The sequence below is a fragment of the Hippopotamus amphibius genome, chromosome 3, assembly GCF_030028045.1.
Source record: "Hippopotamus amphibius kiboko isolate mHipAmp2 chromosome 3, mHipAmp2.hap2, whole genome shotgun sequence".
NCBI classification, from domain to species: domain Eukaryota; kingdom Metazoa; phylum Chordata; class Mammalia; order Artiodactyla; family Hippopotamidae; genus Hippopotamus; species Hippopotamus amphibius.
The window spans coordinates 21,912,375-22,200,732 of NC_080188.1; the positions used below are offsets into that span (position 1 = coordinate 21,912,375).

A 288,358-nucleotide genomic window follows, 5' to 3' on the forward strand; every position below is an offset into this window, starting at 1 on the left:
TGCCTATTACATTCACCTGCATAGATCCAGCAACTTTTTGACATTTAGCAGGTGACTCAATAAATATTGTTAAATGAATAAATGATGGCTCCTTTTCTAAAGGAAAAGAAGGAAATTATTGCTCAAGGGTGGATGCTAAACTGGAAAAACAATTATAATGTAGGGAATAATAAACTGATACTGGGAAAACCTGGCAAGTGAAGTGGTTAGAAAGTGCTATATTCACACTGAGCAGCTGGGAACAAATTGTAAACAGAATGAGAGTGGAGAGTGTTGAGAATAGCGTTGGTGTGTTTTGTTGGCAATGACTAGAAATTTGGTCATTTCAAAAAAGAGGGATTCTGTATGTGCTTAAAATATACTATGTTGAACTATAGCTATTTTGTCTAAGCATTATGTTACCCATGGAAGGTATGGTCAATAATTTCATATATCTTTATATTTACTATAGTTTCCTGCTGTGTCTTACCCTTGGGTGGAACTCAGTAGATGCATGTGGGATACTCACTGCCTGAATGAAAAATGAATTACAAAGATTTATCCACTCAAAAGGACAGCTTAATTTTTATTTTAGCTTAAGACAGATGTTTGAACTATAATTATCTAGGGCATATTATACATCAGGGCACATATCTTCTTATAGTAGCGTGTACTTCCTTTTACTTGTAGTCCAATGCAGTGGTCATGGCTGTGAATTTCTCTGTGACTCTGACAAGCTCAGTATATGGGAAGATAGCTGTGGTCGTCCAGCTAACAGATGGGAAGAAAAATAGCATGGACCAGACACTGTCTGTCAACTGCCTTGGTCCACGAATGACATGTCACTTTTGCACACATCCCATCAGCAAAAGCTAAGCATTTGTTCCTTCTCCCTTAAATGCAAGAGGCTGGGCAATGTAGTTATGTGTGCATCAGTGTCTCACCTTCATACACACTGGAAGAAATTTCACAAAGTTATTAACATCTCTAGTGACATTAGTTGTGACTTTTATTTTCAACTTTATGCTGTTAAGTATATTCTGAATTTTCTGAAATAAGTGTAAATTAAGTTTTTAATCAGGTAAAAACTTAAACATTCAAAAAGCTTGAAGCTCAGTGTGAGAGCCAGCTGAGTATCCTGCCTCTGGAGGTTCAGACAGGTTGGGACACTCAGTATGGTGTAAGTTTCATTATATCCTTGTATCTTAGGACCATCTTCAGATGCTTGCCAAAGTGACAGAAAAATCCACTGAGCACAGTGTAAGGAGGACTCTTCTCTATGCACGGGTGATTTGGATATGCTATTTATCAGTGCCGATCACCTGGATTACTTTGGCTGATCTGGCTGGCTTGGAGGATTTTCCATTCTTCCCTCACTGTTCCATATTTCCTTTCCAAAATCTTTCCCTCTGTCAAAGAGAGGAGTGTTTTCTGCTAGCAGAAATGGGAAAGCAACAAAAGAAAAGTTATTTCTTGTTATAACCTGTTAAAAAGCTATTCTTTAGCAAAACTACTTGTATGTGAAGATGAAGGCACAGATTGAAAATTCATCATATACAACCTGAATGAAGTCTAATTGATAGTTTAATAAGGACTAATATTGACAGCTCTATGCAGGCATGTAGTATGTACACTGCCCTTTTTAAAGAGCGTGAAAGAAGGAATACACACTGTGAAAAGACTATGACACCTCTCATCCTACACATTTGATTCCATATTTTATCTCTGGTTTCCATTCTGAGCTGTTAGAGGTATTTCTGCTCCTAAGATCCTTTTCAATACTCACCACTGGCTTCAAAGTTCCAGTCTTTCATTTCCTTGCCCCATACTTATTTCCTGTTTCACTGCATGCTACTTTCTTACACTTGTTAAAGAGTCCACCATGGCTATTTAATATTTAATGGCTGGGATCACTTTGCAGGTTTTAGTTTAAAGGTAACCATAGCACACACATACACATTCATTATTAATAGCAGAGATGCTCTGTAAGTTCTTGGGAATCTTCTTTCCTTTCGATGTTAGTTTCATATGAGTGCTGCTGTCACTAGAATTAAGCTCTGCTATTGCTGTGTGTCAAGTGGACTAACGCAGTAACCAGGGATCCAGAATTATGTGAACTGTTTATTATGTGGGTAGATGTGACCATGCTAAAAAGGGAGATGAAGCCAGAAAATGACAGACCACGGAAAGTTCGGTTTCGGATAGCATCATCTCACAGTGGGCGAGTTCTGAAGGAGGTATATGAAGATGGGCGACCGGCAGGCTCTCTGGATTCTGAATGTGCCAGTATCTGTGGCATAGATGGACTCAGTGAGTCTGATGGACAGCAGAATGGCCACATAGGATTAGAAGGTGATGACCAGGAGAACGACCAGGATAACTTGCTGGTGTTAGCACGAGCTGCCAGCGAGAAGGGGTTTGGTACAAGAAGAGTCAACATTTTAAGCAAAAATGGCACAGTCAGAGGTGTGAAATATAAAGTCAGTGCTGGACAAGCTCTATTTAACAATTTGACCAAAGTATTACAGGTAAGTCATTTTATATTGTTCTTCTGGATCTTTGTTTCTCATTCACCATCCCCACACCTCTCTGTTCTCCAGTTGAAAGCAAGCCTCTCTTATTCATGACTCCTACATACTTCATGAGTCACTTCTACATCTAGGATATTGTCTCAACAGCCATCGATTAAAAATAAGGTCATATGCTTAGCAAACTAGATTGACTTCACAAAGCCAAATTCCTAACACTTAAGTAGTCTTCTCTAGTGCATAATGACTAAAACAATATATCTATTTGTTAGCCAAGGAAGGGAATAAGAGAGACTACAGTGTTCAAAGCATTTGAGCAAAGCTTAGGAGTTATTTTCTGGTTAATCATCATTAAGATACCAGTTTAGCATTTATCATCACTTGTATAGATATTTAAACCAGAAAACTATTGAGTATTGTATTCAGTGGAGTTGGATTCAGTTGGAATGTTATGCAGATATAAAGGCTAATTTGACTTCTCCCATTTCTGGAGAGGTTGCAGATTTCATCTGAGGTGCATTTCTCCATTAATTTGCTTGCTTAAGAACTCTAGAGCAGCACTTTAAAAAGTTGTTCTTCTATAAATGTACAGACTGAGATCCAGATTTTATAGTAAAAAATTAGCCCTTAAAATATGATAGATTCTGCAAAGTAATGTTGGAATGTATTATTCAGGTCCTGGGTCTTTGGCAATGATCTTACATTAAGACAAGGTTTTGAAATTGCCTGGAAGCATTGGTGAAATAATTTTCTGTTAAAAACAGGCATCATTATTTCAGGAATGGAATTCATAATTACTACCATTAAGGTAGCAAGCCAATATTTTTCATTGCAATACCATTTTATAGTATTCTCAATATTTAAATAAAATGATCTCTTGTGATGAATTATTCAATGCCTCGACATTGTATAACAACACAGGAGTGGTGAGGATTTTAACCAAAGACACTTATTTTTCATTTAAAGGAAGTATTTGGAAAGGTCATATCATGAGGATTTAGAGAAGAAATCAAAGAATAAAAGCAGCTAAAATCCAAAGTTTTTTTCATTTATAGAATTTACCTGTGAAGGATTTCACAGATTAGGGGTGGGAGTTGAGAACCAAAATCAGAAACTGATGATTATGTTTTACTAGGTTGGAAATAATCCTGTGTGGATTTCTAGTCATTAGGTTGAGTTCATCTTAGTGGCTTTTGTGTTTTACCCAATGCAGAAACTGTTATTTCTAAAGTGTAGACCAAGACTCTATTACAATTAAGTTTAAAAGTGTTTGCATTCTTGTGATTAATTTCGTGTGTAATGATTTCAGTTGCTCTATGATTTGGAAGGTTATTTACAAAACTGCTATATCAATTTTAGTACTTTGATTTGAATTTGTTGTTCAAATCTCTCAAGAAACCTATCATTTATGAGCAAATACCTTAAATCTTCAAAACCTACAAGAGAAGAGCTTTTCCTCCCTATGACTTTATCCTGATACTGCTATAAATTCACAAAGAGGAAACAGAAGAAATTCCAAAGTCAAAATTTAATGCTAGGTTAGGTCGCAATATTTAGTTATCTTTTTATGCATAATTCCCTTCCATCCTTTTTTGGAGAAAAAGATCCAACAGAACTGTCATTTTCTAATAATGTAACCTCATTCCATTTACCCCATGCTTTCAGAAGACAATAATGGTTACTAGCAGAAGTCCCTCAACGTCTGATATTTAATCAGTTATTTTGGGGGTCATTCTTTGTTTGTTTGTTTGTTTGTTTTTCTTTTACAGTTGTAAAGTAATCAGCACATTGTAGGTATTCACACATTGTGGCCATTGTCTTTATCACCATCATGGAAATATTCTCCGATCTCTCCAGGATAAAATGTTCGTTAAAAGAGCTCCTACCTTGGATCAGGCTGCCAGCTGCACTATTCCAAGAAGCTCCATTCATATCACTGTGTGAGCAGCACCCCTTAGAGTTGTGCAGAGCAATCTACACAGTGTTATGTTGAGAGCTGACTTGGATACTTGCTGCTTGCTAAAAGATGTGTTGTCATAAGGGATGACAAATGTTTTAGACATACACCTCAGGATGACTGAGTAGGTCACGCCCACAGGCATCCCACAGTGCAGTAGCAGAGAAGCCCCAGGGGGTAAAAGCAGAAATTACCATTCAATTACTCCCATAAGTGGATATAGGGGCCAGATATAACTCTTCCCTGGGTCTCTGTGTATTTTCCAAATCCCTTGGAAAGTAAGCAGCAAACTTAACTAGATGTAATTGTAATGTAGCAATTTCTCTCAGGGAGGAAAAAGTGAGGAGTCAGGAGTCATATCCTGGTTATTTGATTAAGATTCCAATGCACAGCCAATCTTATTGAAGAAAGGAACTGTGATTGAAGAAACGGTCAAGTTTTTCTTCCTGTTTTAGGTGATAAAATCTTAAAGCACTCAACCTGAAACTTGAGAGGGAACTCTAAATACAAATAAAATCTAAATACAAATAAAATCTTTCCAAGTCAATCACTTTGCTTCCTTTCTATTGGTTTTCCATTATGTTGTCACTGTCTCATAAAACATTGGCATGTGCCAGGCAAAAATTTCAACTGTGCAGAGAACAGTCATTGAAATTATTTGCTCCGAATACTTACAATTCTTAGCAGCACTTATTTAGAAAGTTGTCTATAAAAGGGATATTGGAACAAATTTTCATTTCGTTTGTCAATTAATTTACCATATAGAATTCTGGTTAATAGATAATGGGCAGTATTAATCAAAGTTTTTAAGGGTAGTGATGGTCCAGGAGAGAAAAAGTCACCTGGATGATCAGGTGGTCCTTGTAGATTGTGGTTCGTTGGTGAATCACTTAGGAGCCTGGAGCTGGTCTAAGTATGGCTTTTCAGGTGCCTGACTTTTTCATCTCTCTCAGAGATGATAAGAATGTAATGCTTAAGTGAGGCAGTTGGAAATCTGAAAACCTAGAATCTAGTCATGGCCTGAAAATAGGCATGTATTAGAAGCTATTTAGGTTGTTCTTACATAAAGTTTGAGAATCATTGACCAAGATGTAAAAGGAAATTTTAATAAAAAATATCCCTTAGTGTTATTTATGACTTCAGTGTTTAATGAAGAAAATGAAGAAGATATGTATTGATCTATGGTTTTTTATTCTGATCAGGTTAGATCATCAAGAGGGTCTTTCCTGAGCCAAAGATAAATACAGATATACTGATCGACATGTTTCCTACTGGAACCCTAATTTATCAATCACTAGTTGGTTTAGAAACAAGCCCAGAAATTTTACCATTATGCTTTGATATAGGTATTCTTTTTTAGTCCTCCTTAAGAAATTCTGCTGTAAGGATGTTTCTATTGAGATAATAATTTTACTCATTATTTGAAAATTTTAGAAAAACTACTTTTTATTTATTAAAAAAACTAGTCATTGTTATCTCACACAAGACAAATTACAAAACAACTGTGTAGCTCATAGCTCTCCACCCAGTTTGCATGATTGAATGTGAAACACACCTTGCTCTTAGCAGCAGCATTATTTCCAAAGTCTCTTAGGGGGAGTCAATGATGCAGATAATTAAGGTCATTAATTTTTTCTAATTTATTCTTATGAGGTTACATTTCAGATGGTAATCTTTTCTTGACCTTATCCTCAAATTTTGTAAGCATACTCTGTTAGAATAACCTACTGTAATTTCCATAATTTTAGTTCCCTCTCTTTTCACAAATTTAACATTACTGTTATAGAGAAAAATAGATGCAGAGAAGGAAAGTAATTACAGCACATATTATAATTTGGTGGCTCCTTTCTAAGAACGTAGATTAGACATATAACCTCCATCTGCGTATGTACATGCATACCTCTGGCTAGTGTGTTCGTATTTATCAGCATTCTAACATTTCAAGACAAATAAAATAAAATGAAAATAATAATGCACTTGCAGAACAGTTTTCATCATGTAAAGGGCTTTATAGACATTATTTTACTTAATTGCACCCAAAATTGTGTGAAATAAGCAGGATATTATTATGATGATGATGTCTGTTTTTAAATAACTGAATATCAGAGAAGTCAATTGTTTGGCCAAAAGCTGAATTCTTTCTTTTGCTGTCTTGGCTTTGTTAGTTTTTAAAAGTATAACGCTCTATACAAAAATTCCCAACTTTACCTTTTGAAATGTTATAATAACAAATATGAAGATTTACAAGACTAAATATATCATGTTATGATATCATCTGGTCTTCTGAAACCTCAACATGGCTTAGCAGCTTTTAAAATTTATCATTTGTTGAGTATTCAATCTTCACCTAGGGGGAGGTTTTTCTGCAGTTAAATAGCTTCTATTCAGCTTTAAATTGTACTTTTAAAAATTATCAAAACAACATTTCCGTAGCATCATTTGATTGAATTGTCATGAGATTGGAGGAGTTGAGACTGCAGGGGGATGGCTTGGTTCACTCAAGGAAGAGAGCTGCTCAGCTTTGCTCCCTGACCTTAGTATGTAACCATTAAGCTGTATTAATAGCAGTTTCAGGCCATACTTCTTATCCATCTCTGATTCACTGAATATAGCTTTGATAATAAGATAATATTCCAGAAAAAGGGAAATGATACTCCTGACTCTTTAGTCCCAGTGGTTTATGTGAACCACTCTGAAAAAACAACAACAATAACAGTCAACACTGATTAAATACTTCCTGAATGCCAGGCACTATTCTCATTATTTATGTGCATTGACGTATTTATTCCTCTAGTGACTCTATAAAGTAGTATCATTATGAATCAATTAATTACAAGTTGAGCTTCTTTTCTGTATATGAAACATTAAGTTGTAGGAGTGAAAATCACATTTATCCAGGGAAATTCTTATGCAGTAGTTTATCAAAACAAGCATCTGCTAATGGAAATATTGCCTTCTTAGCTATCGGTAGGCAAGAAACTCTAGGATTTTTGATCTAATTTCAAATGATGCAGGAAGCTACATTAAGAAATTAGGTGACATCATCAAAAAGGAAAAAAAAAAGCACCAAAAGATAAGTTGGTGATACTGATATGTTATTTGCGCACAATAAAGGATTGTTGCTGTCACCGCCTTCCACACACCATCCCTCTGCTATTCCTTCTCACCATATTTGGCACTGATACTAATTAGGATCTCCAAAAATATTCTTACTTTGAGTTAATGAATTCAGTGGTGTCCTCTTAGTGGTTATTTCCTTCTTTTCCATCTCTTTTGTGTTTGGAGATTTCCTCTATTGGATATGAGTAGAGTTTACATAGTGAAGACTTGGTAGCTTGCGCCAATCAATTCTTTCTGATGTGAGTTACCTTTAATATTCATTCACTCATTTATTTAATAACCATTTACTACATATCTGTTATGGAGCAGACAGTATGCTAGATAAGATGAGCAATAAAACCTAGTTCCTGCCTTCATGGAATATTCAGTAGTGTATCCTGAATGGTCGTGTAAAGTGATTCCTGGAAGAACTCAGATACAACACTTGACTTTGTTTCCCATCTCTAGAGGACTCTTCCCCTCTGTTTTCTCCTTGGCCTCTTATAGCCTCGCCACCCATTCCTCATTTTTCCAATGCTTATATTTTTATCAGCTTTAGTTTTTCTCGTGGTAGACCATCATTATATTAGATTCCTTTCTTCAGCTTCTCTTGCTTTCTTTCTAATTTCGTTCTGATCTAGGCCCAAGAACTGAAGGGTACTCTGTATAATTAATGACTCCTATATTGATCCTACAAGTCCCCCAAAGTCAGGAATGGTGACTCTGACCATTAACAGTCACTTCGTCCTGTGAATCTTTTTAAAATTCTCTTTCTTTAGTGCAATGAATATCTAAATTGGAATCTTTCTCATTTTCCTCTATTTATCAGAATCCTTGTATCATCATGGCATTTAAATTTGTAGAAGCTTGGTTTTAATTGCTTGACGATTAATCCCATGAATCTGTCTGAATTCTGACTTTAGAACAACATGCTGAGAAAACCCCTAGATTCCTCAAGATGACTTGAAACAACTTAATGAACTCTTACTGGCAGCCCATGGTTACCACAGAATTAGGGAATTAGCACCTGATGTTTCATTTCCAAACTTCATAAAAGCAGTATAACAGTAGGACTAGACAAACATCCTCTGGGTGGCCTATTCATGCTTGCAGATTTCTGATACTTTCTCCTAAATCCAGTATTTTGAATTTTGTATAAAAGCAATATAAACATTTAATAGTCTATAAATTGACACGCTATGTAAATATATCACTCCCTCGATCATTATTGGCTAGAGGGAATTTTCAAAATGTTACACAAAATAAAATATAATACAAAAATTTTGTGTTAAGGAAATTTTATTTATGTGCACACATCCATTCAGCTAAGAATTTGGATCTCTTTGCTTAATTTTATTTTTCTAATAATTCATTATCTCACCTAACTGCTGACAAATTATATATGCTTTAAAATGTTTCATTGGGGGGGGAATAGATGTACATTTTGTCCTTGTAACTCTCCCCCATAGTTAGCAGTCCAAATTAGGGAAGTATTGCTTATTTTATTGATTCTTAAACAAAAAAATTAGGCCATGAAAGAATTAAGTTGCTCCTTTATGCATCTTCTACGCAACTAATGGTATGGAATTAAAGATCTTTATTATATGAAGACTCTGAAAGCTTGACTAGTCCACGGGTGGATAGAGCAGTGAAAGCCAAGGTGTTGATTTGCAAGAGATAGTCTGTGTTAGAAGAGAAGGGGCTGGGGAATTATGCTCTAACAGGCCAATGGAAAGAGAATAGGGAGAAGTCAGAGTCCCAAACCAGTGGAGACTAAATGAGGGTCATCTTAGGAAGGAGAGAAGAGGTGGATGAGCTATGACCTTAGAGGAAGTCGATGGGTCTAGAGACTGGGAGAGGGGCTTCCTGGATTGGAACTGGGTTGGCGTGGAGAAGCTGCGGGCAGCCCTGCTCACAGGGGCTCTAGAAGCAGCCCATACTGGCCGAGCAGCTCTCCTCACCTGCACGGTGCCTTTGGTGTGGAGCCAGGTTCACATGTCCCTTCACGGCTGTCTCATGAGCACCTTCCTTTGACAGCTACCAGCAAATTGCTTACGGAGCACCTGGTAGAAGTGATGCCCTTTCATGTCCCAAGATTCTGCTGAACTCCTTCCAAACTGTCCCAAGTAAACACTCCCCCCTTTTTTTTTAAGTTTATTTATTTATTATTTTTTTGGGGGTACACCAAGTTCAATCATCTGTTTTTATACACATATAAAGCTTTTCTTTTTTATAAATTTCTTTTTATAAATTTATTTATTTATTGGCTGTGTTGGATCTTTGTTGCTGTGCACGGGCTTTTTCTAGTTGTGGTGAGTGGGGGCTACTCTTCATTGCGGTGCATAGGCTTCTCATTGCAGTAGCTTCTCTTGTTGTGGAGCATGGGCTCTAGGCCTGTGGGCTTCAGTAGTTGTGGCACATGGGCTCAATAGTTGTGGCTTGTGGGCTCTAGAGGGCAGGCTCAGCTGTTGTGGAGCATGGGCTTAGTTGCTCCGTGGCATGTGAGATCTTCCCAGACCAGGGCTTGAACCTGTGTCCTCTGCATTGGCAGGTGGATTCTTAACCACTGCACCACCAGGGAAGCCCCAACACTCCCCTTTTCAATGACCCAGGACTCATGAATTTCCCCTGAAATGAAAAGCAGGGCCTTTGGCATCCAAATTAATCATGTTGGTTATGTGAAAAATAAAGACTGCAGTATCCATCTTTAGGAAGGACTGAACAATGTTAATTACTCACCTAGTGCATTAGTTTCCTATTGCTGTTGAAACAACGTGCCACAAACTTAGTGGCTTAAAACAACACAAGTTTATTGCATTGCAGTTCTCGAGGTCAGAAGTCTGAAATGAGCCTTATGGGCCTAAAACCAAGGTTTTAACTGGGCTATGTTCCTTCTGGAGGCTTTAGGGGAGAATCTGTTCCTTGCCTTTTTCCAGCTTCTAGAGGCTGTGCGTTCCTTGACTCCTGGTCCTGCATTACTGTGACCTCTGCTTCCACTGTTACATCTCTTTTCTAACTCCCCCACCTCCCGTTTTCTCTTATAAAGATATTTGTGATGAAACTGGGCCCAACGGGGTAATCCAGGCTAATCTTTCTATCCAAGACCCTTAACATGATCACTTCTGCAAAATCTCTTTTGCCATTTAAGCTAACACATTCACAGGTTTAGGATGAATAAAGGGGGGTGGATTAGGGCACACCTAATTAGGTGTGGTAAGCTTATTTTCTGTATGAGAAAGCTAGGGCTTTATGGTAGATTACATTATTGGATACTTTTTCCCTTTCCCTGTAGTACACTGACACACTTTTGCCATGGCCCCCTGAAGACAGGAGTGCACTTCTACAACCTTTGACTTCAGTCACGGCCACATGACTCCCATTGGACAGTGGGATGGTAATAGATACAGTGTGTGCAGAGGCTTGAAATGTGCTTGCATGCTTGCGTTTTCCTCTCGCACTCCTTCCATCACCAAAAGAAGGACATGATGCAGGGGTCTGGCTGGTCCCAGAAGAGTGAGAGACACAAAGAACAGACCTGGACCCAACAACAGTTTAAAGCCAAGCCCTGTGCTTAGCCTAGATCCTAGATTGTTAGTATCCCCCCAGACTCATGAGCAAGCAATAAATGCTTACAGTTGTATTCCACTCAGTCTGGGGTGGTGTGTTAAGCTGCAGAGGCAAACTGGTCCAAGCTCACGGATATCGAGTACCTTCGTCAAAGTCACAGGATAGTAAGTGATATAACTACCAGAAAGTTTGATTCCAGAGATCAGAGATTGAGCTCTAGTGTCCAGCCTTTCATCAGATGCCTGAATTTTCTCTATATTTCTGCCAAGATCTTATCTTTTTTGACTCATTTAATCATCTTTTCTCAATGAAGAGATTCATGAAGTTTAAGCTTTCGGTCCTATAAAACATGTATTTTTCATTTAATGTAATGCTGTTTCATTAGTTTCCTTTCTGTATCTATGTACAGGACTCTACATTCAACAAAATATAATTTTATTGTGCTAGTCCAGGCTGTTAAAATCCTTTTGGACTCTGGCGTTGTATCCTCTGTTCTTTATTACCTTTTTGAGTCAGTGGAACACCATTTTGAGCATGGCAAATTATCAGCATGGTGTGATATCCAGTGAGTAGAGAAATGAATTTAAAGAAAATTAGGAATCCTTAATGAAGTGGCAAGTATATTTTAGTAAGTATTAGGAATCAATAAAATTAAACTAGTAGTCTTCATCTAATATGAAAAGAAGAGAGAGACAAATGATGTGTAATGTCAGCCTTAGAGGACTGCATGGGTTTCCTCTTACTAGATTCTTTAAAAATAACCTGTGTACATAACTCTTATAGTGCCAGAAACTTTTTAATCAGTAAAGGAGTCATTTGTCCTGAAGAGGCCATGCGTCCTAAGTCCTATAATCTGAGGGCAATAACTATGATCTCTGGGAAGGAGACAGCTTGTAGTCATGGCACAATGTTGTATGTTGAATCAGTTGAATTGATACTCAGCAGTACTGGGCTTCTAGAGTCGTGAATCTTCAAGCACAATTCGAAGGCAGCAGTAGGAGCCCAAAGGCTGGAGATCTGCCTCTCTGAGCGCCTGGTGCTTTTACCTAGGTCTAGTGCATACAGTTCTGCATATTTTTCAGTTAATAAGTATGAGGAAATCTGGGACTTCCCTGGTGGTCCAGTGGTTAACACTGTGCCTTTCAATGCAGGGGTGTGAGTTTGATCCCTGGTCAGGAAGCCAAGATCCCACATGCCTCAGGGCCGAAAAGAAAACCTCCAAAAAAACATAAAACAGAAGCAGTATTGTAACAAATTCAATAAAGACTTTAAAAATGGTCCACATCACAAAATCTTAAAAAAAAGGTATTAGGAAATCTATTACAAGGACAACACAAATAAATCAACCATGCTTTAGTGAGGTTACCACCTCTCTTTCTAACCACATAGAAAGCAAAATAATGGAACTTTGGGACATACTTCATAGATTGTCTTAATCACAGCTGTTAGGACTTTTCCTATGACTGTGGAATTTCCCTTTTCATATGTATCTTCTTCCTTCCTTCCTTCCTTCCTGCCTTCCTTCCTTTCCTCCCTCTCTCTCCCTCCCTCCCTCTCTCTCTTTTTCTTTCTTTCTTTCTTTCTTTTTCTTTCTTTCTTTCTTTCTTTCTTTCTTTCTTTCTTTCTTTCTTTCTTTCTTTCTTTCTTTCTTTCTTTCTTTCTTTCTCTTTCTTTCTTTCTTTCTTTCTTTCTTTCTTTCTTTCTTTCTTTCTCTTTCTTTCTTTCTTTCTTTTTCTTTCTTTCTCTCTCTCTTTCCCTTTCTTTCTTTCTTTCTTTCTTTCTTTCTTTCTTTCTTTCTTTCTTTCTTTCTTTCTTTCTTTTTCTTTCTTTCTCTCTCTCTTTCCCTTTCTTTCCTTCCTTCTTTCTTTCTTTCTTTCTTTCTTTCTTTCTTTCTTTCTTTCTTTCTTTCTTTCTTTCTTTCTTCTTTCATATTCTTAGTTTCTGCTTAGAGTAACGCTCACTTCAGCATCCTCCACGGCCAGTGCTGCCTGCCTCAGTTACTCAGTTACAAGCTGGCTTTCTCAGGGAGTGTGTTTTTTATATTTTTGAAGGATTTCTGGAGATTAAACTATACCCTAAGTAAGCGACTTGGTGGTGGGAGCTTATGAGGACTGAAGCAGACCCAAAGCCTGTGTTGGAAAGTAGGTAGCTGCCTACTTTGCCTGCATAACATCCCTTCCTTTTTCCTTCCCTTCCCTTCTTTCTGTTGGAGGTATAAATGAGGCACAACTGACCACTGTAGGAAGCATTACTTGACTTGATTTTTCCACATCAGATTGAAAGTGACTCTTGGTTTTTATCTCTAAGGGTGGACAGGAAGTTCTGTAGAAGTCATCATTGGGACTCCCTTCCCTTCTCATTGTGATCTGTGGGATGTGCAGGTTTTCAAGGGGTCAGAAAACCTAGAGATGGTCCAGGTCCATGGATCCTGGTGGATCCATGTTCACGTAGCCCCTTCAGCCTCATGATGCTGCAGGCAGCTCACAGGGCCCTTCAGAATGTTCAACGTTCACTTCTTCCAATTCTGGAACTACCCAACTTCATCATTTTTGTGTCTGGGCTCTTGAAAACATAGCTGTATCAATTATTCCCAGGGGTAAGAAAAGATCCAAATTTCTAAGTGTCAAAGCCCCACTTTTCTTTGTGAGAGAAAGAAAAGACAAATGTCATAATTCTCTAGAAGTATCTTTTGTGATTTTTGCATTCTCTTTCCCTCCATTAATTAATGGTAAGAGCACTGTTCTCTAGAGGGAGATGGCCTGGTTTCTGACACATAGTCTGAATATCCTAGGTGGGTATTCTAGGGGAGTTTATTTAACGTTTGTAAACCCTAGTTTCTTCATCAGTTACGTGGGGGTAATGATAGTGACCAGCTCCTGTGAAATAAATGAACTATTGTGTATAAAGAATTTTATACAGTGCCTGGCACATTGTGAAAGTTCAGTAAAGCTGTTATAATTATTATCCATCCCGCAAACTGTGAGTCAGTCGTTGCTTAGTACTCTGCTTGGCAATGAGGGCACAGATATGAAAAAAGCGTGATTTCTATCCTCAGAGGAACGAAATTCCTTCTCATGAGGAAGACAAACACAGCTACTATAAAATGTGGTGAGTACTCAGGAGCTTACAAAGGGACAGAGGCAGGGCATCTGACCCAATTCTGTTAAGTCTTAGAGAGATCCTGCTCCCCTCATATAACCTCATTTAAAAGATGCATGGGACTTCCTGGGTCACTCCTGAAAAGGCATCATGGTACTGCAAGCTTTATTGGCTATGCTCACTTCCCTTCAGAAAATCTCAGCTGCTGGCTCTAAACTTGGCTTAGCCTCTGCTACACAAACCTGTTTCCCTGAGGCCAGTTCCTCTGTTCCAGATCCTGTCTTGGCTTCAGCCCTTACCTGGACCTTTGTCTTTAATTCTCTAGTTTTAACCTCCCATGGCTGCTAGGCCACATGGTTAGCCTGGCTCCATACCCGTGAGCTCAGCCAGCCACCCACGTGCCTCAGGTCTGAGCATTCCTCCACAACACCTGTCATCCTGAAAACCTGGCCTTCTCCTTCCGGGCAGAGGTGGACTCCATCTCTTCTTTAGTAATGACCTGGATTGACTTGTTATACCTTTCAACACTAATCCAGGGAATTATTTGTATTTATATGGGGTGCACTCTGCTATAAGCCACAGAGTAGACTGCTAGGCATGGCTTAAAATACAGACATTTATTATTATCGATTCAGAAGAAGTTCAGAAAAGGCTGTTGCTGGGGTTGTTTGTTGGTTGATAAGGTGATAGCAACCCGGTTCCTTCCAGTTGTTCTGCTCTAGCATCCTTGGCTTATTTATGAAGTTCCCTCATGGATCCAAGAAGGCTGCCAGGCCAGTGTCAAAAACAGAAGCGGGGGAAGGGGGTTGGCAAAAGAGAACGTTCTTTGGATGTTTACCTCTTCTATCAGAAAAGAGAATTCCAGAAACTTCTCAGAAGTGTTCTCTTACATTTAATGGCCAGAATAGGGTCTTGCAGCCACTGCTTGCTATAACAGAAGGCTGGGAATGTGGGTTCATGGCACTGTTTCCATGGCAGAGGGGAGCGTGGAGCCTGGGGTTGGAAACAGCTGTTGGGTAAGCGAGCAACTCTGCCTGCCACACCATTACCCAAGAACTGTGATACGACTTAATTTTTATTTTATGCAGTTTGACTCACATTGGACCGTGCAAAAGCATTTTAATAGTGATCTTATAATCTGTGTCCTTTTTTTTGCCTGTCCTTGTTTTTCCTTGTCTTTCCAGTTTCATTTCTAATTAATTTTTTTTTCAGGATTCATTCCTTTGGATTTCTGACTGGCATCTGTATTTCCTCAGGCCTAGAGGTTTTTTTTTTTACCAGATGGCTTTCATTATTCTAGCACTAGAACTTCAGAAAACTCAAATGACATGAGGGATGGTAAACAATTTGTTATTAACTAATAGCAGTAAACCTGTAATTCTACTAGTTATCTATTATATATAGAGTCTAATAGTGTAATTTTAAAAAGATGTGTGCCACACCTGACCTAAGCTGAGCCATCGAAAACAGAATGGAACTTTCCCCGAACAGTGCATATTATGTTTTCCCTCCTGCTTGCCTGCATGAAATAAAAAACAAAATAAAGTACAAAATACAGCGACGACAGCATCGCAGGGCTCCTTCCCACAGCTTCTTCCTCCACGCCTGCTACAGAAGCTGTCCCCCCAGGGCTCCGCAGGCAGTGAGGTGGAACTCATTTTCCATCTGAGGAGAATGGTGATAGATCAGCTCTCTGCGTGCAGCACAGGGCAGACCCTCTCTCAGCAAGCCTCTTAAGCATTGCTGCTCCAGCTTTCCTGATTCCTCTCGTCATAAACAAGCTTTAAAAAAATTATTTAAAGGAATATTATTAGTATTAGCCATAAGAGCAACCCTTTCTTGAATGCCTACATATAACAGAAATTAACTTAGGTGCCTTTCTTACAATACTTTCTTCAATACTGACAGCAAATTTGCAAGGCGGATATTTATTTTACATGATATAAACTGACAACATCCCGATTCGATGAAAGAACAATGAAAAAACATTTGTCCCCAAATATTTTGGCCTTCATTTTGATCTGCCATCTGAAATCTTTTCCATTTTTTTCCTACTTTCCTGCTCCAGAGATCACCTTTGTCTGAAGTCAGTTTCCTTAGAAGGAGAACCTGAACCTGGATTCTTGTGACAAGTGATTTATTGAAGGAGCACTCTCAGAAGGAAGGGAATGAAGGTAACAGGTTAGGGTGCAAGACAGCTGAGCAAAGAAGTGATCTTGGCTAGAGACCAGCTGCAGCTTGGATACTTGGAATACAAATTGTACCATGGATTTGTTCCCATCTTGCAGGAAAGGGCTGGCATTTGTCATGCCTGTGTTAGTCTATCTTTGGCTCTTGGCAGTCTGTGTGTGTATGTGTGTGTGTGTGTGTTACAAGGCATCGTCCATTCTGCAGAGACATTTATCCGGACAAGGGGAAAGCTGTGAGTTTTTAGCAGCCAATGTTCACCATGGCTAGTGGTGGGTGAACCGACATTGTGGAAGGAGTCTGGAGCCTCCACTACAGTCCACCTCTCGCCCTGTAGAGATTTACTTGCTTCTCCCATAGGGTTTATTCCATCAGGCACAGCCATGCCCCAGTTAGTGGGAGAATTAGTGGGATAAATTATAGCCCTCACATTGCAGTTGGTCTTAAAGTGATTTTTGTTTTATCCCCCTCTTACTTTCCATTGTAGACCTCCTTCTCCTAGCTAACACTTCGGCTTGTCGAGGTGGCTTGCATGGTTGGGTGACCCATATTCTTAGTGGGTGGATTCTGAGCTTCTGGTCACTATGCCCTTATCAGGCAGTGATTGCTGTACTTGCCCATTTACATTGAAAACCAAGTAGGTACCAAGAGCAGCATCTGAGTACCAGACGTTTTTAACTGCCCCTAATACGTAGTGGAAGTTTACCTCCTTGAGACGATCAAGGTCAATTACCCCTACCAGTGTGGTAGCTCCTTTTTATGCCAGCTGGATCACTGTCACGGTGAACCCAAGGTGACCACATGTCAACTATAGCTTTAAGTTTGGTGGGCCTCTTCCTATGTTGCTTAGTGGAAGTATTCCCTTCTGGGAACAAGGAATTAGATTAATGATATCTAATATTGCAGGAATGGAAAAGCCAGTTCCCCAGGTGGGTCACTGGGAGTTATGGTGAATGGAATCATTTTTATGTCTCCCCATTGGTTCCTGGACCCATGAGTTCTAGATATTGGCAATATGGTACCTGATAATGACATTGGGTTAAGGTATAATTGGCATCCTGAAGAATGATGCCCTTTCCTGCAAAGTGTCATCACCAAACTGATGCAACACCCATGCCTTCAAGCTGCTACTCTATAGCTCTATCAGATGGCAGGTTCTAGATGATGTGGTACATGGTAGGGCCAGTGCTCCTTCTTATTCAGGTAGTTTACTTGAGCCCTCTGAACCCACTTGAGCCTGATCTTAGATAAACCACTTTCATCTTATGATGAATTATTTGCTAGATATACTTGACCTTATGAATTTGTGCATGTGATAGTATACATCTACAAACTATATATCCAGAGTAGTTCTTTTTTTTTTTTTTTTATAAATACTTAATGAGTGCCTACTATGTGCCAGGACCTGCACTAGGTGCTGGATACACAAAGGTAAACACAACTCTTTAAAAAAAAAATTATTTATTTATTTATCTATTTATTGGCTGTGTTGGGTCTTCGTTGCTGCACATGGCCTTTGTCTAGTTGCGGCGAGCAGGGGCTACTCTTCATTGTGGTGCACAGGCTCCTCATTGCTGTGGCTTCTCTTGTTGCGGAGCATGGGCCTGAGGCATGTGGGCTTCAATAGTTGCAGCACACAGCCTCAATAGTTGTGGCTTACGGGCTCTAAAGCGCAGGCTCAGTAGTTGTGGCGCATGGGCTTAGTTCCTCCGCGGCATGTGGGCTCTTCCTGGAGCAGGGATCAAACCCATATCCCCTGCATTGGCAGGTGGATTCTTAACCACTGCACCACCTAGGAAGTCCCTATCCAAAGTAGTTCTGATGGCCTGGAAGGGTAAATACTTAGTCTCTACAGGGGACCTGGCCATGCCAGAAGCTGCTTTTCAGATCCTGTGTAGTTTCTCCTACATACAGCATGGTCTTGATCCAGAACCCTACGGGTTGCTGCCATGTCTGTCCTACTGAGGCCGGCCAGAGGTTCGACATAGTGCCATCTCCACTGCAGATGACTCTAGTAACATGGGATCTGCTGTGTTGTATGAAACACACTTCAGGGCTGCTTGTACCTCAGCCTGCATCTGTTGCAAAGCCCTTCTTTTTGTGAGCCTACTCTAAGACTGGCAACCTCTGTGCCACTTGATAAATGGGCATGTGTTCTCTAACACCTGAAGAGGTCCATCCAGCACTGTGCTTTTTACGTAGAGATAGAAGGTGCAAGATACAATAACTGTCCTTTCCTTTTGAGGGGAAGTTTCAGCATGCATCAGACCAGAGTGTCCTAAATAATTCAGGAGTTGGAAATTCTTAGATCTTTGTGGGGTTTTTCTCCCAAACTCTGGAGCAGATATGTCTTACATCCAGGCACTTAGTATTCCTTGCTCATCAGGTCTTACTAAGATGAGTTGTTAATACTGGTGGACCATAATCTGGTGGATCAGTAATGTCCGTAATCGCCCTCCCCGCCTTCAGTCTCCTGGATGAAGGGAGTAATTCTCTGTCTAGAGGAAGAGGCAGCTGAGAACAGTTAGCAGCTATTACCCATGACAATGGAGATTGGGTACCAGCCTGGTGAAAGGAAAGGAGCGGCGGGCACACACACCACAACATCCACTACATCCTGGAAACATACGATGATGTTATCTGGAGATAGAGGAGGAATGGTGTTGAGTGAGGAAGGGAACCAATTTCAGAATACCGGAATCTCTCACTAAAGTATTACATTGAAAATCAGCCCCATTTTGATAGAAAGAAGATTGGTTGTGAGAGTTCTGAGTGGCCAGGGACCTTTCCTGTGGGAAGTGGCAGTGGTGTGATGGGAAGAGGATTGTTAAGTATTTGTAAAATCTGCAAGTCAGTTGTAAAATCCTTGGCAGTTCGAAATTGGCCATCGTGGGAGTATTCCTAGCACAGAGATCAGCAAATACTACAAATTGGAGCTTTTTTCCCTCCCCCGAAAGCAGTTTACCAGCAGATCATGGCTACTAAAAAGTTTTTGAAAAGAATAGCAAAACAGAAGAAGGTGAAGAGCAAGAGAGCCCCAAACACCAAACTCTAACTAATTAATAATTTTTTCTGGAGCCAGAGCTAGTCCCTCCACATTTTCCTTTTCCTAAAATGCAATCAGAAAATGCCATCTGGTTAGCCATTTTTTGAGGTCATTACTGTTATTTTCTCATTAAAAAACCCATTTAATTCTGGGGATTGCTGTCAGCTTATGTTGCAGTAGACAGGAAGAAACTCGTCCTATTTTGTGTTCCAGCCTCTAGGCTCGCCTTTGGCTGATCCTTTCCTCCTATAACTGAAAATCTTATCATGTTACTCCCCAGCTAAAAGCAAGCCAGTTGTTCTCTGTAGCATTTACATATAAAATCAGACTTCTTAGTCTGGTATGTGAGCCTGAGTTCCTCACAAGATCAGATTGTAAAATAAGGACGTGTGTGCAGGTGGTCTACTGGGAAGGTAATCTCAGGGCAGGAGGGAGAGATGGAGGAGTGTGGAGGAGGCAAGGAGATACAGTGATGCACTGATCACTGTTGTGGGCAACCAGGGTTCCTTCCATCTTGGATGCTGCGGGCCTTCTTAGGATTGTCTAGAATGCCTTTCAGAGTCCATGCCAGCAATAAGGAGAAGCATTTACGAACTCTTTCCCCCTGGTGAGGGTTGCCCCAAGAGATTTGTATCTCCCCCCACCCCATCCACGCACACACTTCTAGGCTATGATGCCTAAGAGCTGGGAGGTCGTCCTCCAGTGCCCCGCACTGAGGAGTTGGATAAAACCTAGGGCAGGAAGCAAAAGAGGCATGGCACAAACTTGCAGCGAGTTTTTATCAGTACAAAATGACTTGAAACTCATATGGAGCTGTTTCTTAAAGCCCTGATTGTGGGGTGGAGCACAGAAAGCAGCTGACAAACATGGCATATAAAGCTCTCCACGATTTTCCACTTTACTCTTCCTGTCTCATCCCTGGACACGCTCTCCTTACAGCCTGTACATACCAATACAGGTACCCTAACCATACTCTTTCATTTTATATAACTCCTTTTGTATTATATAGAGTTTGATAGCTCCTGATTTTTTTTTTTGGTACGTACTTATTCCTCTTCTTCAAATGCTGCCACTTTCTTTCTCTCATTTAACTCAATCTTTTGCACTAACGGCAGATGTGACTCTTTCCTGGAAGGAGTTAAATGCCTCTATAGCTCTTGAAACATCCTCATTATAGCCCTTATTGCAACACATCCTAACTCTAATCACAAATCTGCTTACTACCCAGCCTTCTGCATAAGTTTATAAGGGACTGTATTTTTAGATTTCCATATCCTGAGTACCTAGCATAGTTCTTGGCTGTATAATAAATGTCCTGTAAAACTTGGGGACTAGAAGAATGAGAGCATTTTGATTTTGCAGTGGCCTGCTTTTACCAAACAAGAAAATCTAACCTAAGCCCATTCCAAAGAAATTGAAACATGAATATATTTTGAAAGAAGTGTACTAGGTATCCAAATAGGTCTCTGATCATATTTATATGTGTGTGTATATACACATACACACATATATGTACATATTTGATCAACAAAGCAGTAAGAATGAAAGGTAAGAAAATCAAGCAATAAATTAATAAAAATGACCATATGGCTCCTGCTCTCAAGAATTAGACAAGACATGAACATGTAATGAATAATAACAAACACACAATGAATATAATGAATAATAATAAAAAAGGGGAAAACAACACACTGAGATATGAAATATTATAAGATATTATGGGTGAATAGGGAAATAACTAGTAGAAAATGTATTTGCTATGATATCAGAGGATTCTGAGATCTTCTGGGAATAGAAGGACAAGGGGGTTTCCAGGCAGCAGATGGGATTTGAGTTAGACAGTATGCGTAGTGGTTTACAGCGATGTCTCTGGAAAAGAACTCTTAGGCTCAAACTCCTAGGCCACATATACCTATTCCTGTGTAACTGTGGGCAAATTTTTGTTGTGATTATTGGTAGGATTAAAAAATAATTAATACATATATAGAGATTAGAATAGTGCTTGGCAGATAACATTTCTGTTACATATGATATACTTACCTTAAAAAAATGAGGAGGTTAGTTCTTAACAGAAACATAAGATATGTTTGGGAACCAGAGAATGAACTAGTTTACTTGTAGCAGAGAGTTTATGGTGGGGAATGGTGGGAGATAAAACTGGAAAACTGTTTTGAATTCTTAGTGAGGACCCAAAAAGTCAGCTATAGCCAGTAATGAGAACACAACAAATGCTTTGGGTTCTCCTGGATAACTGTGTTTTAAGTATTGGCTTGATATAATTATAAGAGCATCTTTCACTCTCAAAACTGTCTTGTTTGGATTAAAGATACCCCAAAATGATATTTAAACGAGTCATGGGGATTTCTGGAGATTATCTGGCATAGATGTGTAAAATGCACTGGAGAAAAGCCGTTTATAGGTTGGTAGCCAACCATGGTGTGTTTCTATAAAATCATACTAGTTTCCATAAATCATAAAAGCTCAGCACTGAAAGGGACCTGGAGATAATCTGGTAGACTTCATTCTTCATTTTTTATATTGGCACACTGCGATTAGCTTTCAATGTATTTTGAAATGTTCAAAGAAGCATGTAAAATTGAAATCTTTGTAACAACAACAACAAAAAACCAAAAAAAATAGGAGAAGGTCAAAACTCATTACAAATAAACTACATACATACATGTGTTTAGGAAGTCCTTTACTTCATTTTGAAAATAACAGCCTTGAAATATTTTCATATGCTAGATTTGGAGTTGCATACATTAGTCAATTGCTTAGTTTGAACAGTGATGACACCATTATACGGCAGTGTTTGTGTAGTGAGTTCTCCTGCTCTTTGCTCTTAATATCTAATACATGCAATTGGGAAATTGGGAAACAAAAGTATTGATATTAGTGATAATGAAACATAGATCTCATCACTTTAATAAAGCAAAATTTGAAACCATTAGTTGTGTTTATAAAATCATCTCAATCTAGTGTTGAGATGGGCAGAGGTAAGAGATGTGGGGCAGGCCTTTGGAGAACTCTGTTAGACTGCACCTTCTTGAAGTTGGTTAGAACTCATGCAAAGCTGATATCCCAGCAGGGTATGGGATATGAGAGATGTGAGGCCACGAGCATCTGAAGTGGTACATGTGAGGTGTCTGATGCAGTCTTTTTCAGATTGCATTAGTAATTTCATTTTACCGGTACTATTCTTCTTAGAGTTAATTTTTTTTCATACATTTGGAGTTAGTGTATGCAGGATCATCTTGAACGGCAGCATATTTTTTTCTTTTATTCTCACCTCTTCCCTGTTTAATAGTTTTTTTTGTGCTGTCACTCAGTCTAGAACTACCTCTTAAATGGTGACTGACAACCTGTTCTCTGGTGCTACTGGGTATATCTTAGATCTAATTTCAAAGCCAAGGGGGTAGTTTGGCTCAGGTTTTGTTTTCAAGACTCTAGTTCTTGCTATCTTTCCTCTATGTTTCCAGGCAGTCAAAGAGGTTATTACTATGTTTTTTCATGTACCTGTCATAAGATGGGAGTCCTAGCCTAGCCTCATTTCAAACAGTGAGTCTGGCTTCAGTTTATTGCTGTGGGAGGTCTATGACTTCATCCCTGCCTACTACTTTGTTTCTGTTCTATTTCTGTTCCTTGACATGAATATCTTGTTTTGATTTAAAAAAAAAAATCCACTCTTTTTTGTTGTAATCCTCATACTACTTAGAACATTGAGTTGGGACACATCTAAACCTAAAGTTATAATGCCAGCTTGAGTGGACATCTCTTGGAAAAAAATGATTTTGAACAGATAATTCTATCCCTAGCCAAACTACTAATCAAGTATAAGTGTAGAGTAAAAATGTTTCCTTATGTGCAAAGTTTCAAGAGAGTTTACCTTGCTCACAACATTTCGGAAGAATAAAGTTACTTAAGCATGTACTTTTGTTAAAAAAAAAAAAAAAAAAAGGAAAGGTGCAAAGAGATGAGAAGATTTGGAATTTAGGAAACACAAGATCCAACTTAGGAGAGCAGTAAAGGAATATTCCAGGACAAAAGTCTTTAGCAGACCCGGAGAACAATTGATTCAGATTGGATTAACAGGATAAATGATAGTAAGAGGAAAGTCCTCCTGCTTAAAGAGGGTACCTGAGATAAACAGGTACGTTAATAGAGAAAAGAAAGTAAACTATGAACGCCAGGGAAAAACCACAGAAGCTAAAAAATAGTCATGATTCAAATATGTAGCAGATAAAATCTGTCACTTTTGATATAGATAGTCCCTCAGCCTTTTTTGGTGTTTCATGCCACTGACATTTTGAAAAATATAGGCCAGTTACTTAATAGAATACTCCTTAATTTGGATTTCTTTGATGTTTCCTCAGGATTAGAGTCAAGTTATGCATTTTTGGCCGTGATAATGTATCATTCTGGGGGTATCATATCTGAAGGTACTTGGTACTCATTTGCCCCCTATTAGTGATATTAATTTTGAACACTTATGGTGTTTTATAATTTCTCCACTATTTAGTCATTTTCCCCACCTTAATTAACAAATAATTTGTTGGGACATACTTGAGGCTGTGATTCTCTTGTTCCTCATCAAACTTCTACACCCAAGATTAAGCACCATTGATGATATTTGCCTGCATTGAGTTTTAGAATTATGTTTGCAAAATGATAATTTTTTCCCTATAGTGGTTAGTTGAGATTTTCCGGTAAGGAAGATTCTTTGTTTCTCCTTTGTCTATGAATTTATTTATCCATCTATTTATATCAGTATGTAGACTCATGGATTCTTATCATTGAGTTATAATGCATCACTGTTTTTATTTATTTTAATATTTTAAATATTCCAGTTTTGGCCAGTGGGAGCCCCTTAAAACTGGTGCTGGTGTCTTCTTGACATGCCTTCATCAATTTTTTGAGCATTTCCTGAGTGTGTGGCACAAGATGTTACAGGATTACCATACAGTTTTCCTGCACATCCCAGGAATCAACCCTTTCTCCAAAAAGCTTTGGTAGCTTTTGTTGCAGAATGGTACTTGGAAACCAAAATCTGGGTGGCGGGTTTCCCCACTGCTGCTGGCACGTGGGTCCGTTTAGTGGACACAGCTGCTGCTGATGGCAGAGGGAGGGCACACTGCTGTAATTTGCATTTATTTGAAGCTCATGTTGCTCTCTCCCTCCTAGTAATGCTGAAGTCATGGGACCTGTGGTTTACTTTTGCTTTTTGTTGATCTTATTTTGGTGGGGGGGATGTACAGAGTGATTTGGATTCAGGAAACCACCATTATCTGAGCACTGACCAGAACCTCTGAGATCCAAGGTCTTCTGGTGTTTCCCATATCCAAGGCACTCTCAGTCTCCATGGTAATTACATTTTAAATAAAGATTTTCAATGAACTGATGTGTGTGCTGATGAAAACTGAGAATAGAAATTTCTGCTCTATCTCCCTACGATCTTTCATTTTAATAGCGTGTGGTTACTTTAGGGTCATAGACGGCAGCTTGAGAGGAAACCAAGCCAAGAATTACTCCCTTAAAATGAACACTGATAGGAGGATTTGCTTTTATGCCTTGCCTTCAGAGGCTGTTGATACATTTGCCAATTTTTCTTACATATCGTATATATCACATACAAGGTATACAGCCATATTATATATGTCATGGATACATTATATGTATAGCCAAAAGTGTAATCCTTGGCATTTATAAAAGTCTAATCTGATTTTATTGCTCAAAGCAGAAATTATATAGAGAAGAAAAAAAGTGTCCCTTTGCCTTCAGTATTGATAGCACAAATGAGAGCTTAGTGTTTCATTCCAATAAGCTTGTGGCTTTCATTAATCTCATGCTCAGAGATGATGAATGAAAATTGTTTTGTCGTCCTAGGCAGGCTGCTCCTGCAGGGTAATTAATCCCAGATGAAAGGTTGGAAGAACTGCCAATAAAAATGCTGTGTGTCTGCAGCTCAGCTGGGACTCACCAGAGAGGACTTCACTGGCAGCGACTCATGACTTTCTGATTTCTTTCACTTACGTAGGGAGTGACAAATGGAACCACTGACACTTGATTTAATTCAATAGTCTCTGAAACAGGTGGCCAGTGAGAATGAAGGAGGTCCAGAGGGCTTCTTAGATAAGAGCTTCTTAGGGTGAATGAATTTCACAGTGAAAGAAACTGTCCTGGGCAGAAAAGCTACCTTAGCATTTGTGAGTGGAACAGGATCACCTGGGATGATGAAGCATAGACCATAGTCCTCTGATAGGAAAATGAGAGGAGAATTAGACATAATTACAGGAAGAAAGGAACCGTGACATATTCATCCTAATCTTTAGTTTTTTAGTATTATGTTATCTAATACGGAACCTAACTGAATAGGCATTTTAAGACTCCAGCACAGCCCGTACTTACTTATATCTAGGTGTGCAGTAGTTTGGAATCAGTTTTATATGCATAAAATATTTCTCAAAACTGCTCTGGTGGGTGTCTCCCTTTTCACACAAGCCTTACCTTCAAGAAGGGGCGAATCTAGGATCACAATTATATATTTCTTGAGCAACTCTATTTCCAACAAAGTTTCTTTTTACCCTGGGCACTAAAATTCCCAGGAAGAGTCAAAAGCCTCTTCGTTTCTCAACATGCCATCTAAGAACCAGCAGTATCAGCATCACCTGAAAGTTTGTTATAAACAGAGGATTTGGGGCCCCACCCAGACCTGCGGAATCAGAATTGCATTTGAACAAGACGTCCAGGTGTTCCTCTGCAAATTACAGTTTGAGAAGCCATGCTGGTGAGGACTAGACCTCGCCATTGACTTTATGGCCTCCCTCCATTCCCTCCTCTACATTCCAGCTCCGTTTTCTGCCTCCCACTGTTGAGGCTCCTGGATACCCCTTGCCTCTGCCCCTGCAGATGCCTACAGGGTCCATGCCGATGTGCTCTGTGCTTTGACAGAGTGGGTGACAACCCAAAGAATGCTCGTTCCCATCTCTGCTGCCTCTCATTGATTTTGTAACAAGTTCTTGTGCTTTGACCATCTCTCTTCTGATACATAAGTTCCTTTCCAACAGGCACTCAGTTTACTCACGTGAATAAAGTGCTAGGAGACTCTCCCCTTTGGTCTACATACTGAATCCTAGGCTGAATCTATCTTAGGCTCAAGCTGGGAGCGCCACTGGCTGTCATTTTAATAATAGCTATCATAATGATTTAATAATACTCTGGGTTAAAAAGAGCCTGCATTAGCTTCTAGTATTTTAAAATCAGGAGAGTTTACATAAATCTGTAGCGGGGGCATCTCTTGACAAATCTGGGTTTGCATTTCCTCTTGTGACATCAGCTAGAGCTGTGTAGAGGTTGGCCTGTCAGACAGGGTTACATCTTCCAATATGCTGTTGTCCTTAACCCTTTTTATTATCTCACTATCTCCAAGACCAGGGGTCCTTGGTGTTTATCCTCTTATCTATTCTGTTGTTTTCTCAAGCCTGGCCCAAGTCCCTGCTGTTTACATTGCCTGCTTATCTCCTGCGAGCATTTGGATTTGGGGCCGTGAGCCAGCTTCTCAGTCTACTTTCTTAAACGTGGTATTTTTAAAGTGTGCTGTTTGCTTTTGTTTTCCATTTTATAAAGGTGCCCTATAAAATTTTCATTCCTTTTCGGGGTAAATCTGGATTCCAAACATAGACCATACATCTGTGATTCTAAACATAGAAAGTTTTGGACCTCTCAGATCAGTGCCTTCAGAATTGCGGGCTCAACAGAATGTGGAAAGCATACATTTGGATGATAAAGAAACTCACTAAGCCATGTTTCCCTGGTTGTTCTCACTGGACTCTTCAGAATACACTGTACCAGTGGGCACAAGGCCATTTCCAAGAACATGTCACATACTGGGTAAAAAAAAAAAATTCCCAGAACTCATTATTTTCTATCTGGAGCTTAAAATGTTGATTTCTAGAGATGTAAATTTCTATAAGTGTTCCTCTCCATTTATATTATTGATTTGGAAATCTACAAGCTGACTTCTATTTGGTTGGCCAAAATGTTCGTTCAGGTTTTTCCATAAGATGGGATGGAAAACCTCCAAAGAACTTTTTGGCCAACCCAATACATCTGTTAAGGAGTCTGATGCATCCTACTATGTGGTTTACTATCAAAGATACGGAATGTGTAGAATTATGTATATCTTCAGCACCTGCTGTTTGTGACTTAAAAACAAGAAAAACACTGTTGAAAAGCACTAAAGACAAAACCAAAATAAGACTGTATTGGTAAACATATAAATTTTTGTAAGAAAAATTAAAAATTAAAAAAAGCAAAAAAAAAAAAAACAACAAACAAAAGGCCTGTGGAGGGCCTTCTCTGTGCAAGGCATCGTGGCTTTTGTGGCACCAGAGAATGGACCCCACACCTCAGAGAGGTAAGTAACAAGTCTGGCCCCTGTCTGCAGAGCAGGTAGGGAGTTTGCATTGCCAACCATCCATTAGCAGAGCTTTTCCACGGTGCGCTCCTTCTGCATCACTGGCAGAGAGAGTTTCTCGTTGGACAATGGACACACTGGCAAACTGCTTCTAGAACTGGCTGCCTTTTGTGGAGTCAGCAGTGTCGGAAAGGTGAAGGGGGAGGATGGGGCAGAAGCACTGAGCATCTCAAATAAAGAGAACTCTTAAACATGTCTAATCATATGCTTGCCCGTTCAGCCAGGGAGGCTTTTATTTCACAGCTTATGATGAATGAGTGTGAGAACTAATTTTTAGCCCTGCTGTCTGCACTTAATGCACACATCAGGAACAATGGCTTTCAAAACCAATTATGAGATTATGAAATATATGTTGGGACAAGGTATCACGTAGGAATAGCAAATAGCAGTGTAACATGTGGGAAACACGCTGAGAGGAGCTGGAAGCCTGGAGCATGTGTCGACCTGGTTATGTGCAGAGCACCATGACTAGGGCTCAGAGGTTCTGTTTCAGATCCCAGCCCCATGCGGCGTATGGGAGGGCATCCTCTCTGTTCAACTGGATAAATCCTGCAGAATTTAAGATTCCCTTTATTCCCGCCTCCCTCCTTCCTTCTCTACCTTCACTCTTCTTTTTTCCCCTCCTTTATTTCTTATCAAATACTTTTAACAATACTTTTCACTCTTCTCTCATTTCCCATACTGAGCTGTTATGCTAATCCTGATGAAATCCTTATTATAGTGCACTTAATAGTTCTTCTCTCTGGTTTTCTCCTTCAGTCTTCCTTAGCAAACAGAGGCCAATAAATGATCCCTAGTTCATGTCACTATGGGGTTATCATTCACTATGGGGTTGCAATAATTTCTTTTAAAATCTCTGTCACAGAAAATGAATGCTTTCAACACAAGGCTCATTTGTACCCACATTCCTACTTTTACCCATTTCTGGATAATCTTCTAAAGATCTTCTAAATTAGAAATTCAGAACCATGTCATGCTTCTGGTTACTGATGACCCACATGGAAACACTATGACAGAGGGTGGTAGGTAACTTTCTCCTGAGTATTTGGGGCAGGGTGTGTGGTACCCAGAGAAGCCTGCAGCTGCACACACGTACACACACTCAGTCTTCTCCAAACTATTCATGGAATAGTCTGAATTTGATGAGATTCAAACAATAAATGGTTTTACTTTTTTCAAATCACTGTCTTAAACGTGTTTCATCCAGTCTCTTTTTTATTTCATCAACATCTCAGGCAAATTCCATAATGATTCCAATTTTTTTCTATACTTAAAACATTCTCTTATTCCATTCTAGGATTTTCTTTCCCCCATTGTTGTTGTGAGGCAGGGCTGGAAAGATTTTGAGAGGTCTTCTCATAGAACATACCACCTGCCTTCCTTTCCTTCACCCCTCTTCCTTTCCTAGGTCCCCATGCCTATTTTGCAGGAAGGAGAAAAGTATTGGAAGGGGACAAGTGTTTCTTATTTACCTGGTGACTGACACTGGTTGGCTGCCCCGGGTGCCTCTCTGTTGCCAGGTGCCCCTAACAATTTTAGGGCCTGGGGCATGAGTATGAATGGAAGCCCAGACATCCTGTGTCTAAATATTAAGAAGTTATATATCAAGCTAACAAGTATTGAATAAATGTATTCCATGTACTAATCTTGATAGACATATTTCATAATGACCTTCAAGGCCAGGTTGGAATTTAGAATCCTTAAACTCCTTGTAATTTTGTATGTTAACATGGTGGCATGAGATGAACTGTCCCTGCCCTCCTCCGACATGACCCAAGGCCTACCATCCTTATCTTTCCTGGATCTCACACTGATAGTAGCCTTGTACACCTGTGTGTGGTCACTGCAGCCAACAAGTTCAAGCTTTATTTTACCTCCTGTCACCTGCTGTAAATAGCCACCCCATGGCTACTTCTTGGGCATAGGGGTTTTGTACCTCAGGAGAATGGGCTCAGGGAAAAAGTCTGTGTAAGATCTGAAAACAGGCTTAGGACCATTGGAGAAAGAATTCTAGATTACTCAGAGCACGATCTAGAGTACAGGCTTCAGACAGGCAGGTCCCTTTGTCCCTCACCTTGTAGAGATGGGCATGGCTGTAGGAGGGCAAGAATGGGATCCTCTAGAGAGCAGGCTAACGACTACCTCCTCTAACGATCCTCTGCTCCCTTTTATCTTCTGCTGATATAAGGTGGAGGGGGTGGAAGTGGGGTGGGGATGTAGTTGGAGGATAGCAGAGCTCGTTTATTTGTTTCTTAATAAGCCCAGGAGGGACTGTCGATCCCCCATTATTAGGTAATTTATGCTCTATGTTCCCAGCTTACAATCTGAGTAGCCCATTCCAGAGCTGATAAGACAATCTCTCAGTATCCTAATATACATGCAAAGAAAATATCTCTTCTACTAGAGTAGGTAACTTTGCCAGTTAAAAAGAAAAAGGGCTATTTAGCAAAATATTTAGCTTGATCTTTGCATTTTGTGTGTAGAAATTTTCTTTTACTTCACATTTATACAAATAGCATACTTGTAATTTGGCTTAAAAATGTGTCTGGGCAACATGCAAATTACCAATTTAATCCCTTCTCTTTCTAGCTTTGCCCCATGCTTCTACACCTCTGTCTGTCACCAGGCTAGGCGATGCACATACACAGTATTCTCACAAACACCAATTCCTTAAAAATCTCCAAAAATGCTCCAACATTTTTTTTCTTCTGAGACATAAATAATAGCTATTGCTCACTTACCAAGCATTGTTCCTTGTGCAACAGGGAAGGTGATGAACAGCCTCTGATATGGTACTTTTACTCCATCCTCTCTCACTAAGGAGAACATTTCAGAATGCTAGTATGTGAGCGTGAAGTTATTATGAGGATAACCTTGAACTCACTATATTCTATATTAAAAGGTAAAAAGTCACTTATAAATAACACAGCTATCATCAGTAATAAATTATCTGCCACAAATTACGCAACTGATTGTGATACTAAAGTTGGCAAGCAATTCCCTAGGTGATTGAAAATACAAAAAGCAATAGAGAGCAGGATGTTATAACAAAGAGAGAGGATCTGATTCCTGAGAGGGACCCTAATTTATGGAAGGCCCTAGATCCATGGGCCAGATCCTATAATTCACTTTCAGATTCATCAAGCACTCATTAGTTGCTGATGTGCTTCTACATAGTTGTCATGCTTTTAGAAATATTTATGCGAAGATGAGAATTGTATACTAAACATGTGTGTGTGTGTGTAATGTACCAGGAATAATCATTGATGGACTGATGATTTTACCTATATTATCACATTTAATCCTTAAAACAACTCTGTTGGACAAAGTCAATTTCATTTTATATAAGGAAACAGATGCTCAGAGAACTTACATAATCTGCCCAAGTTCATATATGTAAGAATCAATAAACTGGGACAGGCACTATGGAAAACAGCATAGTTTCCCAAAGAATTTAAAAATAGAACTACCATATGATGCAGCAGTTCCACTTCTGAGAACATATCCAAAGGAAACAAAATCAGTATCTCAAAGAGATATCGGTATTCCCATTGAGAATAATGCTATTCATTGCAGCATTTTTCTCAATAGCCATGGCATGGAAACAATCTAAGTGTCCATCAATGGATGAACGGATACATAAGCTTAAATATTCTCACTAAGAAAAAAGTAAATATGTGAGGTGATGGAATGTGTTGACTCAATGAGGGGAATTCTTTCACAGTGTATACATAGATCAAATCATCATGTTGTACACCTTAGATATCTTACAGTTTTTTTTTGTCAATTATATCTCAGTAAAGCTGGAATAAAAAGACAAGCAATACAACAAAAACAGCCACAAAAGAAGCAGTGAAGCTGTGTTGCGGTTTAGGACCTTCTGACTCCAAGACCAATTTTCCTAACCACTATTTCCTTCTGTCCCTTTCTTCTTTGCTTTTTTCCTTTACTTAACAGAAGTAAATGGAGCACCTGATATGTGCCAGGCATGTTTCTAGGAGCTGGGTACACAGCAGGGACAATCCACATTCCTGCCTTCCTGGAACTTGCAATCTATTTGAAAAGGCAGGTTATAATCAAGCAAATATATAACTAAATAAATACACAATGCACCTTCAGGTAGTGATAAATGCTATGAAAGAAATCTCCACAAGGTGAGGAGATTGAGAACGAGGGGTGGGGTAGCAGGTAGCAGCAGGGGCAGTTATACGTATATGTACATATATGTATATATGTATATACAGATATGGAGGTCAGGAAAGTCTAACAATTGACATGCTTCACAAGATACTCCCTGTTTTATGGAAGGATCTAAGTTCCACTGTAGCCCTCTAAGCAATATGCATTTGTTAGCAGAAACCCTTCAGTACTTTCTGCAACTTGTTTGTAGTTTATGGTTTGTAATGTAGTATTGTATGCATTTGCTCTGAACATCCCCAACGAAAGAAAAAAGTTTGTGAGCTCTTTCTAAAAGCGAGGGAAAATGTCTGAGGATATTTAAAAACACTTTAAGTTTTTATATGGCAAGGAGGTACAGCTCCTATGTTTAGGTTGGATGCCCCTTTACCTAGGACCAATATTACATGTTTTGGAAGGAGGAAGAAAATTAGATGGAAAGGAGAGGGTCAGTGAGGTATTTGGGAGGGCGTTAGTAAGGGCAAATTGCTCATGGAAGCAGAATATGACACCTAAAGATCCATAACTGAAGCCTCACTTTTGTTTTACGCAAAGAGTGTAAAAACCTTGGAATAATTCAATCCTAGAAGCAAATAAAAAGTAAGTTGTTTTACAAAGTGCATCAGCACCCTAATTAGAGGTTCATTTTAAGAATAAATCTCAGCAGACCAGTTAACCAAATTTTGCTAATTTCAATCCCCTATTATTTTTTTCCAGCAATTTGCTTATGGTTGTAATTTATTTCAGCAATTTCCTTAATAACCTTCTCAGGATGGCACTCTCAGATATAACCACCTGCAAAAAAAAAAAAAAATGCTGAATCTACGCATGTAAAAAATTTACAGTCAATTTCCTTCTTTACGGTTATAAATGAAACGGAGTCATTTGGACCTGTGCCCTTCCACCATCTTTGCAGGGCGTTTAATGAGGTGGAGAAGGGCAAGATGGAGAGGAGAGAAAGCACTTGCTTTGACAGAGGCAAAAAGTGGAGGAGGAGGGGTTGTGCTGAGAGACAGCTGATTCATTTGATCCCCTCAAATATTTTCATCACCTCCAACGATCAGATCGTCTGAAAGTGAACGAGCAAGAACTTCAATATAGAATACCTCTGGGTGGGAGAAGTTCAGCTCACTCTGACTCATTAATTGCTTCATTAAATAGTGCCATGGGATAAACTGCTTTCACCCAACATTTCAAATCTTCTTGAGAGAAAGGTTTCTTTTAAATGGGTTCTAACCTTCTAAGTCTCTTTCCACCTGAAGATACATTTTTTTAAAGATTTAATTTATTTTATTGAAGTATAGTTGATTTACAATGTTGTGTTAATTTCTGCTGTACAGCAAAGTGATTCAGTTATACATATATATTATTTTTCATATTCTTTTCCGTTATGGTTTATCACAGGATATTGAATATAGTTCTCCGTGCTTTACAGTAGGACCTTGTCGTTTATCCATTCTCTATATAGTAGTTTGCATCTGCTAATCCCAAATTCCCAGTCCATTCTTCCCCCAGCCCATTCCCCCTTGGCAAACACAAGTCTGTTCTCTACATCGGTGAGTCTGTTTCTGCTTCGTAGATAGGTTCGTTTGTGCCATATTTTAGATTCCACATATAAGTAATATCATGTGATATTTTTCTTTCTCTTTCTGACTTACTTCGCTTAGTATAATAATCTCCAGTTGAATCCATGTTGCTGCAAATGGCATTATTTCATTCCTTTTTATGGCTGAGTAGTATGCCATTGTATGTAGGTACCACATCTTCTTGAAGATACATTCTTGATCCTTTTTAGCTCTTCTAGCTGCCATACTGCTGTTCCTGAGGGAAGAGCAGTTCAGCACGGCAGCACTATATTCCAGGTTTCGGTCTGTTTTATTCACCACTGCATCACCAGTTCACAGAACAGTGCCTAGCATATAGTGGAGGCACTTTAAATATTTTTAGATAAATGGACAGTTGAGCTGGTATCACCCAATTTATGCTGTTGAAAGTCACCATTCCCAGATTTTGAGATTCTATTTTGTTTATTTGTTTTCGTTTTTGTTTAACTTTTGGGGAGCAATCACTTGACTAAGAGTTAATGTAAATTTTTCTCTTAGATCCTAATGCTTCAGTGTATTGTGCTGTACAATTTTAGTATTTGAAATCAATGTGACATATTTCATTTGGATTGTTTTGTAAAATTACAAATTATTCCCTTTGCTTTGTAGGTTGAAGATCATTTTTGACACTGAAACTTCTAGCCAATTGTTCTTTAATTGGGGTTGATAGCTAAAATTGTGACTAGAGATTTTTTTCCCAGGTTTATAGAACTATAATTAAGAAATGAAATTGCATATATTTGAAGTGTAAAATATGATGATTCGATATTTGTATACATTGTGAAATCATTACCACAATCAAGTTAATTAACACACTCATCACCTCACATGGTTACTTTTGTTGTTGTTGTTGTTGGAGAATGCTTAAGACCTACTCTTTTAACGAATTTAAGCAATGCAGTATTATTAACTATAGCCACCAGGCTGTGCTTTAGAGGCTCAGAACTTATTCATCTTATAATGAAACTTTGTACCTTTTGACAAATATCTCCCCATTTCCCCCACCCCACAACCCCTGGCAACCACCATTCGATTTTCTGTTTCTGTGAGTTTGACTTTTTTTTTTTTTTAGATTCCACGTGTATAAGTGATACCATACAGTATTTGTCTTTTGCTGCCTGACTTATTTCACTTAGCATAATGCCCTTCATTTTCATCCATATCTCATCAAAATTGGCACAGTTTCCTTCTTTTTTATTGGGTGAATTTTAATATACATAGGGATATATATATCACATTATCTTTATCTGTTTGTCAGTGACACTTGATTGTTTCCATAACTTAGCTATTTTGAATAATGCTGTAATGAACATGGAACTGCATATATCTCTTTGAGATAGTAATTTCACTTCTTTTGCATTTATAGTCAGAGGTGGGATTGCTGGATCATGTGGTAGTTCTATTTTTATTTTTTGGAGAAAACTCCATACTATTTTCCATAGTGGCTGCACCAACATTTCCCCCAACAGTGTACAAGGTTGTACAAGGGTTCCTTTTTCTCCACATGCATGCCAATACTTGCTATCCCTTATCTCTTTGGTTATTGATATACCAACCGGTGTGAGGTGATATCTTGTGGTTTTGATTTGTATTTCTTGGTGATTAGTGACATTGAGCATCTTTTCATGTACTTGTTGGCTAATGTTAGGAAAACTATCTATTCAGGTTCGCTGCCCATTTTAAAGATGGATTATTTGATTTTTGTTATTGAGTTATAAGATTTCCTTAAATATTTTGGATATTAACCCCTTATCAGACATATGGTTTACAAATATTTTTCCCCATTCTATAGGTTGCCTTTTGATTTGTTGATTGTTTCCTTTGCTGTGCAGATTCTTTTTGGTTTGATGTAGTCCTACTTATTTATTTTTGCTTTTGTTTCCTGTGCTTTTGGTGTCAGATCCAAAAAATGACTGCCAAGACCAATGTTTTCTTTTTCTTTTTTTTTTTTAAATTTATTTATTTATTTATTTTTGGGGGGGTATACCAGGTTCAATCATCCGTTTTTATACACACATCCCCATCTTCCCTCCCTTCCTTGACTCCCTCCCCCCAAGTCCCCCCCACCCTCCCCGCCCCAGTCCTCAAAGGCATCTTCCATCCTCGAGTTGGACTCCCTTTGTTATACAACAATTTCCCGCTGACTATTTTACAGTTGGTAATATATATATGTCTGTGCTACTCTCTCGCTTCGTCTCAGTTTCCCCTTCACCCCCGCCCCCTCCCATACCTCAAGTTCTCCAGTCCATTCTCTGTATCTGCATCCTTGTTCTTGTCACTGAGTTCAACAGTACCATTTTTAGATTCCGTATATGTGAGTTAGCATACAATATTTGTCCTTCTCTTTCTGACTTACTTCACTCTGTATGACAGATTGTAGTTCTATCCACCTCATTACATATAGCTCCATCTCATCCCTTTTTATAGCTGAGTAATATTCCATTGTATATATATGCCACATCTTCTGTATCCATTCATTTGTTGATGGGCATTTCGGTTGCTTCCATGTCCTGGCTATTGTAAAGAGTGCTGCAATAAACATTATGGTACAAGTTTCTTTTGGGATTATGGTTTTCTTTGGGTATATGCCCAGGAGTGGGATTACTGGATCATATGGTAGTTCTATTTGTAGTTTTTTAAGGAACCTCCAAATTGTTTTCCATAGTGGCTGTACCAACTTACAGTCCCACCAACAGTGTAGGAGAGTTCCTTTTTCTCCACACCCTCTCCAACATTTGTGGTTTCCAGACTTTGCGATGATGGCCATTCTGACTGGTGTGAGGTGATACCTCATTGTGGCTTTGACTTGCATTTCTCTGATGATTAGTGATGTTGAGCATCTTTTCATGTGTTTGTTGGCTATCTGTATGTCTTCTTTGGAGAAATGTCTATTTAGGTCTTCTGCCCATTTGTGGATTGGGTTATTTGCTTTTTTGGTATGAAGCTTCATGAGCTGCTTGTATATTTTGGAGGTTAATCCTTTGTCCGTTGTTTCATAGGCAATTATTTTTTCCCACTCTGAGGGTTGCCTTTTAGTCTTGTTTATGGTTTCTTTCACTGTGCAAAAGCTTTTAAGTTTCATGAGGTCGCATTTGTTTATTCTTGATTTTATTTCCATGATTCTAGGAGGTGGGTCAAAAAGGATGTTGCTTTGATGTATGTCATAGAGTGTTCTGCCTATGTTTTCCTCTAGGAGTTTTATAGTGTCTGACCTTACATGTAGGTCTTTAATCCATTTGGAGTTTACTTTTGTGTATGGTGTTAGGAAGTGTTCTAATTTCATTCTTTTGCATGTTGCTGTCCAATTCTCCCAGCACCACTTATGGAAGAGGCTGTCTTTTTTCCATTGTATATTCTTGCCTCCTTTGTCAAAGATAAGGTGCCCATATGTGTTTGGGCTTACCTCTGAGTACTCTATTCTAAGACCAATGTGTTCTTCTAGAATTTTTATGCTTTCAGGTCTTACAATTAAATATTTAATCCATTTTGAGTTGATTTTTGTGTATTGTGTTAGATAAGGGTAGTATGGATATTTTAACAATATTAATTCTTCCAATCCATGAACATGGGGTATCTTTCCATTTATTTGTGTCTTTTAAAATTTCTTTCATCTATGTTTTATAATTTTTGGTGTACAGATCATCCCCCTCCTTGGTTAAACTTATTTATTTTATTCTTTTTGATGCTATTATAAATGGGATTTTTTTCTTAATTTCTTTTGTGAATAGTTGTTAGTATATAGAAACACAACTGATTTTTGTATGTTTATTTTGTCTCTTGCAGCTTTATTGAATTTGTTTATCAGTTCTAGCAATTTTGATGGATCTTTGGGCTTTCTATATGTAAGATCACGTCATCTGCAAACAGAGACTATTTTGCTATTTCCTTTGGGATTCAAATGCCTTGTTTTTTGTTTTTTGTCTGTTTTTGTTTTTGTTTGTTTTTTTGTTTTTTTGGCCAAATTGCTCTGGCTAGGACTTCCAGTACTATCTTGAATAGAAGTCGAGAGAGTGAGCATCCTTGTCTTTTTCCTGATATAAGAGGAAAAGCTTTCAGCTTTTCATCATTGAATGTGGCATTAACTGTGGGTTTGTCATATATAATCACCATTATTTTGGGGTACATTTTAAATTTTCCATCAGAAAAAATCTCCAAATAACATATTTGTTTTCAATGATTTTCTTCTCTCCATTTCTCCTGGAGTTACTTATTCTCCATTCATTAATTCAACTCATGCTTATCAAGCATCTACTATGTTTGGCAGTACAGCTCTCATTGCTGCATGCAAAATTGATCCCTATAGGCATTTTGAGTGAAATAGGAAGATGTTTAATATTCAATTCCTTCCCTCAAGTTCTTTACCTGTTACTTGGGAGTGACAGATAAATATAGGTGAAACAATAGTAATAGCAAAAGATGGTTTAAATGCTTGGATTCAAGGTAGAAAGGGCTGCAAGTAAACAGAAAAAGAACCATTATTGAGATCTTTGGAAAGCTCCGAGACCTAAGATAACATTGCTTTGAAATCTAGGAGATGAAAATAGAATACAAATGTGTTTGGGGAGAGGGGAATTTTCCCATCCAGGGTAAATATTTTCTTTAGATAGGGTTCCCCAGGCAAGGATTTGAGTGTGTGTAATATATTTGGGAAGTGATCTCAGGAAGCCCCAGTAGGAGAGCGGACATTAAGATAGAGAAGGAAGGAAGAAAATACAGGGTAATATTGAGGAGTTACTGCTATAGAAACTAGAGCTCAATTCTATAATACTGAACACACTTCAGAGGGGCAAGAAATCTGGAATATTCATCCTCCAACTCCCATTAATCACTGGCTGAGGGCTGCACCCAGGTGCGTGGTAAATACCTTGGAACTTCCAGTCAAAAAAAAACTAGCAGTTAGAGAGTCACAGGTGTGTGTTGTGGGGTCCGTGAACCTGAACACTGCGGGGATATAGGTTGGTCTCCTACTTTTGGAGCTTGTAAACAGAAATAGTCCTGAAGAGGCTTGTAGGCTGGGCATTAACAGCATTCTGATACTTCAGTCTATCAGAAGTTGAATTTGCTGCAATAAATGTAAAAGATTCACACTTGGCAAATGGCCCTAGAATATATCGGGCCAGGGGATAATCAGGAAGGTTGATTTCTTATGTTGCTCCATTTTCTTTCAAGAGATGTATTTATATGAGCAGCAATGTTCTTCTGCCTCCCTAGAGTCAGATCCTGTTGGGTAGAGGCTTTCTACAACTTCTCTACCAGTAACTGCATTACTGTGTTTCAGATTCTTTTATGAGATGGTCAGTCAGGTGTGGCCACAAGAGAAGACAGAGGCTCAGGAGAAAAAAGTTCGTTATACTCACAGGTTCTAGAGACAGAGGCACAGTGAGCCATGCAAGGCCACCCGGAGGGACATGGGCAGAAGACAGGAATGAGGGCAGAGCTTGGGCCACAAACTTTAGTAGGGCTTTTACAGGAGAGATAAGGCAGGACAGGTTAAACAGTTTAAGCCTAGCTAGTTTGAATAATTTCTGCAGGCTGTAAACTGTGGAAGTGGTTCCTAGTTGTCTGGTACTGGGCATTGGGATGGTTAAGGCAGAAGAATATTGCTTCTTGGGGTACACGGACCAGATAGAGGAAGTAGGGCTCTGGATTGGTTAGTTTGCATATTAAAGACCTGCTCCATGCTGAATCCTTTGCCATTTCTAAACATTGGCAACACCAGAAGGGGCAGTCTCTTCCTAGCCAGAAGATTTTTTTTGTTGTTGTCGTTGTTGTTGTTTTTTAAAGATGCCCAAACATAATTTACAGAAAAACAACAAACAAAGTTACACTCTGGAACTCCAGATGTTACCTTTTCTGGTTGCAGAAATTGCTCACTTAGATTTAGTATCTGGGTTCTGGATGTAATTTCTTCCTGTGCCACCAGCACCCTCTGACCATATCGTCTGTAGGTTATATAATAACAGGCACCTATCAGGTATTTGCAGGTACTTTGCAACTATGAAAATGATGACCAGGCTATGAGCAAGAGCCACCATTTGTGTCTTGGATGGCAAGGACTTAGAAGGATCCACCCCAGCAGGCAAGCACTTTCAGTGGACACCAGAGATTTCTTGGAGTTTTCAGCAGAAACCTTGTCAGTAGACAGGAGAGACAAGGAGAATTGTGGCAGGCTCCGAGTAGCTTCTGGAAGAATTGTACTCATTAGCATAGGTGAGTTCCCTTACAATCTCCTAGATTTGTTTCAGGGGAAATTTGGAGGTTGGTTCTGTGTGTAGGGGTGGTGGATGTGGGGAGGTGAGTGTGAGGAGGTACAAGGCAGAGAAATGCTATTTCTTATAGTAACAAAGAGTAGGCTGCCTGGGCATCTCAAACTTGGTCTATATTATGCAGGTTACATTTTCACACAGGATTCAGATAGAATGACTCAGCCCTCATCCAGTGAATGGTAGGAAACCCAGCTCCAACATAATCATCAATATAGCAATAGGAGGAGGAGGAGGAGTAGTAGTAGTAGTAATAATAATAATAATAATAATAATAATAATAATAATAATAATGACAACCACCAAACCACCACCATCAACAAAAGAGTTTCAGGCATTTTTTACTCTTTCTCCATAGATTGTCTCATGTATTCTTACAATAACTCCGTGGAGTCAGTTCTATTTTACTTTCCATTTTAGAAGAAAGGAAATTTTTTTGTCCATTTGGGCTACTACAACTGAGTGGCTTAAACAACAGCATTTATTTCTCAGAGTTCTGGAAGCTGGGAAGCTCAAGATCAAGGTGCCAGCAGATTTGGTGTCTGGTGAGAGCCCACTTACCGGTCCGTAGACAGCCATCTTTTCTAGTGTCCTCACATGGAGGAAGGGAGCAATGAAACTCTGTGGGACCCCTTTTATAAGAGCACTAATCTCATTCATGAGGACTGCACCCTCATGACCTAACTACCTCCCCAAGGTCCCACCTCCTAATACCATCACATTGGAAAGTTAGGATTTTAACATGAATTTGGGGGAGATACAGATATTCAGTTTACTGCATTCTATCCTGAACCCTTGATCCCAAATCATGTCTTTCTCACATGCAAGATACATGCATGTCATCCCAACAGCCCCCAAAGTCTTAACTCATTCTAGCAATCAACTTTATAAAGTCCAAAGTTTCATCTAAATTATCATCTCAATCAGCTATGGGTGAGACTTGCGGTATGATTTGTCCTGAGACAAAATTCCTTCATACTTTCCATCTCGTGAAACCAAACAAGTTATGTGTTTCCAAAATACAGTGATGGGATAGGCTGAGGATAGACCTTCTCATTCCAAGAGGGAAGGAAGGGGTGACTAGTGGTATAGGTTTCAAGCTGGTTCAAAACCTCGCAAGGCAAGCTCCACAAGATTTTAAGGATAATCTGCTTGGATGATTGATCCTGGTTTAATGATTTGCCTTCTGAACATACTGAGGTGGCAACATCACCCCTAGAGGGCAGCAGAGTCCATGGCTTCAGGAGTGACTCCACCCATGCTGTGGTTCTCTGTTGGGGTAAGAGTTGTGCCCCCAGGTCTCCTCTGGGTTCCTGTTCTTTGAAATCAGGTGAAGGCAGCTCTGCGTCCCTGGGTTTTTGTGGTGGGAGTGGTAGCCTTGATCTCTGAATTGCCTTTGGGATTTTTCTTCCCTTGTCTTAAAGAATAGCCTGTGCTCTCAACCAAATAGTTCCATGGTCCAGTCCTGTAGGAGCCAAGAAGTCCCACAGTCTTCCTCCATTTTGTCCTGTACTGTTTCCTGTAGTTCCAGTTGGCAGTGTTTCTGCTGGTATAATCCCATCTCTATTCCTGGCTTTTGCTGAGGTAAAGTCCATGGTGGTTCTGTTCATACTGACCTCCTTATAGACAGTTGCTCAGCCACACCGTTGGTGTTCTCTTCCATACATGCTTTCTCATTTCTCACAATATGGGCTGACTGAGAATTTTTCAATTAAGTTCTGCTTCCCTTTTGTTTAAAAATTATATTTTTGGTTCATTTCTCTCTTCTTGCATTTTACTATCAACAGTCAAGAGGAACCAAGCCACTTCTTCAACACGTTGCTTAGAATGTCCTCTGCTAAGTGTCCAGTTTCATTTGTTCATGAGTTCTACCTTTCACAAAACATTGCAACTCAAATACAATTTAGCCCAGTTCTTTTTCACTTTGTAACAAGGATTGCCTTTTCTGCATTGTCCAATAACATCTTCCTCATTCCCATCTGAGACCTCTCAGAATGGCCTTTACAATCCCTATTTCTACCAATATTCTGTTCATGACCACTTAGGTATTCTGTGAAGGTGGCTCTGTAGCTCTTTCTTTCTCTATAGTTCTTCTCTTTTCTTTCTGAGCTCTCATCAGAATCACCTTTGTAATTGCATTCCTGGTAATCTAGGCTTTTTCTAGAGTGTACCTCAAACTCTTCCAGTCTCTACCATTACCCAGTTCCAAGACCACTTCTACATTTTCAGGTATTTGTTATAGCAGCACCTCACTTCTTGTACCAATTTTTGTCTCAGTCAACTACACTAGTGGTAGACATGACTGAGACATGAACTCAAGCAGTATGTAGAGCCTTAACCTCTATGCTGTGATTTTTGATTTTCAGGGGATTCTCTACACTCATTCCATGTCCATTCGAAGTGTTTATCTGCACTGCTTCATCACCTATCATCACCCTCATTTTTCATTCCCTCAAAATACTATTAACATCATAAGGCATTTGTGTGTAGGAGGTTATTACTAAAGCCTTGGAGACTGAGGGAAAGGGATTCCAGGCTAGCCCTGCCCAGGTGAGGAGCAATTGAAGACTATTAGATACCAGTGTGCTAAAAATCCATCAGCCATCCTCTGTCATGGGGAATTTTTCTACACCATTTCCCTGTCTGAGTCAGGCTTTTTCTCCTCTTTCTTTAGATTCCTCCTTCTAGCAGATTAGCTTCCAATGTGTTTTCTAAACCAAGCAGGGGGCTGTTTTCGTGCATCTGGAAGGTTGTTTTGGATATAGGCAGTTGCCCTCGGTTCCGTGTCCTGCCTTTCCTCTCCTTTCATCATCCCTCTGTGTAGCTCATTAGCATCTGGCATTCAGATCATACTGCTGTTATTGCCTCTTGCTGATTAAATGCTGAGACTGGTGGCCAAAATCAAGATTCATTTATTTATTTATTTCACAGGATTGGTTTACTCAGATTGGAGTGTTGTGGAATCATCGAGGTCTGGGTTAAAATCTTAGTTCCTCTGCTTATTTGCTGCCCACAGGCATGTGATTTATTACCTCTCTGAGCCTCAGATTCCTCAGGCTACAGTGGACATAGTAATCAGGTAATGTACACGGAAGAGCCTAGCACATAGAAAAGCACTCAGGAATGTTAATTCCTTCCCTCTATTCTTCCCTTTCTTTCCTTTTGCTGTAACAGTAGTTAGAGGGTAATCAAGCTAGTACATTTTCTTATGAGTCTAAGATGTGATTTATGTCAGGGGTAAACCCTAAAGCAAACAGCCAGCAGGAGCAGTGATGAGTGTTATATCTGAGTGATAACATGGAATATATGTGACAATGATAGATGATATTGCATGTTTAACTTAACCTTCCTGAAAGACAGACAAAACCTTTTTTGTTGTTGTTGTTGTTTTCTAGGTTGGGAAACTTCATGACCTGGTTTTCCCACAACATTGCCAACTCTTGAGGGTGTTTCAGAAACAAGGGTATAAACATAGGTTTTAAGGAAGAGATTTCAGTGTGCTTTTGCAAACTGCAATTAACACAGTCTTCAATGAGCTTGGAAATGGCACTCCATGTTCAGGTTACGTGTCCACAATGACCTGGGCTACTTTTGAGGCAGAATGGACAATAGGAGGCCTTCGGTCTGTTAATTTATCCTGCTTTGCAACCTCTAGGCAAAGCTGAGGCTTGCAGATAGTAGCTCATCATAGGTTAAAATAAAATGATGTCTGATTACTTTTCTCTAGATCTTTTCTTGTTTGTGTACAAGTAAATTGAATGAGCGGCATTGTTATAATATGAGCCCCGTTCTGATCAGTGTGAGGTGATACCTCATTGTGGCTTTGACTTGCATTTCTCTGATGATTAGTGATGTTGAGCATCTTTTCATGTGTTTGTTGGCCATCTGGATGTCTTCTTTGGAGAAATGTCTATTTAGGTCTTCCGCCCATTTGTGGATTGGGTTATTTGCTTTTTTGGTATTAAGCTGCATGAGCTGCTTGTATATTTTGGAGATTAATCCTTTGTCCGTTGTTTCATAGGCAACTATTTTTTCCCATTCTGAGGGTTGCCTTCTAGTCTTGTTTATCATTTCTTTTACTGTGCAAAAGCTTTTAAGTTTCATGAGGTCGCATTTGTTTATTCTTGATTTTATTTCCATGATTCTATGAGATGGGTCAAAAAGGATCTTGCTTTGATGGATGTCATAGAGTGTTCTGCCTATGTTTTCCTCTAGGAGTTTTATAGTGTCTGGCCTTACATGTAGGTCTTTAATCCATTTGGAGTTTATTTTTGTGTATGGTGTTAGGAAGTGTTCTCATTTCATTCTTTTACATATTGCTGTCCAATTTTCCCAGCACCACTTATTGAAGAGACTGTCTTTGGGAACTCTCCTGCACTGTTGATGGGAATGTAAGTTGGTACAGCCACTATGGAAAACAATTTGGAGGTTCCTTCAAAAACTACAAATAGAACTACCATATGATCCAGTAATCCCACTCCTGGGCATATACCCAAAGAAAACTATAATCCCAAAAGAAACATGTACCATAATGTTTATTGCAGCCCTATTTACAATAGCCAGGACATGGAAGCAACCGAAATGCCCATCAACAAACGAATGGATAAAGAAGATGTGGCATATATATATAATGGAATATTACTCAGCTATAAAAAGGGATGAGATGGAGCTATATGTAATGAGGTGCATAGACCTAGAGTCTGTCATACAGAGTGAAGTAAATCAGAAAGAGAAAGACAAATATTGTATGCTAACTCACATATACGGAATCTAAAAATGGTACTGATGAACTCAGTGACAAGAACAAGGATGCAGACGCAGAGAATGGACTGGAGAACTCGAGGTTTGGGGTGGGGCGGGGGGTGAAGGGGAAGCTGAGACGAAGCGAGAGGGTAGCACAGGCATATATGTAGTAACAACTGTTAAATAGATAGCCAGTGGGAAGTTGTTGTATAACAAAGGGAGTCCAACTTGAGGATGGAAGATGCCTTAGAGGACTGGGACGGGGAGGGTGGGGGGGAGTCGAGGGAGGGTGGGATGGGATTTGAGGGAGGGTGGGGGGGAGTTGAGGGAGGGAGGGAATACGGGGATATGTGTATAAAAACAGATGATTGAACTTGGTATACCCCCCCCAAAAAAAAAATCATACAGCATGTTACAGATGGCAATAAGGGTAATGGGAAAAATAAAGCAAGATGAAAGAGACCGTTGTATAAAAAAACAAAAAAAACAAAAAACAAAAAAAATATGAGCCCCAAACATCTATACTCCCTTTCCCTGTTTTCTTTCAAACTTATGGACTATCTCTTCCTGAGACTTTGGAAAATTTTCAGGCAGGTTGCATAGTTGTCCCTTCTTAGAAAGTAAAAGGTCCTCAAGCCCAATCACAGGGCATTCCAATATGTAGAATGTCCAATCTCGTCCAATGATCAAAAATTTGAACTTCAAAGTTAATTTCTTCCCACCTCCATTTGGGGTCTCTCCCGTCTGGTAGGTCTGCAGTGGGGAGTGGGGTGGGCGTCTCTATTTCCCCACCCTGCTGTCCCCACCCCCTCACTGGACTTCCTGTGGCATCTTTAGGGTTTTTGGGGGGGGGGGGGGGCGGGGAGGAAGAGAAGTTTCAGGTGGCTGATAAATTGTAATCTTGTGATGGCATCTTCTGGAATTTCACCTCCAAGGCTGATTCTGCCTCTCATGGGATACTTTTGCTAGTTAGTCTGTGATACCCACCAGGTCCATTCAACTACTGTCCTCTTGCTGCATGTGGTACCAGTCCTGCAAGGAGGTACAGATGTCTTCTTCAGCCTCTGGCATCAGCTGTTTGTGCCTCATCCTTTAGAATGGGTCTCCCCACAGCAATATTCTTAGGAGGCATCCTCGATAGCTCCAGATGGCTCCTCCTTTCATGGCCCACGTTTGATCCACAGGAGAAAACACACCAACCCTCCATAGTTGGTGTAAGTGCAGTTTGCTCTCCAGTGTCATTTCCTTATTATGCAGCCACAGCCTCTCAGCCAGATTTTCACCTGCGGACCTTTTCATAAACTCCAAGAGGTGAGTCAGGCTAAAGTCCCTCTGAGTGTTTCTCTTAAGTCTCCCCTCTACCTCTAACTAGGTAAAGGACAGAGAATTGCACCAGCCCTCCAACACATTTGGAGGAAGCATCTTTCTCTTTTCCTTTTTGGCTTCAATCCTTTCATATGCTTCAGGTTAGTGAGGATAGTGATAAAGCTGACCTTGTCCCTTTTACATGCGCTGCACATGTGGATCACATGGGGAGGCTGTTAACACTCAGGATCTGATCAGCTTAGTAGCAGGTCTGTGTTGCAGACTGAGATTCTGCATTTGCAGCAAGCTCCCGAGTGATGCTCTTATGTCATCTTCATGCACCACACTGGTTACCCATTCAGGAGAACATCCTTTTAGAATGCAGGGGTCTTTGGGCACCTATTTATTTATTTCCACTTTTAGATCACAGTCAAAACTGTGACAAAAAGAGTCCCATCTCAACATTCTATCAAATGTCAAATGGTAAGACAGTCATGTGAGGCTGCATCCTGCAGGCGCCCTGCACTTGCCCAGCCTCAAGACTCAAGAAACAGCCTGGAGTCAGCAACAGAGATATCAATGGTCTAATGGATGGGGGGATCTTACGTGTCTAAAACAGGTTCCTGGAGCGACACCCCACTCTGTGCAGCAGGCAGCGGGCAGCGTGTGGCAGCAGGCTTTGCTACCAGGGAGATGGTGAGGTTACCAGTTATAGGAGCTATTGACATCAGGTTGGCTCATTGGAACCAGCAGAGGCCCACATCCCTCACCACCCCTTTGATAAACTATCATAGTGGAGGTAGTTCCGACCTAAAGATTAAGACAGTCATTAGCTGGAGCTGGGAGCAAGTATGTGGGCATTTACTGGTTAGACTCTATGATTAAAAGTAGGGTCAGTCATATGAGTAGGATATAGGTGAGGCAGATACTGGTTGAGCACGGGATGTACAGAGAGCAAGAGAGCAGCCGTCTCAGGTGTCCTGACCATAGAGGTCAGGAAACCTTTTAAGTATGTTACCATATTGAACGCATGGTTTCTTCCAGCTACTCTATCAGCCTATCAGCTGAAATTTACCAAGTACCTGCTCTGAGACAGATGTCTTCTAGAAGTGAGGGATACATCTATGTTGTGAAATCCAGAGAGCATTCTAGTTCATTCCTTTAATTCTCCACTCCTTTCTGGAATGTCAGCACCAAAGAGCTGGTGACCAATTCCTTCGTGATTCAGTATCACCTACAGAAGCTTCAAATATGGTTAAGGACATCTCAAAATCGATAAAGACACGTTTAAATGTAGCTTAAAGTCTCTCTCTGGATTGTAAAGCCTCACACCAGGTGAGCACCCTCAGGGTGCAAGGACTGTGTCACGTTGTCAAGGATCAACATAAGTGGCTGTAGACTAAATGCACGATTTTTTTTTTTTTTGAGCAGCGGTACAGGGCACTGTGCTGTGTGCAGAGCCTTAAAGAAATGTGAAGCGTCTCTGTCCTCATAGTTGTTCGCAGTTTATTTGTTGCAATTCCTCTTGTCCTGGAATTACAACTAAGACCAAAGCTAAACATAAAAGGAGTTATGTGCTCCTGAGTTTTAGATTGCTGGCAGCACTTGGGGATGCCTACCTCCCAGAAGGTTGGCTGGGAGAACTTACTTCTCTGCTGACCACTGTCCTAATCCCTTAAGGTGCACAAAGCAAAAGGGGGCTAGTGTTTCCTCTTTACTAAGCTAAGGAAGGTCTGTAGGGTCAGTGATGTGACAATCATCTGTGATTGTAGGGAGCCGCAAAGAAGGAGAGACAACCATGTTACTCAACCACGGGACATGTGCTTCATGAGACAGCCTTATAACCTGCCCGAGTGCATAGGAAAACATAGGAAAGAGAATTAGGGAGAGATGGCACGGTGCGAAATTACTAAGCAGAGAGGAAGCCAGGACACATCCCATGTCTAGCTCTCAGTTTACATAGGTGTGAAAGAGCCACCCTCCCCATATGCCTGGCTGTTGACAGTGGCGATACTGAAGGCTTCAGTGCTTTATGGGGAAACAAGAGGCACGTGAATCAGAGGGATGTTGCCCGAATCCCTGAGCTGGGGATCAGCTGGAAGGATGGTCACACCTTCCAAGGGACTGCCAAGGCCAAGGGGTGCTGCACAGCCTGTTAGAATCAGCACCACGCACATCCATCCATGCTGACCGCTGGGGCGAGATGTTTGCCTTTTTCCTCACCTCCAAGAATGAGGAGCTGGTGCTCTGAAGAGGGAAAAAAAGGAAGTAAAGAGTAGACCACACAGCGGCTCGACCTCCTTCTCCCAAGTGAGCTATAAGCAAGGAGACATGTAGCCAAACAGGGACGAGGGAGAGGAGAGCACTGCGTCAGGTTTGAGATTGAAGTTTAAAAATTAATAGTATTATTTTAAATATCCAAGCGAGGCAGTTCTATATTGGAAAGGAGCAGCTATGGAATCCTTAAGGAGGCCTCTTCTCTTAGTGGGGTTTGATAAAGCACGGTTAGGGGAAGTTAACTGAAAAACTAAAAGAGTTGTATGCGTTTTATACCTGTCATACATGTATGTTATATATGATATGACATCATACATATGACATCATAGAGATACAAAATTACCCACACAGTTTAGCATATCCTAAGTGATATTTTAGTGATAAACAAGCAATGGAAAAGGGCAGAAGAGATACATTGGACAATTTGATAATGAAACAAATGGTAATTCCATTTCACACTCTGCCTCTGCACCACACTCACCCACACACACACACACCCCCACAGAGTTTGTTTTTTATGTCTGAACACATGGATTAGCACTTCTTTTGGTAAAATTCATCTCATTTCTTGAGAATGCTAATCTCCTGTAGTGAGGATTTTGAGGTTGCCCGAAAAGGAATAAATTCTTTCTACATCTTAGCTAACTACATATTTTCCTAGTCACTTGCTCTGTTACTCAATAGAGTGTTTTTTACTTGACTTCTTTTTGTTTTTTACCGAATATTTTCACTTACTGTTTGTATTAGACCTGCTGTGTGAATAAATTTCGCAAGAATGAGTCACAGATGTAACAGCTAAAACTAGTGCCTCAAACAGATCCAGGTACAGAGATTTGCATAAGAACTGATTGTAGATAAGGTCCCATGAATGAGCTCAGAGAAAGCTTAGGAGCCTGGACAAAGATTATTCTTATGGTTAATGACACTTTTCTTTGGGATATAATGCATTTTCTTAGGAATGTTTCCTCCCCAGGATGTGAGTGTGGGATTGGGATTCTGGTTGGAGAATGCAGTGGGGACTCCATATTTTGTCTTCTGGTGAGGGGAGAAAGCTTCTTGAAAAATTCCTTGAAGAAGCAGCTTATTTTGGAATGCCTGAAACCCTGACTGCTCAGGGACATGCCAAGGCAACAAGTATTTATTATGCTCCATATGTTAAACATGGCCATCAAATGATAGTCACCATCAAATGAAAGACTTACTTTCTGCTGTCAAAGAATTATGTGGAGGAAAAAGACACACACACGCATTCAGAGACACGCAAACAATGGCAAAGTTAGCATTTTCTCCACGGGAGTAGATAGAGGTCTAGTACTAAGAGATGATCAGGAAAAACGAAAATGAATAAACACTGGGTGCTCCACGAAACACATTTGGAGAAGTGCTGAGAGAAGTAATTGGACATTGTGCAGTAAGTGGCGAAGTCAGCATCACGGAGAGTAGCAACTAGAGGAAGAAAGAAGAAAAGAATGGTTAAGGCCAGGGAAGACCAGGGAGGGCTTTGCACAATAGTGTGATTTTAAGCCAGCCTTTGAAAGATGGGTAGAATTTGGAGAGGAGGGAAGGGAGGAGGGAAGGAAGGAGGCATTTCAGATAGTCAGATAGGCACAGTCTTAAGCAAATCTCAGAAATGAGACAAATCTCCATGAAGAGAGAAGAACTCTGTGAGAGCAGAGGTTCATGGTGAAGGAGTCTGAGATGTGAGCTGGACATGCAGTGAAGGATAAATAGACTGTTTGGTAGAGGGACATGAATGCCAGGCAGAAGCATCTGGCATGATTAAGAAAGCCATTTTAGTGTCTGGCCTTACATTTAGGTCTTTAATCCATTTTGAGTTTATTTTTGTGTATGGTGTTAGGAAGTGTTCTAATTTCATTCTTTTACATGTAGCTGTCCAGTTTTCCCAGCACCACTTATTGAAGAAGCTATCTTTTTTCCATTGTATATTCTTGCCTCCTTTGTCAAAGAGAAGCTGCCCATATGTGCGTGGGTTTATCTCTGGGCTCTCTATTCTGCTCCATTGATCTATATTTCTGTTTTTGTGCCAGTACCATACTGTCTTGATCACTGTAGCCTTGTAGTATAGTTTGAAGTCTGGGAGGCTAATTCTACCAACTCCATCTTTCTTTCTCAAGACTGCTTTGGCTATTTGGGGTCTTTTGCATTTCCATACAAATCATAAAATTTCTTGTTCTAGTTCTGTGAAAAATGCCATTGGTAATTTGATACGGATTGCGCTGAATCTGTAGGTTGCTTTGGGTATTATAGTCATTTTCACTATGTTGATTCTTCCAGTCCAAGAACATGGTATGTCTCTCCATCTGTTTGTATCGTCTTTGATTTCTTTCATCAGTGTCTTATAGTTTTCTGCATACAGGCCTTTTGCCTCCTTAGGCAGGTTTATTCCTAGGTATTTTATTCTTTTTGTTGCAATGGTAAATGGGATTGTTTCCTTAATTTCTCTTTCTGCTCTTTCATTGTGGGCATATACCCTGAGAAAACAATAATCCAAAAAGAAATGTGTAACAAAATGTTCATTACAGCACTATTTACAGTAGCCAGGACATGGAAGCAACCTAAATGCCCATCAGCAGATGAATGGATAAAGAAGATGTGGCACATATATACAATGGAATATTACTCAGCCATAAGAAGGAATGAAATTGAGTTATTTGTAGTGAGGTGAATGGACCTAGAGTCTGGCATACAGGGCGAAGTAAGCCAGAAAGGGAAAAAACAAATACAGTATGCTAACTAAAATCTAAAAAGATGGTACAGATTAATCCAGTGACAGGGCAAGAATAAAGATGCAGATGTAGAGAATGGACTTGAGGACAAGCGGCGGAGTGGGGGTGGGGGAAGAGGGGAAGCTGGGATGAAGTGAGAGAGTAGCATTGACATATATACACTACCAAATGTAAAATAGATAGCTAGTGGGAAGCTGCTGCATAACACAGGGAGATCAACTCGATGATGGATGATGTCTTAGAGGGCTGGGATAGGGAAGGTGGGAAGGAGTCACAGGAGGGAGGGGATATGGAGATATGTGTATAAATACAGCTGATTGTTGTACAGAAAAAACTGGCACAGCAGCGTAAAGCAATTATATTCCAATAAAGAGCTTAAAAAAAAAAAAAGAAAACCATCTTATGTGGCTTTTCCAAATGTGACCTATTACAAAATTTTCTTCCATGCTATTTTCCCTGTCATTCATGTCATTCTATTCAAATCTCTCAGAGGGCAGCTTGTTTGCTCCATTGTATAAAATAAGATTTTTGTGCTTGGTATGTTAGGCGAGCCAGGTATCAGCCACTCTTAAGAGCCTGTTTTCAAGAAAGCGAAGGTCTACTTTACCATCCTGCTGATGGCAAAGAGTTTATATTTTGTTATCCTGATCTCCTAAACAGTGGTTTTAAATTCATGTGGTGAATAGATGTGTCATGATTATCATAGAACACGCTACTAGAATTTACTTTTGCTTACTTTTATGAAATGGTCATAGTCAACAAAATATATTTTCTAATAAAATAATATATTATCACAGTGAAAAAGAAGGGCATTTAAAATTATTTAAATTTCTTCTTCCTCAATAATCTGAATGCACTGTATTATTTGGAAGTCTGGTGTTCCTTCGGATGTTAATATATGCTTTGTGAAAATTATGCAATGGTCATATAAAGTGGGATAATATGTTTCTTTACTCTAAGACTTCCTGGTCTCTTATATTAAAGTATATTGTGGGTTTTCAAGATGAGAATGTAATATTTTCTGTGAGAACTCCCATCCTACTTTTGTTTTCCCTGTGAGGAAAAATTTGTCCTTTTATGAAATTCAACTTGGAAAATGTCCCACCAGGTATTTACCTGCTCTTCTCTCGAGATGTGTTGTCCTGGCCTATGTTGATTTGGGTGAGGGGAAGGAAGAGGGTGACAATCACCCTTCTTTGCAATGACTGTGCTTCTGTCAAATGATGCAAATATCAGAAAATAGGATTGGCATTTAATTTTCTAATATCATTTCAATAAAAATTACATTAGATCAGAATTTGATGATATTTAAGACCGCATACTAAGCTAAAAATTGGTCTTTAATGAGGGAACAGCATCCAATTCTCTAATTTTCACTAATAATTGTCTGAGTTATAGCAACTAGTAATATTTTTACATTAATTTGTAAGCTTTTCATTACTACGCTTAGATGTTTTTTCATGTTTACCAGCCTTTGTTTTTTAAAAATTAAATGTTTTATTTTAGAATACTTTTGATTTATAGAAAAGTTGTGAGGATAATACAAAGAGTTCCCAAATATTGCACACCCAATTTCCCCTATTATTAACAGCTTTAAATTAGTATTGTGCTTTTGTCACAGTTAATAAACCAATGTTGACACATTATTATTTTTTTATTGAGGTATAGTTGATTTACAATATTATATTAATTTTAGGTGTACAACGTAGTGATTCAGTATTTTTACAGATTATACTCTATTAAAATTTATTACAAGATAATGGCTACGATTCCCTGTGCAATACTGTATATGCCTATTGTGTATCTTTTTTATACATAGAAGTTTGTATCTCTTAATCCCATATCCATAATTTGTCCCTCCCTCCCTTCTTCTCCCCTTTGGAAACCACGAATTTGTTTTCTATGTCTGTGAGTCTGTTTCTGTTTTGCATTACATTCATTTGCATTATTTTTCAGATTCCACATATAAGTGACATCATACAATATTTGTCTTTCTCTGTCTGACTTATTTCACTAAGCGTAATATTCTCTAGGTCTACCCATGTTGCCACAAATGGCAGAATTTCATTCTTTTTTATGGCTGAGTAATATTCCATGGTATAACGTATACCACATCTTCTTCATTCATTCATCTGTTGATGGGCACTTGGGTTGCCTCCATATCTTGGCTATTGTAAATAGTGCTGCTGTAAACATTGGGATATGTGTATTTTTCTGAATTAGTGTTTTTGCTTTTTCTGGATATATACCCAAGAGTGGAATTGCTGGATCATATAGTAGTTCTATTTTTAGATTTTTAAGGAACCTCTATACTGTTTTCCACAGTGGCTGCATCAATTTACATTCCCACCAACAGTGTACAAGAGTTCCCTTTCTCCATCTCCTCACCAACATTCATCATTTGCAGACTTGTTGATGATTAAAGTCCATAGTTTATTCAGATCTCCTCCATGTTTACCTAATGTCTTTTTTCTGTTCTATGAACCCATGTAAGATAGCATATTATGCTTAATTTCTCAGACTTTCCTTGGTTTTGATGACCTTGATAGTTTGGGTGTGTATTGCTCAGGTATTTTGAAGAATACCTGCAATTGGAATTTGTTTGATGTTTTTCTCATGATTACACTGAGGTGATGTGTTTTGGGGGGAGGGAAGATCACAGAGGTGAAGTGCCATTTTCATCACATTGTATTCAGGGTACAGGCTATCAAACTGACTTATCATAAACTTGATCACCTAGCTGAGATGGTGCTTGTCAGGTTTCTCCACTTTACAGTTACTCTTTTCCCCTGCTCTCCATTCTGTACTCTTTAGGAGAAGGTCCCTATGTGCAACCTATACTTAAAAAAGGAGTAAGGAATTAGCTCTGCGTGCATTTCACAGGGGTTACTTTTCCCTTCCTCCTGCCAGAGCCTGGGGCATCTTTCTTTGTTCTTCATTTTGAAAATCTGTTGGAGTTCCTGCAAATAAAACCCATAAAAGTGTTGGGACCCCTCTAAAATAGCAGCCCCTTGGCTGTGTCATGCTAGTCCATGCTCAACCTGCAATAGTTTATCAAGATTACCATGTAAGTGTCCAAGGACTTTGGCTCTAGGTAAGCCGAGCTCAGCTACGTCTCTCTGAATGCATCTGTCTCCAGGTTTCAGGGTGTTAGTTTGCTCTGCGACCTTAGTTCTGTGATGGACCCAAGAAAAGTCACTGATTTTAGTTTTGTCCAACTTTTTCTACTTATAAGTAACAACTTCCAAACTCTTTACATGTTGGAACTGAAACCAGAAATTCAAATGATTAAATTTTAAGAATTATCACTCTCATTTGGTATTTTGGATTAAAATAAATTGTTAATTCCCATGATCATATTGCAACTATAATATGGTCTAATAATTCATCAAGAAATAGTAATCACTGGTTTTTATAAATCTTTTCTAGTTTTATTGTTCTGATTTTATGACTATATTAACTTTCAAATGACATTGACAAAACACTTTTTCTATTTTAAAAATTATCAACATTTTAGAGAATTGACCATTTATAAAAAATTATCCCTATTTTTACTCTCTAGCTTTCAATAACAATTAGTCCTCTAAGCAGACAATGCTATTTCATTAATATAGAGACATTGAATATAACATTATTTATTACTTTTAATAGAGTAGAACATTAAATAATGTTGCATATGAAATATTTCCTAACTTTTAAATATTGCTTTTATCCTTCATTGAGTCTCCTGAGTAAGGTTTATACCTTAAATATTTAATTAATTATGAGATTGATTAAGGCTGGTTTTCTGTATTGTTTGGTGCTATTATAATTTTTATATGTACAGAACTGTCAGTGGATTAGCTTGGACAAGTTATTAAAACTCCCTATGCCTCAATTTTTCCCTCTGGAAAAGAGGGATTATAATAATATACCTTCGTTATTGTGGAGTTATGAGGATTACAATGAGTTACTATAAATGAAGTCTTCAGCTAAGAGATTCACATATAGTAAGCACACATAAATGTTAACAAGTACTATTATCTCGGTTATAAGGTGGTTTCAATTACCATGACTTGCTATTTTAGAAACACATAGAGTTACAGCTGGAAGGTACTTGGAAAACTATCTTGTTCAGGAATCATAAGTAGCCTGTGGGCTGGATTTGACTTTCAGAGGTTTGGTTAACACAGTGTTTTAAAGTTATTTTTATTGCCATATATACATTACTAATAAGAAAAAAAATCAAATTGTACACTTTAAATATACGCAGTTTGTTCTATGTCAATTGTATCTCAATAAAAGTTGTTAAAAGAAAAAAATTATTTTTAATTTAAATACTTTTGGAGAGAGCATAAAAATCCAGTTTTTCATAATCTCTGCTACTCCCTGTTGTCTTACATTATCATTTTGCATTCCACATTTGTTTGATGTGCTTGGCTCGTAAAAACCTTTGAATATGTAGTCCTTGATCTAGTTCATTCCTCTCATTTAATAGAGAAGCAAATGAGTTCCAGAGGGATATATAAAGGCCTCCAAGTTGTGACCAAACTGGAAATAAGATTCAAGACTTCTGATTCCTAAGCCAGTGTTATTCCCATCACACCACACTGTGTGCTTTCATTTGAATCGCTTAGATCAGGTCTCTCTTGAATGACAATAGACTGAAGGGCTTAAAATTAAGTTATAATCTTATAATACATGTCTGTGGGGAGAATGTGTAAATTCTTAAGGATAAAGTTATCCTCACAATTGAAAAACAAAAAACAAAAAATAAAAACAGGCTTAAGGTATGTGGCAATATCCCTGTCTTTCCTTTTTAAAATGATATAGGTGGGTCAAGTTAGGAAACCATCAGGAGACTTTTTTTTCCCCATAACTAAGCATATCTCCTAAACTAAAACAGCAGCTTGAGCACATCATTTCAAAATCTGCTCACGAGGTTTTCAATTCACAGCTTGTTCTTGTGCTGTCTGTAAAAGAGGGAGTAAAGCTAAAATTATTTGTGTGGGACTAGAACATCATCATAGGAAACTTTTCTGGTCGTGAGCGCAATAACAACAATGAAATCACTTCTACAAAATATAAGCGGGGGAAAATGATATCATTAATTCAGAACATTTTAAATCTGGTAAATTGGATGCAATGTGCAGCCTTTACAAATAGAACAGTTGGGGAAGTAGAGGTTTATTTAAAATGAGGAGAGTTACTGGGCTTTGACAATAAATTGGATTTTTGTATAAGATTTCACTATATCTTTTGTCACATATCCTTCACAAAATCAAGGAAAGAAATAAGAGAGTGTAGGTACCTGAACCTGACTCCCTGTCAGTTCACGGGGAGGTTTTAATTAGGAACTCTTCTTTCAGTAAGAATGAGAAAATGAGAAAAAGGTGACAAATCTTATCAGTTGACAGTCATAAGAATTAGGTAAATTTCCTATAGAATGTTTGTTTACTCTGCATGGGGACGAATAGAATATGCTGTTTAGAAATTCTGTCTTGTGGCAAGAACATTGAGAAACTTCAGGTTTCAGTTATTTGCAATCTGTAGTCTGCATAAGAATTGTCTGGGATTCTTACTGCAGTGGCAGGGCTACTACACTAGAATCTGTAGGGGTGGGGTCAGGGGGGCTTGGACTGCATCGCAGGAGATTTGATGCAAGTAATCTATGGACCATACTCTGAGAAATGCTGGTAATGCATCTTGTCTCTTATAAGAATTTTATTTATTTTTTAAAATAATTTTTATTTATTTATTTATTTTTTATTGCCTGCGTTGGGTCTTTGTTGCTGTGTGGGGATTTCTTTAGTTGCAGAGAACGGGGTCTACTCTACGTTGTGGTGCATGGGCTACTCATTGCAGTGGCTTCTCAATGTAGAGCACTAGCTCTAGGTGAGCAGGCTTCAATAGTTGTGGCACATAGGCTCAGTAGTTGTGGCTCGTGGGCTTAGCTGCTCCATGGCATGTGGGATCTTCCCTGACCAGGACTCGAACCTGTGTCCCCTGCACTGGCAAGTGGATTCTTAACAACTGCGCCACCAGGGAAGCCCCTCCTATAAGAATTTTAAAAAGAGTTCATCTTGCTCTCTCCTTCTTTCCTTTCCTCCCTACTTTCCATTTCCCCCTTTTCTTTCCTTCTCTTTCTCTCTCTCTCTCCATTTTACTCTTTCCTTATGCTCAACTCTATTTTAGTAGCAGACAATAATGGAGACAATAATGGAAGACCTGAAGCTCTGAACTTTGCCTCCAGGTTACTCACAATCTACTTGATAGATATAATGTCACTAATAAATGCCATAAGAAAGCAAAAATTGAAGCATAAGGGGTGCATAGGAGGATGCTTGAATGCAAGAGGAAGCCACACAGCCCATGATGGAAGGGCTGAGATGTGACCAATTAGAGGAAAGCACTGCATTATCAGTTTGGGAGGTAGAGTTACTGGGCGTCAATTCTATTTTTCCACATCACAAGTGTATAATCTAGGGCAAGTCATTTTTTTTTTTGTTTTTTGTTTTTCCTTTAAGAACTTTTATTGAGATACAATTGACATACAATAAACTGCATATATTTAAAGTGTACAATTTAATATTTTTTTCTTATTAGTAATGTACGTATGGCAATCCCAATCTCCCAATTTATCCCACCCCAACACCCCCTATTTTCCCCATTTGGTGTCCATATGTTTGTTCTCTACACCTGGGTCTCTATTTCTGCCTTGCAAACCAGTTGATTTCTATCATTTTTTTATAGTCCACATATATGTGTTAATATACGATATTTGTTTTTCTCTTTCTGACTCACTTCACTCTGTATGACAGTCTCTAGGTCCATCCATAACTCTACAAGCGTCCCAATTTCGTTCCCTTTTACTGCTGAGTAGTATTCCATTGTATATATGTACCACATCTTCTTTATCCATTCATCTGTTGATGGACATTTAGGTTGCTTCCATGTCCTGGCTATTGTAAATAGTGCTGCAATGAACATTGGAGTGCATGTGTCTGTTTGTATTATGGTGTTCTCTGGGTATATGCCCAGAAGTGGGATTGCTGGGTCATATGGTAACTCTATTTTTAGTTTTTCAAGGAAGCTCCATGGTGTTCTCCATAGTGGCTGTATCAGTTTACATTCCCACCAACAGTGCAAGAGAGTTCCCTTTTCTCCACACCCTCTCCAGCATTTACTGTTTGTCGATTTTCTGCTGATGCCCATTCTAACCGGTGTGAGGTGATACCTCATTGTAGTTTTGATTTGCATTTCTTAAATAATTAGTGATGTTGAGCAACTTTTCATGTGCCTCTTGGCTATCCGTATGTCATCTTTGGAGAAATGCCTATTTAGGTCTTCTGCCCATTTTTTGATTGGGTTGCTTGTTTTTTGGATATTGAGCTGGATGAACTGTATATATATTTTGGAGATTAATCCTTTGTCTCTTGATTCATTTGCAAATATCTTCTCCCATTCTGAGTGTTGTCTTTTTGCCTTGCCTATAGTTTCCTTTGCTGTGCAGAAGCTTTGATGTTTCATTAGGTCTCACTTATTTATTTTTGTTATTTCCATTACTCTAGGAGGTGGATCAAAAAAGATCTTGCTGTGATTTATGTCCAAGAGTCTTCTTCCTATGTTTTCCTCTAGGAGTTTTATAGTGTCTGGCCTTACATTTAGGTCTTTAATCCATTTTGAGTTTATTTTTGTGTATGGTGTGAGGGAGTGTTCTAATTTCACTCTTTTACATGTAGCTGTCCAGTTTTTCCAGCACCACATATTGAAGAGGCTGTCTTTTCTCCGCTGTATATCCTTGCCTCCTTTGTCATAGATTAGTTGACCATAGTGTATCTCTGGGCTTTCTACCCTGTTCCATTGATCTGTATTTCTGTTTTCATGCCAGTACCATACTGTCTTCATCACTGTAGACTTGTAATATAGTTTGAAGTCAGGAAGCCTGATTCCACCAACTCCGTCTTTCCTTCTCAAGATTGCTTTGGCTATTCGGGGTCTTTTGCGTTTCCATACAAATCGTAAAATTTCTTGTTCTAGGTCTGTGAAAAATGCCATTGGTAATTTGATAGGGATTGCATTGAATCTGTAAATTGCTTTGGGTAGTATAGTCATTTTCACAACGTTGATTCTTCCAATCCAAGAACATAGTATGTCCCTCCATCTGTTTGTGTCGTCTTTGATTTCTTTCATTAGTGTCTTATAGTTTTCTGAGTACAGGTCTTTTACCTCCTTGGTTAGGTTTATTCCTAGGTATTTTATTCTTTTTGTTGCAATGGTAAATGGGATTGTTCCCTTAATTTCTCTTTCTGATCTTTCATTGTTAGTGTATAGAAATGCAAGAGATTTCTGTGTGTTAATTTTGTATCCTGCAACTTTTCCAAATTCATTGATTAGCTCAAGTAGTTTTTTGGTGGCATCTTTAGGATTTTCTAGGTATAGTATCATGTCATCTGTGAACAATGACAGTTTAACTTCTTTTCCAATTTGGATTCCTTTTATTTCTTTTTCTTCTCTGATTGCTGTGGCAAGGACTTCCAAAACTATGTTGAATAGTAGTGGCAAGAGTGGATATCCTTGTCTTGTTCCTGATCTTAGAGGGAATGCTTTCAGTTTTTCACCATTGAAAATGATGTTTGCTGTGGGTTTGTCATATATGGCCTTTATTATGTTGAGGTTAGTTTCCTCTATGCCCACCTTCTGGAGAGTTTTTATCATAAATGAGTGTTGAATCTTGTCAAAGGCTTTTTCTGCATCTATTGAGATGATTATGTAGTTTTTATCCTTCAATTTGTTAATATGGTGTATCCCATTGAGTGATTTGCATATATTGAAGAATCCTTGCATTCCAGGAATAAACCCCACTTGATCATGGTGTATGACCCTTTTAATGTGTTGTTGGATTCTGTTGGCTAGTATTTTGTTGAGGATTTTTGCATCTAAATTCATCAGTGATATTGGTCTGTAATTTTCCTTTTTTGTAGTATCTTTTGTCTGGTTTTGGTATCAGCATGATTGTGCCCTCATAAAATGAGTTTGGGACTGTTTCTTCCTCTGCAATGTTTTGGAAGAGCTTGAGAAGGATGGGTGTTAGCTCTTCTCTAAATATTTGATAAAATTCACTGGTGAATCCATCTGGTCCTGTACTTGTGTTTGTTGGAAGATTTTTAATCACAGTTTCAATTTCATTACTTGTGATTGGTCTGTTCATATTTTCTATTTCTTCCTGATTCAGTCTTGGAAGGTTATACCTTTCTAAGAATCCGTCCATTTCATCCAGGTCATCCATTTTATTGGCATATATTTGCTTGTAGTAGTCTCTGATGGTGCTTTTTATTTCTGCGGTGTCCATTGTAACTTCTCCTGTTTCCTTTCTAATTTTATTGATTTGAGTCCTCTTCCTCTTTTTCTTGATGAGTCTTGCTAGAGGTTTATCAATTTTATTTATCTTCTCAAAGAACCAGCTTTTAGTTTTATTGGTTTTTACTATTGTTTTCTTTGTTTCTATTTAATTTATTTCTGCTCTGATCTTTATGATTTCTCTGCATCTACTAATATTGGGTTTTGTTTGCTCTTCTTTCTCTAGTTTCTTTAGGTGTAAGGTTAGAGTGTTTATTTGGGATTTTTCTTGTTTCTTGAGGTAGGATTGTATCACTATAAACTTCCCTCTTAGAACTGCCTTTGCTGCATCCCATAGGTTTTTGGATCATTGTGTTTTCATTGTCATTTGTCTCTAGGTATTTTTTGATTTCATCTTTGATTTCTTCAGTGATCTCTCAGTTATTTAGTAGCATATTGTTTAGCCTCCGTGTGTTTGTGTTTTTTACAATTTTTTTTCCTGTAATTGATTTCTAATCTCATAGCATTGTGGTCAGAAAAGATATGATTTCAGTTTTCTCAAATTTACCAAGGCTTGATTTGTGACCCAAAATGTGATCTATCCTGGAGAATGTTCTGTGTGCACTTGAGAAGAACGTGTAATCTGCTGTTTTTGGATGTAATGTCCTATAGATATCTATTAAGTCTAGCTGGTTTATTGTGTCATTTAAAGCTTGTGTTTTCTTATTAATTTTCTGCCTGGATGATCTGTCCATTGGTGTAAGTGGGGTGTTAAAGTCCCCTACTATGATTGTGTTACTGTAGATTTCCTCTTTCATAGTTATTAACATTTGCCTTAGGTATTGAGGTGCTCCTATATTGGGTGCATATATATTTATAATTGTTATCTCTTCTTCTTGGATGGATCCCTTGATCATTATGTAGTGTCCTTTCTTGTCTCTTGTAACATTTTTAATTTTAAAGTCTATTTTATCTGATATGAGTATCGCTACTCCAGCTTTCGATTTCCATTTGCATGGACTATCTTTTTCCATCCCCTCACTTTCAGTCTGAATGTGTCCCTAGGTCTGAAGTGGGTCTCTTGTAGACAGCATATATATGGGTCTTGTTTTTGTATCCATTCAGCCAGTCTCTGTCTTTTGGTTGGGGCATTTAGTCCATTTACATTCAAGGTAATTATCGATATGTATGTTCCTATTACCATTTTCTTAATTGTTTTGCTTTTGTTTTTGTAGGTTCTTTTCTTCTCTTATGTTTTCCACTTAGAGAAGTTCCTTTAGTATTTGTTGTAGGGCTGGTTTGGTGGTGCTGTTTTCTGTCAGCTGTTGCTTGTCTGTAAAGTTTTTGATTTCTCTGTTGAATCTGAATGAGATCCTTGCTGGATAGAATATTCTTGGTTGTAGGTTCTTCCCTTTCATCACTTTAAATATATTGTGTCTCTCCCTTCTGGCTTGCAGAGTTTCTGCTGAGAAATCAGCTGTTAACCTTATGGGAGTTCCCTTGTATGTTATTTGTCGTTTTTTCCTTGTTGCTTTTAATAACTTTTCTTTGTCTTTAATTTTTGTCAATTTGTCTACTATTTGTCTTGGTGTGTTTCTCCTTGGGTTTATCATGCTTGGGACTCTCTGCGTATCCTGGACTTGGGTGCCTATTTCTTTTCCCATGTTAGGGAAGTTTTCGACTATAATCTCTTCCAATATTTTCTTGGGTCCTTTTTCTCTCTCTCCTCCTCCTGGGTCCCCTATAATGTGAATGTTGGTGCATTTAATGTTGTCCCAGAGGTCTCTTAGGCTGCCTTCAGTTCTTTTCGTTCTTTTTTCTTTATTCTTTTCCACATCAGTGATTTTCACCATTCTGTCTTCCAGGTCACTTATTCGCCCTTCTGCCTCAGTTAATCTGCTATTGGTTCCTTCTAGTGTATTTTTTCTTTCAGTTATTGTGTTGCATATCTCTGTTTGCTCTTTAATTCTTCTAGGTCTTTCATAAACTTTTCTTGCAACTTTTCATTCTTTGCATCCAGTCTTTTTTCAAAGTCCTGGATCATCTTTACCATCATTATTCTGAATTCTTATTTTGGAAGGATGCCTATATCCACTTCATTTAGTTGTTTTACTGGGGTTTTATCTTGTTCCTTCATCTGGTACAAAGTCCTCTGCCTTTTCATTTTCTCTATCTTTCTGTGGCTGTGGTTTTCAGTTCCACAGAATGAAATACTGCTGATACTGATTAGGACAAGTCATTTTATATATCTGATTCTCAGCTTCTACATCTTTCTAAAAAATAAAAACATTTCCTTATATATTATATATATATACACACACACACAGATATATATATATATATATATATATATATATATATAGCATGACATATAACTATGTATGTAATATATATATTTAAGCAGTAATTTACTAGGGGGGAGGAAGTTTGGAAGAAAATTATTCTGACATTGGTAGAGAGGAGATATTGTTGGCGGTAGAAAATAGAATTAGGTCGGTTAGGCTATAGAAATCAAGGCAAAAGGTGATGAGAGTTTACTGTTTCATAGGAGCAGTAAGAAGAAAGCAATACAGACATGAAAGGAGATTTATGAAGACACTGCCTCAACAGAAACTGGTTTATGTTTGAGTCCGATCAATAGAGAGGAAGGATGGAGACTCCAGGACCCAGTAGAAGATGGACAGGCAAAAGCCAGAGAGGGAAGATCAGAAAGAGCATGGATTTGGGGAAAAGTCTGATTTTAGACTCACTGAGCTTGAGGCTATGTCAGGATTTAAAAAAGGAAATGTTCATTAGTCTAGCTCAGATGAGTAGAAATGAAAAAAAGTATAGACTTGGGAGCCAGCAGCAGGAAGGTGGTAGTGAAGGCACTCAGATAGGTTGGTCCTTAAAGGGAAGGAGTTTATAGAAAAGATATCAAAGGTTCAAAGACTTAGCCTTGGAAAATATCAGTAATTAACAACCGTTACTTATGTATAGTTATAAGAAGTATAGTAATGTCCTGCGTTTTATTTGAGCCTCATAAGAGCTGGATGATGTAGATGCAAGAGGGTTTTACTTGTTTTATAAATGTGGGACTCAATTTGTTACAGGTCATTTTACTACAGACTAGCACAGATGGGAGTCACAACTTAGGTGTCATATCTCCAAATTCAGAATTCTTGAAACCATGAAGTCAAGAGGAAGGAGATCGACGAAGCATTCATGAGGTCCTCAGTCACTCATTCTGTTCAAGCCTAGGTGATATATGAGTGTAGAAATGGGCTATGTCCCAAGCATGTGAAAACTGCTAAAGAGGCTGATATTCTCTAAAAAAGGATTGTTTCTGGAAAGGTTTTTATTTCTGGAGAGCAAGAATGTAATCACTAAAGTTTATGAACTCTGCTGAAATCCTGGGTATTGTAACAGTGTCTTTGATTGATCACAACAGAAACATGACCAACTCAAGCAAAAAAAACACAGAAAGAGGAACTTATTTGTTGACTCATGTAATAAACTGTGGCCATTTCAGGGATGGAGATGGAAAGAAATGTGGAAATATTGTCAAGAATCTTTCTTTCATTTCTGCTTCCTTCTTCCTTTCTTTCTTCTCTGTATTTGGGGGTGGTGGGAACCATGTTTATCACTTTCTATACTTTAATTCTCAGAGCTTGGGAACCAAAGAAAAAGATGCTTTCTCCCTCCAAGGGCTAGCTGAGGATGTGACAGCAGAATGCAGGTTGGGGACTGTAAATTGGCCTCTTCAAAGGGTGGTTGTTTCTTAGCGTACCATTTCAGTAAGTGCTACCAGGTAGATGGTGGATGTTGATGAAAGACCAACAGTCTAGGCTGTCCTCGGGCATGGCTAACAACTGCACAGGCATTTAACCACATCTTACTGGAGAATAAGGGAGAAAAATGATGCTCTCTATTCTATTTTAAAGATGGTTAGTCGGTTTTTATCCTACCTCCTGCTTCACAAATATATATTTTGGAGTACCACTTCACAGAATCATCATTAACTTCAATAAAACTATATTATTTCATTTTAATTGTAAACGCTAGTCTTTTGGACTTTTTCTTTTTCATATGTCATTAAAAACAATAAAATGAGGACAAGTGAAAGAGGCCTTTGGTGATTTGTTTGAATGCGTCCTGTTGCTGCTGTGCAACATTCAGCTTGCAGCTTTTGGCCTGGCAACGTAGTTTCAATTTAATCAGAGAGGACCATTATTAAATCATTCTATCCAGACTTATCTACACCTACTAAATGGCCAAGCAACAGCAACAACCTGCATTTTCCCCTTGGGCATTTTGCTAAGAACAAATTCGTCGTTATTATTATGTCAAAAATGTGTTAATGAGATAGAAAAAATATACACTGTAAATGTTCCCTTAAGTTACAATCAGTTTGATGATATTCTAGTGAGGTTTTGTTGGTTTGCTTATTTTGAATGGACAACTATCCAGTTTTGTTTTTTCTTAATTTTCCCCTGTATTATGCTATATTGTGTTTATATTATAATGGGAAGTGCATAAGCTTTAGGATCTGATGGCCTTAGGTTCAAATTTTGGTTTGTTCTTCATTCAACAAACATGTGCTTACTGCCTTGTAATAGACGCTCTATTAAAAGTGTAAAGGATGTAAAATTAAATAACACAAACACTGATCTCAGCAAGTTCATAGTCTCATGGTCAAGGAGGAAGGGGTGGTGCAGAGTGCGTGCTGGGGTGCAGAAGTCGGGCAGCACCCATCCGGTTGGAGGCAGGGGTGGGAGAGGCTCTCTAGATGCTGCTTGACCTGACTTGTGTCTATTGAGATGGAAGAGGGAAGAATGGAGGAAAGTGTTCCAGGTGCAAGGACTACATTAGAGAATGTTAGGTATACTAAAGAACATGGCGTGTTTTGGTGTGTTGGAGAATTTGGCACATAGTTGAAACTTATTAGTCAAATAATTAGTACAGGGTAAGGTGTGCCATGGGAAAGGAGGCTAGGGGGAAGGTAAGAGCCACATCACAGAGGCTTTGCAGGTGAGTATTTTGACCTTATCCTGAAAGCTTTAGGAAGCAGTTATGTATTATTATGTTATGTCAAGAAATAACATGATCAGAGTCTTATGTGCATTACAGAGAGTGGATAGAAAGGGTCTACTTTAGAGGTATGGAGACAAATTAAGAGGCTGTTGTTGTAATCCAGGTGAGAATAGTGGAGTCCTGAGTTAAAACTGTAGGAGTGGGGACAGAGGGAAGGAGACAGGCTTGACACATATAAAGAAAGAATTGATACTAGATTTATAGAATATGGGGGTGGTGAGGGAAAGAACTGGAGAAATCAGGACCATCCCCAGATTTTTCAGCAGCTGGTTGAATAGGTTTAGTGGCAACGATGAGGTTAGCTTCAGGCATCCTCAATACAAGGTATAGAAGGTGTGTTTCTCAGGTGGAGATGTTACATTGATAACTGGACATCCAATATGGAATGCTGCAGTGCAGTCTGAGCTGAGGATACACCCTATTGAAATTTTGGTTGAGCTCATCTAGCGAGCAGGAGGAGGAGCAAGCTTAGAGCCCATGAGAAACAGAATTCTTAGGGTAAGAGAGACCCTAGCTGAACATGGAGAAGGAATAACCAGGCATATAAGAGGAAATCTAGGAAAGAAGGATATTATATACACCAATGGGAAAAGAATTTTTTGGTTTTGTGCTTTGAACAAGTTTGCAGTCTCCCTGTGACTCGTTTACTTTGTCAATGAAAATGGAATAATAATACCTATTGCATTGTATATTGTGAGGATTAGAGTGATAATAGATCCACGTGTCTGATATAATGCCTATAGCATAAAAATCATCAACGAATATTTTTTTCTGCTTCCAATGTTGATTGAATTGTGAATAAAATTGTTGATAATAAAATCTTCCACCTAATGAGACATTCTTTCCTTCACTAATTTAACCAGATCTCTTTCCTAATGACTGAATCTCCAAAATCTAATAATCAGCTCCAGTGAGGAGTTCTGGTGTCAAAGCAAGCAGTGTCTGGTGAATAACATTTCCAAAAATATTTTTATTTTCTTCTTTCTGATAATACTGTGATCAATCTTGTTTAAAAACACCTGCATTTATTTCTTATTTAAATATGCACTCAATATCAAGTGTTAAACTTGCTTTACAAAATTACATTGGTCATTCCAAACAGTACAGTATATACTTGAAAAAATATGCTTTTTAAGGTTTTGAGTATTATTCTTCACATCCTCTTCAGTAGGTTTCATGTGCCTCACAATTTAGTGCCTTTTATTAAAGCAACCTAATTTGGGGAAATCTGAGAAGAGATGGGAAGGCAACATTTTCTTGCTTTTGAAATCTTAAGGTTATTTGTTTGTACACTTTGAAGTTGAACTGAAAGACTTAGCTAGATTCCTTTGTGGAGCACACAGACAAATGCAACCTCTGGCTTTATGCAGAAATTTCAGACATTTTCATTTATGTTTTCCTTTTCATGTAACACAAAGTACCTCCCTCATTTGGTCATGCTTAGTGTCTGATTTTCAGAGCAGTTTCTTAAGCTTGTTTGACAGTTGGAGGCAAGGCACGTTGCGAGGTAAGAGATAGGAAAGAGTAGAAAGCAGAGATGAGACACCCTAGATTGATTAAAGATCAGGCAAATCTTTAATGCACTTGCTTCTTTTTATACTCTTTCCATTTCTTCAGTAGCAACTTGGAGAAAAGTCCTACTTACAAGTGGTTGTATCAAGGTCTTGAAAGAACAATGTGTTTTATGCCTGCCTTACCAGAATTGCCCTCATTTTGTGTTTATAGGAAGGCAATAAGCACAATAGTACAGAGGTTTGAGTGTACTCTTGACACGATCATAGATTTGTTCAAGCTGGGCTAGATGATCTCCAAGTTTCTTGACTTTTAAGATTGTGTAACTTGAAGTCCTTTCACTCCTAAATCTATGATCCATGACCTTAAAATTAATCTATCTGTCTCTATCTATCTGTCTTTCTGTCTATTTCTCTATAGGCTTGTCACCTACTTCTCTATTTCCTCATCTGAAAAGCTAAGATAATGATAGTACCTACTTTCGTTACAGAATGAAAGGACTCGATGCTCATAAAATACATGTGTCAGCTTCATGTGCCAAATTGCAAGCTTCCCATCAGTGCTCTCCAGCAGTTTCTTCACCTAAGTACAGTGTTTAGAATCTGGAGAAGAGCATATTTAGCTGAGGTTGGGACCATGACATTCAGAAGAGTCAGAGGGACATAGGAGTTAAACCTGGAAACCTGAGGAGGAGGCAAGAATGAAGGATTTGCCTGAGGCTGGGTCCAGTTTTCTCAACTTCTGAGTTTTCACTGGCTTTGAAATAGACTCTCAGTCTATTCCGGGAACTCCACAGAGACTGAGATCACTTCTCTTTGAAACACTGGAATTTATGAAAGCATCAAACTGAGATGACAGGCAGGTATTTCAAAATCCAAAGTAGACTCTTATCACATCCCAATCCACTAAAAGGGATTGACTACATTTAGCTGATTATTCAGGCATTTTCTTTGATGTAGAAAATGCAGAAAGGTTTTAATCTTTTATTGTTTGATTTTTATTCATGATATGCATATATTTGGGAGAGTGGAAGAAAAAGGTCACCTTTCCCTTTAAGAAAGCACAAGGGTTTTATAAAATAAAAAGATGAAAGGTGTTATGAAAATGATCAAGGCAGAACTAACCACTTATTATTCTGATGCTACTGTTCAACATTTTAGTCTACTTTCTTCTGGTTTTGCAACTTGAATCTTTCATAGGATGGGAGGGAAAATATGTTTTTTCTGTGCCTCCAATTGTAGGATGTTTCTGATTCATTTGCTGCCTGGTTTTTCACTGTGGTAAGCACATCCCTTTGGCATTGGATGCTCCTGAAATGATTTCGTTATTCACCTCAATATTAGTGTTATCTGCAGAGATGAGTAGAATTGCAAATGCCAATAAATCATGTTTGTGACAATTTCTATAGAAACCAAGAATATTCGTACTGGAAGAGAGATGATTTTGTCTGGTAGGAAGGTGGTTTCCATGAGATTCTAGTTCTTCTTCTTCCAGCTGTGTGACTTTGGAGGATAATGATGGCTGCTGTGTTTGTAAAATTTTATAATTTACCATGTCTTCAGGTGCATTTTACCTATGATCCTAGAGCTCCCTTATGGGCTAGATTATAGCTACACGCGTAAGAAAGAAGAGAAAAAGTAGTCCCAGGAAAGTAAACTGATTTCCCCAAGTTTCTGGAGCTCCTAAGTGCCAAAGCAACAGCTCCAGATGGATTTTCTTTCCGCTGCAATACGTTGCTTCCCAAAAAAAGTTTGATCCAAATAATTAAACTGTGAGTCTCAATTTCTTCCCATATAAAGTGTGCATATGGACTAGATATGACACCACTAACTCAGATCTAAAGGGATGATGCCGGCAATGTTAATGAGAGAGGTTGTCTAGATATAAAGGAGTGGTATTAAATGTGGCAACAAGAGACATGTGTCGTCTAAAGTGAAGAGTTGCTGTCAAGTTCCAGGTATTACTTTTGCACAGGAATGCAACAAAACCAGTGTTGTCAAGCTTTCTGCTTTTTAAAGAGAAGACAAAAATTTAGAGGTTCAAGTGAAACCTCCCTGTGCTTGAATAATGCTGCGTTGACAGAACTGTGACCCCTTTCTAAGGTCTTCGCGAGGTGGGGAGCACCTTCATTTCCATTAGCTCTGATGTGCTGTAAAATCGGTATTGCTTCAGTTTAACTTTCTGGAAAAATATATTTCTTTGGTCTGGAGGATTCATTAGGTTCATTGACTTTTCAATTAATGTGTGGGCCAACTTAGTAATTGATTTGGACAAATAGATAATTTCTAAAGCATGAAAGGCAATGAAATATAATGAATGAAATAAAATGAAATCCATTTATTTCTGTGATCTTGGAGCATTATGAAAACAGAATACTCTCGACAGAAATCTCTGCCTGCAGAGATTATTGCTCATGTGTTTCTTTCATGCCACCCAGAGGGCAGCTGAACTTAGACAAGGAGGGATTTTTATTACATCTTATGTGTATGCTCTACTTTATTGTTTTCACTCTCAGAATTGATGGCACATCCAAACAAATGTAAGAGGTAATTTAAGTCATTAAAGAGATTTGTTTTTTCATCATCGTGTAACTCTGAAGTTAAACTTTGCCATTCAGACTTATGAGGTTGATGACGTGTCAGTTTGGACTTGGTGATAATCGTAGTGGTGACAGCGCTGCTGCTGGTGTGTGTCCAAAACATTTAGTAATAATGATATTAATAATAAAGAGATAGCATATGTTGAGTGTTTATTATGCATCAGGCTGCATGTTAAGGGTTTTTCCGTTCATTAAATCTTTTAATCCTCACAAATTCCCATGAAGTAGGCATTGATGTCTATTTTACAAATAAGAAAACCGTGACTTAAAGAGATTAAGTAACTAGACCAAAATTATTCGGTTACTAAAAGGCAGATTCAAACCAAGTTTTAATTAAATGTTTGGAGAAGAGGTCAGGAAGTATTTCCTGAGCATCTTCTATGTACCAGGTCATATTCTGGGTTTTTGCGTACAAAATGAATTCCTGCTTTATTTAGATTATATTTTACTTTTAGAGATAGACAGTAAACCAATGAACATACGCAATAATGTCCAGCAGTACTAGATATTCTAAAGGAAAGAATTGGGTCAGAGGGTAGAGGGTCTATTTTACATGGGATGATGAGAGAAGGTCTATCTGAGGGGTAACATGTAACCAGAGATATTATAATAAAATGGAAGGGTGAGCAATGGGAATTTCTAGGACAGTCCTTTTGACAGTCCCTCCATGGTATACAATCCACTACCCAGTTCTGGAATGGTGTGACCCATTGGTTGGTTGTATTTAAGAGGGTTATGTAGTGTCTTCCTAAGGCATGAGCAAGGACTTAGGGGGCAGACCCAGGTTAAAATTCTGGTTCTGCTCCTTTTTCCTCTGAGGTATTTAGATACCTTAAGTTTATCTTCAAGCTTTAGTTTCCTCGTCTATAAAATTTGGATAATAATCATTTTTCTTATGATAAGTGAACATTGCACACATAAATTTACAGCCTTGGAACTATATATATATATATATATACACACACAGGAGTCATGCAACAAATAGTATTTATTATAATTATTTTTATAACCTGTGTCTTATAGAGGGACATGGAGAAGTTCCCCATGGTGTTTTGTGGTCAAAATGCAGGCGGGAATATGGCATAGAATATCACCATTCACCCTCAGAGCTGAATAGGGAGTGTGGTCAGAATGAAATCAGATCCAGGAAATAAGCTAAGAGAGGAGCCTGGTGTGGATAAAATGGGTTTTCACACCATAGTAGTTAATTGCAAGAATGAGAATTCAAAAGGCAATTTGAAAGCAAGGTGGGTGGGTTTTTTTTTATTTATTTAAATTTAATATTAAGAAGCATCCCAGAATATGCGTACACTACAGAAGTTTACAGAATAGCATGGAGAGGGAGAGAGAGAGAGAAAATTCCTGCCCTTTACAAAGACCCACGGCCCTGCTTCCAAAGGCATGTGTCTTCTATTTAAAATGGTGGTTCCTGGATTCAGTGGGTTGGCCCAATGCCTGATAATCAGGAAATGGGTCTAGTCCCAGTTTGCCTTCTGATAGGCTCATGGCTCTGAGCTAATCACATTACCTCTTTGCTTTCAGACAGAGGAGAAAAGATCTCTATACTTTGTCCATTTCAAAGGAATCTTTTTATACTGAAAAAAAAAAGTTTAAAATGCCCCTCCTAGGATGTTACTTATGGTTATATGTGGGAGCATAATTTAGTAAAGAAGCTAACCTCTTTAAATGATCAACATTTTCTCATGGGCATTGAATTTGGTCTACAGCAGTCTGTTTTGGCAACAACTTGATCCGGGGGCACAGGTAGCAAAACAACAGTGTGGCTCAGGGGTTCTTCTTGGCTCAGTGGAAACACATGGATTTTGAAGGGTGTGCATCTGGGCTCCAATTTTCTACCTTTGCTGTAATTTTAACTTTGTCACCTTGTTTAGGACACTTGTCCCTCTGAGCCTAGGTTTCTAGATCTACAAATAAAGACACTAATGGCATGTAAGCTATTGGAAGGACTAAGTGAATGTAAAGGGATTAACATTATGTCTGCCATCGACATTTAAAAATGTCACTTTTTATTATATTTTTTAGTTTTGTTTAAGACCTGAGTTCCTGGAATTGTCCGGAGGCCCAGATTTCAGGAGGCCTTGTCAAACCAGTGCCAGGCTATACAGGCAAAGGGTCAAGTGGAAATAACACACCAGATCTGGATCTGCTCCATCCTGGGGAGCTGTGTCTGCGCCAAGCAGATCCTCTGTCGGGGAGCAGTGGGGACTGATTCTTGGCCTGAATCGGCGGCAGTTCCAGTGGGTGCGGGGGCTCCAGAAGTGTCCCTGGATGGCTAGGTGACTAGAGTACTCACAATCTGATGGTGGCTATTGCTGGACAAGGTGCAGGTTGAGGACATACGTTGGCTCTACAGTAACCCCTTAGTCTTGTTCACTGCAATTTCTGTCCCTTGCCAACACATCTGTGTTTGCTCTAGGTTGTTGTGAGGCTTCAGGGCACCCCAAAGATTCATCTTTTCTAATCAATGGAAAGGAAGAAACGGCTTGCCTTTATTAACATCTAGGTCGGCTCTCTCAGAACAAGCAGGCTGTAATCCCAGTGGCTTCTCAGTGCTGTCTCAGACGCCTCCATCCTTCATTACGCTATTCCCATGGTAACCCTCAGGAAGGGAGAAGAGGGACAGCTAACTGCTGAGAGGCTATTTTTAGATTTCTGGCCAGATGCTTTGACAAATCTGTTGAGGGAAAGAAAATGAGGCAAGTGTAGAAGAGGATTTTTTCCCCAAAGACAATGGCATTTAAAATTCATATTATAAAACTGGAAACAACCTTGAGAAATCATTCACCCACTTCTACCTCTAGAAAGATCCACTGTCAAATCATATCAAAAAATTGTTCAATAAGATGGTTTTTAGAAAATTTTACTTAATAGCCTAGTCTACTAGATCACCATGTTTCCTACCTTGAATTTACCCCGGATTCAATCTCAGTTCTCAGACCAAGGGAGTTGGGAATGAGACTGAGTATCATTGCTTAAATTGTGGAATAACACAACCGTGGGGGCATCATTCCTTTAGACTATGCTAATAATGACAGTCTCTAGGTTTGTGCAGTGCGCATCCTGTACAACTATCTGCACTGGTCCTGCTTCAGTTATTTTTAAAATATGTAAACCCCTCCCATCCTCCTTAAAAGCCTTCAGGAATTTCTCATTGCTCTTAGGTTAAAGGCCATAGATCTTTAAAGTGGCTATAAAATACAACATAATATTGATCCTACGTACGTGTCCAGAATCATTCAGTATTTCTATAATTGTCCTTTGTGTTTCAGCAAAGACCTTTTTCAGAGTCTCAAACATGCTGTCTTCCTCCATCTCGACATCTTTGTACTTAGCTATGATTTTTCCTGCCATGCTCTCTGCTTAGTTAATTTCTGTAACTCTTTCTTATCCTTTAAGTCAGAGCTCAAGTATCAGAAAACACTTTTTCGACCTCTAAAACAAAAAAGGCCTTTCTGCCATAGCCTCTTCTAACAACTTGTACATTTCCTTTCTAGCACATAACAGCTTGTAATTCTATATTTATTTCTGTAACATTTTAGTTTTATTACTTTGAACTATGAGCTCCTTGTTGTTAGGGATCATAGTGTTTGCTCACCATTATATGTCTAGTGCCTAGCATATGTTTGGCAAATTATTCTAATGACTGGATAAATGACTAGCAGTTATTTTAAAGGCACATAAACCCAGTTTCTCTGTCAAGTCAAGCTGCCTGTGTGACTTTACCAGGGCTCCTCAAAATATAATGTGCATCCAGATTTTCCAGAGAACTCATTAAAGTGCAGATTCTGTTCAGTAAATCTGGAGTGAACCTCGTGTTTCTGCATTTCCAACAGGTATCTAACTAGCTCTAGAACTTGGTTGCACATTGGAATCACCATATGGGCTTTCAAAAAAAAAAATCTCAATTCTGAAGCCCCACCCTGGTGATTCTGATTTAACTGGTATGTGCTTGGCCTGGGCTTTGGGGATTTTTAAAAGCTCCTTAGTTTATTCTAATATCCAATACTCTTGGAGAATCACTGATTCCAGGTGAAGGTCATCCTCAACAGTAGGTAAAGGGATATTTTTGTTACCTTTTGCATTAGACATCATCCAACATGGCCACCTGATAAGGGTTCATGTTATTACTATTTTTAAAATGTATATCTCTTAGAGACACACAAAAGGTGGTACCAAGCACTTGTTTCCTTGCAGAGAGAATCCTATGTGAGTTGGTTAATGTGGCAGCAGAATGGTCCAATCTTAAACTTTCCCACTTCTTCACATGGGGGAGATGTATTTCTTATGAAATATTTCAAAAGTAAGTGTACTATTGAAAAAAGTAGAACATTTTGATAGAAACAAACACAGTTATAGCAGTCATTGCAGCCAGAGGAACAATGCATAATTACTCAGATCACATCATCAGGAAAAAGAGAACTTTGGTGCTCTTCCAAATGCTGCAGCATCTTCAGTGAGTTCCTTGATTTCCAGATTGTCCATAATTGTGAATATGAAGAGGAGCCAGAGGCTCTTGAGCATTTGCTTACTCTCTTTGAAGATCAGTCCTTCTTAATCTAAATCATAGTAATAAACCTTTTTTCTTGTCTTAATTATACTGATGTTTTCCATTGATTTATTCTTGCTTGTGGTTTTAATCTTAAAAACTCCACGATGTGGAGTGTAATATTTTTGCAGTGTATAACTCAGTACAGTACTATTTTAAGTACTTTTAAGCCTTACATTAGTTGTTTTTTTATTCTCTCTTAATCTTCTCAGCAAAACTATTAGGTAGCTACCACTATTATCGCATTTTACAGATGAGAAAACTAAGGCTAAGAAGCTCATTAGCTTCCCAGAGACACAAATGGCCAGAGGCAGAGTCCAGGTATCTATGATATACCTGTCTGGGGCTCTCTCCTTTCCAGTGTTACTAAATTAGCAGTCTATAGGCCAAACTCAGCCTTCAGGTATATTGGCCCAGGGGTCTCAATACATTTTTTTAATGAGGTGCTACTATTTAGAAAGCAGAAAATTTCCTACAAAAATCCAGATTTCATGTTATATTTACAACAGGTATATCTGACAACACCGAGTGATATGCCTGAAATCCTGAAACTTGCCCAAAGCTGAGTTATGTTTTTCCTTTTCCAAAGATATCCTCCCTGCCTCTCACGGATATCTCTTTTACTCCTGGCCTGCTCCAGGATTTATGACACCTGTTTGGTTCCTCCAGGCCTCTGGTGTTCAACTTTGCCTCTAAACCCTATTGAGGGAAGAAATGGTTCTCATGTCTTTAATACATTTTCTCGTCAGGAAAAAACAAAAAAGTCCTCTCTCTGTGGTGTCTTTGTCACTTCACACCTCTCTAGGACTGTCTGTGTGTTTGTATCTGCCAGAGTGGTCCGATTTCTTTGAATATAAAGAAGTGGTTTCCAATCAAAATTTTGATTTTACAGGAGCTTTCAAGTTATGAGGTTGTGTTTCAACAACTGTAGCCCTATGGGAACTCACGTATCCCTTGATCTCATGATACATAGTTAGGTTCTCCTTCAACTAAGACTATGATAAGGAGGAAGACGATGGTGTCACCCTGGTGATTGCAGGACCTCGCTGATAGGGCCCTTGTAGCGCTGGCAGGGTCTCCCAGGAATGCTGTAACTGATTTCTGATGTAGCAGGAAATGTAGACAAAAAAAGATTCTCTTTTTGGGAGTCTTCACCTTGGTATTGAGAGTTGCTTGTCTCTGTTGCAGTGTACAGTTTCCTCGTTTCCTTTCCGTGGCTGGCTTCGACCCACTGCTCAGCTTGGTGTTGGTTTCTCTGCACCGCCTCTGAGTTGCTCAGTCCCCTGGTCCTCATGACAGAGCCGTCTCACTGCACGTGGGAACCTGTCTCTCAACAGGGCTCACGCACACACACCGTGCTACTTAAACCTCAGAACAATTCTCTGACATAGGTCTTGTTATTCCCAGGAAACTGTGGCTCCAAAAAAAATGTAAAATGTGGTAAATTGATAAGTAGAAGAATTTTAATGGTTAAATGCCAACCTTGACTATTCTGTTCCATGTTTTACTTTGGGTCCAAGAGGCAGCTATTGTAGTTGAATGACGTCTGTAAAATATGAGAAAAATAATTCAACTATTCCTTATTTCACCACATGGCGTGCCACATGAGACATCATCAATTTTAAGATATGCCATTATCTGATACGCCACTGAGAAGAGAAAAAATACTGTCAATTAAATTATGTCACTTAAATTACGTTGATTGCCATCCTTATCACAATTACAGATGTTCTAAAGCATAAAGACATGTCTTACAGTTGACAAATACGGTGCTTATTCAACTTCTATTGCATGCCTTTAATGTGTAAGACATTGGCTGAGACATTAATTGTCTTAAAATAATGAGATGTAAGAAAGCAAATGCCCAAGTATTTACACTATAATGTTTTCCTTCAGCAACCATCAACTGACCTAGAATTTGACCGCGTAGTGATTTACACCACTTGCCTTCGTGTGGTACGGACAACCTTTGAAAGGTGTGAACTGGTTAGAAAGATCTTCCAAAACCATCGCATAAAATTTGAAGAGAAAAACATAGCTCTGAATGGTGACTATGGAAAAGAGTTAGATGAACGATGCCGACGGGTCTCTGAAGCTCCTTCACTCCCTGTCGTGTTCATTGATGGCCATTATCTTGGGGTGAGTATCTGCTAGGGAAAATCTTCTGTTTTATTGAATCAACCAATGTTGGTAGAAATCTATAAGCCTGTGACAAGGCAACTTGCATCATAGCTACGTGCATACTAGCTATTTTTTTGAGTTCAATCCAAAGGGTTTGAAGCACTTATTTCTATCCCAAATGATGTGTTGCTACAGTGTTCATCCCTGCAGAGTCATGGTGAGATAAAATCAGCATGAAATTGCCTTTGTGAATAGAAATACATTTTTAAAATGTTTAGTTGACTTGAGTTTTTGTATTGTGAAGCTTGACATGTGGGATAAAAACTTTTCTTTTTAGTGCAGGCAAGAAAAATGGAATATATGAGCTATGCATATGTGAATTCACTTATATCCCATTATCAAACACTCAGTTTCCTACTTAGTGAAACTAAGATGACAGTCGTGAGATGAAATCAATAAGAAATGGGGCCAGGAGCCAGAATTTTAACTGCTTTCTGTTTAAAATGATTCTTGATTTCAGCAACGTGGGGATGTGAGACACAGATGCAGGCTTATGGGCGAGTAGAGACCTCCCAGAGCAGCAACAAAATATGACTGCTTCGCTGCTCTTTGAATAACACTGTTAGCATAATTAACCCCCATTGATCTATGAACAAGCTTCATGGGTAAGAAGCCCGAGAAGGGGGCTCTGGTGAGTGTGCTTTGGAAAGAGGGAGAGCGAAGAGGTGAGGGACACCCGTGGTTGAGGGGGGATGAGACTGACCCAAAGGTCACCGATCAGAGAACAAAAAGCAGCTATCAACCACAGATAGATTCTTGGATCTTGGTTTTGTTTCGAATCTGGTCTTAACCTTCAGCTGTTGGGGAAGGTTAGAAAAAGTCAGAGCAGGAAATGCTCTTGTTTGTTACAGGGAGCTTGTGTCTGATATGTCGGAGAGCCATAGCTGTTAGAGGCAGCCTGTCATCTTGTGGAAAGATTAATGCAGAGAAGCCATGCTTCAGTAGCTGTGACGTTATGCAGTCTTACTTTTAACCAGAGGTGGAGACAGATGGATTCCTGACTAGAAGTATTTTGATGGAAGTATTGAGCCTCTTAATTATATTTCAACATACATGCTGAGGTCCCCGAAACCCACAACAATGGCAGTGATAATAATGCCAGAATAAATGAATGAATGAATGAATGAATGAATGAATAAATAAATAAATAAATAAATAAATTTTAAAAGCTACTATACTCTCAGCTTACATGTGTCATCTCATCTAATCCTCAGGTCGTAGCAATCAACTCTCTGGCACAAAGGTTAAGAGGCACAACAGCCTTGAAGTACATTGTTTCAAATTCTTGCTCTGATACTTCTGATTCTGGGAAGTTTATAAATCACGCTGTGCCTGGTTTCCTCATTTGTAAAAGGAGAATGATAGTGATAATAGAAACTTTCTTAGGCTAATTGTGAGGATTTTACCAATACATACATTATATATAGTATTTATATACATACACATAGCTGGGTAATTGGCAGGACCAGGACTCAAAGTTAAGTCTGTCTGATCGATTCCCCAAACCCTTGCACCCTAGCACATCACCTCAAGGAAATCGAACTTTGTTAGTTTGTTTCCTGGTATGCTCTTAGCACCTAGAACAGTGTTTGGCAAAAAGGGCTCAAAAACACAGTTGAATGGATGTAGGAATGATGCTATATTAACTCCTAGTATTCTTTGCTTCTCTCCTAAGACATTCCTCCACAAGGAAAAAAAAAATTCTGATAAACTCATCCATACACAGGAGAAAATCACTGTTAAGGGTTGTGGGTATTTGCATTGTAAACTGGGGAAAATTCTTCTCACAATGGAAGATATTTTTCATTATGGAATTTTAAGTTCTGTGAAACTGCACAATTAATCTTAGTGGGAGACTGCTTACTTACACAGGTGTAAGGTTGGCTCCACCTGCTACTCTGCTCTTGACCAAGCTCATTTTCTTCCTACTTTCCCGACAACAGGAGAAATGCCTCTCTTGCTATTTGTCTTTGGTTTCAGAGATAGAGTGCAACAGACAAAGGAGATAGGGTGCAGAGTTCTTTCTCAATTGCTTTGTCTCTGTGACCCCTTTATTTACACACACAGTAGCCTAGAGGCAGAAGGATCACACAGGTGCTACCTTGTTGCTTCTGAAATTTGAAGCTAATTCCCCAAATCTGGAAGGAGGTCAGAGACAGAGATTTTTTTCCTTTTTTTTCCCTTATAAAAGGGGAATTACTTCTAAATTTATAATTCAAAATGGAGATAAACATTCCAAAACAACTTATGTAACGAATTTCCCTCCTACTACAGTAGCCCCTTCATTTAGCTTCCAGTGCACAGTTGCAAATGGGATACATTGCTGGGACTGTAGAGCCTTTTCCCTGCAGTATTTGCGCATCTGAAATGGAAGGATGCCCTCTGCTGGGTTTTGGCACGTGGTGAAGCATAATTTTGGGGAAGGAAAAGAAACTGATGGTGGTAGTTTCCTTAACATCTGTGATGTTTTAAACAGTTACATGAAACCATTTGATTTAGTTTAAATTTAAATAAATGAGAAAAATTAAGATGTGTGAATCATCTGCACAAATGCAACTGTCTTTAAGGATGGAGAGAGAGAAAGAGCCAGAGCCAGAGAATGAAACAGAGACATAAACAGAGGCACATAGAGGCAGAGTGCGGGAGACAGTGAAATGGGAAGGGGAGAACGTGAAGACATTTCGCAGCTCCCTAATTTTACTGCCATCACTGCCATCAGACCCAGGGCGGGTGGTGCCAGAGGAATTCTGTTATTTTCACTGAACTGAAGCTACTAAGGTTCCATGCATGGGCAAGAATGGAAGAATTGACAAGGATGCTCTTTTTGCCCGATGACTGTATTGCCCAAACTAAAAACTGAAGATGGAAACAATGGAACAGTCAAGGAAAAGAAATTACTTTAGGAAACAAATCTACACTGCCCTGGGAGGCTCAGTGATGGAGGGGGAGAGATGGGGTAGGAGCAAGTTCAGCTTGGAACTTGCATGGGGCAAGTGTCCTGTTGTTTTGGCATCAGAAAATCTTCTTTACACAAAAAGATTGTGTTCCAACAGTTTGGACATGAATAATCTTAGAAATTCCAGTAGGAAATGAGTTAGAAATAATGTTTTGATTATGGACCAACCATCAAACTCTACAATAAGAACCCACAAAATCCACAGAACTGAGTTATAAAACATGTAGAATGAACCCAAGTGGGGACTCCAGTAACAGAGAGGAATGGAAAGGCTGTGGATCTAGAGGGGTCTCTTCAATTATCTGATATTGAGTTGTGACTGCTTGAAAATTCTGTATCCATTTAAAGTACTATTTTATTCAATTTAAGAATGAAAGAATTATTATTGAGCATAGCTAGCAGACACACTAGAAATACAGACGCTAGGCTTGTTTCTAGGGACTACTTCCAAAACTTCTCTGCAGAAATGGGCCACCAAGGAAGCTTCTGCCACAATCTGGAAGTGGTCAGCTCCAGTAACTTGCTGTCTTTGCCATGTCTACACCAGCAAAATGGATGATTTGTTCTCCACCCTTCATTCTAGAAAATTCTCTTCCTAAGTCAAGTCTTGAGTGAGTGTGTCTGTTTGTGATTACTAAATAAGTCACATGTGAAAGCAGTGAGGGAAAATGGCAAATGTGTTTTTTAGGTTTCTAGCCTCTATACCCTGCTAGTCACTTGATAGCACAGGAAGATATTCTAGAGAGAGATTGGATAGGTTACTGAGTGAGACAAACCGTAGTATCTGCTAGATATGATGTTTTCATTTATTTTGTTTTGTTTTAATTAGCTTTATTGAAGTATCATTTACATATAATAAACTGTACACATTTAAATTATACAATTTGACAGATGTGTACAGCCATGAATCTACCAATACATCTAAAATACAGAGCATTTCCATAAACCCCCAAATATTCCTCATGCCATTTAGTAGCTAATCCCGTCCTCCAACCCCAGCCCCCTGGCAAACATTGATCTTTCTGCCAGTATAATTTTCTATTCTTTTAATGTCTTTGTCTGGTTTGGATGACCTCATCAAGTGACTTTGGAAGTATTCTATCTTCTGCAATTTTAGTGTCTGTTTCTCTTTAATCCTTGAAGTAGAGCATCATATCCATTTGCCATCTTTTTTCTTTTATGTGAAGGACTTCTTATATACTACTACTGTAGCATGGGTCTGCTGTGGATGAATTCTTTTAACATTTTAATGTCTGAAAAGTTTTTATTTCATTTTTTAATTTTTTAAGAGCTATTTTTTCTGGGTATAGAATTCTAGGTTGAAAGTTTTTTTTTTTTCTTTCAGTACTTTAGAGATGTTGCTCCTCTATCTTCTCACTCACATTACTTCTGATAAAAAAATATGACCCCTTATCTTTTTTTTTTTTTTATGACCCCTTATCTTTGTTTCTCTGTTTGTAATGGCTCTTCTCCACCACCCTAAACCCTGGCTGCCTTTAAGATTTTCTCTTTATCACCAGATTTGAGAATCTCAGTTATAGTATGTTTTGGTGTACTTTTCTTCATGTTTCTTTTGCTTAGGGTTCATTGAGATTCTTGGATCAGTAGATATTTAGTTTTTATCAAATTTGAAAAACTTTCAGCCATTATTTTTTCAAATATTATTTATATCTTTCCTTCTTTCTATTCTTTCTCTTCTTTTCTTTTAATTACATGCATATGAGGCTGCTTGAAGTAGTTCCATAGCTCACTTCATTTCATTTTGGATAGTATCTATTGCTATGTCTCCTGGATCCCTAATCTTTTTTTATATAATATCTAATCTCCTGTTAATGCCATCCATGTATTTTTTTATCTCAGATATTGTAATTTTTATCTTAGACGTTTGAATTCTTTAAAAAAATATATTTTCCATGTTTTTACTTAACATGTCAATATTTCTTCTAGCTTTTTAATATTACTTTCAATCTCCTTGTCTGACAATTTCATTATCTGTGTCAGTTCTGGATTGGTTTCAATTAATTGAAATTCTGAGTACTATTTCCCACTTCTTTGCCTTCCTGGTAATTTTTGATTGAATTCCACATACTCAGTTGGATAAAAGTATTTTTATTGGGATATTTCTGTATTCCTATTAATATTCTTGGGCTTCTTGCTGAGAATCAGTCAGGTTACTTGGAAATAATTTGCTATTTTGGGTTTGTTATTAAGATTGTCTAGGCAGGCCAGAACAGTGCTTAGTCCAGAGCTAATTATTCCCCAGAATGGAAACACAATCTTTTGATGTTACTCAGTGCCCCATGAATTATAAGGTTTTCCACTCTGGCTGGTGGGAACAAGCAGTATTCCCAACCCTGTCCCCAGACACTGTCCCTTTTTATCCTTTCAGGTGGTTCTTTTGCTGGCCTTAAGTAGTTTCCTCACATGCAGGTACTGATCATTACTCTGCCGAACAAAAGCTGGGCCCTCTGTCTATCTCCAGAATTCTCTTGAAGCTCTTTATTCTCTGTCCTGTGAACTCTAGCTATCTTAGTTTCCTGGGCTCTCAGGTCTATTTCCTTAACTCAGGGAATCTACCAAGTTCTGCTTAAATTCCCCTTTCCTGTATATAGCTTGGAAAAGCTATCATGATATGAAGCCTGGTAAACCATAGAGCCCACCTCATTTACTTCCTGCCTCTCAGAGATCATAGTTCTTTGTTGCCTAATGTTCAATATCATGCAAATAATCCATTAAAATTATTGCTGTTTATCAAAATGAATCATCAAGTAGTCCACTTTTAGGTAATATAACAAAGTAAAGTGAAATTTTCAGGCTGGATGTCTGTGGCATTTATGAATTACATTTTTTTTCAGAATAACAATGATTTCTTTCTACAAAAACATCCCTAAACAAACAACAGCAAATCCTGAAGCCTTAGGGGTTTTATCTTTTCTCACATAAAAAATATACAGGAAAATGCTCCTGGGAGGGTATAAAGTTCCATTATGTTACCTAAGACCACTTTCTATTTTATAGCTCTTAGCACATGTCTTCTATCTTTAAGGTCTCCTAATGGACCTAAAGGTTCTAATAGATGCTGAAAGTATTGATATGATGCCTGCATTCAGGCAGGATGGAAATGAGAAAAGAAAAGAAAAAAGAGAAGGGCATCTTAGCTGAAGGAGTGCCCTTTTAAAAAGTTCTTCCAGAAATCTCATTCAACTTTGCATTTTATTGTTCACCTTTTGTTGCAAAGTAGACTGGGAATTGTGCTCTTCCAGAGGAACACATTGATATGTTGAAAAAACAAACCAGGTTTTTCTTAGAATAAAAAAGGGATCATGGATACTGAGTAGGAAGCTAGTGTCTGCTACACTACGCAAAACTCTTTATGAGTAGTTGACTAGAATAAGCTCCTTCATGATGTGTGTTTTATACTAATTGTTTCCTTGAATCAGACAACTCCGTAGTATTCACTCTGTTAATGAGGGATGCAGAGATGGTGGGAGGACTAGTGGGAGGGAATCTTTGGTAAATTTGGTGTTTCTTTATGGGAATGTGTTATATGAAATTATAACTATTCTCATAAACCATCAACATAAAGTTAAGTGTTTTGTTAGGTCTTGAAACTATTTTGTTTTAAACCTCTTGAAAATATTTACTGTTTACTTGTGAGAAGTGGTTTTTAAATGTTGGAGTTACATGCTTCTTTGAAAATCTGTTGAAAGTTATAGATCTTCTCACTGTACATAGACACAATCTTCTTTAAATATCAGGGCTTTCTGAGAATTTATCCCTAGATAATTAACTTTTCATTAAAAGGAATACTTTGGAGATGGTGCCTACTGAAGTGTACCTCACTTCTTAGTTGCCTTTGAGTGTTTTATCAAGTAAGAGGCCCACTTCATTACAAGTAATTACCATTGTATCTAATTTTGATTTTTTAGCATTTAATTGTGGAATAGATGAATTTTAGATCTTTATCGTCTCTTCCTTTTTCTTTGGAAGTTATCTTTTTGTTCATTTCCTTGATCATTAACAATTTCATCAGAGATCTGGATGAGAGAAAAAACCCCAGAGCTTTCAAATCTACCCCTTTTTCTTGGGTATTATTTGGTAAGAGACACAGCAAATATTCAGTCTTCAAGCCTCCTTGTTCAGAGTCATGAAGTATTTGTTCCTGGCCTGGTCACTCTACTTCAGAAAGTATGGGATAAGGAAGTTTTAAATTTAAGCTTTAAGTCAGGTTCTTGGAATTTAAATGAAGCAGTACTCTGTCATGTGATTGCTTCCTTGTCTTTTTTCCTGAATAACTGAGGATAGTTTTTAATAGCAACAACAATGGCAGTGATAGTAAAAGCTAACTTGAATGATACACTCTGCTAAGTTTTCTACATAAATTATTTCTTTGAATGATATGTTAAAATAAAACTGTAAATAGTGCCCCTCTCATCTCTCTCACCCCAAATTTTGTTAGAGAAAATAAGAAACTTAGAAAGATTAAGAAACTCTTTACATACCTTCAGATCACAGGCCAGGATTCAAATTTAGGAGTGTCCAGCGCCAGAGCTCAAACTCTTTAAAACTGAGTCATAAAGTTCCTTAACCCTTATCTCCAACAGCTTTCAACTCCACTCTTTAGTAGCATATTTATATCCGGAATTACATCATCACTTTAAGACACTTCACATTCAAGATATTGAGCTTAGAAATGTCCTGCTCTGACCATAATTTTCTGTCCTTCAGTCTCTCCCCTTTGTCTCTATTGAACTTGCTCTGTTTATCCTTTCTCACTTTCCATTTCTCTGAGCTTATAGGTACACTTTTGGTTTCATTTGTTTCCCTACCGTTCTGTATTCAGGAATATAATAATATCTAGTCTATTATCACTTGGTGGACCAGCTCTCTTGACTTTCCACATTTGTCAGCTCCCAGTCCTATGCAACTCCCTCTGTTTTTCTTCTTTTATTGCAGCACATCAAGGGTGTTATTGGAGAAAATCTCAAAATTATAGTGAAGTCTACAACAAAGTTGTATCATCACCATTATCTAGGTCCACTATCTAATACTCCTGATAATATCTTGTTGTGGTCCACATAACCAACTGCTTTAAATGTTTTCTCATTTCACCCAAACAGAAGTCTCATTGCCATCTCCTGTTGCCTCTTTTTCACATCCATTATTATCTTGCTTTTTCCAGTCTTCAAGCCTATTTAAAGCTACAATCTTGTAGGGTATGTTAATTTTTTTATAGATATTTTACTTCAACGTTAAGAAAACACAGAAAACTTCTTCATTATTAAATTCTTATTCCAATTCTCTGGTTTTGATAAATGACCCCACTAATCTTCCAGTCACTTGGACTCCAAATCTCAGTTTTCTTTGACTCTGCATCTTTCTCTTCCTCATATCTAGTCAGTTGCCAAGGTTAACATTGTATCCTATGGGATCTCAATTTTCACATTTTGGGAGCTCCTCCTAAAAAGTAGTGACAAAGCAAAGTAGAAGCAGACATCTGGATGCAAGAGTAGGCTCTTTGTCTTATTGGTATGGATGTTAGTCAAGTTATTTATTCTCTAAGATGAAAATAATAAAATACTGATAACTGAGTATTTTGAGAATTAAATGAGATGAAGCATAAAACCCACAGTGCCTGGAACATGGCATACACTAAGTAATTCTTTGCTAATATTATTATGGCAAGAGCTTTAAAGAAAGCTTACATTTAAGGTCTATGGGTGGAAAGAAATGGAGAGAATAAAAAGAATTAGGATTGGATGAATAAGTCATGAGAGGAGAAAAGGTGCAGAGTCTTATTCTGAGTCCACCCTCACATGTTAATTGTCCAAGTAGTCTGATCTGTGGGGGCAGGATGCTGCATGGCATTTGAACTTCTGGATAGTGGTAGTGTTTTTAATATGAAACAAGCATCAAAGGCATGTTTCATGTGAGCTGTCACATGGGCTATTAGAGATATTTCATCATCACTCATGATACTTTTCTATGAATATGAAACAATTATTTAAATAGTTATATTTTCAATTTTAATATCAGGTAATTAACAATGCTATTTAACCCATATTAATAAGAGTTTATAACATATGAGATTTTAAAATTATTAACAACATACCTATTTCCTCTTAAAATGAAACAGGAGACATGTATAAGACACTATACCGCCATCATTTTTTTCCTTACAATATGAAACTTTGATTTTTATTCCCCCTCTCTTATTAATAGTAAATCTAATTTTACCTTTATTCAACTCAGAATGAATTTCATTATATTAAAATATGAATAGGTGACATCCGATTTGCTCTTTATTTCTAGAACAAAGCTAATAAATTTAGCATTTGTTCAAACTAAGAAGTGGAGGGGGCGAAAGAGTTAATGTTTTACATTCTTCTCTTAGCATCTCCCCTCTAATATTCTCTCAGAAAAAGACCAAGTTGGGAGACTGGTGGGACCACTATTAAGATGAGGTTGCAGAAGATCTACTTAATTATTAGGTTTTGTAAAGACAAATGTGGCAGATAGATGCACCTAAATGTTTCACACAGAAGCACAGAATCTTGGATTTGGAAGCAACCTTAAATGTCATCTTGTCTAGTGTTTCTCTCAGTGTAAAATTCTTTCTACCATACCTCTGGGCAAAGACGAACAATCTTTGAACACACCCAGTGACAACAACCTCATGACTGTTCAAGCCAACTTATTTTGTTGTAGCAGTCCTGTAAATATTAGAAAGTTCTTTCTCATGCTGAGAAAAACCTGCATCTAACTTCCTTCACCCATTAGTCTTAGTTCTTCTACCTAGAGTGATTCAGATGAAAACAGTTCCCTCGTCCTCGTAACTAAAACTTCAGGTACAAAAATGTTGGCAAGTTTTCTCCATGGTTTCTTTAATACCTACTCTTATTTCATGGTTATCTGAGCTTTGACATCATAATTATTCTCCTTAAGACATATTCTAGTCTTCAAGTGCAGCACTCAAAACTAGAAGCAATCTTCTAGATGATTTTCTCCTTGCATAGGGTCTCTATCCCTCTAATAATGGGGCCTACATTTACTTCAAGCATCTATATCATACAATTGATTATACTGAGTCTGAGGTCAGTTAAAAGACTCATGTAACTTTCACGTGAATCACTTCTCAAGTAAACTCCTAATACCCTTGGTTTTTTGATGCATTTTACTGGGTCCTAAGACCTCTTCTCCATGAATGTATGGTTACTGGGCAATAATTAATACCACAAGAAATAGGATTTTTTTTCTGTGAAATATAGCCTATGATTTTTAATGACTGTCACTCTCTTTCTGTAAGCAATTCATTCTGGTGCTAATATCATTCCTTAGGTCAGGAAACAAAGAAGTTATCAGATGTCTCAAACTTCCATCTCCAGAGAAATATGGCCATGGGACTAGAACAAACCATAGTCAAAGTCTGGGTGCTATGGTGGAAGTAGTTACATTAGTTAGCTTTTGCTATGTAACAAACCACCCCAAAACGTAGTGGCTTTAAAGAATTGTTTTGTAGACTGCACTGTTAGCTGGGCTTAGCTGTCTTTTGTAGTCTGCTGGTGGCTTAGCTAGAACTGGGTGTTCTAGGATGACCTCCGTTACATATCTGGAAATGGGGTGCTTCTCAGATTTTCTCTTTTCTAAAAGACTAGCCAGGGAATGTTAAATGGTGGCAGTGGGATTTCTAGCAATGAAAGAAGTCAGGCCCTGATGCTCAAGGATAGTTTAAGCCACAGATTGAGTCAGTTTGTTTTTGTCCTGTTGACTAGCAGAGGTGACATGGTCAGGTTCAGATTCAAGCTGGAGAGAACAGACTCCACCTATTGATGCGAGGACCACCCACATCACATTGTAAAGGGTATGCATAGGCATGAACAAACTGGTGGCAGTTACTCCAACAATCTACCCAAGTACAGAACTTCGACATCATCTAACACTGGCTTTTTGCCTGAGTCATGTATGCTCACTGATATTTTCATGTTGGAGGATTGTATACTTTTGATTTACTAAAGCTAGTTAATTATGCTTTAGCACTCCACGTGCCCATGACATATTTGCAGAGCAGTTTGGCATTCACGGATAGCTGTGTGGAACTAAATCAACACACCAAATCCCCTTCAAATTTCCAGAGTCACACACCATCATCTTGTTCCTTTAGTAATCCTGTAGCCTCACCAGTATCATCTTGTAATACCCTTAATGCATTGACCAAATCTTCGCCTTTTGCCTTACTGATTTGTTTGTTACTTGTTCTCATAGAAGAAATGCAGAAGTACTATGATTATAATTTCCTATCTCATATTTTGGGTGCTGAAATTAATTCAATGACATGAAAAGTCATATAGTAGTAAGTACCTTGAAATATGTTTACGCAAAATTCAACTTTCACTCCAACAGTTAAAGAGAGGGAACTTTTGAGGCATGCTGGCACTAAGTATTCCTAAATTACCGGCCCAAGAAACAGCTTCGTTCATACAGTGTTTCCTTAATGTCTATCCTGGATTTGATACTCAACCAGACTTGGGTCCACTTATCTGTGTGCAATAAAGCCAATCTATTGACACTGGGTTGTGGTGAAGGAAAGCACAGTATTTATTGCAAGGTCAAACAAGGAGTATGGGCAGCTAATTCTCAGATGCCCTGACCTCCCCAATGGCTTTCAGGGAAAGGTTTTTAAAGACAAAGTGAGGGAGAAGGTCATAGGATGCCTGATCAGCTTGTGGACATCCTTCTTTTGTTTGGTAGTGAGGTAACTGGGTGGTATTTTGAGAGTCAACATCACCAATCTTCTGGTTCCAGCTGATCTGGGGTCTGCATGCTTGTGGTCAACAGGCAGTTGACTTCTTCCTGCCTGGTACAGGTTTAAATATCTTCAAAACAGTTTGAGGATATGGCTCAGAATATTATCTATAGTCCTTGAGGAGGAACTAAAGGTCCTTGACTTTGTATTATGGCTAAACTACTATTATTTTGTCTTGCTTGTCTGTTTGCCTTTTTTTCTTCATTTTCTTACTTTGATTAAATCTGCCCTTTGGAACTCAGCCTAACTGAGGAAAGTCTTCTGCAAACAAGAGGCAGGCAGAGGACATGGTGGGGTCTGTCCAATGAAAGCTTCATAGCATCCTGTTCAGTTACAACTTTATCATTTTACAAATTCAAATCCATTGTCATATTTGCCTAAGACTTTGCTGCTTTTAGTTTTTCCTGCTGTAATTCTCTGTGTGGCCGGATACTTATAAAGTGTCTGGTAGGCTCATTGCTTAATTATTTGCACATGTCAAATTCTGTCTTAAACTTGGTGCAAAATAATTGTGTCTGTTTTCAACTTGGCCACAAGTTAAAAGCCACAAATGTGCTCCAGGAACCAATTTACCTACATCTCAGTTTAGATGTAAATTGCTGACTACTCTCAATGGGGTTGAAAAGAAAATGTATTTGTGCATAATCAGTTTTCTTATTTGGATCTAAAGATATAATATAAGCATTTAAGATATTTTTTTAATTCTAGAAAATGCATAAAAATATATTAATGTGCCATTCTATGAGTAGGTGAAAGTTAATAGAAATTTTAATAAGTATCCATTTCTAATAGAACTTGAAATCAGTACCTCAGTAAAGAAAACTTTGGTTGATAATGAACTCTGTTTCTGCTCTTATGCACTTAGAGACTTGGTGTCTTCTCAACCACAAGAGGGCTCTCACAATAAAAGAAAATATATTAAATATATAAGAAAATAAATGAAAATAGAAGTCATTTTTGATATATCTTTTTTTAGTGTTCAAAATTAAATATCTTAAATATATGGATTAGATACAATACTTCTAATCTAGATTTCCTTTCAGGAAAAGAAAAAAAGTTAGGAGGAGCAGTTTAAACTTGACAGTGCAAAAACTTAAAACAAATGTAATAAATATTTTACTGTTTGAGGGCCTAAATCCTGAATCAAACGTTTATACCATTCGTTTATGTTTTCACTGGAAAAAATTAATGGAAAGTGCATATATTTACTCTGAGAGTTTTGGCACTTAGGACCTATTTTTCTATAAACATATAGTGTGTTACTTCGATATCCTATATGATTAAACTGAGCAAACATCTTACACAGATTAGACAAGGTAAATAGCTCCTGTGCCAAGTGGCAGGTTTCCTTATGCTCAGGTAGCATTATGATACATTGTGTTGTGGTTTTGTTTTGTTTTGTTTTTAATCACTCCTTGTACTCCCAGTTTGTTTGAGCTCAGCCCAAGATGCCTCTCTCTCCAAAAACAAAAATTGAGCTAAAGACCTGACCGTATGTTTGGTCCTGATGGTGTTTATTCTCTGGATTAGATTCAGAAACTGAATAGAATGAATTAAACGAAGCAGAGCACTTGTCCAGCAATGAACCCTGGAATCTGAAGCAAGGGGCTCATCACGGGCTTCCTCTCTGGGGTGTAATCAAGGTCAGCCTTGCAGGAAAGCAACAAGGTTCAGTGGCCACAGGGGCTGGTGCTTGTTCATTTGTTGTGACTTTTGGCACCTCTCTTAGACTCATGTGGCCTATGTGAGGAACTGAGGAGGCTAAATCAGAATAAGCAATTGTTTTCTGTGGCTCCCTAGAGGTTCCTTTGACCTTTCCTTAGGGGGCACCTTATGGGTGGGGTGAATGGGAGGGATTTTAAGCTCTCTTCTGAATGCCAAACTAAACCCTCAGATCCACGCACATTATGTATTCCACATATGGCTTCCCTTGAAAGATGTGAATAAACAAAAAGTTCAGCTGAAGGACCTAAGAAAACAAAGAAATAAATGTCTGAAGTTTTTTTCAGCATTTTTATATTATTTCAATTTCTCTGGAACTTGGGGCCATCTTACTAAAATACAGAGTGGGAGTAGTGGTCTACAATCAGGTGAAGCAGGTTTGGAGACATCTCTTTGCACAGCCTCCAGGCTATAGTGAAAGTCATCACCCTGAAAAGCCTAGAAGCAAATAGAAGAACAGACAATAAGCAAACATTGAACACCCTCTGGGTTCAAAGCATGGTGCAATATTTAGGATTCAGAGACTTTACATACACAATCTTTGCTTTCTAGGCTCAAAATTTAAGGGGCATGTGTTGGGGGAGGGGGGAGAAGGAGTATGGATACATATCACTCTAAGCTAACTGTGCTAAGTGCTAAGTTAATGGCAAAACAACATTTACTGAGAAGGAGAAGAAAAGAGACACATTTCCATCAGGGCAATGAGGGAAGGTTATAAGAAGGAGGCAGCGTTTGAGCTGTGCTTTGCAAAGCGAGTAGGATTTCAATAAGAAGTGGTGGCAATGTGCCCCTAATTCAATGCCTTATGTATTCCTAGTGTAAGAGATTGCTAGAGAGAAATCTAGTACTGTGCCTAACTTGTGAACATCTTTGATTCCTTCTAATGAGTTGTGATTCTATTGAGTTCTGGGAAAGATGTAGGTGATGAAATGCAGGGCAAAGGAACTCTACAGACTCATTGGGGTTTCCTTGAAGAAGTAGCAGATCAACTTATGTGTATAAAATATTAGATACTTGAGGAAAAAGTTATGAGCTTTCTCTGACACACAGCTTAGCTCCATACTGATTGTATCTGGTTTCCTTGTGATCTGTCTTTCTTTGAGGTTGCCAGATAGAAAGCCCCAAAGACATTAGAGTCCACCGAGGGCAGGAGACTTCTTCCTTGTTCTTCTCATTGGATCCTCAGATGTCACACATTTTTCGGAGTGTGCTGTGCTCCGAAATGACCTTTGTCTGAGCTTCAGTGTTTTAGTTTTCCCTTGAGTGAGCCAGGAGAATTTAAACATGTTGCCAAGGGTGTGAGAAGGTAGTTTGAAGGACCTGGGTGAAGGAGAGTGTCATCTCGGCAGTGGGGATGCTTGCTGAGAATCCAGGCTCCACTCTGTCTATTGTGTTTTGTCCCTGGGGAGAAAAGGGTAAGATCTACATTCTCAGATTTTTACAAGTAAAAATGAGAAATAAATCAATTCCATTCTGTCATTGACTGAGAGCACTGATGCAGAATAACACCAAATCTCAGTCCTTCCTCAGGCAAAGGATACAGTAAAAATAACAAAATGTTTTTTTCTTGAAGGCTGTTAATCCAGTCTACTCTTTCACATCAGGCAGTGCAAAACTCAGGTTAAAGGGAAGTTATTCACAATAAATATTCTTTCAACATCACTTTTTGCCTAGGTTCAAGTATATATATTTAAAATGAATTATAATTCATAGTATAATAATTTATAATATTAGGATTGAAAATATAATTGAATGTTCACTCATATTTTTATTTTGTAGAAAAAGAGTGGATACATTTTTCTGAATTCTCATCATTGACTAGTTGAATACTTTTGAAGTGACCAATTAATAAAAGAGTGAGAAACTGTTATGTGCTGTGCTGGGCCCTTTGGAGGATTTAGTAGCAATTTAAGCTGTGATGCTTGCACACCTGAAAGTTGCAGTAAGACTGTGAAGACAAGAGTGTGTGTATATATGTATACATATATATATATATAGAGAGAGTATATATACATAGTATTTTTTTTCTTTCAGATTATAAATGCTATAGGACATCAAAAAGATTAATGAAAGGTGGAGTTATTTGGAAAGACTTCTTGAGCTCATAGAACTCCATTCTTTTGTAGTCCATCTCTCTATACATCTAACTCAGCTTTCTGATGGAGTGACCTTGAGCCCTTTGATTTAGCACTCTTTACATGGGTTTTCATGTATATAAAAGAGGAACAATTGTATCTTCTTCATAGCATTGTTTTTTAGATATTCTTTTAAACAATGGAAATATAAAAATGATACATCACAATTTCTGCCCACAAGGAACTCTCAGTTAAAGTGAAGGTAGACATGGAAATGAATATGTGTCTCAGTGGGTGAAAGCACAGTAAAGAAATATGTACTAAGTCAGTATATTATGACATAAGAGGACCTCAAGAGTGACTCTGCCTGAGATTCTCAGGGTAGGTTTCAAAGAAGAGGAAATGCTTAGCCGCATCTTGCAAGATGATTAGAAGTTTATAAAGTGAGCAAAGGCAGAAGCGAGGACAAAAAGTAGAATGTGCAAACTTGCAGGGATAGCCATCTCTAAGTAGTTTAAAGTTAACTAGAGTATCAACTGTGTTTCAGTTAACAAATTCTTTGTAACAAGTCATCCCAATATTTAGTGATTTAAAACAATAATTTATTATTTCTCACAATCTCCTTTTATCATCCAATACTTATGGTGAACTATTATGTTTTAGTTTCTATTAATTGAGATTCATATATTTAAATATACAGAGATATATTCACACCTTTTCTAATGATCATCTTTGATAAATTAATGCTTTTTGGCTTGATTTTGTCTTTGTTTTATATTACTTTTTACACAGCCCACTCCATGTCTCCCATGTTTTATTTATGCATTTTGTTTTAGTTTACCTATATTTCTTTGCTTAGTAATTTTGCTTTAGCTATCTCTTTTGTAAACAAAAATATAATTGGATTTGACAATCTGAATCTTTATGTTTCAGTAAGAGAATTTAACCTATTTAAGTTTTAGTGCTCAGTAGTTTTTTTTTTTTTTTTTTTTTTCCTTAGTGTTATCATTTGCTGTTTGGTGTAATTTTTCTGCTTTTGTTTTTTTTTAAAAAACCTCCATCTTTTAAAAATGTGCTGTGCTTTCTTTTCAGTCTAAGGAAAACAAAGAGGGAGATTGCACATGAGGTATTTGCAACAATACATTGCCTGTTCTAATGAGGCAGCTAGTAGCCTTAATTGTGAGGCAGCTCACACTTATAGCCTTGTGAGCCAAGTGCACATGCCACCATCCCCGATCAGTGTTTGCGTCAGAAGCCCTTCTCTGTGTAGCTGATGCTGTACAACAGTGTTTCTCAGTCTTTATAGTTTTTGTTATTGCCCCCATCTGCTTAAGTACTATAAGTACATCTGTAATGTATATGCAAAATGAGTAAGATATAAGATATCTTTTACTCCTTCTCACCCTTAAGAATCAATTTTCATCCCCTTGGAGACAATACTGTCCTTACTGAGAATACGTGTGGTACAGGGAGGTCCCCCGACTGCCACTCACCTCTGAATGTGCAACTGTTGGTCATGTGTTTGAAGGTATTTCCCACTTTCCCCCCAGGCAGAGTCCCTGCAACATTCAGCCCTGTCTGCCTTTCCTTTTGCAGCATTTCCTTTAAGCGCCTGACATGTGGATGTTACCCTGCTGTGGTTTTTAACCACTAAATCAAATGCCTCCCCCCAACTCATATTCCTTTTTCTTTTCAGGGGGAATTTGGTAGTGGAGGACAGAGGAATTAGACTCATGGGCTTATGTCACCATCTTGCCCAGAAACCCATTTGGCTGTTTCTTAAGAAAATTCTGGAATACAACCATAGGCTTGGCATTAAAATGAAACTGAACAAATGTCCTTCAGAGAGCTAAATAATTTACTATGATTGGTAATTAATAGTCAAGAGAAAGGGGAGTGTTATAAGTCAAGGCTGAGATAATAATTTTATTGAAATGTCAACTTCTTCGCACACCCAAAGTCACTCTTCAAAGTAGTTACAACACAGATGTCTACCTTAAGGTGATTTTGTGCTTTATATGTTATAATCTAAGCTATATTATGCTGACTGCTATTTTTTCTACATTGAAATTTGTCAATACTTTATTACCCAGATTCATAATTTTCATTTTTTTCTCTTGTCACAATTTCCCTGCTTAGATTCCACTATTAGCGTGGAAAAGAGTTGAAAATCAGATTTGTTTACATTATGTTCAATCCATTCGTTGTGGATCATGCTATTGCTTCAATAACCTCAAAGCCCTTGTTTTTGTTTTCATATTGGGACTCAGAAGATCATAATGTTTAGCAGTTTGATTTAGGCAAATAACATCCTGAGAAAATGACTTTGTATCATTGATAGCTATCAGTACAATCAGAATATTGAAGTGAGGTTGATGCTGGGGAGGTAAAATTCACATGTTTTAGTATAAGTACTGAAATATAAAATATAATTAAAATGGGTTTCTTAAAAAGATTTTAAAACATTTTTATAAAGATGGTAAAATTTTTGTAGTCCTTTTGGTTTGTCTATTTTAAACATTTCTTACATTTCTTTATTATACTCCCAATTTGGGGAGAAAAATAAGAAAAATGTATTTTTTCTTAAAAGGTTTTTTTTTTATCCTTTCCTTTCTTAGCAAACATTACACATACTACACTTTATTTCAGCTTTAAAAATGGCAAATGCTGCTTTAATCAATGGTGGGATTCTCTCCCTCCTTCCCTCTCTCCCTCCTTCCCTCCCTCTCTCCCTGCCTTCCTGCCTTCTTTCCAACTAAAGTGTGTTTTTTCTTTCACAGGCAAAACACACATGAAATTCAAGGAATAGCTGAAAATGTGCTCCCGGACAAATGGGAGCAATTCATTTCTGTAACATCTCAGAAACACTCCCATTATCTTCTTCGCTGTCTCCTTCTTGGTTTTCCTGGACTCTGGGTTATTAATTCCTTGAGGCATCTCTGCTTGAGCTGAAAAAGTGGGAAAATATAGTGAGCGTACAGACTTTTACCTTAGCCTATTGTGTCAACTTCCATAAGCTCTAGTTGACTTATTTTCAACTAAGAAACATTATTAGGGTCTGATTAAGTATCAATGATTGAGATGAATGTTGTGTATATTCTGAAGAGTAGAACCAACGTGCTGTCTCTTGTTTATCTCTTTCATAAATAAGCAAGTGTGGGAAAAAAATCAGCCAGAGCTCTGTGAGCATAAGCCTTTATTTGGTCATGCTGATCACGAGAAAGCTTGGAAGGAGCTCTCTTACTTGGGAAAGGAGGACAAAATGTTTTATAGAGCATTAGCAAGAGTAGGTCAGTAGACGTTCACTAGGTCTAAGGAATCATTGGGCAAGTATGGTTCTTTAAAAAGGAGCATGTGCTTGTAGATTAGCAGCAACTGTTGTTCAATTTGGATTGTATCAAGAAGGATGGAGAGGACTGGTTAGGGGCTGGAGTCCTGTGCAAAGGAGTATGGGCAGAATTAGCTGCAGGAGACAAGGACAAAGGAGGCCCAAGTTCTAAATTCCCTTCAGTGTCTCTTATTCAAGGTAGTATGAGGGGTTGATAAATAAGAGGAAATGAAAATACAGAGATTCCTATTAACCGCAGAATACTAGGTAGTTCTAAGATCATCAAAATTCTTATGTGGATTGGTAAAAATTGCAAAAATGAATGAAGGACCACACCCATGCCTTGCTCTGGCCCAGTTCCTACTGCAGTGGGAACAGGAAGTTCTGCAAATTAAATATTTCATTGAGTATGTGCTGCTATTTAACATATTACATAAATTTTCTTGCATATTTCCTTTATATACAGTCTTTCTCTCATAATCTAATGGAAGACACAAACTAGCCATTAGCCTAATGAGTGTATAATCACAAAGTGAGAGCTTTGTTCTGAGGGAAATGAGTAGGGTCTTTGAGAACACCTAATAAGATACGTTAACCCAGTCTGGGGGGTTAGGGAAGACCTTCCTGAGGAGGGGGAGATGAGTAGAGATTGGAAAGACCTAGTTAGATTTGAGTTTTGAAAAGTTCATTATAGCTCATCTTACATGTTACTCTGAAATAAATCTGCAATATAGACATTTTCTTTAACATTTTTTATTGGGAAGATGAATGATTTTTAAACATTAAAATATGTAATAACAGTGAAGATTTTTAGGGACAATACTCTGTATGATACTATGATAGATACATATCATTATACATTTATCTAAACTCATAGAAGGTACACCACCAAAAGTAAACCCTCATGTAAACTATGGACTTTGGGTGACAAAAATTCATCAGTGTTAAGTTCATCAATTGTGATAAATGCACCAGTCTGGTGGATGATGTTGATAACAGGGTAAGCTATGCATGTGAAGGGGTAGGGAGTATATGGGAAATCTTTGTACTTTCCTCTCAGTTTTGCTGTGAACCTAAAACTGCTCTAGAATATTACCGCGTTAATATAATCATGTTCATTTTTTCATATTGCCTTCCAGTTTGTATATCCATGCATATATGTACTTTAATGTGGCACTCACAATCAATGGACCATTTTTAAAGTATTTGTTAAGCATAATATTTTATCAATTCCATTTTTCATTTTTCCCTAGTACTTATAATTAAACTTGAGAATGATTTTATTATACGTTATAGTGGTGACACATTTGAATTTGTTAAAACATTTCCCTCTTGTTGGAAATTAAGGTTTCTAGTTTTGGGGCTTGCTTTATAGATTATGTTGGATATAGACGTTTGTCCTTGTTGAATTACATTTTTAATGTAATTAAGTGATGGGAGTATTGAGTTATTGTTATAGTTTAGCAATAGCCATCGACAAATTTGTTTCCCTTCTTTGCATATTTTGCCATGTGATTTTATTATAAGGAGGTTTAAAAATGTTTATTTGTACATGTATTTTGTTAGCATGTGTAGAAATGACCCATTTAAAAATATTTCTGATGGCAATAATCTTTTTCTTTTGGAAGGGAAACATTTTTTATTTTATTTTTTCCTATTTTTGACTTTGCTGGAAATACATATTTGCACAATTATGTACCACCGCTAGGAGTCACTAGTTTACCACATCCTCATTGTAAAGAGTGTATGTACGATTCTCTGTACGCAGCTGAATTGAGTAGCACTGAGGAAAGCCACATATGGTGCAAATCTTACTAAAATGCTAGCACATTTACTGCCTTAAAAAGAACATGGAATATATGCATGTCACACTTTAGATCAATAAAATGAATTCGTAAATTAGGAAATGCTATTTTAAATTTTTAGTGGCTCTCTTCTAAGGTGATGTGCAGAGTAAACATTTTTGTCTGAAAAATTGGAGGGTCCACACAGCTTAGGATAAGTTCTCCTTAAGTGTGAGAGCTTAAAAGTTGTTTAAAGCAAAACTATGGTGTACTTGCTAAGGACAGATGTCAGGCAATACCAGGCTTTACCTGCTACTGTTTAATCTTACTGGAGAACTCCTCAAATACAAACGTCCTGAAGCTTTCAGATTTCTTCATCATTCTGCTTTACCATAGGCAGCATTTAATCAATAAAAAGTAGAGGTTATTTTTTTAGGCTGTTGATATTACTTTAGAAACCTGCAGAAAAATGCACGTATTTTTTTAAAGTATGTTTTTAAAGTTGAAATTTAGGGTCAAAATGATTTCATTAGAAGAAAAATTATAATGGAAGTGAAGAAGAAATTTAATTTGATTTATAAATCATGCTTTATATGCAATGTCACAGAACTCTAACATAAATAGAATTATAGTCATCTGTCCTTGTGACTTGTGGTTTGCTCTACTGTGGCTAATACTGTCTGGTTAAAAATACACATTATCACAGAGTAAAAATAGCTTTGGTTACAAAATGACAGGGAACAAAGTAAAGACATAAATTTACTACATCCAGTGCTATTTTATAACCCTAATAAGTCATCTTTAACTTTGACCTAAAGTTACTTGGAGAATAAATTGTCTCAGTTTTTCCAACTTGTGCGTTTTGATATGTGGGCCCTTTGGTTTGCACGATGAAGAAATCTTGACTAATAATCTATGTATTTAGAAGACGTATTTTTATACTCCTAGTAAAATAACAGATTTGCCTGTGATCAAGCTTTTTTTCTTTAAAAATTGTCAAGTGCGCTCTTTGCTGTGAATTTAGACAGCAAAACCATAAATCCTATACATTTAGATTTACTGTGGAGCCCTGTCTTCTTTCATTATTAGTGCTTTGAGGATGACTCTGTAAAGTACTCTCAAAATTACAATTATAAAAGATGGCAAAATTACATCCTGACTGTATAAAAAAATAAACTCCAGTAAATACTATGTTTTATAAATTAATATTTAATAATAAAGTAAACATTAATAAAATATGAATATTTTACAATATGCATGTATATTCCTCTCTTGTCTCTTTCCTCCCAATGGGATGGCCACCCCTGATTACAGTCTCTTGGCCACCAAGTAGTCTTGGTTTTGCTTCCTGAATATTATTTACTTCTGTTCCTTTTCCTTAATTCCCACTACATTAGTTCAGTCTCTTGTCATGCTTGGTCTGTAGCCATTTTGACAATTTGTTGAGCAAATGAATGACATACAAACTTCTCTGTATGTCTCTGGATATTTTAATTGATATATGTAGGTGTATTCTATATTAGTAGGAGATTATTACCTATAAATATGATACTTTGGGATAGATTATGTCTTAAAATAGGTCACCAAAAGTTGGAATTTGGGGACTTCCTTGGTGGTGCAGTGGTTAAGAATCTGCCTGCCAATGCAGGGGACACGGATTTGAGCCCTGGTCCAGGAAGATCCCACAGGCCGAGGAGCAACTAAGCCCGTGCACCACAACTTCTGAGCCTGTGCTCTATAACCCCTGAGCCACCACTGCTGAGCCTGTGTGCTGCAACTACTGAAGTCCGCACACCTAGAGCCCGTGCTCTGCAACAAGAGAAGCCACTGCAGTGAGAAGCCTGGGCACTGCAATGAAGAGTAGCCCCTGCTTGCCATAACTAGAGAAGTCCCTCACGCAACAACAAAGACCCCAAGGTAGCCAATCAATCAATCAATCAATCAATCAATCAAATAAAGGTGTCCCCAGAACACCTTTAACCCTTAAAAGGTATTTTGCTTGGAGCAATTGTTAGAAATTTTTAAAAACTTGTATAAAATTCATCATATACTGAATTAAGAAAAGAGCTTTAATTCACTAACTCCTAAGAAGCAGACAAACTCTTAAGCCAGTCCAAAGTGTATGGTTGGCTCATTTCGTTTGTAGGCATCAGTTAGGAAACAGCAAGCCCACTAAATTCCTAAGATGGTTTGATATCAGATGATTGCTGGAGATTTTCTACTTAGTGTACATTTTGTTACCTGTTGTGATATATCATCCTATGCTGATTGTGTTATTACCAAAACTTATTGGGGAAAATGAATTATATTACCAATTCATAATTTTCCAGCCATGTGCTAGGGACAATGTGTATAGCTATAGGCATCTTCTTCCTTCTTCAGTTCAACTCTTACATCTTTCTAAGAGATTATTGGATGCCTTTGTACTGCTGTCAAAGTTTCCTTCCTTGGTTATCAATGGACTGTGTTTGCAGTGAGCCTCTTTGTTTCTTTTGCTGGTCCCAAGTACAGCTGTCTTGTTCATTTCTTTAGTTTTCGAATTCACCTTGATCAAGGACTAAGGCCCATCCTGACTCAGTGGATGATAGTTTGGCATGGAGCTTGATGCTAGACTCTGCAAAGGGTCCAGCTTATTCCCTTAATTGAATTTTTGACTCTTGGAAAGGATCCAGTTTAAAATACTGTAGTCAGGAATCAGTGACAATTATTTATTCTGTACTGTGAGGAAAGGTATCTGGATTTATGTGGAGTTTTTCTGGAGGAGAAATCTATTTTTATTCTACAAAATGTAGGTTCTTAGCAGTAAATGTACCTTACTGAAAGCTTCCAAATGGTTTGCTTGTAATTGTTTGGGTTTGTGTTGGATATCCTTCTTATATTTTAGCTGATTTTGTCCCTGAATGCAGGGCTACCGGAACCAACGCTGTGCTTCTTCCTGCTTCCTGTCCTCTTTTATCCTGCTTACAAACACTAGGAGACAAGAGATGATAGTTTATTTTGTTCTCACAGAAAAAGGAGATACTGATATTTATGGTCTGATAGAGATGAGATCTGTATTGAGTGAGAATTTAGTTTCTGAGGTTTTTTTCTTTAATTCACTTAAATGTTAAAATTTAATCTTAATTTAATTAAAGTCCTTAATTTAAAAATATACCTGTATATTGCAGTTGCCTTTGAGGGACTGGTTGGGTACACTCTATAATTTGTAGCACATTCTTTAGCTTTAATTCTACGCTCCCATTTTTCGTGGACCAATGTGTGTTTATTACATTGAACCATAATAAGTGGCACTGATGGCAATGCCATGTTGTTCAACCTTATGTTGTTCAAGAACAAAGAGCCACTGCAGGAAGGGAGACAGTGACCAGACTGCAAATTATAGGCATCCAGGAGCCAGGCTGCAGCATCTCCTCTTGCTGTACTGAGTTATCCTAACACTAACATCTGCGGGAGCCAGTACGCTTGGGCCAGACATGGGTGAAGGGCATGGAGACCAGTCATCTTGCTTTCTGTTCCTTGGTTCTGATCTTGAGGATTTTTGTCCATAAGGCTGGCCAAAGCTTTGAAACGGAAGCCCCCAGCTTGGTCTTTCATCCAGCAAATACTTATGAGACACTGATGAGTCTGGCTCCATGCTAAGTGCCAACTATATACAGTGTTGAATTAAATAGCTGCTGTCTCTTCTCATGGAGCTTACATTCTAGGAACAGGTAAATAAACAGGTACTAAATTACAGATTGAAAATTGCTATGAAGTTAACAGGATCTGAGATTGAGAGTAATTAGGAAAAGAGATTCATTTACATGGGTGATCAGAGAAGGTCTGTTTTAGGATTTGAGACTTGAAGCTAAGCCTTGGAACATTGCAGTGAGATTGTGAAGAGATCCTGGGAGCTGTGCACTCTGATGGTAGACCTTTTGTACGTTCAAGCAGGTACGGATGCTCTAAGGCAGGAAAGAGCTGGCATATTCTAAGAGCTATAAGAAAATGGAAAGAAAGCCCAATGGGAAGGTCATGATCTTGAGACAGTGGTGAGGATGTGAAGCAGGTTAGAGAGTTAGACAGGGTCATGCTGCACGAATCCCATAGATCATGGTAGGAGGTCCCGCTTCTGGTACAAATGGAAGGCAGAGGTGTTCAATGGTTTTAATCAGGGGAATGGCAAATGAGGTGACCATTTTGACTTTGCACAAGATTATTCTGAGCTCTGCGTGGAGTAGAGATTGGAGGTGAGCAAGAATAAAACCAGGGAAATAATCTATCTAAGTGACTGGCCTTACAAGCCTGGATAGTTTCCATATGGGGGTTTACACTTTAGGTCTTAGAGGCAGCCACATTTATACATTCTAATAAAATTCCTTGGCTTTTATTTCACACTTTATAATATCTTAACTGGTTAATTTTATATATTCAAATATTTGTTTTATTTCTAAAATGTTCCTGGGCTCTCATTATCTTAATTTTCTTAGTCTGCTGTGGCTTTGGTTATAATTATTTTATTTCACTGGTATTTTTTCCCTAGTTTTTATTTGCTTAGTTTTATTGAGTTTTCATTGATTATATTAAACTTATTCTTGGAATTTACTTTTATATTTTACCTTTGACTGCTTTAGGCATGCTTTCAGTTCTCTTAGTTTATTTAATCTTTTTAGTATTTAGTATATTACCTGTGATGGCACTTTGCCTTATTAAATGGTTGGAAGAAAATGGTCATTTCATGATTAGCCCACCCTGTAAACGAAAGACTATACATTTACTCTCTGGAGTCCCTGAAACAGATCTGCCTATGTCCTTTAACAAATGACATCTATTTCCATCTATTTGCTTTTGTACTTCACAGGAAGGAAAATAGAGATACACAGGTCAGAACTTTACAGCATAAGTTTGCCTACACTGAGGGCATAAATGAAATGCTGAAACACTCTATGAGGCATAAGAAATGACAAAGTCTAAAGTCTATGTTATTTATCATCTACCATCACGTAACATTAGAAAAACTTATAATATATTACTATTATAGTGTTTAGTATAATAATAATAGTAATAGTAGGTATATTATTAACAGATATTATTAGTAAGCACTTACTGTGTTCTATATTAAATAATGACAACTTGTTAATATCATGCTTTATTCTCATAGTATCCCTTAAAGGTAGACATTATTTTAAAATCATATATATATTTATAACTGAAAAAAAGTGAAGTTCAGTGAAGAAAGGCATAGACTTCAGAGCCAGGTAGACTTAGATTGCAATCTTGACCTTGTCAACTGTTAGCTGTGGGGTGATCTTGAACAAGTACTCTTGTAATACTTCTACAGTTTCTTTGAGTCTTTCTTTCCCTATTTTTAAAACTGAGGATTTTAAAACACAACTTGTGGGAAAGCAGTGAAGATTAAAATAGTGATGCTTGCAGAGCACATGGTTAATGGTAGGTGTTCATTCAGCTTCTCCTTAGAGAAGAGGCTTCTTCTAGAGTCTGCAACTGTGTCATTGCTCTAACTCCTTCCTCCCACACCCCTTAAGAACTGTCCTCCCGGCATTGTCCTGCCCGCTGAAACAACCAAAAGATGAATCATGGAAGCCTTGTACTTTGAGAAAATCCCAAACTTGCTTTCTTTGGAGGCCACAGAGGCCAGGACAAAAGGAGATGATAAAGGGGTACCAAGCTTGATTCTCAATCCAGATTTAGAGACTGAGTTTATTCATCCTTCTTGAACCTGCCTACAAAATTAGTGCCTTGATTTGCTTTTCTGGAACAGGAGGTAGTTCTGGCAAGGAGAGTCCCTGAGGAAGAGGAAAGGAGTCTAAAAATAGCTAAAATAAGTCTCTCTGGACAAGGTTATTATGTCACTCTGTTTTACTTTTTTCCTCAATCTTGTAGCTAAAAAAAAATCTTAAATTTTGGGCAGTACCCAAGAGTTTGTGCTGGCTCCAAATCACTCTCTCTGATGTCATCCTTATCCTCTCTCTTCATCTCTACCTCTATCTCATCTCCACATAAATCTTTCTCTATATACCTATACCTATATCTATATCTGTATCTATATCTATATATCTATATATACCTATATATCTCTATGCACATATATACCTATATATATATTTATACATTTATACATAGATGTAATATGTATAAATCTATATGTCTATGTATCTGTTTTTCTATCATCTATATGAATCATGCATAGGTTATTGGTTTAAACAAGGCAGACATTTATCTGTCTCTTAAAGAATTCTGAGTTGGAGGTGGTGCCAAGGAACAGATTGTCTCTTTCCCATCAGTGATTCTGCTAACTTATTGTACCTCCCTTCAGGGTGAGTCCTCACTTCATGGTTCCAAAAAGCTCAATTCCATCACATTTTTTTGCAGCTTATTAAAAGGTAAAAAAAAAAATGTAAGTATGGGAGAAGCTGAATGCATTACTTCTGCTCACATCTCACTGGCAAGGACTTAGTCGTGTGGCTGCACCTACACACACAAAGGCTGAGAAAAATAGGATTTCACCATATACTCTGCCCAAAGAAATCTCAGAGGATTTTCTACCTAAAAAAGAGAAAGGAGCATGGATAGTGACAGTGGAGCAGAAGTAATCAGTATTCTCTCCACACTATTAATATAGAAGGATAGTCCCCCTATGAGAAGGTCACTGCAGTTGATTTCAGAAAAGAAAGCAATTGACAATGAGTCTGTCCAAACACATCTTTGGAATTAAGCTAAATGGAAAATCCATTGCTTCTACTAGTCTGCTGAAAACAGCAACAAGAAGAAACAAATATTCTCGTTTCCAAGGCTCTGCGTGTGGCTGGCACAATGCTAAACACGTAACAGGTATTATCTCATTTATTTCTTACAACTCTACTTGATAGAGATATTTTTCTCTTCCTTTTATAGCTGAGAAAGCTGAGGTTCAGAGAGGTTCACTGCCAAAGTTCATACACCAAATAAGTAGCAGAGACAAGATTTAATGAGTGGCTGAGCCCACCACTTTAACCCCGAAGCTAACGCCTTCCCAACATATTCTGTTACCCGTATGATTTCTTTCCCCTTAGAATTAAAGGAGGATTATCATCATTCTTAGCCTCTTGTTCTGAAGACACATAATAAATGGACTCTAACAGGGATCGTCCCCAACAGAATGAAAGGAATCATCTAATTCAATTGCTGGTTGGGTTCATTATGATCTGTTTTCTTTTCCAGATTCATTCTCTCCCCTTCTCCAGCCTGCTCTGGGCAAACTTTACAGACTGCACCACTCAGATGCCTTTGCCATCTGACTTCTAGTGCTTTGTCCTCTGACTTCTAGTGCTTTGCCCTCTGACATCAATCAGAAGAAGGCTAGAGCAGGAAATCTGAGTGAGGCAGGATACAGAGGTATTTATTTCTTCTGCTCCCTTCCATTCTGAGATGCAGTTTGGGCAGATCCTGAGTTCCTCCTAGCCCCTTTCCCATGGCTATATCTTGTTGGCTTCTGTAATACAGTACCTTCCTCATGAACATTAGACCCCAGTGTAGCAACGGCTTCCTGTTTTTGCCAGCTCCTGGGTGCTTCATCAAACCTGTTGGTTTACTTAATGCTGTCCATGCTTCTGTAATTGGGCCCCTCATTAAATACCTTTCAATTAAACTCTCTGGACACCCAGTTTCCTTCTGGGATCCTGAAAGATGCATTGGGTTATTCTTGTGAATTAAACAAATAAACAAAATTATCAGACAACCCATGACTCTTTTGCATTGTAGAACTTTGTAAAAATGGAATAGCTACTTTATTTCACGAACATGAACTTCACTACAGAGAAGTCTTTCTAGGTAACAACAAGATAGGTGTGGTGCTTCAATCTTTTGATTGAGTTCAAGCACTCATAATTTGGTCCACAAACATTTTTCGTCTAGAGTCAATAAATAACAAAAGATGAATGCAAATCAACATGTGTCTTACATTGTTTTGGGGTAATTCACCATCAAGTGAAAGAGAATGTAATAAAAGTGGGGGCAGGGGACTCATGCAAAACATTGGGATGAAAGACTCAATTGTGTAACTTATTAAAAAGAAAAGGTGACACAACATCTGAGGACTTTGCAGACCATGAAAGTTCTCAGCTAAGTTGTAGAATGGCTAAAGTATTCCTTATTATGGGAGATTTAACTAGCTTTCAACTAGGACTCTGAAGAGTCACAAAGGAAGGACAGTTAGTGAAAAACATCGCTGAAGAAAACTGCGTTTATTTTTCTGGTGCAACATGGATATTTCATTGCTCAGCAGGAAAAATGTTTGAGGAAGATTCATATGGTGAGAGTCACTGAGAAACATAATTAGTTGATCAAAATGTCAATTAAAATTTCATCAGTAGGAGGAGCTCCTACTTGAATGGGGCTTAATCCCAGATGGGATCCAAGGATGTTTAGACACAGATAGGTTACTAAAGACTCATCACTGAAGCGCATACATTCAATAAAAATTACTTTATTTTGCACATTACAGCATGGTAGCGATCATTAACAGTACTGTATTGCATATTTGAAAGTTGCTAAAAGAGTAGATCTCAGAAGTTCTCATCACAAGGAAACAACTGTAACTGTGTGGTGATGGATGTTAACTAGAATTCTTGTGGTGATCACAATATATACAAATATCAAATAATAATGCTGTATCCCTGAAACTAGTAAAATGTTATATTTCAATTGTATCTCAGTTTAAAAAAAAACTTTGGTGACTTTAATCACTATATTCTAAAAATCAATTTATGCAGAGAAAATTTTGTGACACAGTAGACAACAATCTTAAATCTATTAAATAATACAGTCTTCTGGCTTATTCTGCTCAACCCTCAATAGTGTCTTATTTTTTTTAGCCTTGTGACATGATATCACTTTTATATGATTTGAAGTGATATCACTTTTATAGGATTTGATATTAATTTTAAAGGAAAAGGAGAGATGGCTGACTTTATTTTTAAAAAAATCAAGATTAGACTCCATGGGAAGTTGTTCTTTACAACTACACAAAAAATTAATTACATAAAACTATAACCACTGTCTTTGGCAGGCATTTTCTAACACCAAAAGTCTGTATTATATAACTGCACAAAATGCATCAACTAGTTTAGTTAATTTTACACTTAATTCTTCCTGCCAGGGACAGAGGAAAACTGTGCTTTTTAGAATGAGATTATCCACAGCAGCCTTTACGGTGTTTTTTAAGGCACTGGTGGGATATTGGTACAGTTGCTTTGGACAGTTTCCAGGCCTAAGTGTTTGGTGTAGAATTCCAGGGCCTCAATGGAGTTTTTTCATGTGCTGGAGAAGATCCAGAGCTAATTCCTGAAGTCAATCCTGCCTTTGTCAGCTGGGCTCAGGTGGCCCATCTCCAGGGTTGATGTAACCTTCCATTCCGGGGTGCATGGCAGCCACAGCAATACATTTTATTGAACACATCCTTTGGCAGGCATCCTGCTACGTACTGGTTGGGCTCCTTAAACACCAGCTCTGCCATCTGCTCTCCTGATTACACAGCAGAAGGATCCTTTAGCAGTCAGCACTAGACAGTCCTAGCCTCCTGGTCTGCATCAGAGTTCAACCTGCAGTGGTTTGTTCTATACTTCCCATCAAGTGCCAGCTGAGGGAAGGGATGATTAGGGGGAATCATTTACCTTGTATTCATCCCTCTCACTCCTCTAGGTATCTGGCATTCTGTCTTGGTCCCTTGCAGGATTAATTCCACCAAGGTGCATTTTGATTCATGACCTTGCTTATTTTCTTTTTAAATGGCAATTATTCTAAGAAACCACCGTTTGGAATTTAATACTGCATGTACCACATCAAGGTGGAAGACATAAATACAGCAAATACTTATTGAGTGTGTACAGTGCACCCCACGAAGTGCTGGTCTTTGAAGAAGTTGCAGCCCCGGTAATCACCACTGGGCTCACTGGTGCAGTGGGGCAAAGTGTGGTCTAAGAGCACAGAGGAGGGAAGGACTGATTTTTGTCTTAGAAAATCAAAGAAATTTCATTGAGAAGGTAACATTTCAATTGGGTTTGGAAGGATGTATGGGAGTTTTCCAGGAGAGGGTGGGGAGGATAGAAGAAACATTGGGCAAAATGTTGGAGCATATGCAAAGGCGTATTATCTCATGCAAGGACCTGGTGTGTCCAGGAGAAGGGGAGAAATTCAGAGAATCTGCATATGATATTACAGGATGGGGCTGGAAAGGTTGGTCCAAAACGATAGTGAAGCCCTTTGTAAACTGTGCTAAGGCGTTTAGGTTTCATCCCGGTCTCTCAAAGATATAATAAAATATAGAGAGATAAATAAATGCAGGGGGGCATTTAAGTGAGAGGGAAAAGGAATCTGGTTTAAGCCAGAAGAAGAAATGAACACCTGTACTATTTGGTTCAAGAGCCATTTCTGTGATGGTGTTTACTTGGAGACTATATTTTTAAAGTTAATAAAAAGGCAAGGATTATTTATTATATCAGCCAATTCATCTAAAATCTTATGTAAGGCATTGCATCATGTAGACTATTGGGCTAAGAGAAAACTTTGTTTCAATGGAAGAGCTGGCTCAGAATCACACTTAAGGCTCAATCATAGCTATCACTTTGAGATTTACATAGGACATTTCCTATGTCGTGAATTCCTATTCAGTATTTATTATATTGTAGTATGGATCTTTTATTGCAAACTGATTTTTCAGTAAGGTAAAGTTGTGTATGAGTAAATGTAAATAAAAATAAAATATCAATATATAAGTAATATGTGTGTATATACACCCCCTCCCCCATATATATGATGTATATATACATTTGTGCTTGGTTTTGGTTAATGAGGACATTCTTCTTCTTCTTTTTTTTTTTTTTTTTAGTTTTTTGGGCCCCTCAGAAATAAGGCCCTGATTTCAAACACTGGTTTCCATGTAAAATTCTAAAGCCTGGATATCAGCATGGAGATAGCTAACATCTGTATATGTGATTTTGAATAACTTTGTATTTGAGAGAAAAATATTTAAATACTTGTGTTTGTTTATTTTGTTTTTGATAATGGCTTCTGGAAACTCTTGACCTAGCAACTCTTTCCAGAGATCTAGAGGAGTGTGCTAAATCCAAGCTGGTTTATATTAATCTATTTTTTTCTTCAACTTATTATTAAAATGGATTGCTTATGCTGCAGCCTGATATCTTACCTATATTTCCTCCAGGGCACCAAATCAAAATATGATGCAGAATCTCATAGAAAGTTTCATTGAATATAGCTTTTCTTATCTTGAATAAAAGAAAATGGTGACCCCAAAGGGACATGTATATATAATATTTGGTAACCTTATTGTCCTAATTAATATCCTTCCCCATTCTATCTATCTGTGCTCAAACTATCATTAAAGACAACAACTTAATCATTACTTTATGAAGAGAGCTTTCCCTAACCTTCTTAAATAGGTTAAAATCACCTTATTATATGCTTTTACAGCATCTTGTGTCAATGTCTCTTTTGTAGTATTTATGCCAGATAAGTTTACGTTTATTTGTGTGATCTTTTGTGTAATACTAGTCTCCTCCAAAGGTGTGAGTCTCTTCTTTGGTAATACATATATGAGGAAAGATTATGTATACTGTCTTATCTGTGAGAAGCTTGTAAAGCTTACATGTGAAGCTTTTATTTTACATGTAAAATAAAGTGGCTTATTCACATGTCATAGCTCACTGCTCAGAATTTTAATGCGGGAAGTATTGACTGAGAATAGAGCTAATTTCATGTATTGAAGGTTAATGAAATAGGTACTTTCTTGGCATATTGAAATAACTGAATAAGCGTGGTGCTGAGAACTGGGATGTGCTGTAGCTTCTCTTTCTGTTTGGAGTTATTGCTGTGAAATCTCTCATTTGCTTGACCTTCCTGGGCACCTTGTCATCAGAGCACTCTACCCACAGACTGTCACGTTCCCCAGACGAGGAGTTATCTGTACCATTTTCCCACTGATGTTATAACAGCGAGTAGACAGCATGCCGACACAGTGGAAAGAGTGTGGGTTTTGGAGTCAGCGTGACCTGAGTTCAAGATCTGTCCAGGCCTTGTATTGATTAACTGAAAGGCCTGGGGTACCTTCCTTATTCTCTTCAAACTTTAGTTTTTTCATCTCAAAAATTGCGATAATAATGCTCACTTTGCACTGATGATTAAAAGAGCCAATGTCTGTAAACCACTGAACACATCACTATCATCATTATTTTTAGGAAGGTATTAATTTTCAGAAAAAAAGGATTATAAATTAATTGAAAAATATACTAGAAATATTTCCATAGATATCTTGGCAGCCTTGGTAAACTGCACCAGGCAATAGAATGATTAATTTCCACTTACATGGAATTGGATGTGGAGTTACATTTTAAAAGTAACAAACTCATATGTGACATTCTTAGCCAAATACCAGCCAGGAAAAGATTATTTCCTAAGAATGTTGATACTTAAGGAAATACACTTTCTTTTGTGGACACAAGGGTTTCATTGTAGGCCAAGTAATAATTGGAAAGCTCTCGTTGGAAAACTGTAGGGAATAAGACCTTTGCAGTATGTAAATGCAGTGCAGACAGGTCAGGTTGGGAGTTACCCTGGTAAACTGTCCCAAGTCTCAGGACGGGAGGAATCTAATTTTTCCCTAAAACTTAGTGATTAGGCTGAGATCCCCATCCTGATGCTGCTGCCTAAGAGCAGAGAGGACACCGTCCGATTGCCTTGTCCACTGCGTAGGACCTCACACTTAGATTCAGCAAGGACAAGGTCAGGTGGAGGGTGGGGATATGGAACCCTGGGGCAGGGAGGGGATCTTGGCTATTGTAACTGCTCAGTATGTAGCACAGGGACCAGAGGGCTCCTCCCAAGGGAATCAGCTGAGGGCCGGCCACATGGAGCTGTGGGTGGAGGCCAGGTTGAGTAGCCGCAATGAGAGGGATGGAGAACTCAGCTTCCAGGTTCTGTTACCTTAAGCACTTGGTCCACCAGCTTCCAGATTCCCACCTTAAGCACTTGGTCCACCACCTGTGCACTAGACACCCAGATGTGTTCAAGAGCAACCACTTTCAGGCCTTCAGGTACATTGCTTGATGTGAGAAGAACCTGAGTTTCTCCTGAAACGTGGAATCTGCTCCTATAGTATCCTGTAGTAGTGACGGTGCTGGAATGATTTGGCTGCGGAGAGCAAATTTCATGAATCTAAGGGTAGTGTGATAAATCCTTTCCTGGAATGTACATGATATTCTAAACAGCAGACTAAGGCACCCTGCTAAGGTAAGAAAAGATCTGGTAAGCAGATGCGTGATAGCTGCGCTGGAAAATTCATATTCTTTGGAATCACTGGGGTACATTATCTTTCACTGAAGAAAAATGAGTCACATATTCTCCTTACTGCTTAGTTCACGTCCCAAATTCCCTGAGGCTTTTCCCATTTTAGCTTAGCTAAGTTGTAAAGGAAATAGAATGTAGCAAAAGTAAACGATTACCAGTTATTATCACGCTTTAGGCTTTAATGTTTTGGTGCTTTCCTTACTTTGTTCTCGCTCTAAGTGTGTCACGTCTGTCTTCCTGGCAAAACCACCAACAAAAGAATATAACTTGCCTTGTAGGGCAACATATGTTTTCTACAGCTCTGTGTGTTCATTCATTGTGCTTGTTAATATATCAGGTTGACATTCCTGATGGTGATTAAGATGATATGAGTTATGTAAAATAAACTGAAGTAAATGAAACACAGAACTAAAGGCTCCTGTACATCCCGGGCAGACTTGCCTACCCTGTCTTAGAAACCTCCCCGAATAGTCAAGGTCCAAATCAAATGCTACCAACCTCAGAAAGTCTTCTCCAGCCTCCATATGCAGATCTGTTTTCCTCCCTGTCGTGATCTCCTGACTCATCTTTCCTGCATCACTAACATTTGGCAATTATTTCCCATTCTCTGTTGTGGGTCACTTGGTTGTGTGTTTACATAAAAACATATTGTAATCTCCTTACACTAGGGCCTTTTTAGTTTTTAAATGAGTCTGTGTTTTCCACCCTGCTCAGCACAAGTAGGAATCCAAGAAGTATTTTTTATGTGATGATTTCTGTTTGTCTTGTTAATTAATCAAAAATGAATTCAACACCTATTCTTTGCGAGGGATATGATGTGAAAAAGGCAGAGGTGCTCTCTGCCTTTGATTAGAAATAATAACTTCTTCCTTCTTCCCCCTCTATGGCTGTGTGTTGGGAAGTAGAGTGGGAGAAGGTCAGAAGAGGCTGGAAAGGAAAGGAAAATGGGGCCGTGTGAAGAAACACGATGAGTTTGTTAGAAAGTACATGCATTGCCCCTGTTCTCAATTTCACAGTAAAGTTTTTAAAGTTGAAAACAGTGACTCTGGAGTAAATCCCCTGCCTGTGTTCAAATTTCCACTCTGCTTTCTCTCTGAGTGACCTTGGAATTGTTATTCAATCTCACTGAGGATCAATTTCTACCATTAAGAGAGCCTACCACATCAAATTAGATGATGTTGGGTGTCTAGCTCATAATGTGTGCTTCATTGCTGTGGGTGGTTGTTAATTTTGTTATTATTATCATTATTATTAGCTGCTGTTATCGTAACATGCATGAGTCTAAGGAGGGCATGGCCAGTACTGCCTGGAATAGGGCAGAGGCAGCCCCGGCTGGGCATTTGCTCAGAGGCTTCCTTTCCCAGGTGGCTGGCTTAGGCTCCCTGAACAACTCTGAAGGGTATGCTGGAACCTTCCATCCCTGGACTTCATCTGACAGTTGTGGACTTCCCACTGCTCACCTTCTTCTGGCAGTCCTCCTTTTACCTACAATTAGCCTTACCAGATGAGAGAGTATGTGAAAGGAAAGAGAAATACCTCTTTGGCCTCTTGATTCTGAGTTTACTTAGATCTGAAGGGAAAAATCCTGTTCAGTATGTTGTGGGTTAAACTTTCCTGGCTAGAACTTTTGTTTTCTCAAATACTAACAAAATGGATTTTCTTTCTCCCCTACCCTCTCTTGTTAATAGGGTGCTGAGAAAATTTTGTCAATGAATGAATCAGGAGAACTGCAAGACCTCTTAACCAAAATTGAGGTAATTGTGCTTTTAGCAACTTATTTTTAGTAGTCAAAATGTTCAACACATTCTGATTGTAATTGAGTTTCCCTAATTGAATTTTTCCCTGCGCGTTCTTACAAATATGTAACAGGATACGTGTGGCAGTTTTAATTTGCTACCACCTGCCATGAGGTTTTCTCCAGTTAGAGTGGCTTTAGTGTTAGTGTCTAACAACCTCATAGCATTAGGTGAAAATTCCAGTCGGCTTCATTAGAGCCTAATTCTCTGTTATAGAGATGTTGATGAGCTGTTTCATGTCAGGCCATTGCCTTGAAGCATGTATGAAATTTTTTATTTAAATTATTTTAGTTTTTCCCACAGACCAGCTCATCATTTCTAAAGATTACAGAAAAAGTTATTTCTCCTAAAGTGCACCTTTTAATTTTGTTTCTAGACTTATAATGACGATATTTGAGAAATACTTGTTCAAATATATAATGTATCAAGATAGCACGCACTCAGGAAGCCCTTAATACCTCTCTGTGCAACTATTTTATCAGCCTACTTCTCTCTATATGTAGGATAAAAAAAATATATATTTTATAGTCTAAACTGGGACACCTTGAGAGTGAAAAGTGTGCATTAGTAATTATTCTGGGGCAGTGAACCTGAACCAAGACTTTCCCAGGTGAACTATGCAATATGGTTACGTGACATCTATGTGCCACGGCCACCTCTTTTTGGTCCAGTCTCCTTTGGGGACCTTGTTTCTGGTTCCCCATCATTCCTTCCACTTCATGTTTTCTTACTACCAGGCCTTCGTGCAAGCTGCTCTGTCTGTCAAGCCTGCTGTTGTTCCAGTTCCTCATTCCCCTCCCCCATCTTCAAGGCCCATCTGCAGTATCACCTCTTCCCCACATCATTCCTTCTCTCTCCCACCTTTGCATTCCTGTATCCCTCTTTTTCTTAGGTGCTTATCAAAGTCTTTTAATTTTTGTATTACTTGTTTTTGGGCATTTCATTTATGTCCCAAATGAACTATATATTCCTTGGTGTTAGGAATCATGTTTGTTTGTTTGTTTGTTTGTTTCATATTGTAATCTTGCCCAGAAAGACAAAGAGAATGAGGATGTGTACTTGATAATCTAAAACTCCTCTCAGCTCTAAAATCTGTATGGATGGGTTCATTCCTTTCCTTTTGTCCCTGTACTCGAACTCCATGAGACCATCAATTTGGGTTAGTATGTATCTTTTATTTCAGTGATTTAACTGGGTTGATGTGTATTATTATTTTCTCTACGCATTTTTACTTATACAAATGATGTTATGTAATACACCTAATTGTGTTTCAAATTATTTTCTCTAAGCGCTATGCTTTCAAGAACCATCTATATTGCTATGTCAACATGTAATCCGTTTCTTCTAAATGCTGTGTACTTCACAACAGCACTGTTAAATAGAGCTTCCTTTGATGACGGAAATGTTTTATATCCGTACTATCCAAAATAGTCGTCACTGGCTGCATGTGGCTATTGAGCACTTACAATGTAGCTATTGTGACTGAAGAACTGAATTTTTAATTTTATTTAATTTTACTTGATTTAAATGTAAATTCAGATAACCATATCTGGCTAATGTCTCTGCTTTCGGATAGCGCAGCTGCATGGAGCCCACCCACTGTTTTTCATCTATCCATTTTTTCCACTGATGAGCACCCAGATGTCCTCTAACTCCTCCCTCAAACAAACAGTGCTGCAAGGAGCAACCTTGACCATGTTCGCCTGTGAATTTCTCTGAGAGTAGGAATTGCTGGATAATAGCTTATGCATATGCCTACTTTTTCAGGTAGTGCCAGATGGCTCTCCGTGGTGCTTGCACCATCCAACACTCCCTCCTGTGCAAAGAGGTTTCCTACGTTCCCACATTCCCGACAATTTTTACATTGTTCTCTGCTTTCCTGTTCTCTAATTTTTGCCAGCGTAGTAGGTATAGAGAGATATTGCCTTATCATTTTAATTAATGTTTTCTTCTGATAGCCATTGAGTTTGGGCATTTCCTTGTATGCTTGGTAAATTTTTACATTTCTTCTGTAAGTTGTGTATTCTTATACTTGCACATTAAAAGTCTTGGAATTGTCTTTTTTTGCTGTTGATTCTCAGAAGATATTTCTATATTCTAGATATTAACTTTTTGTTGGTTTAGCCATTATCAATATTTCCTTCCCTCCTTTTAGCTTCTTTCTTGGTGTCTTTCACTAACAGAAATATTTTGATATCATCAAAACCACTATTTTTCCTTATTTTTGTGCTTTTGAACTTTTATTCATGAAGTATCCTTCCATCTTAAGGTCACAAAGATATTATCTTACATTTTCTTCCATTAACTGTATAATTTTTCACATCTAGTTCTTTCATTCATGTAGAATCCATTTCCATTTTCTTATGTATGATGTTAGCTTTCCAACATCTGTTAAATAATCTATTATGTCTTTATTGCTTTGTTGCGCCAATTTTCTATTACAGTAAATCCCCATTTATACCTGGATCTTTGTCTGAGCTTTCTAATCAGTTCCATTGATCTATTTGTTCCTGTTGTATCAATATTGTACTGTTGTTATTTCTGTGGTTTGATAGCATCATTTAGAAACTTATAAAGTGAGTGTCCCTCATTACTCTTCTTTTTAAAGACTGAAGGTTGACTTAGCTATTCATGGACTTTATTCTTTTGAGTCTATAATTTCTTAATTCTGCAACTTGATTAACACCACCATGCTATATATTAATGTAACCTCTCTCTTTCTCTCAGCTCAAAGAATTTTGGAAAGAAGATTTTATTCTCTTCCTTAAGTCTGTCTCAATTCTACAGATGATATAAACAAGCCAGAAACATTTAAGACTATTCTTAGTGTTGAAATATATATGCAATAGTACGGTACTGGCTTCTACTGTTCATAGGGGTTGTAAGGTACTATAACTTTGTTGGGCTGTTTTGTCCATATAACAAAACTGGTAGAGAATTGGCAGCCATCCAGAAAGCCCTGAACTCTGCCTGTGAGGGGAGTGAGGCTCAAGGCAGACTCACCTAGGCAAAGAGACTAGCCTTGGAGAAGCAGTTGAAAGAACCAGGAAAAGTGGATAAAAGACAAGATTCACATCCAAACCCATTCCTTTCTTCTGGTTGGCTTTTGGCAATGAAACAGGGTTAAATATTCCTGAGGTAGGAAACGTTGGAGCCCTTACTAAGTAGAAAGTAATACTCTTGGTGTTACATGTGTTAGGTTATTGAAACCTCACAGGAACTCTGCAAGGTGGGTTCTATCATTATCCCTGTTTTCCAGAAGAGAGAATGGAGGCACAGGGGATTAAATCACTTGCTCCAGACCTTACAGATAGCATTTGATTCATGATTTTAATGAGCCTGACTCCGTAATCTTAGCCATGAGTTCATGCTGCCATCACTCTCAAATTAAGTGGCACGTAGGTGTCTGGGAAATCTGATTAAATGTGGCAGGACCCAAGGTCCAGATGAGAAGTTTACTGGGAAGTAGGCAGAGTATTAGTTCCAGGAAGCAGACAGGATCTTAAAACTTGGCTCTTATGCTAGTGTGGCATTGTGGAAGATGGGAAAGTTGGCAATAACTTTGGAGAGAAACCAGACAGCTCCTATGAAGTTCTAATTTGCTGTTGCTTGGGTGCTGCGTAGTAGACCATGACTCCCCTGGTCTTTGTAATTTGGGCCCCAGTTTTCAGCAGTTACCCCAGTAATGGAGAGGAAAGAGGCTTAGCAGCTGCATCTGGGTCATCAGAAATGGTGTCAGCAAATCAAATTTCAAGTTTTCTGGCCCAAGAATTCTAGCATATGTCGCACCTAAGTGAAAATTGCCCTGGGAACCTGAGGGGGCCTGATTCACTGAATACTTGTCAGTGGCCTCAAATGTGAGGAGCTGGCCAAAGGCAGCAGAAGCAAGTGAATTATGTCATAGCTGGTACCAGACTTGGACTTAATAAGACTAGCTGCACCAATGTGGATTTTGCTCCTGGGACGGTTTGCAGGGGTCTTCCCAATCAGATATGAGCTCCACGTGGACACAGATTCTTGTCTATTTCATTCTGTTATTTACCTCTAGTGCCTAGAACAGGAATTGGAAAATAATGGGCACTCAATAAATATTTGCTGAGTGACTATATGAATGAATTCTCTTTCATCCAAGGTTTTTTTTGTTTTTGTTTTCTGTTTGTTTTGTTTGTTTTTTGAGAAGGCAAAGCAGTTAATTGATGAAAAAGAAGAAGAAAATAATTATTTTATGTAAGAGAACGCTTGGGGGTAAAATTTATTTATATATTTACATATTTACTTATATTAATAAACAGGCTAAAGATCAAAAACAAAGAGGTGTCTAAGGATTCCCCCCAAACAATAACCAAGATGGATAGCTGATCCTGCTGGTGCCCCCTCAGAGGAAGCCAAGGCAGCCCTGAGATGTATTAGCAAGCACTTTGTTGTGGCAGGTACTGGATGAAAGGTAGAGAAGCTCTAAGTAAGCTTTTGCCTTGCTATTTTTTTTAAAGATATGAGCAAACATTTTGTTGTCATTGCTGGTGAGATTGCCTACATAGGGTCCACTTTCTGCACATTTTTCCTTGTAAAGCCTAAAATTTGTTGCTTATGAAGAACAGAGGTAAAATTCCCAGCTACACACTGATGATGCTGGAAATGGCACAGGCTGTCTGGACAAGGCACTGGAGCGATCAAAGACTGGCCTGACCCTCCCTGGAGAAGCACCATTCTGAGCACATTCTCTCTCCGTGGGGTGGGTGGCCACAGCACATTCAGAGACTACAGCAGCAGAGTACCTCCTGCTTACCTGGGAAATCAGGCCATGTGCTCTGGCTGCCTCTCTCTGAAATTGCAACATTTTTTAAAGTAAGATTGTGGCAGTACATCCCATTGGGTCAAGAATCAGACTTATACACCTGGCTTAGGCATTCAGGAATATAAGCAACACATTTCCTCTGTGTCAGCATTTTGTTCAGTGGCTTCTTTCTCAACTCTGCAAACTGAGGATGCTAGAAACTCTAATCATCAGGAACATTTCTGTTTATTAAGAGCTTGGTCAGACAGAGAGTTATTTATTAGGCACTTAAGCATTTGTTGAATTAAATTGTTGAGTATAGTTTAAAACAAAATACATAGACAAATGTGAATCATCCGGAGATGATTATTTGCCAAGTGTTCACTCTTTGACAGTCGGTTACATGGAGTGAGTCTGCTTCATAGACAACCTGGATGATGGGGTTTATGGTCGCAAAGACTCAGATAAGTTGCTTCCTTTTTGGTAGAATACTTAAGAGACTTTCTAGCTCTTCTAAAATAAGATTAGATGATCTGAGGTTAAAAATAAGAAGTACGTTCATTTCCTGATCTTAAAGAAAATACTGACGACTCTTGATCTTAGCATCCTGTTTCTATATTAGATAACATCAAAAAAATCTTCATATTTATGAAATTTGAGTGTGTGCTACAAATGAAACCCATCTGACATTCATGAACTCCACCCTTGTCCCCTTGGTCCTTTGTTAGGGCTAGGGAATTCCTGGGGGCTTCAATTCAGATGACTGCAGTATGGTCAATTCAAAGACCACAAATAAATTTCTTAAAATAAAATTAATGTATAAATACTAAAAGCTACATCGTCATTTTTAAATGGAATCACAAACTGACCAAGGTCATCCTCAGATAGTGCTGTCAGAATCTCTGCAATGCTATGATGGAATATGCCTTTTATTCAAAGGGTTGTTGAGAAGATTTAATGAGTGAATTCATGTAAAGTGAATAGAACATTGCCTGATATGTGGTAGCCACTCAATAAGATTAGTCATTATTAGTCATTATTTCCATAATAAATCCTTTTGTGCAGCTGGGAGCTACTATTAAGACAACAGGGGAGTCTCTAGTTCACTGCTGTATCCCCTACGCCTTGCACAGTTCCTGGTAATGTGGACTTATTTGTGGAATGAGCCCACTGAGTTTTTATTTTTTGAAAGTCCCTCACCAAGAATATAAGAACAGAAGGAGATAAAAGGGAGGATGATTTCCCTTTTTTCTTGAATTCCACCCCAAAGAAACATACTTCTATCCAAACCACTATTCAGAGGAGGGGTATTCTGTAGATTCAGTACTGTTACTGGGTGCTATTCTCAGCCAATTCTGCCTGGTTTCTAGCTTTGCTGGGCTCCAGGACACTGAAGAGCTACTCTAGATTTCTTAATTGCTTGAAGGTCAAAATGTCTATTGTCAGCCTCTTCACTGAAAGTGGAAGTCTGTTTTGTTACTATTAATAATGACTGTTAAGTTCAGTTATTCCTCCTTCCTGCAGCCTGGAACACTGTCCAAGTTTGGGGAATTTCCTAGCTCTTTTTCTGTCTTGCACTGAGAGCAAAGCTGTCTACTGAGGTGTTAGACTTAAGACACAGGAGCATCTAGTATAAGTCAACTCTTACTCTTTTCTGGAACTCTTTTAAGTTCCAGAGTTTCTGTATAACAAAAGCACTTTTTGAAGATGGCTAGCAATAACTAATTATTTACTATTATTAGAAAAACAAGTGGAGTAGATTGTATTGATGATATAACAGGAACAGGATTCCTGGAGGCTAGTGGAGCTCTGAGGGAGCCTTACTGGGTGCCCTCAAGACCCACTCCCACCCCCACCCCACTTCTGCTTCATTTGCAGCATTTATCCTTTCAACTGTTTTACAACTGGGGAATCCCATGTAATATATTATTTGGGGGAAAAATGGATGTAAGTAAAAGTTGAAAACTACTGTTCCAGAGGAAAGGTAATAGATTTTGCTCTTGAAGAAAGGTCTCCAGTTTCTAATTTTCAAATTCCCCTGTGACCTGAACATTTTTTTTTTTACTCGTTAAGAGGCTTTGTTTAATCATTTGTGAAATGAGGTAGTTTCTATTACATCAGGTTGATGGGAGAATTGGGTATAGACTCTACATCCTATGTAAGCTATCCCTTTCCTCTCCCAAGTTTATGGCTGAAACAGTTAATTTTTTGTGAGATTGGAAGTGGCCTCAGACTCTTTCTAACTCTGTGCTCCAAGACATCAGAATTTGCATGTGAATTGAAACACATTTACTCTCCCTTTCTTACAGTGGCAAGACCTTAGAGCAGAAGACGAAATATAGAAGTGTTTAAATAAAATGACTATATGAATGGTAGAAAATGGTTGTGTTATATCACCACAAGCAATTTAACTTGAGGCAGTAGTTAATAAAAATCTCTTCGAATAAGGATTTATTAATGAAATAATTGCTAATCATGACTTGTTAAGTAGCTTCTATGTGCCAGGCATATTCTATTCACTTTATATGAATTAACTCATTAAATCGTCTCAACAACCCTTTAAGTAAAAGACATCTCATCAAGGCATTGCATAGATTCTGGCAACATTATTTTAGAACGACCTTGGTCTATTTGTGATTCCCTCTAAAAAGAACAATGTGGCTTTTAGTGTTTATATATTAACTTCATTTTAGAAAATTTACTTTTTTCTGAATTGTGGGGAAACTCTTAAGAAACAGCAGACTCATCATATATTTAACATTTGATATTTTGGCCCTTTGAAAGTAATTTTTGTAAGTCATGTTCCAGCCCATGATATAAGATAATGTTACCAGATCAAACTCAGGTCCATTTGCCCACACAGTAAAGCCCATCTACTGACACCAGGTTGTGGTGAAGGAAAGTACGTTTATCGTAAGGTGTCCAACATGGGGCCAAGCAAGGAGTACAGGCAGCTCGTGCTCAAAAGCTCCAAACTCCCCAGTGGCTTTCAGGGAAGCGTTTTTAAAGACAAAGTGAGGGAGAGGGTCACAGAGTGCCTAATCAGCTCGTGGGCATCCTCCTGATTCATTGGTGGTGAAGTAACCAGGTAGTATTAAGGGAGTTAATATCACCAACCTTCTGGTTCCAAACTGTCTGGGGTCTACATACTGGAGGTCAGCATGCAGTTAATAGCTTCTTGATTGAGGGGGTGGGTCTTAGTATCTGCAAAACAACTCCAGGATATGTCTCAGAATATTATCTTTAGCCCTTGGGGAGGAACTAAAGATCCTTGATTTGGTTTTATGGCTAAACTATTGTTATTTTGTTTTGCTTGACTCTTTTCATTTGTTTCTGCATTTTCTCACTTCTCTGATTAAATTTGCTCTTTGGAATTCAGGGAAGGCCTAGGAGGCTAAAGCTTTTCTGTAAACAAGAGGTGGGGGACAGGATGGGGAGGTATCTGTCCCCAGGAAGATCCTGCAGGGTCCTAATCAGTTTCAATAATTTTAAATTTTGTTGCATTGTGTTATCATTTTGAATTCTCTGTGTTTAGAGCCTGGTGTTTGGAGCAAGTGGCATAGCTGGTGAATGAAACTAGGAAGCTTCCTAGTGCTCACATTTATTCTAGCTTTGTTGTTCTTTGCTTGCCATTGCAAATGTATTTTATGGGAAAACCATATGCTTTTCAAGAATTTGAAAACATTGAAACATGTTTATACTGGTTGTTAAGATATTGAAATAATTTATACTGGTTGGTAAATAGCTGCTACCCCAAGACTCCCAAGCAGTTCTCCTCTTTCCTGTCAGCAACTCCCCTGTGAGGGTTGCCAGATACAATATAGGATGTCCACTTAAATCTCAGGTAAATTATGAATAAGTTTTTTAGTTTAAGTATGTCCCATAAGTTATTTGGCACATACTTATACAAAAATTTATCTATGGTCTATCTGAAAATTCATATTAAATGGGCATCCCATTTTTTTTTAATTGCAAAACTTGATGATCCCACTCTACTTGGAATCCAGACCTATTAACATCCCAGCACTAATGGGTGAAGTCCTGCACTCAGGGCCCTATGAGTCCTTTCTAACTAGTTGGTGTTCTTTCTGCACAAGTCATTAAATATTTTAGACATAATCTCTGGCATGGCTCTAATGCATGTCAAGGACCTATCTACCATATCACATTCTTTCTAAAATTTGGTAAGAATAGCATTACTTACTAATTCTCTTATATTTTGCTTTTAGACTACACTCTTTCTTCACTGTTTTTGTTTTTACTCAAATTTTGTTTTTCTAAAGACATTTTCATATCATGCAAAATTATAAGTATGGTACACCACTTTTTGGTCAACTCTTGCACAAAGAAATGACAAAAAGCCAGCTACAAAGAAGCTAAATTATGACATACGATCTAATTTTTTAGAATATCTAACTTTGAATCTCTACAAACTTCACAACATTCCTTGTGTGTGTCTTCAGACTGGCAATCACTACTTTTCATCTAAATAATTCTGTGTTACTAAAAATAGCACATGGATTTTGCCATCTTGATATAGTAGCAAAGTCAAATGGTAATTGTAAAGAAATCTTACTATATACAGAATATGAATCTCTGAAAAGTGGTCTGGGAATACATAAATTTTAAAGCAATCATATCCTTAATGTTTGTTTCCCAAAGTACATTCCACAGGGTACTGATTATGAGAAAATTATAGTTGTTTTCTGGAAAAAGATTTCTTGCAGGGGACATGGTGGGTTAAACCTAGTTAATTGGTTTTCTTTTCAGTTGGATTTTTTGGAGATTTTATTAAGTGCAATTGTCAACTTCCAGAGAAAATCTGTATATACATCTAAGTATGTAAGGTATGTTTGTCTGAGCATGTGTGTGTGTGTGTGTGTGTGTGTGTGAGTGTGTGTGTGTCTACATTTCCCAAGCTTATTTTAGCAATTATTCTTGTCACAAGGGCGGGCTTTCAAACATTGCTGCAGATTCCTATTTTGCAAGTCAGGAGCTTAGTATTAACTCAGGTTCTCTTTGTATCCATGCTGTAATGGCTCCTACTCTCCCCCCAGCGGATGGATGCCACTAGTGGACTCCAGCAGAGGTTACATGCTCAAAAAGCAAATAGAAATGCGTATGGATAATTTCAAAATATCCTTAACATGCTTCCTAGGTAATTTCATTATACTATAATGGGTACTTTATTTTTACTTGAGGTAGAAAGGCTGATGGCTACTGTGGGTGGTTTTACGGACTTGGATAAATGTCGTAGGATTTCTATGCCTGTTTCTTTAAATATAAAATGAGGATCATGAAGCTTGAATAGCTGCTTTACAGAAGAAGGTGTCAGTGTATGAAGGGTGGGATGAGGGAAGATTCTATATAGTAATGCATTTGAAAGTGCTTTTAAAAAACAAAGCGTTATTCACATGTGCGATATGATGATGTATCTTCAGTTGACAGCGGCTCCTCCACTCCAGCTGTTAGTTTTCTGATTTTCCAGACTCACTATTAGTGCTACTATTCTATAAACAAAGATATAAAACTGTGAAACGATGCTAAAGGGAAAGTTACAGTATTTTCCTTTAATGCAAATGACCATCTCCTAAATTGTTTTGTTTGTAAATACGTGTTTCCCTGTGATGGGTTTCTGGAGGTATGTGCCTTTTAACCTAAAAGGTACCAGCCCTTACACACCAAGCTCGTGTTTTTGATGGCCATCAATGAGATAATGAAGGAAACTTCAGAGAGCGTTTCCCCTGTGTCTATTGTATATTAATGATGGGTGATTTCAGGTCTGCAGCTACAGTATGTCAGTGTTGTTTCATGACCATCCGCAGCACATAAAGATGGGAGGGCTGATGGAGTTGTCATGCTAACACATATTCCATCCTCTCTTGTCCCCTGTCACCCGTCCAGAGAGTGCAGCATCCACATGAGTGTCCCTCCTGTGGAGGCTTTGGCTTTCTTCCGTGTTCTGTCTGCCATGGGAGCAAGATGTCAGTGTTTCGAAACTGCTTTACAGACTCTTTCAAGGCCCTGAAGTGTACAGCTTGCAACGAGAATGGTCTTCAGCGCTGTAAGAGCTGTGCTGGTTAAACAGAGCTCCCACCCATGGGGTTCCTGGTTTCATTGACTGAAAGCAATCATTTGGTTTATACTTTTTTAAAAAAATGGCTATGTTTCTGGATTAATCAATAAACTTTGTTTATTATAATTTCCTTTGTTTGGAGCCTTTGCTGTGACCACTTTCATTGCTATACTACATAAATATTTATTCAAAAGCTACTATGTGCCAAGCCCTGTGCTAGACCTTGGTTTCTAATTGGAATTAATGGAGGATCCGACAAAATTCCAAGATATCCAAAGTCTGATCCCATAAATGTGTTTGATTTTCTAAAGAAAATATAAAATATATCCAATGGTGTCTACTGCAATGCCACCCTACTGTCTAGGGTGAGTTAATTCAGCTCTCCAGATGCATACATTTTATGTGAGCCTCAGCTGTAGGGAAGAAGAGAGCTCAGGGTAGTGGGAAAGAATATGATCTTACTTATACTTAAGCAGTAAATTATTTTTAAAGCTGTAAAATAGTCTTGGAGATGATGCTATTAATGATAAATTATTTATGTTTTCTGATGAATTTCTTGGTGATGATACAAAAGCTGCCAGAAGACTTATCTGGATTTATGTTTTTAAACATCTGCTTTGTGCTGTTGTCCCTGAAAATTCTCCAAAAAGATGCTGTTGTGGTTCTCTTGAGCTGGATTACACAAAATATCACATAGTTTGAAAACATAGTAGATAATATCGGCAAAGTGGACTAAGGGAAATTCTGCTGTAATTATTAGCTTACGCCTACCTGTACCCATGTCTGTACTCTGATGGATTCCCTTATGGATGGTTTTCATAAATCACCTTTGCCAGAGCTGTGATAAGGTAATTAAAATATTTTACATCTTGGTTTTTCAAAAAGCTGTAAATATTTACTGAGTACTTTCTAATCAGCCAGGCATAGTAGAAGGCATGGTTTCTGCTTTCATGGGGCTCATACTCTAAGAAGAAGGAAGTATTAAACAAATAACTATAAGCAAGATGCGTCTTGTAAGTACTACACAAATGGTACAGTGTGCTCTGGGAGTGTGCAGCAGGAGGACCAACCTAGATGAGTTAGGAAACGGTGAGAATAGACTTTGTTGAGCAACTGATATTTAAATGGAGACATCATGGGAAATTGGCCAACTAATTAGTCAAAGAGCAAGGGGGATAATATTTAAGGTAGAGGAATGGCATATTTGGGCATTCTAAGGTCAGAGAAAAGTTGTTTGTTTGAGTAACTGTAAGAAATCTCATATGGGTAGTTACAATCTGATAAAAGTGGAGCAGTTTTTGGCAGACTAAGCCTCCTGCTATTAACACATTTACTTTGAATAAAATAAGGAAAAATAAATGACTGTTGAAGACATTGGAAAGCGACTAAGATTAGAAAGGAACTGGAAGGAATCCAATCACTGGAAGAAAGGAAACAAACAAAATAAAACCTACATTTTCCAGCTCACCTTCTGAGAACACTTCCTAGTTTGCACAGAATATAGCTCATAAAGAAACTGCAAACTTACTGGTTTAAAAAAATAAAATTGGAATTTGGAACGGAAGAGTACCTGGAATTGAATGGAAAATTCTAAGAAATGAGAGGACCAAAGAGAGGGGAGCCCCCAAGTCTGCTCAAAAATTCCACTCAAATCCTTGGCCGACTCCTAACCTACATACACAGAGGAAGGAAGTATCTGAGAGGTGAAAGAGCTGAGCAGAGATTTCCCCAGCTGCCTGTGTTGCAAAGTCAGAATGTAGAGTTTAAGTGGTAAACAATAAATGTTTCCTTAAAATCTCAGAAGGGCCCTGTCTTAAGGCCAATGAGTGAGGGCTATGTTGTAAAGCTAAGGGAAGAAACAGAACAGACTTGCCCTTAGAAAGACTAAAGCCAAACTTCCATGGTATTGTATCTTTCAGTACATGACTGCCAGCTAGAACAAAACTCAACACTCAAACAAGGAATAGAAAGGAGCTTGTTAATATGAAAATCTATAGCCAACAGCATACTTAATGGTAAAATAGTAAATGCTTTCCCCCTAAGACAGGAGTAGTGCACTTTTATCACTTCTATTCAACATTGTGATGGAGGTTCTGGCTAGTGAAATGAGGCAGGAAAAAAGTCATAAAAATTGGGAAAAAAATCTCATTATGTGTAAACACTGTGATTGTGATATAGAAAATCCAAAGGAACCTACAAACTAGTAAATATCAAAGTAAAGTTAGCAAAATTGTTGGATTTAAGTCTTTAGACACAAATTAGAAATACAATACACAACAGCAGAGTCTAAATTAGATTATAAATTAATTATAAAATTAAAATAACAGCATTGTAATAGTATCAGAAAACATCAAGTATGTGGAATACATTTTACAAAAGATGTGTGAAACTTCTACGTTTAAAACTACAACATAGATTTCCTGAGAAATTACAGACCCAAATACATGGAGAAATATACCATGTTTATGGATTGGAAGAGAATTTTAAAGGTGTTTATAGTTTCAATGCAATCTCAATTCAAAACCCACCAGATTTTTGTAGAATTTGACCAATAATTCTAAATTTATATAAAAATGCAAACAATCTAGAGTATCCAAGAAATTTTCAAAAAGATAGAGTAGAATAAGTATAGATAAATAGATCAATGGGATAGAATACAGAATACAGAAACAGATACACACATTAACATCAAATCCATTTCAATTGATTTATACCAATTCAAGGCAATGGGGAATGGAAAGCTTTTTAACAAATAGTGCTGGAACTGTTAGATTCTGATATAAAAAAAAATGACCTTGAAAACTACTAGTACCACTGCTGTCTACCACTGATGCTACTGCACCTAGGGACTAGAGGCCAGGGTACTGCTAAACATCCCACAAAACACAGGACCACAACTCCCCTCAAAAAGGATTATCTAGTCCAGTCAATAGTGTCAAAATTGAGAAACTCTAATCTAAATGTTAAAGCTAAACCCGGAGAATGTCTTCACAGTCTTGGGGTGGGCAAAAATGCTTTTAACCAGTCACAAGACGTCCAAGTATAAAAAAATGACAAATTAGACCTAATTAAAATTGAAAAGTCCTCATTAAAAGATAGTGTTTAAAATATTGAAGAGGGAAGCCACAACCATAAGAAAATGTTCATAGTACAAAAATATATATATATTCATATGTATATATATATCTGAAAAATCATTAATAAAAACAACCTAATAAATAGGTGGGTAGTAAACACATCACAAAAGAAGACACATGGATGGCCAAAAACAAAAGGAAAATATATTTCATTAGTCATCGAGGGAATGTGAATTAAAACCACAATGGGATATTACTACATAATATTTAGAATAGCTAAAATGTAAAAAGACTGAAAATATAAAGTGTTGGTGTGGCTATGGCATAACTTAAACTCTCATACATTGCTAAGGAGAATGTTAAATGGTACAGCCACTTGGGAAAACCATTTGATGGTTTCTAATAAAGGTAAACATAGGCTAATTGTATGCCTGGCAATTTTACTCCTAGTTATTTATTCAAGGGAAATAAACACATGTGTCCACATTGTGTAAGAGTTTCCTGGAAGCTGTATTCATGATAGCCAAAAAGCAGAAAGATTTCAATTATCTACTGACAGGAGACTTCCTAGTAGTAAAAAGGAACAAACAATTGATTCAAGCAATAGTGTGGATGAATCTCAAAAACACTGTATGAATAAACTTAGCCAGATACAAAGGATATGTACAATGTGATTCCATTTATATGAAGCTATAGAATAGGCAAAATTAATCTATAGAATGGTTGCCTCACAGTGGGAAGGAGACAGGAGGAGGAAATTAAATATGACCAGAACTAAGACAGTGGTAGAGTTATGGCTAGTTGGGAGTAGATTTCTCCTCTGTCAGGAAAGAGGAAAAGAGTTTATTGAATCAATGAATCGTTTCATATCATAGTGCCAACACAGTTCTGAGATTCTAATGTTAAGTAGTAAGTCCTACCCAAAAATTCCTGACTACTCAGGCCTTGGCAATATTTCTGCAAATCCAGCTGTAGTCCTAGTGTGCTCTTGTCTGGGTACAACCAGGATGGAGAAATGCAACAGTACAAGGCATTCTAATTTTCAGGCCCCATCTTGGACTATGAGTTCAGAGGACAAAAATTCACGGGCTTTCAATTGTGTTCATGAGAAATTTGTTTTGGTTTCTATCTTTATTTTGTTTTTCATGCACTGGCATGGAACTAAAGTATTATGTTTTCTGCTAGTTATTTGTGGGCCTCTAAAGAAGAGCATTATGAAAGAGTAATGGAATTTAAAAGAAAATCTCAGACATCTTGTAGAATTGTATGTTAATGAGAATAACAGGCTCAGAAAATAAGCTCATAATAGGCTTATTTAAACATAAACTTGTGTTAACTTCCTGAGAGAACTTGGTTTAGACACTTCACATCTATCTGCTTCAGTTTTATAAAATGTAAATGGGAGGTAATTAAACCTGATATATTTATTCCACACTGTTGTTGTGTGGGATTAATTAGAATATATAAGAAAGTACTCTAAAAACACAAAGCACTATACAGAGGCAGAGAATAATTTCCTAATCACCATGAAAATTATGCATCTTCAATATATCCTTTTACTGACAGATAAGGAAATGAATTAACATTTATTGGACACTTCTCTATGCTTCGATTTTTAGAAGGTATCTCATTTATTCTTCATAATACTGTGAAGAAACTGTGATTCAGATTGTTAATTCATTTTTCTAAAGTCTTGAAATTTATCCTAATTTGTTGTATCTTAAGCTTCCATGTGAGCTGCCTTTATTTCTGGTGTAAAATGGGAGCTCAGTCAAGCTAACAAAGTTGCCCAAAGACAAACACCTACATAAACAATAGAGCTGAAATGAAGAGAAAAGTCTGTCCTATGCTTCTGTGCTCTTATAACTTCCTCTCTGCAACTATTCATTGATTTCAAAAGCCAGGAAATGCTGGTTGTTGGCAAAGGACAGAGTGGCAATCAGGCTGGGAATAAATTTTTTTAAGTGATTAAGAAGGGGAAATCAAAAGATGATACATATCTAATAATATAAGTATATAGTACTTTTTCAATCTTCTTGTCATCCCAAGGTCTTTTTTAAAGATAAATTATTGGTATATTGATTACAGTTTTTTTTTCTGATCTTTCATGCACAAACCTCAGACATAGCAGAGAAGCTAGTCTGTATTCCTCAAAGCAGAGTGAAAAATTTAGAGTTTTTTTTGGCAAGTAGTAAGTATGAATATAATATCCTTTTAGATTTTGGGTACTGTTTCTCCTGATCTTTTGTAGGTTCCTCACCTATAATAATTTGACAGTAATTTTTTGTTTTTTTACTTGACTTCATGAAGTTATTTCTAAGACATTAACCTTAATTTCCGTAGAATAAAACATATTTCTCTTTGTTCTCAGATTTAACCAGTCTGTGTAATATTTTATGATAAACTATTATGCTTAATTAAAATCAAAATGTTATTTACTTATATAATTATACACATAATTATAAACCCAATTATAGGCAAACAGATTTGGGAAGAAACAAAACTGAGTCTTGATCGATTTTGCTTGCTGGTGGCAGAAATATGCAGGCAGAGAGGAGTGTTTTTCCTGGTCACAAGCATTCAGCAGGCAGGAAGCATGGGAAGGAATGTATTACAGAGGAATGGGGAGCATCTGCCAACCTTGAAATTCTGCAAAGTGGAAGTTGTCTATGAAAGCTTCTGCTAACTGATGTGACAGTAACGGTAGCCAGGGGCATTTAATAATATGCTCAAAGTCATTCATCCTCATCTTCTTCAAATGCCCTTCTGGTGCATCAGCAGCTGGTATTGCTTAGCTACCAGCATTTCAAAATTCAGCATGTGTTTGACTTGCAGTGTTTGACAGGAGGCTCAATTACTTTAGAAGATATGGGGTTCTCTGTGAGGGTGAAACACTTCCACACCTGCTTCACTTAGAAAGAGACAGTTTCTCTCTGTGTCTGGTTTATTTCACCCAACACAGTGTCTCCTGCATGATCTCACTTACATGTGGAATCTAAAAAGTTGAATACATAGTAGTGAAGAGTAGAATAGTGGTTATAAGGGGTGCAGAGAGGGGACAAACAGGGAGATGTTAGTCAATGGGTACAAAGTTGTAGTTCCATTGGATCCGCAAGTTTTGGAAATCTAATGTACAGCATGATGGCTATAGTTAAATAATGCTGTATTGAATACTAGAGCTTTGCTAAGTGAGTAGATATCTGGTGCTCTCACCACACACACGCACATGCGTGCACACACACACACACGAAAGGTAATGGTGAGGAGATGTGTTACTTAACGTGACTATAGTAATCATTTCATTATGTATATACTTATAAATCACCATGCTGTGCATCTCAAATATATACAATTTATGTTAAAAATAAAATAAAATTTAAAAATTAAAAAAATAGTCTCACTGAGCATACTGACACTTTTTTGCTTTGCTGGAAGCCATTGCAGAGATTTTTATCAGGAGGCACTCCTCTTTAGAGAACCATTGGGAATTCTTTGATGGGAGAAAAAAAAATTTTTTAACTGTGGGGGAGTATTCATGTTTTAAAGCATAATTCCTCCAAGAAAAGAAAGAACACCCATTCTAATGGAAACTTTTTGTTCTGGCCCTATTTTGAACTTTTTGTACTTTTTCATTAAACCTAGTATAGAACACGCTGGAAAACTCAAAATGCATGATTCAGGAGCAAGGTGACTTTGAAGAGCATGTAACTTTCATGGAAGAATGTAAGGTATCCTAAAAGCTTTGCCTATATGTAGCAAAACTGAAGCCTACTCTTAATTTTAATCAATATCTAGAAAATCCATATTGATTCTCTGCACTGTACATGCCTCATTCAGCATTCTGTGCTCTTAAGTAGTTACGTTTTTTCTCTCTGTTTTTTGTGATCTTAACCCTTTTCTTTCCATCCCCTTGTTAGAAGAATATCAATATAAATGTTATCTGAGTACCCAAAGGAAAGGTAGATAGATCAGCTGAAAAGCAAAATATCTGCATCATGTAGAAAATTGTGCTAGATGCAGTGCCGATTTTATACAATAAAAGAAAAATGTTAAGACTAATGGAAAATAGTGATCTTTTAAATGTTTTTCTTATAAATTGCTAGTTGCTTTGGTCCATGTTTTTTGTATTGCATATTTTTGTGTATTGTTTTGCATTTGACAGATGAAGGTATTGTGAAGCCTGAAAAGCCCCCAGGAGAAGCATGGGTACCAAATCTAAGGTGCTGTTTCCTAGAAGACCAGGTGCCACTCCTTGCTGTGAAGTTTACATAGTTGCTTTGACCTTTAGAGGTCTGTTTTGAGTGGTTTCCTGTCTGCTGTAGATTTTGCCTGGAAACAGAATTGTCAATATATTTTCTGTCACATTTTTGTTTTCTGACTAGGAAATATAGCATGTTTTATTCTTAGGAAAGAGAAACATGTCTGTTTTTCAGAACATTCTTCCCTAAGGCAAAATTGTACTCTGTATTTTTTTCAGTAGTTGCTATGAATCCTTTTGCTGTTATAAATATGTGAACAGTTTTACTAGTGTGTCACCCTCATTAAATGTGTCCTCTTCCCATTTTCTTCTCCTTCCGTGTTTGCAGAAATGAGAATTGGGAAAGATCTTTGAGCTTATTTATAAAGTAGAAGTCTCTGAATAAAATATTTGTTTGTTAATAATGCTATTGTGATAAGTAATTGTAGAAAACTCCCTGAGTTTCTGGAGTCAAAACTAAGCTTGGGACTCTCAGTTCAGAAATGTACCAGGTATGGCGAGGGCTGCAAAGATGACTATAATGTGACTGTCCCTGGCGTGATCGGAGAGACAAGACAGGTTATAGTTAAATAGAACAGAAACTCTGTCATTAGATTATTGGTTCTCAGATGTCTGGTAAAGATGCTAAATAGTATAAGATCCTGAAAAGGGCAGAATGTATGAACATGGGGGCTTTCTTGGGGTGCTTAGCTTGAAGAAGTGCCTTTAATAATATCTAGAATTTCTATAGGCAAAGATATGGATGCCCAGCTCTGAACTCAGGCAGGTGGAAAATAAAGTGCTTAGCACAATGCCTGACAGATGGCAAACATCCACTGCAGGTTCCAAATGATCCCAGAGATGATGATGGTCCCCCTGTGTCACTGCGATTAGGAGCACAAGCTCCGGATTCAGATTATTTGGTTTTGAGTCCCAAAACCAGCTGTGTGACTTTAGGCACGTTTCTTATACTTTCTGTGCCTCAATTTTCTTATTTATAAAATGGGAATAACACCAATACCTAACTTATAGGCTTATTGAGAGTATTAAATTAATACACTAAAGTACCTGTATACTTCAGCACCTGCCATACCAGATTAAAGATAGCTTGGGAACAGATTGTGAAAGCTTTGAAAGCATAGGGCTTTGTATTCATCCTGTAAGCAATGAATGACTTTTCAGTCAGGTTATCTATTCCATGAAAGATTGGTTTGATAAAATAAAGTAATTTTATATGTATAAATTTATATGTATATATATACACATATATATGGATATATATTTTTTTTACTTATATATGTATTTGTGGCCAATTTGGCCACGCTGTCAGCAGATGTGGGATCTTAGTTCCCCAACCAAGGATCGAACCTCTGCCCTCTACAGTGGGAGCACTGAGTCCTAACCACTGGACTGCCAGGGAACTCCCAAAATAATTATATATTAAAAGAAGTGAGGTACATACATGTATATGTATAACTGCTTCACTTTGCTGTACACCCGAAACTAATACAACATTGTAAATCAACTATATACCAATAAACATTAAAAAAATAAAATAAAAACAATAGAGATTACAGGCTTTCATCCCTAGAGTCTGATTCAGAGGGAAATAAAAAAAAGAACTGAGGCAGTCAGGAAGTAAAAACTTAAGCATTAGAGTGCAATAGACACTCTTCATCAATGACATATATAAGGCTGTTTTTTGCGTAATCAGAATATATAAAACTGGGAACCAAGAGGAATGAATCCTCTCAGTATTACTCATATTTTGGCTCAAAATATTTTTGTTTCTTATTCCCATGATGTGAGGCTATTGATATCTTAGTATTCAAAGCAGGAGAGCTTCCATCGAGAGCCAAAACAATGGTTTCTTGAAATGAAAGTCAAGACATCTATAAGGTCAATTTTAGCTTCTGATGACACCAGACCTACAGAAAAAAAAGGTTACTGTTTGGCTGATTTATCCTGTTTGTCAATGGAAAATAGTATTGGTGCTACACAATGTGTGTAGGCAGGAGGCTATCTAGAACCAGGCAGTTTCTCAGACACCTCCTAGTACTGCCATAGCCAGTGACAGAGCTTAATGGATGATAATAATCTCACAATAAAAGCAGGGCAATCATAGGGTGAGAATAGGTAACCTGTAGAAAAAGAACCCAATCCACTGAGGGTGACAACATGAAGTATGATGAGGAAGAAATTTATAAATACAAACCATGTTTTATGACCAGTTGTAGAAACATGGATGTGAGTAGTGATCCACATATTATACCCTTCCCCATTATCTCTCCCCATTATGTTTCTTTACATGTATCAGTTAACCTCTGTACTTTGTCCCCTCTTAGCTATTATTTTTCAGAGTATGGAGCTGGTAACTAAGTTTTTAAGTGAGTCCAGGGACTTCCCTAGTGGTGCAGTGGTTAAGAATCCACCGGCCAATGCAGGGAGGGGACAAGGGTTCAATCCCTGGTCCAGGAAGATTCCACATGTCGTGGAGCAACTAAGCCTGTTTGCCACAACTACTGAGCCTGCGCTCTCGAGCCCGTGAGCCACAACTATTGAGCCCATGTGCCACAACTACTGAAGCCCACACGCCTAAAGCCCGTGCTGCATCTTCAACAAGAGAAGCCACCGCAATGAGAAGCCCACGCCCTGCAACGAGGAGTAGCCCCCACTCGCCACAACTAGAGAAAGCCTGCATGCAGCAATGAAGACCCAACGCAGCCAATAACTAAAAAAAAAAATTAAAAAAACCTTTGTAAGTGAATCCATATTTAACTTTAAAATCACTTCAAAACTTCATCAACCACGTCAGTCATTGTCTCTATCTTTGGGTCAGCTTCATTCCTAATCCAGTTCAGTCAGATATCTGGGGGTAACCTGGGTTAGAACGAAAGACTTATAGGTTCCTGTTGATGGGTGAGATATTTTTCCAGTATATCATGTAGCTGATGAGAAAAGTGTTTACTTTTGTTTGTTTTTTCTTAACATTCAGCTAGTTTATCATCGTGCTTTGGAGAACAGTGCCTGGGAATAAGAGTGTGAACTAAAAAAGAGTAGAGATCTGATTCCTTTCCTGCAGCCTGGAAGGGAATCTGGAATAGTAAGTGTATCCCAGCAAGAAGTCAGAAGCATCAGTTGTCAAGCTGTGTAGGATGTGTCTTTGACTGGGAGCTGTGACTGTGAAAGTCATGCCACTATTGGAACAATCACATGATCAAAATGAATTAAAGACTTAAATGACCAGCTAATGCTCAGGGAAGCAGTGTCCCCCCAGAATTTTGGAAAATTCAAGGCTTAGAAACTAAGAGAGATATTTAGTCCCTACTAAATCCCTGCTAATAAGGAAGAGGGTGATGTGGGCAATTGTTGAAAAAATCAAAGTGATGTTACAGTAGGTTTATGTCAACACATTTTCTTTGAATATTTAAGTAGTAGGAGTGACCTTTGATGTCTACAATAACTTACTTATGAATATTACATTTTATACATGAACGCTGTTGCTTTTTGTAAAATAAAGGGGAAAAAAAGGAAAAAACTTAGTACAATACACACTTTGATGTTGTTTCCTTCAGAACTTTTCATCTATATTTGTATGACCTTTGTAAATTTCGATCAGTATCTTTTTTCCAGCTTTATTGAAGTATAACTGACAAATAAAAATTGTACATAATCACATGTTACACTGTGATGTTTTGATATATGTATGCATTGTGAAATCGTTGCCACAATCAAGCTAATTAACGGGTTTTAATCACCTTACATGGTTATCTTTGTGTGTGTGTGTGTGTGTGTGTGTGGCAAAAACATTTAAGATCCAGTCTCCTAGCAAATTTCAGATATACAATCTACTATTATTAACTATAGTCAGCATCCTGTACGTTATATACCCAGAATTTGTTCATTCTATGTAGCTGTAACTTTGTGCTTCTGACCGACAGCTTCCTATTTCCCCTACTCCTCAGCTCCTAGCAAACCATCATTTTACTCTCTGCTTTTATATGTATTCTAAATATAAATATAAAGTAAACGTTTTAGATTCTAAATATAAATGAGATAAGGCAGTATTTGTCTTTCTGTGCCTGATTATTTCACTGAGCATAACGTCCTCTAGCTCCACCCAGGTTGTCACAAATGACAGGATTCCCTTCTTTTTTAAGGCTAAATAATATTTCATTACGTATATATATGTACCACATTTTCTTTATCCATTCCTCCATCAGTGAGCACCTGTTTATATCTATGCGCCACTGAGGGGCTGTAATCTCTCACCTGAAATCCTTAGCTCCTGTGAAGGTATTTTTGTGCATGGATAGTTGTTCAAATTGATGTTTCTATGCGTGGAGAAGCACTTGAAACTCCTATTCTACCATCTCAGCGACATCACTTTCTCTCTCTTATATATATATATCTATGGGAGATTCACTCCTAAATTTTCCTTCATAGTTGCAAAAGTTATTACTTTTCTGATAGAGGTTGGACAGTCACATTTCAGATTATAAACTAAAGTTTTTCTGACACTAGTTAGAATTTCGCACACATGGGCATCAATCTACAAATGAACTTATTTTTGTTCTTCAGAGAGAGTTAATTCTGCCTCTTGTTTGTCAACTTGTTCCTGATATCTTGTGTGGAAAACATGCACTGTGCATTCTAAATGCTATGGAAACATTAAAAGGGAGCAAATGGGTGGAACTCATTGGAATACTCATTTGTAAGATTATTGAAAAAATATTAGGACAGAATTAGAGACCTTTAGATTACAAAACAAGAGAAACAAACTACCTCCAAAACCTTGGTGTATATGTTTTAAGTGGCATCGGAAATACAACTGTGACCTATGTATTTTGTAGTTTCTGATGCTCTGGGCTGCTATCTCTATACTAAAACATATTCACCAGTATCCCAGCTCCTCCATTTTTCTCTCCAGGTGCTGGAAGTTTCAGCACTGCTCAATACAGGTCTTACCTTCTGCCATGATCAAAATTGGCATGCCATAAACTTATAACTAAGGTTAGCTTGAATCATAATGTATCTATCTTTGGAGTTTATTGTTGCATCAGTATGCTAATATTTTTCTCCCTGGTTCAAAGTGCTCTTTGATGCTTGACTTATACCAGTTAACATTTAATCTGAAATCCAGGGAGACACTGTATAATATATTCATCATTATTCACATAGAATACACAAATCCTAAAAGTAAAGAACTGGAATGCCATTGCTTTGTGCTTCTTTTAATATCTAGCTGTATTTATTAAAGAAAAGTAACATAGGATTTAGGTATTACTTGGTAGAATGTATTAGTGTTGACATTTCATATGACAACTTTAAAAGAGATTTTAAATTGAATTATTCAGTGATGTTTATGGGCTAAAATAATGATCCAATGAACAAATACGAACAAAAATTCATGACATGTATAAATATGACTTTCCCCATGCAGTTTCCCTGACTGCATTTGCACAGTATTGTTCCAAAAAATTCTATCAATTCTTCCTTGCCCAGGCAGTCTTCAAACAAAGTCTACTAGTATTTCTAGACTGTGTGTGTGTGTGTGTGTGTGTGTGTGTGTGTGTGTGTGTGTGTGTGTATGGGCAACAGTATAGATTATGAGCTCAAACATAGAATGGAAGATTTGACATTCTGGGATCTGAACAAAACTCACATGACTCAATGTTCTGGATGAGGAAACTGATGGTAAATATTAAGTAAAATGTCCTCTGAGATCAAACGTAGACATGGGCTCTATTTTGAAATTTTTGCTGCCTCTGGTATTTAGAGCTTATATACAGCTTGAGGGATATGACACTTTAACTCTTCTCTAAAGGAAGTTTTATTTAACTTTCTCTGAGCAGATGACAGCTTCCTGCCATCTTCCTCCATTGCTCTTTTTTTCTGCGCTTTCCTCTCCTTTGAAGATTAGTTCAGAGTGTGGGAATAGAAACCTCTTATTTTCTTTCATGTTTTCTTCCTCCTCAAACTGCTGTCTTAAGAAAAGCCAAGTGATGAACTAGAATTTTTGCTAAAAAGTGCTGCTTAATGACATTTAGAAAACATACTAAACATTTCCTTAGTAGTTTGAAAAGTAAAGTCTCTAAAAAGTCAAAATCTGGATTTTCACTAGGTGAACGTGCTTTAGAATTTAAGGTACATCTGCCCAGATATAGGAAAACTTGATTAAAAATCAAAACATGTAATTAGGTTCATACCTATTTTCTTCTACATAGTGCAGTTAATCAACACATGAAAATTAAATGTAACAAATAAAATGGTCAGTTTTTGTTTTTCAGTCTCACAAATATTTTTTAAACTCTTGCCAACATTGCAGATCTAAGTGAAATGCAGTGACATTTTTCATGGTCTGAAAGAGGATTGTAGATGCTGGTGAAATATGAGCACTACTTTTCACTGCTTGACATCCCACATCCTGGAAGTGTGTTTTGTTTTAATGTAGATGTTGTTCTATAATAAGAAACCAAGTTAAGGAAATTACTACCATTTGAAAAACAAAGTTTCACTTGAAACTCTAAGGGGGGTGGGCTGTAAAAATATAATGCAACCGATTGCTGGGTGTCAAATTCTGCTGAAAGACTTTCAGAATTATGAATCTATCCTCCCTGATGTCTTCCAATTAACTATAAACTTCATCTCATCACCTTCACAAATTCTAGCCCAGAGTATAATCAACTATCCATAGATGTTTATTTTAATGTGTAAAATTCATAGTTGAATCCAGTGCCTTTGGTTTCAAAGTGAAAAAAAGGGTTTCAACAGCTGGGTTTCAAAGACCATGAAAATCAGAGCTGGATGGGCCACTGGTGTGTGCATGAAAGACTTATTGCCTTTGGCCTGCTCATTTGGAGCCCTTTTCTAGCTGTGCACATGTTTTCCCAAACCATTCATCTTGTATTGAATTTCCTGCAAACATACAGATACTACTGCCCCGTTGCACAGCCCACCTAATACTTTATTCATTGGATTTGATTTATTTATACTGTGCTTATTTCTCCCAGTGCGCTGATGTGAACTTAATACAAATTCCATATCCAAGGCAAATCCAGCAGCCAAAACTAATTTTAATAAAAGCAAATACAGGAAAAGTATGGAAAGATGAGTCATGTCTTATACGCTAGGGATCCGATCAGTAGGGAGCAACGAGGGTTCCAAAGGAGTTCCAAATGTATTTCACAATAAAGATACTTTGCCTCTGAAAACTTTTTGGGGACACAGTTGGGTTGGCAGTCACATCCAAAGTAGGACACAAAAGAGAAAGGGAGAAGTTTTGAAGGCAACTTTTTGACAATGACTGAACCATCAGTCTTTAAGACTGACTTACGACTCTTGCCAAGTTTCATTCCCACAGGCCTTCAGATACGTTCAGGGGAAATGATATTTTTAAAAGTAATGACATTATACTCTTCTAAAAAGAAATACAAGCAATGTTTTGTGGGACTTCTGAGTTTGAGAACTTTTGAAAAGTTTGGCCACCCTGAGTGAAAGTGATTAGACTCAGGGTCATATAAGCAGAAGTATTATTTAAGATGAACATGGTGCAATAGAGGAGCTTGAATTTAATTTTAGCATGACTGAGAACATAGACTCGGGAGGACTGTACATTTTATAGCCTATGAAAAACACAGCTGACAGCAGATTTCAATAATCTTTTAATCAGATGTGGTGCAATCAGGAACACAGAGGCCACTCATGTATCTAGGTATAAAAAATTTTATTTTTTAAAATTTACTTTTATTTTTGGCTATGTTGTGTCTTCATTGCTGCGCATGGGCTTTCTCTAGTTGGGATGATTGGGGGCTGCTCTTCCTTGCAGTGTGCAGGCTTCTCACTGTGGTGCACAGACTTCAATAGTTGTGATGTATGGGCTTAGTTGCTCCGTGGCATGTGGGATGTGGGATCTTCCCAGACCAGGGATCAAACCTGAGTCCCCTGCATTGCCAGGCAGATTCTTAACCACTGCATCACCATGGAAGCCCCTAAAGGATTTAATATGTAAATGAAGGAGGTACCCAATCATTGGAAGAGTTAGGGTCAAGGGAGCTGCTGGCAAAGATCTTAGCCTGAACCTCAAATATGGTTGTCAGGTCCTCACTTGGAAGCTGCTACAATGCTTAAGCATCTCCAGGAAGCTCCCAACAACAAGCTCAGGTTTCAGTGGTGAGGTTGGTGGTTCTTGGGCTCCCTAGGAAAACTCTGGGTCTCATGTTTGTCCACACATCTGACTGCAACTGCTTCTGGAAAATAATGGCTTCATACAAATCTCATGCATATACTTCTCATTGGCAAGTCCTAACCCAGAACCATGCAAAGGAGAGGATGGTGAGAACTGCAGAATATAGTCCTCACCTTTACATTCCTTACCCGAAGTCCTGGAACTGACCTCAGAAGACAATAGAGGTCATGATAAACTGACAATGAACTCTCCAGCCTAGTTTTTGAAGGCAACTTCAGGGAAGTACAGGAAATTGTGCTTCAGATATAACAACCTGAAAAATACCGGCAAAGTAGACACTAGAGGGAGAAAATTATACACTTAAAAAGTATTTTCTACTCCTGTAGGCAAAATATAGAATTCCAGAAATCTAACTTCTTAGTGTTTGGTAAAATACTTTAGGAATGCCACTTCTTAAAGAACATGACCTAAAAGGACAATTTGCTTTAAAATGGTTTAGCTACAGGTTTCTATGGTGAATATATAGTAACTCTCTGCACAGCTCATGAACCAATAAACTCTCCTTTGCTAAGGAAACCTATGACAACCCTAATCCCTAAAGCCACATAATGAAATCCTTGTTCACAAGTTGCTTTGACCATGGGAAGGCATTTGGCTCAACAAGACTGATAAGTTTCTTCCTCTAGGAAACCTTAGGTGAGTCTGGGCTTTTCCTGAGCATACCAGATCTAACCTTGGGACAGTGGGTTAGCCAAGGTCTGCATGCCAGGTGGACTGGGAAGCTGATCTATGGAGAGAGAAATAAAGAGAAAGTTCAGAGAGCAGCAAGGTGAGGGGTGTCGTGAGAGCTCTACAACTTTCCTATTCCTTGCTGCAGTCTCTTTTGGGGACCTGGAGTTGCCACCCTTGGATTCTACAAAATATTCCTGTGTCCATCTAGTAAATTCTACCTCCTCAGTCTGTCTCAGCTACATTTTTATTTTTCCTTAATGTGTCTTGAGTTGGCTTCTGTTACTTGTGATCATAACAAAGGATATTCTGTTACTTGTGATCATAACAAAGCATGTTCATTTAAAATACTATTCAATTCGGGAATATCTCAATTTAATTCAAGAGTCTCTAATGAACAAAATAATGCCACTGTTGCCTTCATATTCCCTTTTTTTGATTCATTTAGTCATTTCCACGTTCTTACATTTCCTTCTGTCCTGTGATTCGGGAACTTTTAACTGACCTTCCCCCTCCTTCTCCCATCTCCTTAACTGATAAGATGATGAAAAGAGAAATAAAATCTGAAACTGAAACCACGTGGTTTTAGACTTGCTAAAAGTGCCAGTAAATGAGAGACAATTACATTTAATGACAAAAATGAGGCTCTAACAAGGCTTCAAGGTAACCTGTTCCTAAGCCTGTGGGGCAAGTAAAGCACAACTTTATCTCTCAGCAATATAATCAAAGCTACACCCCAGAGAGAATGCACTGGATTTCACATCACATGACAGATCGCCAGCTTCTCTCCAGCAAGGTAATTGGCCGTGCTGGTAAGTATATTATTGCTAATATAAAATACTGTAATAGGTAATAGGAAACCTGAATCAGCAATGACAGATTTAGAAATGAGTTAGAAACGTGGCAGAGGAACATTTATTGCAATTGAGTTTCTTATAAGGTAAAAGAAAGACAGAGAGGGGGGTGGGGGGAGGAGCATTTCTTCTTGGCACAAGGCTTTAGTAAAAAAAAAAAAGTAAGAAATGTATATTATTGCCAATATCTACTTAATCATTTTCATAAGAAAAAAAGTTACAATTACTTCATGTATTATTTCTAACCATTGCTTTTGTATTATTGCATTAAGCTAATTTTATTCACTTAGGCCAAGGCACAAAATGTGACCACAAAAGCATTCAACAGGAAACATTTATGCCCTAAATAATTCAGGCAGCAGAAGAATTTAGATTACTTAGTATCCTGTAACTAATTTATGGGTGGCACTTAAAGACACTGAAACATCCACAAATAAATTGAGGGGCAAAATTATGGTGCATAATTTTTGATATTTAAATCTTAGATGTATTTTCTCTTTTATTCCAGCATAATCAATCTGGAAAGAATTGTTTGAAAAGGACTGGGTTATGAGTAGACTCTCAAAATATCAACTCTTAGCAGCTTATCAGCACTCTTTTGAATGTTTTGCAAGGAGCTAGAAGATTATAGCCTAATCTAAGGCTCAGCTAGTATAAAGCCTTGCTATGCTTCTCTTGCATGACTCACTTTACACAAATCATTTTCCCTTTTCTATATATTTCACCCTATATGTTCCTTTTATAAAGAAGGACCACAGTCCTCTTGAATGTTTGGTATATTGCTCTTAAAAGACATTAGTCCCGTAGTAATTAAAAATGCTTTAAAAAAAAATGCTTTCAGTTTTAGGACTTCCCTGGTGGCACAGTGGTTAAGAATCTGCCTGCCAATGCAGGGGAGGACACTGGTTTCAGCCCTGGTCCGGGAAGATCCCACATGTCGAGGAGCAACTAAGCCTGTGTGCCACAACTACTGAGCCTGCGCTTCAGATCCTGCGAGCCACAACTATTGAGCCTGTGTACCACAACTACTGAAGCTCACACACCTGGAGCCCATGCTCTGCAACAGGAGATGCCACCTCAGTGAGAAGCCCGCGCACCACAGCTAAAGGTAGCCCTTGCTCACGGCAACTAGAGAAAGCCTGCGCACAGCAACAAAGCCCCAAAGCAGCCAATAAATAGATAAATAAATACTTTCAATTTTAGAATAGAATAAGGTGTGTTCAGGTACACCAGAGTCATGATAAAGGTTTTGGTACAAAACTTTTCAGATACTTTATAGGAGATGTGGTTAATGAGGTCACAAAGTTCCTTTCCTTGACCAAGCCAGTCAAGCCATCTGCTTGCATCATTATGTGAATTGAAATCTTTGGTGTTAAAACACAAGGACACTGTTTTAACAAAGCATGATTGAAATAAAGTTAAGCTATTAGGATAAAGAAAATTTTCAATAAATTTACATAATGAAGTGGTTTGGTTTAGAAATTTTATTTCTATAATGGGACTTTATTAAGTATGTAACATTAAAATTAAGAGAGAGAAGCAAATGAAATACTTATAAGATTATTACATTTGCTAGCTGATTAAATTTAAGTAAATAAATACGTAATTTACCCTTTCATGACTGTTTATTAAAAATGCTTCCAAAGAGAATAGTTGCAACTGGCTTTTTAAAATTTATTGGGTTTTTTTTTGATATTTTACTTTTCTTTCTTTTGTGACTGTTTTTTCATATTGGCAATATTTTATTTTATTTTAAAATAAACTTTAATGGGGTATAATTGCAAACTATAAAATTCAGATTTATACTTTTGACAACAGTATACACCTGCCTGACTACCATCCCAATGAACACAGCACATTTCCATCCTTCCAGAAAGTTCTTCTGTGCCCATTTGCTGTCAGTCTCTCCTGATATCCCATCCTCCAAAATCAGCAGACCTGAATTCTGTTACTGTCGACAGTTTTGTGTGTTCTAGAATTTCTTATACACAAAATCATTCTGTATTCTTTTGTGTTTGCCTTACTTCACTTAGCATAATACCTGTGAGATTCACCCCTGTTATTGCATGCATCAGTATTTCTTTGCATTTACTTAGCTAGCAGTATTATGTTGTATGAAAGCATTACAACTTGTTTATCCATTCACCTTTGGATAGACATGTCAGTTGTCTCCAGCTTTGGCTTTTGTGATATTACATTAAGTTAAAATATTTATTAAAATAATTTAAATCCTGAAATAATTTCAAACAGATAAAATTTACAAGAATAACACAAAGACTTTAGTTTTCCTCTAGTCATTTAAGAATTAGTTGATGATATGATGTTCCATCACCACAAATACTTTGGTGTATGATTCCTATGAACAAGGGCATTCTTCTACAGAATCACAAGGCAAGCATCACAATTCACATTGGTATATTATCATCACTGAATCTACAGACCCTGTTTAAATTTCACCAGTTTTCCCAAGAGTTTAAGACAAGACTGCCTGCTGCAATCTCTTTAATTCCCTTCAATCAGAAACAGCTCCTCAGTCTGTCCTTGCCTTTCCTGATCTGAATAATTTTTGAAGATTAGTCAACTACCTTGTAAAATATTCCTCAGTTGGGATTTTACCTGATGTTTATCCATGATTAGATTCAGGTTATGCATTTTTTTGGCAAGAATATCAGAGAAAAGATGCTGTGTTCTTTTCATTGTATCCAATTAGGTGGTACACAATTTTAACTTATCTAGTTATTGATGATGTTAACTTTGATCATTTAAGATGGCATCTGCTATGTTTCGCCATGTAAAATTACTCACATGCCCTTTTGTGATTAATAAGTATTTTGTAGAGAGTTACTTTGACGGTATGTACATTCCCATTGCTCATCAAACGTTATTCATTTTAGCATCCACTGATATATCGTGGGAAAATTAATATTATTATGCCAAATTGTGATTTTCGAATTCTATCATTTACTTTACATTTATCAGTTGAATTATGCCAAAAGAAAATGCTTTCTCTTATCAGCACTTTTTATTCACTTGTATCAGTATGGATTCATGGATTCCTATTTTTTAAATGGCTTTTAATCTGCTACAGTCATGATTAATTTTCCTATTCAAATTGTACTAAATGTGGCCAGATAGTCTTTTTCACCTAAATTTTTTGTTCTTTTAACATGTATTCATCATTCTTTGAGCATGTTCTACTTCCCAATACCAGATTTTCCAGGCTAATTTAAAAATTTTCCCTGCCTCGGCTTTAAAATTGGCCATTTCATCAAAGAACCATAGTTCCTTTTAATGGAAATATGTATTTAGAAACCAATGCCTTGACACCAGGCGTGTTTATTGATATGGGATGTCACTGCTCCATACCTTCTCAGTGGACAGAGTTAGGAGATTATCTATCTATCTATCTATCTATCTATCTATCTATCTATCTATCATCTAGTCATATTGATAACTTCAATTCCAGTACAACAACAAAGTGTTCATTTTCATTTTCTCCCTTTCCATATGTATAACTCTTTTCTCTGAAGGAACATAGATTATATAATCTTCAATGTATTAATGCATTCATTCTTCCAGTGTTTCCAATCTCCAGTTGCCTCTGCCACCGCCCCCATCCTCCTTATGCAGATGCTATCCCCACTCTCCTTAGGCTCTGTTGACAACCTACCAGCGCCACCCGCCAGTGAGCAGACACACTCTTCATCTTACTCCAAACTGCCACCACTGTTCCCAACCTGGACTGACACCTACCTTGCTTGTCCGCTCCTCATGGCTAAATTATTCAGGGAGAAAGAAAGAAAGGAAAGAAGGAAACCAGGTAGCAGTTATATTTAAAGAGTTTATAATCTCAAACAAAAATTTTTTGAGTTATCTACCCAATTGCTACTTCAGGGTAACTAGCCTGATAGAGAGAAAGAACTGTGGCTTTTTATTTTTATGTAAGGAGCACATTGATTAATGTATTATTCATTTGTAATGACTGAATTTAACAACTATTGTATCAGAGGCTTAGAACTAAAAGAAAAGTTGGAATTCACCATCCAAACCAGGTGGGATAGGATGACAAATGTGGAATGATGTTCCCAAAGTCATATAATTGGGAGGCATTAGAATATTTGAGTTTAGTTAACAAAACAATGTTTTCATATCTCTGATTTTCCCTCAAAGTTTGTGTTTAATTTTCATGAATGCCAATAAGGACCTTTCAGAATGGTTTATTATTTTTATTGTATAGGCAAAACCAGCAATAACCACCATTTGTTGAGTGCCTACTATGTGGCATATATTGTATTAAAAGCTGTTCATAGATTTTTTTATTTAGATCTTATTGTTTGTATATTATTCAAAAAACTGAACTGCAGAGAGATTAATTCACTTACCCAAAGTCAAACCTTTCATAGTGGTAGAATTAGGATTTAAATACAGATGTGTATGATTCTAAATCTCTTCTGCTATGCTGGAGAACCTCTCTTTATTTTGGGGAGAGGTCCACATATGAGTTACTATTAATGAACTGGGCTTAATAAAAACAGTAATTTCTTATTCATATTCAGGCACAATTCAGAGGTATTATGAGTTCAGTTTCAGACCACTACAATAAAGCAAAAATTTCAATAAAGCAAATCACATGAATTTTTGGTTTCCCAGTGCATGCAAAAGTTATGTTTTCACCATACTGTAGTCTATTAAGTGTACAATAGCATTATGTATAAAAACAATATGCATACTTTAATGAAAAATACTTTACTGATAAAAAAAATGCTAACAATCTTCTGAACCTTTAGCAGGTTGTAATCTTTTTGCTGGTTACCTCATTGGTTTTTTGTTTGTTTTATTGAAGTATAGTTGATTCACAATATTGTATTAATTTCTGTTGTACAGCAAAGTGATTCAGTTATACAGGCATATATATATTGTTTTTCATATTCTTTTCCATTATGGTTTATTACAAGATATTGGATATAGTTTCCTGTGCTATACATTAAGACCTTATTGTTTATCCACTCTATATATAATAGTTTTCATCTGCTAATCCCACTCCATACATCCCTTCTCCTCCCCCTTGGCATCCACAAGTATGTTCTCTATGTCTGTGACTGTTTCATAGATAAATTCATTTGTGTCATATTTTAGATTCCACACATGTGATATCATATGGTATTTCTATTTCTCTTTGTGACAATTCACTTAGTATGATAATCTCTAGGTCCATCCATGTTGCTGCAAATGGCATTATTTCATTCTTTTTTATGGCTGAGTAATATTCCATTGTGTATATGTACCACATCTTCTTTATCCATTCATCTGTTGATGGACATTTAGGTCGTTTCCATATCTTGGCTATTGTAAGTAGTGCTGCTATGAACATAAGTGTGCGTGTATCTTTTTGAATTAAAGTTTTGTCTGCCCCCCCCCCATTTGAAAGAGAAAACATTCAATAAATCCAATTAATATAAAAAAAAAAAAAGTTTTGTCTGGATACATGACCAGGAGTGGGATTGCTGGATCATGTGTAGTTGCTTCATTGTTGATGGCTGCTGGCTGGTCAGGGTGGTGGTTGCTGAAGGTTGGTGTGGCTGTGGCAATTTCTGAAAGTAAGACAACAATGAGGTTTGCTGCATTGATTGACTCTTCCTTTCATGAACAATTTCTCTGTAACATGCAATGTTGTTTGATAGCATTTTGCCTCCAGGAGAACTTCTTTCAAAATTGGAGTCAGTGCTCTCAAACCCTGCTGCTGTTTTAACAACTAACTTTATGTAATATTCTCAATCTCTTGTTGTCATTTCAACAATCTTCACAGCATCTACCAGAAGTAAATTCTATCTCTAGAAACCACTTTCTGTGCTCATTCATAAGAAGCAATTCTTCATCTGCTAAAGTTTTATCATGAGATTGCATCAATTCAGTCATATCTTCAGGCTCCACATTGAATTCCAGTTTTCTTGCTGTTCCCACCACATCTGCAGTTAGTGCCTCCACTGAAGTCTTGAACCCCTCAGAGTCATCTATGAGGGTTGGAATCAACTTCTTCCAAACTCCTGTTAATGTTGATATTTTGACGTATTCTCGTGAATCACGAATGTTCTTAATTGCATCTAGAATGGTGAATCCTTTCCAGAAAATTTTTAATTTACTTGCCCAGTTTCATCAGAGTAATCACTATCTATGGCAGCTGTAGCCTTACAAAATGTATTTCTTAAACAATAAAACTTGAAAGTTGAAATTATGCTTTGATCCATGAGCTATAGAATGGATGTGGTGTTAGCAGTAATTTTGTCCATCTCCACCAGAACTCTTGGGTGACCAGGTGCATTGTCAGTGAGCAGTAATATTTTGAAAGAAATTTCTTTTTTTTTTAAGTAGTAGCTCTCAAGAGCAGGCTTAAAATGTCAGAAAATCATGTTGTAAACATACATGCTGTCATCTAAGCTTTGCTGTTTTATTGATAGAGTACAGGTAGCATAGATTTAGCATAATTCTTAAGGGCCCTGATATGTTGAGATTTTCAACTTAAAGTCACCAGCTGCATTAGCCCCTAACAAGAGAGTCATGCTGTCCTTTGAAACTTTGAAGCCAGGCTTTGGTTTCTCCTCTCTAGCTATGAAAGTCCTAGATGACATCTTCTTCCAATGTAAAGCTGTTTCATCTGCACTGAAAATCTGGTGTTTAGTGTAGTCACCTTCATTCATTATCTTAGCAAATCTTCTGGATAACTTGCAGCAGCCTCTGCATCAGCACTTGCTGCTTCACCTTGTACTTTATGTTATGAAGATGGCTTTCCCCCTTAAACCTCATAAACCAACCTTTGTTGGCTTTATACCTTTTTCCTACAGTTTCCTTACCTCTCTCAGCACTCATAGAATTGAAGAGAGTTACAGCTTTGTTTTGGATTAGGCTTTGGCTTAAGGGAATGTTGTAGCTGGTTTGATCTTCTCTCCAGACCACTACAACTTTCTCCATATCAGCAATCAGCCTGTTTTGCTTTCTTATCATTTGTGTATTCACTGGAGTAGCACCTTTAATTTCCTTCAAGAACTTTTCCTTTGCATCCCCAACCTGGATGTTTGGTACAAGAGGCCTAGCTTTTGGCCAGTCTTGGCTTTCGACATGTCTTCCTCACTTAGGAAAATCATTCCACAAAATCACTCTAGCTTGTGATTTAAAGTGAGAGATATGTGACTATATGTGACTACTCCTTTCACTTGGACACTTAGAGGGAGGTGACTGTAGGGTTACTAATTGGCCTAATTTCCATATCTTTGTGTCTCAGAGACTAGGGTGACCTGAGGAGAGGGAGAGAGATGGGGAATGGCTGGTCCATGGAGCAATCAGAAGACACACAACGTTTATCGATTAAGTTTGCTGCCTTATAGGGATGCAGTTCATGGTGGCCCAAAATAACTGGTAACATCATATTACAATGGTAGCATCAAAGATCACTGATCACAGATCAGTATAACATATATAATAATAATGAAAAAGTTTGAAATATTGCAGGAACTACCATATGTGACCCAGAGACACAAAGTGAACAAAGGCTGTTGGAAAAATAGCCCTGGTAGACTTGCTCTATACAGGGGAAAGAGATGGAGTCTTTCCCTTCAGGAGTCCTACCACAAACTCCGTCATGTTTCACTGTTTTTCAGTATGTCATATGTCCATCCCTTGACTAATCACTGTAGCTAATTAGAGCTGTCTGCTAAAGCCAAATCTCCCAGATCCCCTGGAATGCCAGGAAGGTAGTTTTCCATAGGAACTTGAGAGTATTGTTTTATAAGAAAGGATGTTAGGTGGCAAAAACAGAGGATTTTACTAAATGTCATCATAAAGAATTATTATTCAGTAAAGCTCTGATTCTATTGTAGCTAATTGCCGTCCATGCTGCCCCAAATGGCCAATGTACCTAACACAGGAGTGTTTTGAATGTGCTGAACTTTTATGGTCACATTGTGGCCAAGAACATGGGCATCCTGGGGTTCAAAAAGGGGTCAGAGCACTAGGTTACATGTTCACCAGCGTTTGTAAAGCCCTCACATTTGCCAGTGTCTGGGCTGTGGATTTTTGTCACCCTGCTCCCTCCCTGCCCCAATCTTTCTTCATTCTCATAGTTTACGTTTAGCTTACTTCTTCCCTTTGGTATCTGCCGTCACTTAGTTCCAGGTCATCACCATCTTTCTAAACTTCCCTTTCCTAAGCAGAGAATGAAATTTCAAAAAAAAAAAAAAAAAAAAAAAAAAGTCAAGTCCTACATTTTCTTCCAACATGCCTATTGAGAAGGACAAATTCATACATGAAACATCATATGTCACATTTGTCCTCTTTGGGACTTTAGTAAATACATAGTTTATTGTCTAGGAATAATCAGGCATATCTGTCTCCTGGTTAAGTGGAAATTTGACACATTCTTCCAAAGCAGGTTTTGTCCTGTGAACTCCTGAAGAGTTTTTAAGCTGGGTGATTGTGCTGTAATGAAAATTAGGAAAGATAGAAATTTTTTAAGTGTAAATTTGTGTGATTTTTAAAAATTCTATAATTAACCTCAGAAAAAAAATTAGATCACAAGTAAGTTAAGAAAAACTAAATAGAATTATTTGTTAATTCACCTCATGCTTGATTGTGGGGCCAGTGTTCCCAGCATATTGCTGTTAATTCAATAACTTCTTTCCTGGGTGTAATTCAGTCTTGGAACTTTTCTCTTTCAGTTAAAACATTTTTTTTTCTTAAATGGTTACATCTCTAATGGTTAAAATTTGCTGAATCTGACCATACATGAGGATTAGACATTGGATTATTTTTGGATCTCAGAAGTGCAGTGGATCTTTGAGAATTTGGGAGTTACCCATGGGCTATTGTAGTTCACCTGTCTACAAGCATGTGGCTGTCAGAACCTTAGCCAAATTTTCTCTTACCTATTTTGCATGTGTGAACCACTAGTCTAGGAGTTCCTGAGAACCAACTCATGAGTGCCTTTCAGTCATCATAACAGCAGATCGATAAACTACTCTAAGTGAAGAATATATAATTACATATTTATGCTATTTATTTGAGTTTCTCAAAGCTTATAACATGATCTTAAAGCATTAGGAGAGATCATAACATCTACAACATCCATTAGCACTTGACTCGTAGTTTGTTTCCAATGACAAAATACCCAGGGCGAATCCTTTCAAATTGCCATTAATAATAAAAAAATTATATACCAAGACACATCAGGATTCAGAATCATGTGTTGTGCTAGTTAGTTAAAATAATAGAAATCTTTTTTTAGGGGAAATTGCTTAACTCCCACATTCTGAAATGGATGCCACAGGTAACTAAAACCATGTGACAAACTAAGGAAATGACCTAAAGAATTACTTGGAGAATGCATTGAAAAAACATTTTATTTCTCCCTCATAGGGCCTGTTAGCTGGGGTCAGACTATCTGCCATTTTACCTTCTGAAGTCAAGCAATGTGGAAGCTTTTTTTAAAAAACAAATAAACAAACCAAAAGACAAAAACTTTATGCTGCCTTCAGTCAATACAAAGTCATAGCTATTAGTGGCAACAGTTCTTTCGAACGCTGACCTTTTTAGTAAACTAAACTGAATTTGTGTTTAGTCAAGATATAAGAAAGATTTAACGAGCCTTAGAAAAACATTGATAATAATTATTGTTGAGAAGTACTTCACAATGTGCACTTCACAAACACCAACTTTCATAAGTTGCACTTATGTTTGAAGAGCAGTTGGTGTTACCTGTGACTACAGAGCGAAGAGCTAAATCTCTAGGTGTCTGTGTACAACCTGGACATACTTTGCATTATGAATGAACAGGGCCACATATTGGCACTGGATTATATCCTGGTTTATTTTGTTTCCTCATCAGTATCAAATGTATTACTTGGCACAAAGAAGGTGCTTAATGAAAGTTTGCTGAATTGGATCAGTAAACACTCTACACTGAAGTTCTTACTGCATTGCATTGGGATGGCTTGTCTGTACTTTTTTTTTAACAAATGAAATAATGATTTTATTTATATATTTTACAATGTAAAAAGTGTTTTTCTTTGTTTTTACAATATCTCACTTGATGATTCTTTTTTTTGCTAGTACCATTTATTTTATTTATTAAAAATATTTTTTTCAAGTATAGTTGATTTACAATGTTGTGTTAGTTCTAGCTGTAGAGCAAAGTGATCCAGTTATACACATGTATACATTCTTTTTTATATTCTTTTCCATTATGGTTTATCACAGGATGTTGAATATAGTTCCCTGTGCTATACAGTAGGAACTCTTTTTGACTATTTGACTCATTGAAGGTAGATCCCTGTCTTTTCAACACTGAATCCCCACAGTTACGTGTTAGGCTTAGCTCTTACCAAGAGTTCAGTAAATATTTGTTCCACAGACAAATGAAAGTTGAATTAATTATGCTACCCTTGAAAAGGACTAGGTGAGAAATACCCCAAAAGCAAGAGCTGAAGTCATTGAAACCAGAAGTCTGTGGGAGATTTTCCCAAAGACAGACAACAGATTATGGACACTCGAATTTAAGCACTTGGTTTCCTATTGGTATGGCTTATGAGCCTTACACATAAACCTGTTATGCCTGTCACTGTAAAATCAGAAATGCTTAATCCCTCACAGCAACTACTGTTGAACAATAAACCGCTCACTTCCACTGCTGATTGCACCAGAATATTTTCTACTTGGAGAATATTTTCTACAAATCAACTCTCCCTCCCTCCCAGTAATATCTTGCAATAAAATAGAAAATATTTGAGACATTTCAGTACCAAGATAATTTCTGTTTTACTGTTTACATTCTTATTTTCTCTTACTGATCTAGCTGTCCTTTTTGAGATTTGGTTGTTTCTCGTCACAAAATATCTCTTAAGCCTGTAAAATGTCCTTCACAGTTTCTTGAGTGTGAATAAACAGTCACAGCTTTTAATCCTGCACCTATAAATCATCTTGTTTAGGTCTTTGACAGTGTGGACTGATGCAGCACAGTTTTGCTTGTTGGTGTACTTTTCCTTATCTGAAACCATAAACATTTTCCTGCTCTCTGAAGACTCCTGGTGTCTTCGAGGGAGGCTTGTGATGTACCATGGCCAGTGATGACACACGCGTGTGGCACAGATGTGGGAAAGACAGGGCTTAGTTTATACATTACATGCTGTCGAGTTTTTCCATGTACAGAATTACAGGTAGGGAGACAGAGGAGACAATTGAACTAGAAGTGTTTAAATTTATGAAATGCTTTCAAATATGTTGTGTAAAGGTGGGAAAATGCAGTTACACATTTTCTAAAGTAAATGCTCTGAAAAATGGAAGTGGAGGGAAATTTTTTCCCTTATTTTCAACAGTGAATTTTTTAGTGTTTATTTGCCCTTGTGATATCTGAGTATTTGTCACTTTTTAATTGGTCTATTCCCATTTTTAACAGTATCTATCATTGCGGATACTGCCAGGGCCCCTTCCATAGCCCCTCAGGCCCTGTCTGGCCTCCACACACACAGAACGAACGTTAACTGAGCACCTCTGACTCTTGATCTGAGTGCTTTCGGCTAGAGCAAAGTGAGCTGAGTGCTAGAGACTTAATGCCTCTAGAGCAGCCTACAACCAATGATGGACAGGAAGCTGAGGCATGGATACTCCAGTCTCTCTGCCTGTTGATATGAATACCTCTGAAGTTCCTGTCTCTCTGCCTGCCAGTGGAATAAAGCTTTCTCAAAAGGTCAATTGCTTGGTAATGTACCTTTTTGGCTTCTTTCACTTCCCTGTTTTTCTCCCCAGTGGGTGTTTCCTGGGATTGCCTCTTGAATGAACTGTTTATGTTTAAATCCTTGCCTCAGGGCATCCTTCTGATGGCACCCACAGCCCATTCATACTGGAAGAACTGAGAACAAAGATTCTAACTGCTCTATCCGTTCTTTTCACATCATAGCTACAACAGACTTGCACAGAGCCGGCATTCAATGCTGACTGAAAGACTTTCTGAGTTTGCGTAGTAATAAATTTTGCTATGAACAGAGATTGGTTTGTAATATTAGACAGTTCCCAAGAATCTTCAAGACATGCCATTAAGAATTAGGTAATAGTTATCATGTGTTGAATATCTATAGTGGTTTCTACATTCTGGGGTAGACATTTGGAAGGTACATTTTATTTTATCTTTATGGAAGAATCGAGAACTGGTTAAGAAGGACACTGTTTCTGGGGTCCGACTGCCTGGTTTCATGGTCCATTGCAACTTTGGAAACCCCAGGGAAAGAATTTTCCTATCTACGTCCATTTTCTCTCCTTTTAGGTAGGTAAGATGATACATGTAATGAGTTTAACCAATGCCTCACATAGTTAATAAATATTAGCTATAAAAATAATTAATGAGATATACCATTATGAGGAGAAATGACTCCTCACTACCATGAGTAAAATAGATAGCTAGTGGGAACATGCTATAAAGCACAGGCAGCTCAGCTTGGTGCTCTGTGACAATCTAGATGGGTGGGATGGGGGGAGGAGGGAGGTCTAAGAGGGAGGGGATATATGTATATATAAAGCTGACTCATTTCACTGTACAGCAGAAACTAACACAACATTGTAACACAATTACATTCCAATAAAAAATTAAAAACATGAAGTTGTGGTAAGTGTGACTCAGGGAGTTCAAGGAAACTGCCCAAGTTTGTATAGTTAAAGAGCGTTGGTTTGGATTTGACAGCTTGTCCTTCTGACCTTGAACTCCACAATCCATCCTCCTCTTCCTATATGTACTACTACTGCCTTTGTTCCAGCCACTATCATCCTTTACTTAGGTTTGCAGAGGCAAAATTCCCTTTTGTTCGCTCTGCAGCCAGAGTGACCTTTCTGAAACATTTACAAATCTGACTGTATCACTTTCCTTGAAGGACTACCATTTTTTCTCAGGTTATAATCCAAACTTGTAAATATCCCCTACAAAATCTTTTTTGAATGAATCCCGTTTCTGTAGTCAGTACCACTGCCCCCTATCCCTTCCTTCCCCACTCCATCTCCATCCACCTTCTGCTCGAACCGTGAGCAGTCTTGTCCTGAGACTTTGCATATATTGACTTCTGAAATTTCTCCCCTACTCCAACCCTTCACTTCTTCACCCAAATTCATACTTGTATTCAGTTTTAGCAGAGATTTCATGACTTTCACATAGTTGCTCTTGACCCCACAAGCCTGAGTTAGGTGCTACTGTTGGACTGCAGATGGCCATGAAATGCTTGACACTTCCTTTCAGGATATGTGATAGGCATTTAACATATGCATTTCATTCAGTCCTACTTTGACCAAAGACCCAGGTCTTAAGAGGCCGGTGGTGTCCACTCCTTGTGTCTTGGAACACTCCCTCTTAAAGCACTGACCCTCCAGAGAAGAAGTTTATTGCTGTTGCCAAAGTGAGGAATATGATTGCCAGTTGTGAGGAAGCCAAAGCTAGCAATATGCAGAGGGTGGAGATAGAGATAGAGATAGAGACAAAGACAGACAGACAGACAGAGACAGAGAGAAGCGTTTGGCCAGCCTTTGGCTGTTCCAGTCTCCAGCAACTGTAATTATTCGAGCTGAGATCCCAGGTAACATGGAGTAAGGATGAGTCATTCTCTCTGTGCTCTGCTCAAATTTCTGATGCATGGAATTATGAGATATAAAAATAACAAAATGTTCTGAATTATGCAATATAAAACAACTAATTGCTTTAGCCACTATGTTTTGGTATAATCTGTAACATAGAAATACATATCTGAAATTAGTGCCTCTCCCACATGCTCCCATAGCACCCTGTCCTTACCCTACTATAACACATCATAGTATCTCATAATTGTTTCTTATTGTATAGTTTTCCCATGGGCTTGCGAATATCTTACCTGCAGAGAGGGTGTCTGGTTCACGGTCATTTAATGTGTTTCCTAACATAGAGCAGGTGCCCCCTAAATGTTTGTTGAATTGAAACAGAGTCCCCCTAAAACTGAGTTTCTCTGCTGAGTTTATGATTAATCTCTCTAGAAAGGGAAATTTTATTCCCTTTCTTGTCCTGCACCTGTTCCCCTTAAGATTGGGGAGTATCAAAGAAAACAGGGCATTGAAACCCAGCCGGACCCTATGGGGCCTTCCTAGGACAGACACTGCCCCGCCCCCCACCCCCCGCCGTATCCTTTGCCAGTCTTTTATTTGTAGAAAAACTTTATCCTTCTAGGCTTTCCCTAAGTTCCAAAGAACAAACTTAATCAGAGACATGAGAAAATGCAGAAGAAAAGGAAAACGTTCAAGCAAGACAAAATAATAATAGTTCAGCCATTAAACCAAGTCAAAAACCTTTAGCTGCTCCTCAAGGGCTATAGATAATATTCTGAGTCACACCCTTGAGCTGTTTTTCAGATACTGAAACCCAGTTATTGAAAGTTAACTGCATGCTGACCACAGGCACATAGATCTCAGACCAGCTGGAATCAAAAGGGTGATGATGCTGACTCCAGGTTCACCACCAAGCCATCAGAAGAATGTCCACAAGAGGGTCAGGCACCCTGTGAGCCTCTCCCTCACCCTGTCTTTAAAAACCCTTCCCTGAAATCCATGGGGGAGTTCAGGTCTTTTGAGCATTAGTTGCTTATACTCCTTGTTTAACACCCTATAATAAAGGCTGTACTTTCTTTCACCACAACTCGGTGTCAGTAGATTAGCTTTACTGGGTGAGGGTAAGAGGACCCAGTTTGGGTAGGTAACAGAATGAATGAATGAATTTGATATTATTTATTGATACAAAATTATGGGAAATAAAATAGTTTTTATTATTGCATTATTGATGATAATCTTTTTTTTTTTTTTCTCACAAGATTCCTGTTCTCTCTCTCATTTTTTCACCAAGTACTTATGGTATATATAATATATTCCAGACACTGTAGAGAGTGTTGGGAATATAGCAGGAAAAAAGGCAAACAGAGTTCTTGCCTTCATGGAATAGATGTTACAATTTCGTAGGGGTGACAAACAAAAATTTGCACAACTAAAGATATACTCATACACTGTGGAAGTGTATGAGTATATCAGCATTTACCAGGGAGTCATAAGATTGCTTGAGAGGTCTGGAAGGCTTTCCTGAGGAAGTGACTTGAAGAATAAGTCGAAATTAGGTAGTTAAAGAATTGGGGGCAACCTGGGTGGAGTCAGCCTCCTCTAGAGAGAGGAAACAGCTTATGGGTATTCTCCAAAGTAGCAAAAATCTTTGCATGTTCAAGGAACTGGAAGAAGGCCAGTGGAGCTGGATCTTAGTTTTTTTTTAATTCTCAGCATTCTAGAAAACCTTACTTTCATTTTTTCAGCAACAGAGTTTCTCTGTACCATCTTGTAGGTTTTTTCAATATCGGAGCCCTCTTATTCACCTTGAAGAGTCCAGATTTAAAAAAATAAAAAAGATTTAAATCTTAATAAAATAAAGTTAGTTCTTACTGACTCAGAGGTAATTTTTCAAAAGTTCTTAGGTTTAAATATTCTTTTGTCAGCTTAACTTTAATTTCAGAGGTTTTAGAAAAAGAATAATTATATGCTAATTCTGATCTCAAAATGTCACTGAGAATAATTAACCAAAAAAGAAGGTAGTATGTATTTAAATATTTTCTACCAGAATAAAAATTTTTTAAAAGGATCTATTCTTTTGGATTTTGAGCATTATCTGTGTATGCCTCTGTTCTTATTATTTAATGTTTCTAAATATTTAAATAAAAATTTGAGGAGATTCTGGTGTTAGCTATATGTGCAATAAAATTCATACTAATTTCATTGATGTGGAGTATTATTAAAATATTTACTGACTTACAATGTAAATATTTACAAAATAATAAGGTTGGCATTATAGCAATAGTTTGATGTGTGAATGAAAAACATTGCCTGACGTATCAGTAAACAAAGGATGTTGCAGCCATCAAGCCATCATATTATAGCGGCCCCCAGAGTGCAAGAGCCCCGAGGAGACTCAGGATGAGAAAGCACAGGATACTGGTCCAAGATAGCTGACGTGCATAACAAAGGAACGATTTCAGTGAGTCCAGACTCTTACATCTTCCCATACATAAATTCCTTAACTGGAGATATTTCGTTTTCTTTCATTAACAGTAATCTTTTGATATTCTAACTACCCTATCTTTGTTGCAAAAACTCCTACATATCCTGGCTTCCCTCCTTCTTCAGAGCAGTCCCTCAGAGTTATCTGAGATGCTGTGTCCCAGGCTCAAGTCCTCAGTTTTGTTGCCAAATAAAACATAATTCTTAACTTTTAGGTTGTACCTTTTTTTTTCAGCAGACAGATGTTACCCATAAATAGATTTTAACTGCATTTAAGAGCTTATTTTTAACATAATTTCATGCTAACATTTTTTATAAGTTAAATTAAATGAGATAATCCTTATGAAATACTTTAGAGACTACTTAGCACACAGTAGTATTAATTTTTTTATTGCTGCTGCTTTGCTACATATCTTCTCTTTGCTTCTTTCCAAATACATTCATCCTATTCGCCTACAGGAACCTCAACAGCCTCTGAAAAGCAAATAAGTTTTTATTTGCTATCAATCATAAAGTAAGATTAATCCTAAAATATAATGGACCTGAAAGCTCTCTTCTCCATAATCAGAGCTCAGCATCAATGATGACAAAACAGAAATCGTTGGATTGCCAGCTTTATCAAAGCTCCTACGTCTCCTTTCTCAGTGGTGTTAGATATGCAGTGAAAAAGCAAAGCAGGCAAGGAGATACTTTTCCCTCTAACTGGGATTCTGCCCTAAACAGAAGTTGATAGTGGACTGAGGCTCTTCTTTGTTCTTCCATGTGTTTTATTCACTCCTTATAGAAACTAGCATGTACCCAACCATTGGTCTCATGTAGCCCAGAGAATAATTCAGATTGAAAAACAAGTATAGCCTCACAATAAAAGGCACTGACTCTGTGGTCAGACTGAGTGGGTTCAAATCCTAGCTCCTCCATGTACTGGGCGTGTATAATTGATGAAGTTATAGCAGTAAAATGTGGATTATTTCACATGTCAATTCACAAGGCTATTGTAAAGATTAAGAGTTAATATAGAGAATGGACTGGAGAACTTGAGGTATGGGAGGGGGCGGGGGGTGAAGGGGAAGCTGAGACGAAGCGAGAGAGTAGCACAGACATATATATACTACCAATTGTAAAACAGATAGCCAGTGGGAAGTTGCTGTATAACAAAGGGAGTTCAACTCGAGGATGGAAGATGCCTTAGAGGACTGGGACGGGGAGGGTGGGGGGGACTCGAGGGAGGGTGGGGGGGGAGTCGAGGGAGGGAGGGAATACGGGGATATGTGTATAAAAAACAGATGATTGAACTTGGTGTACCCCCAAAAAAATAATAAATAAGTAAATAAAATTTAAAAAAAAAAGAGTTAATGTATGTCAAGCACTTGGAAAAGTGGTGGCGTATACAAGGTACTTAATGAATATTAGCTATCGTAATTTTATAGTTATTTATTATTACCAAGGGAGGAATTCTAGTGTAGTGAAGAACACTGGATTACAGGTCCAAAGACCTAAATTCTTGTCCATGTTAGCCAGGTGAAAGTGACAGATACAAAAATCAGGCTAGATTAAACAAAATAAAGAAGGAATTTACTGGCTTATATAATTTTTAAATTTCAAGAGTAAGTCCGGTTTTGGGCACAGTTAGATGATACATTTAGGGATTTAAATGATGACCTCAGATCTCTCTCTCTCTCTGCCTGTCTCTGTCTGTCTGTCTGTCTGTCTGTCTGCCTGCCTGTCTGTCTGTCTGTCTCTCCCTCTCTCAGCGTTGCTCTCCTTTAATTGGGATTAATTGTTAGGCAGACATTTTTCATATGACATGTGGTGACCTTTGGTAGATCTGTGTTTCCAGCTCAGCAACTTAGACCCAGAAGAAAAGGAGATCACATTTTCCTTGACAAATCTAGTAGGAGTTAAAAAACACACTCTGCACCTATGAGTGGTGTTAGTCACTTTAAAACTACATGATCTGAGAGAGGAGAGTGGTTTCCCCCAAATAAAATCAAGGTGTTATTTTTAGAATAGTTATGAGATGCTGAGCAGACAAAAATACAGCAGATGCTCACTATAGACTCAACTCTGAAATTTACTAGCTATGTGACCTTGGACATGTGACCTAAGCTTTCTGAATTTTGACTCTTCAACTATATAATGGGAGTTAATGCCAGCTTTGCTTAATTCATTACTTCAATAAGAGGGTTAAGTGAAAGAATATGAGAGCCCTTTGTAAATAGTTAGCCCTATAAGAGCATGAGGAAGCAATATTATCTTCTGTTTGACTTCTCTGGGTTTAAAGCATCTGTCACCTCCACTATTTCCTACTTATTTAAATTGATGCGCTTTAAGAAATTTCTTTCTTGAATCCATTCAGGAAAATATTAAGCCAAATAAAAGGCGGGCTGGACTTCTATAGATTCTATTAATCACATCAGCCCAACTCAGCACACTGTCATTTATCATTACTCTTTGCTGATTACATGTCAGCCACTCTTCAAACCATTTCACGGGAACCCTACCAATACTAATTCATTCTAATTAGCGAGACTCTGCATCTCTGTGACAGAGCAGTAGACATGTTGCTCAAGAAGACGTTTTTCCCACAGTGTAGCGACTGCATTCCTTCTTTTTATCTATTCTGCTGGTTGTACTTAAGATGGCTCTGAAGTTTACATGTTGCGATGCGCTTTACTACTCAGAGTACACTCTCAGGTAAAAGTGACCTAATCTTTTTTCCCTTTAAAAAGTATTTCCTTTCATTATTTTGTCAGAAATGGAAAAGATATGAGCACCTGTAGCTCTCATGTAAAGGTTGAGACACCTGTCCTGACATGTAAAGGATGTATTACAATACAAACATCAGTAAGCTCTTTAGACGATTGCATCTTATGGTAACCGTAACCAAAGATGAATAGTGCTTTTTGTGAAAAATTGATTCTGCAAACGTCACTCACTGAATCCTCATGTAACAATCCTTGTGGGGGTAGGTATTATAGTCCCCGTTGTATAGATTAGGAAGAATAGGTTCTGAGAACAAATGTGTTGAGCACAGCGTTACACAATTAGGAAGTGGTTGTAACAGGACTCCGACATACATCTAACTGCAGAGATGCACCCTGCATCCCAGACGAGAAGGGCTTGCCGTCTGCAGAGAAGCCACCTCTGACCGGCATTTCTATTCATGGCAGGTTGTTGCGCTCAACAACTGGGGTGTATGGAGGTTTCAGCGACAAGTGCAAAAGAACGCCTTCGTCGTGCTCTGGGAGCTTTGAATCAAGCCGTGGTGAGGCAGGTGGGCCATCCCAACCCCTGACACACACTGCAGGTAGCCAAGTCTTCATGGATGATTTTTAATTCTTTCTGTAATTTGTCCTAAAAGTATTTTTAGCAATTTTGTGGAGGTACAATCGACATAATAATCTGCAGTATTTAAATTGTACAAAATTTGATAGCTCTTGCCATATTTAGACACATAGGAAACCATCACCAAAATCAAGATAAGGAAAAGATTCTTCACTCCCTTTGTCCTCTGTCCCTTGTCCTTCCACTCTCCCGTCCTGCACCACTCCCTGCTACTGCCAGCAACCACTGATCCACTTTCTGTCACTATAGGTCAGTTTTCAATTTTCAGAATTTTTTATAAGTTAAATCATGTAATACATACTTCTTACTTTTCCCTCTGTCTTTTTTCACTCAGGGTAATAATTTTGAGATACATCTAGGTTGTGGCATGTATCTATACTTCATTACTTTTTATTGATGAGTAGCATTTTGATGTATGGATATATCACAGTATCCATTCACTTTTTAAAAAATTAATTAATTAATTAATTTTATTGGCTGTGTTGTGTCTTTTTTGCTGTGCGTGGGCTTTCTTCTTAGTTGCGATGAGGGGGGCTACTCTTTGTTGTGGTGCGCAGGCTCCTCATTGCCGTGGCTTCTCTTGTTGCAGAGCGCGGGCTCTAGGTGAGTGGGCTTCAGTAGTTGCAGCACATGGGCTCAATAGTTGTGGCGCACGGGCTTTGTTGCTCCACGGCATGTGGGATCTTCCTGGAGCAGGGATCGAACCCGTGTCCCCTGCATTGGCAGGGGGATTCTCAACCACTGCGCCACCTAGGAAGCCCTCCATTCACTTTTGTTTTTAAAATTTTATTAAAGTATAGTTGATTTACAATGTTCTGTTAATTTCTGCTGTATAGCAAAGTGATTCAATTATACATATATATTCTTTTTCATATTCTTTTCCATTATGGTTTATCACAGGATATTGAATATAGTTCCATGTGCTGTACAGTAGGACCTTGTTGTTTATCCATCCTGTGTATAATAGTTTGCATCTGCTAATCCCAAACTCCCAGTCTTTTCCTCTCCCACCCCCTCTCTCCCTTGGCAACCACAAGTCTGTTCTCTGTGTCTGTGAGTCTATTTCTGTTTCATAGATGTGTTCATTTGTGTCATATTTTAGATTCCACACCTAAGTGATATCATGTGGTGCTTTTCTTTTTCTTTCTGACTTACTTTGCTTAGTATGATAACCTCTAGGTTCATCCTTATTACTGCAAATGACATTATTTTATTATTTTCTGACTATATACACATATATATAAACTATATATATAAAACATCTTTTTTATCCATTTATCTGTTGATGGACATTTAGGTTTTTTCCATGTCTTGGCTGTTGTAAACAGTGCTTCGATGAACATAAGGGTGCATATATCTTTTGTAATTACAGTTTTGTCTGGATATAATGCCCAGGAATGGGATTGCTGGATCATTTGGCAACTCTACTTTTAGATTTTTGAGGAACTTCCATGCTGTTTTCCCTAGTGAGTGCACCAATTTACATCCCCACCAACAGTGTTCTATCCACTACTTGATGGGCATTTGGCTTGTTTCCAGTTTCTGGATATTACAAATAAAACTGCTATAGACACTTATATACAAGTTTTTCTGTCATCTTCAACTTTCAGTTCTCTTGAGTAAACACCTGGGAGTAGAATGTCTGGGTCATAGAGTAAGCGCATTTTTAATTTTTAAAGAATCTTCAAGTTTTCAAAAGAGATTGTATCACTTACATTTCACCCATAGTGTATGAAATTTCCAGTTGCTCTACATCTTTGTCATTATTTGGTAAAGTCAATAAAAATTATTTAAAATAATTTTTCATTAAAAGCTATCTGTTTTAGCCAATCCAATATGTATATAGTGTTACCTTGTGTTTGTAATTTGCATTTTCCTAAAGACTAATGATGTTGAGCATCTTTTTTTATTCTTATTTGGCATCTGTGTATCTTCATTTGTGAAGTGTCTGACCAAATATTTTTTTATTTTTTAAAATGGTTGTTTTCTTATAATTGACTCTTCAGAGTTCTATATATTGATATATTCTGGATACAGGTCTTTTTTCAGATATATGATTTGCAAATATTTTTTCCTATTCTTCAACTTGTCCTTTCATTATCTTAACAATGTCTTTCAAAGAGCAGAGGTTTTGAATTTAATGACATCCAATTTATTATTGTTTTCTTTTATACATTGTGATTTTGGCTTTGTAGCTAAGAAATTTTGCCTAATATATGGACCCAAAGGTTTTCTTCTAGAGGTTTTATAAGTTTAGGTTTCATGTTTGCATTTATGATTCATTTTGAGTTAAATTTTATATGATTCAAGCTACAAATTAAAGTTAATTTTTTTTTTTTTTTTGCATATGGATAGCCATTGTTCAAGCATCACTTGTTGAAAAGACTACCTTTTCTTCACTCAGTTGCCTTTGCATCCTTTCAAATATCAATTGGCCATATGTGTATAGATCTATTTCTGGACTCTCTTCTGTTCCTATGATTTATTAGTCTATATTTATGCCAATACTACATATCTTGAATACTGTAATATTAGTCCCCCAACCTTATTCCTTTTCAAATATATTTTTAGCTATTTTAGGTCCTTATGAATTTTTTGGTTGAATTTGAGTCAACTAGTTAATTCTACAAAAAACTCTGATAGGATTTTGATTGGGATTGCATTGAATCTTTAGATAAATCTGAGTATACTTGACATCTTAGCAACATCGAATCTTATTTCATAAACACGGTATGTCTCTCCATTCATTTAGGTCTTTAATTGCTCTCAGGAATATTTTGTAGTTATTTGTGTACAGGTCTTTCACATCTTTTGTTAGATCATCCTTAAGGATTATAAATATTTTGGTGCTGTTATTAATTTCTTTAAAAAATTTTCAGTTTCTGATTTTTCTGCTCTTGGCTGGAAATGCAATCGATTTTATAGATTGATCCAATATCCTGCAAACTGCTAAACCTACTAATTAGTGCTAGTTGTTTTTTGGAGATTCCATAGGATTTTCAAAGTTAGTGATTATTTTGTCTGTGAAGAAGAATAGATTTGCTTCTTCTATTTCAGTGTGGTTGCTATTTATTTATTTATAGTTGATTCCTGTTATTTGCAACAGTTATGTTCTATAAAGGCTCTGGGAACACTGAATTAGTAATTATTGTACCATTGCTTCAGGAGGAAATACAGGGTTAAGTCCTGCAAACCTCTGGTTACAGTATTTGTGTCAACCAATTAATACATAACCTTGTTTTATATGTGTTTCTATTTAAATACACCTTACTTAATATGTGTTATTGATTTAGCAACATCAAATTTGTGGCTCAAAGCACTGTGACTTATGCCTAAAAGAAGCTTATCTAGCACACATTATCTTCTTTGTAAGGCACATAAAGCTTTCTTGTGCTTAGGAATGCTGGAAAGTACTTTATCCCTATGCTTGGGGCTACTTTAAACTGCAAAATCATCAACAAAAGGCACAAAAATGTGAAAATGTGGCACTAAATAGACCATAAAAAGGACACATTTCCAGTATGAGAGCTGAAACAGGAAAACACAGGGTCCCCTCAGTTGGAGACATCAACCAACTTGAATTTTTTGCTGCCCTGCACATGTCTGGTCTGTGAATGAGCATGAAAGTGCTTTACGTTTTGATCTGGGAGTGACACATCAAATTGTTTTCCACTCTGATATTTATTATTTCATTTTTGGCCTATTTTGGGTTTCATTTGCTTTCTGTCTCCAATTGCTTCAGGAAGAAGATGAGGTCATTGATTTGAGACCTCTCTTTCTTCTAGTATAAGAGTTTAGTGCTAAAAATTTCCCTTTTAAATACTGCTTTAATTGGATCCCACAAATTTTGATATATTTTGTGTTCATTTTCATCCACTTCAAGATACTTTTAAATTCCTCTTTTCACTTCTTTTTGACTCATGGGTTATTTATTTATTTATTTAAATTTATTTATTTATTTATTGGTTGCATTGAGTCTTCGTTGCTGCATATGGGCTTTCTCTAGTTGTGGCGAGAGGGGGCTGCTCTTCATTCTGGTGCACGGGCTCCTCATTGCGGTGGCTTCTCTTGTTGTGGAGCACTGGCTCTAGGTGCTCGGGCTTCAGTAGTTGTGGCACATGGGCTCAATAGTTGTGGCTCACGGGCTTAATTGCTCTGTGGCATGTGGGATATTCCTGGAACAGGGCTCAAACTTGTGTCTCCTGCATTGGCAGGCCGATTCTTAACTACTGCGCCACCTAGGAAGTCCCCATGGGTTATTTAGAAGTGTGTCACTTTGTCTCAAAATATTGGTGATTATCCAGCAATCTTTCTGGTTTTGATTTCTAATATTCCATTTTTATCAGAGACCATATTTTTCATTACTTGAATTATTCATGAATTTACTGATTCTTATTTTATTGTCCAGAGCATGGTCTATTTTGACAAATTTTTCAAGTTTATTTTAAAAGAATATGCATTGTGCTGTTATTGGGTGAAGTGTTCTATAAATGTCAGTTGGGTTAGATTTGTTGATAATGTTCCTTTTTCTCTTTCATTCCTGAATTTTGCATATTTTTACCATTTATTGAGTGAGTGCTAAAATTTCCAGTTATAGTTGTGGATTTGGCTTTTTCCCTTTATGGTTCTATCCATTTTTCCTTCACGTGTTTTGAAACACTGTTGTTAGATACAAAGCCATGTAGGACTATGTCCATTTAATGAATCGATCATTTTTTTGTTATGAAATGGCGCCCTTTATCCTTGGTAATATTCTTTGCTCTGAAATCCACTTCTCTTATACTAATATGGCAATTCCAGATTTTTGTTTTGATTACTGTCAGCATGTTATATATTTTTTTACATCCTTTTACTTTTCACTTATATTTATCTTATTATTTCTAATTACTCCTTATTTTCTTCTTGTGTGGGTATCACATAGTCTCAGCCTATTCTACTTGCCTCTTATCTATTTATTCACTTTTCCTATTTATTCTTTTAAAATATAATGTGAGAAAATTACTCTTTATATTTTGACTCATTAATTTGTTCTTGTGTTCAGACTAATACTTATCTGCATATTTAATGAAGTGTTTTAATAATTGCATCTTCCTTTTGTATTCAATTCCTTCTTCTTACGTGTTCATTTTTGTTACTTGTCGTAGATGAGTTCACTCCTGTCTTTCTCTGAAGATATTAGATTATTTATTTGAAAGTCCTTTTCAAGTTATTCTAGAACCTTGGTTTCTTATTTATACATTATATTGTTAATTTTTTCATTAATGACCTATGGTGTTAGATTTTCTCAGATATTTTGAGATTCTCAATTGCTTTCATTTTTTTCTTTTTCTTTTTTTTTAAGAAAAGTTTTCCCACTGTTTTAGTTCAGGATCAGCTCCAGATTCATGAAAGTAACTTATGTTTAGAGCTGTACCTCTAGTTGGCTTCCTGCTTCTAGAACTGCATCTCCTCTCCATTTCTGGTCTGGAGAGGATTTCTTTTCTCCAGAGTGCCCTTGCATTCCAAAGCATGATGTGAGCTTAATGAAGCAGAGTTGTAAAGACATGTCTAAAAATTAGTCTTGTGATGTCTAGCTCCTCATGCATTTTTTATGTATAAAAATTTGAAGTTGCTGAGGTTCTTGCTGTTTAGAAAGTTGAAAGAGTGTTTTTTCATACTCCAGTATCAATAAATTTTAAAAGGGCATGAAGAGTCCCGGTCTCCGTCCCCATAGAGGAAAGATTAGTAGTACATTCTTTTCATCTGAAGTCCTTGGAGAGCTTGAACTGTTTCCCTGGAGTTCAAGGGCCATTGAAAACTTATGTTTGATCCATGCCTTTGAGAGACTGAGGCTAGTTCAGAGGAAAGGTGGCCATTTCACAATAACCTGAACTCACAGAGTCACTTAAGCTAAACATGTATAAGCATGTTTTGTGGATAAACTATGAGCCGTGTGCAGAGAAAGCTGGTCTGCAGCCATTTAACACCCTGCCCAAGACACCTGTCTATAGGAGCATGATATCTCAGTTTCCAAAACAGTTGGGAATCACAGGTCTCCAGCCAGAAAGTGCAACACCCATGTCAAGAATCTGAGTGAGTCAAGACATTTCAGAAACTGGAAGTGATCTGAGAGGGATTTCTCCAGAAAACCAACAAAGACCCTTAAAAGAGAAAAATTCAGTTTTGAACACTTGAAACATTCAGAGAAATCAGATTATCCTGATATTATCACCTGAAGATCCTACTCTGTTTTTCTTCTCCTGCGCCAGACCCTAGAGGAGACAGAAATCTCAGCTAGAGGTGTGGGGATGGAGGGCTTGATGGTAGGAGAGAGAATTAGAAAAAGCCCATCACCTAACTCTTTATCTCGTCAAGTGCCAACATCAGGTAAGCCTGTGCCTGGAGAGAGAGGAAGCTTGAACTTTAACAGTAGTTTGGAGTTTTGGTTACTAGCTAAAAGTGGAAATATCACATGTTGAAAAGATTATTTTTGGTGACTAAATATGGCTAGAGGAACTTTTATTACCTGAGAGTGATAACAAATATTATGGGTATAGTTTCATTGCTCATGAGCGAATACCAAGGGTGGAATTGTAGTACAATATGGAAGTATATGTTTAACATTTGAAGAAACTGCTAAACCATTTTCCAAAGTTGTTATAACCATGTTAAGTTTTTCCAGCAGTGTGCGAAAGTCTCCGTTGTTCTACCAACTCTGCAATACTTGGTATGGTAAGTCTTTAAAATTTTAATCATTTGAACATGTGTGTAGTGGCATATCTTTGTGGTTTTAATTTAAGCATCCTCCTTAATGAAAAATGATGTTGAGCGTCTCTTCATGTGCTTATTTGCTATCCATATATCATCTTTGGTGAAGTGTCTGTTTACATCTTTTTCCAATTTTTAATTTGTTTTCTTGTAATTGAGTTTTGATATTTAAAAAAGTGTATTCTTTATATCAGTCCTTCATCATATGTACGATTTGCAAATACTTTTTCTTCATCTTTGGCTGGTTTTTACATTTTCTTCACTGTAGGTTTCAAGAGCAGAAGTTTAAAATTCATTCTTTTATGGATTATGTATTTAATTTTGTATATGAGAAATCTTTGTCTAACCCAAAGATACAAAAGATATTAAAACATTAAAAAATTTTGTACATGAATGTTCACAATAGTTTTATTTGTAATAGTGAAAAACTAAAAATAACAACAGTGTCCATCAACGTGTGACTGGATTTGCAAATGTGTTTTATCCATACAATGGAATACTACTCAGCCATGAAAAAGAATGAACTATTGAAACATGTTACAACATGGATGAATCTCAAAATAATTATGCTGAGTGAAAGACATGAGACTTAAAAGATTACATGATGTATGAGTCCATTTATATAATATCCTAGAAAATTCAAACTAATTTAAAGTCAGAAGCAAATCAGTAGTTGCTTGTAGATGAAAGGTAAGTGTAGAAAGGGAGAGTGGGAAGGAAAAAAAATGGGGTGTGATGAAACTTTTGGGAGAGATTTACTAACTTGAATGTGAGAATGGGTTTGAAAGTATATACTTACACCTTCCATAGCACAAGGAATCAAATTGTTCACTTTAAATATATGCAGTTTACTGTATGTCAGCTATTCCTCAATAAAGCTGTTAAAACAATTATGTAGAATCTGACTGAGATTCCCTCCAGACTCAGAAGAAGAACCCACCAAGTCTAAATGGATAATTAGGGATAAAGAATAGTCTTGTTTTCTGAATGAATTCCAAGTATCTTATTTACTCACTACATTAGTTGCATACTTTAAAAACTGAAAATCTACATAAGACTCAGCAGAAAATTAATTTAAAAATATGGTTTATACATACTCTTTTGGGTTTTACCTCTGATGGTTCTGCTGAGAAGAACTACTGAGCCACTTGGATGACACAGTCACACACTGATCGGATGGGAAAGAATCAAGTCAAATTAAAGCATGATTGCAAATTGTACAGCCACAATTAAGACAAATATTTCTGTGATATGACGTGGCAGTCTGGTCGCAAACCTGAAACAGTTATGCAAAATTTTGTAACTGGAGTGGTAAAGGAGCTGAGATACCTAATACAGAGAGGAAAGTGGGGTAATTTGGCAAGAGTCTCTTGGGTGGTAATTCCAGTTCACCATCCTTCCCAAATAACTGTGTAGTTCAACAGCACGAGTGATATTATAGATGAAAAGAGGTTTTAATTTACAGTTCTGATGAAAGCTGGACAAAACTTACTAATAGCCATAGATATTAATTAATATCAACAGGGATACGATATTCTACAGTAGCCAGGGTACTAGTTACCGCTCTGTTTATTTTCACATTAAACTAGAATTAACGCTATGTCTTTACTTGTCTACTTGGCAAGAAGCTAGTATTGCACTCTCGAGGTTCCCCATTCTGGAATGATTAGGAACTCAACAGAAGTATATAATCCAAAGGAAGTTGCATATGATTTCTCTTTCCAGCAGGATAAAGACCCCAAGTTCCTGAGTTCGTCACTGCCTTGGGTATCCTTGATTCTAGTTGCCTCAAGACCAACTAATCAGACATTCCCAGTTTGTCCATCACTGGGGCTTCAGGATGTAACAAAGTCTTCTTCCTGGATTCCATGTCCAAGGAGGGAGATGTCATAAGTTCCAGTGTTCCCACTGGAATTTCCGGCCTTGGCCCTAAGGGCTGCAACTCTAGAATCTGTCCTGGCAGGAACCTCTGTTGCTCTTTTCCTTCAATCCTCACCCCTCAGAGGCAACTTGCCTTGGAGTAGATTCAAGTATTCACCTGATGAAATCAGCAGATACTGAGACCTTCCCAGTCCTAGGATGTAGAAAGTGGGTTTTATGCCAGGGGTTTAGATAATTTATTTTCAATTTCCTGAAACCTTCTGGTTTATTCTCTCTTTTCTAGCACTGCCACCATTTTTTCTTTTTAAGCTGCAAAGTTGAATGGCTTACCAGGAAGAGCCTGGATTATAAAAACCTCAGGTCCTGTTATCATTCCTGGAGGTGAGACCACAGAATACTTTCCCTAACTCTGCCCCTCAATCCCCACCCCTTTTTATCAACCTGCCCTTTCTTGCCTTAGCATTAAAAACACATAATTTAAAACATGCTTGATTTGACAGACAATTAAAAAATATAGTAGAAAAACTAAAATGTTGATTGAAAAACATATGCCTACTCTGAGTGGTAGAAAAAGGGACTATACCTTATACCTCTGCAACAAAAATAAGAGATGCACAGCAATTGTACTGGCGGAAAATGCCAACCCTTCCTCTCTGAGCTGCCTTGTAATCTTACAGCTTTGGGTCAACTCAAGCATGTCAAAGAGTATCTTGACTATGCTTCATTGAAGTTTAGGGATTTCAATGAATAATCAGGCTAGAGTAGGAGATTTCTGTCACAACTGAAAAAATTCATTGAAATGAATATACGTCTTTTAGATATTGACTTTTACACCTGAAGGATAAATTTACCTTCTCTTCACAGCTGAAAATTCACAATTTGCCTTTTGTTTTCAAGCTTTGGTAACTCTCCAGAAGTTAACTGTCTATAATCGACAATATGCATCTTATTCTAATGGAATCATGGGAGCATCACCTATGATAACTTGATTACTTGCTCTGGTTAAGTGACCTTCCTGGTCAGTGGCCCATCCTCCAGGTCTTTAGGAGCAGGAGTCATCAGGATGCTTTGAAACCATGTTTGGAAATTCCTTACCTAGATCTCTTTCTTTCTCTTCTCCCCACATCTGTCCATGCATTCCCTCCTGTGTTGTGTAGTCTTGGTCGGAGAGGGGAGAGACAGGGGTTAAGAGAGTTTCTTATGGACTGGAGAAGAGAAAAGTAAATAAGGGAGTGTCTGCAACCCTTTGGAATGCTTGTTCAAGGCAAAATTAGCTGGACAGAGACATAGTTATTCCTGGAATAAACTCAAATCAGACAGAAATGCAACTTTGTATATTACTTTGTATTTTCCTCTTATTCTTCAGGTGGATGTATCTAGAAAGAGGTAATCCACGCTCAAAAGAGGGAAAGTGAACACAGATAATGGTATATATGACATTTACTGGCTCTTATGTAAAGTAAGGGGATTAGCAGGGAGGAAAAAGTTAGGAGGGAACTAAGATATGCTGAGTGCCCATAATTTGGAGGAACCTAATGTATTTTCCTTAAAGTTGTTTTGTCTTAACAAAACCGTGTGGAAGAGATAGTATTGGAGACATTTTGCATGTGTGGAATGGAAACTCACAGAAGTAAGTAATGTTCCCAGGTCAGAAGTTGGGAATCTGGGGTCTACCCCTGTATGTCTCTGATTCCAAAACCTATACTCTTGCCATGTTATTACAAAACATACTTGGAAAGAGATTAAAGAGAAGCTGCAAAATTCAGAGTAGAGGAAGAAAAGAATAAGAAATTTAGTGAATCTTCAGTCAACCAAAAACATTCTTAATGCCATTCTACTTTAGGCATGAAGAGAGATTAAAAAGTGTTTTCTAACACTAGTTGTTATTTCTAATAATAAAAAGGTACCATAAATTCATGTAAGTATTCCTTCAGGGAGGTTCCCATGTCCTACAATATATTTTATCTCAAAGTTTTTAAAATTAAAAAAAATGCAAAAACATTACATTTTATAATAGAATGTAAAAAACCGTATTACAGATGAAATGTAATATAAATATTAAAACTTTTTAGACAGAAGAATGTGTTCTGCCTCTAAACCAGGAAATGTCATTGACCTTCATTTGTTTTCACTTCAGCCTCACATTGCAAACCATACTTGGTTTTTAACCTTGGGAGAGGTCTTCATGCTGTCTTCATGCAGAGTTCTTATTGAGCGTTTAGCTTAAGCATGTGGAAATGGCAAAGAGAGGCTTTTTTCTTTAATTCCCATGTATCATATTTCATTTTGAAGTTTCCAGTAATAATTTACATCTCAACACAAAAATTTTAAAATATTTTCTGCTAGATTGAAATGCATCATGCTTAATGTGATGTTGGGTTCATATTTTCTTATGAATTTCAGCAAAATGTTGTATATAAAAAGTTCAAAGTTAGTAAATATTGTCATCTTTTTTTTTTTTTTTTTTGCTGTTATTGTTCCACGAAAACTCAATTTGCAGGACTGCTACATTAGTAGTGTATTTTTTGGAACATATGTCATGTACAAAGGATTTGAATAATTAATTCTTGCAGGGTTTTTTTTTTTTTTTAGTAAAGTCATATTTGTCAATTAACAAAATATTCAGAGTGTAGTCTATTTCTAAAGATCACACAAAATAGAATTGTATAGATTGATGTCAAGCTAAAAGAAAAAAGAAAAAGGAAAAGAAACAAAATCACATCAGGAACTTAACACCTGAAGGTATAATTAAATGCAGGGGGATAGTTGCACAAGAGATGGAAGGATGACAAAAACAAATGGAGTGGTGAGACAGTCCAGAAATCAGCCATGAAGGATGCCTGGGTCATCTAAAGAGGCAGAAAAGGATGTTATTTGAATCCAAGTTCCCCCCACCCTCCATGCCAATCAGTGAGCTGGAGCCACAATACGACATGGAAGAGATGCAGGGAAGGGGAGAAATACCCTGGCTTCTCTCTATCTCCCCATCTCCCAGAAGCCATCCTTTGGCTGAACCTTTTGGATGGCAGTGTTGGAAGAGCCTGTGAAATACATGCTGCAGAGATCAGATCCCCTGTGATAGGAGCAAAGGTAAAAGGAGGAGGGATGGATCTGAAAGCAAACCGATCCAGGATCAGCACAAGAGGGTAAGAGGGCCACTTACTTATTGACATATGTTAACAAACATAAAATGTGGAAAATATTTTAATAAAATGAAAGTAAAAATGGAAACCATAATATGATAGATGTGAAAAACAGAATAAATATTAACAAAGTTAATTTTTTAAAAATGACAGGCAAAAGGAGATAGATATTAAAATGAGTTGGATGGTAAAAAAAAAGAGGCAAAAATAATGCCATGTGTTTTGAATTTTAGGATGGATAGAATGGGTAGAATTTGACTTATATTATTTGTGACATCTTTTCATTATGGAATTACAAGTGGAGGGAAAAAACAAGGTTGATTATTCAAGAAGAAGAGCCCGAGTAAGGTTTCTCTAGACGAGGGGTTTGCAAACTTTTTCTGTACAGGGTCAGGTAGTAAATATTTCAGTCTTTGGGGACCATAGAGTCTTGGTGTTAACTACTCAACTCTAACACTATAGTGGAAAATCAGCTATAGACACGGTATATAAATAAATGAGTATGGCTGTGTTCCAACAAAACTTTATTTCAAAAATGATGGAGGGCTGGAATTGGCTCACAGACTGTTGTTTCCAAATCTTGCCCTAGAAAAATTTCTATCAGAACCTCATTTCTTCTAATTCTCACTGGTTAACTTAGAGACAGAAAAATAAGTCTCATTTTCAGGTTTACACAGTGAGCTCTGGTTTCAGACCACTTTGATATGAATTCCAGCTCTACAATTTGGCAGCTGTGGGTATTTTGGCAAGTTACTCAATCTCACTGAGAAATGAGGGTCAGGATGGCACTAACCTCACAAGGTTGTTGTGGAAATTATGAGATTTTACCTGGAAAGCACTTGAGATAATGCCCCACACCCTCTCCAGCATTTGTTGTTTGTAGACTTTTAGATGATGGCCATTCTGACTGGTGTGAGGTGGTACCTCATTGTGCAGTTTTTTTTTTTTAAGCTTTTTATTGGAATATAATAGCTTTACACTCTTGTGCCAATTTTTGAGGTACAGCAAAGTGAATCAGCTGTATTTATACATATATCCCCATATCCCCTCCCTCCCACGACTCCCTCTTACTTTCCTTGTCCTGGCCCTCTAGGTCATCACCCATCATTGAGTATATCTCCCTATGTTATATAGGAACTTCCCACTAGCTATCTATTTTACAGTTGGTGGTGTATATATGTCAATGCTACTCTTTCACTTCATCCCAGCTTCCCCTTTGCCCCCTCTGCACCCAGTGTCCTCAAGTCTGTTCTCTACATCTGCATCTTTATTCTTGTCCTGTCACTGGGTTCATCAGTACCATTTTTTTTTTTTTAAGATTCCATATATATGAGTTAGCATACGGTATTTGTTTTTCTCTTTCTGGCTTACTTTGCGCTGTATGACAGACTCTAGGTCTAGCCACCTCATTACAAATAACTCATTCTTTTTTTACGGCTGAGTAATATTCCATTGTATATATTTGCCACATCTTCTTTATCCATTCATCTGTTGATGGGCATTTAGGTTGCTTCCATGTCCTGGCTATTGTAAATAGTGCTGCAATGAACATTGTGGTACATGTTTCTTTTTGGATTATTATTTTCTCTGGGTATATGCCCAGTAGTGGGATTGCTGGGTCATATGGTAGTTCCATTTCTAGTTTTTTAAGGAACCTCCAAACTGTTTTCCATAATGGCTGTACCAACTTACATTCCCACCAGCAGTGCAGGAGGGTTCCCTTTTCTCCTCACCCTCTCCAACATTTATTGTTTCTAGATTTTTTGATGATGGCCATTCTGGCTGGTGTGAGGTGGTACCGCATTGTGGCTTTGACTTGCATTTCTCTAATGATTAGTGATGTTGAGCATCTTTTCATGTGTTTGTTAGCCATCTGCATGTCTTCTTTGGAGAAATGTCTATTTAGGTCTTCTGCCCATTTGTGGATTGGGTTATTTGCTTTTTTGGTATTAAGCTGCATGAGCTGCTTATATATTTTGGGGATTAATCCTTTGTCAGTTACTTCGTTGGCAACTCTTTTCTCCCATTCTGAAGGCTGTCTTCTTGTCTTGTTTATGGTTTCTTTTGCTGTGCAAAAGCTTTTAATTTTCATTAGGTCCCCTTTGTTTGTTTTTGATTTTATTTCCATTATTCTAGGAGGTGGGTCAAAAAGGATATTGCTTTGCTTTATGTCATAGAGTGTTCTGCCTATGTTTTCCTCTAGGAGTTTTATCGTGTCTGGCCTTACATGTAGGTCTTTAATCCATTTTGAGTTTATTTTTGTGTATGGTGTTAGGAAGTGTTCTAATTTCATTCTTTGACATGTAGCTGTCCAATTTTCCCAGCACCACTTATTGAAGAGGCTGTCTTTTTTCCATCGTATATTCTTGCCTCCTTTGTCAAAGATAAGGTGCCCATATGTGCTCATTGTGGTTTTGATTTGCATTTCTTGAATACTTAGGGGTATTGAACATCTTTTCATGTGCCTCTTGGCCATCTGCATGTCTTCTTTGGAAAAATGTCTATTTAGATCTTCTGCCCATTTTTTGACTACTTTTTTTTTTTGAGCTGCAGGAGCTGTTTGTAAATTTTGGGAGATTGACCCCTTGTTGTTCACATCGTTTGCAAATATTTTCTCCAAGTCTGTGGGTTGTCTTTTCATTTTGTTTATAATTTCTTTTGCTGTGCAAAAGCTTTTGAGTTTAATTAGGCCCCGTTTATTTATTTCTGTTTTTATTTCCATTACTCTAGGAGATGGATCAAAAAAGATTTTTGCTGCGATTTATGTCAAAGAGTGTTCTTCCTAAGTTTTCTTCTAAGACTTTTATAGTATCCAGTTTTACATTTAGGTCTTTTATTCATTTTGAGTTTATTTTTGTGTAAGGTGTCAAGGAATGTTCTAATTTCACTTTTTACATGTAGCTATCCAGTTTTCCCAGTACCATTTATTGAAGAGACTGTCTTTTCTCCATTGTATAGTCTTGCCTCCTTTATCATAGATTAATTGAGCATAGGTACGTGGGTTTATTTCTGGGTTTTCTATCCTATTCCAGTGACCTATATTTCTGCTTTTGTACCAGTACCATACTGTTTTGATGACTGTTTCTTTCTAGTATAGTCTGAAGTCAGGGAGCCTGATTCCTCCAGCTCCATTTTTTCCTTCTCAAGATTGCTTGGCTATTCGGGGTCTTTTGTATCTCCATACAAATTTTAAGATTTTTTTTGCTCTATTCTGTGAAGAATGCCATTGGTAATTTGTTAGGGATTGCATTGAATCCATAGATTTCCTTGGGTAGTATAATCATTTTGACAATATTGTTTCTTCCAATCCAAGAACATGGTATATCTTTCCATCTGTTTGTGTCATCTTCAATTTCTTTCATCAGTGTCTTATAGTTTTTGGTGTACAGGTCTTTTGCCTCCTTAGGTAATTTTATTCCTAGATATTTTATTCTTTTTAATGTGATGGTAAATGATGTTATTTCTTTAATTTCTCTTTCTGATCTTTTGTTGTTAGTGTATAAAAATGCAAGAGATTTCTGTGTATTAATTTGGTATCCTGAAACATTATCAAATTCATCAATGAGCTCTAGTAGTTTTCTGGTAGTATCTTGGGATGTTCTATGTATAGTATCATGTTGTGAACTTTTATTACAGCCAAATTACAATCCAGGACAGTATAGAGTTTATCCAGGCAGTGAGAATTAAAGGCTCACATAAAATTGGATAATACAATGTACAGCTGACTCTTGAACAACATGGGTTTGAACTGTGGGGGCTCAGGATTTTTTCAATAACTGCATTGGAAAACTTTTTAGAGATTTTAGACAATTTGAAAAAACTTGGAGACAAGACTCGTAGCCTACAAATATTTTTAAAAAATTAAGAAAAAGTTAGGTATGTAATGAACACAAAATATATGCAGAAACAAGTAGATTTTATCATTTATTACCATAAAAATACTCATGAATCTGTTATAAAAAGTTAAAATTTATCAAAACTTGAGCACACAGATGCTTACAGACTGTACATGGCACCATTAGTTACACTAGGCAATCATATTATATACATATAGCAATCGTACATTGCCGATTCTTTGTTATCAACACATGAAATGTTATATTTGTAAATGAATATGTATTTTTTCACATTATCTTTTCATTTTTGATGTTTGGTGTTAATACTGTGTATAACAGCTGCAGTATTCTGTATAAGACACTATTGATGTAGGTACTGACAGACAGATGAGTCAGCTTGTAAACAGAAGATGTAAACTTACAGTATCAATAAATACAGTACAGTAGTGTAAATGTACTTTCTGTTCCTTATGATTTTCTTTTTTTCTTTTTTATTGTTTATTTATTTATTGGCTGCTTTGGGTCTTCACTGCTGCATGCAGGCTTTCTCTAGTTGTGCGAGCGGGGGCTGCTCTTCTTTGCAGTGCTCAGGTTTCTCTTTGCAGTGGTTTCTCTTGTTGCAGAACACAGGCTCTTGGTGTGTAGGTTTCAGTAGTTATGGCATGTGGGCTTAATAGTTGTGGCTCGTCGGCTGTAGAGCACAGGCTCAGTAATGGGATCTTTCTGGACCAGGAATCGAACCTGTGTCCCCTGTATTGGCAGGTGGATTCCTAACCACTGCACCACCAGGGAAGCCCATCTTCCTTACGATTTTCTTAACATTTTCTTTTCTCTAGCTTACTTTATTGTAAGAATAGGGTATATAACACATATAACATACAAAACATGTGTTAATCAACTGTTTATGCTATTGGTAAGGCTTCCAGTCAACAGTACCTATTAGTAGTTAAGTTTGGGGGAATTCAAAAGTTATACACTGATTTTTGACTGCGTGCAGAGTAGGCACCCTTAACCCCCGCATTGTTCAAGGTCATCTGTATTTGCTGAATTGCATGCAATTGGTACATATCTTAAGTGTGGCAGGTGCTCAGAAGAAAGAATAAGGCAGCTCACAAATGGCAAGAATGCCCATGTATTAACCATGCTAATCAGTGAAATTGATGCGAGTTGTATTTTTACCTCTCCAGTGATCTTTGTAATGGAGTAAATTGTGCTATGATCAGCCTCAGTTGAAAAATGGGGTCAAAGAAATGTACATGTAGCCAAGTATTCAATTTATTACCTTTTTTAGAACTTTGAAAGAGATTAACAATGGGAAAATATGGTAATTGAAGATTTAAAAATAGGGCTCAACAATCCTATTTTAGAGGTAAAACTGGTAAAACTGAGACCCAGCAAATGCCCAGTGACATAAAGCCAGGGAGTGAGAGAGCCAGGATTGGGACTCTAATCCTTTAACAACCAGATTCCCTAATTTGCATTTCAGTTTACTTTTCATGCCAATATTGAGTCTCTCTATACTCTCTCAAATGTTGTTTTAATTTTCCAGATGTGTTGATGTTATTTTTTCTCATATTTCAAGTAGGGATTTCATCCATGTCAATTTAGCCAAACTGGGTGATATCTTTTACCCAGGAATCCAAGTTTACTCCTTGATAGCTTATAGCTATGGAAAGACAATGCTGCTCTATACAACTGGTCTGTGTATTGTATACGATACTGGGGGCCTAAAGCATCACCATGGACATGGGGCTTATGGCCAAATCATCAACCAGCTGACATTTAACAAGGTGTTTATATCCAAAATAAACACATCAGCACCTTAAGTGAAACTGTGTATAATTAAACCTAGCACAAATAAAAGGTTTATATATGCTCAATCAATGGTCCTACCCAAACAGCATTTTCTCTTCTTTGTTTGATTGAATAAATTCAACGAGGACCACAGAGATTTTCTGAACTACTTCACAGGAAGGAAGGGCGTTGAAACATATTCAGTTATGCATTTCAGAATAAAACTAGAACAATATAATAAGTACCCACCATATTCATTAGAGGACACAAAATAACAGCTTTTATGGACGTCTTCTAATTTTTAAAAAGATAGCTTGTTTTCAGTGCCGAGAAAAAAGAGCGCCTGCTGCCACTTAGGGCCGTTGACAGGATTCATCGTGAAGTAAAACCTTTAATTATAGCATATGGCCAAAGCAAGGTGTACAGCAAACATTATTATTTTGTTGACTTTTATGATTTAGTCTTTCGAAATTCTCATCCTTTGAAACCAGTGATATTATCCAGATTCTACAAGTAAGTGTCTTGGATATAAAGCAAAAAATTAACTTGTCCCAATTATGACAACAAATTAAACCTCTGTTGATAGACTTAACACAGTCTACTGAAAAACTGTAAAAAAACAAAACAAAACAAAACAACAACAAAAAAGCAAAAAAACAAAAACAAAAACAAAAAACCCCAAAACCTCAGAAAACTTAGAACCAGGAGGAACCCACTGAACCATCTAATCTATCACTCACTTAAGGAAGCATTTCTCCCTAAAATATTGCTTACAACAAGCGTGACTGTTGGGTTTTAAATAATATTTCATTCTCATTTCTAGGCAAGACTCCGTGGTCCTTATACTCTGCCTCTCTCTGGATCTTACTCTGACTAGGAGCCATATTTCAACACATTAAATAAAGAATCATCTAATGCAAACTGTGCTACTATAATTCCCATTGAAACTCCATTAAGCAAAGAAAAGCTGTCAAGTATAAAATCTGCTGATCCTTAGGGATGAATTGGAGGACATTTTTCCTTTAATGGCTTCATGCTTTGCCAAACCATAATTCACTTATATTTCTGTCAACAGCTTCATCAGTGTGTGTTTGACTTTCCTGAAAATGACATTTAGCAACTTTCCTTACTATGCAAAGTTATTGCCTTGAAACCTCCATGTGGGAAAACGAAAGCTTTTAGTCAACTCTGCTGTGAAGGAAGACATTAGAGCACTTGGCTCTTGTGTCACAATAAACATGTTAGCTTCTTAAGAAACCTTAGGGATGAACTAGCAGCACAAACTGAGTGATTTTAACCACCAGAAATTGTAGTAATTCTCCTTAAGTGCTTTTCTTGGATTGCTTTGTAGCATTAAGGAGTTGAATTTAATAATAAAATTCTAGTAGATTTTCAGAGCTAACAAAGTAATGGAGTTATTGATACAGGAAGAGAATAAAAGGGACTAGCTTTGTTGTCATTTATTTTTAACCTTTAAAATAATGTAGGAAATATTGAAGTTACATTTTACATGTTGTCTACCTATAAAATTAAAATAAATATATCCTACTTCACTAGAGAGTGGATTTAAGTAAATTACATTGTAATGGGACTTCCCTGGTGGCTCTGTGCTTAAGAATCTGCCTGCCAATGCAGGGGACACGGGTTCGAGCCCTGGTCCCAGAAGATCCCATATGCTGTGGAGCAACTAAGCCTATGAGCCACAACTAACAAGCCTGTGTGCCACAATTACTGAAGCCTGCGTGCCTAGAGCCTGTGCTCTGCAACGAAGAGTAGCCCCTGCTTTCAGCAGCTAGAGAAAGCCCATGCATAGCAACAAAGACTCAATGCAGCCAACTAACTAACTAAATAACTAAATAAATTTATTAAAAAAAACATTGTAATGGAACTGATATTTATATGAAAAACCTTATAGAATGAACATATATGTATACCTATGTGTGTGTATATATGCATATAAACCACACATGCGTACACACACACACATACACAAACATGCAAATGTTTGTGTGTTTTTCTGAGTGGAAAAACCAGCTACCAGAACTGCTGCTGCTGGGCGACATTAAGAAGAGACTAAGAGTTATGCCAGCATTTGGTTGCCTGTATCAGGACTAGGTGAGAAAAAACACTGCTCAAGCTGGAATTTGAAAATCTGTGCCATGACTCTCTTACCCAGAGATGAATATCTAGGGGGTGAGTTAAAAAACATTGTTTTTCCTGCCTCTTGTGCTTTTTGCTGCCAAATTCAGAATCCTCATACTTTTTCTCCTCAGAAGAATTATTCCCAGAAAGAGCTCAATGCCTGCATTAGAAGACTCTGAGGGTGCTTGAAGCACTATTTGGACTGAAAGAAAGCAGAGACTAGTTGAGGAGCAGATGTTAGGAGAGACAGTGCTTGCTTGTCCACAGTTTACAGGAATAGCAATGACCCTGTGAAACCCAAAGGAGAAAGGACACACTCAGGACATCAGAAGCTGCTACTACCAACTTGCTCTATAATCAAGAGACTCTGAGGAAACCCTGATGGGACATTTTTCTATAGAAGTGGCCTCCGTGATCCTCACTAGCCTACAAGGTTATAATATTTCCACAAGTGAAAAGAGATGTCTCACTTTTGTGCCACATGGAGTTCCCAAGCCACAGAGACTGAGTCAGTATTCAAACATATGTATCTTACTGAGAAAGATTTGAAGGACCCAGGAAGGGACAGCACATACAGGCTGGGAAAGATGTGGTGTCAGCAGGAAGCTAGCTGCTGCCTGATCCCATGGAGAACACTGGAGTACAATTACAGAGTTGATCCAGCTCTGAAGCAAGGGGTGGTCTTGTCCATCCCAGTGTCATTGGCTGCTGGCTGCTTCGCTGGTGCAGGAGGGAGCAGAGAGGAAGGAGGCACAATCTCTGCAGCCAGGTTCCTTCCACCTGTGGAGCAAAATTCTCTAAGGAAGGGTGCAGTTATGAACTATAAGCAGCCGACACTCAAAGGGGACCAGGGCAGGGGACTAAAAGCATATAAGACAGTTCTCTATTAATGATGCCCCCAGATATTTCTGGTGGAGTGAGATTTCGTTGCAAGTTTTTTTTTCCATTTTAATCCTTTCTACAAAATTATGAAACAGTGTCCTGTGGATCAGGAAATAGACTAACCATCTTACCTCATACTTTCAAAAGGCCATGGTAATTTTTATTTTAATACCAGAAATGTATCAACTTCTCCTTTTGAGTTTTTTCCCCAAATTTCCATTTTTTTATCTCAATCATTTTCCATTGTGAAATACCCTTCAGGCCATAGAGGAAAAATGAAAGCTTTCTCCATCATATTCCTCTCATGCTGAGGCCTGCTAGTCTTATATCAGAATATTGGTTTTTTTTCTTAGTATCACTGAGTTTTAATGCTGTCTTATGTCATCATTAGTTTTAGAAAGTGAAGAGCAGGATTTTCTAAACCAACATAAAGCATGTGGATACTTATTGATTTGCCTGTGGATGAATTAGGGAAATCTGACATTATCCTCTTTGGGGTCTAGTATTATTCAAATATTTGGTCAGACGGCTCTGAATAAAGACTGAAATTATATTCAAGATCATAGTTTCTTCAGAATTTATGGAGGAGTGAGAAGTATATTTCTTCCTCTTATAGATTATAAGTCCAGGCTAATGAAAAATCAATGACTGGCACTCACTGCTATTTACCCACCAAACGTTTGTCTCCTACTACTTCTTTGCTGAAAGTAAAGATTTTGTTTTTGTTTGAGGTAGCAATATAGCAGGCCTTAGGTCATAGATCTCAATTTGTGTAAACAAAAAGTGACCATCATTTTCCCAATGTTCTCAGTTGCCTTTATAGCTTGGGGTGGCCATGTGACTCCCTTACGAGACTGAGAGCCAAGCATAATTCTCTTGGGGGACAGGCGTGGGCAGTTTTGAAAAATATATGTTGTGACTCTTTCCCCTTTGTTCCTGAGTTACAAGTGAACCTGAAGCTATAGAAGCCATTTGTGATCATGGGGAAAGGCCTAATGAAGCACAAGGACACTGTTCTGTGCAGCTTGGCTAAATAAATAAATAAATATTTTAAAATTTGTGATTTGTGAAAAAAAGTCCTAATTATTTAAGTTCACTGTGTGTCAGATTTTTCTATTGCCTCCAACTGAGCACATTCTTCACAGGTATTTAACAGTTTGAGGGCCAGGCACCTTGTCACCCTTAGATGGACCATAGTGTAAAATGCACAAAGGAAGGATTAGTTAGCTGATATAGATACTCCATCATTTCACCTTTACTCGTTGCATATCATCATCACATCTGACATTTTTTCTTGCTTCTTTATTTGGTATTTTAATTGTCTGTCTACAACACTAGAATATATGTCCCTCACAGCATGGGCTTCTCGGGTCTTGTTCACTACTGCATCTCCCTTCCCCAGAGGAGTGCCTAGTATGGAGTACGCATTAGCCTCCAATATCTCCTTGGTTCAACAAAGCATTCCCAGACTGTGCTGAAGCAGAAACTAAGACTCGGAGTGTAATACAGGAATATTTGGCCATGGACCTGCAGAGTTAGAAGTTCCATGGCCAGAGCAGATGATTTGGTGTCCGAGGGGGAAAGTGAGGTGAGGGTAAGAAGAGGAATGTGGTAGGAGGACAACTGGGAATGGAGAAAAATTTGTGTAAGGAGTGGAATCTGCTAAGTGAGAAGGGGAAGTATTTTCCATTCCCAAACCAAACAGGATGGACTCCCAGGTGAGCTGTCCTCAATTTTAGTCACTGTCTTTAGACATTTGATCTTTATCAGACAGGGGTAATTGTAATAATTTAGAACATAAAGAGGCTGGCTCTAAAGATAAAATCATTTATTTGTTCTGTATGGAAATTCAAACTTCAGTTAACTTCCTAGTTTTTTTCCTGAAATCCTGGTAATGATGAAAAGTCAACTATGTTACTAGACAACATTGCTTATGGTATAAACACATTTTATTAGTAAATTTCATTTGGAATTGGAGAAATTACAACTAAATTAAAATACCTGATGGCAATGCCATTATTTTGGGCTTTTCTGAATGTGATCACTCTTAATGGTGAATATTCCTTGAAGAAATCCTGGAAAATATGTCTATGGAATTTGGTACAAGAGAAAAAAGGCTCTCCCACTTGCCCAATGTATCATTCCCTTGGCTTGGATGAAGCAACAATGTTTAAAACTGGAAATACTCTGAGTTGCATTTAAAATTCAAGGCCTTAGCCTTAATTGAGGATCTCTGAAAAAAAAACATACTCTAGAGTGCTGTTTTCCATATTATCTATTGCTAACTTATGTGGTAAATATCTATTGGACCTCTCCATATGCATAGAACGGTTCTAGATGCAAAATACTTGCAATAGATAATTCCTTACAGTTAACAGGGGGAAATGAACATGAACCAGATAAGTAAGTATACAATTAAACCAATACAAAAATTAATGTGCAGGCAGTAAATTGTACAGGTCATCAGGAGAAAGGTAAATAAGTGAAATCACTAAGACTATTTGGGAAATATAGCTAGATTTGGATCTCTTTTCCCGCCAATAGCAATAAATGGTAAATACATATGCTTGCTTAACTTTTAATCCTGTTTATGTAATTTCCAGCATTACTGTGTATGGTTTTCACTTTCAAATACTGCAAATAACTTTTTGATTTGGTTCAAAAATGAAAATAATATTAGATTTTTAAAGCGTATTGTAGAGTGTTGTTTCATAGCTCTCAGTCATTCAAAAGCAATGCCATGGTTTCTGTTGTATGCATGTACCCCTACTGTTATTTATTAAATAATTTTTAAAATAAACTTATTTTTACCCAAAAATATTTGTTTAAAAAAGAAAATTTGTTATACTACAGTTGAGGGAAACTCTAGTTATTAAAAGTAGAATATTGTTGTTAAAATATAAAATAAAAAAATGTTTTAAAAATTAAAATAACTATGATATGCAAGTAATACTGTCTGATAAATTTTACCAAATTTTTCCTTTGAAAATTGTTCAGTGAGTGCTCTTTATGTTAGATTTATAATGAAGGGATATTCCGGTAGACTAGTTTGAGATGAAAATAAAATTTTAAAGCAAAAAATGATTTGTGTTAGTTTCAATGAAATAGCAAATCAATGGTACAGATAATTGGAAATAATGGAAAATATTTAACTGTCTTCTCTCTTAAGATCTAATGCTTGGAATAATTTCCCAAAGAAAATGGTGTGAATGACTTCCCAAAATAAATTTTTTTGATGAAGTCATCTGAAGTATCTCTTATCTGTTTAATTTCTCAATAGGTCAAGTTTTGGAAAATAAATGAGTGCAATGGCACAGTTTTCCTCATTCATGAGAGAAATTACTGTCATCTGGTTTGGAAAACATTAATAAAGACCATTTATAACATTTCTCAAATGCCTCTGCATAATGTTTATAATATATTTAGTGAATTATTCAGATGAGTTTATTAGCAAGCCATTTACACACCAAAGATCTAAGCTGGCTCAGTAAAGCAGTGTACTCCATTGCTCAGTTCCTTGGTTATTCCACTTGCTTGTTCTTACACATGAAATGCTGATGGAAGCCTCCTTTGTGAGAATAACTGTCAATTGTTCAAATGGGCAAATATATCTGCAATGCATGTACATGAGCAAAGCACCTTGCAGCTGACAGTTTTCTCCAGAAGGACTTACTGTTCTTCTTACAATTCAAACAGATGAATGAAAATTCCTCTTCATAAAAGCCAATGAGCCTCACTATGCAATGGTTTATACTGACTGTCCTTCTCTTCATAAAGCTGAGAAACAAGTTGAGAATTCAGTGCCCCATCCCTAGCACGACTGATGATTTTAGTAGATTCATTCAGTCTGCTCCCTGGAGTCTGTACAAGTTTGAATCCTGGCTCTATTACTAGAATTCTGCCTTAGAAGAAGGGACAAACTTGAGTAAATTAACATTTCAGTGCCTAAGTTATTTTATCTGTAAAATAGTGCTAATAATAGTATCTAGCCCAAAGAGTCATTGTGACGAGTAAATATATTTTGGTAAACATTAAGCTTTTGGAATAGTATTTGGCATATAATAAGTATTGTTTAAGTGTTTGTGGTTGTTTTTATTTGTTCTTAAAATGTCATGTGCTATGGACTAAATTGTGCCACCCCCAAAATCATATTTTGAAACAGTAATTACCACTGTGACTGTATTTGGAAATACAGCCTTTAGGAAGATTAAGATTAAATGAGGTTATAAGGGTGGGGTCTTAATCCAATAAGACTTTTTAAAAAATTTGTTATTTTATTTTATTTTTTAAGAACTTTTATTGACATATAATTAACATACAATAAACTGTATATATTTAAAGTGTACAATTTGATTTTTTTTCTTATTCATAATGTATATATGGCAATCTCAGTCTCCCCATTCATCCCATTTGCAGAGACATGGATGGACCTAGAGACTGTCATACAGAGCGAAGTAAGTCAGAAAGAGAAAAACAAATGTTGTGTATTAACGCATATATGCGGAATACAGAAAAATGGTACAGACCAACAGGTTTGCAAGGCAGACATAGAGACACAGATGTAGAGAACAAACATTGGGAAGACTGGTATCTTTATAAGAAGAAGAGACATTAGATCTCTTCCTCTTTCTCAATCCTTGCAAGCACAGAGAAAAGGCCCTGTGAGGACACAGTGAGAAGGAGACTGTCTACAAACCAGCAAGAGAGACTTCAACAGAAACCAAATTTGCCAATATCTGATCATGGACTTTTAGGCTTCAGAACATTGAGAAAATGGATTTCTGTTGTTTAAGCCATCCAGTCTGTGTTATCTTGTTATAGTAGCCCTCGAAAGCTAATATACCATGCCTAGTTTGAAAGCCAATTCTTCCTTGTGCATTCAACAGTAAGTATATTTATTTTCAGAAATAGCATTGCAATGTATCAAAAAAATAAAATAAAACACATGTTCCCTGGTCTCCAGCAGGTTGGCACCAACCCTGAGCCCTTTCAAGGGCACATAGATAGCCACGTGGGATTCTCCAGTGGGCTGGCACCAGCCATAAGCCTCCCCCGGCTGCAGAGACAGCAATGTGTGGAACTGGCCCTGCCCTTCCCCAGACTGGCAGCCACTGTGCAAGCCACGGCCTTGCACCTAACCAGGCTGGAGGCCAGCCTAACCTAAGAGTGCAACCACAGCAGTCAACCTCCCTATAACAGAAGGGGGGGTACCCCTAGGGCAGGTAGCTCTGGTGAACAGAGGGAAGTGTGCTGTTGGGCCCCTTACAACCTCTCCTCTATAAGGTCACTTCTCCAAGATCAGGAAACATACCTGACTTACCTAACACATAGAAACAAACACAGAACTGGAAAAAATGAGGAGACAGAGGAATATGCTCCAAATGAAAGAACAAAACATAAACTCAGAAAAAGAACTAAATGAATAGTTCAAGGTAATGATCGTAAAGATATTTATTGAACTTGAGAGAAGGATGAATAAGAACAGTGAGAAGTTTAACAAAGTTATAAAATATAAAGAACTAAATAAAGCTTAAGAATACAACAACTGAAATACAAATACACTAGAAGGAATCATGAGTAGATGATTCAGAGGAACAGACCAGCCACCTGGAAGTTGGAGTAGTGAGAATCACCCAATTAGAACAGAAGAAAGAAAAAAAGCATTTTAAAAAATAAGGATAGTTTAAAAGACCTCTGGGACAACATCAAGTGTACTAACATTCACACTGCAGGGGTATCAGAAGAAGAAGAAGAGAGAGAAAGGTGCAGAGAACTTATTTGAAGAAATAAGAACTGAAGAATTCTCTAACCTAGGGAAGGACACAGACATTCAGGTCCAGGAAGCTCAGAGAGTCCCAAACAAGTTAAGGCCAAAGACTCCTACGCAAGATACATTATAATTAAAGTGGCAAAAATTAAACATTAAGAGAAAATCTTAAAAGCAGCAAGAGAAGAGCAGCTAATTACATACAAGGAAACTCCCATTGGACTATAAGCTGACATTTTATCAGAAACTTTGCAGACCAGAAGGGAGTGGCATGATATATTCAAAAAGATGAAAGAAAAAAATTGTACTAAAAACTCATCACTTCCTAATTATACTACTATATATTTGTATTATCTATGCTCTTAAGTAAGATTATATCTATTGTATCTGTGTGGTGGAAATACTATATAATAATGCGCTACTGTGATTATAACACGAAAGCCTATCTATGGTGGGACATTTTACACCACAGAAATTGGAAAACTACAATTCCCGATTTGGTTTATTGTTTTGATTACTGCCTTGTCTTTAGAAGTGATGCAGAAAATGTTAATAAAATAAATTAAATTTAAAATGGTGTCATTTCTGTTACCTGTTATATTATGAATGGCATACACACACAAAAAATTGAGGAAACATCCTTCCATTATTCAAAACTTTTGTCTGATTTAGGAAACGTGTCACTCGCATTATTGATGGATAAGTAGAATTCCAATATTCATCTTCATTGTTTACTTTTATTTTACTTGCTATGAAAACAAAAATATCAACCAACATTCATGTTAAAACTGTACTTGTTCATCAGTTGCGACCATAACTAGGTTATAGATGTAAGACTTTGACAAAAATTAATAAGAAGAGTCTATGACTGTCTCTTGGCTATAAGAATTTATAATAAAGAGTAATGTATATTTTATTATCATTTGCAAATTGTGTGCTACATATCTTTTATATTAGTAAAATTTATATAAAAAAATATATATATATTTATACACAAATGCAAACACACACAAACACGTATATACACACACATCTCCTCTGTTGGAAAGATGGTTGTTGAACATTTACCAACACACCATCTGTAGGCTTACCTAACCAGTCCAGCTATATATACTATTTATATAATCAGTTATATATACTATTTATATATGCTATATTATTTATGCTATTATATTCACTACTAATATAAAATACATTAATATGTAATGCTTTTTAGAAAAATAAAATATCTGACAATTTTAGGCTCTTTTGATTCTTGCATTAAAGTTTGCACTGACAACGCCACTCCTTTTCCAGGAGGAGAAAGCAGCAGAGCTTATTCCTGGTGTCCCTGAGTAATATTTCTATCAGTTGTTCGCTGGAATCACTCACATCTTGTTTTTCCATGGTCTACTCTTGATTCTGGTTTCATCTCAATGGATCTCAGTGCTTCTTTTACTTCATTTGGCCCAAGAACCATGACCACAAATCCATTTGCCTTCACTTCCCTCCAAACCTCAGACAACCATAGAAGAATTAGTGTTTCTTGAAGCAGCTGTCAATGACCTAGAATTTCTTAGTGATGCCTCATCAATTTTTCCTGGAAATGGTGTAATTGCAGGTGAACTGATTTATTCATAAATCATTGGACCATGACTCATGGAAGAAAGTCTCCATAATATTTTTCAAGTGAGGATGAAAGCCCTCTAGAAAGACACTAATAATTATGTTTCATTGGTTGCATATTTTAGCAAGTTTTTAGTTTGGCCAGGATGCATGAGGAAGTTGGATGGATGCAGAAATCTGTGGCTATTATGAAGTAGGGTTAGTAGTGAATTATTTTAAACAGGATTTGAGGAGAATTACTGCAACAATAAGATGGATTGCAAAATTAATGGCAGTTACATAGCCATAAATTGTTGAATTTTTAATTATATATAAAAAATATATGGCATTTTGCTATAAAAAGGATTATTGAATTCATGCTCACATTTAATAGAATACTTCACTTGTTAAAAATCAATTGTATACATTAGAACTTATTTACTGAATTATAATAGTATTTCATGTAGTATTAAACTTGTCTTACTGAATAAACTGACAACTTTTAATTTAGAAAGTGTAAAGTATGGTCTTTAGTGTTGTAGAGACAGTGAAGAAATGCCTCTGTTCTCACAAAGGTAGCAGAGCTCAGAGTTAGTAGAGAAACAAGCCAGGAGCCTATGAAAGATATCTATTGGTAAATGCCAAATTAGTACTATAGGTAACAACACTACTGGTAGATAATTGTTAACACATACATGGTGTTTAAAAGATACCAGGTGATTTTTTATTGTTTTACATATAAATTTGAATTTAAATTTCAAAACAAGCATAGAGTTAAGGGTCATTAATGTACCTTTTTAAATATGAGGAAACATAGTCATGCATAATATGTTACTTACTGTATCAGCTAGGTGGTAGAGCTAGGACTTGAACCCGGGTGGTCTGACACCAAAATCTGGGCTCTTAATTCTCATTTTATACCGTCCAGCCAGAAGTTCTGATCACTGCTATAAAAAAGGGAGGAGAGTACTGGTCTTCATGGAACAGCTGGGGCATGTATTGGAACTCGAGATAAGATTAAAGTAAGGTGGAAAATATTTATTCATTCAAAACATATTTATTGAGTCTCATTTATGCACCAGAGCCAAGGGTAGGTGATCTAGATGTAGCTCTGAATGAGACTGGCAGTGTTTATGACCACATGAAACTTACATTCCAGCATCAAAAGGATTTCAGGTACAGAGATACTGTGAACTGATTATAGGAATAGGATATGCATGTACCACATCCGGAAGAAAATGAAAATGGAAAATAAGGTTATGTAGCTCATGATTCTTTAGGTCAATGATTTGAGCTGGGCTCAGCTGGGCCATTATTATGGTCTGAACTTGGGATTATCCGATATCAACTGGGCTGGACTCATTTATGAATCTCCAAGAAATTGTCAGGTTAGCTGGCTGTTGCCTGATTTCAGACGGCCTCACTTACACATCTAGTGTTTGGCTAACAATGAGCTAGAGTGATGGAGGTCATGTGTCTTTTATCCTCTAGTAGGCTAGCCTGGGCTTATTCACTTAATGATGGCGTTATAAGGGCAGTGGGGAAGGAAATTCCAATGCACAAGCAATTTTGAAGTGTTTGCTGGATTTGCGTTTGCTAACCGCACCTCCCCCACCCGTCCGAAGCAAGTCACATGGCCAAGCCCAGAGTCAGAGGATGGGAGAGTCTCAGAGTTGCATGGCTGGAGCATGGGCATAGGGAAGAGATGAAATTGTCGCTGTTTTGAAATGTATGACAGGATTGAAAGGAGTTTGTTATGGCAAAACTACACATTACTTTGCCTTCTTTTTGAGTAATATAGAAAAAAAATATAGTGACCTATCATTAAAAACTATTTAAAATGACTGATTCAATTAGGTGTTGCTTTAATACAGTTAAGAGTATAAATTTAGAAACTTACTAACTTACAAAAATATTAGTTACTTGATCATGTCTTTCACGTTGTCAATTTCCAATTAATATATAAAAAAAGTTTGCCAAATTATAAAATAACTATCCCTGTTCTTCTTTTACTTAGAGGCAACTCTGACCACGTATAGTCAGAGAGGGCTGAGAAAATTAATACACAGTTAACTCTATTACACACCTTCCAATCCAATACAATTTTTTTTGGCAAAATGCTTTTATCTTATGTGTGTTATCAAATTCTTAGAACTGCAGCACTGTCATCCAATGTATAGAAAAATATTTATCATAAAACTAAATTGGCAAAGCCATCCTCACTGTCAAACAAGTTGTATCAAAATAGTTTTGTCAGATGAAGTCTGATTTCATTTTCAATTAAAATAAATTTATCAATATGTACTTGAGAGAAAGCTATTTAAAAACCTTGAGAAATAGATTTTTGGACATAATTCATAATAAACTGTTAAAAGCTGTCTGATTAAGACTAAAATGCCTATATATAATTAATTCATCTATTTTATAATGTAATTCAAAGTAAATCAATATGCTTTTCTTACCATGCGTAATGCTGCCATGTACTGTATTCTGGAAATTATGTTATTTATGAAATGTCATTTGATAAAAGGCATTGTATTAGTTTCCTAGGGCTGTCATAACAAGGTACCACAAACTGGGTGGCTTTAACATGAGAAATTTATGTCTCCAGTTCTTAAGGCTAGGAGTCTGAAATCAAGGTTTCAGCAGGATTGGTTTCTTCGGAGCCCTTTGAGGAAGAATCCACTCTGTGCCTCTCTCCTAGCTTCTGGTAGCCTCAGGCATCCCGTGGCTTGTAGATGCATTCTCACTGTGTCTTCATATCATCTTCCCTCTATATGTTTCTTTTTTATCTGAATTTCTCCTTTGTGTAAGGACAACAATTAGATCAGGCCCATTCTAACAGCCCCATCTTAACTTGATCATCTGGCTAAACCCTATTTCCAACTAAGGTCATGTTCATAGTTACTGGAGGTTAGAATTTCAACATCTTTTGGGGGAGACAAAATTCAACTTATAACAGGCATGATGCTCCTTTAAAAAATATGCACATATATCTAGATCAGTTGTTTGGGTTTGGAAATAATGAAATGAGAATTAAGGAATAAAATGCAAGTAATTCTATTAATTTTGTCAGATATTAGAATCTAATTTTCCCTATTTGTTTTTTACAAAAGAGCATAATGCATACCACTAAAATTAACATAAGCTAGCATATATGTCATTTTTTATAGTAGTAAGAAGCACATAAATACTTATAAGATACAGTGAGTAAATATTTATAATTTCATTTGATATACCAGGTTTTAATTATAATATTGCATTCGAAATGCTAACTCTGACAGTAATTACATGAAAGTTTTACCTGTGGGTTTTAGCCAATGTTATCAGGAAAACCATCAAGAAAGGCAGTCCTTGAAAACATTTATTACATTTGAAGAACCAATGTCACAAGCTTTTACTGCTTCATCTGCTTGAAGGTGTTTTTCTGTTTTAAACTAGTCAATGATGAATTCTAGAGATGAGTATTGAGAATACATCAAACAAATTGTTGAAAAAAGCCATCTTTAGTGTTTAACATTTATTTTCAATATTCTCTTTACTCTAGGAGACTTTGCTTTAAAATCTATACCATCTTTGACAATAGTCTGGAATGGAAGAGGTGAGTTTGTCAAACAGAACAATATCATTACCCACCTCATCTATCCATACACAGTATTTGCACTCAGAAATTTGCAATTCAAGCCAAAATACTGCATTGCCAACATCATAATCCCACTTCAACAGAAATATGTACACGTAAGAAAAAATTAGAAGTCCTCTGTGTTTATGGCATTTTGATTTATCATGAAAAAGGAATGTCTAAAATGAATAATTTGAACTATGTATTTGTTTGACATTTTACTCTGCAGGGCAGTATACCTTACCAAGATCTGGGATGGGTAAGGGTTGTTCTTTTCTTGTAGAATTGGAAAAGGGGTATTGTAAATGCAAACATGTTCCCAGTGAGAGCTTTTAGAAAAAAAAAGTTATGAAATTTGAGGATTTGTAAAATACTTTATTTAAAACCATTTATGCTTATATAATCCTTGGAAAGTTACACAAGTCTTAGTTTGAAGAGCACCTATACACTGGACCCACTGCTTGGAATCTGTGATTCTGGCATTTGGCCCCAACTTTGAAGCCCCAGTTGAAGTAGCCCCTGCTTTCAACCAGACTCTCCTGGTCCAAGTGTTCTCTTGCCAGTCACTCCAAGCACATGTTGTGAAGAGCCTGGGCCTCATCTCAGACTCACTTCTCCATCTGTCTCCTGTTGCTGCTTCCCCAATGCCAGATCAGATGTGGTGCTGACCACAGGTTGGGGTTCTTTTAATGGCCTGCAAATTTCTCCTTTTACTGAGCCCCAGAAAACAGGGATCTAGCTCTGACTTTCCTGGGATCCTCACACACATCTGGACGTTAAAACGGTGTCAAGGGACGGCCTGAAATGTGGAGTAAAGGGGTGGGAAGAGAAGAGCACTGAGGTCTGAGCATTTCTATCTCCCCTTTCCCACAACTTCTGTGATAAAGGAAGTGGATTTAGTGTTTCTCCTTCCACTGTGTGACCTCCTCTCTACTTTGAACTTTGGGCATCGAAACTCACAGGCTAGCTTTTATCAAACTAAACAGAGCCTGGCCCATAGGAGGTACTTAACACATATTTGTTGAATGATTGAATCAGAGAAAAGGTGATTTCACCTATATGCTGAAGTGATTGGCAGAATCTGATTCTCCATGCTTGATTATAGATAACACTATTATAGCAGCTCTCAGTATTACTGCTTCAGTTAAAAATCCTTCATTGTTAGTCAAAGTGTGAAGGGCATTTCAATAATAACTGGTCCTAACAGTGACCCCAACTTACCCCTCATCCGTGCTACCATCTTACCTCATCATTAAGAAGGAGAGCTTTTGCTGACTAGCAAGAAGATTATGCATATGGAAATGCAAAGGAGGCAAGTGCATTAATATATATTTCCTAAGGTTTCTGCTACAATTTATGTATTTAATTTATTTAACACAGATTACAGTTTCATAGTTCATTAATCAACTAATTCATTTAGTTTCTGCACTATGAAGCAGTTATTTCATGTTTACTATCGGCATCTCAAGTGAAATATGGTAAAATTAGAAATCATGACTCCGCCATTGTCAACTACTGTTTCCCCAGGATTCCCCATCTCAGCCAATGGCACCACCGTTCACCCAGTTGTTCTGTCCAAACACACAGAAACCATCCTTAATTCTTCTTTCCTTCATCTCTCACACCCAAGCCATAATTCAAACCTGTCAGTTCTACCTCAAAACTTCAAAATGCACCTTGGATCTCAACATATCTTTCGTCACCTCTTCACTGCTCCCAGCTTAAATCTAAGTCACCATCATCTCTTAGCATCAGGATTTTCCTAACTGGACTCCAACATAGACACTTCACACCTGGTTACTCTTTGTCCAATACCCACTATCCTTCATTATATTCTTCATAGTGCTTGTCATTCTCTTAAAATAGATCGTTACATACTTTTTCTCTACTTGTGTTATTATTTTTGCCCTACTAGAACGTCAGTTCCACGAGAGCAGAGGTCTTGCTTATGTTGTTCACTGCTGTATCTCTACTGCCTGGAGAGGGCCTGATGCCAAATAGAGCCTCGGCTCTACTTGAGGAATAGGTAAATGATCAAATAAGAGAATGCTGACTCTAGGACTATGCCTTTGCATTTTTTTGAGCAGAGGAATCTTTCCAATCAAATAATTCAGTTTTGATAGGTCTTTCTGGCATTGAAAGGATTGTAGATGTGAGGCAAGTTTGGAGAATAAGTTTGCAGGTAAGATGCATCAGTGTGAAAATGTAAAGAAGCAGGTAGACTTACGGCATGCTTATGGGACAGAGTTGATGTGACTTGAATGGTTAGTCATGGCCAAATTAGGAAGAGGGATGAAGTTAGGAAGTCACCTAGGTTTTTAGCTAAGGGGATCTACTAGTGCTGATTAGTGACATGAGGCATACAAAAGGCAAAAGGTGTTGGAGTGGGGGAAACTCAGTTATAAACGTCATCTTTGAAATGTTTCTAGGATATTCAGTTACAGATATCTAGAAACCAGTTGGAAATATTCTGAATATAAGGAGAATGGTGATGACTGGAAGTTCAGCTTTGTGAGTTATTTGCTTAAATTTAGGTGCTGAAATTGGGTCAAAGAGAGTACGGAGAAAGAAAGAAAGACAACTTCCAATAGCTATTCATGTTTGAGGAGTGGGACGGGGTGATGCTCTAGTGAAGGACACTGAATCAACATTTTCTTTCAACAACATTTCAAGTGATTCCTTGTCTTATACTCATTGTTCCTTTCAAATGGAACCTTTCTAAATAAGCGCTGTGTTTCCCCACTGGCATTCTGTTTACAATGTTTCCTCTTCCAGAAAGGCTTTATCTCCATTTCCACTCAATTAAATAGGGTTTTGTTTTTTTACTGCTAGTTGTAAATATTTCCTTTAGTCTTTGACCTTATCCAATTTTGTTGAGAGAAAAAAAGAAATCTTCAACATTATTCTGTGAATATAGCAAGTTTTCAGTAACCATTTAATAATGACATCTGTCATTGATATGTATTGGGTTGGCCAAAAAGTTCATTCACTAGTGTATATATGTCAGTGCTACTCTCTCAATTCGTCCCACCCTCCCCTTCCAACCCTATGTGTAAAATGAATAGCTAGTAGGAAGCTGCTATATGGCATAGGGAGCTCAGCTTGGTGCTTTGTGATGACGTAGATGGTGGGATGGGGGGTGAGGTGGGAGGGACGCTCGAGAGGGACGGGATATATGTACACATGTAGCTGATTCACTTTGTTCTACAGCAGAAACTAACATAACATTGTAAAGGGGTTATACTCCAATAAAAAAAATAAAGAACGGTAAGAAAAAGAAAAAAATTCAATCACAAATACACCAAAGAAAATAAAAATAAAAAATAAAAAATGAAAGGAAAGGTTCTCAAGAAAATTACAATATTTGGAATATTCTTTAAAAAAAAAGTTCGTTCAGATTTTTCTGTAAGATGTTATGGGAAAACCTGAACGAACTTTTTGGCCAAACCAATAGATTGCATTAATATCCCTAATTCTTCACTGGTCCCTGTGTCTGCGCCCTTTGCCTTGTAACTTGGCAGTGCTTTTCCACTCCGATGCTGGCCTCATCCATGTGACTTTCTGTGGCCAGTGTTAGGCAGAGGTAATGGCATGCCTAGTCTTTAAGAGAACTTGCATGTTTCTGCTTGCTCTGTGCTTCTGCCATCCTCCGGAGAAGGATATGCCTGGGCTTGCATGCTAATCTTGGGAAAAGAATGTGGACAGACTTTAACTTACCCCAGCCAGTGCTACATAGAGTAGCTGAACCTGTAAAAGCTTGAGAAATCAATATTTATTGTTGTATGTCACAAAAGTGGCATTGTTTGCAATGATTTCATGGCAATGATTTTAAGGTAATAGCTAACTAACACAATTTCAAGGACGATTTTTTTAAATAAAGGAAGAAAACGAAGTTGCTGCAATTTGAGAAAAAAAACGAGAATTATCCAATGACAAAGGATAAGAGTTACCTATAGCACTATGTGAACAGACTTTTTAAACGAGCTTGAAAAAGCTAATATGTTAATGAGTATGGCTCTCAGAGCTTTCTTATTGCTAGACTATTCAATTATTTTAATAATTTGTTATAGGTTAAGAATTTCTCTTTGCAAATTACTTTCCGAGCCAATTTATGAATCAGTAAAGAAAATCTAAGATATTTACTTCATGCTTACATCTTGTGAATGCAGAAAACAGTTATTTTTTAAAGCTCATTAACACATTTCTGATACAATTGGATACTTACCTAGATGGCTTTAATCCCCTCAGCCTTGATAAAACTTTAGGCAGATTTCTTCCTTACTGTAAGCCCCTGACCTCCCTTTTCTTAGAACATTTACTTTAGAAAACTTGCAATTATAGATTTTCTTTGCCCCTTAACATGTAAATTTCTCAGCCTCTTGCCAGTTTTACAACCCAGGAATGTCTTTCTCTGATACCTGAGAGCCATTCTTTTGAATGTAATTATCAAGAAAGATAGGACCCAGGTAGTTCAGTCTCTGTGGGAGGGTAGGAGTCTAACTTAGATAAGCACCGATTAGTAAATCCAGGTGACCTGATCGATCTCATTGACCAACCTCCACCCTGAAGTCCTCCACTACTTTGCCAGGAGCTCACTCTCACTTAAAACCCCTCCAACCTTGTGTTCCAGTAGAGTTGAGTTCAATCTCTCTCCTCTATTGCAATAGTTTTGGGTAAAATCTTCCTTGTTTGTTTAACTCTGCCCGATGCAAATTTTCTTCGACAATGCAAAACCCTCTGAACTGGTTTTCTCAAAACAACTCAAAAGCAGCCTGTATACATTTTAAAAATTATTATTGTTGTAACCAAACTCAATATACAGAGGAAAATGGAAGTAATTTCATATAAATTCTTACCTGAGAAGCTCCTAAAAGTCAATTTCCTTTTGGTCTCATTCCTTTTGAGAGTTTTATGTTTAATCATTTCTTAACACACTGAATTGGCACTTAAGATTTGAAGGTACATACAACTTCAGGAATTACCTTTTTCTCCTTTAAATTCATCCCCTTGAATTTTACTAATAATGAAGTAACATTCTCTCTCCATAGAGGCTTAAGATGTTTAAAAGTGAAATGCAGGGATTTTCTTCAATGTAATTCTGACATAAAGGATATTTTGTATTCCTTTTTAATAGGGTATCACATACTATTGAGAGGTGAAATATTTGGGGTAGGCAATTATGTTCCCTTAATGGGATCTCTTTTAAAGATGCCACAATCAATCATCTTCATCAAAAACAACAAAACAACTGTGATAAAATTTATCTTCACTAACCAGTGAAATTTCGGAGGCTTCTTAGAGAAAATTTTGAGATTCTCAAGGTTCTTTCCACTGATTATATTAATTCTGATTAATCATTTGAAGCTAGTTTTAAAATTGTTCTAGAACTGTCTAAATAGTTGGTTAGGTTTTTTATAATGTGGGGAGGAGAACAGAGGTTTTTCTGGGTTTAAATTAATCAAAGCTGAGACGAGAAAGAGAAGTTAAAAAAGATTTGCCTTTTCAAGATAGAAAGATATTCAAGTATGGTGATATTAACTTATTTTAGACTAAATATAAGGGAAAGAAAGCACCTCTTTTATAGAAACATATACAGACAAGGAACAAGGGAGGATGAAGAAAGGAATTTCTCATAACTAATGGTTCTTAAATACCTATTCACTTAACACAGGTCTGAGGCTTTCTGTGCTGGTCACAGGTCTGCACCTGGTACATTGATTTTACTTTTTGAATCATAAATTTGGGCACTTGTCCTGGTAATCATAAGTCTATGCAAAGCGGACAGTAAGGAAATTGGTCTCTGTACATGCTGAAGTTGGACTTAAAATCTTTTCGTATGATCGTAGTAAGCTAAAGTTTAGCTACTCTATTAGGGCTTCATAGAGAAAATATTCTGACTGGAGTGGTCATAGAGTTGGAGAGAAATCAGAGATTAAAAAAATGCGAATGCTAGACAGTAAAATGATAATGAAATTATCATGATAAAAGTGTTAAAAGCTTTTCTATGGCAGTGTCAGCAGGTGGCGATAGTGTGCTTCTAATAGGTGTTGGTCTGCTGTGTAAAAGTTGGGTTGATGGGCTATGCAGATGTACTGCTCTCCTGTGCAGGATGTCTAGGGATAAAGAAATGTGAATCGCAATAAAAATCCGAGATATATAACTTTTTTAGTATATATATAAACACACACGTACATATAACAATTTGTATTTGTAATTACAAATGTAATCCTGAGTTATTTCTTTAAAAAAGTGCTTAATAATAAAAATATGCATTTGAAATTACTCAACGTAAGTTTTAAAAAGTTTCCAGACCTCAGTTTTTCTAAATTTCTTTTAAGTTCTAGACTAATTCATCTACCAAGGGCCACAATATTTTGCAGGTAAACAATTAGAAAAATTGACTGTGTGCTGGAAAGCAGAGCTCCTCAAACTGTCATGTGATGCATGTCACCTAAATGTTTTGTAAAATGTGGATCTTGATTCAGTATATCTGGTGGAGCCTGAGATTCTGCATTCCTAGCAAGCTCTCCGGTGCTGCTAATAGTGTGAGGACACTATACGATGAATAGCAAGGCTATTGAGGAATCCACATCAGACCTATGTCTAGCCCTGCTAATCTTTAACTAGGTACGTTACCTTGGTGAGATCATTTCATCACTTTGATTCTGTAATGATGAAACAAACAGAGAAGTCAAGTAATATCTCTTCTGGTTTGTTTATTTATAGCAACTATCTCAGAATCCTGTAAAATCCTGAATCATCTACCAAAGGAAATGTTCAGTTATATTTTGCATGTATTCAGACAATAAGTTGAGCGTACTGACTTGAACATTTTAGACAATGCTTGACACATGAAAATAAAATTATCGGTTAAATGTTAAAAGTTTAATTCAGATTTTCATTTTCTAGATTGAATTTTAACCCAAAGAGCTTATCAAAATATAGAATGAGTATAATGAAAGCTATGTAAAATGAAAGCATTGACAGCAAATCTAAAAGTTGGGTGAAATACTTCATTGAAAAAAAGAATGAAGAAACAATAGCTCCAAATAATTTCATTACCTAATGATGATTTTAAAAGAGACCCAAGGAAGAAATGAGAAAGCATGTTAGTCATTTAATTATGTGACTATGATAATAAATTAATATCCCAATGGGGAGATTGAGATCGGTAAAGGCAGCTTAGTTGCTGCCTATGGTGGAAGTGGAGCTAGCCTGGACCAACACAGGCTCTGCTCCTTAAATCAAGTCTTCCTGCTAGTTTGATACCTGGTTTCTTGTTTACCTGAATAAAATTTCCCCAACACATACCGCTTGTCCATATGTGTCTTAGCAGTAGGACACTGACTAACAGCAGTTTTATTTGGTTGGGTATTTGTTACCTTTGTAATTAGTGCTTGAATATTTAGCAAGTGAGTAGCTGCGGTAAATGGCTTCTCAGACTGGCAGGGAAAATGAAGCAGGATGCAGCCATAGGCTTGTATCCAGAAGCGTTGTCTTCAATTGTTGTCCTTCAAGCATTGTTTTCTCTTTTCTTAGTGATAATTTTTGGAATCTTAAGGTCTTATTCCAGCTCTCAAGTTTAGTAACTGGGGTTTGAACAAGTTACTCAAATTTTCTAAGCCTCAGTTTCCTCATCTATAAAATGTGAGTATTAGCAGAACTGAATTTTATAGAATTATAGAGGAAATTCAGTGAGACATAATACATGGCCACACAGTTCTGGCATAGGAAGCCATCAATGCCTGTTGGCTGCTATGTCTGCAAATGCCACTATTGTTATTAGGAGTTATTAGTGCTGGATTGCAGAAATAGATACTAGTTTACTTCTGAATTCTTAGTTGCAGTTACTCTGGGCCACATTAATAGCCAGAATTTGACTTTCAGCAATGAACTATTATGCAGTTTTATTGTTTCAGCCTTGTTTTAAAAATAATATTTTTCTTGTAGGTATCGTTTTAATCTTTGGCAAGAATTTTATCCTCTCTTAACATGAAGTCATGCTGATTAATTTCTCTACCATTCAGGTGATTTTGTAAATATTTTTAATATTTTGGATAATGGTCATTACTGATAACTTCTGTAGTTTTCCTTACAAAAGCAGTAACCATCTTTTCCATTTTTCACATTGACCTTAAAGAACATGACAAGCTGTATTTTCCTAATGATGAATTCTGCTAAAGATGAATTACAATGTACAAGTTCAAGTGCAGTTAGTGAATTTCTTATGTGCTATACACTTTGTTGGAGCTATCTTCTTTAAGACTCAGAGCAATTCTATAAAGTAGGTAAGTAGGTGTTGTCATCTGATATCCACAGATGAGGAATTAGGTTTAAAACGTTAGTTCAGTTCTTCTTCCACAGCCCCACAGTTTATAAGCAGCAGAGAAGGATTTCAAGCCCAGGCCTCATTACAGGCCACAAAGTACTCTTTTCAAAACCACAAAGAATCTTTGAACTTAACTATGAGGTCTGGGTGTGTACGGGGATGTTGAGTTCAGCTCTGAGTAGGAGTATTCATCTGCTCCAGGAAGTAATCACAAGTTGGGAAAATTATAAACGTGACAAGTGCTATCCAGGGGAGGAGCAGACTGTTGGTACAGATGGTGAATTGGGGGTGGAAACAGAGTGGTCAGAGAAGGACTCTGTATGCTCGCTTTACAGATGAGAAACCGGGGTCCCAACAGATGGAAGGACGGGCTGAGGTCATCGAGGCAGGTGATGGGCTCACACCTGGACCTATATCTCTCCCCATCAAGACCCAGGCTTTTTCACTTGGTGTCTTTTTGTAAATTAGTATTTTCAGATAGCCTAGTAGGTTTTAAAATTCAGTAAGTATTTTCTCAGATATGTGTAGCACTATAAACATTGTGTTAAAAAAGAAAAGGAAGTCCTTTTCCCCAAGAAAAGGCATTAAGAGTAAGCACAGTATTTAAGAATGCTATACAGAAGTGAATTTTTGCATAAAATCATTAATTAGATTTTTGAAAATCCTAAAATAACTAGTAGTACCACACTGAGTTGTCATCTTTCTAGCCAAGGCAAAACAAAAATAAACTAAAACAAAACTTGCTATTTTGATTAACCAGTGGGGTTTAATCTAAGACTAGCTTCAGTGTTTTTTAAAAATGGCGATTTGTACCGTAATGTTCATTGCAGCATTATTTACAATAGCCAGGACATGGAAGCAACCTAAATGTCCATCAACAGATGAATGGATAAAGAAGATGTGGCATATATATATACAATGGAATATTACTCAGCTATAAAAAGGAATGAGATGGAGCTATATGTAATGAGGTGGATAGACCTAGAGTCTGTCATACGGAGTGAAGTAAGCCAGAAAGAGAAAAACAAATATTGTATGCTAACTCACATATAGGGAATCTAAAAGAAAAAGAAATGGTACTGATGAACCCAGTGACAAGACAAGAATAAGGATGCAGATGCAGAGAATGGACTGGAGGACGTGAAGTTGGGGGGGCGAGGGGCGAAGGGGAAGCTGGGACAAAGTGAGAGAGTAGCATACACATATGTATAGTACCAACTGTAAAATAGATAGCCAGTGGGAAGTTGCTGTATAACAAAGGGAGATCAACTCGATGATGGGTAATGCCTTAGAGGGCCGGGACCGGGAGGGTGGGGGGGAGTCGCGGGAGGGAGCGAATATGGAGATATGTGTATAAATACAGCTGATTGACTTTGGTGTACCTCAAAAACTGGTACAAGAGTGTAAAGCAATTATATTCCAATAAAGAGCTAAAAAAAAAAATGGCAACTTGAGTACCTCACTGTTAATTGGAACCTCTTTGGTTGGAAATCACTGGGTTAAGTTTTCTGTACCTTCTTTTCTTCCTCCCTCGCTCCCTTTTTTCTTTCTTGGAAGGAACTTTAATCCTGGAGGGATATCTATACTTCAGGAAATGTGGTGCCAAAGCAGGGAAGTTGTGAAGAAAAGATTTCTCTCTCTCATTCCTCCAGCTGTCCAATTCCATTTATTTTGGTTGGTTTTCTATACCCTAACTTAAAGATTGAAGAATTATGCAAAAATAACATTTAGTTTTTGCATAATTAAATTTAGCATATAAGGATGTCATGGTAAAACATTACTAAATATATACAAAAATTTAGTTCCTGACTTGGTTGTGGGTAATAAAATCAACTCAGTTCTGAGGGCTGTGCAAGGACGAATGCCATTTTGGTGTTGCTCTTATCATCAGTGGAGACACTTTTTCCTGCATTAGTAGCTTCACTTGAATTGGATAGAACATTCTGTTTCCTAGAACAGCAAGATTTACTTATACTACTTTTGTTTTAGAGGAAACACAGCAGAATGAGTCCCAAAAATATTTCCACAGATGATATCAGCTCCAGACTTGTATTCTTCCCTGGAAATATGAAAGATTCAATCATATGTAAGTAATCATAGGTCATTTACATTCTAGAATCTACCCAGTGGGCTCTATAAGAAATGAGAGATGATTTTCATAATCCTTAGCAAAATGACACATTTCATTTCTGTCTAATCAATGGTCCTTAGTGTCTGGTACATGTCTCACACGTTAGGCAATAATCCAAGAGCTAAAAGGCTATGTGTTCATTATTATAGGATACAGCGATATTATTATGATCCACTCTTATCAGTCCACATTAAAAAAATGTGTATTATTTGCAGTTTCTCATTACATTAGCTTGATTCTACTCAATTTTAGAGGCACATAGACAATGTAAATAAACGCAGCTCTCTAATTATTCTACCAAGGAGCCAGCTCTGAACTTGATAGTCATTGGGTTTAAGGGCAAACATTTCTTCTTTAAAGTTAGCATAGCATGGATCAATTCTTTGTTTTCACCTCACTGTCAAAGTGAGGAGCTAGGTGGAGTAGGGGCTGCTGAGGGGCTGATAAGAAGAAGGATTTAGCAAAAAGACTCAAGGATACAAATAACTTCTTCGTTAAAATATACTTTGAAAAAAACCTTTATGTGTACTCCAAGTATTTTCATAAAAATATGTAAAAACAAGAACTTCATGGGCTCACTGTTTGAACATAGCTCTGTTAGATTCTTTACTGGGCTCTCTACTAAAACAAGAAAATATTTTTATTATCTTTATGTTTAGTGATTAGTTCAATTTCACCAATCACCCAACTCTACCCTAGTTTGAAGGCTGTATGTTACAATTATGCATAATAACTTAACACCTCCTTGGGTACATGGTTAGACTTAAAGGTTAACAAAAGCAAAATATCTGTGAGAGGTAAAATGATCACCTTTATTAATTAATTAATTTATCTTATTAATTACTACTTCTGTGACAAGCTACTTCATCTCTAGGGGCATCATCAGTGGCGTCATATGTAAACGAGGGGTAAAGTAATTACCTGTTTTTTGAGAACTAAACAAGGCCACATGTATAAATTGCCCAGAACAGTGACTGGCACATAATGGGTTCCTAATTTTTATTAGTTCTTATTATTTCTTTTTTTCTTATTCATCTAAGGGGGTAGCCAGTAGCTCTGTAATCTTAAAAGCAAAACATTAATGCAGGTGCATATTAGAAGCCACTGAGAATAATAATCTGTAAAAGCTTGAAACTGGAATATATTCAGCACTAATTCATCTTAGACTGGCAACAGAAGCGGGGAATTGGAAGACAATAGTGCCCAGATCACCAAGAAAGAGAAAAGTACTGGCTAATGTGTCTAATCAAAATGCACTAGAACTAGAAATGGGAGATAGTGTAATCTGGGCTGAAGACAAGCCTGCTATGTGCAGATGGAGACTGGTGTTCTGATGTGAGAAGAGCCAGGAGGTACAAAACTGGAAACTTCTTTATCTTTGAATATTAGATCACAGACTTATAAATATTCTTGTCTACATTAATTCCCACTCCGTGACCTTCAGAAAGTTACTTTGTGGCATCCAAGAGTAAAGAATATTGACTTACAAATGTGCTGTTATTGTAACTGGAGATCAGCCAAAGGCCTTTAATAAAGGATTCTCTGTTGTGAGGGAGCTGCTGAGTTCTAATTATTTCCCACTCACTAATATCTCTATAACTATAGCAAATATTCATCATTTTATACATTTGTTCAACAAATATTTATTGAAGAGCTACTAAATGCCAAGCGGAGCATTAAGTTTTGGAGATACAGAGATTTATCCTAGTGTCAAATCTTTCCTAAAAGATCTCGTAATTCAGTAGTGAAGACAGCCTAGTACAACTAAAATGATAATTTACTGCCTAATAAGACCTACATAATTCCACACATGTACATAAAATTAAAGTTTATGGAGCTTTTATCATTTTTCAGCTATTCATGACTGCTAAGCCACATAACTACGGTTCCCATTTTACAGGTGGGGAAAATGAGGCAAAGAGAAGCCAAGGGACTTACTCAAGATCATATAGTTACAAACAGGCCAAGCCCAGATTTGAATTTTACCCTTTCATGTTGTTTGATTTGACTCTTAACAGTTAATTTTTCTGGGATGATGGAAATTAGACTCCATAGGAGGGAGAACTAATACTTTGGAATTCAAAAGATGGAGAGATGGTTTTCAGGTGGATAAGAAGTGTAAGCATGATTCAGGGGAAGGAGAAGGGTGTTCAGAAGAACATGAGGCGGGATAGCATGTTTCTGAAATAGGAGATTGGTGTTGCTGCATCTGAGTTCAGAAGAGAGAGTGATTGGCAGAAGGTGAGTCTGTAAGAGAGTCAGGGGACAAGAAATTGAAAAGCCCTGTATGCTGTGCTAAGCATCTTACTGAGGGTGCTTGGAGGCTGATACAGGATTTATTTCCTGTAGTGGCAAAGACATGCTGTATTTTGCCTAAATGTTTTTGTTTTTGTCTTTTTTTGGCAGTGTAGACTCTGGACTTGTGAGGTGAAGACTAAGAGGCCAATAGAAGGCTGTCGTTGCAGTTCAGGAATGGATGAAGACACCTGAGCTAGATAGGGTCAGTTAAAGAGGAGAGTGGGTGCTGGATGCTGACTCCACCACACGTGGTGAGTGGCTGGGTGTGGGGAAAGCGGGGTCAGTGCAGAGCTGGTGTGATCCAGAAGAGAAAGGAATTCAAATGACTTATGTTTCAGATTTGGGAGACAAGTTGCCTTCAACTAAAATTAGGAAAATGCAAACTAGAGCAATGGACCTTTTCAGGGGGGTAGGGGGAAGAGGAAGTAAGAGGGTGAGAAAGGGAATGAAAGTTTAATTTTGAATAAGTCTTATATGTCTTCATTAGATGTATGGTGTAGTGCATGGTCATATATTTAAGGTAATATTCATCAAGGAGTTCTGTGATGGAGTCATAGTTGGTGACTATCAAATAAGCCGACATGGAGAGTTGAAAATTCTCTGAGATGAAATAACGACCACAGTTTTTGAGTCCTTCCTATACGCCAAGCATGGTATCAAACATTTTATATGTCTATTTATATTTAGTCCTCATCATAAATGAATGTAGTAGGTAGATTTCCACATTTAAGAAAACGTCTCTGGTATAATTACAGATAAAATTTAAATGTTTAAGAGTGGATATGCCTGACTGGAGAGACTGAGCATGGTGAAAGGAGAAGAGATACATCATTAAGCCTGGAAAACACTAAAGACCTAGTGTCAAGCAACAGAGGCTGAGACAGAGTGATGAGAGAGAGGAAAAAGCATGAAAGCAGATATGACAGAAGCCAAGAAGTGGAGAGCATCAGAGCTAAGAGTGTCCAACACTACAGAAAAGCTAAGTAGCATGAGCACTATAGGGGGGTTTGCATTTGGTGACTGGCAGGTGCGTGGAGACTCTACGAACATGGTGCGAGGCAGACATCAGGCTGTAGAAGATTAAGGAGTAAACACAAGTAGAGACACTGTACTCAACTTGTTTAAGAAACGTTTGGTTGAGAAAATGAGAATGAGAAGAGCTACTGGGGTAATAAGGTCAAGGGAGAATTTTCCAAGCATGGGGAGTATTGAGCCTATTTGTAGTGTAGGAGACAAGAGCCAGTGGGAGAAGAAACATTGATAACTGGTGAAGCAATGTTGGAGGGGAGAGATGAAGGTAGCAGATGGAAGGGATTTGCTGTAAGGAGGCCAGTGATCTAAACTTCAAGATGGAATTTTGCCTGAGGATGGATATGTTGTGGTTTTCTTAAAAATTTTATTGGAGTCTAGTTGATTTACACTATTGTGTTAGTTTCAGATGCACAGCATCGTGATTCATTTATATGTACACATATACTCATTATTTTTTAGATTCTTTTCCCATATTGGTTATTACAGAATACTGAGTAAAGTTCCCTTTGCTGGTTATCTATTTTATATACAGTAGTGTGTGAATGCCAATCCCAAGTTCCCAATTTATCTACCACCCCCCTTCCCCCCACATTTTCCCTTTGGTAACCACAAGTTTGTTTTTGAAATCTGTGTCTGTTTCTGTTTTGCAAATAAGTTCTTTTGTATCATTTTAAAAAAATTAGATTCTACATATGAGTGATATACAATATTTGTCTTTCTCTGTCTGACTTGCTTCACTTAGTATGATAATCTCTAGGTCCATCCACGTTGCTGTAAATGGCAATATTTCCTTCTTCTTACGGCTGAGTAGTATTCCGTTGTATATATGCACCACATCTTCTTTATTCATTCTGTCAGAAATGTAGCTCTGAAGTGAAATTGAGAATTGAGCACTCTGACAGTGCCTCCCAAATCTATGCCATGCAAGGAGCGAGAGAAAGTGGCCTGCTTAGCTGAGAGTTTGAACGAAGTGGGGTCTTAGGGAAGGAAAAGGTTTCTTTGGGGACTGGAAAGTGGTTGGAGTATCTGTGAAGACCTAAAGCTGTGGGGGGCATGCGTTTCTAAAGGAGCTGGGATCCCAGAGGACACAGTTAGAGGGGGGATGGGGGGAATTTATGAGGTGATGATAATGGCTGTGCAGCTCCGCACCGTGTAGAACTAAGTCAGTGTGCAGAGGTAGCAGCTGGAATCTCACCTTTAAACAAATTTGTGCTGTTTTGAGGTGATATGAACCACGGGACCATCTGGCTTCCCAGTACAGATGAGGTAACTGCAGCCTTGGGAACAGAGCTCCAGTCAGGCTTGATTTTACAACTCCCGTCCTCCCCTGTTCTCTGTTTTCCTCCTTCTTCCGCTTCTTTTCCTTCGCTCCCCCAACCTCCCCCTCTCCCTCTCTTCCTTCCTTCCTTCCCTCACCATTATTCTTTTATTTATTTCTAACTTCGTATATTAATGAACATTTTTGAGGTGCTTGATGTCATTAAAAACCTTCCTCTATCTATATTTAAGCAATATGTTGAACAATGTTTTCTACTGTTAAAAAAATTCAGCCCAGTAAATCTGAAGATCTAGTTGCCTTTATTCAGTGATTCCTGGTTCAGACAGCAGCCCATCTAGCAACTGGAAGGGTGCTAAGGAGTTGTGCAAAATGGAAGGTTCTTACAGGAAGGGGGCTGGAGCAAGGGAGTTATAAACAACAAAAAAGAAAGAATTAATTCAGGCCAGGCTCTCTTCTTTTGGGAAAAGGGAACAATACAGTCTTTGTTGTGCAGGTTGCCTCACTGGAGTCAATCGGAAAACTTCAGATTGGCTGTTTTAAAAGGTCACGTTTCTAGAGGGGGTTGAACATGAAATGAAGTCTTGGTTTGCTGTCGTGGGGGAAAACGTTGCCATTTGGGGCTTGTTATTTCTGTCTAACACTACTGAAAATATGAATGTATTTTCTCCAGGGTAAAGGAGAACATGGCTTCAAATCCTATGCAGCTTTGATTCCTTTTTTAATGGTGAATTTGACTCAGGCTGCATCTCTGAGCAGATACAAGAAAGAGATGGTGCATATTTGAGCTTACGAGTATTGTGGATATTCATGCCACCTTGATTTTTTTTTTTTTTTTTTTGAGTATTGGAAAAAAAAAATCTTACTTTGAGAGAATGCTAAGAGGAAAAGATACATGACAATAGAGTCCAGGACATCTTGGTGACTTGGTGTCCCCTATAGCAAGTGCCATGGTTTTATTTAACCTTCCCTTCTATCACAAAGACTTTCTAACAAATACATTATCAATTTATTACATTTTTCTTCTGATTCCTCCTCCCTGCTCCACCCTCACCCCCCATTCCATAAAGAGCTTTGTGATCTTTGGATGACAGCACCATCCAGTGAAATAACACAATACATGGAATCAAGGTATCTTATTTTCTTGTTTGCAAAATCAGCAGTACCCTGGTTGATATAATCCAGCTGCCTTATTCTCCATGGACTTTTAAGAAGAAACATCAGTGTACTTTCTGACTGAATAGACTGAACCTTTCTTTTATTTTGTGTCTTGAATTGATTACTTTTATTATATTGACTGACTCACCCATCAGCTGAGCTTCTGTTTGTAAAACAAGAATTGGCTATATACATATTAAACTAACTTATTTAGGGAACAAAGTAACTTATTTGAGAAAAAAGATATTCTTGTTAAACAGCAGTTTCAAAAACCTCTTTGAAAACTGAGAGACCCCCTTGGCGGGTGGGGGGGGGGGGCATTGTAAAATAGAATTTTCATCTCTCTATATTGAGTTATAAAAATGAAAAAAAAATCACATAGCTTGTGTTGCATAATAAATGAGGCTTATGTAACCGAAATGTTCTCTGGCTTGACCAACTTATGACTATCCCACATCATCACAAGTAACTCTAAATATCCAAGTTTCCAAGGCATCATCCCTGTGTGCTTGAATGACAGAAATTAGCATCTCTCAACACGTCCTCTAGCTATTTCGAAGAGTTCCACAGATAGTTGTCACATGGGTGCCCAGAAATAAGTCTCCACATTATTCTGCTTCAGCCCCCAGACATACTGCCACGATGCTGGCTCTGCCCATGGTGGCTGTTGTGGTATCACCACTCTCTGGGCACACGGATGACTGCTCTTGTCACTACCATTATAACCCTAAGAAAGGGACGCAGCTCTCCCTCTTTGGTGACTAATCAGAAGCCTAGGAGAGATGGATTGTAATTCTACCCAGAAACACAAAGTCCAAGCATGAACTATTAACTTCACCTCACTGAGTGTTCAGAATCATAGAAATGATGTAAAGTTTACAATGCATATACCACTGTATGCTGATACCCTGAGTGAGTGTCAGAACAATCTTTTCTGTAGGGAAACATCACTTGATCTGCAGATATCTGGTTTTATTCTTTGGCACTCCCATAAACATTAGATGAAACATAGTATCATTCTCAATATCTGGGTAATGCATTTTCTCTCAATAAAGCATGGGAGGGCCATTGGGAGTCCAGATTTGGTTGTGCTGTGCCAAGTTCAGGTCCATGGTCAGCACAGTCTCTCCCGCAGTGAAAGTGAAGGAAAGACATACACTTCCCCATGGCACCTTCTGCATCTCTTTGCTCCATCTACCTCAAGCAACTCTTTAAACAGACAATATCGAATTCTGCAAGAATGTGCACCAATAGGCAGGCACAGAGAACTCAAACCACACATAAGAAAAGCAGCATTAGTTATAAAGGAAACGATCAGCAGACAGTCAGATCTGGCTGCCTGTTACAGGGCATGACAGTGTTGGAATGAAATTGTCTCATGTTTTTCCATTTCTGGAAAGAGACTTTGCTTGGTGTTTTAACTAAACAGACTGATCGAAAGGTGTTTGCAGGAAAAAGTCATCTTCTGAGCATTGTGAAAGGAAAATCAAAATGGAGTTGATATTGCTCAGAGAGCTCTCTAAAATGGAGCCAGGAGGCCATTAAGGAAGTATGATTTATGCATATCAGCCGGGATGGAATCTGATCTTTTGACCCAGAACTCCTGTCATTAACTCAGGATCCTTACAAGACCCTTACCCTAAAATAACTCATGACAGTCTATCTACTTTTCAGACCACTAGGCTAAACTTGTGAGTCCTTAAGGACAAATATTTTCTGACTTGCATCAGAGTCAATCACAACTCACCAAGCAACTTTTCACAACCTCGTGGCTTTTTGTCTTTATAAACCCCTGGCTCTTTCTCATTCTCAGAACACTCTTTAGGGGTTACCCGAATCTGTGTCTCGGAATTGCAATTCTTAAGACCACAACTAACCTATTTGTAGCCTGTGAGATCTGACACCGTCTCCAGGTAGACAGTGACAGAATTGAGTTGAATTGTAGGACACCCTGCTGCTGTCTGGAGCATTGCTTGGTTGGTGATGTTGGGGAACCCCTTCCTGCCACGCATTGGAATTGGAACCAGAACCCCCAAATACACACATAATACATTTTCAACATAAATTGAATCAAAAAACAGGCAAGCAAAAATTAACTTTAAAATATCAATACATCTATTCAGTGTTTATAAATTAGATTATATCCTTCTAAATATCTCATATAACAAAAAATAATACCCTATTATTATCTAGATAAGTATATCATTAGAGATAAACATTTTTGTTTTTTCTGCTCTTGAGTCAACGAAGAGGGCTCTTCTCCAAGTGCATCTCTTTTCTCCTTTACTTACTACATCTCCATAATATTATAATCAAGGTCTAAAATTTTAGTTATGTTAAACGTGAGGTCATGTTGTTGTGAGGTTAGTGAATGATTATGGTGGACAGGCTGGATTTCTGAAGACCTGATTTCACATTTCAAGTTAATCCAAATGTTGACTACATTTGACACAACGTTGTAGATTGTTGTTGATCAAAGTTAAATGTTGATGAAGATCGTTCTGCGTCCTAAGACTAGCAGGGACTATTAAAACAGAGGCAGAAATTCCAAAAACCTTCTGGTTTGTTGGTGCTCATTTCAGCACTCTGAATCAGGCAGAGTTAGTCAGGAGAATGAATGCTGATAGCAGAGGATGTACCACTCACTTCCCAGCTTCCTGAGATGGGAGTAGCTACCATTTCACTACCTTGTCTCAAACCTCTTCCTCTATAACCTCCTTTCTCCTTCTGAGGTTCAGGAGTTTTATCTATTCCCGCTTGATAACTGGGAGTCTGGAATCAGGAGAAAAGTCAATCACAGTGCACGTTACATATAAATTCACATTACTATAGAGTGTGTATTATGGCAACACTTATTACATCTAATTCATACACTGGAGAATAACTTGTTCTGGCTCAATGCTGTCCTTCTTTTTCTTGGGGTCAATTTGCCTGAAGGGGCAGGAGTGTGAGCACCATACAGGACTGTTCCATTTGAGACTGTCACAAATAGATGAGTGACTTTCAGACTGAAGACGCAGTATTAGCAAACCAACTAGGATCATAGACTTAAAGTCACGTTCCTCATTCTAGCTTCTCTCAGCAAGAAAAGGGATAGTGAGACCAAGCAGGACCCCGTGGGGCTCCTGGGCACGGAAACCTTTTGGTCCCCCGTTTTCCTGTTTGCAGGGGGCAGCCCCCAGCCTCCGAGACCTTCCCTGAGTTCCAAAGGGCAGGTTCTCACAGGTGCTAATCAAGGGAGGAACAGCCAAGAAACCACCTGAGGCTCCGTTAAAAGGACCAGAGAAACTCATCAAGAGGGTTATCTGAGACCAGTTTAGAGGAGTGCAGGCCCTGCATACACCCTAATCTTATCAGCAACCCCACCCTTGAGCCTTTGTAATAAAATGTCTCACAAAACTCCCCTGGGTTGGGACACATAGTTTTTGAGGGCAGGAGCCTGCTGTGCCCCCCTTTGCCTGGCAAAGCAATAAAGCTGTTCTTTTCTACTTCACCCAAAATTCTGTCTTCGAGATTCCATTCGGCACCGGTTCACAGAGGCCAAGCTTTCTGTATCAATAGTTTGATTTCCCAATTTTCTTACTAAAATGTAAAGTTTATTTTCTAGTTTACTCATGACCTGGGCAGGGAGGAAGGATAATATGGTTACTTATTGGGCTGTCCTTCAAGATAATATTATGTATAACATATGGATGCTAACATACATATAATGTTGGATGTCTCCCTTTGCTCCTTAGACCCACTCCCCATCCTCTCCATGTGGATCATCATTGGAGCACTAGTATATGTGGTTGCATCAAGAGGCTTCAAGGTGAAGTCTACCAATAAGGATGACCAACAGAGATTCGAGGGAAGAAATAGAATAGATCAAGGTATTTACTCCATAATTAACTTCCTTGATGTGGTGTCTCCAACAGTCTATGTCCCTTGCTTGAAAGCCATTGTTCTGGGCTTCCCTGGTGGTGTAGTGGTTAAGAATCTGCCTGCCAATGCAGGGGACGTGGGTTCAAACCCTGGTCTGGGAAGATCCCACATGCTGCAGAGCAGCTAAGCCCGCGAGCCACAACCACTGAGTCCACATGCCACAACTACTGAAGCCTGTGCACCTAGAGCCCGTGCTCCACAACAAGAGAAGCCACCGCAATAAGAAGCCTGTGCACGGCAACGAACAGTAGCCCCCGGTCTACACAACTACAGAAAGCCAGTGTACAGCAACGAAGACCCAATGCAGCCAATAAGTTAAAAATAAATAAATAAATAAGTAAATAAAAAAAAAAAAAGGAAAGTCACTGTTCCTCTCAAGGCATTTAACTCCATATTTCTCTTTGTTCTTCTTGTTTCCAGTAGCCTTTCCCTCTCCTTGTCTGCAGAGTCTAGGGTTGGTAAGAACTTGATTGCTGTCTAGAATTATTTCAGTATGCCTTGTAGTGTTCTAAAGTGGCATCTTGGTAGATGTTCCCTTTGTTAATACACTCCTGTGGGATTATTGTGTTTTGCATGAACTGTATTTCCTCCTAGAAAACACACACACACACACACACAAATAAACCATTCATTCATTCATTCATGTATTTAATCAAAAAATGCTTTCTGAGTGTCTTCCATGAGTTTGATGCTAGAAGTGCAGAAAGAAGTGTGATCTCTGCCTTTGAGGAGCACACAGTCTAAAGATAAGAGAAAACAACAAGTAATTCAAGCATGAGAAGACAGTGCTCTAGTAGTTGATGAAAGAAGTGTGGGGACTTAGGAAAGTGCTACTGATCTGCCTGGAAAAGTTGCCGAATGCTTCACAAAGGAGCACTATCTGAGATGTGTCTTGAGGGAAGAAGAGGAGTTTTCCCTTTGGAGAAAAAGATGAAGGTTAAATTAATAACTTTTACAAGAATATACTATAGTTGAAAAAGACTAAGAAAATTTAATGTGTAGGAGCCTTAGCGATTAGGGAGTAAAATGGAATAGGGATTAGGTTTGAAAGGTAACCGGAGATGTATTTGAAGGCCTTTAGATCCATGGTAAGGGATTTCAGTTTTGTTCTCTTGGCAATAGAAAATCATCAAAGTTTTTAAACAAGAAGGATGTGACAAAGTTTGATTTTTAGATCCCTACTAGAGTGATATCCAATTCTGGGCTGGCTTTGGAAGTCTAGTGTTAAATTAGAGAAACATATATTAATGGTCCAGGTGTGAGAGGAGCTAAGCCTTAACAAAAGTGGTCTGGCTGTATGTGACTTAAGATTGCACTTAACACACCATCAGGTAAGGCGTCCAAACAATCTCTTTATAATTGTCTTCTTTGGGTCAGCCTCATTTCTCTTTCATTTTTCAGACAGGTTAAAAATCTGTTCAGAGAGTTAGACTGCATTCAAAAATAATAAACATTGAAAGTTTAGTATTAGCTTACAAAGAAGTAGATATCAATATAATCATTAGGTAACTATTAAAGAAAAAGACTGGTACATTTTGGCCATTCAAATAAAGTTCACACATTTTATTTACATGTGAAATGTCTGTTTCCATATAAAGATTAATGGCAATTTTATATGATATATTAGATACATCATTTTCTTATTCTCATTGAATTCTCCATTTTTGTACTTTTATTTTTACTCTAGTTCATTATACAGTTTACATTCTATCCCTAATTTGAGCATCAACAAAGACAACTGTTACCCAAGGTATTATGTCTTGAAAATAATTCATGTGGAGCTGTATATCTTTGATAAATGAGAGGTACTTATCAGCATTTACCATATAGTGAAATATGAAATTGATTAGTATAATTTTTCAAAAGCTATTAGTTGTCTAAGTTGAAGATAAAGGATTAAGTATAAAATATTTCTAAAGCAAACTAAGGTAAATTAAACATTCCGTATTTAAAAGTTTAAATGTGACACTTTCAAGCTAACATTACCTTGCAACATGGTGATAAATGTCATTGTGCTTCTTCTAGGTAAACAGAGGAAGTTCAATATTACAGTGACAGCTACAGGTCTTAAATAATTACCTTGAAACATTAGATAATAAGGTATGCCAATTATGCAGTGTTTCTTTGCTGCACGGAAAAGAAAGTAGGATAAACCACGCCATTCAAGGTCTATTTAAACTACACCAAGATAACTAGAAAATGTCAAATAATCAAGAGAATATGAATTTTCTCCTCTGAAATCATACCTTTTTTTCAACTAAAATGAAATCATGTTTTTATCATGACAAACCAATTGAATAAAGACACTTGGTGTGAAATAATTGCTTTCATTCTTCATGCCCTTTAATTAACTTGAATTATAACTTTCATTGCTTTAATGGACAATCAGACTTTATAGCACCATAAAAAGAATCTTCTGCTTCATATTTGCAAGAACTGATGAGATTTCAGTGTGGTTCAAAAAACATTTTTTAAACATCACTGTATGCTCTACATTGAGCTACGTAACTGTTTTATGAAGTAAGTAAATGGAACAGATATATAAACTAATAACCACAATCACTAGACCACATAGAGTGTTAATATCACAATGCCTGATACAGAAGTACTAAGTGGAAGTGCACAGCTCTCAGAGAAGGGGTAGTATCTATTTTGGTATTAGTGGGTGTTTTCTGTACAGATACAAGTTCGAAAGGCAGCCTGAACAGAATGGGCAGAAAGTGTAAAGGCACATGTAATAACAAGAAAATTAGTATTTTGGGGCATGGAACATAGAAGTCATGAAACTAGAGAGATGATCAAATGCTACCTCACAAATGCTTCTATTTGCTAAGTTGGGACTGTATCTCATAGGTATCAGGAAACCAATGACTGTTTTCAACAGAGAAGTAGCTTGACCAGTTTTGTTTTAGAATGATTTGCTTTGAAGTCAGTTTAGAGAATGGATTTTAATGGCGATAAGCAAGATATATGTTAAAGTATGTATAGGTGAGCAAAGATTTTAAGTAGCTCCATATTGACACATAAAAGACACAACACAAGTGCTGATTTTTCTTCCTTTTTTTTTGGTTGTCCCTTTTCCTTTACCCACAGATAGATATTAGATAGCGGCCATGTATCGTAATTGTCATTAAAATACTCTTGTGTTTTACTTTTAATACAGTGAAAATAGTCCATGCTTTTTTTTTAGTCAAAGTTTTCATTGTATAAATCTTTCACTTTCTTGGTTAAATTTATTCCTAAGTATTTATTGTTTTGATGCTATTGTGAATTGTATAGTTTTCTTTTCTTTTTCTTTTCTCAAGTGTAGCTGATTTACAATATTCTATTAGTTTCATGTGTAAAACATAGAGATTCAATATTTTTATAGATTATACTCCATTTAATGTTATTATAAAATATTGTCTATATTCCCTTTGCTATACAATATATCCTTGGATCTTACTTATTTTACACACAGTAGTTTGTACCTCTTAATCCTCTACTCCAATCTTGCCCCTCCCCCCATGCAAATCAAAACCACAATGAGATATCACCTCACACCTGTCAGAAGAGCTATTGTCAAAAAGACCACAGATGACAAATGTTGGCAAGGATGTGCACCAAAATATGATTGTATCGTTATTTATAATAACGAAACATTGGCAACACCCTTAGTGTTCAATAGCAGGAAACAAATTCAGGAAATTATGCTATGTGAATATTGCCTGTCCACTAAAATATGTCCACAAATCATATTTCATGCAATAGAAAAATGCTTATTATAGTCATGAGGAGGACAAGATTTACTAACATGACAGGGTACCCCATGTTAGCTTTCTGCTACTCCTTCTTGGACAGGAGAGAATTTGCAAGCCCAATTCTTAGATTTTTTTTTCCCCTTGCTTTCTTGATTTTAGTTTTGTGTACATGTGATTCAGAAATGCAGTATGAAAATATATCAGGGAAAAAAGGGATAATTTAGGCGGGGTGACTAATTTGAAACAGAGAAACAAGTAATGGGTTGTAGGATAAGAGAAAGCAATGGAGGCTGGGATTTTACAGAATTTTATTTTATTTCTCAGATCTTTATAGAAGTATAATAGCTTTAACGTGAAAGAGGCCCAGGAGCAGCAGATTTAGGGAGCGATAGGTCTTTAAGAAACTTGGTTGGAAGGTTCTTCAAGGCATGAAAGAAAGACATGGTTTCCTTTATGATTACCATTTGGCTGAAATTAGCTTCTCCAAGTGTGATTGTAACAAACTTGACTCTGCTTTGGATCTATTCCTTTAGCTCTAACCTTTGCACTCTGTTGCCTGTACTTACTGGTGCTGGCTCTGCACCTTTGTAAAAGAATGTTGCCTATAGTGTGAAATATACATGACAGCCCATTCCCAAGGCTCTGGGTCCCAGGCTTGACCTTTAAAGGTATAACCCTTTTCATTCATATAGAGATAAAAAGTTGCAGAGCAGAGAACAATGTTTGTCTTGTGGGAGGTCTGCAGGAACATCATGACCAGATCTATGGAGACAGCTGCAAGAACAAAGGATAATCACATCCCTCCTGGGTCTGGTTGGCAACAAGAAATTTGTAATAGCCACTCCCCACCCCCATCCCCCATTCCCCATTTAGTATAAAAGAAGCCTGAATTCTAACTTGGGTGAGATAGTCCTCTGGGACATTAGTCCACCATTTTCTCAGTCTGCTGGCTTTCCTAATAAAGTCACTATTCCTTTCCCCAACACCTCATGTCTCAATTTATTGTGCTGTTATGCAGTGAATGGTATGAGTTTGGACTTGGAAACATGATTTCATGCAGATCTGAGACAGATGTGGTCTCTGATTTTAAGATACAGGTACAACAATATATTTTAATTTGAAAACTTCTCAATTGCCAATTAGCAGAAGAAAAGGAAATTAAAAGAGGAAAAGGAAGACGAAGTGGAGGAGAAGAGGAAGAAGTAAGAAAGTCAAAAGGGAAAGAACAAAGGAAGGAAAAAAGAAAATATACATATAGAATAATTATATTTTAATAATTATATAATAAGAGACTGGTTAGAAAAGTCTACCAGATTCATAAGAGCTGCAGTCTTTTCAGTGATTGTGTTTGCTGGATTGAACATTTGTTTCTTTCCTCTTAAATTTTTTAGTACTCTTTTGGGTATTTTCCATATTTTGACCAAATATATTCTTAACTTGGAAATATTTCATTAAAGATGTCATATATGGTATATTTTCTCCACCTCCTATGTTACATGTATGTTTTAAACAGAGTTTATTGTTATAGCAGTTTTGAACAAGGCAATTTATGGTCACTCAAAGAAGGTATCTAATGAAAGTCAATTTCATAGTACCATTTGTAAGACACATATTGGCTTTATACGGGGGTATAACTTTTTGAATGTCTTTATTATACGATGCAGCAGAAATCTATCTAGGAGTTTGTCTAGTCTGATTTTAAATGATTTCATGCCATTGATACTTTTTCAACTTCTTACTATGTAAGATCTTACACTTTTGTGCTCAGTTTTATCATGAATCACTTCCTGCTTCAACAATTCTGCCATATACAATGACATCACTGGCTAAATATTCAGGAAGTCAAAATCCATGGTTCCTTGTTTCAGAGGCTAAGATTTGAGTAATTTCTTATATCAGAAACAATGCAGAATGAACTTGCCTCTTAGAAAGTATGGTGAAAAAGTATTTAGCATCTACTATTTGTTAGGTATTGTCTGAGGTAATTATTATACATTACATGTAATCCTCTCAAACTAGATTGTGGATTAGGAGACAGTTTCTAGGAGTTTAAAGAACCTGAACACGGTTCTACAATCAGTGATGGGGTTGGTACAGCTAATAAAGAATTTCCGCCTTTTTTATTCCTATCACATGGCAGTGCTTTCCTTATTAATTAATGAAAAGCTATGTCATTTACAAAAATGGATTAAACTATAAAAATTTATAAAACCCAAAAAAAGAATAAAAAAGCAAACACATTTCTTTTATTAAGTTAAATGGGCACCAAATCCCATGGAAGTTCAACTTTATGATTCAATCCATTCTATTACACCCACTTCACCCAGTCTTTGTATTTTTTTTTCTTCCCCTAAAGACTCATATACAAACACAGAATTGGGCTATACCCTTCTCATCGTTTTTCCAGATATGTTCAATTCTGCCTGAATCACATGTAGAATACAGTATAAGCTCTCAAGCTGGAATCTCTGATATACTTCACATGTCTTTGAAACTAGAAGCTAGTCATCGTGTTCTACGGGAGTCTTCCGAACTAAGTTATAAAATAAATCGATACTGTCTTTTTTCTATTCTTTCAGGTTAAAATAACTGGTTTATGTTCAATCACATCAGCATAAAATTTCAGTGGAAAGAACCCAGTTTGTTAATAAATTAAATTATTTTTGCTTTCCTTTTGGGAAAATGATGAGGAATACGACAAAGCAAACTTTTTTCAACAGTTTATTTTAAAAGTAAGCATTTTCCAAAGGTGTCCAGTATTAACAGTCTTTCAATATAATTTTATTTTCTATTTCATTCTATTCTACAACAATAATGAATGTACAAAGGGGATCCTGATTACTAAACCAAAGAATAATTATTTCACCCTTATTTGCAAGAACTCAGACAAATACCATTTTCCAACACTTTCGATAAGGATTAAACAAAGTTTTCCACTAAAAACATAATTAACCAGAAAATAGTCTTTATAAAACACCCCATTTCCAAATGCCTCTTATTGAATAAGGCTGTGGCATTTTCTCAACTATCCTTTTCCCTTATTTCTATGTAGTGATAGCTCTGTAGCCATCAACACTTTGAATTTTCACTAAACTGTCTTTCACAAAGATACAACTTAAGATTCTTTTTAAGGATGTTCATTATTTTTAACATGTACAAAATATGTTTCATTGATGATTAAGTAGACAATGAATTTAAAAATATTTCTCAGATTTATTTTAAGAGCTGCTTGTTGATATAAAGTTTTCCTTCACACTCAGAGAATATGCCAAAATGTGAAGGACAATATATAACCACATGGTTCGATAAGACTCCTAAGAACAGAGAAAATACTCAAGGAAGAATTTTTGCTTGAAAATTCTAGCTTCAAGAGAAAAAGAAATAGAAACAGACTTTAACTTTGTTAGACTGTTCATATAGTTTATTATTCTAATTTACATTTTTAAGAGTTTAAAAATTGCCCGAAGAAGTTGACCTCTAAATGATATATGATATAGCTGTTTAATAATATTTTAGCAAAAGAGAAAAACAATTTCACTATGAGGATAAAATTAAGTTAAACACTCTTTTATGTTCAAACAATGTGGAAGTTCATATTGCTAAAAAAATAAATTTATGTTGCATTAGAACAAGCTTATAAAGGGACCAGTTTTTTGTGTGGCAGAATGACATAGATGTTACTATACTCTGTGAGGATGGATTAATGAACTGTAAACTCTTGAAGTCTGTTTTATAACTCCTTACTATACATTAATCATGAAAAAATGGTCATAAATGGTACAATTATGACTCTGTGAATAGTGATGATATCTCTAGGTGATGATATTTCTATTTTGAAATGTTTTTTTATTCTGATATTATTTTTCTACAATGAGGAATAGGGAATATAAGGAAAACATAGACATAAAAAAGCATCATAGTGATGGTGTTATTTGCCTCATTTTTCATGCCACCTTGAACCTGCCCTCTTTATTATGGACTGGCCCAGTGCCTTCACATTGTGGGCAGTGTTTATTTCTCTGATTTTGTCTTTGTATGTGATTTCTTTTGACCGATAGAATGGTGCTGGACATGATAGTGTGCCAGTTCTAAGTCTAGGCACCAAAGATCTTTATGCTTCTATTTGCTTCCTTTCACTTTTGCCATCACCATTAGAAGAACATGCCTTTGCAATGCTCCCAGAGGAATATGAAATACAAGTGGAATAGAGCCCCCTCCAGTTGAGGAAGCCTAGATCAACAGTCTCTTAGCTGGCCATAAACTCATGCATGAGCCCATCTGAGACCAGTAAAAGCACCCATCTCAACCCAGGTTAGGTCAGCCAAATCTTCAGATGGTTTGCAGACTTGTGTGCTAGATAAATGCCTACATATTAAATCTGTAAATATATTATGATATTTTTTATGCCACATTATTGTGACTGTAGATAACTTTTAAAAATATGATTCCTTTCTTTAAGAAGCTTATAATGAATTGGGAATTGACATGAGTGACGGAGATTGTCTTAGAGGCTGTTGCAGTCTTCACATGTCCAGTGACCTGAGTCAGTTATAGAAATTAGAATGGTAAATAAAGGAGAGATACAGAAGGTATCTCAAGAAAAGAATGGACAAAGTTAGAAGACTGATGCACAAAGAAAAGAAAAATTAATTTGAAGATGAATTTATAATTTCTAGATCTTCATTGTCTAATAGGGGAGTCACCAGCCACATATGACAATTTAAATATAAATAAATTAAAATTAAATAATTAAAAAATTAGCTCCTCAGTCTCTCTACCCACATTTCAAGTGTTCAACAGCTGTATATTCTTAGAGGCTACCATATTGGATAGTTCAGATCATGAAACCTTTGATCATGGTAGAAAGTTTCTCTAGCGAGTGAGCAGCACTGCCTAGATGGTACCAAAGACTTTCTGAGTACCAAAGACATATCTGCATTATGAACATAATAATTAATGTCTTAAATGTCTCCTAACACAGAACTGAGGATCCAACTCAATGCGTGAAATCACATTGCACACTGAAAAATGCTTTGTAAGCGTAAGGTATTAGTGTTTAGTAGAATGACCATTATGTCTTTGATTATCAAGAGAAATCCTTATGTCACAACATCTACAGGAATTGGCTTCATTGAGACATTCAGTGACCTTGGTTATGCTCTGTCAGGAAGAAAACTATCATAGTTGAAAGGTAAATTTTCCATAAATGAGAATTCAGATTATTGCTGTTTAGTGCATTCTAGGGGGTCTGAGGAAAGAGAGATTTTGTATATTAATGCTTGGAACACAGTGATTTTTTGAAGTTATACAAGATGGTTAATAATTTTCCAGGACAAAAATTACTTCTAATAAAGTGACAAATTGTGGTTCCAACTATATGCATGCATTTATGAAGTTCATTCATTATTTTAGGGTATATATATATGTATATAAAACTTTCATTTATCTTAACTAGATATGAGCAAGTAAACTCCTTAGCTCAAATTGTTACATATTTATTCATTGACATTTTCATAAATTCATCTACTTATACTATTTTGGTAAATGTAGTAAAAACTAGAAGAAACATTTCCTTCAAAGTTCAAATAATTTAACTTAGAAGATCATGCCTCCTGATGTTGTATAAAAACATTGTCAATTTGGGAGAAGCAAAGAGAGCTAGAAGAATATTTCTTCAATATCTACTATGTGCAAGAAACGTGTTAAGTATTTAATTTTCCATAGCTCATTGGAGCCTCACAATTTTTTTAGTTTGACATTATTATTATATCTACATTAGAGTTTAGAGAAGTAAATGTTTTGGTGTGAATAAGTTGAACAACTATTGATAGAAGTAAAGAACCAATAAAACAATGCTTCAATTATAGAATAAAGATAGGGGTAGAATAGAATAATGATCGTGGAATATGCCTTAGAATAGAGATCAGGACTGACTACATAACATGTGGGGCCCAATATAAACTGAATATGTGGAGCCTTGTACAAATACTTCAAAAATTATTTTGAATAAATTGAATATTGTGATCTTTAACTTTTCCTCTTGATCTTGCTGAAGTGCTTTAAATATTGAAGCTTTTGAAAGGAACCTTAGAACCCATGTCATTGAATCTACCAAGTGTTTAGACAGAGGCCCTAAGTTTCATGGTCCTATGTCTAGGATCTAACAGATAATTTACTAATCAGGGGCTGTGCCAACACAGGAACTAAATATGTGTATATGTGTGTGTGTGTGTGTGTGTGTATGTGTGTATGTATATATCAGGAAACATATATTTCCTGCCTTTATAAATGAGAGAAGAATTGTTCAATTTTAGCCCTTCAAGCAGAGATAACAAAGAGGTAGGTGTGCATGGCACCCTGGCAGAATAAAGTGTATAGAAGTGCTCTGTTTAAACATAGTTTTACAATCATTAAACATGTAAAAGTCAGAATATTTTATATTAAAAATGAGATATCTGGATGGATGGTTCAAGATGGCGGAGTCGGAGGACTTGCGCTCACTCCCTTTTGTGAGAGCACTGGAATTACAACTTACTACTGCACAATATCGACAGAAAGACACTGGAACTCACCAAAAAAGACACCCCACATCCAGAGATAAAGGAGAAGCTGCAATGAGACAGTAGGAGAGGTGAAATCATGTTAAAATCAAATCCCATAAATGCTGGGTGGGTGACTCACAAGCTGGAGAACAATTATACTGCAGAAGTCCACCCAATAAAGTGAGGGTTCTGAGGCCCACGTCAGGTTTCCCAACCTGGGGGTCCAGCAATGGGAGGAGGAACCCCTAGAGAATCAGAGTTTGAAAGCCAGCGGAATTTGATTGCAGGACCTCCACAGGACTGGGGGAAACAGAGACTCCACTCTTAGAGGCACACATAAAATATTGTGCTCACCAGGACCCATGAGGAAGGAGCAGTGACCCCATAGGAGACTGAACCAGACCTACCTGCTGGTGTTGGAGGGTTGCTGGCAGAGGTGGGGGGCAGCTGTGGCTCACTGAGGAGACAGGGGCACTGGTGGCAGGAGTTCTGGGAAGTGCTCATTGGTGTGAGCCCTCCCAGAGTCCACCATTAGTACCACCAAAAAGCTTGCAAACTCCAGTGCTGTGTAGCCTCAGGCCAAAGAACCAACAAGGTGGGAACACAGCCCCACCCACTGGCAGACAAGCAGATTAAAATTTTACTGAGCTCCGCCCACCAAATTGGATTAAAGTTTTACTAAGCTCTGCCCACCCAGCCCAAACCACCATCAGTCCCTACCATCAGGAAGCACACATGAGCCCCCTAGATAGCTTCCTCCACAAGAGGGCAGACAGAAGTATCAAGCAGTATCAGCAGTATTTCATCTTGTGGAACTGAAAACCACAGCCACAGAAAGATAGAGAAAATGAAAATGCAGAAGACTTTGACCAGATGAAGGGACAAGATAAAACCCCAGAAAAATGAGTAAATGAAGAGGAGATCAGCACTCTTCCAAAAAAGAATTCAGAATAACGATGGTGAAGATGATCCAGGACTTTGAAAAAAGACTGGATGCAAAGATTGAAAAGTTGCAAGAAAAGTTTACCAAAGACCTAGAAGAATTAAAGGACAAACAGAGATATGCAACGCAATAACTGAAATGAAAAATACACTAGAAGGAACCAATAACAGATTAACTGAGGCAGAAGGGTGAATAAGTGACCTGGAAGACAGAATGATGATAATCACTGATGCAGAAAAGAATAAAGAAAAAAGAATGAAAAGAACTGAAGACAGCCTAAGACAACTCTCAGACAACATTAAACGCACCAACATTCACATTACACGGGTCCCAGGAGGAGAAGACAGAGAGAAAGACCTGATAAAATACTGGAAGAGACTATACTTGAAACATCCCTAACATGGGAAAGGAAATAGTGACCCAAGTCCAGGAAGCACAGAGAGTCCCAGGCAGCATAAACCCAAGGAGAAACACACCGTGACACATAGTAGTCAAATTGACAAAAATTAAAGACAGAGAAATGTTATTAAAAGCAACAAGGGAAAAATGACAAATAACATACAAGGGAACTCCCATAAGATTAACAGCTGATTTCTCAGCAGAATCTCTGCAAGCCAGAAGGGAGTGACATGATATATTTAAAGTGATGAAAGGGAAGAACCTACAACCAAGAATACTCTACCCAGCAAGGATCTCATTCATATTCGATGGAGAAATCAAATCTTTCTAGACAAGCAACAGCTGAGAGAATTCAGCACCATGAAACCAACCCCACAACAAATGCTAAAGGAACGTCTCTAAGTGAGAAACATGAGAAGAAAAGGACCTACAAAAAGAAAAACAAAATTAAGAAAATGGCAATAGGAACATACAGATCGATAATTACCTTGAATGTAAATGGACTAAATGCCCCAACCAAAAGACACAGACTGGCTGAATGGATACAAAAACAAGACCCATATATATGCTGTCTACAAGAGACCCACTTTAGACCTAGGGACACATTCAGACTGAAAGTGAGGGGATGGAAAAAGATATTCCATGCAAATGGAAATCAAAAGAAAGCTGGAGTAGTGATACTCATATCAGATAAAATAGACTTTAAAATAAAAAATGTTACAAGAGACAAGAAAGGACACTACATAAAGATCAAGGGATCAATCCAAGAAGAGATAGCAATTAAAAATATACATGCACCCAATATAGGAGCACCTCAATACATAAGGCAAATGCTAACAACTATGAAAGAGGAAATCTACAGTAACACAATCATACTGGGGGACTTTAACACCCCACTTACACCAATGGACAGATCATCCACACAGAAAATTAATAAGGAAACATAAGCTTTAAACGACACAATAAACCAGCTTGATTTAGCAGATATCTATAGGACATTACATCCAAAAACAGCAGATTACACGTTCTTCTCAAGTGCACATGGAACATTCTCAAGGATAGATCACATTTTGGGTCATAAATCAAGCCTTGGTAAATTTAAGAAAATTGAAATTATATCAAGCATCATTTCTGACCACAACACTATGAGATTAGAAATCAATTACAAGAAAAAACTGTAAAAAACACAAACACATGGAGGCTAAACAATATGCTACTAAATAACCAAGAGATTACTGAAAAAATCAAAGAGGAAATCAAAAAATACCTAGAAACAAATGACAATGAAAACACAATGATCCAAAACCTATGGGATGCAGCAAAAGCAGTTCTAAGAGGGAAGTTTATAGCAATACAATCCTACCTCAAGAAGCAAGAAAAATCCCAAATAAACACTCTAAACTTACACCTAAAGAAACTAGAGAAAGAAGAGCAAACAAAACCCAATATTAGTAGACAGAGAGAAATCATAAAGATTAGATCAGAAATAAATTAAATAGAAACAAAGAAAACAATAGCAAAAATCAATAAAACTAAAAGCTGGTTCTTTGAGAAGATAAACAAAATTGATAAATCTCTAGCAAGACTCATCAAGAAAAAGAGAGGGAGGACTCAAATCAATGAAATTAGAAAGGAAACAGGAGAAGTTATGACAGACACCACAGAAATAAAAAGCACCATAAGAGACTACTACAAGCAACTATATGCCAATAAAATGGACAACCTGGATGAAATGGATGGAGTCTTAGCAAGGTGCAAACTTCCAAGACTGAATCAGGAAGAAACAGAAAATATGAACAGTCCAAACACAGGTAATGAAATTGAAACTGTGATTAAAAATCTTCCAACAAACAAAAGTCCAGGACCAGATGGCTTCACAGGTGAATTTTATCAAACATTTGGAGAAGAGCTAACACCCATCCTTCTCAAGCTCTTCCAAAAAATTACAGAGGAAGGAATACTCCCGAACTCATTTTATGATGCCACCACCACTCTGATACCAAAACCAGACAAAGATACTACAAAAAAAGAAAATTACAGGCCAATATCACTGATGAATTTAGATGCAAAAATCCTCAACAAAATACTAGCCAACAGAATCCAACAACACATTAAAAAGATCATACACCATAATCAAGTGGGATTTATCCCTGGAATGCAAAGATTCTTCAATACACGGAAATCAATCAATGTGATACACCACATTAACAAATTGAAGGATAAAAACCACATGATCATCTCAATAGATGCAGGAAAAGCTTTTGACAAAATTCAACACCCATTTATGATAAAAACTCTCCAGAAGATGGGCTTAGAGGGAACCTACCTCAACATAATAAAGGCCATATATGACAAACCCACAGAAAACATCATCTTCAATTGTGAAAAACTACAAGCATTCCCCCTAAGATGAGGAACAAGACAAGGATGTCCACTCTCACCACTACTATTCAACATAGTTTTGGAAGTCCTTGCCACAGCAATCAGAGAAGAAAAAGAAATAAAAGGAATCCAAATTGGAAAAGAAGAAGTCAAACTGTCACTGTTTGCAGATGACCTGATACTATACATAGAAAACCCTAAAGATGCCACCAGAAAACTACTTGAGCTAATCAATGAATTTGGTAAAGTTACAGGATACAAAATTAACACACAGAAATCTCTTGCATTTCTATACACTAACAATGAAAGATCAGAAAGAGAAATTAAGGAAAGAATCCCATTCACCATTGCAACAAAAAGAATAAAATACCTAGGAATAAACCTAACCAAGGAGGTAAAAGACCTGTACTCAGAAAACTATAAGACACTAATGAAAGAAATCAAAGATGACACAAACAGATGGAGGGATGTTCTTGGATTGGAAGAATCAACATTGTGAAAATGACTATACTCTCCAAAGCAATGTACAGATTCAATGCAATCCCTATCAAATTACCAATGGCATTTTTCACAGAACTAGAACAAGAAATTTTACAATTTGTATGGAAATGCAAAAGACCCCAACTAGCCAAAGCAATCTTGAGAAGGAAAGACAGAGTTGCTGGAATCAGGCTTCCTGACTTCAGGCTATACTACAAGGCTACAGTGATCAAGACAGTATGGTACTGGCACAAAAACAGAAATATAGATCAATGGAACTGGATAGAGAGCCCAGAGATAAACTGTGGTCAATTAACCTATGACAAAGTAGGGAAGGATATACAATGGACAAAAGATAGCCTCTTCAATAAGTGCTGCTGGGAAAACTGGACAGCTATGTGTAAAAAATGAAATTAGAACAGTCCCTCATGCCATACACAAAAATAAACTCAAAATGGATTAAAGACCTAAATGTAAGGCCAGACGCTATACAACCCCTAGCGGAAAACATAGGAAAAGTTTCCTTAAAAAACTGAAAATAGAACTACCACATGATCCAGTAATCCCACTACTGGGCATATACCCAGAGAAAACCATAATCCAAAAAGAAACATGTACCATAATGTTCATTGAAACACTATTTACAATAGCCAGGACATAGAAGTAACCTAAATGCTCATCAACAGATGAATGGATAAAGAAGATGTGGCACATATATACAATGGAATATTACTCAGCTATAAAAAGGAATGAGATGGAGCTATATGTAATGAGGTGGATAGACCTAGAGTCTGTCATATGGAGTGAAGTAAGCTAGAAAGAGAAAAACAAATACAGTATGCTAACTCATATATAAGGAATCTAAAAAAAAAAAAAATGGTACTGATGAACCCAGTGACAAGACAAGAATAAGGATGCAGATGCAGAGAATGGACTGGAGCACATGGGGTTGGGGCAACGGGGAGCGAAGGGGAAGCTGGGACGAAGTGAGAGAGTAGCATAGACATAGATGCACTACCAACTGTAAAATAGATAGCTAGTGGGAAGTTGCTGTATAACAAAGGGAGATCAACTTGGTGATGGGTGATGCCTTAGAGGGCCAGGACAGGGAGGGTGAGAGGGAGTCGTGGGAGGGAGGGGATATGGGGATATGTGTATAAATACAAGTGATTCGCTTTGGTGTACCTCAAAAGCTGGTACAAGAGTGTAAAACAATTATATTCCAATAAAGAGCTTAAAAAATAAAAATAAAAAATAAAAAAAAAAAAATGCTTTTCACTTAAAAAAAAAGAAAAACCCAATCAAAAAATGGGCAGAAAACCTAAATAGACATTTCTCCAAAGAAGACATACGGATGGCCAAGAGGCACATGAAAAGCTGCTCAACATCACTAATTATTAGAGAAATGCAAATCAAAACTACAATGAGTTATCACCTCACACCTTTTTGATTGGACATCATCAGAAAATCTACAAAAAGTAAATGCTGGAGAGGGTGTGGAGAAAAGGGAACACTCTTGCACTGTTAGTGGGAATGTAAATTGATACAGCCACTATGGAGAACAGTATGGAGGTTCCTTGCAAAACTAAAAATAGAATTACCATATGACCCAACAATTCCACTCCTGGGCATATACCCAGAGAACACCATAATTCAAACAGACACATGCACTACAAGTTCATTGAAACACTATTTACAATAGCCAGGACATGCAAGCTACCTCAGTGTCCATCCACAGATGAATGGATAAAAAAAGATGTGGTACATATACACAATGGAATATTACTCAGCTGTAAAAAGGAATGAAACTGGGACATTTGTAGAGACATGGATGGACCCAGAAACTGTCATACAGAGTGAAGTGAGTCAGAAAGAGCAAAACAAATATCGTATATTAACACATATATGCAGAATCTAGAAAAATGGTACAAATCAACTGGTTTGCAAGGCAGAAATAGAGACTCAGATGTAGAGAACAAACATATGGACACCAAGTGGGGAAAGTGAGGAGGTGCGGCGGGAATGAATTGGGAGATTGGAATACCAAATTGTACACTCTAAATATATGCAGTTTATTGTATGTTAACTATACCTCAATAAAAGTTCTTTAAAAAAAAGAGAATATACGTACAATTAAAAAAAAATGAGATATCCACTTTCCTTTTAAAAAATCAGGCTATACTGGACAGACATTCCTTCCCACATGTATAACAACACTAAGAAGCTCTCAAATCCCCATAACCATCACCAACCAGAGGACTGATGTTCTCCTGTGTATCTGTCTCCATTCTCTTCAGTTTTTTATGTCAAGGCTCTTTTATCCTTTATATTATCTGCCTGGTCCTAGTACTCAGAGATTTTGATATCTACCTTCAAGATTACATCTTCAGTGGTCCCTAACCTGAGAGCATGTCTCTTCTTCAGAAACAGTGAACAGTCCCTCAGGCATGGGATTGGAAAATGAAATGTTGCTCCTGATGGAATGGTCATATGTAGTGAGATGCAGTGATATTAAGATAATTTTGCAATGTGTGGCTTATTACACTTTTAGTAAGTCAGGGTGCTACCTTTACTTATCATTTCAATTGGAATATGCATGATGGCCATGTTATTTTTATGTACATAAGAACTTAGCTGGTTTTTCTTTTAGTAGAGATTATGTGAACAGCTGTTTTCTGAATAATAACTGTTACTGGAAACTTAGGCCTCAACAATTTAAAAATTCTTGAAGGTCCCCTTGACCTCTCTCTCTCTATATCCATTCCTTGTTGAGAATGAAAATGTGGAGATACTTAATTGAATGTCTGAGTGTATTCTTGTTTATACAGATGCACAAGTCCCCAAGGTCTTTCTCTGACATTGTCCTGCAAGCAACACATACTTAGTACAGGCATATTCTGACTCCCTGCTGTAATCAACCCTCCAGAGAAATTTAATTTTTAATTAAGTGCAGCAGAGTGTTTACTTTTGCTCTAGAGCTGATTAATCAGAACTTTGTTATTTGTGTTGCAAAAAGGGGGATAAATTAACTATACCTGTAATTAGACAAGGGGGAATTTACTTTCATTCTCTTAAATCTAGCCAAAGCAAAAGCGGACTCTCTGAAACCAAGATACAGGGTGCTTGGAATATTCCATAGCAAGTGGTACAGGGGCCACTTGCACCTTGTGATAATAAACTTGTTAACTAGTGATTTCTAGACTGTGTGTTCACTAAATTACTTATCTTTTTATTAGGAGTGATTATTCTATTATTTGCTTTAACCCTCATGAATTTTTTTCTCCAGGTGCTCCCACTGAACTTTTGGGATAAAAATCAAGTCAAATACTTCCCTCATTGTATTAGTCAGGGCTGGCATAACAAAATACCACAGACTGATGGCTTAAACAACAGAAACCTATTTTCTCAACGTTCTGGAGGCTAGAAGTCCTAGATGAAGGTCTGGCAGGGTCAGTTTCTGGTGAGGATTCTCTTCTTGGCTTGCAGATCGCTGCCTTCTGGCTATGAACTTGCATGGCAGTGTGATGGTGAGAGTAAACTCTCTGGTGTCTCTTATTAAGAACACCAGTTCCATCAGATCAAGGTCCCACCTTTATAACCTCACTTAACCTTAATGATCTCTTAAAGGTCCTATCTCCAAATATAGTCACATTGAAGGTTAAGGCTTCAACATGAATTTTTTTTGGAGGGGAGGAAATTTAGTCCACAGCACTCATGTAAGTCTTCTATTCCCTTTCACTCACTTTTATCTTTATCTTTTTTTTAAGTAGAGACTTTGAGGCCAACGGGGACCCCCAGGTTGAATATTCTTTGCTCTTGTCAGCACAAAAGGTTAAACTTTAGGAGTGGAGACCCAGGGCTTCTTTTACCCTGGCCCAGATATCACAGCTTTGTGTCATCTACCCCTTTTAATATTTGTCATATTTCAGCTTTTCCTATTCCAGGAAGCAGAACTGTCAGAATCCCAATAAATACATCTTATCTGATAATATAGGGAAGCCCTGAGCACTGGGTAATAAACTGAATGTGTGGCCATCACTTGGTCTTTCTTCTTCTGGCCAAAATAGTTTAAATCCTGAATGCAAAGCTTGAAACAGAAGGTAATTTTAAATATAAAAGCCACTTTTCATAGTGACTTTCAAAAACCACTTTTCTCTGCGATAAATTTTATTTCTTCATCAGAATTTTTAGAAATGTAAAGCTTTTAAGGGAAGGAAGCAGGCACAGTGAGGTGTATACATGACATACATGGACTTCCATGTACTAAGTGTGCACATGTGATTACTTTGAATCCTTATGAAACCCTCTATAGTAAGTTCTTTTAGCCACTCTATTTTAGCTGAGAAAACTGATTCATACAGAAGTGATTTTTTTTTTCAAATTTGCAAACTTTGTAAGTTAACAAAGATAGAATTTAAATCCAACCTTGCTTCATTTGCAAATACTTTCTCCCACTCTGTGGGTTGTCTTTTTGTTTTGTTTGTGGTTTCCTTTGCTGTGCAAAACCTTTTAAGTTTAATTAGGTCCCATTTGTTTATTCTTGTTTTTATTTTCATTACTCTAGGAGGTGGATTAATCTCCAAAATATACAAACAGCTCATGCATCTCAATATCAAAAAAACAAACAACCCAAACAAAAAATGGTCAGACGATCTAAATAGACATTTCCCCAAAGAAGACATACAGATAGCCAAAAAGCACATGAAAAGATGCTCAACATCACTAATTATTAGAGAAATGCAAATCAAAACTACAATGAGGTATCATCTCGTACACTGTTCATGGGAATGTAAATTGGTGCAGCTACTATGGAGAACAGTATGGAGGTTCCTTAAAAATCTAAAAATAGAGTTACCAGAGGATTCTGCAATCCTACTCCCAGGTATATATCCAGAGAAAACTGTAATTTGAAAAGATACATGCACTGCAATGTTCACTGCAGCACTATTTACAACAGCCAGGACATGGAAGCAACCTTAATGTCCATTGACAGAGGAATGGGTAAAGAAAATGTAGTGCATACATACAATGGAATATCACTTGGCCATAAAAAAGAACAAAATAATGCCATTTGCAGCAACATGGATGGATTGTCATACTGAATGAAGTAAGTCAGACAAAGACAAATATCATATGATATTTCTTACTTAAAAAAAGGTCTAAATGAACCTATTTACAAAACAGAAATAGAGTCACAGATGTAGAAAACAAACTTATAGTTACCAGAGGGCAAGGTGGGGGAAGGGATAAATTGGGAGGTTGGTATTGACATATACACACTACTATATATATATGATAGATAACTAATAAGGACCTACTGTATGGCACAGGGAACTCTGCTCAATACTCTGTAATGGCCTATATGGGAAAAGAATCTAAAAAGAGAGTGGATATATGTATATGTATAACTGATTCACTTTGGTGTATAGCAGAAACTAACAGAACATTTTCAATCAACTATACTCCAATAAAAATAAAAAATAAGAAACATGAAATACAGTCCAGCTTTGCTGGACACCATGCTGAGGAAGACTTGTAAGAGAATCTGGAGCCATTGATGCTTTACCATTCTTTCCTATGAAAGCTAACTCCAGAGTGCCAGGAATAAGGAAATATAGACCTGTCTAAATAAATGGTATAATTCCTTCTTTGTGTGAGTGGATTTTCCCCTTTGTATCTGCTGCTTGAAGCTGTAAAGCAAAAGAGAATTCCAATCACAGCAAGTATGTTGATATTGCTATTGATACATTTATACTTTCATTTCTGACATTCCATATTTATATTTTTCTACTTAAGACTATCTACTCTTGAAATAATTTACTAAAATTCCCTTGGAAGAGAGTGAAGATATTAAGTATTAACTGCCAATAGTTTGCTTTAATTATTCCAGGAAAAACTTTCTAGGCAACTCTAAAAATCTATGTCAGAGACAGAAAATGTGTTTATAGCAATAAGGGCTAAAGAAGTTATTATCTTTAAATTATATGTTTATTTGGTGAAATATTTAAAAGTTGTATTTTTAAATTTTATATATCAATTTTAGAAAACCATATTTCAGTTTTTTGGAAGAGTCATCAATAGATACTTTCATATATGGCTTATTTATTTCATTCATCCAACAGATATTTATTGAATACTATACTTTGGGCTACATGCTGGAGGTCCAATGTTGATTAAATTCCCATGGAGTTTACAGTGCAGTGGAAATGGCAAACATTAATCAAATAACCACACTAGCATGTAAAATTATAACAGACAGATGCTAAAAAGGCTAGAACCATATGTTATGATGCCTATGATAGAAGTGTTTGATCAAGTCAAGAAGGTCAGGGAAGGTGTTTAAAAATTAATAGGATTAATGAGGCAAAGAAGAGAAGAAGGCACACCACGGGAGAACGGACTTTCATTGTGAAGAAACTCCTACTGGAGGACATATTGGCATCTTGACCCTGAGAGAAACTTGAAGTCATGGAAGGCAAGTGACATGATCATATTTAAGTTTTTAAAAGATTCTGGCTATAATATAAAGAGTGGACTGGAGATTGCCGTTGTTAGGAGACCACTAAAGTAGTCTAAGTGAGAGGTAAAGGTAGAAAATGGTAGCTAGAGACTCTAGCATAAGTAGAAGTCACTTAAGCTACAGCTTTCATGGATGGACTCCTGAAAAATAGAAAGATGCAAATATTTTAGGGGTCAGAAATTTGTTTTTTAATTTTTCTAACATTTTTCCCATTTTTAAAAATTTTCAAATAATTTCAAATTTGCAAAAAAAGAGATTCCCATATACTCTTCCCCTAGATTTCCCACATGTTCTCATCTTACATAAAGGCAGTATAATGATCAAATGCAGGAAATTAATACCATTAACTAATCTGTCTATCTTATCCAAATCTGGTCAATTGTCTCACGAATGTCCTCTGTCTGACCTAGAGTCACAAATTGCGTGTAGTTGACATGTCACCTTGGTCTCTTTTAATCTGGAACAGTTTCTCAGCTTTTTCGTCTTCCATGACCTTGGCACTTTTGAAGAGTACTGGCTAGCTGTTTTGTAGAATGGTCTGACTGATGTTTCCTCTTGATGAAAATCAAGTTACGTAGTTTTGGCAAAAATACACAGAAGTGCCTTTGTGCCCTGTTTGAAGCATTATTTCATGAGACATGTGGTGTCAACTTCCCCATTGCTGGTGAGGTTAACGCTGATCACTTAGGTAAGGTGACGTCTGCCAGGTTTCTCCACTGCAGTTACTGGTACTCTTTTCCTCTTTGTCATTAGTAATTATCTTGAGGGGATATACTTGGAGACTATGTAAGTAGTGAGCCTCATCATACCTTTGCGCACTAATTTTAGCATCTGTTGGTAAATCTTGCCTAAACAAGTATTAAAGTAGTATTTGTTAGTTGGTGAATTTTCTTTTATCGCCATTTTTTTCTAAATTTATTATTTGGATTTTAATGGTAAGAAAGAGCTTTTCCTTTTTCCTCATTTATTTTTTATTTAATTATCTATTTATATCAGTATAAACTCATGGATATTTGATTTACTGTATGGGTTATAATTTATTGCTATCATTATTTTATTTCAAGCCTCAAAGATTTGGCCACTGAAAGCCCCTTCAAATCGACACCTACATCCTTCGGATATGTCTCTATAATTTAAAAAAATAATTTTCTTGCTTCTTGGTACCACAAGATTGTCCAGAAATGTCTTTTACTTTCCCTGTCCTAGTTCTTTAATGCATGCCATTTGTCCAAGAAGGAGGGCCAAAAAATTTGTAATATACTGATCCTCAGAAGGGTCTTTCATTATAAGATAATTTAAACTCCCACACTAGTCATATACTGACCTAAACATAGGAGTCATTGTTAATGAGCAGACCATCCATGATTAGTTACAGGAAAGTTAAACTCTTAAGAAAGCCAAACAAATTTTGTAACCAACAAATAAAATAAATATCTAGGATAAAGAGCTAGTTAAAATTCAATTCAATTCTGGCAGTAGAGGTGAGATGGGGAGCCAGACAGAACACAAGTGAAGGTGGCTTATTCCGAAAGCTCAAGACGCCAAACTCAAATACCTAAGTGTTTGGAGAAATTCCTTTACACTATTTTCCCATAAATTAACCCCATCCAGGAAAGCTCTGCTCGGACTGTAGGATCTATCTTCTCCTGGGAGTTTCAGGTCTGGAAATTAGTTGCAAAATATTACATAGCCAGAGAATGAAAGGAGTCAGTTAATAAAAACAACAACAACAGCGACAACAACAACAACAACAACAAAAACAACTCTCTGAACCTAGGGTTGAAGACTGTGGTGTTCAGGGACTGATTGCTAGCCATACCACTGTACTGGACTTTGCAGCATTTGAACAATTTCAATACCTGACTTAGCACATGGTAGAAGACCCCTGTGATACTGCAGCTTCTCTCTGGGACCTGGCATGAAGTTAAGTACTCAGACAGGTGTGGCATGGAGAAAATTGCTGAAATGTGAGGTTGCAAGAGCAGGAGGAAAACAGGGCCACGGAGCTTCAGGATATAACAGATATAGATAGATATAGACACACATTCATATCAATTATTTTTCAACAAACGTGTGAGTCAGGAGAGACTTAACAAGGAAAATGATGGTTAAACTCAACTAGCTACCTCCTAAAATAAAAAGATGGCACTTGTGATTATTTTGGTGATTTATTTTCTATAGAAAGTGGTTTTCTTGTCTGCTTTAAGACATGATTCACTTGAAGGGAACATAAAACAATGAGGAAAAGCTGTGATGTAGCACATAGCTATCTTCAGCTTTCCTTAGATGCTGTAAGCTCACCTCCTATTCTTGAGACACCAGTGCGGAGACTTACGAAGACTAAGCAAAATTGTTAATGTGAAGTCTCCAGTCTCCTACACAAAAGAGCTGATCTTTTAGTTTTCAGGGGCAATTTATGAGAGAATATGTTCAGTTAATGACATATCAATCTTACTGTAAGACACAGCTGTAATTCTCTGTGTGCTCAATATGCTGCTTCAGGTCTTACAGACCCTCAACTAAATCAACAATAGCAGGTATATTTCTTAAAATAGAAAAAGAAATAATTACAACTATGTTTGAAACCATTTTTAGAAGACAAGATTTGCCATTGAAAACAATATTTAAATGATAAAGTAACTACTAATAGTGAGTTATTGTGAGATAATGGCACAAGTCATTTAAGTTTATCTTAGATAATATTTATTGAATGTTTGGTTTATTTTTCCATTAGTTATATCCAAATGTCTGTTATATTCAAGTCTCCATCATTCATGTGTGTGTGATAAAAATGGATCTCTCTTATATCTACTATTTTGTTTTAATATCTACCTTATTATTCAGCTAATGAATGGAGAATAAAAAGTACCTTAAAAAATAATCCCCAGTAACAGACAATAAAGAACAAAAACTGTAGACGTCATATATGAAACTGATGAAGTTGCCCTTCGATTCTGAATGATTATCATCTTTGGTTTTGGTTATTAATGACTTGGTGGAGACCATAGACATAATATCGTGAGGTGAGTAAAAGGCATGCTATTATGCTTTACTTTCATAACACTTTACCCTTTTTTTTTTTTTTTTTAGTTTGGATATCATTAGTTTATTATAAAAGAGAAACATGGAAATTATTTACATGATGAAAGATTTCAGAACTTCAGTGGAATGGGCAGTTTCACATGATGCCACTTCAATAGAGACACATTTCAGTCGACATATTTTCCAAGAATGTCACCATCTCTAAATAAGAAATAATCCTTGTTGTCTAGAACTACTTTGGTGCCTCCATATTCTGGGAGAAGAACTTTATCTCCAACTTTCACGCTAACTGGTTGAATCTCTCCACCCTTTCCTTTAGAGCCTGATCCAACAGCTACTACCGTTGCTTGCAATACTTTTCCTTGTGATTTTTCTGGAAGCATAATGCCTCCTTTGGTTACAGTTTCGGCGGCACTTCTTTCAACTAATACTCGGTCAAAGAGGGGAAGAAACTTTCTAAATGCCTGTCCTACCATGACTCCGCCTGCCGCAGTCCGTACTCTACTCTCACGCGGCCGCCGCAGCAACAAGAGACCCGCAGTCCACACTTTACCCTTTTAAAGACATTAATATTGTCATTAAATCTGTGAGATGACCTCAGTAATAACTGCATGATGGGGTGAAAGAGGGAATAATTTTTTGGAAGTAGAAAATGTTTAGGGATACAAAGGTTGATATTTTAAAATCACAAAAAGTCAACTCTATCTTTTTAAATTTTTTTCAGTTTTTTCCTCCTTCCTTCAAAGTATGACCTGAGTTTAGTAAAAATAATATTAATGATTCATTTTGAGTGCTTGTCAATATAGAAGTTATATCAACTTCTCATTTGAGGACTTTTGAATGACAGATGTAGTTCAGTTGCCTGAGCATCTAAATTGATTCTGTAATATAATTGCTAGAAGATCACAAATGAGGAAAATGATTTATGTCTCTACCCATTTTTTTCTCACCCATGTCCATCATTTCAATGAGATGGAAACATGTGAAAATTTGGCATCTGTAGACCAAGCTTCAAATAGTTATTGGCACTTTTCTATTGTATATACGACTTAACTGTCTTTGGTAGGCATATTTTGTGTTATAATTCTTCTTTCTAATAAAGTAGGGAGAGCCAACTTTTCTGACACTCATATTACTGGGAAAATAGAGATATTGATAAATACATAATCATAAATCAAAATGAGTGAAAATTTCCAATCATAGTCCATTTACAGACATGAATATTTATGCCCCAGGTAATAAATATTCTTCTTATAAATTAACAAGTTGGCATCTGATTTAGAAATCAGTATTCTAAAATTTTGTTGGCATGAATCTGTCCTCTGAGTGAACTAACTAAATCAGATTTGCAGATCTGCAAAATGGAAAATCAGCTTGAAATAACTTCCCTTGATGACATCTGGAAGAAATGTGTGAATAGCACCTTTATACATCACTCAAGGAAAGCTAATACAAACTTAAAGTACCAGGAAGCTAGGATGTTTGGATAATGAAATAGAACTAAAAGACAATGAGAAAATGTAACTCCTAATTCAGATGTGAATCCAGATGCTTACTTCTCAATTGTTACAATGTATCCTTGAGAAATTCTCAAGAGGTTACTACTTGGTAAAAACAGATTGTCTCAACTGCTGTTTATTAGCACAAAACACCTTTGTGGTTTTAGTACATTAAGAGCTACAAAAAAATCTCACTGCTATTTTAACAGCTGCAGAAAAACATATCTCTGAATGCACATGAGATACCTTCTGGGGGCTTCCAGAACTAAGTCCCAACATGTTTGAGGTTTAGATTCCAGAGAAATGTTGAGAACCACTGGAACCAGGTTATCATTAGCTAATATTCATGGTGTTTTCTTTATGCACAACATTTCTCCTCTTGAATCTTCCCCTGCAAGAGGAGCCTTTGCCACATCATCCAAGGTGAGGAATAAATGTGATGTCTCATGTGACCATGCTGGCATATGATATTACACAGTAAATACTAGACTTTTCCCTTAATATTGTCCTTGCTTCTATTTGAAGAATCTGTATGTAGTGAGGAGAATGCTTTTGGAGTTGTACTTTTCTCATTACACTGGAAAGGAAACACTGTGAAATATATTAGAATCAATGGCATAACAAAGCATATCAAGTGTCCTCTTCACCCAGGAAAGGACATCAGTGAGAATCATTTCCTTTCCTCTGTGTAGCTCTTTCCCCATTGGATGTGAAGAAAAATGGAAAGGAGGTCTCCATTTAGATTTGATGAAACTATTATTCAGAGTAGCCTTATTGCTATGACTAGTCATAATATAAAGTAGCCATATATATATATATATATATATATATATAACAAACTATCTCACTCATTGATCAAGGAGCTGGGTGGAATCCCCAACCTCATGTATTCATATCATTCAATATCAGCTGTGTGATAGTCTTCGTTATGCTAGTTTGGCAATATTTGGAAGGCCTGTACACCATCATTCTTCTATTTATAAAATGGGAATGATAACCTCTTTACTCAAGTGAGGAATAAATGAGATATTTCATGTGACCATACTGGTATATAATATTTCTCAGCAAATAGTAGCCATTAGTTATTATAGTAAGTAATCTCTGGCTACAAACTCAAAAGATATGTAGCAGGTAGCCATATATCTCAAACTAAGTTTATTCTTTGTTACAAAAAAAGCACAGCTCTCCCCAATATAAAATCTTTATGCGCTTCTAAACCATGTGTCATTTCAGAGAGAATAAAAGATTGGAGGTGTTAATACATGTTGTATCAAATAGCTCTATGCAGTGACATTATAAAGCTTTTTCATGCAATATATATTAATACCTTCAAAGCTTTAAGGTGACATACTATTTGTCCTTAAATATTGCCCAAGGTTGGTTTTCAAAAGGGAGTGTTTAAAATATAATTCCTATGATAGAAAAATGAATGCATGTGGAAACTTGGCAACAGATTTATCAGTTCCATAAATAATTATCTGTGGATTTATACTGTGATCTAGGAAAATATGCATATGATTACAGTTTACCTAGAAAGAGAATGCAGTAAATTTTTTTGTTGTTCTGTTTTTCAAAATATCACAAATACCTGGAGAAACATGATTATTAGTCATACACCAACAATTTTCAGAATATTAACATCCGAATGAACATGTTCAAGTCTTATTAAAATATTCAATTTTAAGATTGAAATCTTTATATAAAAATTCATCCTTTGTACCATCCATTCATTCCACATGAGTATTTATTGGGTACCTGAACTCCACAATGCAGAAAAAAATGACTTGTCAAGTTCAAAGTTGTGATTTACATAGACTCCAAATTATCTCCACACTGACAGTCAGAATAGAGAGTAGACAGTGAAGATGTTCAAAGGACAACACGTGGTGATATCCTGCATGATGTGGTCCTGTCTAGCTTTCCAACATCATCTTGTGTCACTTTTGACCTCTCTGCTCCAGATGCAGCATCTCTTTAACATTGAACTATTATATCTCAATCTAGATCTGAGTAAAACCTTTTTCTAGTTCTTTATACAGTAACTAGCTGAAGTAACTTCCCCAAAGCTTTCATATACTCTTCTAATGGCATCTGTCCTGTTATGGCTGCTTCTCTGCACTTGTGGGAATCCCAGAATCATGAGTCTCACCTGTCCAACATCATAACTCAAAATCCCAAGCTCCTTTGCGTTAGGAAGCAGATAGATGACCAAGATGCACCAACCTGACACACTCGCAATAAGCTCCCCAAGGTTTGGAGTGGTGCTTCTCTTTTTGTTTTCACTGAAGGCAATAGAGATGTCTTTCATGGTGGAATTTGTGTCAGTTTTCCAGTGGTTAGAAAGTCAAGTTCTTCATATCAAAGTGACATTAATGAGCAGTGGAAATGATTTATGGCAGTCATGCAGAAACATCAGCAGCTGTTTCTTCATCAGGCCAGTTCTGTTGTGTGGTTTTGCATTGTGTCCTGGAATGCTTTGTCTCAGAGCCTGGTTCTCCGTTCCTTCCAACAATGTATGCTACCTGATATACTTACAGTATTTCCTAGTAACCAGCTACAGTCAGCTTCTGTTGCTTGCAACTAAGAATTCTGTTAAACATCACCAAATGCAACCCTATCTAAAGGAGTCTCCTTTAGCTATCTTTTTTCTCAGGATGCTGTTTTGTTTCCTTTTTAGGACTGCACACAATATCTAATTACTTCGTTTGCTGACTTAGGTTTTATATATTTCCAAAGGGACTGTAAGCTTCTGGAGAGCAGAAGCAATGTCTTCTTCTGCACTAATGTGTCCCCAGCACCAAGTATAGTTCTGGATATTTAATAATTAACTCAATAAATCATTTTTAAAGTGGTATATGATGCATTTGAAAACTTTCATTTTCTCAGCTTCTATTGTTAGCTTGATGAATGAATCAATGAATTAAAGAAATTCTTTCTGACTTAATCTGATTTCTCCAGACTAAGTAGAGCCTAAGGCAAAGGCTTATGGTTTTTACTTAATCTGAGAGTGCAATTCCAACAAGCAGAAGTAAGGAGCAAGGAGACTTAAGGAGATATGGAGAGAGAATCAATTTGAGGATGTGCTACTGACTTGACTGTCACTGTGTGAGCCTGTTTGTATTGTTGGATTATTTAATAAGAAGCCATATACTGCTGTCTCAGGACAGTCCACTGGGAGGGTAAAAGGGGCAAGAATTTATCCACTAAATCTTAACTTTCCCTCCTTAAAGGTATACTTTATGAGATGTTAAATTTCCCTCCCTTCTGTTCACTGATATGTGTTCAGAAGCATTCTACACCCTCAACAGGGGAGCACCAGGACAAGATACCAGGAGCACACAGCACTGGCAAGAAGAAAGGTGTGGTCAGATTATACCTGCCTGAAGAGGACTACAGCTCACACAGAGCTCCTGACTGTAGGGACAGCTCAAATTGTTACTGCGTCCAAATTCATTCTGCTCGCTGTACAAGCCAGTAAATGGGGAGATGAGGTATTGGGGCAAGGAAAAATGACTTTATTTAGAAAGGCAGCTGATGGAGAAGATGGCAGACTGATGTCCTGGAGAATCACCCTACCCAAGTCAGAATTCAGGCTTCTTTTATACTAAAAGGGGAGGGAGTGTTGTTGGTTGCTGCAAACTTCTTTGTGTCAGAATCCTTTGTCCAAGTAAATCAGGTCATGATGTTCCTATAAACCTCCAACAAGACAAATGATATTCACTGTTTGGCAACTTTTATCTCTATATGAATGGAACAGTGTTATACCCTTAAAGGTCAGAGTCTTGAGAATGGGCTATCTGGTATATTTCAGGCTATAGGCAGTACTTTTAACCTGAAGCAAAAACAATAGAATACAGAGGTTAAAGTAATAAAAGAAACAGATCTAATATGGAGTCAGATTTGTTCTTCTCTATCTCCAAATGAGGAAAACATCAACTCTGGGAGGATCCCTTTAAGAGGTGTATAACACACCTTACTTTTCAGACTGTACCTTAGAAAGAGTTGGATTGAAACCTTGCTCTGATCAAGTGTGAAGGACATCCATTACACTTTCTTAGATGTTTTACTGTGAGAATTAACTTTTCATTCAAATTGCCGTAGAAAAGGCTTCTGACAGTTTGTACTGTAGTCCTAGACCCCTAGCTACTTCTGATCAGTTCAGGGGTGAGCACTTGAACTTTCAGTCTGGGGCAATTAGAGTCTCATTTTGGTGATCTGGAATTGGGCGTAGGGGAGAGGGTATTCAGTCTATTCCTAAATGCTACATCTATAACATTTAAAGACAAATTCTCACAAATAAAGTATACCTATTAAATTAAATTCTCGGCAGGGGCATTTTGTTTTGCAAAATTCAAATAACAACTTAGTGGGAGCACCTGTGCCTATATAAATGGAAAGCAAATACAGTAAGAGCAACAACAAACATGTTGGCATTCCATTAAGTTAATATTCTTGCACTATTTTTCTCTGGAGACTTAAGGCTTAAGAGCTTAAATGGCTTTCATATCCTTTTCCTTATATCCTCCTTATATCTTTAGAGTTGCTTTATTTCAGCATCATTTGTACTCTGGATGCTACAGTTTTATTGACCTGAGATAAGGCTGACCACCTTACCCTTTCTTGCTGGTACATACTATTCCTCGTATCTAACTGCATAATTCCCTGCCCCCCCCCCCCCCCCCACCCTGTGGACAAGGAAGTGAGATAGAATGTAAAACAGGAGTACATGGAAAAGGTATACAGGGGTGACATTTCTCCTAATTCATGTGTTTTCCTATTGTCACAGAATTTACCTCAAATTGTGCTTGTTAAATACAATTTGTGGATAGAGATATTTTTGTCCTGTAAGTTCTAAAATCATAGGCAGCTTAGTGAGAATGCTTGTGATTCTGTAAGTTCACAATTAAAGTGTAAGCAACAATCAACATACTAGCATCCCATTAAGTTAATAATCTTTCCGTATTTCTTTTAAAGAATTTTTAATGCATTCCCACCATTAACAGCTAAATTCAGATACAAGGTAGCTGTTAGAGATGCTAGTATTTTTCCTGCATCGCTTTTTCACTTGATCTAGGAATGTGATAAACTATCCACACTGGAGTCAGAAATATATAATCTTAATTCTTCTACTTTTCCTTTTCCCCTTTCATTTTCTGCCTGCATTTATTAAGGCTTAATTCAAATATTCAACTCTGCTTCTGAAGATATAGTTTAACATCCTTGACACTTTTTCAAAGAACTCTCTGAGCACTTGCAAAAGATTCTTTCTCAGGCGGAACAGGAAAAAAACGTAATAATGGTAGTAATAATTATACCTACAGCTCTCCAAAATATTTTACCAATTATCAGGGCAATGCTAGTCTGAATGAGGATATACATAGAATAAAACAAAGATGTTATTTCCAGGCGGGTATGACAATTCAACAGGATGACCTGCAGATTACAACCATGGCACTGGATTTAGACAAATCTAAATCTTGATCCTGGTTTTGCAATTAACACACTTAACTTACTAGCATTGTGACCTTGAGCTCTGTTTTCTCATGTTTAAAATGGGTAGATACCTACTCCTGCATGGTATTTGTACAGGTAACTAAGATAATGGAGGGCTTAGCATGTGCTGAGTACTCAACAGAAGGCTGCCCAGGAGGCAAGATAGCTTAGCAATTAAGAGCAATAGATCTACCACCTACTGGTCATGTGATCTTGCAAGAATCAGGTGGCTTTCTGAGACTTGGTTTTACAATTCTGAAATGGTGGCTGGCTATCATATATTTAACAGTGTTTTTTCTTGAGTAAAAATTATATGATGTATGTAAAGCACTTAGCACAGTACCCGACATATGGCAAGTACTTAAATAAATGCTTACTATAAGAGACTCAACTTCATCAGAAAAGATATCACTAGTTATATTGAGGCTTCTTGAGAAATTTATAAGGGTACTATACAAAACTTATAATTTAATTTTATAATCTAAATGTAACTGAGACATTTTCAATATACATCTCCAGATATAAACTATAAAAGAGACTTTTAAAAATAGTACCCATATTTAAAAATTTTAACAACTAATCTATTAGGTAATAGTATCTACAAGACTTTGCATTTTTTCCATTCACTATTTACATGTATACATTGTAATATAACTTATTTTTTGAGAAGCACTTTTTAAAAGAAAAAGAAAGCCAAAAATAATCCTAGCTTTTCTTTTATAAATTGTATATTTTAAACCTCATGCATAGTCATAATTGAGTATTCTTCCTTTCTGATCTTTATCTCATTTTTCACTTACCTGCCTGGTGTTTATTATTTCTGCTGAAGGCAAACTGATACTTATGGTACTTTGAATAACAAAAGAGAAATCTTTAAAAAACCGACAAATATAGAAGTGGTAATATATTTTGGAAAGTGCAATATCTAGTATTACTTTCTTTTAGAATTTAATGTATTTCAATATTTTATCTGGATGATTTATTTTGGCAACTTTTTTTTCCCTATGCTGTGGAAGCAACTTTCTGGAAGAAAAAACACTGATTGAGTGATTATAGCCTCTATTTGTAGACAAGTCCACTTTTTCACTGCTCCTGGGACCTAGAGTAGCATGTACTCATTCTTAATCACAAAAGACACGTTTTTAGACCAGGGCAGAAAATGTGGAGTTTATGAAAAGTATGTCTACTTCTTGAATGACCTCAGGCAGGCTGTAATATTACTTTTTTTTAGAATCTGCCATTTCAAATGCTTAAGCAGCGGTATAAACCTATGTAGAAAAACTAAGCGAACACCTATTCTTCGGTAAAATAACTAATGTCAAAGATATGTGCTTTTATCTGTGTATTCCAGAATTTAACATAGATTATAGGTTTAGGAAATGAATAGATGAGAGAATATCTGTGTTAGTAAACTGAGAGAAATTGGTGACTATTCATGAATATTTGTTCTATAGGATGAGCTCATTCTTTTGTTATTTTTATAAATATTTTCACTAAAAGTCATCAAATTCTTTAGTAAGCAGTTTGTTTTATGTTAGAACAGTGTGTGCATTCTGTTTGTGTGCGTGTGTGTGTGTTTTGTGTGCATATTATTGAGGACTTATTATGCCCCTGACAAATTCCTAATGCACATTTTCTCTTTTAGCCTTTACCGTAACCCTATATGAGAAAATGCTATTCTCTCCATTTTACAGGTAAAGCAACTACAGCACAGAGCAATTAAATAACCCAATAGTCACACAACTTGTAAGTGGAAGACAATGTTTTGATTCAGTTAGCTCAACTTGAGAACACCTGTTTGTAACAATGATGCTAGAATCCATAGAAATATGTTGTTTGTAATAGTGCTGGTTTGGGTCCTTGGGTGGTGTGCTTAGTTGACCATCTGGAAAGTGATCCCTGCTCTTTAGTTTTCCCTTAGACATTCAAATTGTGCTTAAATCATTTTCATAAGAGTAAAATAAAATAAAATCAAAATTTATTAAGCAATTAAACAAGAAAGCCTCAAATTGCTTCAGCCAAGGTTGATATTTGATAGAGTTGCAAAGAGAATATGATGGGATCATAATGACAGCCATTCTATTAGGGACACTCTCCCTGGTATTTTCTGAATCCTGGAAGTTGTTTTCAAACTGGAAGGCACATTTTTTCCTAGCAAAAATTAGGGGATGTAAAGCCCATTTTTTCCCACCGTGAAGAAGCTCAGCTAGATGTTGCACTGCCCACAGAAACAGAGAGAAATGAGTGGATAGACAGGCTCGAGCTGGCAATTATGGTACAACAAATTTGGGGTATTTCAGCATTGCAAAAGCTGTGCAAATAAGAACAAGCTTTAGTGATTTAGAAATATAGTGGAGGAAGATGCTGCACTTGATGTTTGAAATTTAGCAGTTTAAAGACTGACACTTTTGTTACTAGAATTAAATTCTTTGACACAGAAAAATGCCCACTGTTGCACCGATGGTGCAGGACAAGGTAAGCATGGGTTACAGAGAACATCAGCTGCAAACACAGAGTCTGGATGACAACACAAGATAAACCAGGATGAACTAGGGCAGATACAGTGTCACTAATTCAATAATGAGCAGGGATCTCTTTTTTATTTTAATGAGAAAGAGAAAAGCATCACTTAACATCCTGAGCCCAGCCTTGGTGTTTTCCTGTTGAACATAATTTATAGAATATCACTATCAGACAAGGCCACTCTATGAACACCACGGATCAAAATGAAAACAAGCCCACTCAATAACCATGTTTGAACCTGCAAAAAAAATGAGCATTGTCCGCACCACAATGGTGTGACCCAAACTGGCTCAGATGAGTGACTGCTGCTTCTCTACCAATTAATTACATCTTTAGCCTCAATCTAGTCTTCTCTCCTAGGAAGGATGTAACAAGATACCCAATCGCAGAATTACTCACACTTCCTGACAGCAGCCAAATCCAGAGCACCACCCATCTTCCTTAAAGCCTCCCCTCGGATCATAAGTCCAAATCCTATGAGTCTATTCTAACACCCTCTATCGCCCCATAGTTTCCTGGAGAGTGTTCTGTTTTTCTGCCATGTGCAGAAATGGAACTTATTCAAGCACAGGTGTATTCCTTCCTAGTGGTCTTTGACTGGAGGGCATAAGCAATAGCTTGCTCTAGAGATGATTATGCTGAAGCTAATTTTCGGAAGACATTATTTAAAACTTTGCTATGGCAAGTAACATAAATTCGCTTGAACTGGCTTGAACAAAATAAAAATTGAAAAAAAGAAGGAATACATGAGTGGCTCAAAATATGCAAAAACTGAAACGTAGATGGGCTTGAGAAACACCTGGAAAGATAACTTTAAAAAAATATATTTTATTTTATATTGGAGCATAGTTGATTAACAATGTTGTGTTAGCTTCAGGTGTACAGCAAAGCGATTCAGTTTTATATATACATGTATCTATTTTCAAATTCTTTTATCATTTAGGTTGAGCAGCGTTTCCTGTGCTAAACAGTAGGTCCTTGTATAGCAGTGTGTACATCCCAGTCTCAATCTATCCACCGGGCCCCCACCCCCAGGGGGCCCCTTCTCCCCTGGTAACCATAAATTCATTCTGTAAGTCTGTTTCTGTTTTGTAAATAAGTTCATTTGTATCAGTTTTTTTTAGATTCCCCATTTAAGTGATATCATATGATATTTGTCTTTCTCTGTCTGACTTCAATTAGTATTGAAATCATCAGAAACATAGGAAGTTTTATTTACTCTCTATTTTTTTCTCTGTCGCCTAATTCTTGTTTATTTATTTTACCTCATCTCACTGTTTTCTTTTCCTCACAGAATAGCTTTCTCTGGTATAGTACAGCCTCCTGCTGCTAAGAGTACAAGTTACACTTTAGTTACACACACAGGCTGATTCCACTGGTTTACAGGCTACATAATCACTCAAGGGTACTTAATGTCTATCTTTCAGTGTTCTGTCCCTGTTACACATAAAAAGAGTAGGACTAGCTCAGCTTGGATCACATATCTTATGGTTGAATCAGCTTAAAAACATAACTGAACTCTGAACCCTACTAATGATGGCTCATGGGCTAGTAAGATACAGTAAAAATGTTCATTACACGTCATTTTTATTCCATAAGCTGGTTTTAGTCTCAGTTAATTATTTGTTGTCTTTCTGATGCCTAAGCTATAAATCAAATAAGCACATACTTTTAGAGACTGAGTATTGAGATAATAGTAAATAATAACCATAGCCACTCTTCCAGTGTCTCCAATTAGCAGAGCCTTTTGAAGTATTCCAGACTAACACAACTCTTCCCCAGTGTGCACTCTGCATTACATACTCATCAGATCACATCAATTTGTAGTAAAACAATATTAAGACAATGTTTAAATCATTGTTAGGATCAAGTCAAACGTTTTAGTTTTTTTCCATAAATATTTAGATTGGTGATGATTAGCTGTCTCTTAATCCCTAATCCTTGCTCAAGAATCTCATGTTTACCACGTGACTGACTTTAGGATATAGCTGAGTCACAAAAAATAGAAATATGAAAACTTCACCAACACAGATGTATAAAAATAGACTTGATGTCTATGTAAAGCAAAGGATTTTATTGGATAAAGGTAAATGCTTAAAAATTAAATGACTTTACTCTGTTTAACAACTTTCTCAGTCCCTAAGTGCTATGTTCCACGAAGTCAAAATGGCATGCACAAAACTCATAAGTTTATGAAAATTGTTTAGTTGTTTTGTACTGAAAAAATGTACATGTGTTATTTTAGTCAAACATTTAATGATTTTGACCCATATAGATACAACTTCGTTAATATTATAATGAATGGTTAGCATGGCTTACATCGGTAAATATCAATACTATTTTGACTGGACCCTTAACTTTTCAGAGAGATATTTCTATATGCTTATATATTTAGGTTGTTAGTAATTAAGTTTTCTATCTTTTCTTGCAAAAATGATGTAGTCTCTACAATAGATTTATACTCATGTTAAAATAGATTTATATTCAGGAATAGTGTTTCCAAAAATACTCTGCTGAACACCACCATCAAATATGCAATATGCTTTGGGATTAAAGGTTTTTGTGCAACAACATGCTTAGGGAATTCTGTTTACTGTGTCTCTCTTTGATATTCACAATGCATTAAAAATGTATTGAAATCCTGTGGCAAAGACATTGGCTCAACCTTGTTCAAAAACTCCTATATTCATGGAATTGTTTATTTGTGAAATATCTTTTCTTAGAAAATACTTGAAAAATGTTGCTAAAAGGAAAATTTGGTTTATTACGTGTTGATTCTCCGTCTAATAATTACACAATTCCTTGTATGAAGGTAGGCAATGTCTACACTCAAATTTGAAGGAGGGAATTAAGGTGACTAATGAGGTAATGCATATAACAACATTTATTGACTTTTAGTTCCATTTTAGGTGGACATAAATAATTGGAATTTTTTTTCCTGACACTAAGGTCCTAAAGGCTTTTCCTCTTTCTGTTCAGAAAACACTCAATTCAGCAGCATTTACAGATTACACATTTTGGGCAAGGCATAGTTTTAAGTACTATTAAGGATAAAAAAATAATCAGACTTTTTTTTGTCAAACAGAATTTCATCAACTAGCAGAAAATCACACACACACACGTTTATTACTCTAAGATAAACTATGATAATGCAAGAATGAGGAATGGAAAAATGTTTAGAAGTTTGGAAAACATAGAGAACAAGAGATACAGATTTCCCGGAAGGGGCTCCAAGAAAGCTGAACAGATTTGAGATTTGAACTGGATTTAGAATGATGGAGATATAACTTAAAAGGCCAGTTCATGGGCAGACATTTTGAATAAAAAGAGCTTGATGTGGTCAGAGAGACAGGGAATCCTATTTGCTTTTCAGAGAGTTGTGAATCTGGCTGGCATAATGTTTAAGGTATGAGATATGATACATCAATAAGATTGGAAAAGTAGTTATTTAAATATTGTAGGGGATCTACAATTCGAGGCAAAAGAATTTGGGCATGGGCTTCATGCAGTCAGCCATTGGATATTGAATAGCAATTGAATATTTAGATCAAGAGATTATATTTCTGAGTAAAAAATTAACTATTTTATGAAGATAGTTCAGGTAGCAACAGATAGGATAAATAAAAGGAGATATAACCTGGAGTCAGAGAGACCAATTTGGAGGTTATTTCAATAATTTAGAAAGGAATTGATGAAAGCCTGACTTAGCAGTGCAAAAGAATATGGGCCTCAGATACAAACAGGCAATGTTTCAGAGAAAGAACAGTGTAAATGGTTGAGGGACAGTGGGGGAGGGTTAAAGGATTTGAGGAAGTTTGGAGGTGGTGTGAAACCCAAGGTCGTCAGGGAGGATGTGGTGGATTTGGTGTTCTAGGCAGGTGAACTCTCCTTCCCTACTTCTAAATCTGCACTCTCTGACAATCAAAGTTTCAGACAGATAGGGATCACTCTAGGGTCTCCAGGAATTTGTGTTTATCTTTGGAAATCCTTAAGTTTTGAATCTAAATGGCTGGAAGGATGAGGATGCTATCAACTGAAGCAGGCAGGAGAAGAAAGAGTGGAAAGGAAAAGACTGCTATTTATCTTTGACTAAGTTCCTACTGTGAACAGGAAATGATACCAAGGCTGAAAAACAAGAAAGTATAAGACTTGCCCCTTAACATTTAACATTCTACAGTCTAGGGAGCTGGGACATAATCTAAAGAATTAATTAATTAGCCAGGCATTGTAGGTACAGTTCAAAATGAATGCCTTAGAGAACAAACTCTCCAAAAGGTCAGAGAAAATATCAAAGAGAATTAGATTGTTAAAAAATCACTTAATGAAATGAGAGCTGGTCTTCTATAGAAGGGCAGAACTTAGCTAAGTGAAGAAGGGTAAGGAAAACAGTGTGAGTAGAGACAAGGATGCTTTATGTATATGTAAGTTCATTTATTTATCTACCCATCCATTTATTTAATAAATTTTAAGTGCCTACTAATGCCAGGAAAATCTGTAGAGAATATTTAGAAGTAATAAAGTCAGATAAACTTGATTGCAATTATGACTTACATTCAACTAACACCACATGGACAATGCAAGAGGTGGTTTCCTCTACTTCATTGATTTAATCTTCATAATATTTCTTTAAATAGAAGGAACTTGTAGTTCAGAGAGATGGAGGGACTTGCTTAAGCTTACATATAGTGTCTTCAGGAAAGAGAACCATATCAGTCATGTATTCTGACTCTAAACAGTTCTCCTACATGTCCTTCACGCAGTTACTCTTGATGTATGGACCCCATCATTTTCAAATTTGGAGATTAAGAACAGAGCAAGATTGTGAAGGATCTTGAAGTTAATTCAGAGACTCGTTCTAGTCTGAGACAAGGAGGGAATACTAGTTCTATATTAATCAGTTCCCCAAGGGGCCACATATGATTTTCATGGGCTCTATAGGCACTTATGCCTTTGTGAGTCCATTCCTTCATAAAAAAATATTAAAAATTGTATTTTATGACTGTATTGGCATGAAAGTGAATATATATGCTGTTAAGACCTAAAAAGTTCAATATTGTGTGCTGCCTTGACATCTGGTGGAACCCAGAGGACCTTGAATGTCTTAACATAAGTTCTCCTCTCCACTCTGCTCCCACAGTTAAGATCTGCTAGCCAAACAGTCCTCTTTATCAAAGGGACCAGGCACAATTTCTGCTTATCCCCGAACAGTGGGTTTCAGTTGCCCGCCAGACTGTGGAATTATTCAAGCCAGCCAATCACATCCTCCTGTGGGAACGAGGGGACATTTCAACCTTTTATTTCTATGGAATTGGCTTCCCACAGCTGCAGGGGGCTCACTCTGCTCTGAGTGCCACCTCTGCATGGCCCCGCATGGGCCAGCGTGCTCTTCTCCTAGGCTTGAAGTGTATGTGACTGATATAAACTGCTTTCTACCTATCTGTCCAGTGTCAGGCATCACGTGTTTTGGCCATCGCCATAATCCCAGGTCAGGAATCTCTCCCTTACCAACGTGATGACTAGAAAGATGATCCAAACAACATGTCAAAATTACATATTAAACCATTTCTCTGACCTAGTTCATTTTCTAAATTCTGATTTTAAAAAGAATAAAACATTTTCATGGGCCCCCAAAAATATTGTGGGGCCTGGTCATTGTGCCTTCTTTGCCTAATGGAGAAGTCAGCCCTAGTCCAATATCAAACTTGATTACAGTAGCATTTTCTATTATCCTTTTATTCAATATAAACTCTTTTCATCTCACATGTTATCTAAGAATGATGGAATTAGAAATGCTTCCCATAATTTTTGTGAAGAAAAAAACCTATTCTAAATTATTTTTTCTTTCCTGTTGTACTTGCTATAACTAGACTTATGATCACCCTTAAAAAGTCACTCGCAGATGCTTTTAAATGATTTTGTTAAATATAGGCTGAACGCTGAAGCAGGAAAGACACAGATGATAGGCTTTAAATCATTTGTGAGCTATAATGCACTCCAAGACTGCAATATGTCATTCTTATCAGGGTCCTTAATTTTTAAACTGCTCTCAAAAAGCCATAGGGGTTCCTTCAGGGTGTCTGGGCAGGGGGGCGGGTGTTGTTGGAAAGGCAGGTAAGGGGGTGGGACCAATAGGATTCTGCTTCACCCTCTGCTCCCTCCCCTTCTCTCACACCCAGGTAACCGGAGCTTATTCATATTGGCCAATCACAAAATGTTGTATTGGAAGCAAGGATCCTGCTGCCCAAAATGTTTTAAAAATGACTAACCTTATTGATCTCCCGCTTTCTATATCCAACAGACATTTTCCTCCTATATCTAATAGGCACGTTGAGAAACCATAAAATTATGCCAAAGTTGAATTCAATAAAACAAGTTCATGTGAAAAAGAACCAGTTAATAGCAAGTGGGTAATAGTGACATATGATTAAACCAAAGGAATGATGAAGTAGAAATACCAATTTTTGTTTTCCCTGTTTGAAGATAAACCTAAGGACCTGGAGAAACCTCTAGACAACTTTTTGAATTTTAAGTTTTGCAGCCCCTTATTTACATCAGATACATAGAGGCATACGTTGGCCAATGTCTGGCAGCAGTGTGTTCCAGGGTTCCCATCTCTTGTTAGCAGTAAATCTTTTCTAACAGCTAGCCTAGCGTCCCTGTGCTCTCCCTTGAGCCTTTTCCTTACATCTTGCTCTAAGTGGAGATGGAAAACAACTGGTTATCATTCTGCTCATAATAGCCCTTCTTATTTTGGAAAAATAATTCCCCTTATGTTTGTCTCCTGTCTACATGAAATTCCAGTTTTCTAAGCCTTTCTGTATTGTTGTTAATTTCCAATTCTGTAAGCATCTTTTGATCCCTCTGTACCCTCTCCGTGGTCTCTACTGTGCTTTTTAAGAAGTGGCAGGGCAAGAATAAAGATGCAGATGCAGAGAATGACCTTGAGGACACGGGGGCGGGGCGGAGTGCACAGGGGAAACTGGGACGAAGTGAGAAAGTAGCATTGACATATATACACCACCAAATATAAGACAGATAGCTAGTGGGAAGCTGCTGCATAACACAGGGAGATCAGCTCAATGATGCGTGATGCCTTAGAGGGGTGGGATATGGAGGGTGGGAAGGAGTCACGGGAGGGAGGGGATGTGGGGATATATGTATAAATACAGCTGATTCACTTTGTTGTACAGCAGAAACTGGCACAACAGTGTAAAGCAATTATACTCCAATGAAGAGCTTAAAAATAAAGTGAATTGATACAGGCTCTACCAAGAACATTGGTATTTTCTAAGGAAATCTTCACTACACACAGCAATATTTTCCTTGTCATAATCATCAAGAATAGTTTGTTTTATATTTTCTAAAGACTAATATTATGAATATCCTACTTATTAAAAACTTTCTGAATGTTGGAATATCATATCTTTCAGAATGATAGAAATATCTTTTTTCTATTTTATAGAATAAAATTTATAAATATTTTTCTATTTTATAGAAAAATAGAAAGATCTCTATATCCTAAAATAATCTCTTTTTTTATAAAAATTCCTTTCATGATTATATTTATAATCAAAATGATACAAAATTAATAAAAAGCATAACAACAAAATGCTCAGAGTCAATGCGGAACAAAAGAAGAGAGCAGAGCCAACAAAACTAAGCTCACCTGTTTCTAGATGCGTGGGTCATGAAATAATTTATACTCCCAGGGCTCTAAAGATTCTAGTGTGGTTTGTGGCTTAGAATGACCCATGACATTAAGTCATAAAAAAAAGTTATGAGCTGATGGGTTTGTTTTTTTAATTAATTTGAATTATGTTTCCAATGCACCTGTGAGATTACCCTTTGTTAGTGATTCCTGATTCTAATCTTGCTGTACTGTAAAATATCTGCAAATACCCGTGAGGATCCTACAAATTCTAACTGCAAACTGAATTTCTTCAGGCCACACCAACTGAGAGTCACAGAACAGTTGAAGAAAAAGTTATTCTGCTTTCCCTCTCCTCAAATGGTGTGAATGGCACTAAGACGGTTCTCAAATATACCTTCACACTGTTGTATAATTTCCTAAGGCTTGCCCTGGGTAGGACCCATAGTGAGAGTCTATTTTATCTACTGAGATTTGACATCTTCTTCCTCTGCTTTTCCCCTTTCGGGGACGATTTTTGTGTGAGGAAGGTCATGCTTCCAGTGAAGCAGCTTCTAGCAAAGCAGCTCGGGCCACTCAAGGCTACGTGTGCTGACGCAGGTGTGAATCCATGGCAGATTCACCCATGCCGACCCCTGTCACCGCCAGAGTTGCCATTGTCTGAAGCAACCAGTACCATTGGAACCAAACTAGACATTTCTACCTTTTTCTGCAGTCAATATCCATTCAGGAATTTAGGATATTAGTTCTTTTCAGTTTTATCCTCTGCTTTTCTGTGGACTACTTTTACTAGGGTTCAGAAGAACTCTTCTGAAAGCTGGACCAGCAGATCATCTGATCAACAGACATTTGACTGTATTAAGGACAAAACATTATTATGTATCTTGACACCTTTCTCCTGGATGAATGTTGCCCCAGAAACAGAGTGAGTTATTTATACAAATAGAGCCCTGGTGGCCCAATCTCTCCAGTCTTTTCTAGACATTTCTTAATTCAAGGGTAAACACAGCTGAAGCTCAAGTTGGAATTCCCACTGTAGTCTTCTAATTAGATAGATGTTAATGTTATTAGCCCCTGCAAATGTCTACTCTAATTCCAAAGAATCCTCTCTTAAGTGACATTCTAATACTTTTAGGAAAATACTAGTCTGAAATTTCTGGTATCAAAGGAGCCACGTGAATCAAGGTTGGTGTTCAGTCATATTATTCTGCCTTTTCTGTAGAAACTAAATAGTACTAACCTTGCCATTTTCTACAAATATAGGGATCTTCCAGCACTGTGTGTGTTCCTGCCAGCACTCTGTAGCAGATGCTGTTGGACTCATGTCTTTTTCCTTTGGACCTCTGCAGGAACACAAACTAGTATATGCTCCTTTTCAAGCTCAGATGCTTGGTAACTGTGTTTCATTTCATTTCATTTCATTTCATTTCATTTCATTTCATTTCATTTCATTTCAATTCCATTTATTTCATTTCAAAATAATCTGATACTAAGAACACAATTACTTTTATTTCTCTTTAATTTGAAGAATCTATCTATCCATCTGTTTGTCTGCCATCTACCTTATCCAGTCACCATACGAATCTATTTTTAGTATTTTCTTAATATCCATCTTATGCCAAGTGTTATTTTTGGCATTGGGTGCTGAAATGACAGTAAATGACTCCTGCCCTCACAGCCTAATAAATGAGATGAACATTACATGAATACTTACACAAGTAGTTACTCATGGTAATAAAAAGACTACAAAGGAACAGTACAGATCCCATTAAAAGCACATTTTTTCAACTTTATTAACCATTTATTTATATATTTAATCGTCCTAATGTATTTACTTTTTGCTTTGACAGAAAAATGAAAATTATAGGCTGGTTGAGTCCTATTTTGTACAGTTACATAGAGTTATGTTTTCTCCTTTACACACAAAGGAAAATATTAATAATAAAGCACTTCATTGATTAAAAAAAGGCTAAGAGCTGCAAGCATTCATTCACACTGTACATTCTACCCAAGAAACTTGTATCAAGGCACCTAAACATGTGGGAGGCAGTGTGGTTAGGAAAGTTTCCCAGAAGTGGTGCTTATGTTACTTTCTGAAACAGGAAGAGTCTGAAGCAGAGGGCAGTGGGAATCACAAACTCTCTCTTACCCTGTTAGGATCTTAGATGGTAACTGGATTAGAGGAAATATAATGATTATCTCCTCTGTTTTTCTTAAAAATAATTTTAGATTTTTCTAGGGAAATGTTTAAATGACCTAATTGAACCATGGTGCAGAGACAGTTTCAATTGCATTAATTTTAATTACTTACAGTGTATTTAAATTGCATGGTATGAAATTGGGTTGTTCCTCACGCTAATATTTCTTTGTGAAGCAGTGCTAGGATAGGTTTCTATTTCTGTGTGTAAATGTTTCAAGTGTAATTCCATTTCTATTTGCTTTTAAGGCAAATAAATTGAGTTAAAGTATTTTCCCTTGATTGAAATTTCATTTGCTCATTAAAATTCAACCACTGCATAAAATTTTTCAAAATGACACCGTGCCATGTGTGAATAAGACAGGTCCAAAGGAGGGCCAATTTCCAAGAAGAAACAAATAACAAAAATACAGCTGAAAAGTTGTAATAACTACCTATTTAAATATTTGAAGAACATTTTCCCTACAAGATATGTTAATAATTAGGGTCAGTTTCCTAGTGAGAAAATTTGAGGATTGTATTAAGTCCTAAGTATTTCTTCTTTTCCTCCATTTGCCTTTAAGAAATTTACAGAGTCAGCAGAAGAGAAAAACAATTTCAAATACTATCTTTTGAATGAGGACATGGGCTTGTTCATGACATAATTCTTGATCATTGGTTGTATCTTCAGGTCTTTAACTGACCTCTTCAACAGCAACTTTCTCCCTGACCAAAGAACAGGCCACAAATTCCTGTAATATAACTTTTTGGTCTATCACTCCTAAAAGGGATTTTCTTGCTTATTTATCCCAAGTTGTTTATTTTCATTTTCTTCATACCTAGTGCCCTTTGCCTGCTTTCTCTGAACTTGTTAATTCACTCTCTGCCTTTCCTTTCTTTCCTTGGGACTTTCAGATCCATCCCTCTTTCCTCATGCCCACAGTGGGTCACTTTTCCTTCTCTCTCTCTCTTTTTTTTAATAATTTTTATTGTAGTATAGTTAATTTACAATGTGTTAGTTTCAGGTGTACAGCAAAGTGAATCAGTTATGCATATACATATATCCACTCTTTTTAGATTCTTTTCCCATCTAGGTCATTACCGAGTATCGAGTAGAGTTCTAGCTTAGGTCAGAGCCACAGCTATCTGCTCACTTAAAAGGAAATTTGGGATGGTTCTTGCCCTAGAATAAAAATCTACCCAGAGGAGTGAGAAAATCTTTATGTTGTGAGAAAGGCAAAACCATAGGCAATGGCACAAGATAAAATAATAAGGATAAAAAAAAACCCAGAAATGTTCATCAAGTGCATTCCTGAAATCAAGGTCTGTGGAGGGGTTGTTACACACATATTTATGCTTTCACAAAAGATAATGAAGCTCGAAACTTCCCAGTGACCGTCTGGAGTGGAATGAACACTTCTACACAGAATTTTAAAAAAACCACTGAAACTTTTGGTTAAACAGTGTGACAAAGTTCTAATTCTTTTTAGTCTTTAAATGCTATTCATACACAGTTTTTATTTTTCAGTCAAGTGAAAAAAATGTCTCTGGAGCATCCCTACTTTCCTCTTTTTTCCCTTTGATTTTATTTAATTTTTAAATACATTTTCCTCAGGTAGCTATTGGCTTTGCATGCACTGGAGATTATAAGTTAAAACTCAGGCCAGGAATAACTGCTTATCTTATGATTGGGAGACTTTTAAGAGTAATTTTAATATTTGCTTAAAGCATGTCTAAGACTGATAACCCAGATTAGCTATTATTTTTAAAAAATTATAATGGGTTCTACAGTAATCAAGTAATAAGAATTGTGGTAAATATTTTGACAATATAAGGGAATGCTATAGTCTTTAATATCTGATAAATAGATTAGGATGTCAAATTTTGAAGTGATGATTAGATGTCTGACCATATTGATCAGCAGATAGAAACACAGATCTTCAAAAGGAAGTGAAGATCAAGAGAATCAGAAGATAAGCCACAGACTGATAGAAAAATATTTGCAAAATACATATCTGAAAAAGGACTGTTACCTAAAATAAGTAATTCTTAAAAACTAAACAATAAGAAAACAAACAACCCAATTAAAAAATGGAAACAGATCTGAACAGATATCTTATCAAAGAAGATATACAGATGGCAAATAAGCATGTGAAAAGATGCTCAACATCATATGTCAGGGAACTGTAAATTAAAACACCAGTGAGATAAGACCACATTCTTATTAGAATGGCCAAAATCCAAAACACAGACAACACCAAATTTAAGTTGTGCAGCAAAAGGAACTTTTGTTCATTGCTGATGGGAATGCAAAATGGTAGAGCCACCTGGGAAGAGAGTTTGATAGTTTGTTACAAAACTAAACATACTCTTACCAACTTAATCCAGCAATCCTGCTCTTTGGTTTTTACCTAAAGAGTTGAAAACTCTTATGTTTACACTAAATCTTGTACATGGATGTTTATAGCAGCTTTATTCATAATTGCGAAAACTTGAAAGAAACCAAGATGTCCTTTAGCAGGTGAATGGATAAACTGCAGTATATGCAGAAAATGGAATATTTTTCAGGGCTAGAAAGAAATGGGCTAAAAGACATGGAGAAAAGTAAGATGCATATTACTAAGTAAAAGAAGCCAATCTAAAAAGGCTAGATACTATGTGATTTCAACTATACGACTTTCTGGAAAAGGCAAAACTATGGAGACAGTAAAAATATCAGTACTTGTTAGGGGTTGGGGGGAAGGAGAGATGAGAAGGCAGAGCACAGGACTTTTAGGGCATTGAAACTATTCTGTGTGATACTATAATGGTGGATACATGTCTTCAGGTGTTTGTCCAAACCCATAGAATGTGTACCACCAAGAGTAAGCCCTAATGTGAACCACGGACTTTGGGGGATAGTGATGTGTCAGTGCAGGCTCATCAATTTTAACAAATGTACCACTTTGGTGGGGGATGTTGATAGTGCGGAAGGCTGCGTGTGTGTTGAGGGGGGAGGAAGGTTTATGGGAACTCTGTACTTTCTGGTTTTTACTGTGAACCTGAAACTGATCTAAAAAATAGAGTTTAAAAAAAAGAAATTTGGAGCTCCATAAATGTTAAAATAAAGGTACATAACATATACTTTTTATTTTTAAGTTCTCAGAAAGAGAACTTGGTTAAAGCAAACAAAGTAGCATATATGTGTCCAATATACGAAAGATTTTTAATCTGTATAAAAATAAAATGCATAGCTGATGACAGCCCAACAGATGAGAGGAGGGAAGTGGATGAACAGACTCTCCCAACTCCCTCCCATTAACTTGCACAGACAATCCATCCATAAGTCTCGATCTATGAGCCACAATCCATGGATGGCGAATAAGCAGAATTGGTTCTGCTTCTATTTGATTGATCTGTCTGCTGTAGGTTCACGCAGTATTTAAAAAATTTTGTCAGTTGCCAATATTTAAAACTCTGGTTATTTTGATAAATTCCTGACTCTTGATTTTGGTCGAAAAAGATCTGGCTTCACCAGTCATCGAGTTGATCTCCCTGTGTTATACAGCAGCTTTCCACTAGTTATCTATTTTACATTTGGTAGTGTATATACGTCAGTGCTACTATCTCACCTTGTCCTCACTTCCCCTTCGCCCCCCACCCCATGTCCTCAAGTCTGTTCTCTACATCTGCATCAGGTGATGATTTAGAGGGGTGGGATAAGGAGGGTGGGAGGGAATTGCAGGAGGGAGGGGATATGGGAATACGTATAAACACAGCTAATTCACTTTGTTGTACAGCAGAAACTGGCATAACAGTGTAAAGCAATTATACTCCAATAAGAGCTTAAAAATATAAAGATGAATAAAACTGAGGCTCATAGAAGCACTATTACACACACACACACACACACACACACACACACACACACACACACACACACAGATCTGCCTTCAGCTGGCCTGAATTTCTGCAGGGCAGCAATCAGCTTTAGCTGAGTAACCACTGCTTCTTTGCGCTGAGTCAGGAGCTCTCTGGGTTTCCTTTACCCTGACTATTTCTGATTTTATCCTGATACTGGAAGTCAGTTGCCATTTATCACCATATGCCAATATTGCTTTACTTGTTTCCTTGAGTTGTCTGATGCCAGCAATCATTTAGTTTGTGATCACTGATCTGAATGCCTAAGGAGAAAGAGAAAGAACTTAACTATTCAAGAAATGTGTACCACCTTGGGTAAAATATCACATAATCATTGCTGCTATACTTGGACAAAGATTCAGCAGATTACCTCTGCCACTTTTTTTTTTTTTTTTTTTCCAGTGTAGGATTTCTTTTTTCCTTCCTTTAGTCATGGCATCTTGATTTTCCTTTAGGGAACCGTACCTACTGCTCCTGCTTTGCCCAAATCCTTGTTTCCTTCATGTATCTGTTCATCAAATTGTCAGCCCCCCACCTTGCTGCATTGCCACCCCCCCCACCCAAACGTGAACAATCAGACTGGTCATTTGAAGACTGAGAGAAGATGGAGGAACATTCATTCTGGTTGTATGGCCCTAAAGAAACTGGTTGGATGTTCTTAGCCTGGTTCCTGTCTTTCCTGATGGCAGATATTTTAGCTCTTGTATTTTCTATCTGTAAGTTACACCATGTTGTTCCAGTAAAGTGTGATTTTCTTTAAATTATTGAGAGGCAGAAAATACTCCTCGCAATCAAATAACTCTACGACAGGGCTGGATGAAATGTTAGGTAAGGTGCCACCTTCTACCCCAAATTCTGTCTGGGATATGTATATGGGGGTAGAGGTGGATGGTTGTTAAAATTTATATCTTTCAAACAATTTATATATCCAGAATTAAGGATTATTTTCCCCATCATACTGAGTTTTTCTAATTTCTCTTTTTTGTTTGCATCTTTTTTCCTCTCTATTTCCTTATGCCTTTTGTATTACTCAGATTTTCCTTATTCTGATTTTTTTCTTCTACTGATTTGGCTGCATAATTCTGCCTATATTGTTTAACTGAGTTACTCTCACATGTTAACAACATGTTTGAAACAGTTTAAACAATTTAAAGGCGATCAGCATCTTTACTCTTCTGTAGAACAACACAAAAACCTTAGAATGCTTAACACAGTTTACTGTCTTCCATCTTACATGCTTGCTTGTTTGGTAATTTAATACCACAATTTACTTCCTTCTTCTAGGTTAATATTTCTTCTTTCCCCAGATTTACAACCTTCATAAACAAGAAGCTGTTAGTGGTAAGCTCAGTATTTGACTACCTGAATTTATTTTGTCCTCACTCCTGATGATACTTTAGAGTAACAGTTTGCTGCTCTTTTCTTTCAGTTACTGTGCAATTTTTAAAAGTCTGCTGTTTTATTATTATCCTTTTATAATAACCTGAATTCTTGCTTTTAAAATATTTCCCATAATTTTAAATTCTATAGTTATTTTATAGTGTGTATAGGTGTGGATTTATTTTTATTTACATGTGTTTTGAGAATCTGGAATAAGAAAAATGTCTTTCATCAATTCTAGAAATTTCTCAGGCATTATTTCTTTTTTTTTAAAGTGCATAATTTGATATTTTTTTCTTATTAGTAACGTATATATGGCAATCCCAATCTCCCAATTCATCCCACCCCGACCACTCCCCCTGACTTTCTCCGCTTGGTGTCCATATATTTGTTCTCTAAAACTGTGTCTCTATTTCTGCCTTGCAAACTGGTTGATCTGTACCATTTTTCTAGATTCTGCATATATGTGTTACTGTATGATATTTGTCTTTCTCTTTCTAACTTAACTCTGTATTACAATCTCTAGGTCCATCCATGTCTCTACAAATGTCCCAATTTTGTTCCTTTTTACAGCTGAGTAATATTCCATTGCATATATGTACCACATCTTCTTTATCCATTCATCTGTGGATGAACATTTAGGTTGCTTCCATGACCTGGCTATTGTAAATAGTGCTGCAATGAACACTGAGGTGCATGTGTCTTTTTGAATTATGGTGTTCTCTGGGTATATGCCCAGGAGTGGGATTACTGGGTCATATGGTAATTCTATTTTTAGTTTTTCAAGGAACCTCCATCCTGTTCTCCATAGTGGCTGTATCAATCTTCCACTAACAGTGCAAGAGTGTTCCCTTTTCTCCACACCCTCTCCAGCATTCATTGTTTGTAGAATTTCTGATGTTGCCCATTCTAACTAGTGTGAGGTGATACCTCATTGTAGTTTTGATTTGCATTTCTCTAATAATTAGTGATATTGAGCAGCTTTTCATGTGCCTGTTGGCCATCTGTGTGTCTTCTTTGGAGAAATGCCTATTCAGATCTTCTGCCGATTTTTTGATCGAGTCTCAGGCATTATTTCTAAGAATATTGTCTTTTCTCCATTCTCTCTATTCTTGTCCTTTGAAATACCTGTTAGGTTTAAGTGAGGCTCCTTAATTCCTTTCTTATTTTCTCTCATTTTATGCTTTCGGGGTACATTCTGAATACTCTTTTCCAGGTCATTAATTCTCTTGTTGGCTGTGGCTAATCTAATATTTAAATTCATCCAATGAATCTTCTTTTTTACATTTCAAAAACTGTATTTTTGATTTTTAGGTATTCTATTTGGTTCTTTTCCTTACTTACTTATTCTTTTTCATTGTGACTTATTTTCCTTGTTTTTTATTTGTCTCTTATCATTTTAAACATACTTGTTTTATCATCTATGTCTGGTATTTCTGCTTTTGGGCTTGCTGACTCTCGTGTCATTAGAGGGCTTTATTTGTGGGAGTTTTTTTTTAAACAAATATTTATTTATTTATTTATTTATTTGTTTATTGGCTGCATTGGGTCTTTGTTGCTGAACATGGGCTTTCTTTAGTTGTGGAGAGTGGGGGCTACTCTTCATTGTGGTAAGTGGGCTTCTCATTGCAGTAGCTTCTCATGTTGTGGAGCCTGGGCTCTAGGCATGTGGGCTTTAGTTGCTGTGGCACATGGAGTCAGTAGTTGTGGCTTGTAGGCGCTAGAGCACAGGCTTAGTAATTGTGGTGCACAGGCTTAGTTGCTCCGTGGTATGTGGGATCTTCCCAGACCAGGGCTTGAACCCATGTCCCCTGCACTGGCAGGTGGATTCTTAACCACTGCGCCACCATGGAAGTCCCTTGTGGGAGTTTTGTATGGCCTCTGTTGAGGGATAATTTATCAAAAGAGGGTATTAGTTTACTTTGGCCAGAAACTCTAAGGGTATCATTGCCCTAAGAACATTGTATTTAATTTTTAATCTTTCAGAAAATATAGGTGGTTGAAAGTGAACTCTGATAACACATGACTTATAAATTCTTACAGGAGACTGATTTTTCTAGTTAAAGCCCAGATGCCCAAGTATGGACTTCATCATTTCCTCCTTATGCTGGTGTGTGTAATTTTTTATTTACTTATTGGCTGCATTGGGTCTTCATTGCTGTGTGTGGGCTTTCTCTAGTTGCAGAGAGTGGGTCCTACTCTGTTTGTTGGTGCGTGGGCTTCTCATTGTGGTGGCTTCTCTTGTTGCAGAGCACAGGCTCTAGGCATGTTGGCTACAGTAGTTGTGGCACGTGGGCTCAATAGTTGTGGCGCACAGGCATAGCTGCTCTGCGGCATGTGGGATCTTCCTGAACCAGGGCTCCAACCCGTGTCCACTGCATTGGCAGGAGGATTCTTAACTACTGTGCCACCAGGAAGCCCCTGGTGTGTGCATTTTTTAAGATGATCTTTTCACTGAGGATGTAGTCTTTTGCATGTCCTGACTTTGGGTGAGATATCAGTTCAAAGCTTCATTTTGCACAGGTGTCACTATCCCAGGAGCATTAAAACCCAATACTCGAGGTTATTGATACCAACAATTTCCACAAGGCTGATGAAAGTTAGCTCTTGTGCTCATCACTCTGGGTTTTTGTTTTGTTTTGTTTTAAATTTTGTTTGTTCTTTGGCTACGTTTGGGTCTTTGTTGCTGTGTTTGGGTCTTTGTTGCTGTGTGTGGGCTTTCTCTAGTTGCGATGAGCAGGGGCTACCCTTCACTGTGGTGCACAGGCTTCTCATTGCAGTGGCTTCTCTTGTTGCAGAGTACGGGCTCTAGGCACGTAGGCTTCAGTAATTGCAGCTCACAGGCTCAGTGGTTGTGGTGCACGAGCTTAGCTGCTCCCTGGCATGTGGGATCTTCCTGGGCCAGGGATCGGGCCCGTGTCCCCTGCATTCGCAGGCGGATTCTTAACCACTGTGCCACCAGGGAAGTGCTTACCACTCTGCTTTTCAATGACCTCTTTCCTTTAGGATTCTGGGGATTTCATTTAAAATTTGCTAGTATAGCTTTGAATTCAAAAGTACATGCATTATATTTTACCCAGCATTTCTATTTGCTTTGAGGAGAAGGGTTTTCTGGAAATCTAATCTGTAATATTACAGGAAATGGAAGTTTCCATACTCAAAAGAGGTTTGCATTTATTTCAAAAGCTTTTACTGTCTACAATTTGACAGGCAATCTTATTTTACATTTTTAAAATATGGTGGTGCATAAATCAATAGAAAAAAATAAATGAGTGAAATGACAGTGTCAATCACTATTGCTAAGGCATCCTTATTTTTTATTTTATTCCAATGTATTTTATACTTTGAATACACTCAGAAAATAGCACTCCTGGTATTTGCATTTTTCTTTCCATTTCGTAGCCCAATAATCCTTATTTCACCCTGACCACATTTCATTTCACCCTGCCTTTTACTTCCTGACCTTTCATTTAAATGTGAATAAATAAATGTTTATACAAACAGCATATTTTATGTGTGGCATATCTTTTAATAGTCACTTTCAATTCAAGGGTCAAAACCCATAGAGGCTCATGCTGTTTCTATCTGACTATGAATAGAGTTATATACTCAGATGTGTGATCTCCCATGATCCTAGCTGTTCTGAGGTGATTTCAAATAAAGGAAATGATTGAAGCCATAACCCCTAGAAAGGTAATATGGAGATGAATCAAATGCTTCAGCCCTTCTAATCCCTATTAAGTCTTCTCTGCCCCCACCTTTCTAGGCTCTCCATAAACATATGATCAGAATGGAAATAAAATACTTGTTACAGAATCACAGGCTAAAGATGAGTTCTCTGGAGCAATATCTTTTAATCTTTAATGTGAATGTGAATCCCTTGGGAATCTTGTTAAAATGCAGATTCTGATTCAGTAGAGCTGGGGTGAGGCACGAGATCCTGTGTTTCTACAAAACTCTCAGATGTAGCTGCTGCTCCTTTTCAGTAAGAGCTAAAGTACATTTGAAGTTGCAACCTCAAGGAATTATATATGTTGCATATTGGACACTTATAAATGACAATAACAGAGAGGAGAATTATAATTTAGTCAATAATTATAACAAAATATATATTTACTCTTTTTATATGGTAATCCCCAAAGTATAAAAATAGATTATTCTTATTTTCAATAAATTTTCTTTTTATTTAAAATGTGTATTGCTTTTGTTTAATAACAAATCTAAATAATTATTTATGCAAAAACTTCAAACAATGTAGATATCTATGCAATAAAATATTTATATAATACTATATATAATAAATATAATACCTGTATGATAAAAGTGAATTTTTTAACACCCCATTCTACTTCCAGAAGTAACCACTGTTGAGTTTGTTTGTTGTGTCCTCTTTAAACTCCAAAATATTTTTGTCCTCTTTAAACATATATGCATATACTCAACTGTAGTTGGTTTATGAAAACAAGATTTTACTCTGTGTCCTGTTCTGCAACTTGTTTTTTTAACTTAATATTTTGTGATCGTTTCCATTTCAGCATATATAGAACTTTCACATTTTTACTGGTTGCATGCATATACAGTTCTGTACTTTTTAACTATTAAAAAAAGACAAACATTTAGGTTCATTCCAATTTTTGTCTTTAATTATTCTGTGCACTTAAGAGAAATTATCTACCCTTATAATTATAACTCAGTAAAAGTGATCTGCATGGGTGTATACCTCTCCCATTCATCACAACTTCATTTTCTACAGAGATCAAATCCAAGGAAGTTCTGAGTCCTTTAACCGCGGCACCTCCTTCGAAGCCTGAGATAACCTCCAGACTCTCTAATTTTGGATCTACAAGGGGAAAATGATATATCTATAAAGTCTGATTGCTAATAATAATATTCCTCAAAAGCAGGTATAAAAAAAGGAGGTGAACTGGAGGGGTTACAATGGAATACAGTATCCAAGGGAGGGTTGCATGTGCATAGCCCAGTCCTGTATTTGAAAACCCCACTAAAATTAACATGATCAAATATCTTTGTTTGGTCTGGGTAAATAGCCTATGGTTTGCAGAAAAGAGATTGTATGTTTATTCTAATTTATAAAAAAAACCATTTTAGAGATATGAATTGAATATGGGCATTGAGAGTTATGAGACTTTCTTAGTCATAAAATAAACATAGCTAGTTTTCATATGTTTAAAGAAATCAGTCTACAGTGCCTTAAGTCTAGACTCTAAAGGGAGAAATATCATTTCCTCTAATGTATATTTAATAAATAAAACTGCCTACACAGAATTGCTAATAGAAATTGCTCGGCCTACCGAACATTCTCTGACCTAAAAGAAGGCCACTGGAGAATGTTCCTGTGATATTTCGAGGGAGAAATCAGCTGCCTATATCTTTTATTTATTGACAGACTACTGTTAGTGACAGGTATAATGAAAAATCTGTTTCCTATTGTGTTCTTCCCAATGGCCATTGCACACTTTTTCTACTGACCATGAAACAATGAGCCCACGTCCAAAGCAGCAGATAATGTCATTCACAGCATTTGTAAGAAGATAAAATTCTTCTGAAGTGCGTTATCTCCACTCTCCTCTCTCACCCTGAAAATGTGTGTGGGACTTTACGAATCATCTTTCCCTTGAGTCTGCAGGAAGATGTTTCCTCACCCCTTTCCAGAAACAAGCTCTCACCTCTGCCCTCAGTTTTATGGTACCATTTTACTGTGTCTTTGTATATTTTTCCCTCCCTGGTTTAAGCTGCTGGAAGACAAGGACACTATTTTTCTTACATTTATATTTCCTCAGCACCTGTCTCTTCATCTTATATGCCAATCCTGAATTTTAAGATGTTCAGTCAAATGTCAAGCACAAGAGTAGGGGTGTCATCTTAGGACTGCACGTCTCTCTTAAGTCTTTTTCGTTTTACAATCCTAAGAATTCTTTTCCTCACCATTTTGTTCAAGAGCTCTTTAAAACTTTTTGGAGGCAGTTTTGATATAAACACTAATATGGTGAGTGAGTAATAAATATTGAAGACTTCAGAAATCTTACTGGTTTATCTTTTGTGAAGTAAAAAAAAGACACCAGAATAATTACTACTGTTGTTAGTACGGCACACTTTTATTAGATTGAAGTTTAGACTCAGATTAAATTCTACCCTCCCCTTTCATTACCCTTTATTGTCTTTAGTGTTTAAAAGTTACAAAACATGGTTATTTACTATGTTTATGGTCTTTACAATTGTGCGGTTATCTAGGCTTCCAAGGTTGTACTTCGTTTAAAAGAAGGGCACTTTGTATTGTCTTACACTGTTCTTCAGGAACTGAAAAATTAATCTTCTAAAATGTGAAGAAGACTGTATTATACCCCACCTCTTTCCCCAGCTCCTGCAACACAAATAGCACCACACAAAAATGTGCGGATATAATCGGTATGGTCATCTCACCTGTAAAGTTATCACTTGGAAAGAAGCCTGAACTCAATGGCTGGGTCATGGCATGCTTCAGTGTTACTGTTCCAAAACCTCCAAAACTTCTAGATAAGCCTCTTGCTCCCAACTCTGACATAGGGTTGGGGTGAGAGGTTGGGATCTCATGATGGTGACATCTCGCCAATGAAGAGAAAACATGCTTAAATAGGTCAGCAGTAAAGAGAGTACCATACCTACTCATGCACCTTGCTTAAATAAATGCAAAAATTTATTTGTTCAGTATCTGCTTTAAATGAAGAAAATGGCCAGAAAGAATCTTTACGGAGATAAGAGAAATTTACACGAACGTTCAACAGGTTGAAGTTCCGGATATGATGTTCTCGGTGATGTACACAGTCACTGACCCTTTCAAAGAAAAAAACCCCACCATCTTTTCAGTGACATCCTGAGTGAAAATGTAGTGCAGAAGATCTTAGTTTCTGCAGCAGCTGGAATGTAGGACCTGAAACAATAAGTTTGGACCTCATGGTTCATTAGTGAACGTCTCAAGCTAAACTTTTTCAAGGAGAGGTGACAAGCAGGAAAAGGAGAGTCAAAAGTCATGTAGTGATACACTTAAAAGACTATGGGAAAAAACAAAAAACAAACAAAAAAAAGAAAAAAAAAAGACTATGAGGTGGGAAAACAGCAAACATCACAGCCGAGGGGAAGGCAGTTGAAAGGCCGGGGAATGTGGAGAACCCACCGTGGCAGTGAGGCTGTTGGTGAGGAAGCGCAAAGCCTAACAACTGAACCCAGGAGAGAAGGGACCTGTGAAATGGAGAGCAGGGGAGCCTCATCTCAGGAAACTGCAGGAAGCCAAGAGAAGGGTCGAGGAGCAAGACTTGCTTTTGAGGGAAAGGCAAAGAGTGGGCAGGAGGAGGTCAGCCGTTGGCAGGGAAAGGAAGTAGTATTGACACTGGTCGTTGAGGTCAGAGAATACTCATCACCTGAGGACTGATTTACACTATGACTATGCTGGCTTAATAAAGCCTTCTCTCAATCTTATTCACAATATCACTTGACACTCATAAATCTTGACTACCAGTCCACTGATGTTTTTGTTACACTATGTTTAACTGCCTGTGAAGAAGGAGAAAGGCATTAGATTTGGGTAGAGGAACTGCTGCTGCTAACGAGGCATTTTTGAGATAAATGAAGAAGGACTGGGAAAGGGATCCTTTGTCTATGCTTTTAGTAATTTTGGAGAGGTCCACTCAAAGTGCTGAGAAATGGAAATCTTGGGATCATTTATGGTAAGATTTTTTTTTCTTTCTTCTTCAAGTGGATAAACCTAGACTTTTGAAAAAGAAAATTCTGGCAGTTATTGAGAGGAGAGGTTCAGTAATGGGAACACATGTTGAAGTGTCATCTTCTCTAGAATTCAAAAGCTGGCCAGAACTATATGTAAATTTGCACAAAACATAGTTCATAGAACATGAGTGCATGCCTGCAGTTCTCCCTAATTTGTTTTTGTGTATCAGTATCAATTAAACCAATCAGTATCAGTACCAATTAAATGCATATTTTGTGGTGAAAGGTTGAAATCAGTGTTTCACAATGAATGTTTCCATTCAGTGGAATTTTGAAATAATAGTGCAAAGATGGCCTGGGTAGCTGCCACCATCTTTGATTTTGCCTGTAAAATGTTACAAACAACACAAAAACAAACAAAAAAGGAACCATTACCCACTGACCTATTTCCAAAAAGAAAAAAAGAAGGATATTTTAAAGCCAAAAAGTTTAGGGGAGAAAGGAAATGATTCAAAAATAAGACAAATTGCGTACATTTAACTCTTTGAAAAATTCACTTCTTTACCCTATCTTTCTCATTTTTCCACACTTGCTGAAAACTATAACAGATGGCCTGAGCCCACAGAAAGACATTTGGGAACTACTTGGTTAGCTTATAGTGTGGTGGGTCTGGAAGGGGCAATGAGATTATCAGCCAGCCTCCTGAAACAACAATTGAAAAATCAAGACCCCTGGGATTTGTGAGAGGCCACAAACTAAGGTAGTATAATAAGGATCTCTCTTGTGCCCAGGACTCTCAATTTCCATTTCCAATCCAGTGTTCTCTTTGCCATGTTTTTACAATACCATCTCTGATACTTTGGATTTGACTAAGTCCTGCTTTTTTCCCCCCTTATGCATTAAAGGAGATGTCACAGCTCAAGCTCTCCGGAAGCAGCTGCTGAGATGGTGTTTGGGATACAAGGTATTTTGTACAGATCAATGTCTTTGAAAATAGGTGAAGAAGCAGGGTTGAAGAGGAAGAAGTTGAACTGTGACCCAGGTTTGGTGGTCTGTAGCCTCAGCTAACACGGCGTGGACATGTGGAACATGAAGTATTCATCAAAGTGGTCCTTTTCTATTTCCAAATGGCTCAAGCCTTGGATCTCCCTTTTGTGAAGTGACTGGATGTGGGCTGCCTCAGGATGATATGGTTTGTGGTGAGGTGGGTCTCTGCAGCTGAGGTAGACCCTGAAGAGCGGAGAGCTGGAACCTGTCTGCTGACCACATTCCCTCCAGCTGGACACTGACTTCTTCACTAAAGGGGAAATGGAGCAGCATTTCTCTGTGTCTATCTCTGGTCACTTGTGATTAGTATTTAAATGGGTGGAGAAGAACTCTCAGATGAGTTATTGGATTGTTTTAATCAATTTTTCTAGTCTACCCAAATAATTCATGTCTCATCCTTTCACTTCAAGATTATTTCACAATCATTTCATCCCTTCTTTTATCTCTGAATAGTGATTTTGATTCCATAATTTACCTTTAAAACACAAACATAAAGGACACATATAAATCTAATAGTTAATAGCCATATAAAATTCATTAATAAACACTTGAATGAATAAAGATTTTCTTTCATATATATTTCATTATATCAAAAACTGAAAATGGAGTGTTGTTAGAAACTTTCCTGAATTGTAAAGTGATATAAGGCTCATTGTATTTGTTAAAAGTTTTGAGAAATTATCTTTTGGTTGGCTAAAAAAAAAAAGAGTCATTTGTCAGAAAGTGTATGTCCTCAATGTGCAAATACCATACTGGAAATGAAACATAGTGAGATAATACTTACATTCAATTTAATTAATATATAAACTATAAAAAAGTTTGACATGTAAGTCTGTATACCTATTTGGTTTTTTAGATGATGATCACTTTTAGAATGATCTGCTTAAGTCAGTCAAGTAGACAGGATGATTCTATTAAAAAGAAAATATCAATAGATGATCAAAAATGTATAACAATACCATAATTGTAAATTCCTTATTCTTCATGCCAAACACAATGGAAAGTGAGTTTATATTTAATCATTTGTCTTTTCATTCATTAACATTTTATATGGTAAATTTACATGATAAATTCTAGTATGCAAAAATATCAATACATGACCCATTAAATACTTGGCCACTTTGAAAAAAGTTTTGAATAAAATTTATGACTTATTATGATTCAAGACACTTCCATTTTCTGATGCATAAAATAAGGACTGGAAATCTGAAGTTATCTTTCAAAACATTATGAAGTTATAGATGAGGGCCTGCCAATCTCCTAAAGACTAAAGATCTCCTAAACATTTAGACTTTTAACTTCATCTACATGAGATATTGTTATATCTATTTTATCCCAGAGTACAATTTTATTGAAGTATTAATTTTGCCAAACAAAATCAACAGAAGGATGGTTTTTCAGGATACTTTTAAATCTCTTAGTAAAACCAGGAGAAAAACCCAAATACTAACTACAGTAAACTATTGCACTAGAAGAACTAAGTGTACCTAAGAGCTATTTCAGGTTGAAACATTCAAAAAGTATATTTCAATCAACAAAAGAAAACCTTCTTATATCAACAGTGCCAAACCTTCTTATATTAATAATGTCACTCCTCTTGGATGATTTTGCTGATTCTACTGCTCTGGCTGGGGCAGAATCGATTCTCCTCTTTTCCGATGACAAAGTGAATATTGTGTAATGGAATATTGTTAAAAGTTGCTGGCATCAGGATCTATTGTGTTTTTTTATGACAATATTCCAGCCTTTGAAACCAAAATCTCAGAATGGATAAGATTAACAGTCTCACTGCAGGTTACACTGCCTTTTTTTTTGGATGTGATAGTTACGTTCAAGATCTGAGTGGTCTGAGAAAATATAAGGAACTGATAGCAGTTGTTTAGGTTAAGAGATCCTCATCTAAAATGTTTAAACATTGTTGTATAAAAGTGTCTGGATCCATTTCTGGCCACACACAAGGTTTTGCAAGATTGGGTTACTTAGTAAAACTCAAAATTTTGATTGCTCAAACTTGATCTTGAATTCTTAAGAGGAAGGTGGAATATTAAAACTTTTAATCTGGGGGAGGACAGACTTATTTTAGGGCATTCATTCAGACAGTGGTCTAGAGAACTGGCAAAGTCAGAATGGATCCAGAATAACCAGTTAAAAACTTCTGCAATATTCAGGTAAGAAAGCTGAAAAAGAAAAGATTATTGGTTATGGATTTGGGGAAGAGGAGCATACTTTAAGAAACACTAAGGAGGGATAGCTACAAAAAATTAACAGCCCTGTTTAAAGGGTGAAACTCATAAAATTTAAGGAAATACTGAGGGTGATGCCAGACTGCAGGTGACTAAAGAGACGTGACAAATAAATGTAACACGTGATCCTAAACAAGTTTGTGTTTTTTTTTTTTTTTTCATAAAGGACATGATGGGGTAATTGGTCATACTTGAAAGGCTCTGAGGACTAGATGGTAGTAATGTATCAGTATTAATGTCCTGATATAGATGACTGTGTTATGGTTTTATAGAAGAATATCCTTTTTTAGAAGTACAAACTAAAGTACTAGGAAGTGTTGAGCATTAAGTCAGCAACTTAATCTCAAGTAATTCAGGAAAAAATTGTACTGTTTACAATTCTATGTAAGTTTAAATTGTTTAAAAATATTAAATTTTTTGCCTTTGCAATGACAAGGTAAATATATATATAATAAATATATATAAGAAATATGAAGGTGTGATACAACTTCATTATAAAAGCAGTGTTCTTACTTAAGAAGCCCATGGCACAGAAATGTAGTTGGTATTAGTTGTAGCACATACATAATTCATAATTATGCTTTTGAAAAGCCTGTGGTAGCCAACCAATTGAAAGCTAAGCTGAGACTGTTAAAATTTACACGCATTTTTATGTTTACGGAACATAAAATGCTGAACAACCCTGTGGGATCAGGCTGGGGCTTAAACTCCACCTGAAATCACACCATTTTCTCTCCTGCTTCTCCTAATCCATGACTGGTTTCTTTGGAGCAAACCTCCTTATACTGTACTTTCTCCCAGAAACTTAGCTTGGTCACTGCTCTGGGAGAACTCAAGCTAAAAGAGAAGGTAATTGGAATTGGGAGTCCACCTGGCACTGCCAGCACAGCAGGGACCTGGAATTGAATTCTCACAGTGATCGAACTCATCCCTTCTGTTTTACATGAAGACTCTGAAGATCAGACGTGGTAGTGGGGAGCTGCCTTACAAAGTGAGGGAGAAGACTGCTAATAGACAACTGTTTTTCTTCCCCAAGAGGGTAAATGTTCTGCTTGATCTATGACTCAGTGGCATTACTGGAGCAAACAAACTAGGGAACATTAGTGAGAAAACACCTATTCCATGCCTGGTGTTTCCTTCTATACGGGAAAGGTCTCCATCAGAATAACTTTTGGTTGCGTGGAAACCATCACTCAGTCCTCCCCAGGGGAGAAAAGGCTTACCCTCAATAGTGAGTTTTTGAAGGAGATGTTAGGGATATGTTTCTCTTCTTGGGAGCAAGCTGTTTGCAGGGAGCATTCCTTCTTCTCTGACTCTATCATCTATAAATTATGAACAGGCCACAGCAAGGCTGCCACTACCTTCTTCTCAAGCCCTCATTTTTTCGTTTTCTGTTTTGGTCCAGTGCTGTTAAGACTGCCATCACTCACAACCACTCATTCCAATGACTGTACTGCTGATCTCTTCTTCTTCCTTCTTTTAAGTCATCTCCTTGTCCATTCTGCCTAGCCTCAATATGGCTGACACATCACTCACATCTTCTCTAATTCCCATCTCTCAATGAATGCCTTCTCTCTCCTGGTCTTCCTGTACAGTTACCTCTCTTGTTTTCATTTATTCACTCAACAAACATTGAGTACCTTCTCAACAGGCCTTCCTCTAATAGTCAGTACTTTACAGAAGCTATGTACAGTCGCCCCTCTGAATCCACGTGTTCCACGTTTGCAGAGTCAACCAACCGGGGATCAAAAATATTAAAAAAAAATCCAGAAAGTTCCCCAAAGCAAAACTTTAATTAGCTGGACACTGGCAACTATTCACACAGCATTTAGATTACATTGCATTATATTAATATGGTATAATTAAATTACATTGTGTTAGGTGTTATAAGTACTCAAGAGATGATTGATTTAAATTATATGAGAGAATGAGCTTGCATAGGTTATATGCAAATACTATACCATTTAATGTAAAGGACTTGAGTATCTGTGGATTTCGGTATCTTCGGGGGTTGGGGGGTGGTGCCTGGAACCAATCCCCCTCTGATACCAAGGGATGACTGTATTCTGTCCCATAAACTTAGGAAGGAATGAATAGATTACCAGAATAACAAGTTTCTTTCTTTTATCTCACCCTTGACTACACATTTTTTAAAAGAGTCTCAAACTTCTAGCTATGAACAAATGATAAAACTGGAAAATAGCAGATAATATGCAATTTGCCACAGTTCAAGCAACAAGTGCTTTTTATATAGCTTGAAATCAATTAACACTTTTCTTCTCATTTTGCAAGTTGAATATAGTATATTTGTGCATTTATATTGGTATGAATTAGGGTGAAATATAAAAGTAAAATATGTAAGTTAAAAAAAAAGCCATACCAAATGAGAGCAGACATAGCCTTAGAGTGGCAAAGTTTTATCTAATGATCCAGTACTAACATGAAATACAGAGATCCAGGGTGTACCTGTGATTCATGATTATGATTTTAAAATCTTTTCAGATAATAAACCCCTGAAGGTCAGTAGTGATATCTCTCTGATTCCTTCCAGAGAGATTGTAACCTCACAAAAGAGGACACAGCAGTATTCAATAGTGCAGTTAGTGTATAGAGAATGTCTACAATCTGCACTCTGTTAACAGAGCGGAGGGAATTCTTCTCTGCTTAAAAAAAAGGAAACATTGATTTGGCTAAAGATCTTACCCAGTTAAGGGCTGGAGCCCAATATGTTCAAGAGGAGGTACTCTTAGCTTTCCTTTTCACAGTCTTAATCACTTACATTCCATGTTTATGCTGATGACTTTCAAATTTATTCATTCATTCATTGGTCCATTCTCTACTTATGAACAAGGGACTGGTCTAGATGTGCTGAAGATACAGAGAAAGGCTCTTAATTTTTTTTTTTCCTGACAAACTCCTACTTCCCTTTCAGAATTTTGTTCAGTTATCATCTCTTCTGGAAGTCTTCCCGATCTCACTCTGTAGTTTGGGCTAGGGTGTCCATTAGTACTTCAGTTGTGCTGTGTTCACGATTCTCTTGTGGCACTCCTGTTCCTCTAGTTTAATTGTGAGTTTGTTAGTCTATTTTTTACCTTGGAGTTGAAGTGGCTTGAGGATCAGTATCCTGGCATTATCATTTCTGTCAGGTGTACCAACCAACACTTATTAAGCATATAATATTTACTGTTGTTTTGGTTATCTAGTTGCTGTGTAATAACTACCTAGAAGTTATTGGCTTAAAACAATAATCATTTTATTTGCTCACCTGTCTGTAATCTGGGCTGGGGTTGGCTGTTGGTCTTACCTGTGCTGCATTTAGTTAATGGGTCAGCTGGAGACGGGGCCCAGCTGAAAACTCTCTCTCTGTCTCTCCCTCTCTCTTGTTGTAATCTTAGGCCCTCTTCCTCCTACCCTGGCACTAATTTCTCTGTTATGATAGCTGGATTTCTCACATGGCAACCCAGGGATCCCAAGAATACAAAACAATCTGCCTGGCTTTCTTTAAACAAAGGGATGGAACTGGCATAGTGTCGCTTCCAGCACATTTGAATGAATGAAGAGCGGGCTGCCAAGATGTAAGCAGAGGGGAGTAAGGAAGAGAAGGAACACCAGAGCCACCAACAAAGCAGAACACCACACGCTGTGTTTTGCTATTAGAAAGCCACACTTCTCTCTCCCTTGCAGATACACCCTCCCTCGCAGACCTGCGGAGGGCCTCATTCCTTGATGGCACCTGACTCAGGCTGAAGTCCCATATCCAGGTCTCTAAATCAAGTCACAGCAAGGAAGAGGCTCCTGGAGTACATTTGCTGGGGCACAGCTCCTCAAGGCCAGGTCTTCAGGGGATCGATGGGACAGTTATCTTCGTCACACTCACCCAACATACAATGCCTAGAGTGGGACAGACAAACACAATGAGCTCCGCCTTTTAGGAGTGAGGATGGGAGAAATGGGCGAGAAGCAGCAGGGTGGGGGCACAGGTGGCGGGGTGATGGGGCTGTCTACCCGGTGTGAGTGAGAAGGGAATGCGCTGTCTGTAAGAATTTAAAAACAAAAGTATAGCAGCCTAAACAGGTGAGTGGACACAGTGTCAGTGATAAATACTCCTCCCAACAGAGGCAGCTCTTTCCCCCCTCCCGCTTGAGACACAGGGCTAGCAGATATGCTCCCACAGCGATTCTAAGACCCAGCGGTCATGTACAACCAGATCCTTGATTAGGTCTAAGGTCCAGTGTGTCCCTGGGGAGTAGCACTTCATGCCTCCCCGAGCTTGCTTTCTCTCAGTTGTAAGTAGTTCATCTCAGTAGTTAGGATGAAAAGCTCCACAATTTGCCAACTGTGTGACCCTGACCAGCTGACTTTATCTTTTTGAACCTTCATGTCTTCATTTGTAAATGGGGATTTTTTTTTAATATTACTTACTGTGAGACCTAAGAGTCATGAGGCTGTTATAAGACTTAAATGTGATATTACACATAAATCAGTAATAGTTTATACACATATATGAGATATTACATATAAAATGAGATAAATATATTACATATAAAAATCTTGGTGACTGGTGTGTAATAAATCCTCAATAGATTGTGGAGGTAGCCTCCACACGAACGAACCTGAATGTGAGTGGCACGGCGGAATTAAGAAAATTCACACAAGAGTATAGGAAAGCATGGGGTCAGGGGACTCAAGACCAAGTCAGTCAAGAGCCCCTTGCTCTGATTCCCATGGCATATTTATTGAGAAAGATCAAAAGCATTCTAGCAGGGACCAAATTATAAAACAAAATAATGAAAAATACAAGGCATGAGACTTCAGAAGAGCCAAAACAGAATGCCTTGTGTATATTATCACTACTAGGGAATATAGCTAAACTTCAACCCGGAGCTTGCACCATCGGGCTTCATGACTGCCTTATCTCAGTCGGTTTTCCTTTGAGATTGGTTCTGTTTTCAGAACATGTTTACAGTCACTCAGCCATCATGTGCCCTCTGCAGGTGCTTCCAAGTTACTGTCCTCTGCATCCTCCCTGGTTTCCCACAATAGATGTGCACTATCATTATTTTACATATGTGTCTCCTCTATAAAATATAACATGAAGACTAGAATGGTATTGGACCCAGCAAAGCACTGTATGCTGTTCAAATAATATATGAAATATATATAGATTTTCTCCCTATGTGTTCATCTATATAACAAGACAATTTGATATTGTTGGTACATTTTTATAGCTGGGAAGAAACACTTGGAGAGGGGAGGTGAAATAATTCTGAAGATCAGAGCCGAGTATAAACCTTAAAATAAAACTGAAACATGGATTGATTTAGATTATGTAGGGCACAAAATCAGTGTAAAAAGCTGCAATTAAATTAAGTTTTCCAACAGATTTAAAACATGCCCAGGGCAGCATGAGGGATTTTGTAATGGTCTCTTTTGTTATGAAAAGGGCACAGAATGTAAAATCAGATGTCATGGTGCTCTGGTTGCTGGGAGGATGGTATCCAATTATTCTCACCCATTACTAGGGGGCTGAGGTGAAATGTTGTGTGGTATCTGCTTGTAAAGTCCAAAGTGACAGTCGTGTCATATCCTACTTACTTTCCAGTGGTCACTGAAATATTGAAAGAAATCAAGCAGAGTTGAATCTTTTGGGAAGACTTGATATGATGATATATTGAAAAGAAACAATGGGTGCATTAGCTATCAGGACTATTTTGTGTGTTACATCTTTTAAACCATGTTATTTGCCCCTGCTTCCTTTCCTTGGAATCTGTCTTTCCACAGTGTCTCTTGAATTCTTTCTCCAATTTAGACAGAGTCAGATCTTTCCAAATTTTTAAGCCAATTTGCAAAGGAGTAAGGTGTAAATCATTGTAAAAGTAATCTTTTCTCAATAATGGATGAGGACTTGAAATTAAATCAGATGCTCAGCTCTAGAAGCCTATGGCCCAATACTTGCTCTTGGATTACTGGGTACTGGGTTACCCTGAATCTCCTCCTCAGTATGTTTGACCCTGGGTTTCCTAAATTCAATATCTGACCTCAACTACTCACTTCCTCAATTAGTAGAGTCTGACTTTTTCCTAGGTGCTTGCTATTTTAGGGCTAGTTGCTTCTCCTAACGCAAATATACCACCTTTACTAAATGACAAAATATATGCAGTATTTTTCATGGAGACCCATGTATACCTGGCTGACAGTGGCTGGTCACCCTTTGAGACATGAGGTCTTGCCTTTATGGTTTAGTGTTTTGGTGCCTGCTGCATTATTGATATTATCTCCAATGATTGTCACAATTCTATGATCTGAATTCTTTGCTTCCCTATCCCATCAGCTGACTACCTCCATCAACTTCTAAAACAAATCAATAGACTGTTGGTGTCCCTTGGGTACGTACTGTATCTAGATGCCCCTTTTTGGAATCAAGACAGTTGTCCTTGGTATTTCTTTGTCTTCACTCCACATCCCAATCTGGGACTCAGATACCAATAGAGCTTAGCTACTCAATTTAGGACGTGCAAATTCTGTTTTCACATTTAATGTGCTGCTTAATGCTGTTGAGCTAAAAGCCATAGGAATAAATCAACAGCTTTGTTTTTGTTTGTTTTCTAATTAAACTATCCCTGTAGATTTCAGCCAAAGGAAATGCTGCATTTATTGACGAGTTTAACTGAGCAGGATATAGTCCATGTGAAATAATTGAGTCTTTATACAAAATTCTTTTTACAAATGGTGCTTAATCAGGTCAAAATGAAACAAAACAAAACAGAAAACCAAGCATGGACAATTGAAACCCAGGGATAATCCACAACTCTGCCTTTGGTAGAAAACATCTTTTTTTCTTTTTTTTTTCTAACTGAGCACCAACCATGCCAGAGTGACTAATGCATAATGAAGTGAGCTGATAGGATTTTTTCATCTTGCCTTCCCCACTATTTGACAAAGAGAATAATAAATACAAAATTCACCAGCAAAAGGTAGGGGGAAGAAAAGAAATGTTCCCAGATAAGTTGGAATTGAGCATTTCTTGTTTCTACCAGTATCCCCCTGAGGTGGTTGATGAAGGAGACAGTAACTTCATTAACCAGAGTCACTCACTGGAAGTGGTGCAGGAACCGGTCCTTGAGCTTGATGCAAGGATAATTCCTTAGCTGTTGCAACAAGAAAGCCAGACATGATCCTCTGACCCAGTGGGTCCCACAGGTGAGTCCAGCCTGTAGACTGAGACTGATGTCTTTTTTGGTCCAAAGATCTGCAGGACAGATTCCTGAACAAGTATGACAGACTCTTTTTTTTTTTTTCAAAAAAGTCAAAGCAGTATTCCAGTCACACATGCTCTTCCAGAACCTTGTTGTGCCCTATCAAGAGGTTGAGTCTATTTTCTAGCCCTTTGCACCTGGACAGGCATGGGACTCCTCTGACCAACAGAGTAGAGCAGAAGTGATGCTTCATGTCTATGATACAGCTTCAGTCTGGCTCTCCTTTTCTGTGACACTTACTCTTGGGACCCAGACCTCACATTGTGAGGAAGCCCAAGCAACATGACGGTACAGTTTAAAGAGATTTTCAGGCAACAACTAATGTGTTTGACTGAGCTTTTGCAATACGACTTCAGCCTCTAGATTTGAGACTGCAGCCGGCCTCAGATATACTAGAGCAGAGATAATCCCTTCCTGCTATGTCCTTTCTGAATTCCTGACTCACGGAATCCAAGAGCATAAATAAATGGTTGTTTCGTGCATTGAGTTTTGGAATAATTTGTTTTGCAGCCTCAGTAACTGGAACAACAAGGCTTAGCTGGCTGCTTCTTAAAGTAGCCTAATTAGTCTCAGCACATATCCCAGTGTTATATGCAATGTGAATACAGAAATGAAACAAATAAAAAACAAGTCCTAATTTCTCTTCTCTCCTCTAACTGGAAAGGCAGATATAATTTCAGAAGTTTAATTGAAGCTTCTGTGTTTTGTGTCACAATCTTAAGGTTCTCATCCATTCTGAAATTGATAAATTTAATTTTAAAAGCACCCCCCCATTGCTACAAGACAAATTCAAAAGGAAAATTAACTTTTGACTGAGGGTAAAAACGTATGCAACTCACTTCACATAAGGTCAATGTCCTTGACTTATAGTGATCCTTCCTTCAAATCAATAAGAAACAACAACCTGATAGAAAAATTCAGAACAAATATATACAGGAAACAGGGGAAAAAATTAAAATGTTTGTTAAACGTGAAAAAAGACTTCATCTCACTTGTAATCAGAGAAATGCAAATTTAACTGAGATACTGGGATATTTTTTCACATATAAGATTGGAAAAGATCAAAAGCTCAGTAACATGTTGGTAAGGGTGTAAGGAAATAGACATTCTTATACTTTCCAGGACAGTTCAGATAGGAACAATTATACACACACACACACACACACACACACACGATGTATGTATAAGGTTATTACTTGCTGTGACATTGTTTATAATGGCAAAAGATTGAGAACCACCAAATACTCTTCAACTGAGATTTGGATATATAAAATATGGTATATCTGTATGATAGAACAGTACATATCCAAATTTAAAAGCAAATGAGAAAGTTCGTTATGTACTGATCAAGTGACCTACAAAATGTCTGAATGAAGTGAAAAAACAAGCTGCAAAATCTTGCTTTGTTTTTACAATACTGGCATAAATACTGGCATAAATTTTTAAAAATTATGTATACATACATAGGTACATATATGTGTGTGTCTATATATATATATACACACATATATATATATGCATATATACCTGTTTATATGCTGGACTAATATCCCTGGAAGGGTATATAGCAACTATTAGCATTGGTTGCCTCTGGAGAGGGAAACTGAATAACTAAGAAGAAAGTTAGAAGGCAGAATTTTCACCGCTTTACATTTTTGTAACTTTTGTAACATATGAATATATGATCTATTTTTAAGTAAATAAAATATTTAAAAAATTCTGATCCAACTCTCTTATAATAAATTTCTTTATGTATTTGTATCTCTTGCCAGTCCAGGAGCATCTAGGGGTACTCCTCTGTATGCCCAGTGCCTGCTGCCATCTTAGCAGAGAGCAGGCATTCCTGCATTTGTGGAAGGACTGCAAGGTGGCCTCTGGTGAGCAGATGACATAGCCAGTCTGCTGTGCTAAAGGGATGCGGGGCACTTGAATGTGAAATTTCTCACGGCAGCCTTTGGGAAGGCTTCTGGGAAGACCTGATGTTTAAGCTGGTCCTGCACTCAAAGAAAGGAAATATGCATGTTGGATATGGAATAGGGCAGGAGGGCTTTACAGGCACAAAAGGGAAAAATGGCTTCTGGAAGATTTGAGTAGACTGAGGTGACTGGGCAGGCTTGCAAGAAGCGGAGAGAGTATGCAGTTGAGAGAAAAGATCAAGGATGATTTTTATTTTGCAAGCCTAAACAGGCAACATCATTTGTTTATCTAGTTAGTGCAAAGGCCCCAGCAGTCAAAACAAAGCTTGGTGTGTTTTAAATGATTGATGACTAATTGAATCAGGCGGTTGCTTCCTGCTGTAATTCTTTAGCACTTCACTAACCAAGCCACCTATGTGTTTCTCACTACAGATGCCAGCTGCTTGGAGTAGGGAAACGTAACTCAAAGAAACATTTTTTTTTTCATCCAACAGTTAGTGCCTGTTTTTTTTTTTTTTAAGAACTTTTATTGAGATAGAGTTAACATACAATAAACTGCATATATTTAGAGAGTAAAATTTAGTATTTTTTTTCTTATAAGTAATGTATATATGGCAATCCCAATATCCCAATTCATTCCCCCCCAACCCTCCCCACTTTACCCACTTGGTGTCCATATGTTTGCTCTCTACATCTATGTTTCTGTTTCTGCCTTGCAAACTGGTTGATTTGTACCATTTTTCTAGATTCCGCATATATGTGTTAATATATGATATATGTTTTTCTCTTTCTCACTCACTTCACTCTGTATGACAGTCTCTAGGTCCATCCACGTCTCTACAAATGTCCCAATTTTGTTCCTTTTTACAACTGAGTAATATTCCATTGTATATATGTACCACATCTTTTTTATCCATTCATCTGTGGATGGACATTTAGGTTGCTTCCATGTCCTGGCTATTGTAAACAGTGCTTCAATGAACATTGCAGTGCATGTGTCTTTTTGAATTATGGTGTTCTCTGGGTATATGCCCAGGAGGGTGATTGCTAGGTCATATGGTAACTATTTTTAGTTTTTCAGGGAACCTCCATACTGTTCTCCATAGTGGCTGTATCAACTTACATTCCCACCAACAGTGCAAGAGAGTTCCCTTTTCTCCACACCCTCTCCAGCATTTACTGTTTGTCAATTTTCTGATGATGCCCATTCTAACCGGTGTGAGGTGATACCTCATTGTAGTTTTGATTTGCATTTCTCTAATAGTTAGTGATGTTGAGCAGCTTTTCATGTGCCTCTTGGCCATCCGCATGTCTTCTTTGGAGAAATGCCTATTTAGGTTTTCTGCCCATTTTTTGATTGGATTGTAAGTTTTTTTGATATTGAGCTGGACAAACTGTTTATATATTTTGGAGATTAATCCTTTGTCTGTTGATTCGTTTGCAAATCTTTTCTCCCATTCTGAGGGTTGTCTTTTCGTCTCGCTTATAGTTTCTTTTGCTGTGCAGAAGCTTTGAAGTTTCATTAGGTCCCACTTATTTATTTTTGTTTTTATTTCATTACTCTAGGGGGTGGATCAGAAAAGATCTTGTTATTTATGTGGAAGAGTGTTCTTCCTATGTTTTCCTCTAGGAGTTTTATAGTGTCTGGCTTTTCATTTAGGTCTTTTATCCATTTTGAGTTTATTTTTGTGTATGGTGTTAGGGAGTGTTCAAAGAACATTTTTTAATGCTATAGTACAGATTTAAAAGTCATTCCATTGGCCTTTGAAGATAAAAAAATGGATAGTGTCATCTGATATTTCTAAATAGATGAATTCAGTTTATATTTACATTTTACATCTCTGTTTACACACATAAATAAGCAGTTATAATATTAACATCTGGTGCTTGTATAGTGCAATCCCCAACCTTGCAGTTGTCACCCAGAAGTTCATTTGTGGGTTTGTTGTTTTCCCATAGAAATAATGTTGTAAATGATACCCAGATCATCAGTCCAGTCTGCAGAAATTAAATTAAGCATCATGTTCCTGAAGTTTTATAAAGAGAGTATTCTTTTAATTCTATATTAATATTATGCACCCCTCTGCGTGTGTGTCTGAGAAAATACATTGCAACAACAGGAACTTATTTCTTCCTGTATCACAACAGAGAGAGATAAAAGTACCAGCTTCTCAGCATGAGCAAGTTATTTATCCTCTGTTGTTTCCACCTCTCTACTGTGTACAGTGAAGATTCTAGTCTGGGGACATTATACTCTCGGTGTTCACAGATAGTGACAAAGGACAACTGCCCATGGCTTTGATACCAAAAAGTCTTGTGTGCAAATGCAACCTCTGCCCCTGATTTGCAGTGTCTTTTGATAAGTTAGTCCACTTCTTTCTACCTCAGGTGCTTCATCTGCAAAATAGGAATACATCTGCCTGTTTTACTAGTCTTTGTGAGTGTAAAATGCCATAATATACACAAAAGTAGAGGCAGAATAGTAGAGTGTTAAGATGTGCATACCCTAGTCGTGCTGCCTGGGTTCCTGTTTTTGATCTATTTGGTTCTACATGGTTGGCCTTGGGCTAGTAATTGAACCTAGTGGCTTGCAAACTGTGCTGTGTATTAGAATCACCTGGGAAGATTAAAAAAAGCCCTGCTGCATAAGCCCCACCCCATATCAGTTAGATTAAAAAAAATTCTGTGGGTAAGACTCAGAGGTCAGAATTTTTAACCCCTCTTTCCCCGGGCAATTCCAATGTGCAGTCAAATTTAGCTTCTGCTCACCCTCTGTATGATGGAGGAATTTATAGTTTCTCTCAGTGGAGTTAGAGAATTGAAAGAAATAACTCAGGTGAAGCATTTAGCACAGTGCCTGGCACCTATTAAATACTTGATACAGCTTTGGTCTTATTCTATAAAGTGACTGTGACAGTGAAATTGATCAACACATCTGTGCTTTTCAGAAAATTGATTGTTTCCTGTTCCAGTTCTCTCCTTCGCTCTGCATTCTCTCTGCCCTGGATCATCTGTCATAGTTTTCCTGTTTAATAAAATTGTAGTGTGTGGGAAAATGATGAACACCTGGGGTCCAAAACTAGATTTACCCCTAAATAGCCTTGTAGTATTGGGCAAAGTTTTAAATCTGTCTGTGCCAGTTTTCTCTGTGTTTCCCATAGAATCTAGCTCACAAAATACTTGCATGCTTAAAAGGAAAGAAAGGTATTGCCAAGCTCAGGGAGACAGGACAAATAAATATCCAGGCCCCTGTGCTCCTCTTGATTTTTTCTGGCAATAATTGCTGTTGTTCTCTGGAAGGAGGATGGGTAGAAAATGGGAAAATGCACTTTTGTTATAGCAATCCAAACTAAGAAATTGGTGCTGAGAAATGAGGCGCTGTGATTATAAGTACCTAAAAATGTGAAAGCGTCATTGGAACTGGGTAATAGATAGAGGCTAGAAGAGTTTTGAGGCATATGCTAGAAACCAAGATTGATGTGAAGGAACTTTTAAAAGCAATTCTGGTGGGAGTTCAGAAAGGAAAGAGGGGAGCTGTAGAGAAAGCCCCTGTATTCTTAGAATAGCTAATCATGAACAGAATGTTGATAGAAATATATAGGGACAGTAAAGACTATTTTGTTGAGGTCTCAGAGGCAAACAAGAAAAATGTATTTGGAAACTGGACGGAAGTCATCCACGTTATAAAGTGGCAAAGAACTTGACTGAATTGTGTTCATGTCCTACTGTTCTGTGGAAGGTAGATCCTGTAAGTGATGACACTGGATACTTTGCTGAGGAGATTTCTAAACTAAGTGTTGAAGCAGTGGCTTGGTTCCTCCTGACTGCTGATAGCAAAATGTGAGAAGAGAGAGATGGATTGAAGAAGGAATTGTTAAACAAATAGGAATTAGAACTTAAAGATTTGGAAAAATTTCAGCCTATCCATATTGGGGAAAAAAAAAAAGAAAAGAGAGAGAGGGAGAAAGAGAAATTGCGGTGTTTGGAAGAGAACACGAAGGGTGTGGGCAAGCTACCATTTGATAAGGAGATGAGTATGGATACGAGCCACAGATTTCATCAGCCATCTCAACAGAAGCCAGGAGCTATTCTTCAAGACATGGAAGAATGACTCCAAAAGTGATTCAGGGATTACTGGGGCTTAGTTTCAGAAGGTGGGGGGGGGGGGGGCATCACAATGCTTTCAACAGTTCAGATGGTCTCCATCCAGAGACAAAGAAGTAAGGCTTCCCAGAGCTCTGGGGGCATGAGCTGCTCCAGGCAGAGCTGTGGCACAGGACTTCTGCCCCAGTGGGGAAGAAGGTAGGACTGTTGGACCAGCAAGACTGGAGGGAAGATCTTGAAGCCAAAAAGGATGATTATTGAGCTTTAAGATCTCGCAGAGTTTGCTTTATTTGATTTTGGACATGCTTGAGACCACCACCATCCCTTCTTATTTTTATTTTTTCCTCTTCGAATGGAAATGTGTACCTTATACCTGTCTCACCATTGTATTATGAAGAAATGCAATCGTTTGGTGTCACTGGTTCACAGCTGGAGATGAATTTTATCTCAAGGTGAATTGTCTCTCAAGTCTCAGCTGTACCTGATTTAGATTATGTATATATATACACACACACATGCACACACACATATATTAAACTGTATGTATTGTTTGTTTATTTCTTTATTCATTTATTTTTGGCTGTGTTCGATCTTCATTACTGCGCTTGGGCTTTCTCTAGTTGCTAAAAGCAGGGGCTACTCTTTCTTGCGGTACATGGGCTTCTCAGTGCAGTGGCTTCTCTTGTTGCAGAGCATGGGCTCTAGGCAAGTGGGCTTCAGTAGTTGTGGCTCATGAGCTCTAGAACACAGGCTCAGTAGTTGTGGCACACAGGCTTAGTTGCTCTGCGGCATTTGGGATCTTCCTGGACCAGGGATCGAATCTGTGTCCCCTGCATTGGCAGGTGGATTCTTAACCACTGTGCCACCAGGGAAGTCCCTGATTTAGATGATATTTTGATGGAACTTTTGATTTTGGACTTTGGAGTTGATGATGGAATGAGTAAAGGATTTTGTAATTGTTGGGATAGAATGGATATATTTTATCAGTGATAAAGGCATGGAGGGACCAGGGGTGGAATGTTATAGACTGAATGTTTGTGATTCCTCCAATTCATCTGTTGACATCTTAACCCTCAATATGATAGTGTCAGAAGGCGAGGCCTTTAGGAGGTAATTAGGTCATGAGAGAGTAGCCCTCATGAATGGGATTAGTGCCCTTGTAAGAGATGTGAGAATTTTTTTTCTCTCTCTCTCTCCTATCTCTCCTCTCTCTCTTTCTCATCCTTGTGAGGACATAGGGAGAAGATGGCAATTTCTGAAACCAGAAACAGGCCTTCACTAGACATCAAATGTGCTGGTGACTTGATCTTCAATTTCTCAACCTCCAGACACTGAGAAATAAATTTCTGTTGCTTATAAGTTACCCAGTCTTATGGTATTATGAAATAAAATTCATATTTTATGGCAAGACAAAAATTTAAACATAAAATTCTTCTCTGCCCTTTGGCCTCCTCTCTCCCCACACTGTGCACTGTGTATCTGCATTATCCATTGACCAAACCTCCCCCATTGGCAGGAATACCTGCTCAACTATAAAGAGCAACATTCTCCCAGCATCAATAAGACAATTCCTTCAAAGACAGCATTCCTTCTTGATCTTGTAAGGGGTCACTTGACCCACCAGAATGCCTCTTAGGTCTGGATTATGTAAACTGTCATTTGATGTACAGCTCTCTGTCTCAAAAAAATTTTTATATCTGTGCCTTGATTTCTAACTGGCAGAACAGTTCACAGAGATTTCTGAGGTGCTCTTTCTGGGTTATAATCCTCAAATTTGGCTAGAATAAAACTTTCCATTTCTTTCTTAGACCGACTAATTAATTTTTCATCAACAGTACTTTGTTATAGCAGTTCAAACTGAGACAACCTTTCATTTCTTTCCTAATTATTTTTAATCAGATACCTCCCCAAGCCTTTTTTATATCCGTTCTACTATAAAATGTTCCTACTAAAAAGAAATCACCGAGACTGTCTTCCTAAAAGCCTTTTCCCTTAAGGCATGTTTGGAATAAAACCTTGACATGTTCATAACACATTTGTCTGAGAAGTTGCTTTAACATGTTTTTTTTAACACTGTAACCAGGTGGTCCCACTAGTGGCCAACTTTTCCCATTCTACAAGATTGACAGCAAAGTCAAAGAGTCAACATGGGTATTGGTCCAGCCTCTCATCAGATTTAACCTAGGAGAGGTTTAATGGAGTTTTCCAAGTCATGTGCTTTCCAGTTAATTAACTTTGCTGAAGCACGATTTATCAGACAGACGTTACTGAGAATTAACTGTTTTCTTCTCAGGCTTCACTTGCAGAAGGGGGACTGAGACTGCTGCCACAAAACCCCTCAGTTATTAATAATTACAAAAGTCACAATCATCCCTTTGTGAATATTTCTCCTGACACTTTCATTTAGAATCTCAGCACAAGCAAAAGGTAAGGAAACTAAATGTGCAGAGGGGTAGGAAATAAGAAGCCAAAAGCTCAAAGATGTTGGCTGGTTCATAGACATTTTGGAAAACAGTAATTATTTTGCCTCCCCACCCCATTATTGCTTCCTTCCCTCCTTCATTTAACAAATACTTGTCTAATGCACACCATGTGCTTGGCGCTGGGCAAGGCACTGTAACGCAGCAATGACTATGGTGGGTTTGATCCTTGTCTCCACGTAGCATTCTGCCTGGTAGAAAGACAGACTCTTAACAAGTAATTACAGTTACAAATGCTGAAGTTTTTTGAAGTTATAGATACTGAAGGAATCCAACCTGATCTGGGATTTCACGTCAGGTCTGTCTGAAAAAGTGATTTTTAAACAGACTCATGATGACTGAGCAGGAGATAAGTGAGTAGCATGTAAGGAGTGACACATTCTGGCCATGCAAGAGGCTCAGAAAGGCAGCTCTCAAATGTTACAGTCCAGAGGAGGAAAAGCAAATCATAGAGCCATAGGAGAGCAAACACCTGTGCTTCTTATTCCTGATCTTGAAAAGATGTGGTCACCCAGATATAGATCTTCTGCACGTGACTTGCTTTGAAACTCTGAAGTAGAGAGTAGGTGTCTGAAATTCCACCCTTAAACTTTAATCCTTTGGATCAAGTCATTGTTTCCTGAAACAGGGGGTAGAGGGGGGAGGGGGAGGAGGAGGGGGAAGGGGGAAGTGGGAAGTGGGGGAGGAGGGGGCAGGGAAAGAAAGGAAGGAGGAGGGGGAGGAAGGGGTGGAGGCTGATGCAGAATTTAACCCTTGATGTCCTATTAGGAATCTCTGATTAAGATGTGGATGAGTGGAGAGGAAAACTGTGGGAGCAAGAGAAGCTGCCTAGCAGGGTGCTACATCCATGGTCCCTTCATGGCCAAGGCTGAGTCTCTCTGTAGTCTTATCTGAAATCTGAGCTAACATCAGGCAACGGCTCTTGGTGAGTGTGAATCGTTCAGGTCACTGCCCAGTCCTACTTCAGCCTGCTGAGGACTGAGTCTTCCAGGAATGAGTCAACAGCACCATTAAACTTTCAGAGCCAAGAAAGAGGTTCAGAGTCCAGAACATCACCAAAGAAGGGAAACCTGAATAGTTTTCTCATTGAGAGCATTCAGGATAACCTGCGGCGTTGGCCTACTGGGCACCTGGAAGGAGATGGAGGGAGAGAGGGAGAGGAGAGGGGGGCAGGAGAGGAGGGAGAATAAGCTAAAACAAAGGGAAAAGAGATCCCAAGGCAAAGCTCCTCTCTTTAATGTAACCTAAAATAAGGGGCTTCTCAAAGAAAGATCACCACATTTTGTCAAAATGAGTGCTCTGGTAATTGGGCCCTGTTACTACCTTGGTGTGTGCTCTTGGGTTAGTGATTAAACTGTCTTAGCCTTAGTCTTCTTATGCCTAAAATGGCATAATAAACCTTGCACAGACTTACCATGAAAATTCATTAAGATCATGTGTATGAAACAGCTCTATAAACCTTGAAGAACTATAAAGGAACACAGTATCATCACTCTACTTTATGTAAGCATCATCTCAACATGTATAGTCTTGAGGACTGGCCACATAAGCTTCCCAGGCAGAGAGGACTCTGATTTTTGTTAGCAGATCCTGATGTACCAATTTCTGGGTACATAAACGGAAAACACTTTCAGTGCTGTCTTTCCAAGGGCATCTTTCATAAGCATAGCAAAAAATATGTGTACGATCACCACAAGGCCATGAATTCAGACTGTCTGTAGTTTAAAATTTAAAAATTGAATGTTGGAATTAATGAAGACTCTGCTAGGGGCCTGTGTTGGTCATAAATGTTTCTTCAACGTTTGCAATTATATTAATTCCCAATAGAATGCAAATATTTAGTATAAAAAATTACCCATGCTGTTAGAACAGCATTCAAACTGAGGTATGGCAGTTGCAATTTTTTCCCCTAGAATTA

At 37.4% G+C, this 288,358-nt stretch overlaps 2 protein-coding genes across 2 annotated transcripts; one reads left to right on the forward strand and one right to left on the reverse strand.

The window, feature by feature from the left end:
- Positions 1–2,105: 2,105 nt before the first annotated feature.
- On the forward strand, positions 2,106–122,960 carry GRXCR1 (glutaredoxin and cysteine rich domain containing 1). Its single transcript, XM_057730091.1, has 4 exons — positions 2,106–2,507; positions 76,016–76,258; positions 111,995–112,060; positions 122,781–122,960. Exons 1-4 carry the CDS (start codon positions 2,106–2,108, stop codon positions 122,958–122,960), a joined length of 891 nt encoding a protein of 296 aa, XP_057586074.1.
- A 112,225-nt stretch (positions 122,961–235,185) lies between these two features.
- Positions 235,186–235,594, reverse strand: LOC130849717 (10 kDa heat shock protein, mitochondrial-like). Its single transcript, XM_057728844.1, has one exon. It carries the CDS (start codon positions 235,530–235,532, stop codon positions 235,224–235,226), a length of 309 nt encoding a protein of 102 aa, XP_057584827.1. The 5' UTR covers positions 235,533–235,594; the 3' UTR covers positions 235,186–235,223.
- Between the last annotated feature and the right edge of the window lie 52,764 nt (positions 235,595–288,358).

Bases quoted from the DNA above. Each gene is read 5' to 3' on its own strand.
- GRXCR1 (XM_057730091.1), top strand. From the start codon at position 2,106: ATGTGGGTAGATGTGACCATGCTAAAAAGGGAGATGAAGCCAGAAAAT. The intron at 2,508-76,015 runs GTAAGTCATTTT...GTTTTCCTTCAG, and splicing joins ATTTGACCAAAGTATTACAG to CAACCATCAACTGACCTAGA. The intron at 76,259-111,994 runs GTGAGTATCTGC...TCTTGTTAATAG, and splicing joins TTGATGGCCATTATCTTGGG to GGTGCTGAGAAAATTTTGTC.
- LOC130849717 (XM_057728844.1), bottom strand. From the start codon at position 235,532: ATGGTAGGACAGGCATTTAGAAAGTTTCTTCCCCTCTTTGACCGAGTA.